The 272,006-nt window shown below is 48.7% G+C and overlaps 3 protein-coding genes across 5 annotated transcripts in view; 1 reads left to right on the top strand and 2 right to left on the bottom strand.

Moving 5' to 3' along the window:
* Positions 1-29,182: 29,182 nt before the first annotated feature.
* Positions 29,183-173,423, bottom strand: ptbp3 (polypyrimidine tract binding protein 3). 3 transcript variants are annotated; one of them, XM_065007680.1, is made up of 14 exons: positions 173,070-173,423; positions 120,369-120,444; positions 92,286-92,455; positions 86,887-87,033; positions 78,269-78,421; positions 77,113-77,223; positions 60,677-60,851; positions 49,356-49,424; positions 39,695-39,831; positions 38,316-38,349; positions 36,043-36,135; positions 33,208-33,424; positions 32,029-32,106; positions 29,183-29,380 (listed from the first exon to the last, which is right to left on the bottom strand). In XM_065007680.1, the coding sequence occupies exons 1-14, from the start codon at positions 173,202-173,204 to the stop codon at positions 29,248-29,250; spliced, it is 1,728 nt and encodes a 575-aa protein (XP_064863752.1). In that variant the 5' UTR covers positions 173,205-173,423; the 3' UTR covers positions 29,183-29,247. The 3 variants fall into 3 exon arrangements, with proteins under 3 accessions (XP_064863752.1, XP_064863753.1, XP_064863754.1); XM_065007681.1 differs by having other exon boundaries at positions 120,369-120,441; positions 173,070-173,321; XM_065007682.1 differs by lacking the exon at positions 120,369-120,444 and having other exon boundaries at positions 173,070-173,135.
* Positions 173,424-182,940: 9,517 nt separating this feature from the next.
* On the top strand, positions 182,941-219,286 carry hsdl2 (hydroxysteroid dehydrogenase like 2). The gene is given in 11 exon segments (XM_065007679.1): positions 182,941-183,148; positions 187,083-187,246; positions 187,471-187,569; positions 189,047-189,161; positions 196,454-196,557; positions 196,862-196,960; positions 197,192-197,386; positions 198,704-198,913; positions 215,182-215,310; positions 219,170-219,186; positions 219,188-219,286. Coding segments are annotated over 11 exon segments (1,248 nt in total). The 5' UTR covers positions 182,941-183,131.
* Positions 219,287-257,514: 38,228 nt separating this feature from the next.
* The window catches only part of LOC115126556 (SOSS complex subunit C-like), a 22,871-nt gene continuing 8,379 nt past the window's right edge, over positions 257,515-272,006 (bottom strand). Inside the window, exons 3-4 of the mRNA XM_029656181.2 lie at positions 258,504-258,579; positions 257,515-258,172 (exon numbers count right to left, since the gene is read on the bottom strand). Of these exons, the coding sequence (XP_029512041.1) occupies positions 258,053-258,172; positions 258,504-258,579 (196 nt within the window). The 3' untranslated portion in view covers positions 257,515-258,052. The remainder of the gene's footprint in view (positions 258,173-258,503; positions 258,580-272,006) is intronic.

Raw genomic sequence — 272,006 nt, 5'->3', positions numbered from 1 at the left:
ATCTATCTATCCCAGACAGTGTTGTGGTCTATCTATCTATCCCAGACAGTGCTGTGGTCTATCTATCTATCCAGACAGTGTTGTGATCTATCTATCTATCTATCTATCTATCTATCTATTCTATCTATCTATCTATCTATCTATCTATCTATCTATCTATCTATCTATCAGTGTTATCTATCTATCTATCTATCCCAGACAGTGTTGTGGTCCTCTATCTATCCCAGACAGTGTTGTGGTCTATCCTATCTATCTATCTATCCCAGACAGTGTTGTGGTCTATCTATCTATCTCTATCTATCAGTGTATCTATCTATCTATCTTCTATCTCTATCTATCTATCTATCTATCTATCTATCTATCTATCTATCCCAGACAGTATTTGTGGTCTATCTATCTATCCCAGACAGTGTTGTAATTCATTCATCATGGTCTATCTAATCTATCTAGGCAATTGTTGTAGTCTATCATCTATCCCAGACAGTGCTTGGTCTATCTATCTATCTATCTATCCCAGACAGTATCTATCTATCTATCTATCTATCTATCTATCTATCTATCTATCCTCATCTATCTATCTATCTATCTATCCCAGACAGTGTTGTGGTCTATCTATCCTAGACAGTGTTGTGGTATATCTATCTTATCCCAGACAGTGCTGTGGTCTATCTATCTATCCTAGACAGTGTTGTGGTCATCTATCTATCCAGACAGTGCTGTGGTCTATCTATCTATCCCAGACAGTGTTGTAGTCTATCTATCCCAGACAGTGTTGTGATTCTATCTATCACATCTATCTATCTATCTACTATCTATCTATCTATCTATCTATCTATGCTGTATCTATCTATCTATCCCAGACAGTGTTGTGGCTATCTATCTATCTATAGACAGTGTTGTGGTCTATCTATCTATCCCAGACAGTGCTGTGGTCTATCTATCTATCTATCTATCTATCATCTATCTATCTAGACAGTGTTGTCTATCTATCTATCTATCTATCTATCCTAGACAGTGCTGGTCTATCTATCTATCTGAACAGTGTTATTAGTCTATCTATCTATCCCAGACAGTGTTGTGGTCTATCTATCTATCCCAGACAGTGTTGTGGTCTATCTATCTATCCTACAGTGTTGTGGTCTATCTATCTATCCTAGACAGTGCTGTGGTCTATCTATCTATCCTGTGACAGTGTTGTGGTCTATCTATCTATCTATCTCAGACATCTATCTATCTATCCCAGACAGTGTTGTGGTCTATCTATCTATCTCAGACCTATCTAAGACAGTATTTATGAATCTATCTATCTATCTATCCCTAGACAGTGTTGTGGTTCTATCTATCTATCTATCCTAGACAGTGCTATGTATCTATCTATCTATCTATCCCAGACAGTGTTGTGGTCTATCTATCTATCCTAGACAGTGTTGTGGTCTATCTATCTATCCCAGACAGTGTTGTGGTCTATCTATCTATCCTAGACAGTGTTGTGGTCTATCTATCTATCCCAGACAGTGTTGTGGTCTATCTATCTAGCCCAGACAGTGTTGTGGTCTATCTATCTATCTATCTATCTATCTATCTATCTATCTATCTATCTATCTATCTATCTATCTATCTATCTATCTATCTATCTATCTATCTATCTATCTATCTATCCCAGACAGTGTTGTGGTCTATCTATCTATCCCAGACAGTGTTGTGGTCTATCTATCTATCCCAGACAGTGTTGTGGTCTATCTATCTATCCTAGACAGTGTTGTGGTCTATCTATCTATCCCAGACAGTGTTGTGGTCTATCTATCTATCCTAGACAGTGTTGTGGTCTATCTATCTATCCCAGACAGTGTTGTGGTCTATCTATCTATCCCAGACAGTGTTGTAGTCTATCTATCCCAGACAGTGTTGTGGTCTATCTATCTATCTATCTATCTATCTATCTATCTATCTATCTATCTATCTATCTATCTATCTATCTATCTATCTATCTATCTATCTATCTATATCTATCTATCTATCTATCTATCTATCTATCTATCCCAGACAGTGTTGTGGTCTATCTATCTATCCCAGACAGTGTTGTGGTCTATCTATCTATCCCAGACAGTGTTGTGGTCTATCTATCTAGCCCAGACAGTGTTGTGGTCTATCTATCTATCTATCTATCTATCTATCTATCTATCTATCTATCTATCTATCTATCTATCTATCTATCTATCTATCTATCTATCTATCTATCCCAGACAGTGTTGTGGTCTATCTATCTATCACAGACAGTGTTGTGGTCTATCTATCTATCCCAGACAGTGTTGTGGTCTATCTATCTATCCTAGACAGTGTTGTGGTCTATCTATCTATCCCAGACAGTGTTGTGGTCTATCTATCTATCCTAGACAGTGTTGTGGTCTATCTATCTATCCCAGACAGTGTTGTGGTCTATCTATCTATCCCAGACAGTGTTGTAGTCTATCTATCCCAGACAGTGTTGTGGTCTATCTATCTATCTATCTATCTATCTATCTATCTATCTATCTATCTATCTATCTATCTATCTATCTATCTATCTATCTATCTATCTATCTATCTATCTATCTATCTATCCCAGACAGTGTTGTGGTCTATCTATCTATCCCAGACAGTGTTATCTATCTATCTATCTATCCTAGACAGTGTATCTGTCTATCTATCTATCTATCCCAGACAGTGTTGTGGTCTATCTATCTATCCCAGACAGTGTTGTATCTATCTATCTATCCCAGACAGTGTTGTGGTCTATCTATCTATCCCAGACTATCTATCTATCTATCTATCTATCTATCTATCTATCTATCTATCTATCTATCTATCTATCTATCTATCTATCTATCCTATCTAGACAGTGTTGTGGTCTATATCTATCTATCTATCTATCCCAGACAGTGTTGTGGTCTATCTATCTATCCCAGACAGTGTTGTGGTCTATCTATCTATCCCAGACAGTGTTGTGGTCTATCTATCTATCCTAGACAGTGTTGTGGTCTATCTATCTATCCCAGACAGTGTTGTGGTCTATCTATCTATCCTAGACATCTATCTATCTATCCCAGACAGTGTTGTGGTCTATCTATCTATCCTAGACTATGGTCTATCTATCTATCTATCCCAGACAGTGTTGTGGTCTATCTATCTATCCTAGACAGTGTTGTGGTCTATCTATCTATCCCAGACAGTGTTGTGGTCTATCTATCTATCCCAGACAGTGTTGTGGTCTATCTATCTATCCTAGACAGTGTTGTGGTCTATCTATCTATCCCAGACAGTGTTGTATCTATCTATCTATCCTAGACAGTCTGTGGTCTATCTATCTATCCCAGACAGTGTTGTGGTCTATCTATCTATCTATCTATCTATCTATCTATCTATCTATCTATCTATCTATCTATCTATCTATCTATCTATCTATCTATCTATCTATCTATCTATCTATCTATCCCAGACAGTGTTGTGGTCTATCTATCTATCCCAGACAGTGTTGTGGTCTATCTATCTATCCCAGACAGTGTTGTGGTCTATCTATCTATCCCAGACAGTGTTGTGGTCTATCTATCTATCCCAGACAGTGTTGTGGTCTATCTATCTATCTATCTATCCCAGACAGTGTTGTGGTCTATCTATCTATCCCAGACAGTGTTGTGGTCTATCTATCTATCCTAGACAGTGTTGTGGTCTATCTATCTATCCCAGACAGTGTTGTGGTCTATCTATCTATCCTAGACAGTGTTGTGGTCTATCTATCTATCCTAGACAGTGTTGTGGTCTATCTATCTATCTATCTATCTATCTATCTATCCCAGACAGTGTTGTGGTCTATCTATCTATCCCAGACAGTGTTGTGGTCTATCTATCTATCTATCCCAGACAGTGTTGTGGTCTATCTATCTATCCCAGACAGTGTTGTGGTCTATCTATCTATCTAGACAGTGTTCTATCTATCTATCTATCTATCTATCTATCTATCTATCTATCTATCTATCTATCTATCTATCTATCTATCTATCTATCTATCCCAGACAGTGTTGTGGTCTATCTATCTATCCCAGACAGTGTTGTGGTCTATCTATCTATCCCAGACAGTGTTGTGGTCTATCTATCTATCCCAGACAGTGTTGTGGTCTATCTATCTATCCCAGACAGTGTTGTGGTCTATCTATCTAGCCCAGACAGTGTTGTGGTCTATCTATCTATCTATCTATCTATCTATCTATCTATCTATCTATCTATCTATCTATCTATCTATCTATCTATCTATCTATCTATCTATCTATCTATCTATCTATCTATCTATCTATCTATCCCAGACAGTGTTGTGGTCTATCTATCTATCCCAGACAGTGTTGTGGTCTATCTATCTATCCCAGACAGTGTTGTGGTCTATCTATCTATCCCAGACAGTGTTGTGGTCTATCTATCTATCCCAGACAGTGTTGTGGTCTATCTATCTATCTAGACAGTGTTGTCTATCTGGTCTATCTATCTATCTAGACAGTGTTGTGGTCTATCTATCTATCCTAGACAGTATCTGGTCTATCTATCTATCCCAGACAGTGTTGTGGTCTATCTATCTATCCCAGACAGTGTTGTATCTATCTATCTATCTATCCTAGACAGTCTATCTATCTATCTATCTATCCCTAGACAGTGTTGTGGTCTATCTATCTATCCCAGACAGTGTTGTGGTCTATCTATCTATCCCAGACAGTGTTGTGGTCTATCTATCTATCCTAGACAGTGTTGTATCTATCTATCTATCTATCCCAGACAGTGTTGTATCTATCTATCTATCTATCTATCTATCTATCTATCTATCTATCTATCTATCTATCTATCTATCTATCTATCTATCTATCTATCTATCTATCTAGACAGTGTTGTATCTATCTATCTATCCAGACAGTGTTGTGGTCTATCTATCTATCCTAGACAGTGTTATCTATCTATCTATCTATCTATCTATCCCAGACAGTGTTGTGGTCTATCTATCTATCCCAGACAGTGTTGTGGTCTATCTATCTATCCCTGGTCTATCTATCTACAGTGTTGTGGTCTATCTATCTATCCCAGACAGTGTTGTGGTCTATCTATCTATCCCAGACAGTGTTGTGGTCTATCTATCTATCTATCCTATCTATCATCTATCTATCTATCTATCTATCTATCTAGACAGTCTATGTATCTATCTATCTATCTATCCCAGACAGTGTTGTGGTCTATCTATCTATCCCAGACAGTGTTGTGGTCTATCTATCTATCTATCTATCTATCTATCTATCTATCTATCTATCTATCTATCTATCTATCTATCTATCTATCTATCCCAGACAGTGTTGTGGTCTATCTATCTATCCCAGACAGTGTTGTGGTCTATCTATCTATCCCAGACAGTGTTGTGGTCTATCTATCTATCTATCTATCTATCTATCTATCTAGTGTTCTGGTCTATCTATCTATCTATCTATCTATCTATGTCTGTCTATCTATCTATCTATCTATCTATCTATCCCAGACAGTGTTGTGGTCTATCTATCTATCCCAGACAGTGTTGTGGTCTATCTATCTATCCCAGACAGTGTTGTGGTCTATCTATCTATCTAGACAGTGTTGTGGTCTATCTATCTATCCCAGACAGTGTTGTGGTCTATCTATCTATCTAGACAGTGTTGTCTATCTATCTATCCCAGACAGTGTTGTGGTCTATCTATCTATCCTAGACAGTGTTGTGGTCTATCTATCTATCCCAGACAGTGTTGTGGTCTATCTATCTATCCAGACAGTGTTGTGGTCTATCTATCTATCTATCCCAGACAGTGTTGTGGTCTATCTATCTATCCTAGACAGTGTTGTGGTCTATCTATCTATCCCAGACAGTGTTGTGGTCTATCTATCTATCCCAGACAGTGTTGTGGTCTATCTATCTATCCCAGACAGTGTTGTGGTCTATCTATCTATCCCAGACAGTGTTGTGGTCTATCTATCTATCCCAGACAGTGTTGTGGTCTATCTATCTATCCCAGACAGTGTTGTGGTCTATCTATCTATCTATCTATCTATCTATCTATCTATCTATCTATCTATCTATCTATCTATCTATCTATCTATCTATCTATCTATCTATCTATCCCAGACAGTGTTGTGGTCTATCTATCTATCCCAGACAGTGTTGTGGTCTATCTATCTATCCCAGACAGTGTTGTGGTCTATCTATCTATCCCAGACAGTGTTGTGGTCTATCTATCTATCCCAGACAGTGTTCTATCTATCTATCTATCTCAGACAGTGTTGTGGTCTATCTATCTATCCCAGACAGTGTTGTGGTCTATCTATCTATCCCAGACAGTGTTGTGGTCTATCTATCTATCCCAGACAGTGTTGTGGTCTATCTATCTATCCCAGACAGTGTTGTGGTCTATCTATCTATCCCAGACAGTGTTGTGGTCTATCTATCTATCTAGACAGTGTTGTGGTCTATCTATCTATCCTAGACAGTGTTCTATCTATCTATCTATCCTAGACAGTGTTGTATCTATCTATCTATCCCAGACAGTGTTGTGGCTCTATCTATCTATCCTATCTAGTGTTATCTATCTATCTATCTATCTATCATCTATCTATCTATCTATCTATCTAGACATCTATCTATCTATCCTAGACAGTGTTGTGGTCTATCTATCTATCCCAGACAGTGTTGTGGTCTATCTATCTATCCCAGACAGTGTTGTGGTCTATCTATCTATCCCAGACAGTGTTGTGGTCTATCTATCTATCCCAGACAGTGTTGTGGTCTATCTATCTATCCCAGACAGTGTTGTGGTCTATCTATCTATCTATCTATCTATCTATCTATCTATCTATCTATCTATCTATCTATCTATCTATCTATCTATCTATCTATCTATCTATCTATCTATCTATCTATCTATCTATCTATCTCTATCCCAGACTGGTCTATCTATCTATCCCAGACAGTGTTGTGGTCTATCTATCTATCCCAGACAGTGTTGTGGTCTATCTATCTATCCCAGACAGTGTTGTGGTCTATCTATCTATCCCAGACAGTGTCTATCTATCTATCCTAGACAGTGTTGTGGTCTATCTATCTATCCTAGACAGTGTTGTGGTCTATCTATCTATCCCAGACAGTGTTGTGGTCTATCTATCTATCCCAGACAGTGTTGTGGTCTATCTATCTATCTATCTATCTATCTATCTATCTATCTATCTATCCTAGACAGTGTTGTGGTCTATCTATCTATCCCAGACAGTGTTGTGGTCTATCTATCTATCCTAGACAGTGTTGTGGTCTATCTATCTATCCCAGACAGTGTTGTGGTCTATCTATCTATCCCAGACAGTGTTGTATCTCTATCTATCTATCCTAGACATCTATCTATCTATCTATCTATCTATCTATCTATCTATCTATCTATCTATCTATCCCAGACAGTGTTGTGGTCTATCTATCTATCCCAGACAGTGTTGTGGTCTATCTATCTATCCCAGACAGTGTTGTGGTCTATCTATCTATCTATCTATCTATCCCAGACAGTGTTGTGGTCTATCTATCTATCCCAGACAGTGTTGTGGTCTATCTATCTATCCCAGACAGTGTTGTGGTCTATCTATCTATCCCAGACATCTATCTATCCCAGACAGTGTTGTGGTCTATCTATCTATCTATCTATCTATCTATCTATCTATCTATCTATATCTATCTATCTATCCCAGACATCTATCTATCTATCTATCTATCTATCTATCTATCTGTCATCTATCTATCTATCTATCTATCTATCTATCCCAGACAGTGTTCTATCTATCTATCTATCCCAGACAGTGTTGTGGTCTATCTATCTATCCCAGACATCTATCTATCTATCCCAGACAGTGTTGTGGTCTATCTATCTATCCCATCTATCTGTCTATCTATCTATCTATATCTAGACATCTATCTATCTATCTATCTATCTATCTATCTATCTATCTATCTATCTATCTATCAGACAGTCTGTATCTATCTATCTATCCCAGACAGTGTTGTGGTCTATCTATCTATCTATCTATCCCAGACAGTGTTGTGGTCTATCTATCTATCCCAGACAGTGTTGTGGTCTATCTATCTATCCAGACAGTGTTGTGGTCTATCTATCTATCCCAGACAGTGTTGTGGTCTATCTATCTATCCCAGACAGTGTTGTGGTCTATCTATCTATCCCAGACAGTGTTGTGGTCTATCTATCTATCCCAGACAGTGTTGTGGCTATCTATCTATCCCAGACAGTGTATCTATCTATCTATCTATCCCAGACAGTGTTGTGGTCTATCTATCTATCCTAGACAGTGTTGTATCTATCTATCTATCCCAGACAGTGTTGTGGTCTCTATCTATCTATCTATCTATCTATCCCAGACAGTGTTGTGGTCTATCTATCTATCCCAGACAGTGTTGTGGTCTATCTATCTATCCCAGACAGTGTTGTGGTCTATCTATCTATCCCAGACAGTGTTGTGGTCTATCTATCTATCTATCTATCTATCTATCTATCTATCTATCTATCTATCTATCTATCTATCTATCTATCTATCTATCTATCTATCCCAGACAGTGTTGTGGTCTATCTATCTATCCCAGACAGTGTTGTGGTCTATCTATCTATCCCAGACAGTGTTGTGGTCTATCTATCTATCCCAGACAGTGTTGTGGTCTATCTATCTATCCCAGACAGTGTTGTGGTCTATCTATCTATCTATCTATCCCAGACAGTGTTGTGGTCTATCTATCTATCAGACAGTGTTATCTATCTATCTATCTATCTATCTATCTATCTATCTATCTATCTATCTATCTATCTATCTAGACATTGTGGTCTATCTATCTATCCCAGACAGTGTTGTGGTCTATCTATCTATCCCAGACAGTGTTGTGGTCTATCTATCTATCCCAGACAGTGTTGTGGTCTATCTATCTATCCCAGACAGTGTTGTGGTCTATCTATCTATCCTAGACAGTGTTGTGGTCTATCTATCTATCCCAGACAGTGTTGTGGTCTATCTATCTATCCCAGACAGTGTTGTGGTCTATCTATCTATCCAGACATCTATCTATCTATCCTATAGACAGTGTTGTGGTCTATCTATCTATCCCAGACAGTGTTGTGGTCTATCTATCTATCCCAGACAGTGTTGTGGTCTATCTATCTATCCCAGACAGTGTTGTGGTCTATCTATCTATCTATCCAGACAGTGTTGTGGTCTATCTATCTATCTATCTATCTATCTATCTATCTATCTATCTATCTATCTATCTATCTATCTATCTATCTATCTATCTATCTATCTATCCCAGACAGTGTTGTGGTCTATCTATCTATCCCAGACAGTGTTGTGGTCTATCTATCTATCCCAGACAGTGTTGTGGTCTATCTATCTATCCCCAGACAGTGTTGTGGTCTATCTATCTATCCCAGACAGTGTTGTGGTCTATCTATCTATCCCAGACAGTGTTGTGGTCTATCTATCTATCCCAGACAGTGTTGTGGTCTATCTATCTATCCCAGACAGTGTTGTGGTCTATCTATCTATCCCAGACAGTGTTGTGGTCTATCTATCTATCTATCTATCTATCTATCTATCTATCTATCTATCTATCTATCTATCTATCTATCTATCTATCTATCTATCTATCTATCTATCTATCTATCCCAGACAGTGTTGTGGTCTATCTATCTCTATCTATCCCAGACAGTGTTGTGGTCTATCTATCTATCCCAGACAGTGTTGTGGTCTATCTATCTATCTATCTATCTATCTACAGTATCTGTGGTCTATCTATCTATCTATCTATCCCAGACAGTGTTGTGGTCTATCTATCTATCCCAGACAGTGTTGTGGTCTATCTATCTATCTATCCCAGACAGTGTTGTGGTCTATCTATCTATCCTAGACAGTGTTGTGGTCTATCTATCTATCCCAGACAGTGTTGTGGTCTATCTATCTATCCCAGACAGTGTTGTGGTCTATCTATCTATCCCAGACAGTGTTGTGGTCTATCTATCTATCCCAGACAGTGTTGTGGTCTATCTATCTATCCCAGACAGTGTTGTGGTCTATCTATCTATCTATCTATCTATCTATCTATCTATCCCAGACAGTGTTGTGGTCTATCTATCTATCCCAGACAGTGTTGTGGTCTATCTATCTATCCCAGACAGTGTTGTGGTCTATCTATCTATCCTAGACAGTGTTGTGGTCTATCTATCTATCCCAGACAGTGTTGTGGTCTATCTATCTATCCTAGACAGTGTTGTGGTCTATCTATCTATCCCAGACAGTGTTGTGGTCTATCTATCTATCCCAGACAGTGTTGTGGTCTATCTATCTATCCCAGACAGTGTTGTGATCTATCTATCTATCTATCTATCTATCTATCTATCTATCTATCTATCTATCTATCTATCTATCTATCTATCTATCTATCTATCTATCTATCCCAGACAGTGTTGTGGTCTATCTATCTATCCCAGACAGTGTTGTGGTCTATCTATCTATCCCAGACAGTGTTGTGGTCTATCTATCTATCCCAGACAGTGTTGTGGTCTATCTATCTATCCCAGACAGTGTTGTGGTCTATCTATCTATCTATCCCAGACAGTGTTGTGGTCTATCTATCTATCCCAGACAGTGTTGTGGTCTATCTATCTATCCTAGACAGTGTTGTGGTCTATCTATCTATCCCAGACAGTGTTGTGGTCTATCTATCTATCCCAGACAGTGTTGTGGTCTATCTATCTATCCCAGACTATCTATCTATCTATCCTAGACAGTGTTGTGGTCTATCTATCTATCTATCCCAGACATCTATCTATCTATCCTATCTATCTAGTGTTATCTATCTATCTATCTATCTCAGACAGTGTTGTAGTCTATCTATCCCAGACAGTGTTGTGGTCTATCTATCTATCCCAGACAGTGTTGTGGTCTATCTATCTATCCTAGACAGTGTTGTGGTCTATCTATCTATCCCAGACAGTGTTGTGGTCTATCTATCTATCCTAGACAGTGTTGTGGTCTATCTATCTATCCCAGACAGTGTTGTGGTCTATCTATCTATCCCAGACAGTGTTGTGGTCTATCTATCTATCCCAGACAGTGTTGTGGTCTATCTATCTATCCCAGACAGTGTTGTGGTCTATCTATCTATCCTAGACAGTGTTGTGGTCTATCTATCTATCTATCTAGATCTATCTATCTATCTATCTATCTATCTATCTATCTATCTATGTTGTATCTATCTATCTATCCCAGACAGTGTTGTGGTCTATCTATCTATCCCAGACAGTGTTGTGGTCTATCTATCTATCCCAGACAGTGTTGTGGTCTATCTATCTATCCCAGACAGTGTTGTGGTCTATCTATCTATCCCAGACAGTGTTGTGGTCTATCTATCTATCCCAGACAGTGTTGTGGTCTATCTATCTATCCAGACAGTGTTGTGGTCTATCTATCTATCCCAGACATCTATCTATCTATCCCATCTATCTATCTATCTATCTATCTATCTATCTAGACTAGTCTTGTATCTATCTATCTATCTATCCCAGACAGTGTTGTGGTCTATCTATCTATCCCAGACAGTGTTGTGGTCTATCTATCTATCCCAGACAGTGTTGTGGTCTATCTATCTATCCCAGACAGTCTATCTGGTCTATCTATCTATCTATCTATCTATCTATCTATCTATCTATCTATCTATCTATCTATCTATCTATCTATCTATCTATCTATCCCAGACAGTGTTGTGGTCTATCTATCTATCCCAGACAGTGTTGTCTATCTATCTATCTATCCAGACAGTGTTGTGGTCTATCTATCTATCCCAGACAGTGTTGTGGTCTATCTATCTATCCCAGACAGTGTTGTGGTCTATCTATCTATCCTAGACAGTGTTGTGGTCTATCTATCTATCCCAGACAGTGTTGTGGTCTATCTATCTATCCAGACAGTGTTGTGGTCTATCTATCTATCCCAGACAGTGTTGTATCTATCTATCCCAGACAGTGTTGTGGTCTATCTATCTATCTATCCAGACATGTTGTGGTCTATCTATCTATCCCAGACAGTGTTGTATCTATCTATCTATCCCAGATCTAGTCTATGGTCTATCTATCTATCCTAGACAGTGTATGTATCTATCTATCTATCCCAGACAGTGTTGTGGTCTATCTATCTATCCCAGACAGTGTTGTGGTCTATCTATCTATCCCAGACAGTGTTGTGGTCTATCTATCTATCCCAGACAGTGTTGTGGTCTATCTATCTATCCCAGACAGTGTTGTGGTCTATCTATCTATCTATCTATCTATCTATCTATCTATCTATCTATCTATCTATCTATCTATCTATCTATCTATCTATCTATCTATCTATCTATCCCAGACAGTGTTGTGGTCTATCTATCTATCCCAGACAGTGTTGTGGTCTATCTATCTATCCTAGACAGTGTTGTGGTCTATCTATCTATCCCAGACAGTGTTGTGGTCTATCTATCTATCCTAGACAGTGTTGTGGTCTATCTATCTATCTATCCCAGACAGTGTTGTGGTCTATCTATCTATCCCAGACAGTGTTGTGGTCTATCTATCTATCCTAGACAGTGTTGTGGTCTATCTATCTATCCCAGACAGTGTTGTGGTCTATCTATCTATCCCAGACAGTGTTGTGGTCTATCTATCTATCCCAGACAGTGTTGTGGTCTATCTATCTATCCCAGACAGTGTTGTGGTCTATCTATCTATCTATCCCAGACTATCTATCTCAGACAGTGTTGTGGTCTATCTATCTATCCTATCTATCAGTGTTGTGGTCTATCTATCTATCCCAGACAGTGTTGTGGTCTATCTATCTATCCTAGACAGTGTTGTGGTCTATCTATCTATCCCAGACAGTGTTGTGGTCTATCTATCTATCTATCTATCCCAGACAGTGTTGTGGTCTATCTATCTATCCCAGACAGTGTTGTGGTCTATCTATCTATCCCAGACAGTGTTGTGGTCTATCTATCTATCCCAGACAGTGTTGTGGTCTATCTATCTATCCAGACAGTGTTGTGGTCTATCTATCTATCTATCTATCTATCTATCTATCTATCTCTATCTATCTATCTATCTATCTATCTATCTATCTATCTATCTATCTATCTATCTATCCCAGACAGTGTTGTGGTCTATCTATCTATCACAGACAGTGTTGTGGTCTATCTATCTATCCCAGACAGTGTTGTGGTCTATCTATCTATCCTAGACAGTGTTGTGGTCTATCTATCTATCCCAGACAGTGTTGTGGTCTATCTATCTATCCTAGACAGTGTTGTGGTCTATCTATCTATCCCAGACAGTGTTGTGGTCTATCTATCTATCCCAGACATTCATCTATATCTATCCCAGACAGTGTTGTGGTCATTATCTATCTATCTATCTATCTATCTATCTATCTATATCTATATCTATCTATCTATCTATCCCAGATCTATCTATCTATCTATCTATCTATCTATCCCAGACAGTGTTGTGGTCTATCTATCTATCCCAGACAGTGTTGTGGTCTATCTATCTATCCTAGACAGTGTTGTGGTCTATCTATCTATCCCAGACAGTGTTGTGGTCTATCTATCTATCTATCTATCTATCTATCTATCTATCTATCTATCTATCTATCTATCTATCTATCTATCTATCTATCTATCTATCTATCTATCTATCCCAGACAGTGTTGTGGTCTATCTATCTATCCTAGACAGTGTTGTGGTCTATCTATCTATCCCAGACAGTGTTGTGGTCTATCTATCTATCCCAGACAGTGTTGTGGTCTATCTATCTATCCCAGACAGTGTTGTGGTCTATCTATCTATCCCAGACAGTGTTGTGGTCTATCTATCTATCCCAGACAGTGTTGTGGTCTATCTATCTATCCCAGACAGTGTTGTAGTCTATCTATCCCAGACAGTGTTGTGGTCTATCTATCTATCTATCTATCTATCTATCTATCTATCTATCTATCTATCTATCTATCTATCTATCTATCCCATCTATCTATCAGTGTATGTGGTCTATCTATCTATCCCAGACAGTGTTGTGGTCTATCTATCTATCCCAGACAGTGTTGTGGTCTATCTATCTATCCCAGACAGTGTTGTGGTCTATCTATCTATCCCAGACAGTGTTGTGATCTATCTATCTATCTATCTATCTATCTATCTATCTATCTATCTATCTATCTATCTATCTATCTATCTATCTATCTATCTATCTATCTATCTATCTATCTATCTATCTATCCCAGACAGTGTTGTGGTCTATCTATCTATCCCAGACAGTGTTGTGGTCTATCTATCTATCCCCAGTGTTGTGGTCTATCTATCTATAGACAGTGTTGTGGTCTATCTATCTATCCCAGACAGTGTTGTGGTCTATCTATCTATCCCAGACAGTGTTGTGGTCTATCTATCTATCCTAGACAGTGTTGTGGTCTATCTATCTATCTATCCCAGACAGTGTTGTGGTCTATCTATCTATCTATCTATCTATCTATCTATCTATCTATCTATCTATCTATCTATCTATATCTATCTATCTATCTATCTATCTATCTATCTATCCCAGACAGTGTTGTGGTCTATCTATCTATCCCAGACAGTGTTGTGGTCTATCTATCTATCCCAGACAGTGTTGTGGTCTATCTATCTATCTATCTATCTATCTATCTATCTATCTATCTATCTATCTATCTATCTATCTATCTATCTATCTATCTATCCCAGACAGTGTTGTGGTCTATCTATCTATCCCAGACAGTGTTGTGGTCTATCTATCTATCCCAGACAGTGTTGTGGTCTATCTATCTATCTATCTATCTATCTATCTATCTATCTATCTATCTATCTATCTATCCCAGACAGTGTTGTGGTCTATCTATCTATCCCAGACAGTGTTGTGGTCTATCTATCTATCCTAGACAGTGTTGTGGTCTATCTATCTATCCCAGACAGTGTTGTGGTCTATCTATCTATCCCAGACAGTGTTGTGGTCTATCTATCTATCTATCTATCCCAGACAGTGTTGTGGTCTATCTATCTATCCTAGACAGTGTTGTGGTCTATCTATCTATCCCAGACAGTGTTGTGGTCTATCTATCTATCCCAGACAGTGTTGTGGTCTATCTATCTATCCCAGACAGTGTTGTGGTCTATCTATCTATCCCAGACAGTGTTGTGGTCTATCTATCTATCCCAGACAGTGTTGTGGTCTATCTATCTATCCCAGACAGTGTTGTGGTCTATCTATCTATCCCAGACAGTGTTGTGATCTATCTATCTATCTATCTATCTATCTATCTATCTATCTATCTATCTATCTATCTATCTATCTATCTATCTATCCCAGACAGTGTTGTGGTCTATCTATCTATCCTAGACAGTGTTGTGGTCTATCTATCTATCCCAGACAGTGTTGTGGTCTATCTATCTATCCTAGACAGTGTTGTGGTCTATCTATCTATCCCAGACAGTGTTGTGGTCTATCTATCTATCCCAGACAGTGTTGTGGTCTATCTATCTATCCCAGACAGTGTTGTGGTCTATCTATCTATCCTAGACAGTGTTGTGGTCTATCTATCTATCCTAGACAGTGTTGTGGTCTATCTATCTATCTATCTATCTATCTATCTATCTATCTATCTATCTATCTATCTAGACATCTATCTATCTATCTATCTATCCCAGACAGTGTTGTGGTCTATCTATCTATCCCAGACAGTGTTGTGGTCTATCTATCTATCCCAGACAGTGTTGTGGTCTATCTATCCTAGACAGTGTTGTGGTCTATCTATCTATCCCAGACAGTGTTGTGGTCTATCTATCTATCCTAGACAGTGTTGTGGTCTATCTATCTATCCCAGACAGTGTTGTGGTCTATCTATCTATCCCAGACAGTGTTGTAGTCTATCTATCCCAGACAGTGTTGTGGTCTATCTATCTATCCCAGACAGTGTTGTGGTCTATCTATCTATCCCAGACAGTGTTGTGGTCTATCTATCTATCCCAGACAGTGTTGTGGTCTATCTATCTATCTATCTATCTATCTATCTATCTATCTATCTATCTATCTATCTATCTATCTATCTATCTATCTATCTATCTATCTATCTATCTATCTATCCCAGACAGTGTTGTGGTCTATCTATCTATCCTAGACAGTGTTGTGGTCTATCTATCTATCCCAGACAGTGTTGTGGTCTATCTATCTATCCCAGACAGTGTTGTGGTCTATCTATCTATCCCAGACAGTGTTGTGGTCTATCTATCTATCCCAGACAGTGTTGTGGTCTATCTATCTATCCTAGACAGTGTTGTGGTCTATCTATCTATCTATCCTATTATCCCAGACAGTGTTGTGGTCTATCTATCTATCTATCTATCTATCTATCTATCTATCTATCTATCTATCTATCTATCTATCTATCTATCTATCTATCTATCTATCTATCTATCCCAGACAGTGTTATCTATCTATCTATCTATCCCAGACAGTGTTGTGGTCTATCTATCTATCCTAGACAGTGTTGTGGTCTATCTATCTATCCAAGACAGTGTTGTGGTCTATCTATCTATCCCAGACAGTGTTGTGGTCTATCTATCTATCTATCTATCTATCTATCTATCTATCTATCTATCTATCTATCTATCTATCTATCTATCTATCTATCTATCTATCTATCTATCTATCTATCTATCCCAGACAGTGTTGTGGTCTATCTATCTATCCCAGACAGTGTTGTGGTCTATCTATCTATCCTAGACAGTGTTGTGGTCTATCTATCTATCCCAGACAGTGTTGTGGACAGTGTTGTGGTCTATCTATCTATCCCAGACAGTGTTGTGGTCTATCTATCTATCTATCTATCCCAGACAGTGTTGTGGTCTATCTATCTATCTATCTATCTATCTATCTATCTATCTATCTATCTATCCTATCTATCTATCTATCTATCTATCTATCTATCTATCCCAGACAGTGTTGTGGTCTATCTATCTATCCCAGACAGTGTTGTGGTCTATCTATCTATCCTAGACATGTTGTGGTCTATCTATCTATCTATCTATCCCAGACATCTATCTATCTATCTATCTATCTATCTATCTATCTATCTATCTATCTATCTATCTATCTATCTATCTATCTATCTATCTATCTATCTATCCCAGACAGTGTTGTGGTCTATCTATCTATCCCAGACAGTGTTGTGGTCTATCTATCTATCTATCTCAGACAGTGTTGTGGTCTATCTATCTCTCCTAGATATCCTATCCTAACCTTGGGAGTTTGACCTTGCTACCAGGTCAGGGCCTGTCTGTCTGTCTGTCTGTCTGTCTGCCTGTCTATCCTATGGTGTGTGAGGTTAGGGGTCATTGGTTGTGTTGACTTGTAACCTATCAGGACTTGGTTTAATCTTGTAGGACTGAGAAATCAGCCCTCAGAGTAAAAGGGTTTAAGTCAAGTCAAGGTATGGGGTGTTGCCTTCAGAGGAAGACGTTTAAGGAAGAGAACAGAGAGGCAGGTTGGTGTGGCGAGCAGTGTGATTGGTTAAAAGGGATAGTGGGGCACACTGCAGTGGTTGAGAGAAGTTAGACAGGAAAGGAAGGAACACTGAGGGAGAATCTCAATTTGCTTCTCCTTGACTCCTCGCGTCCTCTCTCCTCACCTTCTCAAAACCCATTAGACGAGGTCAGAGGTCCCTCTCCTCTGACCTTCTTATCCCGATGGGTTTTTGAGAAGGAAGCGAGGAGAGAGGACTCGAGGAGTCAAGAAAAGGCAATTGGAGATTCTTCCCGGGAAGACTGGTTTGATTGCCAATGTGAAGACAAGAGGACACAGGAGGACTGAAAGAAAGCAGAGATCGTGACATTTATTCAAGGCATGCTACAATTAAAGTTGCTTTAGGAAAAAAAATAAGAAGAGATTCTGATGCAATAGTAATAATGAGAATCGTTATAATAATATCTATAATAATCATAGTAATCAATCGAAAAATGTAAAAGAAAATGTTTCTATATCAAATACAGAAACTCCATTCAACCATGCACCACAAACATTTTAAAATATGTTTCTTTAATAGTTTCATTTTCTATTTGCATTTAAATTACATCAACTCATAAGGAAACCTGTTGTTTCTCACCCCACCTTCCATCCCCACGACGTCACACACACTGCTTTACAAATCAAACCTGGTATGATATCAAAATACACAAGTTGTTTTTTTCATGTTGTGTTCATCTTTAAATATATATTTTAAAAAAACAAACAGTTGAAGGTCCAATGCAGCTGTTTTTAAAAACATGTTTAAATCTCAGTATCAAATAATTTCTGGGTAAAAATGAAGAACCTAACTGTGATTCATATTATCAAAAAGAAACAAAAATAGCTTCTTAGCAAAGAGCAATATCACATGTAAGAATTTAGATAGGACTGTCTGGGAGTGGTCTGAGTGGGGAGGGGAAAACTGAAAACTAGCTGTTATTGGCAGAGAGGTTTGGAACTCTTTCTTATTGGTCTATTAACTGGTGATGTCACCAGGCAGGCTAAAACTCCCATCCCACCAAAACGGGCTGACATTTCAGGCAGTCTTTTCAAACAGCTCTTACACTAAAGGGGCATTATCATAATTTTAACAATTTCACAGTATTTTTCCAACCTCATAGCGTGGAAATATCAAAACACAGGTAAATCACGTTTTTGAGTGCACTGGGACTTTAATGTCTCTCATTATTGTTGTTATTTGTAGCTTTCTTGTTCTCATGTTTGAAAAGTTTGAAAAGGGAACATTTTTTAAATACAGACTTTCTTGTTGTCTATTTTGGTCGTGAAACATTGAAATATTAACTATAAATAAGGTATATTATCAAGACGTGCCTTAAAGAGACGAGAAAAACAATTCAATCAGATCAGACACTTTCCTGTGTCCCAAATGACACCATATCATCTATATAGTGCACAACTTACGTTCAGGGCCCATAGGGCTCAGGTCAAAAAAAGTAGTGCACTACGTAGAGATAAGGGTGCCGTCTTGGATGCAGCCCTCTGACTGAGCTCTGTGCAACTACATGGCTCTTTAAAATGTCAAATCTCTCCCTTTCGTAATCATGAAACTGGACATCGATTTAACTTCTCCAATCATTTGTCTCCCATATAATTCAGTGATATTGACAGGAAAAGTCACTATTAAAGTAACACTATTGTAGTAAACTCAGGGGGGCTGGGGGGGTGGGTATCCCCGGCCAGGACTCGAACCCCGGTCCAGTGAGGGTCACTACACTATGATTGGTTGTTGTAATAAGAGGATTCAGCTCCTTTGGTTTCAGTTCATGTGTTGTCTTCTTGTACAACTCAAAGTAAAGCTAAAGGTACATTTGTTTTTTTGCGTTTTATTACGTGAGTCTGTGGGAATCAATGGGCTAGCCTGGAATCCAACCTGATTTCATTATGTTTCATTACGTTTCACTGTTTCAGTCTGGGTTAACCAGGCTAGGAATGGGCTCCCTTAATATGGATTCCTGTCAAAATGTTGTAAATTATATTTTGACTGAAATGTATATCTATACAGAGAGCCAATGACCTCGTCTTCAGCAATGACGGTCTTTAATTTAAACGATAGTGATGAATGAGGGAACCAGGGGATGACTGTCTTTAATTTAAAGGTGGATGAACCTGTCTTTAATTTAAACGATAGTGATGGATGAGGGAACCAGGGATGACTGTCTTTAATTTAAACGATAGTGATGGATGAGGGATCTAGGGGATGACTGTCTTTAATTTAAACAATAGTGATGGATGAGGGAACCAGGGGATAGTGATGGATGAGGGAACCAGGGGATGACTGTCTTTAATTTAAACAATAGTGATGGATGAGGGAACCAGGGGATGACTGTCTTTAATTTAAACGATAGTGATGGATGAGGGAACCAGGGGATGACTGTCTTTAATTTAAACGATAGTGATGGATGAGGGAACCAGGGGATGACTGTCTTTAATTTAAACAATAGTGATGGATGAGGGAACCAGGGGATGACTGTCTTTAATTTAAACAATAGTGATGGATGAGGGAACCAGGGGATGACTGTCTTTAATTTAAACGATAGTGATGGATGAGGGAACCAGGGGATGACTGTCTTTAATTTAAACAATAGTGATGGATGAGGGAACCAGGGGATGACTGTCTTTAATTTAAACAATAGTGATGGATGAGGGAACCAGGGGATGACGGTCTTTAATTTAAACAATAGTGATGGATGAGGGAACCAGGGGATGACGGTCTTTAATTTAAACAATAGTGATGGATGAGGGAACCAGGGGATGACGGTCTTTAATTTAAACAATAGTGATGGATGAGGGAACCAGGGGATGACTGTCTTTAATTTAAACAATAGTGATGGATGAGGGAACCAGGGGATGACGGTCTTTAATTTAAACAATAGTGATGGATGAGGGAACCAGGGGATGACTGTCTTTAATTTAAACAATAGTGATGGATGAGGGAACCAGGGGATGACTGTCTTTAATTTAAACAATAGTGATGGATGAGGGAACTAGGGGATGACTGTCTTTAATTTAAACAATAGTGATGGATGAGGGAACCAGGGGATGACTGTCTTTAATTTAAACAATAGTGATGGATGAGGGAACTAGGGGATGACTGTCTTTAATTTAAACAATAGTGATGGATGAGGGAACTAGGGCATTAATAACAGATCAATGAAAGGCACATCAACTTTGGTCCTGTTTGTTTCTGTTGTTTGTGACTCTTCAGTTATAAAAAAACATTTGATAAATGTAAAAGTAAAATGTTAATCACAATTGAAAAGAAAAGTCTGTCATCATGGCTGAACTATGCTGCCTGAGTTAAGGCATGACTGTGGAAGCGTCCCAAATGCAACCCTATTCCCTATACAGGACCGTAGGCTCTGGTCAAAAGTAGTGCACTATGTAGGGAATAGGGGGTGCCATTTGGGAGACCTAGAACATTTAGAGACCTAGAACATTCAGACATTCTAGAACATTCAGAGACCTAGAACATTCAGAGACCTAGAACATTCAGACATTCTAGAATTACCAGCTTTCATGATGATACAGAAGGTTTTACAGTCAGCCGGCTTCTTTCCTGTTCACAAATGAAAATGTTTTAAACGACATCGCTTTTAGACGTGAGAGAGTCGATCCACAGAAATAGGAGTATGATGAAGACCACGACCAAGGCAGCTCAGCGGAGAACTAGCTCTGGTCCAGGGTGTTACATGAAGCGCAGCATCAATAACCAGTATGGTGGTTTATACGAGGTTCACGGTCTGAACCAGCTCTCAGATACCACATCATTATTGGGCCCTATTCCCTATACCGGGCACTACTTTTGATGCACCCAAAAAAACTCGGGGTCGAGGTCAGTGCCAGGGGGGACTCCTGTTGGCTCCGTAAAAAAAAAGAGTTATGCATTATATAGGGAATAGGGTGTTATTTCAGACACACATTCTCAGGGCTTTCTGCAGACTCAAACACCTGTTGTTATGAAAAGCAGAGTGACAGACAACCAGTTCACCTTTAAAAGAGAGAAAAAAAATGCACTACAGATATCAGTACGGATCAAAAAACCAGGCAACCAAAATACCCTAACATGAATAATGTGAGAAACAAGTCAAATAAAGATTACAACTCAAAAACACACAGATGGGAGGTTCTCTTACAGCTTCACTCAAAAATAGCAAAATGAAGGAAAACCTGAAATGACCTAAGTGGGTGTTGTGGGCCTTAACATCAGAGGAATAACATTTATACACAGGGTTTGAGTAGGTTACTTTAGAAATAAAAATGAACTATTTTTATTGACCTCATCAGATTTGCTAAACAGAACTCAGTCAGTATTGACTTAAGATTGTTTAACATGTTTTTGACCTGAGCTACATTCTGCATCAAAAGGCATTAGTTCTGAAAATGGTGCTGTAGAACGGTCTAGAAGATGGGGACGTAACGCCAGTAACAACAGATCGTCAGTCCTGTTAAGTCACAAATAAGTGAAGAAGAATGAATACGGCGTCAAACATTTTACACACACACACACACACACACACACACTACACTACACGACACACACACACACAGAGACACACACACACTACACACGACACACACTACATAACACACAGAGACACACACACACACACAGAGACACACACACACTACACTACACACACACACACACACTACATAACACACACACTACACTACACACACACACACACACACACACACACACACACACACACACACACACACACACACACACACACACACACACACACACACACACACACACACACACACACACACAGAGGGATGGAGAGGCCCACAGTACACACTGTGTAATTTCAGTTTCCTGCTCATTTTCTCTTAAGGAGTGCAATCAAATAACCAAGCATTAACTTCCACATCAGAAACCATATAATACAATGGACCCCCCCCACACATTAAGAAACACGTCTACATTTCTCTACATGAAAAACAACAACAAGTGAATTAAATCAACCCTCTCACCAATCCCACTAGATAGTACATAAGATATTGTCTGTGTCTGAAATTGCACCCTATTCTCTAATAGTGCACTACTGTAAAGTAGTAAGGGTGTACCACATAGGGGATAGGGAGCCATTTCAGACGCTGTCTAAAACATTAGATTAGAAGGCACGTAATAACAACTGAAGTGGATACAGAGTAAATATGATGTTTAGCTCTCTCATGATTTCTTGTATGATTATAGTGGTACAAAAACCCAGTGAGGTTTCAGATTCGTTTTCTCTTTCATAAAAAATAACAAATTACCAAAAATAAGTCATGTTTTTTTCTTCTCTTCTTTTTCCAAAAAAGCCTTTAAGATATATAGAGACCTGAATAGTTGGTTTCTGTTAAGACTGTAAACTTCAAAATCTTTTTCCTTTTTTTTGGAAGGGTTCGCAGTTGTTTTGCTTAAGGTACAGTAACTGTTAAGTAAACACCATCTCTTGCCTTGCGTTGTAATAAACTTAAACTAAATCATGTTTGTTTTGTTTTTACTTTTCCCCTGGAGATTACGAGACATAACTTCGGCTGAGGTTGGATGACACAAACACAGTGCTAATAATTACCCATAATGCTACTCAGGAGGTCACATGACTCTCCTTGGAATGTTAAGGCTACACCACGGCAGCACCAGACAGACAGACAGACAGACAGACAGACAGCACCTGGCCTGGACCTGAAATCCACAGAACCCATAGAATTATAAGGAATTGTTTCTATTTCTCATTCTAGTTCTATGAAATAATTCACACCGGGTCCTTCTCCTGTTCTCTGAGGACACAGCACTTCCAAGGGAAGCACAACTCAGTGTCATCTCATGCCAGGTGTAAATAACATGTCGCTTTATTATCTCTCTTTTTTTGGTTTGATCCAAGATGGATACATGGCTGATCTGTAAAACTACAAAGCTAAAGAGAGTAGAGACATTTAACTCTGCTCAGGACAGGAGGAGAGGACAGGAGGACGAGAGGACAGGATGAGAGGACAGGATGAGAGGACAGGAGGAGAGGACAGGACAGAGGGACAGGACAGAGGGACAGGACAGAGGGACAGTATCAAGGACAGGAGGAGAGGACAGGAGGAGAGGACAGGAGGAGAGAACAGGAGGAGAGGACAGGAGGAGAGAACAGGAGGAGAGGACAGGGCAGAGGGACAGTATCAAGGACAGGAGGAGAGAACAGGAGGAGAGGACAGGAGGAGAGGACAGGAGGAGAGGACAGGGCAGAGGGACAGTATAAAGGACAGGAGGAGAGGACAGGACAGAGGGACAGTATCAAGGACAGGAGGACAGAACAGGAGGAGAGGACAGGAGGAGAGGACAGGAGGAGAGGACAGGGCAGAGGGACAGTATACAGGACAGGAGGAGAGGACAGGACAGAGGGACAGTATCAAGGACAGGAGGAGAGGACAGGACAGAGGGACAGTATAAAGGACAGGAGGAGAGGACAGGACAGAGGGACAGTATCAAGGACAGGAGGAGAGGACAGGACAGAGGGACAGTATCAAGGACAGGAGAAAGGTCAGGACAGGAATGGAGGACAGGAGGAGAGCAGGACAGAGGACAGGGCAGAGGGACAGAGCAGAGTGATCTAACCCAGAAGGGCCAAGAGGACACCAAAACTAAGCATTCCTCTTCTGTTGCAGAAAGCGTTTGAATTTAGTTAAAGAGATCAGGGTCAGAGGTCAGATCAGGGCTAACACGACAGCCCATCATTACAGGAGCCTGACAGGCAGACAGACAACCCATCATTACAGGAGCCTGACAGGCAGACAGACAACCCATCATTACAGGAGCCTGACAGACAGACAGCCCATCATTACAGGAGCCTGACAGGCAGACAGACAACCCATCATTACAGGAGCCTGACAGGCAGACAGACAACCCATCATTACAGGAGCCTGACAGGCAGACAGACAGACAACCCATCATTACAGGAGCCTGACAGGCAGACAGACAGACAGACAGACAGACAGCCCATCATTACAGGAGCCTGACAGGCAGACAGACAGACAACCCATCATTACAGGAGCCTGACAGGCAGACAGACAGACAACCCATCATTACAGGAGCCTGACAGGCAGACAGACAACCCATCATTACAGGAGCCTGACAGACAAACAGACAGACAACCCAGACAGACAGACAGACAACCCAGACAGACAGATCATCATTATGGGAGCCAGGCAGACAGACAGTCAGGCAGACAGACAGACAGACAGGGCCTGCGTCCTAAACACCAACCCATTTGTTTATAGTGGCCTACATTTGACCAGGGCCCTTAGGGAATATGGTTCTGGTCAAAAGTAGTGCACTATATAGGGAATAGGGTGGCGTTTTTTAATGATGCCTCCAGTATTCACATTCATATGTCCACCACTCTCAGCAGAGAGGCTTTCCTCCAGCAGAGATGTGCAGTCTGGTGTGGTCCAGTTAGCCTGGTTCAGTCTGATCTGACCTGGATAGACCTCAGCTACAGGTACATACACCTCATCTACAGGTAGATTGACCTCAGCTACAGGTAGATACACCTCATCTACAGGTAGATAGACCTCAGCTACAGGTAGATTGACCTCAGCTACAGGTAGATTGACCTCAGCTACAGGTAGATTGACCTCATCTACAGGTAGATAGACCTCAGCCACAGGTAGATAGACCTCAGTTACAGGTAGATACACCTCATCTACAGGTAGATAGACCTCATCTACAGGTAGATTGACCTCAGCCACAGGTAGATACACCTCATCTACAGGTAGATATACCTCATCTACAGGTAGATTGACCTCAGCCACAGGTAGATACACCTCATCTACAGGTAGATAGACCTCAGCTACAGGTAGACAGACCTCCTCTACAGGTAGACAGACCTTATCTACAGGTAGACACACCTCAGCTACAGGTAGACATACCTCATCTACAGGTAGACACACCTCAGCTACAGGTAGATACACCTCATCTACAGGTAGACACACCTCAGCTACAGGTAGACACACCTCAGCTACAGGTAGATACGCCTCATCTACAGGTAGATACACCTCATCTACAGGTAGACACACCTCAGCTACAGGTAGACACACCTCAGCTACAGGTAGATACGCCTCATCTACAGGTAGATACACCTCATCTACAGGTAAATATACCTCAGCTACAGGTAGATACACCTCAGCTACAGGTAGACACACCTCAGCTACAGGTAGACACACCTCAGCTACAGGTAGATACGCCTCATCTACAGGTAGATACACCTCATCTACAGGTAGACACACCTCAGCTACAGGTAGACACACCTCAGCTACAGGTAGATACGCCTCATCTACAGGTAGATACACCTCATCTACAGGTAGATATACCTCAGCTACAGGTAGATACACCTCAGCTACAGGTAGATATGCCTCATCTACAGGTAGATGGACCTCAGCTACAGGTAGATAGACCTCAGCTACAGGTAGACACACCTCATCTACAGGTAGATTGACCTCAGCTACAGGTAGACACACCTCATCTACAGGTAGATAGACCTCAGCTACAGGTAGACACACCTCATCTACAGGTAGATAGACCTCAGCTACAGGTAGACACACCTCATCTACAGGTAGATAGACCTCAGCTACAGGTAGACACACCTCATCTACAAGTAGATAGACCTCAGCTACAGGTAGACACACCTCATCTACAGGTAGATAGACCTCAGCTACAGGTAGATACACCTCATCTACAGGTAGATAGACCTCAGCTACAGGTAGATAGACCTCAGCTACAGGTAGACACACCTCATCTACAAGTAGACAGACCTCCTCTACAGGTAGATACACCTCATCTACAAGTAGATAGACCTCAGCTACAGGTAGACAACCTCATCTACAGGTAGATAGACCTCAGCTACAGGTAGACACACCTCATCTACAGGTAGATAGACCTCAGCTACAGGTAGACACACCTCATCTACAGGTAGATAGACCTCAGCTACAGGTAGACACACCTCATCTACAAGTAGATAGACCTCAGCTACAGGTAGACACACCTCATCTACAGGTAGATAGACCTCAGCTACAGGTAGATACACCTCATCTACAGGTAGATAGACCTCAGCTACAGGTAGATAGACCTCAGCTACAGGTAGACACACCTCATCTACAAGTAGACAGACCTCCTCTACAGGTAGATACACCTCATCTACAAGTAGATAGACCTCAGCTACAGGTAGACACACCTCATCTACAGGTAGATAGACCTCAGCTACAGGTAGATGGACCTCAGCTACAGGTAGACACACCTCATCTACAGGTAGACACACCTCAGCTACAGGTAGATTGACCTCAGCTACAGGTAGACACACCTCATCTACAAGTAGATAGACCTCAGCTACAGGGCCAAATAAAAGCAATTAAGTTCACCATTACTTTGCCTATTATTCACAGGTCATTACTGTACCTAACTGTACTCTACTGTAGTCTACTGTACTGTAGTCTATCGTACTCTACTGTAGTATACTGGACTCTACTGCAGTCTACTGTACTGTAGTCTATCGTACTCTACTGTAGTATACTGGACTCTACTGCAGTCTACTGTACTGTAGTCTATCGTACTCTACTGTAGTATACTGGACTCTACTGCAGTCTACTCTACTGTAGTCTATTGTAGTCTACTGTACTTCCTGGTCTGGTCTGGTCCAAGGACTCTGCACAGTAAACAGAGAAATGAAGGTGCAAGAAGATTTGCCCATTTAGCTTTGAATGGTTTTCTTTCTGTTTACATTTCAATGAAAACCACTGATACACTGTAAAACAAAACAAAACAGGTGTGTAGTTGTCATGGTGATCTGAGTGGTGTGTGGTGGTCATGTTTAGCTGAGCTGCTCTGAGACTCAGTGTCGCACCGTGATGATGTCACCATTATGTCACAGAGGAAGGGGGCCTGATCATTGGTCCCCCTCGCTCAACATTCCAACGCTACTTAAAATGGAGGCAGTTCATTGGTCAGGAGGAGGGTCGCCGCTACTGGCACCCAGCTTCATCAGCCAACCGCCCTTTCTCCGTATCCGTGACGATACCTGTTAATGGAACAGCGTCTCAGACTCGATCAGGTAAACCATCTGTAATAAGTCATCCCACTGAAGAGAAACCAGTCTAACGGTACACAACGTCCACAGAACACCACCACATAACGTGTGGTGTGCTGTTGGTTACGGAGAAGGGGCTTCAGTTGTAACAATGCAGCACAGCTGGAGGAGTCTCACTCCGGGACTGTAGGTGGGTCAGTGGCTGGGTGGGTGACGGGGTGACAGACTGGGCAGAAGCCTCCAAAGAGTGTTGAGTATCTCTCTCCCTGGGTTATGGTCTCTCCCTGGATTAGGGTCTAGTCTCTCCCTGGATTAGGGTCTAGTCTCTCCCTGGATTAGGGTCTAGTCTCTCCCTGGATTAGGGTCTAGTCTCTCCCTGGGTTAGGGTCTAGTCTCTCCCTGGATTAGGGTCTAATCTCTCCCTGGGTTAGGGTCTAGTCTCTCCCTGGGTTAGGGTCTAGTCTCTCCCTGGATTGGGGTCTAGTCTCTCCCTGGGTTGGGGTCTAGTCTCTCCCTGGGTTAGGGTCTAGTCTCTCCCTGGATTAGGGTCTAGTCTCTCCCTGGATAGGGTCTAGTCTCTCCCTGGATTAGGGTCTAGTCTCTCCCTGGATAGGGTCTAGTCTCTCCCTGGATTAGGGTCTAGTCTCTCCCTGGGTTAGGGTCTAGTCTCTCCCTGGGTTAGGGTCTAGTCTCTCCCTGGGTTGGGGTCTAGTCTCTCCCTGGGTTGGGGTCTAGTCTCTCCCTGGGTTAGGGTCTAGTCTCTCCCTGGGTTAGGGTCTAGTCTCTCCCTGGGTTGGGGTCTAGTCTCTCCCTGGGTTAGGGTCTAGTCTCTCCCTGGGTTAGGGTCTAGTCTCTCCCTGGGTTAGAGTCTAGTCTCTCCCTGGGTTAGGGTCTAGTCTCTCCCTGGGTTAGAGTCTAGTCTCTCCCTGGGTTAGGGTCTAGTCTCTCCCTGGGTTAGGGTCTAGTCTCTCCCTGGGTTAGGGTCTAGTCTCTCCCTGGGTTAGGGTCTAGTCTCTCCCTGGGTTAGGGTCTAGTCTCTCCCTGGGTTGGGGTTTAGTCTCTCCCTGGGTTAGGGTCAAGTCTCTCCCTGGGTTAGGGTCTAGTCTCTCCCTGGATTAGGGTCCTCGAATGCCAGGTAAAGGATGCACTGATGCACCATGTCAGCCCACATCACCGTTGTACTCTATGCCCTGAATCAATCAACCAGCTCTCCTTCCAGCCTACTTCAGCTCCGTTTCTATATCAGTCTCTGTCTGAAGGCCTTGTGTTACAGTAGTCTATTACACAACAATATCTTCTAAACTAGTTCATTGTCTGTTGTTTGTTTTAAGTAAAAGTGGGTGTTTCTGTCCGTCACTCCCAACAGGGGCTAGGGGTGGGTGGGGGGGGCATGGGGTTATCCCAGCCCAGGAGCGAGGCCCTGGGGGTGGAGGTGGGGGGGGGGGCATGGGGTTAGCCCAGCCCAGGAGCGAGGCCCTGGGGGTGGGGGAGCTGGGTGAGGCGGGTCAGATGGTGCTCTTGGAGAAGGACACGCGGAGGTGATGGTTCTCTCCCAGGTCGTGGTTGTGGAGGTCGATCAGGGCCTGGATGGCCTCCTCCACTGAACCCAACTGGATCAGAGCCATCTTACGGTCCTTCCTGAGGCGGACACAGATGGACAGACAGTAATCAATTACACTTTATTGATCCGCAAAGAGATGTTCATTCCAGATCATGAGTATGTACCGAGATCACTATTCTGAATGTTCCCTCGGCTCTGAATGACACATTTTTATCTCTAGTCTGTCAAACCTGCTTTTGGAGAAACATATTAGGGTGTGGAACAATCCTACTGAACTGATAGATCAATAAAGGTTAAATAAATAAATACAAATATATTTCTCTAAGTGGAGCACCAAAGAGTCACCAGAGAGTCACCAGAGAGTCACCAGAGAGCCACCAGAGAGTCACCAGAGAGTCACCAGAGAGCCACCAGAGAGCCACCAGAGAGTCACCAGAGAGCCACCAGAGAGCCACCAGAGAGTCACCAGAGAGCCACCAGAGAGCCACCAGAGAGCCACCAGAGAGCCACCAGAGAGTCACCAGAGAGTCACCAGAGAGCCACCAAAGAGTCACCAGAGAGTCACCAGAGAGTCACCAAAGAGTCACCAGAGAGTCACCAAATAGTCACCAAATAGTCACCAGAGAGTCACCAGAGAGTCACCAGTGTCACCAGAGAGTCACCAGAGAGTCACCAGAGAGTCACCAGAGTCACCAGAGAGTCACCAGAGAGCCACCAGAGAGTCACCAGAGAGCCCTATATCGACATAACCTGAAAGGCCACTCAGCAAGGAAGAAACCACAAAAAGCCAGACTACGGTTTGCAACTGTACATGGGGACAAAGATTGTACTTTTTGGAGAAATGTCCTCTGGTCTGATGAAACAAAAATATAACTGTTTGGCCATAATGACCATCGTTATGTTTGGAGGAAAAAGGGTGGCAGCATCATGTTGTGGGGGTGCTTTTCTGCAGGAGGGACTGGTGCACTTCACAAAATAGATGGCATCATGAGGCAAGAAAAGTATGTGGATATATTGAAGCAACATCTCAAGACATCAGTCAGGAAGTTAAAGCTTGGTCGCAAATGGGTCTTCCAAATGGACAATGATCCCAAGCATACTTCCAAAGTTGTGGCAAAATGGCTTAAGGACAACAAAGTCAAGGTATTGGAGTGGCCATCACAAAGCCCTGACCTCAATCCTATAGAAAATTTGGGGGCAGGACTGAAAAAGCGCGTGACTCAGTTACACCAGCTCAGTTAGGAGGAATGGGCCAAAATGCACCCAACTTATTGTGGGTAGCTTGTGGAAGGCTACCCAAACGTTTGACCCAAGTTAAACAATTTAAAGGCAATGCTACCAAATACTAATTGAGTGTATGGAAACTTCTGACCCACTGGGAATGTGATGAAAGAAATACAAGCTGAAATAAATCATTCTCTCTACTATTATTCTGACATTTCACATTCTTAAAATAAAGTGGTGATCCTAACTGACCTAAGACAGGATAATTTTTTACTAATCTATATCGAATTGTTTTAAGGTCATACCAAGGATAATTTAGCTATTTGACTTTTAAGACCCCTTGAAGTATGAAAAATAAAAAATAAACTAATTCCATGCATTTTTTTCAACTGTTACCACGGGACCTTTAGACGAGGTCTGTGAGGCCTGTGAGACCTGTGGGGCCTGTGAGGTCTGTGGGGCCTGTGAGGCCTGTGAGATCTGTGAGGCCTGTGGGGCCTGTGAGGCCTGTGGGGCCTTTGAGGCATGTGGGGGGCCTGTGAGGCCTGTGGGGGGGCTGTGAGGCCTGTGGGGCCTGGGAAGCCTGTGAGGCCTGTGGGGGGGCCTGTGAGGCCTGTGGGGCCTGTGGGGGGGGCCTGGAAGCCTGTGGGGCCTGGGAAGCCTGTGAGGCCTGTGGGGCATGTGAGGCCTGTGGGGGGGCCTGTGAGGCCTGTGGGGCCTGGGAAGCCTGTGAGGCCTGTGGGGCATGTGAGGCCTGTGGGGGGGCATGTGAGGCCTGTGGGGGGGCCTGTGAGGCCTGTGGGGGGGCCTGTGACAATAGACGTACTACATGTTCCTGAGAGTCTCACCTTTCCACATAGGGGACATAATAGGGTGTAGCTGAAACACGGCTTCAACTCTTGTTGCCTTTCATCGGCAGATGCAGTGGATTGCTAGCTTTAACTAACATATTTAACTAACATAATTAATTAACACATTCGATTAACATATTTAACTAACATATTTAACTAACATGTTTAATTAACATATTTAATTAACATGTTTAATTAACATATTTTTATGGGGATTTTATTATGCTACTTAGGTTACCGCAGGAGAGCGGACATCAACTCTAGGGGGTAAGAAAATCATTTCTCTAGGGGGTAAGAAGGTCATTTTTCTAGGGGGTAAGAAGGTCATTTTTCTAGGGGGTAAGAAGGTCATTTTTCTAGGGGGTAAGAAGGTCATTTTGCGTTTGAGTCGACGCTCAAGTTTCAAGTTTTTGGTTTAGCCGTGGTAGGCCGGCATTGTAAATAAGAATTTGTTCTTAACTGACTTGCCTAGTTAAATAAAAGTTCAATTAAAAACTACAAAGGTGATCTCTGTGAACATCAGGGAAACTGTCAAGTAGAGAGAGGCCTCTGTTGGAGAGGTGAAGGTTTCTGTTTGAATCGCGGCCTAGTCGGATCCTTTGTGTGTTGCTGAAGCAGTGAGGAAGTCAAGTGTCAGAAAGAGAACCTACTGGAAGAACTTGAAGGCCTTGACTGTGTATCCAGTCCCAGCAAACAGCTCCTTCAGGATGTCATCTGTTATAGATGGACTGTCGGTGGAGAGGAGGAGGACGAAAACAAAGGAACAGTGTTTAGAGGGGAGCTCTGAAGAAAAAAGGCTTTTTACCTTCAACTGGTGATACCTCTTGTGGAGTATACTGCAGGAGTACAGCCTCTACAGTATACTGCAGGAATACAGCCTCTACAGTATACTGCAGGAGTACAGCCTCTACAGTATACTGCAGGAGTACAGCCTCTACAGTATACTGCAGGAATACAGCCTCTACAGTATACTGCAGGAGTACAGCCTCTACAGTATACTGCAGGAGTACAGCCTCTACAGTACACTGCAGGAGTACAGCCTCTACAGTATACTGCAGGAGTACAGCCTCTACAGTATACTGCAGGAGTACAGCCTCTACAGCATACTGTAGACATATAGCTGCCATATTGAGTATACTGCAGGAGTACAGCCTCTACAGTATACTGCAGGAGTACAGCCTCTACAGTACACTGCAGGAATACAGCCTCTACAGTACACTGCAGGAGTACAGCCTCTACAGTATACTGCAGGAGTACAGCCTCTACAGTATACTGCAGGAGTACAGCCTCTACAGTATACTGCAGGAGTACAGCCTCTAGTTGGAGAGGGGAAGGAGGGAGGTGTAGTTGGAGAGGGGAGGAGGGAGGTGTAGTTGGAGAGGGGGAGGAGGGAGGTGTAGTTGGAGAGGGGAAGAAGGGAGGTGTAGTTGGAGAGGGGAAGGAGGGAGGTGTAGTTGGAGAGGGGAGGAGGGAGGTGTAGTTGGAGAGGGGAGGAGGGAGGTGTAGTTGGAGAGGGGAGGTGTAGTTGGAGAGGGGGAGGAGGGAGGTGTAGTTGGAGAGGGGAAGGAGGGAGGTGTAGTTGGAGAGGAGGAGGAGGGAGGTGTAGTTGGAGAGGGGAGAAGGGAGGTGTAGTAGGAGAGGTGGAGGAGGGAGGTGTAGTTGGAGAGGGGGAGAAGGGAGGTGTAGTAGGAGAGGTGGAGGAGTGAGGTGTAGGTGGAGAGGGGGAGGTAAAGTGAATCTCACGGGATGTTGGATAGATGGAGGGTGGCAGAGGGGGAGGAGGGAGGTGTAGTTGGACAGTGGGAGGAGGGAGGTATAGTGAATCTCACGGGATGTTGGATAGATGGAGGGTGGCAGAGGGAGGGAAGATGTTCTGAAAGTTCTTGGATCCAGGCTTCTTGAAGCGGTGTAGCGGGGAGCCGCTGAAGTCTTTAGTGAGGCCCTGGTCTTCCTGTCCCTCCCTGGGCAGCTGGACCGTCTGGTGCTTAGAGATGGTCACTCTGATCACCTTGCCGTGCAGCCGCTGGCCGTTCAGGTGGGACATTGCTGGAGGAGACGAGGAGAAGAGTCAGACATCGTACAGACTGACAGACATAAATAATTATAATAAAATAATAATATATTTGATTTGGCGGACACCTTTTTATTTTTTTTTATTTTACCCCTTTTTCTCCCCAATTTCATGGTATCCAATTGTTTTAGTAGCTACTATCTTGTCTCATCACTACAACTCCCGTATGGGCTCGGGAGAGACGAAGGTTGAAAGTCATGCGTCCTCCGATACACAACCCAACCAAGCCGCACTGCTTCTTAATTAACACAGCGCGCATCCAACCCGGAAGCCAGCCGCACCAATGTGTCGGAGGAAACACCGTGCACCTGGCAACCTTGGTTAGCGCGCACTGCGCCCGGATCGCCACAGGAGTCGCTGGTGCGCGATGAGACAAGGATATCCCTACCGGCCAACCCCTCCCTACCGGCCAACCCCTCCCTAACCCGGACGACGCTAGGCCAATTGTGCCTCGCCCCACGGACCTCCCGGTCGCGGCCGGTTACGACAGAGTCTCTGGTGGCACAGCTGGCGCTGCAGTACAGCGCCCTGGACCACTGCGCCACCCATGAGGCCGGCGGACACCTTTCAGGGCACTCAAGGACATCTGACATTAACAGGAGCCCTAAATAAAAGCCACTGTAATACATAATATAGTTAAATCAACTGTAATACATAATATAGTTAAATCAACTGTAATACATAATATAGTTAAATCAACTGTAATACATAATATAGTTAAATCAACTGTAATACATAATATAGTTAAATCAACTGTAATACATAATATAGTTAAATCAACTGTAATACATAATATCATTCAATCAACTGTAATACATAATATAGTTAAATCAACTGTAATACATAATATAGTTAAATCAACTGTAATACATAATATAGTTAAATCAACTGTAATACATAATATAGTTAAATCAACTGTAATACATAATATAGTTAAATCAACTGTAATACATAATATAGTTAAATCAACTGTAATACATAATATAGTTAAATCAACTGTAATACATAATATAGTTAAATCAACTGTAATACATAATATAGTTAAATCAAGTGCATGAATCAAAGTAACATTTGAAATGAAAGGACCAGACGAAACAGAATGGATCAAAGAGGAGGGGATAGGATATGGACCCGGTATTAGGGTTATTTTTTGGATAGGATATGGACCCGGTATTGGGGTTATTTTTTGAATATAGTTTTTTATTTTCAGTTAATAACAAATAGTTATTTACATTGACGGCCTACCCCAGCCTACCTCGGACAGGGTAAAGGGTTTAGGGAAAGGGTTTAGGGTAAGGGTTTAGGGAAAGTGTTTAGGGTAAGGGTTTAGGGAAAGTGTTTAGGGTAAGGGTTTAGGGTAAAGGGTTTAGGGTAAGGGTTTAGGGTAAAGGGTTTAGGGAAAGTGTTTAGGGTAAGGGTTTAGGGAAGTGTTTAGGGTAAGGGTTTAGGGAAAGTGTTTAGGGTAAGGGTTTAGGGTAAAGGGTTTAGGGTAAGGGTTTAGGGTAAAGGGTTTAGGGAAAGTGTTTAGGGTAAGGGTTTAGGGAAAGTGTTTAGGGAAAGGGTTTAGGGTAAGCGTTTAGGGAAAGTGTTTAGGGTAAAGGGTTTAGGGTAAAGGGTTTAGGGTAAAGGGTTTAGGGTAAGGGTTTAGGGTAAAGGGTTTAGGGTAAAGGATTAGGGTAAAGGGTTTAGGGTAAAGGGTTTAGGGTTTAGGTAAAGGGTTTAGGGTAAAGGATTAGGGTAAAGGGTTTAGGGTAAAGGGTTTAGGGTAAAGGATTAGGGTAAAGGGTTTAGGGTAAAGGGTTTATGGTAAAGGGTAAGGGTTTAGGGTAAAGGTTTAGGGTAAAGGGTTTAGGGTAAAGGGTTTAGGGTAAAGGGTTTAGGGTAAAGGTTTAGGGTAAAGGGTTTAGGGTAAAGGTTTAGGGTAAGGAGGAGCCAATTGTGGAGAGGCAGAATGTGAGGGAGACAAGGAGCCCAGCAGAGGGAGGACCAGAGGGAGAGGGAGGGGCCATAGGCTTGAAGAAGGTCAGAGAGCTAGGTGGTTGTGGAGGGCTTTGTCGGTAAGGAGGAGGGCATTGAAGTTAATACAGGATTGCACAGGGAGCCAGTGGTTGGTGTGATGTTAGGATCTGTCCTCTCAGTATTAAAACAGTAGGATCTGTCCTCTCAGTATTAAAACAGTAGGATCTGTCCTCTCAGTATTAAAACAATAGGTACTGTCCTCTCAGTATTAAAACAATAGGTACTGTCCTCTCAGTATTAAAACAGTAGGTTCTGTCCTCAGTATTAAAACAGTAGGTTCTGTCCTCTCAGTATTAAAACAGTAGGTTCTGTCCTCTCAGTATTAAAACAGTAGGTTCTGTCCTCTCAGTATTAAAACAGTAGGTTCTGTCCTCAGTATTATAACAGTAGGATCTGTCCTCTCAGTATTAAAACAGTAGGTTCTGTCCTCTCAGTATTAAAACAGTAGGTTCTGTCCTCTCAGTATTAAAACAGTAGGTTCTGTCCTCAGTATTAAAACAGTAGGTTCTGTCCTCTCACCAAGCTGTGCCTGAGTAGCGTATTAGTATTATAACAGTAGGTTCTGTCCTCTCACCAAGCTGTGCCTGAGTAGCGTCGGCCATCTGGATTAAGGCATTCTCTTTCTTGTTGAACAGAATCTTGACCCGATGCACATCACCATATACCCCTAGAGAGAAGGGATAGAGGGGAGGGATAGAGGGGAGGGATAGAGGGGAGGGATAGAGGGAAGGGATAGAGGGGAGGGATAGAGGGAAGGGATAGAGGGGAGGGATAGAGGGGAGGGATAGAGGGAAGGGATAGAGGGAAGGGATAGAGGGGAGGGATACAGGGGAGGGATAGAGGGGAGGGATAGAGGGAAGGGATAGAGGGAGGGATAGAGGGGAGGGATAGAGGGAAGGATAGAGGGGAGGGATAGAGGGGAGGGATAGAGGGGAGGGGAGAAGGGATAGAGGGGAGGGATAGAGGGGAGGGATAGAGAGGAGGGATAGAGGGGAGGGATAGAGGGGAGGGATAGAGGGGAGAAGGGATAGAGGGGAGGGATAGAGGGGAGGGATAGAGGGGAGGGATAGAGAGGAGGGATAGAGGGGAGGGATAGAGGGAGGGATAGAGGGGAGGATAGAGGGAAGGGATAGAGGGGAGGGATAGAGGGGAGGGGAGAAGGGATAGAGGGGAGGGATAGAGGGAAGGGATAGAGGGAAGGGATAGAGGGGAGGGATAGAGGGAAGGGATAGAGGGAAGGGATAGAGGGGAGGGATAGAGGGGAGGGATAGAGGGAAGGGATAGAGGGGAGGGATAGAGGGAAGGATAGAGGGGAGGGATAGAGGGGAGGGATAGAGGAAGGGATAGAGGGAGGGATAGAGGGAAGGGATAGAGGGGAGGGATAGAGGGGAGGGGAGAAGGGATAGAGGGGAGGGATAGAGGGAAGGATAGAGGGAAGGGATAGAGGGGAGGGATAGAGGGAGGGATAGAGGGAAGGGATAGAGGGAAGGGATAGAGGAGGGATAGAGGGGAGGGATAGAGGGAAGGGATAGAGGGGAGGGATAGAGGGGAGGGATAGAGGGGAGAAGGGATAGAGGGGAGGGATAGAGGGGAGGGATACAGGGGAGGGGAGAGGGGAGGGATAGAGGGGAGAAGGGATAGAGGGGAGGGATAGAGGGGGAGGGATACAGGGAGGGATAGAGGGGAGGGATAGAGGGGAGGGATAGAGGGAAGGGATAGAGGGAGGGATAGAGGGGAGGGAGAAGGGATAGAGGGGAGGGATAGAGGGAAGCGATAGAGGGGAGGGATAGAGGGGAGGAGAAGGGATAGAGGGGAGGGATAGAGGGGAGGGATAGAGAGGAGGGATAGAGGGGAGGGATAGAGGGAGGGATAGAGGGGAGAAGGGATAGAGGGGAGGGATAGAGGGGAGGGATAGAGGAGAGGGAGAAGGGATAGAGGGGAGGGATAGAGGAGAGGGGAGAAGGGATAGAGGGGAGGGATAGAGGGGAGGGATAGAGGGAAGGGATAGAGGGGAGGGATAGAGGGGAGGGATAGAGGGGAGGGATAGAGGGGAGGGATAGAGGGGAGAAGGGATAGAGGGGAGGGATAGAGGGGAGGGATACAGGGGAGGGATAGAGGGGAGGGATAGAGGGAGGGATAGAGGGAAGGGATAGAGGGGAGGGATAGAGGGGAGGGGAGAAGGGATAGAGGGGAGGGATAGAGGGAAGGGATAGAGGGGAGGGATAGAGGGGAGGGAGAAGGGATAGAGGGGAGGGATAGAGGGGAGGGATAGAGAGGAGGGATAGAGGGGAGGGATAGAGGGAGGGATAGAGGGGAGAAGGGATAGAGGGAGGGATAGAGGAGAGGGGAGAAGGGATAGAGGGGAGGGATAGAGGGGAGGGATAGAGGAGAGGGAGAAGGGATAGAGGGAGGGATAGAGGGGAGAAGGGATAGAGGGGAGAAGGGATAGAGGGGAGAAGGGATAGAGGGGAGGGATAGAAGAGAGGGATAGATGGGAGGGATAGAGGGGAGGGATAGAACGAGAGAGTGGGAGGGACAAGAGGAGAGTGAAGTACATACATTATTTCAATACAATTCAAAGGGGGCTTTATTGTTATGGGAAAACAGATGTTTACATTGCCTAATCAAGATCATTTCCCTTCATTGTATAATGCTGAGAGTTTACGGGGAGATGGAAGGATAGAGGGGTGTGAGATGGCAAACAGATGTCAGTATCTAAACAGACAGGACAGGAAGTATACTTATCAGCCAATCACAGTTAGCATAAAAGGCACAGTAACCACGGTAACCCCCCCCCACACACACACAGCTATGCAGTGAATGACAACCATTACTAAAGGGCCTTACCAAATAGGATGAACAGTCCGTGTGGTGATATGCTCTGCAGGGAGAAGAAAGAGGAAATCAGACAACTGGTCAAGTGAAGGTAATACTGGTGGTGTGGTGATACAGAAACCAACCAAGCATGCACCTTCCCTTTCCCTTGCATCATCATCACACACATCCAGCCAGCCAGCCAGCCAGCAGCGGCCTAGCCAGCCAGCCAGCAGCGGCCTAGCCAGCCAGCCAGCAGCGGCCCAGCCAGCCAGCCAGCAGCGGCCCAACCAGCCAGCCAGCAGCAGCCTAGCCAGCCAGCCAACAGCGGCCCAGCCAGCCATCCAGCAGCGGCCTAGCCAGCCAGCAGGGCCCAGCCAGCCAGCCTGCAGGGCCCAGCCAGCCAGCAGCAGCCCAGCCAGCCAGCCAGCAGGGCCCAGCCAGCCAGGCAGCAGCAGCCCAGCCAGCCAGCCAGCAGCGGCCTAGCCAGCCAGCCAGCAGCGCCCAGCCAGCCAGCAGGACCCAGCCAGCCAGCCAGCAGCGCCCAGCCAGCCAGCAAGGCCCATCCAGCCATCCAGCCAGCCAGCCAGCAGCGCCCAGCCAGCCAGCAAGGCCCATCCAGCCAGCCAGCAGCGCCCAGCCAGCCAGCAGGGCCCAGCCAGCCAGCAGCGGCCTAGCCAGCCAGCAGGGCCCAGCCAGCCAGCCTGCAGGGCCCAGCCAGCCAGCCTTCAGGGCCCAGCCAGCCAGCAGCGGCCCAGCCAGCCAGCCAGCAGCGGCCCAGCCCTAATGCTGCTTATCTAGCTGGAGAATCAGATAAGACCCAGCTATTCACTATTACCTATGTAGTGGGCCCTGGTGAAAAGTAGTGCACTGCATAGATGAAAGGGTGGGATTTGGGACACAGCCCAGGTCGTGTCTTGTGACATCAACTGCTGCTGACACAGATAGAGAAAGCAGCTACTAACATGAAACTCTTTAATGATTGCAGCCCAGCAGAGAATCCAACATGATATTTACCAAGAAGTAGACCTAAGTACCATACATTCTAACATCAGCTTCTATCTGTTCATACGTCATATCCCTTCTTACCAAGTCAGTAACATTTAGTTATCTGGAAAGTGTCCCATCTCACCAGGTCAGTAACATTTAGTTATCTGGAAAGTGTCCCATCTCACCAGGTCAGTAACATTTAGTTATCTGGAAAGTATGGCATTTTATGTCTATTTTAGGCGGGTTGGTGTGTGGCATGTTCTGAGAGTTTTGTAAGGGGTAGCCTGGTCCCAGATCTGTTGGTGCTATCAAGTCAACATTCTTTGTAATGCCAAATGTTTAGCTTGACAGTGAGCAATGGCGTTGGCAAGAGCACAAACAATAAAGTTGAGGGGGTAACAGGTGGGCCGGGGGTCACTCACATCAGGGTTGAGGTTGGAGACAAGGAGAACGGCGTGAACAGCGATGGGGGCCATGCCGTGTAGGGTCATCCGTCCCGAGACTGAGCCGGGCATGGCGAGGGGTCCCAGAGCGCCGGTCATCGTGTGCATGGACAGACCTGGGGGCACGCACGATAGCAGGTCAAAGGGGCGGGCCTACTAGAGGAGGGAGGAGGGCCCAGGGTCAGTATGAGGAGGGAGGAGAGACGTTAGGAGAGGGGAGGGGGGAGGAGGGAGGGGAGGAGGGAGGGCCCAGGGTCAGTATGAGGAGGGAGGCGAGACAGTAGGAGAGGGGAGGGGCCCAGGGTCAGTATGAGGAGGGAGGAGAGACGGTAGGAGAGGGGAGGGGAGGGGGAGGGCCCAGGGGTAAGTATGAGGAGGGAGGAGAGACAGTAGGGAAGGGGGGAAGAGACGGTAGGACAGGGAGGTGAGGGGAGGGGGCAGGGGGAGGAGAGACGGTAGGAGAGGGGAGGGGGAGGAGAGACAGTAGGAGAGGGGAGGGGGAGAAGAGACGGTGGGAGGGGAGGGGGAGAAGAGACGTTAGGAGAGTGGAGGGGAGGAGAGAGGGCCCAGGGTCAGTATGAGGAGGGAGGAGAGACAGTAGGAGGGGGAGGAGAGACGGTAGGAGAGGGGAGGGGCTGGGGAGGGGGAGGAGAGACGTTAGGAGAGGGGAGGGCCCAGGGTCAGTATGAGGAGGGAGGAGAGACAGTAGGAGAGGTGAGGGGAGGTGAGGGGGAGGGGAGGGGGAGGAGAGACGGTAGGAGAGGTGAGGGGAGGTGAGGGGGAGGAGGAGAGACGGTAGGAGAGGGGAGGTGAGGGGGAGGAGGAGAGACGGTAGGAGAGGTGAGGGGAGGTGAGGGGGAGGAGGAGAGACGGTAGGAGAGGTGAGGGGAGGTGAGGGGGAGGAGGAGAGACGGTAGGAGAGGTGAGGGGAGGTGAGGGGGAGGAGGAGAGACGGTAGGAGAGGGGAGGTGAGGTGAGGTGAGGGGGGTGTCCCAAATGGCACTCTATTCACTATATAGTACATTTGGGACGCAGTCGGAGAGTGGGAGAAAGATGATGATGATGATGATGATTATGATGGTTGAGATTATGTACTTATAAAAACACTAGAACATGATTCACCAGTCAAGTCAATGGGGCTGGTGGTCTGAGGATGATTCACCAGTCAAGTCAATGGGGCTGGTGGTCTGAGGATGATTCACCAGTCAAGTCAATGGGGCTGGTGGTCTGAGGATGATTCACCAGTCAAGTCAATGGGGCTGGTGGTCTGAGGATGATTCCCCAGTCAAGTCAATGGGGCTGGTGGTCTGAGGATGATTCCCCAGTCAAGTCAATGGGGCTGGTGGTCTGAGGATGATTCCCCAGTCAAGTCAATGGGGCTGCCGTGGTCTGAGGATGATTCACCAGTCAAGTCAATGGGGCTGCCGTGGTCTGAGGATGATTCACCAGTCAAGTCAATGGGGCTGGTGGTCTGAGGATGATTCCCCAGTCAAGTCAATGGGGCTGGTGGTCTGAGGATGATTCACCAGTCAAGTCAATGGGGCTGGTGGTCTGAGGATGATTCACCAGTCAAGTCAATGGGGCTGGTGGTCTGAGGATGATTCCCAGTCAAGTCAATGGGGCTGGTGGTCTGAGGATGATTCACCAGTCAAGTCAATGGGGCTGGTGGTCTGAGGATGATTCCCAGTCAAGTCAATGGGGCTGGTGGTCTGAGGATGATTCCCCAGTCAAGTCAATGGGGCTGGTGGTCTGAGGATGATTCCCCAGTCAAGTCAATGGGGCTGGTGGTCTGAGGATGATTCCCCAGTCAAGTCAATGGGGCTGCCGTGGTCTGAGGATGATTCACCAGTCAAGTCAATGGGGCTGCCGTGGTCTGAGGATGATTCACCAGTCAAGTCAATGGGGCTGGTGGTCTGAGGATGATTCCCCAGTCAAGTCAATGGGGCTGGTGGTCTGAGGATGATTCACCAGTCAAGTCAATGGGGCTGGTGGTCTGAGGATGATTCACCAGTCAAGTCAATGGGGCTGGTGGTCTGAGGATGATTCCCCAGTCAAGTCAATGGGGCTGGTGGTCTGAGGATGATTCACCAGTCAAGTCAATGGGGCTGGTGGTCTGAGGATGATTCCCCAGTCAAGTCAATGGGGCTGGTGGTCTGAGGATGATTCCCCAGTCAAGTCAATGGGGCTGGTGGTCTGAGGATGATTCCCCAGTCAAGTCAATGGGGCTGGTGGTCTGAGGATGATTCCCCAGTCAAGTCAATGGGGCTGGTGGTCTGAGGATGATTCCCCAGTCAAGTCAATGGGGCTGCCGTGGTCTGAGGATGATTCCCCAGTCAAGTCAATGGGGCTGGTGGTCTGAGGATGATTCACCAGTCAAGTCAATGGGGCTGCCGTGGTCTGAGGATGATTCCCCAGTCAAGTCAATGGGGCTGGTGGTCTGAGGATGATTCCCCAGTCAAGTCAATGGGGCTGGTGGTCTGAGGATGATTCCCCAGTCAAGTCAATGGGGCTGGTGGTCTGAGGATGATTCCCCAGTCAAGTCAATGGGGCTGGTGGTCTGAGGATGATTCCCCAGTCAAGTCAATGGGGCTGGTGGTCTGAGGATGATTCACCAGTCAAGTCAATGGGGCTGCCGTGGTCTGAGGATGATTCACCAGTCAAGTCAATGGGGCTGGTGGTCTGAGGATGATTCACCAGTCAAGTCAATGGGGCTGGTGGTCTGAGGATGATTCCCCAGTCAAGTCAATGGGGCTGGTGGTCTGAGGATGATTCACCAGTCAAGTCAATGGGGCTGGTGGTCTGAGGATGATTCCCCAGTCAAGTCAATGGGGCTGGTGGTCTGAGGATGATTCACCAGTCAAGTCAATTGGGCTGCCGTGGTCTGAGGATGATTCCCCAGTCAAGTCAATGGGGCTGGTGGTCTGAGGATGATTCCCCAGTCAAGTCAATGGGGCTGCCGTGGTCTGAGGATGATTCCCCAGTCAAGTCAATGGGGCTGGTGGTCTGAGGATGATTCACCAGTCAAGTCAATGGGGCTGGTGGTCTGAGGATGATTCACCAGTCAAGTCAATGGGGCTGGTGGTCTGAGGATGATTCACCAGTCAAGTCAATGGGGCTGGTGGTCTGAGGATGATTCACCAGTCAAGTCAATGGGGCTGGTGGTCTGAGGATGATTCACCAGTCAAGTCAATGGGGCTGCCGTGGTCTGAGGATGATTCCCCAGTCAAGTCAATGGGGCTGGTGGTCTGAGGATGATTCCCCAGTCAAGTCAATGGGGCTGGTGGTCTGAGGATGATTCCCCAGTCAAGTCAATGGGGCTGGTGGTCTGAGGATGATTCACCAGTCAAGTCAATGGGGCTGGTGGTCTGAGGATGATTCACCAGTCAAGTCAATGGGGCTGGTGGTCTGAGGATGATTCCCAGTCAAGTCAATGGGGCTGGTGGTCTGAGGATGATTCCCCAGTCAAGTCAATGGGGCTGGTGGTCTGAGGATGATTCCCCAGTCAAGTCAATGGGGCTGGTGGTCTGAGGATGATTCACCAGTCAAGTCAATGGGGCTGCCGTGGTCTGAGGATGATTCCCCAGTCAAGTCAATGGGGCTGGTGGTCTGAGGATGATTCCCCAGTCAAGTCAATGGGGCTGGTGGTCTGAGGATGATTCCCCAGTCAAGTCAATGGGGCTGGTGGTCTGAGGATGATTCCCCAGTCAAGTCAATGGGGCTGGTGGTCTGAGGATGATTCACCAGTCAAGTCAATGGGGCTGGTGGTCTGAGGATGATTCACCAGTCAAGTCAATGGGGCTGGTGGTCTGAGGATGATTCACCAGTCAAGTCAATGGGGCTGCCGTGGTCTGAGGATGATTCACCAGTCAAGTCAATGGGGCTGGTGGTCTGAGGATGATTCACCAGTCAAGTCAATGGGGCTGCCGTGGTCTGAGGATGATTCCCCAGTCAAGTCAATGGGGCTGGTGGTCTGAGGATGATTCACCAGTCAAGTCAATGGGGCTGCCGTGGTCTGAGGATGATTCCCCAGTCAAGTCAATGGGGCTGCCGTGGTCTGAGGATGATTCCCCAGTCAAGTCAATGGGGCTGGTGGTCTGAGGATGATTCCCCAGTCAAGTCAATGGGGCTGGTGGTCTGAGGATGATTCCCCAGTCAAGTCAATGGGGCTGGTGGTCTGAGGATGATTCCCCAGTCAAGTCAATGGGGCTGTTGGTCTGAGGATGATTCACCAGTCAAGTCAATGGGGCTGCCGTGGTCTGAGGATGATTCCCCAGTCAAGTCAATGGGGCTGGTGGTCTGAGGATGATTCTCCAGTCAAGTCAATGGGGCTGCCGTGGTCTGAGGATGATTCCCCAGTCAAGTCAATGGGGCTGCCGTGGTCTGAGGATGATTCCCCAGTCAAGTCGATGGGGCTGCCGTGGTCTGAGGATGATTCCCCAGTCAAGTCAATGCGGCTGCCGTGGTCTGAGGATGATTCCCCAGTCAAGTCAATGGGGCTGCCGTGGTCTGAGGATGATTCCCCAGTCAAGTCAATGGGGCTGGTGGTCTGAGGATGATTCCCCAGTCAAGTCAATGGGGCTGGTGGTCTGAGGATGATTCCCCAGTCAAGTCAATGGGGCTGCCGTGGTCTGAGGATGATTCCCCAGTCAAGTCAATGGGGCTGGTGGTCTGAGGATGATTCACCAGTCAAGTCAATGGGGCTGCCGTGGTCTGAGGATGATTCCCCAGTCAAGTCGATGGGGCTGCCGTGGTCTGAGGATGATTCCCCAGTCAAGTCAATGCGGCTGCCGTGGTCTGAGGATGATTCCCCAGTCAAGTCAATGGGGCTGCCGTGGTCTGAGGATGATTCCCCAGTCAAGTCAATGGGGCTGGTGGTCTGAGGATGATTCCCCAGTCAAGTCAATGGGGCTGGTGGTCTGAGGATGATTCCCCAGTCAAGTCAATGGGGCTGCCGTGGTCTGAGGATGATTCCCCAGTCAAGTCAATGGGGCTGGTGGTCTGAGGATGATTCACCAGTCAAGTCAATGGGGCTGCCGTGGTCTGAGGATGATTCCCCAGTCAAGTCAATGGGGCTGGTGGTCTGAGGATGATTCCCCAGTCAAGTCAATGGGGCTGGTGGTCTGAGGATGATTCCCCAGTCAAGTCAATGGGGCTGGTGGTCTGAGGATGATTCCCCAGTCAAGTCAATGGGGCTGGTGGTCTGAGGATGATTCCCCAGTCAAGTCAATGGGGCTGGTGGTCTGAGGATGATTCACCAGTCAAGTCAATGGGGCTGGTGGTCTGAGGATGATTCACCAGTCAAGTCAATGGGGCTGCCGTGGTCTGAGGATGATTCACCAGTCAAGTCAATGGGGCTGGTGGTCTGAGGATGATTCACAAGTCAAGTCAATGGGGCTGGTGGTCTGAGGATGATTCCCCAGTCAAGTCAATGGGGCTGGTGGTCTGAGGATGATTCACCAGTCAAGTCAATGGGGCTGGTGGTCTGAGGATGATTCCCCAGTCAAGTCAATGGGGCTGGTGGTCTGAGGATGATTCACCAGTCAAGTCAATGGGGCTGCCGTGGTCTGAGGATGATTCCCCAGTCAAGTCAATGGGGCTGGTGGTCTGAGGATGATTCCCCAGTCAAGTCAATGGGGCTGCCGTGGTCTGAGGATGATTCCCCAGTCAAGTCAATGGGGCTGGTGGTCTGAGGATGATTCACCAGTCAAGTCAATGGGGCTGGTGGTCTGAGGATGATTCACCAGTCAAGTCAATGGGGCTGGTGGTCTGAGGATGATTCACCAGTCAAGTCAATGGGGCTGGTGGTCTGAGGATGATTCACCAGTCAAGTCAATGGGGCTGGTGGTCTGAGGATGATTCACCAGTCAAGTCAATGGGGCTGCCGTGGTCTGAGGATGATTCCCCAGTCAAGTCAATGGGGCTGGTGGTCTGAGGATGATTCCCCAGTCAAGTCAATGGGGCTGGTGGTCTGAGGATGATTCCCCAGTCAAGTCAATGGGGCTGGTGGTCTGAGGATGATTCACCAGTCAAGTCAATGGGGCTGGTGGTCTGAGGATGATTCACCAGTCAAGTCAATGGGGCTGGTGGTCTGAGGATGATTCCCCAGTCAAGTCAATGGGGCTGGTGGTCTGAGGATGATTCCCCAGTCAAGTCAATGGGGCTGGTGGTCTGAGGATGATTCCCCAGTCAAGTCAATGGGGCTGGTGGTCTGAGGATGATTCACCAGTCAAGTCAATGGGGCTGCCGTGGTCTGAGGATGATTCCCCAGTCAAGTCAATGGGGCTGGTGGTCTGAGGATGATTCACCAGTCAAGTCAATGGGGCTGGTGGTCTGAGGATGATTCACCAGTCAAGTCAATGGGGCTGGTGGTCTGAGGATGATTCACCAGTCAAGTCAATGGGGCTGCCGTGGTCTGAGGATGATTCCCCAGTCAAGTCAATGGGGCTGGTGGTCTGAGGATGATTCCCCAGTCAAGTCAATGGGGCTGGTGGTCTGAGGATGATTCCCCAGTCAAGTCAATGGGGCTGGTGGTCTGAGGATGATTCACCAGTCAAGTCAATGGGGCTGGTGGTCTGAGGATGATTCACCAGTCAAGTCAATGGGGCTGGTGGTCTGAGGATGATTCCCCAGTCAAGTCAATGGGGCTGGTGGTCTGAGGATGATTCCCCAGTCAAGTCAATGGGGCTGGTGGTCTGAGGATGATTCCCCAGTCAAGTCAATGGGGCTGGTGGTCTGAGGATGATTCACCAGTCAAGTCAATGGGGCTGCCGTGGTCTGAGGATGATTCCCCAGTCAAGTCAATGGGGCTGGTGGTCTGAGGATGATTCCCCAGTCAAGTCAATGGGGCTGGTGGTCTGAGGATGATTCCCCAGTCAAGTCAATGGGGCTGGTGGTCTGTGGATGATTCCCCAGTCAAGTCAATGGGGCTGGTGGTCTGAGGATGATTCACCAGTCAAGTCAATGGGGCTGGTGGTCTGAGGATGATTCACCAGTCAAGTCAATGGGGCTGGTGGTCTGAGGATGATTCCCCAGTCAAGTCAATGGGGCTGGTGGTCTGAGGATGATTCACCAGTCAAGTCAATGGGGCTGGTGGTCTGAGGATGATTCACCAGTCAAGTCAATGGGGCTGCCGTGGTCTGAGGATGATTCCCCAGTCAAGTCAATGGGGCTGGTGGTCTGAGGATGATTCACCAGTCAAGTCAATGGGGCTGCCGTGGTCTGAGGATGATTCCCCAGTCAAGTCAATGGGGCTGCCGTGGTCTGAGGATGATTCCCCAGTCAAGTCAATGGGGCTGGTGGTCTGAGGATGATTCCCCAGTCAAGTCAATGGGGCTGGTGGTCTGAGGATGATTCCCCAGTCAAGTCAATGGGGCTGGTGGTCTGAGGATGATTCACCAGTCAAGTCAATGGGGCTGTTGGTCTGAGGATGATTCACCAGTCAAGTCAATGGGGCTGCCGTGGTCTGAGGATGATTCCCCAGTCAAGTCAATGGGGCTGGTGGTCTGAGGATGATTCTCCAGTCAAGTCAATGGGGCTGCCGTGGTCTGAGGATGATTCCCCAGTCAAGTCAATGGGGCTGCCGTGGTCTGAGGATGATTCCCCAGTCAAGTCGATGGGGCTGCCGTGGTCTGAGGATGATTCCCCAGTCAAGTCAATGCGGCTGCCGTGGTCTGAGGATGATTCCCCAGTCAAGTCAATGGGGCTGCCGTGGTCTGAGGATGATTCCCCAGTCAAGTCAATGGGGCTGGTGGTCTGAGGATGATTCCCCAGTCAAGTTAATGGGGCTGGTGGTCTGAGGATGATTCCCCAGTCAAGTCAATGGGGCTGGTGGTCTGAGGATGATTCCCCAGTCAAGTCAATGGGGCTGGTGGTCTGAGGATGATTCCCCAGTCAAGTTAATGGGGCTGGTGGTCTGAGGATGATTCCCCAGTCAAGTCAATGGGGCTGGTGGTCTGAGGATGATTCCCCAGTCAAGTCAATGGGGCTGGTGGTCTGAGGATGATTCCCCAGTCAAGTCAATGGGGCTGCCGTGGTCTGAGGATGATTCCCCAGTCAAGTCAATGGGGCTGGTGGTCTGAGGATGATTCCCCAGTCAAGTCAATGGGGCTGGTGGTCTGAGGATGATTCCCCAGTCAAGTCAATGGGGCTGCCGTGGTCTGAGGATGATTCCCCAGTCAAGTTAATGGGGCTGGTGGTCTGAGGATGATTCCCCAGTCAAGTCAATGGGGCTGCCGTGGTCTGAGGATGATTCCCCAGTCAAGTCAATGGGGCTGGTGGTCTGAGGATGATTCCCCAGTCAAGTCAATGGGGCTGCCGTGGTCTGAGGATGATTCCACAGTCAAGTCAATGGGGCTGGTGGTCTGAGGATGATTCCCCAGTCAAGTCAATGGGGCTGCCGTGGTCTGAGGATGATGCCCCAGTCAAGTCAATGGGGCTGGTGGTCTGAGGATGATGCCCCAGTCAAGTCAATGGGGCTGGTGGTCTGAGGATGATTCCCCAGTCAAGTCAATGGGGCTGGTGGTCTGAGGATGATTCCCCAGTCAAGTCAATGGGGCTGGTGGTCTGATGATGATTCCCCAGTCAAGTCAATGGGGCTGGTGGTCTGAGGATGATTCCCCAGTCAAGTCAATGGGGCTGGTGGTCTGAGGATGATTCCCCAGTCAAGTTAATGGGGCTGGTGGTCTGAGGATGATGCCCCAGTCAAGTCAATGGGGCTGCCGTGGTCTGAGGATGATTCCCCAGTCAAGTCAATGGGGCTGCCGTGGTCTGAGGATGATTCCCCAGTCAAGTCAATGGGACTGCCGTGGTCTGAGGGGCTAACAATGTTATAGTGATTGTATTGTCTATGATAGTACCTACCTATATAGGGGGTATGGGGCTGGAAGAGGGTGATAGTGGGGTGGTACCTACCTATATAGGGGTATGGGGCAGGAGGAGGCTGGAGGAGGGTGATACCTACCTATATAGGGGTATGGGGCAGGAGGAGGGTGATACCTACCCATATAGGGGGTATGGGGCTGGAGGAGGGTGATACCTACCTATATAGGTGGTATGGGGCAGGAGGAGGGTGATACCTACCTATAGGCGGTATGGGGCAGGAGGAGGGTGATACCTACCTATATAGGGGTATGGGGCAGGAGGAGGGTGATACCTTCCTATATAGGGGGTATGGGGCAGGAGGAGGGTGATACCTACCTATATAGGGGGTATGGGGCAGGAGGAGGGTGGTACCTACCTATATAGGGGTATGGGGCAGGAGGAGGGTGATACCTACCTATAGGGGGTATGGGGCTAGAGGAGGGTGATACCTACCTATATAGGGGTATGGGGCAGGAGGAGGGTGATACCTACCTATATAGGGGGTATGGGGCAGGAGGAGGGTGGTACCTACCTATATAGGGGGTATGGGGCTAGATGAGGGTGATACCTACCTATATAGGGGGTATGGGGCAGGAGGAGGGTGTACCTACCTATATAGGCGGTATGGGGCAGGAGGAGGGTGTACCTACCTATATAGGGGGTATGGGGCAGGAGGAGGGTGATACCTACCTATATAGGGGGTATGGTGCTAGAGGAGGGTGATACCTACCTATATAGGGGGTATGGGGCAGGAGGAGGGTGATAGTGTGGTGGTACCTACCTGCTTGGGGGAACCCGATAGCGGGGCCAAAACCTGCAGCGTAAGGCGAAGAGATGATACCTGGGGCACCTGGAAACACAATAAATCAAATGTATAAAATATAAAGCCCTTTTTACCTCAGCAATTGTCACAAAGTGCTTAACTTTCCCAAGATCCCAAAGGCCAGACAAAGCAGCATTGGTGGGAAAAGTATCCAATGGTCATACTTGAGTAAAAGTAAAGATACCTTAATAGAAAATAACTCAATCAAAAGTGAAAGTCACCCAGTAAAATACTACTTGAGTAAAAGTCTAAAAGTATTGGGTTTTAAATATACTGAAGTATCAAAAGTCAAAGTCGAAAATATAAATAATTTCAAATTCCTTATATTAAGCAAACCAGATGGCACCAATTTACAGATAGCCAGGGACAGCCAGGGACAACCAGGGACATAGCCAGGGACAGCCAGGGACAACCAGGGACATAGCCAGGGACATAGCCAGGGACAACCAGGGACAGCCAGGGACATAGCCAGGGACAGCCAGGGACAACCAGGGACATAGCCAGGGACAACCAGGGACAGACTCCAACACGACATAAATGACGCATGTGTGTTTAGTGAGTCCTCCAGATCAGAGGCAGTAGGGATGACCAGGGATGTTCTCTGTTTAGTGAGTCCTCCAGATCAGAGGCAGTAGGGATGAACAGGGATGTTCTCTGTTTAGTGAGTCCTCCAGATCAGAGGCAGTAGGGATGACCAGGGATGTTCTCTGTTTAGTGAGTCCTCCAGATCAGAGGCAGTAGGGATGACCAGGGATGTTCTCTGTTTAGTGAGTCCTCCAGATCAGAGGCAGTAGGGATGACCAGGGATGTTCTCTGTTTAGTGAGTCCTCCAGATCAGAGGCAGTAGGGATGACCAGGGATGTTCTCTGTTTAGTGAGTCCTCCAGATCAGAGGCAGTAGGGATGACCAGGGATGTTCTCTGTTTAGTGAATCCTCCAGATCAGAGGCCGTAGGGATGACCAGGGATGTTCTCTGTTTAGTGAGTCCTCCAGATCAGAGGCAGTAGGGATGACCAGGGATGTTCTCTGTTTAGTGAGTCCTCCAGATCAGAGGCCGTAGGGATGACCAGGGATGTTCTCTGTTTAGTGAGTCCTCCAGATCAGAGGCAGTAGGGATGACCAGGGATGTTCTCTGTTTAGTGAGTCCTCCAGATCAGAGGCTAGTAGGGATGACCAGGGATGTTCTCTGTTTAGTGAGTCCTCCAGATCAGAGGCAGTAGGGATGACCAGGGATGTTCTCTGTTTAGTGAGTCCTCCAGATCAGAGGCAGTAGGGATGACCAGGGATGTTCTCTGTTTAGTGAGTCCTCCAGATCAGAGGCAGTAGATGACCAGGGATGTTCTCTGTTTAGTGAGTCCTCCAGATCAGAGGCAGTAGGGATGACCAGGGATGTTCTCTGTTTAGTGAGTCCTCCAGATCAGAGGCAGTAGGGATGACCAGGGATGTTCTCTGTTTAGTGAGTCCTCCAGATCAGAGGCAGTAGGGATGACCAGGGATGTTCTCTGTTTAGTGAGTCCTCCAGATCAGAGGCAGTAGATGACCAGGGATGTTCTCTGTTTAGTGAGTCCTCCAGATCAGAGGCAGTAGGGATGACCAGGGATGTTCTCTGTTTAGTGAATCCTCCAGATCAGAGGCCGTAGGGATGACCAGGGATGTTCTCTGTTTAGTGAGTCCTCCAGATCAGAGGCAGTAGGGATGACCAGGGATGTTCTCTGTTTAGTGAGTCCTCCAGATCAGAGGCCGTAGGGATGACCAGGGATGTTCTCTGTTTAGTGAGTCCTCCAGATCAGAGGCAGTAGGGATGACCAGGGATGTTCTCTGTTTAGTGAGTCCTCCAGATCAGAGGCTAGTAGGGATGACCAGGGATGTTCTCTGTTTAGTGAGTCCTCCAGATCAGAGGCAGTAGGGATGACCAGGGATGTTCTCTGTTTAGTGAGTCCTCCAGATCAGAGGCAGTAGGGATGACCAGGGATGTTCTCTGTTTAGTGAGTCCTCCAGATCAGAGGCAGTAGATGACCAGGGATGTTCTCTGTTTAGTGAGTCTTCCAGATCAGAGGCAGTAGGGATGACCAGGGATGTTCTCTGTTTAGTGAGTCCTCCAGATCAGAGGCTAGTAGGGATGACCAGGGATGTTCTCTGTTTAGTGAGTTCTCCAGATCAGAGGCAGTAGGGATGACCAGGGATGTTCTCTGTTTAGTGAGTCCTCCAGATCAGAGACAGTAGGGATGACCAGGGATGTTCTCTGTTTAGTGAGTCCTCCAGATCAGAGACCGTAGGGATGACCAGGGATGTTCTCTGTTTAGTGAGTCCTCCAGATCAGAGGCAGTAGGGATGACCAGGGATGTTCTCTGTTTAGTGAGTCCTCCAGATCAGAGGCTAGTAGGGATGACCAGGGATGTTCTCTGTTTAGTGAGTCCTTCAGATCAGAGGCAGTAGGGATGACCAGGGATGTTCTCTGTTTAGTGAGTCCTCCAGATCAGAGGCTAGTAGGGATGACCAGGGATGTTCTCTGTTTAGTGAGTCCTCCAGATCAGAGGCAGTAGGGATGACCAGGGATGTTCTCTGTTTAGTGAGTCCTCCAGATCAGAGGCAGTAGGGATGACCAGGGATGTTCTCTGTTTAGTGAGTCCTCCAGATCAGAGGCAGTAGGGATGACCAGGGATGTTCTCTGTTTAGTGAGTCCTCCAGATCAGAGGCAGTAGGGATGACCAGGGATGTTCTCTGTTTAGTGAGTCCTCCAGATCAGAGGCAGTAGGGATGACCAGGGATGTTCTCTGTTTAGTGAGTCCTCCAGATCAGAGGCAGTAGGGATGACCAGGGATGTTCTCTGTTTAGTGAGTCCTCCAGATCAGAGGCAGTAGGGATGACCAGGGATGTTCTCTGTTTAGTGAGTCCTCCAGATCAGAGGCAGTAGGGATGACCAGGGATGTTCTCTGTTTAGTGAGTCCTCCAGATCAGAGGCAGTAGGGATGACCAGGGATGTTCTCTGTTTAGTGAGTCCTCCAGATCAGAGGCAGTAGGGATGACCAGGGATGTTCTCTGTTTAGTGAGTCCTCCAGATCAGAGACAGTAGGGATGACCAGGGATGTTCTCTGTTTAGTGAGTCCTCCAGATCAGAGGCAGTAGGGATGACCAGGGATGTTCTCTGTTTAGTGAGTCTTCCAGATCAGAGACAGTAGGGATGACCAGGGATGTTCTCTGTTTAGTGAGTCCTCCAGATCAGAGGCAGTAGGGATGACCAGGGATGTTCTCTGTTTAGTGAGTCCTCCAGATCAGAGGCAGTAGATGACCAGGGATGTTCTCTGTTTAGTGAGTCCTCCAGATCAGAGGCAGTAGAGATGACCAGGGATGTTCTCTGTTTAGTGAGTCCTCCAGATCAGAGGCAGTAGGGATGACCAGGGATGTTCTCTGGTTAGTGAGTCCTCCAGATCAGAGGCAGTAGGGATGACCAGGGATGTTCTCTGTTTAGTGAGTCCTCCAGATCAGAGGCTAGTAGGGATGACCAGGGATGTTCTCTGTTTAGTGAGTCCTCCAGATCAGAGGCAGTAGGGATGACCAGGATGTTCTCTGTTTAGTGAGTCCTCCAGATCAGAGGCCGTAGGGATGACCAGGATGTTCTCTGTTTAGTGAGTCCTCCAGATCAGAGGCAGTAGGGATGACCAGGGATGTTCTCTGTTTAGTGAGTCCTCCAGATCAGTGGCAGTAGGGATGACCAGGGATGTTCTCTGTTTAGTGAGTCCTCCAGATCAGTGGCAGTAGGGATGACCAGGGATGTTCTCTGTTTAGTGAGTCCTCCAGATCAGAGGCAGTAGGGATACCCGGGGATGTTCTCTGGTTAGTGAGTCCTCCAGATCAGAGGCAGTAGGGATGACCAGGGATGTTCTCTGTTTAGTGAGTCCTCCAGATCAGAGGCAGGAGGGATGACCAGGGATGTTCTCTGTTTAGTGAGTCCTCCAGATCAGAGGCAGGAGGGATGACCAGGGATGTTCTCTGTTTAGTGAGTCCTCCAGATCAGAGACAGTAGGGATGATCAGGGATGTTCTCTGTTTAGTGAGTCCTCCAGATCAGAGGCAGTAGGGATGACCAGGGATGTTCTCTGTTTAGTGAGTCCTCCAGATCAGAGGCAGGAGGGATGACCAGGGATGTTCTCTGTTTAGTGAGTCCTCCAGATCAGAGGCAGTAGATGACCAGGGATGTTCTCTGTTTAGTGAGTCCTCCAGATCAGAGGCAGTAGGGATGACCAGGGATGTTCTCTGTTTAGTGAGTCCTCCAGATCAGAGGCAGTAGGGGATGACCAGGGATGTTCTCTGTTTAGTGAGTCCACCAGATCAGAGGCAGTAGGGATGACCAGGGATGTTCTCTGTTTAGTGAGTCCTCCAGATCAGAGGCTAGTAGGGATGACCAGGGATGTTCTCTGTTTAGTGAGTCCTCCAGATCAGAGGCAGTAGGGATGACCAGGGATGTTCTCTGTTTAGTGAGTCCTCCAGATCAGAGGCAGTAGGGATGACCAGGGATGTTCTCTGTTTAGTGAGTCCTCCAGATCAGAGGCAGTAGGGATGAGCAGGGATGTTCTCTGTTTAGTGAGTCCTCCAGATCAGAGGCAGTAGGGATGAGCAGGGATGTTCTCTGTTTAGTGAGTCCTCCAGATCAGAGGCAGTAGGGATGACCAGGGATGTTCTCTGTTTAGTGAGTCCTCCAGATCAGAGACAGTAGGGATGACCAGGGATGTTCTCTGTTTAGTGAGTCCTCCAGATCAGAGACCGTAGGGATGACCAGGGATGTTCTCTGTTTAGTGAGTCCTCCAGATCAGAGGCAGTAGGGATGACCAGGGATGTTCTCTGTTTAGTGAGTCCTCCAGATCAGAGGCTAGTAGGGATGACCAGGGATGTTCTCTGTTTAGTGAGTCCTTCAGATCAGAGGCAGTAGGGATGACCAGGGATGTTCTCTGTTTAGTGAGTCCTCCAGATCAGAGGCTAGTAGGGATGACCAGGGATGTTCTCTGTTTAGTGAGTCCTCCAGATCAGAGGCAGTAGGGATGACCAGGGATGTTCTCTGTTTAGTGAGTCCTCCAGATCAGAGGCAGTAGGGATGACCAGGGATGTTCTCTGTTTAGTGAGTCCTCCAGATCAGAGGCAGTAGGGATGACCAGGGATGTTCTCTGTTTAGTGAGTCCTCCAGATCAGAGGCAGTAGGGATGACCAGGGATGTTCTCTGTTTAGTGAGTCCTCCAGATCAGAGACAGTAGGGATGACCAGGGATGTTCTCTGTTTAGTGAGTCCTCCAGATCAGAGGCAGTAGGGATGACCAGGGATGTTCTCTGTTTAGTGAGTCCTCCAGATCAGAGGCAGTAGGGATGACCAGGGATGTTCTCTGTTTAGTGAGTCCTCCAGATCAGAGACAGTAGGGATGACCAGGGATGTTCTCTGTTTAGTGAGTCCTCCAGATCAGAGGCAGTAGGGATGACCAGGGATGTTCTCTGTTTAGTGAATCCTCCAGATCAGAGGCCGTAGGGATGACCAGGGATGTTCTCTGTTTAGTGAGTCCTCCAGATCAGAGGCAGTAGGGATGACCAGGGATGTTCTCTGTTTAGTGAGTCCTCCAGATCAGAGGCCGTAGGGATGACCAGGGATGTTCTCTGTTTAGTGAGTCCTCCAGATCAGAGGCAGTAGGGATGACCAGGGATGTTCTCTGTTTAGTGAGTCCTCCAGATCAGAGGCTAGTAGGGATGACCAGGATGTTCTCTGTTTAGTGAGTCCTCCAGATCAGAGGCAGTAGGGATGACCAGGGATGTTCTCTGTTTAGTGAGTCCTCCAGATCAGAGGCAGTAGGGATGACCAGGGATGTTCTCTGTTTAGTGAGTCCTCCAGATCAGAGGCAGTAGGGATGACCAGGATGTTCTCTGTTTAGTGAGTCCTCCAGATCAGAGGCAGTAGGGATGACCAGGGATGTTCTCTGTTTAGTGAGTCCTCCAGATCAGAGGCAGTAGGGATGACCAGGGATGTTCTCTGTTTAGTGAGTCCTCCAGATCAGAGGCAGTAGGGATGACCAGGGATGTTCTCTGTTTAGTGAGTCCTCCAGATCAGAGGCCGTAGGGATGACCAGGGATGTTCTCTGTTTAGTGAGTCCTCCAGATCAGAGGCAGTAGGGATGACCAGGGATGTTCTCTGTTTAGTGAATCCTCCATATCAGAGGCCGTAGGGATGACCAGGGATGTTCTCTGTTTAGTGAGTCCTCCAGATCAGAGGCAGTAGGGATGACCAGGGATGTTCTCTGTTTAGTGAGTCCTCCAGATCAGAGGCCGTAGGGATGACCAGGGATGTTCTCTGTTTAGTGAGTCCTCCAGATCAGAGGCAGTAGGGATGACCAGGGATGTTCTCTGTTTAGTGAGTCCTCCAGATCAGAGGCAGTAGGGATGACCAGGGATGTTCTCTGTTTAGTGAGTCCTCCAGATCAGAGGCAGTAGGGATGACCAGGGATGTTCTCTGTTTAGTGAGTCCTCCAGATCAGAGGCAGTAGGGATGACCAGGGGTGTTCTCTGTTTAGTGAGTCCTCCAGATCAGAGGCTAGTAGGGATGACCAGGGATGTTCTCTGTTTAGTGAGTCCTCCAGATCAGAGGCTAGTAGGGATACCCGGGGATGTTGTCTTGTTAAGTGTGTGAATTGGACCCTACAAACAGTAGATACACGTTTCTCACAAAGAAGGGGACACTGCTTTTCAATTTCCCCATTGTGGGGGGGGGGTTGTTGCTGGGGCTACCAATACAGGAAATTCAATGTTGGAAGGTTTACAGTTCATTAAAGAAGAGGAATGTTCGCAAGCTCAATCCCTACAAGCATTCCTTCCTCCCAAATGGGACCCTATTCCCTAAATAGTGCACTATATTGGGCATACGATGCAATTTGGGACGCAGGGTCTCTTCTCTTGTTACACTACAGAACCAACCGGTTTTGTGACAGCAGAGAGGTAGGTGTGATAAGGGTTCAACCTGTGCTCTATTTGCTATTTAGTGCAGTTTTAACCAAACACCTATTCACAAAAAAAATGATTTTAAATTAAATATTAGCTTTTGTCTGGAGCCAAAAAAAGTTAATTTGACGTTATGCACTAACAAGGTTTTTCAGCATAAGCAGATTGACTACTGCTAAAGATGTTTACGGGTGTGACAAGTAGTCTTGACAAAACGAGTATGAGAACGGATATGGGAAAACACCAAGATGGCGCCGACAGATAGGACAGCCGTGCTTCTAGCTCCTAGGCAATAGCTGTTACATTATTAGCACAGAAATTCAGAGTGGACTTCTAGTCCGACTCATGAGGCACGCGCACACCACCCACCGCTTCCAAGTATGTACAGTGGGGCAAAAAAGTATTTAGTCAGCCACCAATTGTGCAAGTTCTCCCACTTAAAAAGATGAGGGAGGCCTGTAATTTTCATCATAGGTACACTTCAACTATGACAGACAAAATGAGAAAAAAAAATCCAGAAAATCACATTGTAGCATTTTTCATGAATTTATTTGCAAATTATGGTGGAAAATAAGTCTACAGACAATCACGGATTACAAAAAGAAAACCGGCCACGTCACGGACACTGACGTCTTGCTTCCAGACAAGCTAAACACCTTCTTCCCCCGCTTTTAGGATAACACAGTGCCACCGACGCGGCCCGCTCCCAAGGACTGTGGGCCCTCCTTCTCCGTGGCCGACGTAACTAAGGTATTTAAGTGTGTTAACCCTCGCAAGGCTCCCTAGCCGCGTCCTCAGAGCATGTGCAGACCACCAGGCTAGAGTGTTTACAGACATATTCAATCTCTCCCTATCCCAGTCTGCTGTCCCCACATGCTTCAAGATGTCCACCATTGTTCCTGTACCCAAGAAAGCAAAGGTAACTGAACTAAATTACTATCGCCACGTAGCACTCACTTAAGGTCATCATGAAGTGCTTTGAGAGACTAGTCAAGGATCATATCACCTCCACCCTACCTGACACCCAAGACCCACTTCAATTTGCTTACCTACATTACCGTCCAAATAGATCCACAGACGATGCAATCACCATCACACTGCCCTGTCCCATCTGAACAAGAGGAATACCTATGTAAGAATGCTGTTCATTGACTATAACTCAGCATTCAACACCATAGTACCCTCCAAACTCATCATTAAGCCCTAGGTCTGAACCCCACCCTATGCAACCGGGTCCTGGACTTCCTGACGGGCTTCCTGACGGGCCGCCCCCAGGTGGTGAAGGTAGGAAACAACCCCTCCACTTCACTGATCCTGAACACGGGGGCCTCAAAAGGGTGAGTGCTCAGCCCCCTCCTGTACTCCCTGTTCACCCACGACTGTGTGGCCAATCATCAAGTTAGCAGATGACACAACAGCAGTAGGCTTGATTACCAACAACGACGAGACGGCCTACAGGGGGGAGGTGAGGGCCCTGGGAGTGTGGTGCCAGGAAAATAACCTCTCATCCAATGTCAACAAAACATAGGAGCTGATCATGGACTTCAGGAGACAGCAGAGAGAACACGCCCTCTATCCACATCGACGGGAACAGCAGTGGAGAAGGTGCTGATCATGGACTTCAGGAGACAGCAGAGGGAACACGCCCTCTATCCACATCGACGGGAACAGCAGTGGGGAAGGTGCTGATCGTGGACTTCAGGAGACAGCAGAGGGAACACGCCTCTATCCACATCGACGGGAACAGCAGTGGAGAAGATGGAAAGCTTCAAGTTCATCGGCGAACACATTACTGACGATCTGAAATGGTTCCACCCACACAGACAGTGTGGTGAAGAAGGTACAACAGCGCTTCTACTCCTATGTAGGAGTATATAACACATCAGATCTGGTAAAAGATAATACACCCCCCCCCCCCCCCCCATCGTCTTTGAAATGCAAGAGAAAGGCCATAACGTACTATTCCAAGTTAGGCGCAATTTAGTCACTAGATGGCAGCAGAGTTTGTGCAAAGTTTTAGACTGATTCATTTCTGATCAAAATGTTGTATCAAGCCTTGATACAACATACAAATATGCCTCTTATTTTATTAACCATGCAAGTCAGTTAAAAACAAATTCTTATTTACAATGACGGCCTAGAAACAGTGGGTTAACTGCCTTGTTCAGGGGCAGAACAACAGAATTTTCCCTTGTCAGCTCGCAGGATTCAATCTAGCAACCTTTCAGTTACTGGCCCAACACTAACCACTAGGCTACCTGCCTCCTCTACACTCTAACCACTAGGCTACCCTGCCACCTCTACACTCTAACCACTAGGCTACCCTGCCACCTCTACACTCTAACCACTAGGCTACCCTGCCTCCTCTACACTCTAACCACTAGGCTACCTGCCTCCTCTACACTCTAACCACTAGGCTACCCTGCCACCTCTACACTCTAACCACTAGGCTACCCTGCCACCTCTACACTCTAACCACTAGGCTACCTGCCACCCTGTGCCTTATTGGTTTATTAATACATTTTAAAGTTCACAGCTGCTCACTCTCCTCAAACAATAGCATGGTATTCTTTCACTGTAATAGCTACTGTAAATTGGACAGTGCAGTTAGATTAACAATGAATGTCAGCTTTCTGCCCATATCAGATATGTCTATGTCCTGGGAAATGTTCTTGTTACTTACAACCTCATGCCGATCCTGTAGAGGTTAATAATGTTGACGTATTTTGCATTACTCATATGTATATACTGTATTTTATACTATTTTACACTATTGTATAGTAGTAGTAGTAGTAGTCTATTCTATTGTATAGTAGTAGTAGTAGTAGTCTATTCTATTGTATAGTAGTAGTAGTAGTAGTCTATGTAGTAGTAGTCTATTCTATTGTATAGTAGTAGTAGTAGTAGTCTATTCTATTGTATAGTAGTAGTAGTAGTAGTCTATTCTATTGTATAGTAGTAGTAGTAGTAGTCTATTCTATTGTATAGTAGTAGTAGTAGTAGTCTATTATATTGTATAGTAGTAGTAGTAGTAGTAATAGTAGTAGTAGTAGTAGTAGTAGTAGTCTATGCCGCTCCGACATTGCTCTCACATATATTTACGTTTTCTTAATTCCATTCCTTTACCTTAGATTTGTGTGTATTGGTGTGAATTGTTGTGAAATGGTTCGATATATTAATTGTTAGATATTAATTTTTAGATATTACTGCACTGTTGGAGCTAGAAACACAAGCATTTCACTACATCCGCAATAACAGCTGCTAAACATGTGTATGTGACCAATAACAGCTGCTAAACATGTGTATGTGACCAATAACAGCTGCTAAACATGTGTATGTGACCAATAACAGCTGCTAAACACGTGTATGTGACCAATAACAGCTGCTAAACACGTGTATGTGACCAATAACAGCTGCTAAACACGTGTATGTGACAAATAACATTTGATTTGATTTGTAATGAAATCATTTATGTTATAAAGTTATTAAATAATACGTTATTTGATATAGGCTTAGTCAGCTAAACGTATAATAATTGATTGGTTTTACAATAATGTTAAATGAAGTCGGATAAACATTTTTAATAGGCAGGTCACATGTGAGGTATATATAATATCATATATGATACATTTTACCCCACTACATTACCTAAGGGACAAGCTTATCTGAATTTAGTCAACACAAATTGATTAAAAAAAAACACAACCATCATTCATTCACTGACATCACAGTGGCACAAGTAACGTTCAGATTAGAGCGGTTTGTATGTTGATGACCACTTATTGGGTGGGTTGTGAATGAGCCAGAGGTGAGAAACAGGCAGGAAGTGGAGGGAACAGACAGGATGTGGAGGGGACAGACAGGATGTGGAGGGGACAGACAGGAAGTGGAGGGGACAGACCATAGAGGTCGATAGAGGGCTCTTCGTTGCATCTTTGCCATATTGGTTTCTGTGACCGCACGGTCAGATCCATTGAAGGCTTTCTCCATTTTAAAGTAGTCCATTTCTTCTTCTACTTCTATGAATTTATTGTAAGGGACAGACAGGAAGTGGAGGGAACAGACAGGATGTGGAGGGGACAGACAGGAAGTGGAGGGGGCAGACAGGAAGTAGGGGGGAAAGAGAGGACGTGGAAGGGGCAGACAGGAAGTGAAGGGGGCAGACAGGATGTGGAGGGGACTGTTTGAATTGTGGCTAACTGTGAAGTGTTTTCCGATCGGAAATGCTAAGTGTTGAAATACTAAGTGTTGAAATGCTAAGTGTTGAAATGCTAACTCTTCCTGGTCTAAGTAATAAGCGTCGTTGGTCTCACCGAAGGCGGCAGTCAAGGCAGGGTCCATGGTAGGTTGTCCATCTCCAGAGGGAAGATCCAGGCGGGTGAAATCTCGGCTTTTGTCGTTGTTGTATTTCACATTCAGGCTGGTCAGCTTGGAGAACTCCACACGCAGAGTGCAGCACGCGTTATAGATGTTCTGGCCATCTAAAGTCTAGAGAGAGAGAAAGAGAGGGGGTGTTAGATCAACAAATAGATTGGACAGACATTCATTATATATACAAAATAGTACATTTCAGGATAATTGGCACATAAACATGCCTGAGTATCTCTCTGAGTGACCACCATAAACATGTCTGAGTATCTCTCAGAGTGACAACCATAAACATGCCTGAGTATCTCTCTGAGTGACCACCCTAAACATGTCTGAGTATCTCTCTGAGTGACCACCATAAACATGTCTGAGTATCTCTCAGAGTGACCACCATAACATGTCTGAGTATCTCTCTGAGTGACCACCCTAAACCTGTCTGAGTATCTCTCTGAGTGACCACCATAAACATGTCTGAGTATCTCTGAGTGACCACCCTAAACATGTCTGAGTATCTCTCTGAGTGACCACCCTAAACCTGTCTGAGTATCTCTCTGAGTGACCACCCTAAACATGTCTGAGTATCTCTCTGAGTGACCACCCTAAACATGTCTGAGTATCTCTCTGAGTGACCACCCTAAACATGTCTGAGTATCTCTCTGAGTGACTACCCTAAACATGTCTGAGTATCTCTCTGAGTGACCACCCTAAACATGTCTGAGTATCTCTCTGAGTGACCACCATAAACATGTCTGAGTATCTCTCAGAGTGACCACCATAAACATGTCTATCTCTCTGAGTGACCACCCTAAACATGTCTGAGTATCTCTCTGAGTGACCACCATAAACATGCCTGAGTATCTCTCTGAGTGACCACCATAAACATGTCTGAGTATCTCTCTGAGTGACCACCCTAAACATGTCTGAGTATCTCTGAGTGACTACCCTAAACATGTCTGAGTATCTCTCTGAGTGACCACCATAAACATGTCTGAGTATCTCTCTGAGTGACCACCATAAACATGTCTGAGTATCTCTCTGAGTGACCACCATAAACATGTCTGAGTATCACTCTGAGTGACCACCATAAACATGTCTGAGTATCTCTCTGAGTGACCACCATAAACATGTCTGAGTATCTCCCTGAGTGACCACCATAAACATGTCTGAGTATCTCTCTTGGTGACCACCATAAACATGTCTGAGTATCTCTCTTGGTGACCACCATAAACATGTCTGAGTATCTCCCTGAGTGACCACCATAAACATGTCTGAGTATCTCTCTTGGTGACCACCATAAACATGTCTATCTCTCTGAGTGACCACCCTAAACATGTCTGAGTATCTCCCTGAGTGACCACCATAAACATGCCTGAGTATCTCTCTGAGTGACCACCATAAACATGTCTGAGTATCTCTCTGAGTGACCACCCTAAACATGTCTGAGTATCTCTGAGTGACTACCCTAAACATGTCTGAGTATCTCTCTGAGTGACCACCATAAACATGTCTGAGTATCTCCCTGAGTGACCACCATAAACATGTCTGAGTATCTCTCTTGGTGACCACCATAAACATGTCTATCTCTCTGAGTGACTACCCTAAACATGTCTGAGTATCTCTCTGAGTGACCACCATAAACATGTCTGAGTATCTCCCTGAGTGACCACCATAAACATGTCTGAGTATCTCTCTTGGTGACCACCATAAACATGTCTATCTCTCTGAGTGACCACCCTAAACATGTCTGAGTATCTCCCTGAGTGACCACCATAAACATGCCTGAGTATCTCTCTGAGTGACCACCATAAACATGTCTGAGTATCTCTCTGAGTGACCACCCTAAACATGTCTGAGTATCTCTGAGTGACTACCCTAAACATGTCTGAGTATCTCTCTGAGTGACCACCATAAACATGTCTGAGTATCTCCCTGAGTGACCACCATAAACATGTCTGAGTATCTCTCTTGGTGACCACCATAAACATGTCTATCTCTCTGAGTGACTACCCTAAACATGTCTGAGTATCTCTCTGAGTGACCACCATAAACATGTCTGAGTATCTCCCTGAGTGACCACCATAAACATGTCTGAGTATCTCTCTTGGTGACCACCATAAACATGTCTTCACACAGGGTCCCAGTGAAGAATGAAGTGCATCATTATAGTCTAGTGCAGAGGAAAAAACTACTCCCATCATCAGAAAACCACAGTGTTTTAAAGTAATGACAGAATATGTGTCACTACAGTTACTGTACCACTCAACAGGCTCCTCTGTAGATTAGCAGTTACTGTACCACTCAGAGGATATAAAACAACAAGCTCCTCCGTAAAGCAGTTACTGTACCACTCAGAGAATATAGAACAACAAGCTACTCTGTAGAGCAGTTACTGTACCACTCAGAGAATATAGAGAATATACTCAGAGAATATAGAACATCAAGCTAGGTTAGGTTACTGATTCAAAGTGACAAGGTTTGATTAACAAATGGCATCCCATTCCCTACAAATTGCACTACTTTTAACCAAATCAAATCACATTATATTATATTTGTCACATGCGCTGAATACAACTGGTGTAGACTTTACCGTGAAATGCTTGATTACGAGCCCTTCCCAACGATGCAGAATACAAATAATAATACGAATAAAATAGTAACACTAGGAGTAAAATAGAATACACAAGAATGGAGCTATATACAGGAAGTACCAGATCAATGAGCTGCTATACACAGGAAGTACCAGATCAATGAGCTGCTATATACAGGGAGTACCAGATCAATGTGGAGCTATATACAGGAAGTACCAGATCAATGAGCTGCTATATACAGGGAGTACCAGATCAATGTGGAGCTATATACAGGAAGTACCAGATCAATGTGGAGCTATATACAGGGAGTACCAGTACCAGATCAATGTGGAGCTATATACAGGAAGTACCAGATCAATGTGGAGCTATATACAGGAAGTACCAGATCAATGTGGAGCTATATACAGGGAGTACCAGATCAATGTGCAACTATATACAGGAAGTACCAGATCAATGTGGAGCTATATACAGGAAGTACCAGATCAATGTGGATCTATATACAGGGAGTACCAGTACCAGATCAATGTGGAGCTATATACAGGGAGTACCAGATCAATGTGGAGCTATATACAGGAAGTACCAGATCAATGTGGAGCTATAAACAGGAAGTACCAGATCAATGTGGAGCTATATACAGGAAGTACCAGATCAATGTGGGGCTATATACAGGAAGTACCAGATCAATGTGGAGCTATATACAGGAAGTACCAGATCAATATGGAGCTATATACAGGGAGTACCAGATCAATGTGGAGCAATATACAGGAAGTACCAGATCAATGTGGAGCTATATACAGGAAGTACCAGATCAATGTGGAGCTATATACAGGGAGTACCAGATCAATGTGGAGCTATATACAGGGAGTACCAGATCAATGTGGAGCTATATACAGGGAGTACCAGATCAATGTGGAGCTATATACAGGAAGTACCAGATCAATGTGGAGCTATATACAGGGAGTACCAGTACCAGATCAATGTGGAGCTATATACAGGGAGTACCAGATCAATGTGGAGCTATATACAGGATGTACCAGATCAATGTGCAACTACATACAGGAAGTACCAGATCAATGTGGAGCTATAAACAGGAAGTACCAGATCAATGTGGAGCTATATACAGGAAGTACCAGATCAATGTGCAACTATATACAGGGAGTACCAGATCAATGTGGAGCTATATACAGGAAGTACCAGATCAATGTGGAGCTATATACAGGGAGTACCCATACCAAATCAATGTGGAGCTATATACAGGGAGTACCAGATCAATGTGGAGCTATATACAGGGAGTACCAGATCAATGTGGAGCTATATACAGGGAGTACCAGATCAATGTGGAGCTATATACAGGGAGTACCAGATCAATGTGGAGCTATATACAGGGAGTACCAGTACCAAATCAATGTGGCGCTATATACAGGAAGTACCAGATCAATGTGGAGCTATATACAGGGAGTACCAGATCAATGTGGAGCTATATACTGGGAGTACCAGATCAATGTGGAGCTATATACAGGGAGTACCAAATCAATGTGGAGCTATATACAGGGAGTACCAGATCAATGTGGAGCTATATACAGGAAGTACCAGATCAATGTGGAGCTATATACAGGGAGTACCAGATCAATGTGGAGCTATATACAGGAAGTAACAGATCAATGTGGAGCTATATACAGGGAGTACCAGATCAATGTGGAGCTATATACAGGGAGTACCAGATCAATGTGGAGCTATATACAGGGAGTACCAGTACCAGATCAATGTGGAGCTATATACTGGGAGTACCAGATCAATGTGGAGCTATATACAGGGAGTACCAGATCAATGTGGAGCTATATACTGGGAGTACCAGATCAATGTGGAGCTATATACAGGGAGTACCAAATCAATGTGGAGCTATATACAGGGAGTACCAGGACAATGTGGAGCTATATACAGGGAGTACCAGATCAATGTGGAGCTATATACAGGGAGTACCAGATCAATGTGGAGATATATACAGGGAGTACCAGTACCAGATCAATGTGGAGCTATATACTGGGAGTACCAGATCAATGTGGAGCTATATACAGGGAGTACCAGATCAATGTGGAGCTATATACAGGAAGTACCAGTACTGGTACTGATGGTGTAGACTATATTACATGGATTTATTGTGATGGTGGAGGCTATATTACATGGATTTATTGTGAAGGTGGAGGCAGACTATATTACATGGATTTATTGTGAAGGTGGAGGCTATATTACATGGATTTATTGTGAAGGTGGAGGTTATATTACATGGATTTACTGTGAAGGTGGAGGCAGACTATATTACATGGATTTATTGTGAAGGTGGAGGCTATATTACATGGATTTATTGTGAAGGTGGAGGCTATATTACATGGATTTATTCTTTTTTTTTTAAATGTAATGTTCCAAAGGTCTGCATCAGTGTCTTGTAGGCTGTGTGTGGAAGCCAGGAGATGCTAAATGTGTTTATGTTAATTAACGGCCAATTACCGTGAGACCGGCAGTTATTTGCTTAACAATCACCGGCTGACAAAATGTCATGACCGCCACAGCCCTATCTGTGCAAGCTTTAAGAACATACCCTGGTGTTCTGTCTATAGGATTGTTAACCTGTTTAAATGTTTTGCTCACATCCACCACGGAAAGCGAGATCAGACAGTCATCCGGAAAAAACAGGGACTTTCACGCAAGGCACAGTGTTTTATATTCCTCGTTTGGGAGTTCTGCATCGCTGGGCAACTCCCGGTTGGGTTTCCGTTATGCGTCTGCAAAGCCCTGCCACGTACGACGAACATCAGAGCAGGTGTAATAGGATTCCACCTTCCACCTAAGTTGTCCTTTTGCATGTATGACAACTCGTCGAATGGTCGTAGCAATCAGGGGCCATAGAGAATCATCGGGTGACATTTACGACCGACCCCTAGGTCCCATTAGAGGTCTGAAGCAACGTTCATTAAATTAAATCCCTGATGATGAACGACTATCAGGCCACTGCTGGGTCCACTATCAGGCCACTGCTGGGTCCACTATCAGGCCACTGCTATGTCCACTATCAGGCCACTGCTGTGTCCACTATCAGGCCACTGCTGGGTCCACTATCAGGCCACTGCTGTGTCCACTATCAGGCCACTGCTGGGTCCACTATCAGGCCACTGCTGCATCCACTATCAGGCCACTGCTGCATCCACTATCAGGCCACTGCTGGGTCCACTATCAGGCCACTGCTGGGTCCACTATCAGGCCACTGCTGTGTCCACTATCAGGCCACTGCTGGGTCCACTATCGGGCCACTGCTGGGTCCACTATCAGGCCACTGCTGCATCCACTATCAGGCCACTGCTGTGTCCACTATCAGGCCACTGTTGGGTCCACTATCAGGCCACTGCTGTGTCCACTATCAGGCCACTGTTGGGTCCACTATCAAGCCACTGTTGGGTCCACTATCAGGCCACTGCTGCATACACTATCAGGCCACTGTTGGGTCCACTATCAAGCCACTGCTGGGTCCACTATCAGGCCACTGCTGGGTCCACTATCAAGCCACTGCTGCATCCACTATCAGGCCACTGCTGTGTCCACTATCAGGCCACTGCTGTGTCCACTATCAGGCCACTGCTGTGTCCACTATCAGGGAGGGAGCAACTCACAGCCCAATCACCACAACAGGGTCTTATTGATCACAACAGGGTCTTATTGACCACAACAGGGTCTTATTCACCACAACAGGGTCTTATTCACCACAACAGGGTCTTATTCACCATTACAGGGTCTTATTGACCACAACAGGGTCTTATTCACCACAACAGGGTCTTATTGACCACAACAGGGCTTATTCACCACAACAGGGTCTTATTCACCACAACAGGGTCTCATTGACCACAACGGGGTCTTATTGACCACAACAGGGTCTTATTCAACACAACAGGGTCTTATTCACCACAACAGGGTCTTATTCACCACAACATGGTCTTATTCACCACAACAGGGTCTTATTCACCACAACAGGGTCTTATTCACCACAAAGGGTCTTATTTTCAATTCTGATTGCAAAACATTTTGATATGGGTGTTCCCTAATGAATATGACCCAGCCCTAACCTTCATACAACATCCATTCTCATCCATAAGACCAAGAGTTGAACTGTATCAACATAATTAAAATGTTTACAAACAAACAAGCTCCCTCTACTTCACCTTCGCCCCCTGGGGCTCTACTTCACCCTCACCTTCGCCCCCTGGGGCTCTACCTCACCCTCACCTTCGCCCCCTGGGGCTCTACCTCACCCTCACAGCCTGGGGCTATACTTCAACCTAGCCCCGTGGGGCTCTACTTCACCCTCATCTTTGCCCCCTGGGGCTCTACTTCACCCTCGCCCCTGGGGCTCTACTTCACCCTCACCTTCGCCCCCTGGGGCTCTACCTCACCCTCACCGCCTGGGGCTATACTTCAACCTAGCCCCGTGGGGCTCTACCTCACCCTCATCTTTGCCCCCCTGGGGCTCTACTTCACCCTCGCCCCCTGGGGCTCTACTTCACCCTCACCGTCTGGGGCTCTACTTCACCCTCACCTTCGCCCCCTGGGGATCTACTTCACCATCACCTTAGCCCCGTGGGGCTCTACTTCACCCTCACCTTCGCCCCCTGGGGCTCTACTTCACCCTAGCCCCGTGGGGTTCTACTTCACCCTAGCCCCGTGGGGCTCTACTTCACCTTCGCCCCCTGGGGCTCTACTTCACCCTCACCTTCGCCCCCTGGGGCTCTACTTCACCCTAGCCCCGTGGGGCTCTACTTCACCCTAGCCCCCTGGGGCTCTACCTCACCCTCACCTTAGCCCCCTGGGGCTCTACTTCACCCTCGCCCCCTGGGGCTCTACTTCACCCTAGCCCCCTGGGGCTCTACTTCACCCTCGCCCCTTCCCATTCTCTCTGCAACGCTAGGTTCGGGATGTGTCCCAAAGGGCACCCTAGTACCTATTTAGTGCACCAAAGTAGTGGGCCAGATATATTGTTAGTGTGGGGGAAGACATGGCAGCAGTACAACAGAACACAGTCAGAGCAGAGGGGCTCTACTTCACCCTAGCCTCCCTGGGGCTCTACTTTACCCTAGCCCCCTGGGGCTCTACTTCAACCTAGCCCCGTGGGGATCTACTTCACCCTCACCGTCTGGGGCTCTACTTCACCCTCGCCCCATGGGGCTCTACTTCACCCTAGCCCCCTGGGGTTCTACTTCATCCTAGCCCCCTGGGGCTCTACTTCACTCTACTTCTGTGGGCTCTACAGCAAGGGATGAAATGAAAGAAGCCAGACAGATAGGGTTGCAAAATTCCAGAAATCCTGGTTGGAATAATTCAGATATCAGTAGGGAATAAGCAGGAAAACCAGAATCGTCCAACCAGGATTTCTGGAAAACGAGGGAAATTTGGGGAAAATACTGGAATACCCTACAGACAGTAAAACACACTGTCCAACCTCTCCTTCTCCAAGATCAGAGGTAGACAGCATGTTTAGCTTGTGTGTTTGTCCCGTGAATACAGGTGTGCCTGCAAGCTTGTAGCGTCATACCCAAGAAGAGGCTGTAATCGCTGCCAAAGGTGCTTCAACAAAGTACAGAGTAAAGGGTCTGAATACCATTATGGCGTATTGTGATGTCATTTTTGGGAAAAAACTAATTAAACCATTTTAGAATAAAGCTGTAACGTAACAAAATGTAGGAAAAGTCAAGGGGTCTGAATACTTTCCGAATGCACCGTATACAGGGGGAACCAGTACCGAGTCGATGTGCAGGTTATTGAGGTAGATATGTACATATAGCTAAATATAAAAGTATATAAAGTTATATAAAGGGATAAAGTGACTAGACAACAGGATAGATAGAGTAGCAGCAGTGTACAGTCGTGGCCAAAAGTTTTGAGAATGACACAAATATTAATTGCCACAAAGTTTGCTGCTTCAGTGTCTTTAGATATTTTTGTCAGATGTTACTATGGAATACTGAAGTATAATTACAAGCATTTCATAAGTGTCAAAGGCTTTTATTGACAATTACATTAAGTTGGTGCAAAGACTCAATATTTGCAGTGTTGACCCTTCTTTTTCAAGACCTCTGCAATCCGCCCTGGCATGCTGTCAATTATAACGTCTGGGCCACATCCTGACTGATGGCAGCCCATTCTTGCATAATCAATGCTTGGAGTTTGTCAGAATTTGTGGGGTTTTGTTTGTCCAACCGCCTCTTGAGGATTGACCACAATTTCTCAATGGGATTAAGGTCTGGGGAGTTTCCTGGCCATGGACCCAAAATATCGATGTTTTGTTCCCCGAGCCACTTAGTTATCACTTTTGCCTTATGGCAAGGTGCTCCATCATTCTGGAAAAGGCATTGTTCGTCACCAAACTGTTCCTGGGTGGTTGGGAGAAGTTGCTCTCGGAGGATGGTTGGTACCATTCTTTATTCATGGATGTGTTCTGAGGAGAAATTGTGAGTGAGCCCACTCCCTTGGCTGAGAAGCAACCCTACACATGAATGATCTCAGGATGCTTTACTGTTGGCATGACAGGACTGATGGTAGTCTTCGCCGGACAAGCTTTTTTTTCCGGATGCCCCAAACAATAGGAAAGAGGATTCATCAGAGAAAATGACTTTACCCCAGTCCTCAGCAGTCCAAGCCCTGTACCTTTTGCAGAATATCAGTCTGTCCCTGATGTTTTTCCTGGAGAGAAGTGGCTTCTTTGCTGACCTTCTTGACACCAGGCCATCCTCCAAAAGTCTTTGCCTCACTGTGCATGCAGATGAACTCAGACCTGCCTGCTGCCATTCCTGAGCAGCTCTGTACTGGTGGTGCCCCGATCCCGCAGCGGAATCAACTTTAGGAGAATATCCTTGTCTGTGAAGCCCTTTTTGTGCAACGCAATGTGCTGGGTAGAGTCCAGTGTGTTGGGTAGAGTCTAGTGTGATGGGTAGAGTCTAGTGTGTTGGGTAGAGTCTAGTGTGTTGGGTAGAGTCCAGTGTGTGGGTAGAGTCCAGTGTGTTGGGTAGAGTCTAGTGTGTTGGGTAGAGTCTAGTGTGATGGGTAGAGTCCAGTGTGATGGGTAGAGTCCAGTGTGATGGATAGAGTCTAGTGTGTTGGTAGAGTCCAATGTGATGGGTAGAGTCCAGTGTGATGGGTAGAGTCCAGTGTGATGGGTAGAGTCTAGTGTGTTGGTAGAGTCCAATGTGATGGGTAGAGTCCAGTGTGATGGGTAGAGTCCAGTGTGATGGGTAGAGTCCAGTGTGATGGGTAGAGTCTAGTGTGTTGGTAGAGTCCAATGTGATGGGTAGAGTCCAGTGTGATGGGTAGAGTCCAGTGTGTTGGTAGAGTCCAGTGTGTTGGGTAGAGTCTAGTGTGCTGGGTAGAGTCCAGTGTGCTGGGTAGAATCCAGTGTGTTGGTAGAGTCCAATGTGTTGGGGTAGAGTCCAGTGTGTTGGGGTAGAGTCTAGTGTGTTGGGTAGAGTCCAGTGTGATGGGTAGAGTCCAGTGTGTTGGTAGAGTCCAGTGTGTTGGGTAGAGTCCAGTGTGTTGGGGTAGAGTCCAGTGTGTTGGGTAGAGTCCAGTGTGTTGGGGTAGAGTCCAGTGTGTTGGGTAGAGTCCAGTGTGTTGGGTAGAGTCCAGTGTGTTGGGGTAGAGTCCAGTGTGTTGGGTAGAGTCCAGTGTGTGGGTAGTCCAGTGTGTTGGGGTAGAGTAAAGTGTGTTGGGTAGAGTCCAGTGTGATGGGTAGAGTCCAGTGTGTTGGGTAGAGTCCAGTGTGTTGGGTAGAGTCCAGTGTGTTGGGTAGAGTCCAGTGTGTTGGGGTAGAGTCCAGTGTGATGGGTAGAGTCCAGTGTGATGGGTAGAGTCCAGTGTGATGGGTAGAGTCCAGTGTGTTGGGTAGAGTCCAGTGTGTGGGTAGAGTCCAGTGTGTTGGGTAGAGTCCAGTGTGTTGGGGTAGAGTCCAGTGTGTTGGGTAGAGTCCAGTGTGTTGGGGTAGAGTCCAGTGTGTTGGGTAGAGTCCAGTGTGTGGGTAGTCCAGTGTGTTGGGGTAGAGTCCAGTGTGTTGGGTAGAGTCCAGTGTGATGGGTAGAGTCCAGTGTGTTGGGTAGAGTCCAGTGTGTTGGGTAGAGTCCAGTGTGATGGGTAGAGTCTAGTGTGTTGGTAGAGTCCAATGTGATGGGTAGAGTCCAGTGTGTTGGGGTAGAGTCCAGTGTGTTGGGTAGAGTCCAGTGTGTTGGGGTAGAGTCCAGTGTGTTGGGTAGAGTCCAGTGTGTGGGTAGTCCAGTGTGTTGGGGTAGAGTCCAGTGTGTTGGGTAGAGTCCAGTGTGATGGGTAGAGTCCAGTGTGTTGGGTAGAGTCCAGTGTGTTGGGTAGAGTCCAGTGTGATGGGTAGAGTCTAGTGTGTTGGTAGAGTCCAATGTGATGGGTAGAGTCCAGTGTGATGGGTAGAGTCCAGTGTGTTGGTAGAGTCCAGTGTGTTGGGTAGAGTCTAGTGTGCTGGGTAGAGTCCAGTGTGCTGGGTAGAGTCCAGTGTGTTGGTAGAGTCCAATGTGTTGGGGTAGAGTCCAGTGTGTTGGGGTAGAGTCTAGTGTGTTGGGTAGAGTCCAGTGTGATGGGTAGAGTCCAGTGTGTTGGTAGAGTCCAGTGTGTTGGGTAGAGTCCAGTGTGTTGGGGTAGAGTCCAGTGTGTTGGGTAGAGTCCAGTGTGATGGGTAGAGTCCAGTGTGATGGGTAGAGTCTAGTGTGTTGGTAGAGTCCAATGTGATGGGTAGAGTCCAGTGTGATGGGTAGAGTCCAGTGTGTTGGTAGAGTCCAGTGTGTTGGGTAGAGTCTAGTGTGCTGGGTAGAGTCCAGTGTGCTGGGTAGAGTCCAGTGTGTTGGTAGAGTCCAATGTGTTGGGGTAGAGTCCAGTGTGTTGGGGTAGAGTCTAGTGTGTTGGGTAGAGTCCAGTGTGTTGGGGTAGAGTCCAGTGTGTTGGGTAGAGTCCAGTGTGTGGGTAGTCCAGTGTGTTGGGGTAGAGTCCAGTGTGTTGGGTAGAGTCCAGTGTGATGGGTAGAGTCCAGTGTGTTGGGTAGAGTCCAGTGTGTTGGGTAGAGTCCAGTGTGTTGGGTAGAGTCCAGTGTGTTGGGTAGAGTCCAGTGTGATGGGTAGAGTCTAGTGTGTTGGTAGAGTCCAATGTGATGGGTAGAGTCCAGTGTGATGGGTAGAGTCCAGTGTGTTGGTAGAGTCCAGTGTGTTGGGTAGAGTCTAGTGTGCTGGGTAGAGTCCAGTGTGCTGGGTAGAGTCCAGTGTGTTGGTAGAGTCCAATGTGTTGGGGTAGAGTCCAGTGTGTTGGGGTAGAGTCTAGTGTGTTGGGTAGAGTCCAGTGTGATGGGTAGAGTCCAGTGTGTTGGTAGAGTCCAGTGTGTTGGGTAGAGTCCAGTGTGTTGGGGTAGAGTCCAGTGTGTTGGGTAGAGTCCAGTGTGATGGGTAGAGTCCAGTGTGATGGGTAGAGTCTAGTGTGTTGGTAGAGTCCAATGTGATGGGTAGAGTCCAGTGTGATGGGTAGAGTCCAGTGTGTTGGTAGAGTCCAGTGTGTTGGGTAGAGTCTAGTGTGCTGGGTAGAGTCCAGTGTGCTGGGTAGAGTCCAGTGTGTTGGTAGAGTCCAATGTGTTGGGGTAGAGTCCAGTGTGTTGGGGTAGAGTCTAGTGTGTTGGGTAGAGTCCAGTGTGATGGGTAGAGTCCAGTGTGTTGGTAGAGTCCAGTGTGTTGGGTAGAGTCCAGTGTGTTGGGGTAGAGTCCAGTGTGTTGGGTAGAGTCCAGTGTGTTGGGGTAGAGTCCAGTGTGTTGGGTAGAGTCCAGTGTGTTGGGTAGAGTCCAGTGTGTTGGGGTAGAGTCCAGTGTGTTGGGTAGAGTCCAGTGTGTGGGTAGTCCAGTGTGTTGGGGTAGAGTCCAGTGTGTTGGGTAGAGTCCAGTGTGATGGGTAGAGTCCAGTGTGTTGGGTAGAGTCCAGTGTGTTGGGTAGAGTCCAGTGTGATGGGTAGAGTCCAGTGTGATGGGTAGAGTCTAGTGTGTTGGTAGAGTCCAATGTGATGGGTAGAGTCCAGTGTGATGGGTAGAGTCCAGTGTGTTGGTAGAGTCCAGTGTGTTGGGTAGAGTCTAGTGTGCTGGGTAGAGTCCAGTGTGCTGGGTAGAGTCCAGTGTGTTGGTAGAGTCCAATGTGTTGGGGTAGAGTCCAGTGTGTTGGGGTAGAGTCTAGTGTGTTGGGTAGAGTCCAGTGTGATGGGTAGAGTCCAGTGTGTTGGTAGAGTCCAGTGTGTTGGGTAGAGTCCAGTGTGTTGGGGTAGAGTCCAGTGTGTTGGGTAGAGTCCAGTGTGTTGGGGTAGAGTCCAGTGTGTTGGGTAGAGTCCAGTGTGTTGGGTAGAGTCCAGTGTGTTGGGGTAGAGTCCAGTGTGTTGGGTAGTCCAGTGTGTTGGGGTAGAGTCCAGTGTGTTGGGTAGAGTCCAGTGTGATGGGTAGAGTCCAGTGTGTTGGGTAGAGTCCAGTGTGTTGGGTAGAGTCCAGTGTGTTGGGTAGAGTCCAGTGTGTTGGGTAGAGTCCAGTGTGATGGGTAAAGTCCAGTGTGATGGGTAGAGTCCAGTGTGTTGGGTAGAGTCCAGTGTGTGGGTAGAGTCCAGTGTGTTGGGTAGAGTCCAGTGTGTTGGGGTAGAGTCCAGTGTGTTGGGTAGAGTCCAGTGTGTTGGGGTAGAGTCCAGTGTGTTGGGTAGAGTCCAGTGTGTGGGTAGTCCAGTGTGTTGGGGTAGAGTCCAGTGTGTTGGGTAGAGTCCAGTGTGATGGGTAGAGTCCAGTGTGTTGGGTAGAGTCCAGTGTGTTGGGTAGAGTCCAGTGTGTTGGGGTAGAGTCCAGTGTGTTGGGTAGAGTCCAGTGTGTGGGTAGTCCAGTGTGTTAGGGTAGAGTCCAGTGTGTTGGGTAGAGTCCAGTGTGATGGGTAGAGTCCAGTGTGTTGGGTAGAGTCCAGTGTGTTGGGTAGAGTCCAGTGTGTTGGGTAGAGTCCAGTGTGTTGGTAGAGTCCAGTGTGTTGGGTAGAGTCCCGTATGTGGGTAGAGTCCAGTGTGTTGGGTAGAGTCCAGTGTGTTGGGTAGAGTCCAGTGTGTGGGTAGAGTCCAGTGTGCTGGGTAGAGTCCAGTGTGTTGGGTACAGTCCAGTGTGCTGGGTAGAGTCCAGTGTGCTGGGTAGAGTCCAGTGTGTTGGCAAGAGTCCAGTGTGTGGGGGGTAGAGTCCAGTGTGTTGGGTAGAGTCCAGTGTGTGGGGTAGAGTCCAGTGTGTTGGGTAGAGTCCAGTGTGTTGGGTACAGTCCAGTGTGTTCGGTAGAGTCCAGTGTGTGGGTAGAGTCCAGTGTGTGGGTAGAGTCCAGTGTGTGGGTAGAGTCCAGTGTGTTGGGGTACAGTCCAGTGTGTTGGGTACAGTCCAGTGTGTTCGGTAGAGTCCAGTGTGTGGGTAGAGTCCAGTGTGTTCGGTAGAGTCCAGTGTGTTGGGTAGAGTCCAGTGTGGTGGGTAGAGTCCAGGGTGGGTCGAGTTCAGGGTGTTGGGTACAGTCCAGTGTGTAGGGTAGAGTCCAGTGTGTTGGGTAGAGTCCAGTGTGGTGGGTAGAGTCCAGTGTGGGTAGAGTCCAGGGTGTTGGGTAGAGTTCAGGGTGTTGGCTAGAGTCCAGTGTGTTGGGTACAGTCCAGTGTGTTGGCTAGAGTCCAGTGTGTTGGGTACAGTCCAGTGTGTGGGGGGTAGAGTCCAGTGTGTTGGGTAGAGTCCAGTGTGTTGGGGTAGAGTCCAGTGTGTTGGGTAGAGTCCAGTGTGTTGGGTAGAGTCCAGTGTGTTGGGGTAGAGTCCAGTGTGTTGGGTAGAGTCCAGTGTGTGGGTAGTCCAGTGTGTTGGGGTAGAGTCCAGTGTGTTGGGTAGAGTCCAGTGTGATGGGTAGAGTCCAGTGTGTTGGGTAGAGTCCAGTGTGTTGGGTAGAGTCCAGTGTGTTGGGCTAGAGTCCAGTGTGATGGGTAGAGTCCAGTGTGATGGGTAGAGTCCAGTGTGATGGGTAGAGTCCAGTGTGTTGGGTAGAGTCCAGTGTGTGGGTAGAGTCCAGTGTGTTGGGTAGAGTCCAGTGTGTTGGGGTAGAGTCCAGTGTGTTGGGTAGAGTCCAGTGTGTTGGGGTAGAGTCCAGTGTGTTGGGTAGAGTCCAGTGTGTGGGTAGTCCAGTGTGTTGGGGTAGAGTCCAGTGTGTTGGGTAGAGTCCAGTGTGATGGGTAGAGTCCAGTGTGTTGGGTAGAGTCCAGTGTGTTGGGTAGAGTCCAGTGTGTTGGGGTAGAGTCCAGTGTGTTGGGTAGAGTCCAGTGTGTGGGTAGTCCAGTGTGTTAGGGTAGAGTCCAGTGTGTTGGGTAGAGTCCAGTGTGTTGGGTAGAGTCCAGTGTGTTGGGGTAGAGTCCAGTGTGTTAGGGTAGAGTCCAGTGTGTTGGGTAGAGTCCAGTGTGTTGGGTAGAGTCCAGTGTGTTGGGTAGAGTCCAGTGTGTTGGGTAGAGTCCAGTGTGTTGGGTAGAGTCCAGTGTGTTGGTAGAGTCCAGTGTGTTGGGTAGAGTCCCGTATGTGGGTAGAGTCCCGTATGTGGGTAGAGTCCCGTGTGTTGGGTAGAGTCCAGTGTGCTGGGTAGAGTCCAGTGTGTGGGTAGAGTCCAGTGTGCTGGGTAGAGTCCAGTGTGTTGGGTACAGTCCAGTGTGCTGGGTAGAGTCCAGTGTGCTGGGTAGAGTCCAGTGTGTTGGGTAGAGTCCAGTGTGTTGGGTAGAGTCCAGTGTGTGGGGTAGAGTCCAGTGTGGTGGGTAGAGTCCAGTGTGTTGGGTACAGTCCAGTGTGTTCGGTAGAGTCCAGTGTGTGGGTAGAGTCCAGTGTGTGGGTAGAGTCCAGTGTGTGGGTAGAGTCCAGTGTGGGGGGTAGAGTCCAGTGTGTGGGTAGAGTCCAGTGTGTTCGGTAGAGTCCAGTGTGTTGGGTAGAGTCCAGTGTGGTGGGTAGAGTCCAGGGTGGGTCGAGTTCAGGGTGTTGGGTACAGTCCAGTGTGTAGGGTAGAGTCCAGTGTGTTGGGTAGAGTCCAGTGTGGTGGGTAGAGTCCAGTGTGGGTAGAGTCCAGGGTGTTGGGTAGAGTTCAGGGTGTTGGCTAGAGTCCAGTGTGTTGGGTACAGTCCAGTGTGTTGGCTAGAGTCCAGTGTGTTGGGTACAGTCCAGTGTGTGGGGGGTAGAGTCCAGTGTGTTGGGTAGAGTCCAGTGTGGGTAGAGTCCAGGGTGTTGGGTAGAGTCCAGTGTGGGTAGAGTCCAGGGTGTTGGGTAGAGTCCAGTGTGTGTTCATGAAGTCAGTTCAAGAGAGTTGGTGCTAAATAGGGTCAATGCAGATAGTCCTGGTAGCCATTAGAATAGCTATTTAGCGGTCTTGTTTAGCGGTCTTGTTGGTTCAGTTGGCCCAGGGCCGTCCAGGTTTGGCCGGAGTAGGCCGCCATTGTAAATAAATATTTGATATTAACTGCTTCTACCTGAACACATCAGGACAGAAATAGACAGACAGTAGATAATGCTCTAGAAGTGCTGCTCCTCCTCTGGTTTAGAGGATCAATCCTATTGTTATCCATGTAGCCTCCAGAGAAACAGACATTTCAACACCATACGTTCCCGGTAGTACAAACAGAGCTATGCCTTTTTTTCATGTCAATATGAAGTGGAGTGTTTTGACAACGTGCTGTGGTGGTCATTTATAGAGTCAGTACGTACCACTTTGGCGTGGTGGGCATTCATCGGGTCAGCATATTGTAGCAGGGCCTGGAACTGGTTGTTCTTGGTGAAAGTGATGATCTTCAGCACTGTCCCGAACTTAGAGAAGATCTATGGAGACAAAACGGGAAAAAAAACAAGTTCATATGAACATGTCTCTTATGCTACTTGGCACCATAGAGGAGAGCATTATTCCAGAACTCGGGATGAGAAGAATTTTCCCCCTTTTACTATGTGAAGTACTTTGAGCATCCTTCAATCAATGAATCAGTCAATAACTCAACCAGTCATCTAATCAGTGGTCCAGGGTAGAAGAGGTTAGAGATCAGAGTTACCTGGTGTAGGGTCTCCAGTGATAGGGGTTAGAGGTTAGAGGTCAGGGTTGCCTGGTGTAGGACCTCCAGTGGTCCAGGGTAGAAGAGGTTAGAGATCAGAGTTACCTGGTGTAGGGTCTCCAGTGATAGGGGTTAGAGGTTAGAGGTCAGGGTTGCCTGGTGTAGGACCTCCAGTGGTCCAGGGTAGAAGAGGTTAGAGATCAGAGTTACCTGGTGTAGGGTCTCCAGTGATAGGGGTTAGAGGTTAGAGGTCAGGGTTGCCTGGTGTAGGACCTCCAGTGGTCCAGGGTAGAAGAGGTTAGAGATCAGAGTTACCTGGTGTAGGGTCTCCAGTGATAGGGGTTAGAGGTTAGAGGTCAGGGTTGCCTGGTGTAGGACCTCCAGTGATATGGGGTTAGAGGTTGGAGGTCAGAGTTACCTGGTGTAGGGTCTCCAGTGATAGGGGTTAGAGTTCAGGGTTACCTGGTGCAGGACTCCAGAGGTCAGCGGTCAGGGTTACCTGGTGTAGGACCTCCAGTGATAGGGGTTAGAGGTCAGAGGTCATGGTTACCTGGTGTAGGACCTCCAGTGATAGGGGTTAGAAGTCAGAGTTCAGGGTTACCTGGTGTAGGGTCTCCAGTGATAGAGGTTAGAGGTCAGGGTTACCTGGTGTAGGGTCTCCAGTGATAGAGGGTAGAGGTCAGGGTTACCTGGTGTAGGGTCTCCAGTGATACAGGGTAGAAGAGGTGAGAGGTCAGAGGGTAGAGGTCAGGGTTACCTGGTGTAGCACCTCCAGTGATACAGGGTAGAAGAGGTGAGAGATCAGAGGGTAGAGGGGTTACCTGGTGTAGCACCTCCAGAGATACAGGGTAGAAGAGGTTTTCTACGATGATGCGCAGCACGGGGCTCTGTCCTGGCATCAGGGTTCCGTCACCGCCAGATGCTGAACCACCCAACGCCACTGCATTGACTGCCTGCAATGCTGCCTGAACTCTCTGTTAGGGGGAGGAGGAGAGGGGGAAGAGAGGGAGGAGAGGGGGAAGAGAGAGAGGAGAGGAGAGGGGGAAGAGAGAGAGGAGAGGGGGAAGAGAGGGAGGAGAGGGGGAGAGAGGGAGGAGAGGAGAGGGGGAAGAGAGAGAGGAGAGGGGGAAGAGAGGGAGGAGAGGGGGAAGAGAGGGAGGAGAGGGGGAAGAGAGGGAGGAGGAGGAATGAGAGAGGAGGGGAGGGGGAGAGAGAGAGAGAGAGGGGGAGAGAGAGAGAGGAGAGGGGGAGAGAGAGAGAGGAGAGGGGGAGAGAGAGGAGAGGAGAGGGGGGGAGAGGGAGGAGAGGAGAGGGGGAGAGAGGGAGGAGGGGGATGTTGGGTTTAATACCCCAAACAAACAGTAATCCTAAATTATATAACTTTTTAACTTATTCTCATAATGTTGCTCAGCTCACCACATAGTATATACACATTGGGTTTACCATGACAACAAACAATCAATAATATATAACACACATTGGGTTTACCATGATAACAAACAATCAATAATATATAACACACATTGGGTTTACCATGACAACAAACAATCAATAATATATAACACACATTGGGTTTACCATGACAACAAACAATCAATATATATATATATATATTGGTCATCCATTGTGTGTGTTGTAACGTGATACTCTACAGTGGCTAGAAACAACTGACCAGGGTGGACTGGACCAGCCTGTTGATGGAAAGGTCCTATCACAAACACAACTGACCAGGGTGGACTGGATGGACCAGCCTGTTGATGGAAAGGTCCTATCACAAACACAACTGACCAGGGTGGACTGGACCAGCCTGTTGTTGGAAAGGTCCTATCACAAACACAACTGACCAGGGTGGACTGGACCAGCCTGTTGATGGAAAGGTCCTATCACAAACACAACTGACCAGGGTGGACTGGACCAGCCTGTTGTTGGAAAGGTCCTATCACAAACACAACTGACCAGGGTGGACTGGACCAGCCTGTTGATGGAAAGGTCCTATCACAAACACAACTGACCAGGGTGGACTGGATGGATGGACCAGCCTGTTGATGGAAAGGTCCTATCACAAACACAACTGACCAGGGTGGACTGGACCAGCCTGTTGTTGGAAAGGTCCTATCACAAACACAACTGACCAGGGTGGACTGGATGGACCAGCCTGTTGATGGAAAGGTCCTATCACAAACACAACTGACCAGGGTGGACTGGACCAGCCTGTTGATGGAAAGGTCCTATCACAAACACAACTGACCAGGGTGGACTGGATGGACCAGCCTGTTGATGGAAAGGTCCTATCACAAACACAACTGACCAGGGTGGACTGGACCAGCCTGTTGATGGAAAGGTCCTATCACAAACACAACTGACCAGGGTGGACTGGACCAGCCTGTTGATGGAAAGGTCCTATCACAAACACAACTGACCAGGGTGGACTGGACCAGCCTGTTGATGGAAAGGTCCTATCACAAACACAACTGACCAGGGTGGACTGGACCAGCCTGTTGTTGGAAAGGTCCTATCACAAACACAACTGACCAGGGTGGACTGGACCAGCCTGTTGCTGGAAAGGTCCTATCACAAACACAACTGACCAGGGTGGACTGGATGGACCAGCCTGTTGATGGAAAGGTCCTATCACAAACACAACTGACCAGGGTGGACTGGATGGACCAGCCTGTTGATGGAAAGGTCCTATCACAAACACAACTGACCAGGGTGGACTGGACCAGCCTGTTGTTGGAAAGGTCCTATCACAAACACAACTGACCAGGGTGGACTGGACCAGCCTGTTGATGGAAAGGTCCTATCACAAACACAACTGACCAGGGTGGACTGGATGGACCAGCCTGTTGATGGAAAGGTCCTATCACAAACACAACTGACCAGGGTGGACTGGATGGACCAGCCTGTTGATGGAAAGGTCCTATCACAAACACAACTGACCAGGGTGGACTGGATGGACCAGCCTGTTGATGGAAAGGTCCTATCACAAACACAACTGACCAGGGTGGACTGGATGGACCAGCCTGTTGATGGAAAGGTCCTATCACAAACACAACTGACCAGGGTGGACTGGACCAGCCTGTTGTTGGAAAGGTCCTATCACAAACACAACTGACCAGGGTGGACTGGACCAGCCTGTTGATGGAAAGGTCCTATCACAAACACAACTGACCAGGGTGGACTGGACCAGCCTGTTGTTGGAAAGGTCCTATCACAAACACAACTGACCAGGGTGGACTGGACCAGCCTGTTGATGGAAAGGTCCTATCACAAACACAACTGACCAGGGTGGACTGGATGGATGGACCAGCCTGTTGATGGAAAGGTCCTATTACAAACACAACTGACCAGGGTGGACTGGACCAGCCTGTTGTTGGAAAGGTCCTATCACAAACACAACTGACCAGGGTGGACTGGATGGACCAGCCTGTTGATGGAAAGGTCCTATCACAAACACAACTGACCAGGGTGGACTGGACCAGCCTGTTGATGTCCTATCACAAACACAACTGACCAGGGTGGACTGGATGGACCAGCCTGTTGATGGAAAGGTCCTATCACAAACACAACTGACCAGGGTGGACTGGACCAGCCTGTTGATGGAAAGGTCCTATCACAAACACAACTGACCAGGGTGGACTGGACCAGCCTGTTGATGGAAAGGTCCTATCACAAACACAACTGACCAGGGTGGACTGGACCAGCCTGTTGATGGAAAGGTCCTATCACAAACACAACTGACCAGGGTGGACTGGACCAGCCTGTTGTTGGAAAGGTCCTATCACAAACACAACTGACCAGGGTGGACTGGACCAGCCTGTTGCTGGAAAGGTCCTATCACAAACACAACTGACCAGGGTGGACTGGATGGACCAGCCTGTTGATGGAAAGGTCCTATCACAAACACAACTGACCAGGGTGGACTGGATGGACCAGCCTGTTGATGGAAAGGTCCTATCACAAACACAACTGACCAGGGTGGACTGGACCAGCCTGTTGTTGGAAAGGTCCTATCACAAACACAACTGACCAGGGTGGACTGGACCAGCCTGTTGATGGAAAATCACAAACACAACTGACCAGGGTGGACTGGATGGACCAGCCTGTTGATGGAAAGGTCCTATCACAAACACAACTGACCAGGGTGGACTGGATGGACCAGCCTGTTGATGGAAAGGTCCTATCACAAACACAACTGACCAGGGTGGACTGGATGGACCAGCCTGTTGATGGAAAGGTCCTATCACAAACACAACTGACCAGGGTGGACTGGATGGACCAGCCTGTTGTTGGAAAGGTCCTATCACAAACACAACTGACCAGGGTGGACTGGACCAGCCTGTTGATGGAAAGGTCCTATCACAAACACAACTGACCAGGGTGGACTGGACCAGCCTGTTGATGGAAAGGCCCTATCACAAACACAACAACTGACCAGGGTGGACTGGAACAGCCTGTTGATGGAAAGGTCCTATCACAAACACAACTGACCAGGGTGGACTGGACCAGCCTGTTGATGGAAAGGTCCTATCACAAACACAACAACTGACCAGGGTAGACTGGACCAGCCTGTTGTTGGAAAGGTCCTATCACAAACACAACTGACCAGGGTGGACTGGACCAGCCTGTTGATGGAAAGGTCCTATCACAAACACAACTGACCAGGGTGGACTGGACCAGCCTGTTGATGGAAAGGTCCTATCACAAACACAACTGACCAGGGTGGACTGGACCAGCCTGTTGATGGAAAGGTCCTATCACAAACACAACTGACCAGGGTGGACTGGATGGACCAGCCTGTTGATGGAAAGGTCCTATCACAAACACAACTGACCAGGGTGGACTGGACCAGCCTGTTGCTGGAAAGGTCCTATCACAAACACAACCGACCAGGGTGGACTGGACCAGCCTGTTGATGGAAAGGTCCTATCACAAACACAACTGACCAGGGTGGACTGGACCAGCCTGTTGATGGAAAGGTCCTATCACAAACACAACTGACCAGGGTGGACTGGACCAGCCTGTTGTTGGAAAGGTCCTATCACAAACACAACTGACCAGGGTGGACTGGATGGACCAGCCTGTTGATGGAAAGGTCCTATCACAAACACAACTGACCAGGGTGGACTGGACCAGCCTGTTGATGGAAAGGTCCTATCACAAACACAACTGACCAGGGTGGACTGGACCAGCCTGTTGATGGAAAGGTCCTATCACAAACACAACTGACCAGGGTGGACTGGATGGACCAGCCTGTTGATGGAAAGGTCCTATCACAAACACAACTGACCAGGGTGGACTGGATGGACCAGCCTGTTATACACACCGCCTAAATGGCAACCTATTTCCTACACTACATAGTGCACTAGTTTTATTTCATATGCAGTACCAGTCAAAGGTTTTGGACACACCTTCTCATTCAAGGTTTTTTTGTGTGACTATTTTCTACATTGTATATATTGAAGATATCATAACTGTGAAATAACACATATGGAATCATGTAGTAACCAAAAAAGTGTTAAAGAAATCAAAATGTATTCTTTAAAGTAGCCACCCTTTGCCATGATGAAAGCTTTGCAACCAGCTTCACCTGGAATGCTTTTCCAACAGTCTTGAAGATGTTCCCACACATGCTGAGCACTTGTTGGCTGCTTTTCCTTTACTCTGTGGTCCAACTCATTCTAAACCATCACAATTGGGTTGAGGTCGGGTGATTGTGGAGAACAGGTCATCTGATGCAGCACTCCATCACTTTCCTTCTTAGTCAAATAGCCCTGACACAGCCTGGAGGTGTGATGGGTCATTGTCCTGTTCAAAACAAATTATAGTCCTACTAAGCACAAACCAGATGGGATGCCGTATAGCTGCAGTAGCCATGCTGGTTAAGTGTGCCTTAAATTCTAAATAAATCACAGACAGTGTCACCAGCAAAGCACCCCCACACCTCCTCCTCCTCCATGCTTCACGATGGGAACCACACATGCAGAGATCATCTGTTAACCTACTCCGCGTCTCACAAAGACATAGTGATTGGAACCAAAAATCTCAAATTTGAAGTCATCAGCCTAAAGGACAGATTTCCACCGGTCTAATATTCATTGCTTGGGTTTCTTGGCCCAAGCCAATCTCTTCTTCTTATTGATGTCCTTTAGTAGTGGTTTCCTTGCAGCAATTTGACCATGAAGGCCTGATTCACACAGTCTCCTCTGAACAGTTGATGTTGAGATGTGTCTGTACTTGAACTCTGTGAAGCATTTATTTAGGCTACAATCTGAGGTGCAGTTAACAAATGAACGTATCCTCTGCAGCAGAGGGAACTCTGGGTCTTCCTTTCCTGTGGCGGTCCTCATGAGAGCCAGTTAACTCTAATGAACTGATCCTCTGCAGCAGAGGTAACTCTGGGTCTTCCTTTCCTGTGGCGGTCCTCATGAGAGCCAGTTTCATCATAGCGCTTGATGGTTTTTTCGACTGCACTTGAAGAAACTTTCAAAGTTATTGAAATGTTCCGTATTGACTGACCTTCATGTCTTAAAGTAAATATGGACTGTCGTTTCTCTTTGCTTATTTGAGCTGTTCTTGCCATAATATGGACTTAGTCTTACATCAAATAGGACTATCATCTGTATACCACCCCTACCTTGTCACCACACAACTGACTGTCTCAAACGCATTAAGAAGGAAAGAAATTCCACAAACTACATTTTAACAAGGCACATCTGTTAGTAAATATAAAGAAATACCCTAGTAGGTGTGTCCAAACTTTTGACTGGTACTGTATATATATATATTTTACCCCTTTTTCTCCCCAATTGGTAGTTACAGTCTTGTACGGACTCGGGAGAGGCGAAGGTCGAGAGCCGTGCGTCCTCCGAAATATGACCCAGTCAAACCGCACTGCTCACTTAACCTGGAAGCCAGCTGCACCAATGTGTCGGAGGAAACATCGTATAGCTGGAGTCAGCTTGCAGGTGCCCGGCCCGCCACAAGGAGTCGCTAGAGTGCAATGGGACAACTGGCCAAGTCCTCCCCTAACACGGACGACACTGGGCCAATTGTGCACCGCCTCATTAGTCTCCTGGTCGCAGCTGGCTGTGACACAGCCTCGGATCGAACCCGGGTCTGTGGTGACGCTGTTCAGAGCAGGGGCTATGTACTTAGACCACTGTGCCACACGGGAGGCCCCAGTGCACTAGTTTAGACCAGAGCCTAGAGCCTAGAGCTAATGTAGTGCACTAGTTATGACCAGAGCTCTGGTGTAACGTAGTGTACTAGCTAGGGAATAAGGTGACATGCTGTTCAGGGCAGGGGCTATGTACTGTACATGCAGCAGACTGTGGACCTGATTGGTCAGGTTGGACTGTGCATGCAGGGAACCTGATTGGTCAGGTTGGGCTGAACATGCAGCCAACCTGATTGGTCAGGTTGGACTGTGCATACAGCGAACCTGATTGGTCAGATTGGACTGTGCATACAGCGAACCTGATTAGTCAGGTTTAGTATTTCATATTTTATTGGGATCCTCAATTACACTCTTCCTGGGGTCCAAACAGGAAACAAAACAACAAATAAAAAGACCTAATAATACACATAAAACAGTACATCATTTCCTGCCTCTGCCTCCCGCTTCAGAAACAGGAGATGGTTCCTGTTCTACGACGCTTCAGAAACAGGAGATGGTTCCTGTTCTACGACGCTTCAGAAACAGGAGATGGTTCCTGTTCTACGACGCTTCAGAAACAGGAGATGGTTCCTGTTCTACGACGCTTCAGAAACAGGAGATGGTTCCTGTTCTACGACGCTTCAGAAACAGGAGATGGTTCCTGTTCTACGACGCTTCAGAAACAGGAGATGGTTCCTGTTCTACGAGCCGTTCCAGCTCCCATAAGTCAAGGCTTCATGCAAGGCCCCCCATCTACACATTACAACCCATAATACAGTGGCAATTACCACACAACATATATATCACATTGTCTGCGTGTCTCTTCAAGTCAAGGCTTGTGCACAAGGCCACCCACCCACATAATAAAGAGGCAATTACAACACAAACATGGCTGTGTCTCTTCACAGTCCTGTTGTGCAGTAAGGTGTTATTTTATCAGGGGTTTTTAAATCTGGTTTTACTGCTAGTTTGAGTTACCTCGGGCGGCAGAGAGTTCCATGTAGTCATGGCTCTATTTAATACTGTGTGTTTCCCAGCCTCTGTTCTGGACCTGGGGACTGTGAAGAGACCTCTGGTTGCATGTCTTGTGTTGCCACAATCAACAGCCTGTTAAACTCTACAAGAAGGAGATGTGTCGCGCTGCATGAGGCAAATGGTGGTCACACCAGCTGGTTTTCTGATCCACACCCCCCTTCCTTTAAGGTATCTGTGACCAACAGATGCATATCTGTGTTATCAGTCATGTGAAATCCATAGATTATGGCCTAATTTATTTGTTTAAATTGACCAATTTTCTTATATGATCTGCAAATTATATTTTTGATCAGTATACATGTGGTGGACTGATGCCCTGATTGGTCAGGCTTTATGATACTCACTCCCTAATTGGTCAGGTTGTAATGTACACGCAGTGGATTCAGTCTATTATTGGTCAGGTTGGACTGTACTCAGCCCCTGATTGGTCAGGTTAGACTGTACTCACCCCCTGATTGGTCAGGTTGGACTGTACTCACCCCCTGATTGGTCAGGTTAGAATGTACTCACCCCCTGATTGGTCAGGTTAGACTGTACTCACTCCCTGATTGGTCAGGTTGTAATGTACACGCAGTGGATTCAGCCCCTGATTGGTCAGGTTAGACTGTACTCACCCCCTGATTGGTCAGGTTAGACTGTACTCACCCCCTGATTGGTCAGGTTGGACTGTACTCAGCCCCTGATTGGTCAGGTTAGACTGTACTCACTCCCTGATTGGTCAGGTTGTAATGTACACGCAGTGGATTCAGCCCCTGATTGGTCAGGTTAGACTGTACTCACCCCCTGATTGGTCAGGTTAGACTGTACTCACCCCCTGATTGGTCAGGTTGGACTGTACTCAGTCCCTGATTGGTCAGGTTAGACTGTACTCACCCCCTGATTGGTCAGGTTAGACTGTACTCACCCCCTGATTGGTCAGGTTAGACTGTACTCACCCCCTGATTGGTCAGGTTGGACTGTACTCACCCCCTGATTGGTCAGGTTAGACTGTACTCACCCCCTGATTGGTCAGGTTAGACTGTACTCACCCCCTGATTGGTCAGGTTAGAATGTACTCACCCCCTGATTGGTCAGGTTAGACTGTACTCACCCCCTGATTGGTGAGGTTGGACTGTACTCACCCCCTGATTGGTCAGGTTAGACTGTACTCACCCCCTGATTGGTCAGGTTAGACTGTACTCACCCCCTGATTGGTCAGGTTAGACTGTACTCACCCCCTGATTGGTGAGGTTGGACTGTACTCACCCCCTGATTGGGCAGGTTGTCTGTCTTGAGCTCGCGGTGGTTGGAGTACTGGATGTAGACTGGCTGGTTGCGTACGTGCGGTGTTGCTGTGGTGTAGTAGTTCACCATGGTGATCGCTGCCTCCTCTGAAGCCATTTCTATAAAAGCCTGGTTGGTTTGGGAGGGAACACAAAGACACATACGTCAGACACGCTTGTACAAGACAAAGCTACAGTGAAATTCATGTATATTAGTAGCAATAGAAATCCGATCGCGATTTGGACAATGCGCCTTTGAAAGGTCCTTTATGTTTGCGCCGTCATAGTTTAGTTTAGTTTATTTTTACAGGGACAGTGCACATTAATCAACGTTTCAGTAAAAGTGCCGGTTTTAGCCAGCCGGCTAATTTTCAACCGCAGTCCCTGGGCAGGTTATTAAAAACAATTACAATATAGACAATAGCACCATAGAACAAGCAAGACATAGCAACATAGGACAAGCAAGACATAGCATACGGACAGAGCAACATAGAACAAAAAGCAGCAAGACAAAATTCATAAAAGCAACAAAGTGTTTCCACACCTCACAAGCTACAGACAACAGACAACATGGAAAGCGGCAACACACAGCTAGGGACCATGTTCACAAATCTGATTGACCTTTAGCCAGGTCTTCAAGCATTTTGTGAAAGTGTGATATGTGGTGCAGTTATGTGTGTCTGATGGCAGTGTATTCCAGACATGGGAAGCTCTCACAGAGAATGCGGATTTACTAAAGGTGCTTTTCCTTAGGGGAACTATACAGTCACCTCTCATGGCAGACCTTGTGGATCTGCTGCCATATGTTTGGGTTTTCTGTTAAACAAAAATATTGAGTGGAGGGGGAGCCAGGCCATTAAGGATCTTGAATACAAGACATGCGTCGGTGTATTGCACAAGATTTTCCCAACTCAAGAGCTCATGCTTTCTAAGGATGTGACAATGATGATGGCTATTGGGCTTCCTATCAAGCACTTTGAGAGCCTGTTTGTAGACAGACTGAATAGGTTTTAATGTTGTACAGCAAGCTTGGGCCCAACTAGTCAAGCAGTATGTTAAGTGGGGGAGTATCATAGATTTGAAGTACAGTTTTGCTTGCTATGTAGTCAAACAATTTCGTATAAATCGGAAATTAGCTAGATTGAATTTATTTATTTGAATTACCTTTTTCACATGCTTTTTAAAAGAGAGGTTGGAATCAAGTATGATGCCAAGGTACTTAAAATTGGATACCACCTGGAGCTTCTCCCCTGACACATAGACATCTGGCTCAGTAGCATCTGTTGCCCTCTTTGTGAAGAACATGCAAACAGTTTTTTTCACATTGAGATGCAAACACGAGTCACTGAGCCACTTTGTAACCTGGACCATTACAGTAGTGAGTTCTTGTGCAGCTTGTTGTTTGCTCTTTGCATGCACATATATCACTGTATCATCTGCATACATACATACATACATATGCACGTGAATCTCCGCAAACTGTGGGAACATTGCTTTTAACATTTTACTGCAGTGGGCTAAATCAGGGTCAGAGCGGTTCCTGGTAGTCTTAAACAAATGACTTTGAAACAAAAGTGTCCATCTCACACACATGGTTATGGGTTTAAAATGAAGAAGACACCTGTACCATGTCAGATATATAGAGTTGACATGTATTACATTTTGAGTTTGCATCCCAATATTACACTTTATATACAGTAACAGAAGACTGACATTTTGAACCCAGAGACCTGAAAATAGCTGTGCAGCGACGCTCCCCCATCTAACCTGACAGAGCTTGAGAGGATCTGCAGAGAAGAATGGGGGAAACTCCGCAAATACAGGTGTGCCAAGCTTGTAGCGTCCTACCCAAGAAGGGTTCGAGGTAGTAATCACTGCCAAAGGTGCTTCAACAAAGTACTGAGTAAAGGGTCTGAATACTTATAATGTATTTCTGTTTTTTATTTATTTTTAATAAATTAGCTAAAATTTCTAAAAACTTGTTTTCGCTTTGTCGTTATGAGGTATTGTGTGTAGATTGACGAGAAAATGAAAAAAATGTAATCAATTTTAGAATAAGGCTGTAATGTAACAAAATGTGGAAAAGGTCAAGGGGTCTGAATACTTTCCGGATGCACCGTAAAGATCTGCCAATTGGATGCAATGTCTATTTTTTATTTATTTTTTATTTAAGTCTGATATGATTTTGCATAATCACACTTGCTCTATGCAGAAAAAAAATGTACTGACATTTTTTAAATGTATTAATCGCACAAAGTCAAAGAACTACAAATCCCATACAGCATATTCCTGCCCCGTGTTGTAACACTTCCTGGCTGGGGGCAAGTCAAGAGCTGAGTGAACGAGTTTTAGAAGCGCAGCGCACAGACATAAAAGTTGGTCTAATTTACTTGAAACTAAAGTCTACTGAAGTTAGACTTCTTTTCTTGTGTTTCTTGGCTATTTCCATTATTTTATTCACAAGCTAGGTTGTTTTTCTATGTTTGAGTTTCAACTGCTAGGTAAAAGAAGACAACGCTTCCACCAAAGATGTGTATAACTAAACCAAGATAGACCACAGCCCGTCGTTTCAAACGGAGGAACAAATGAGTCGCAGTGGGCAGAACAAGCCAGGAAGTGGGCAGAGCCAAGTACAAGCTAGCGAGATCCTATTGGCGCGCTTTAGCACATATTTGCATATTTCCGTTAGGGAACACCTACTCTGTGAAGTGCACGCGTGCAATAACTCAATTCGCCCAATTTTTCAGTTTTTGATTTGTTAAAAAAGTTTGAAATATCCAATAAATGTCGTTCCACTTCATGATTGTGTCCCACTTGTTGTTGATTCTTCACAAAAAAATACAGTTTTATATCTTTATGTTTGAAGCCTGAAATGTGGCAAAAGGTCGCAAAGTTCAAGGGGGCCGAATACTTTCGCAAGGCACTGTATATATTGTTTAAGAAACATTACAAAGCATGCTCATAATTTTTTTGTGTTTAGTTGGTAGATTTTTAAATCTACCTGCCACAGTGTCTGGTGGACCAAAGAGTTACTTTAATTTCCTGCCTGTCACTTAGTCAGAGCCTGCAGCACAGAGCCTGCAGCACAGAGCAAATATGGACGTTCAGAACTTCTTCCGAAAGAGAGAAAAAAAGAGAGCAGGTTGATCAGGTAGAACACGAGCAGGAGGTAGTGAATGAGAGGGCAGAACAGGAAGTAGTGAATGAGAAGGCACAAACAGGAAATAGTGAATGAGAGGGCAGAACAGGAAGTAGTGAATGAGGGGGGCAGAACAGGAAGTAGTGAATGAGAGGGCAGAACAGGAAGTAGTGAATGAGAGAGCCGAGCAGGCAGAAAGGCAAAGTGCAGCAGAGTTAGCCACAGGTTTGTGCAGGGTTGTTGGTAGCTAACTAGCTAGTCTCCCTCAGCATAAGGGTTGTTGGTAGCTAACTAGCAGGTCTCCCTCAGCATAAGGGTTGGTGGTAGCTAACTAGCTAGTCTCCCTCAGCATAGGGGTTGGTGGTAGCTAACTAGCTAGTCTCCCTCAGCATAAGGGTTGTTGGTAGCTAACTAGCTTGTCTCCCTCAGCATAAGGGTTGTTGGTAGCTAACTAGCTAGTCTCCCTCAGCATAATGGTTGTTGGTAGCTAACTAGCTAGTCTCCCTCAGCATAAGGGTTGGTGGTAGCTAACTAGCAGGTCTCCCTCAGCATAAGGGTTGGTGGTAGATAACTAGCTAGTCTCCCTCAGCATAAGGGTTGGTGGTAGCTAACTAGCTAGTCTCCCTCAGCATAAGGGTTGGTGGTAGCTAACTAGCTAGTCTCCCTCAGCATAAGGGTTGTTGGTAGCTAACTAGCAGGTCTCCCTCAGCATAAGGGTTGGTGGTAGATAACTAGTTAGTCTCCCTTAGCATAAGGGTTGGTGGTAGATAACTAGCTAGTCTCCCTTGGCATAAGGGTTGGTATTAGCTAACTAGCTAGTCTCCCTCAGCATAAGGGTTGGTGGTAGATAACAAGCTAGTCTCCCTTAGCATAAGGGTTGGTGTTAGCTAACTAGCTAGTCTCCCTCAGCATAAGGGAACGGCAGCGTAGCCTAGTGAGTGTTGGACTAGTCACCGAAAGGTTGCAAGTTCAAATCCCTGAGCTGACAAGGTACCTGTCGTTCTGCCCCTGAACAGGCAGTCAACCCACGGTAGACCGTCATTGAAAATAAGAATTTGTTCTTTACTGACTTGCCTAGTTAAATAAAATAAGGGTTGGTTGTAGCTAACTAGCTAGTCTCCCTCAGCATAAGGGTTGGTTGTAGCTAACTAGCTAGTCTCCCTCAGCATAAGGGTTGGTGGTAGCTAACTAACTAGTCTCCCTCAACAGAAGGGGTTAGCACTCTGCATTCTTAAGCTACTGGGTGTCAGCCTGTGTTAAGGATGTTGATATAAGTCATTATATTAGCTAAATCGGTTTATTTCCAGCAAGTGTATTTGATGGGGTTTGGTTCTGTAGCTACTGGCTTGCTAGCTAGAAAGGGATATTTGCTAATGAGTTCAGTGACCATTGTCCCCGTTGCCTACATAAGAAATGTGAAGATACCTATATCTTCCTCACATATTATTATGTTTAACCAACAGAGGCCCCCTTTGATCTAAACCCCTTCCATGTCTTCAACTCCTAGAAACACCCATAGTCACAATGTTATAAATGTTAGCATCTACAATGTCATTGTGTTTTCATTCATTTCAATGCAAGTTTTGCACCTTTTTAAGAGACTATGGGGGAAAATGAAACTTGTGTTGTACTGAATAAGACTCATTCTCAGCAGAACTGACACATTATGCTGGGAGTCCAACGCGTCTCTTTTGATATACCTAAAAGAACCAATCAAGCCAGACAAATTGGACAGGATAATTTATGTATCAGAGTATTTAGTAAATAGAATCTTTCTATTCTTGTGTAAATATCACATTTCCATTTGAATGTGAAAGGGGGTCCTTGAGCAGAATGTGGGGAAGCAGGGGGAGGCAGGGAGAGGCAGGGCGAGGCAGGGAGAGACAGGGAGAGAGGGAGAGACAGGGGGCGGCAGGGAGAGAGGGAGAGACAGGGGGAGGCAGGGAGAGAGGGAGAGGCAGGGCGAGGCAGGGGGAGGCAGGGAGAGAGGGAGAGACAGGGAGAGGCAGGGAGAGGCAGGGGGAGGCAGGGAGAGACAGGGAGAGGCAGGGGGAGGCAGGGAGAGACAGGGGAGGCAGGGAGAGAGGTAGAGGAAGGCAGGGAGAGGCAGGGGAGGCAGGGAGAGGCAGGGGGAGAACAAGTGAAGGTAGAGGAAGACCAGGCATCCGATAGGGCCCTGGTCAAAATTACTGCACTACATAGGGCCTATAAGTTGCACTACTTGGGACGCAGCCTGTTCTTACCTGGTTTTTCCCTTTGAGCATCAACAGGTTAGTGACTCTACCGAAAGGGACTCCTAGAGAGATGAGCTCAGCCTCAGACACCTCGATGGGAACCTTGCGGACGTGGAGGACTCGGGAAGGACCACAGGGAGAACGATCTCCTTTAAACTGTCTGCTATCGTTGCCATTAGCTGTAGGGTGGGAGTGAGGGGGTAGAGGGGGAGAGGGGCAGAGCAGAGAGAGATGGAGAGGGGGTGAGAGAGAGAGAGAGAGAGAGAGAGAGAGAGAGAGAGAACAGCAGTCAGTAAAGTCACAGTTTAAAACCCCTTCTGGAAATGAGGATACAGTCTGAGGGAACACTTTAAGGAAATGGTTAATTAGGCACCGAACGAAAAACATTGTGTGTTACGCAGCCTGGCCAGCCAAGCAGTTCTCCTTAACATTGTGTGTTACGCAGCCTGGCCAGCCAAGCAGTGCTCCTTAACATTGTGTGTTACGCAGCCTGGCCAGCCAAGCAGTTCTCCTTAACATTGTGTGTTACGCAGCCTGGCCAGCCAAGCAGTTCTCCTTAACATTGTGTGTTACGCAGCCTGGCCAGCCAAGCAGTTCTCCTTAACATTGTGTGTTACGCAGCCTGGCCAGCCAAGCAGTTCTCCTTAACATTGTGTGTTACGCAGCCTGGCCAGCCAAGCAGTTCTCCTTAACATTGTGTGTTACGCAGCCTGGCCAGCCAAGCAGTGCTCCTTAACATTGTGTGTTACGCAGCCTGGCCAGCCAAGCAGTTCTCCTTAACATTGTGTGTTACGCAGCCTGGCCAGCCAAGCAGTTCTCCTTAACATTGTGTGTTACGCAGCCTGGCCAGCCAAGCAGTGCTCCTTAACATTGTGTGTTACGCAGCCTGGCCAGCCAAGCAGTTCTCCTTAACATTGTGTGTTACGCAGCCTGGCCAGCCAAGCAGTTCTCCTTAACATTGTGTGTTACGCAGCCTGGCCAGCCAAGCAGTTCTCCTTAACATTGTGTGTTACGCAGCCTGGCCAGCCAAGCAGTGCTCCTATGGAAGCCTTGTCATTGTTCCTCTAAACAAACAGGAACATTCCCAGCATAAGGCAAACTATGGACACACCCACACTGTCTACCATCCTTCTTCCATTAAATGGCACAGAGAGCATGGAGTTAGAGAGAAACAGGAAGACAGAGAGACACAGTGAGACAGAGAGAAACAGGGAGACTGAGAGAAACAGGGAGACTGAGAGAAACAGGGAGACTGAGAGAAACAGGGAGACTGAGAGAAACAGGGAGACAGAGAGGAACAGGGAGACAGAGAGAAACAGGGAGACAGAGAGAAACAGGGAGACAGAGAGAAACAGGGAGACAGAGAGAAACAGGAAGGAACAGGGTGACAGAGAGAAACAGGGAGGAACAGGAAGACAGAGAGAAACAGGGAGACAGAGAGAAACAGGGAGACAGAGAGGAACAGGAAGACAGAGAGAAACAGGGAGACAGAGAGAAACAGGGAGACAGAGAGAAACAGGGAGGAACAGGGAGACAGAGAGAAACAGGGAGGAACAGGGAGACAGAGAGAAACAGGGAGGAACAGGGAGACAGAGAGAAACAGGGAGGAACAGGGAGACAGAGAGAAACAGGTACCTGGAACCCAAAAAGGTTCTTCCATGGGGAACAGCTGAAGAACCCTTTTGGGAGAAATAAATCCTGCGTGTGCTGGTATACTCCTGTTCTGTCTGGATGTCTGGGCCTGTCTTCACTGTGGGTGTAGCTGTGTGGGGCCTAATTGCTGCTTCCAACTATATTATTATTGGTGTTGGTTGTGTCGGTAGCAGCAAACATGGCCTGCGTATGTTCATGATGACATGATGAGGAGTATTGTATTTACACCACTAGCTGGCTAAATAAGACCTTATTGCCTGGGGAGGAACTTTGAGACAAGCCGTGTTTTCTAAAAAATGGGACCTTATGGTCCCTGGTCCTAAGTTTGATTTGATTTCACCTTTATTTAACCAGGCAGGAGAGTTGAGAACAAGTTCTCATTATCAATTGCGACCTGGCCAAGATAAAGCAAAGCAGTTTGACACATACAACACAGAGTTACACATGGAGTAAAACAAACATACAGTCAATAATACAGTAGAAAAATCTATATACAGTGTGTGTGTGCAAATGAGGTAGGTGTAATGCACTGTGGACCACGACTCCATTTTGTTGATCCCTGCCTACAGACAGAAACTAAAACAAGAGGCTCCCACGCTGAGGTCTGTCCAACGCTGGTCCGACCAAGCTGACTCCACACTCCAAGACTGCTTCCATCACGTGGACTGGGATATGTTTCGTATTGCGTCAGACAACAACATTGACAAATACGCTGATTCGGTGAGCGAGTTCATTAGAACGTGCGTTGAAGATGTCGTTCCCATAGCAACGATTAAAACATTCCCTAACCAGAAACCGTGGATTGATGGCAGCATTCGCGTGAAACTGAAAGCGCGAACCACTGCTTTTAATCAGGGCAAGGTGACTGGTAACATGACCGAATACAAACAGTGCAGCTATTCCCTCCGCAAGGCTATCAAACAAGCTAAGCGTCAGTATAGAGACCAAGTAGAATCTCAATTCAACGGCTCAGACACAAGAGGTATGTGGCAGGGTCTACAGTCAATCACGGACTACAAGAAGAAACCCAGCCCAGTCACGGACCAGGATGTCTTGCTCCCAGGCAGACTAAATAACTTTTTTTGCCCGCTTTGAGGTCAATACAGTGCCACTGACACGGCCTGCAACGAAAACATGCGGTCTCTCCTTCACTGCAGCCGAGGTGAGTAAGACATTTAAACGTGTTAACCCTCGCAAGGCTGCAGGCCCAGACGGCATCCCCAGCCGCGCCCTCAGAGCATGGGCAGACCAGCTGGCTGGTTTGTTTACGGACATATTCAATCAATCCCTATACCAGTCTGCTGTTCCCACATGCTTCAAGAGGGCCACCATTGTTCCTGTTCCCAAGAAAGCTAAGGTAACTGAGCTAAATGACTACCGCCCCGTAGCACTCACTTCCGTCATCATGAAGTGCTTTGAGAGACTAGTCAAGGACCATATCACCTCCACCCTACCTGACACCCTAGACCCACTCCAATTTGCTTACCGCCCAAATAGGCCCACAGACGATGCAATCTCAACCACACTGCACACTGCCCTAACCCATCTGGACAAGAGGAATACCTATGTGAGAAAGCTGTTCATCGACTACAGCTCGGCATTTAACACCATAGTACCCTCCAAGCTCGTCATCAAGCTCGAGACCTTGGGTCTCGACCCCGCCCTGTGCAACTGGGTACTGGACTTCCTGACGGGCCGCCCCCAGGTGGTGAGGAGGGTAGGCAACAACATCTCCACCCCGCTGATCCTCAACACTGGGGCCCCACGAGGGTGCGTTCTGAGCCCTCTCCTGTACTCCCTGTTCACCCACGACTGCGTGGCCACGCACGCCTCCAACTCAATCATCAAGTTTGCGGACGACACAACAGTGGTAGGCTTGATTACCAACAACGACGAGACGGCCTACAGGGAGGAGGTGAGGGCCCTCGGAGTGTGGTGTCAGGAAAATAACCTCACACTCAACGTCAACAAAACTAAGGAGATGATTGTGGACTTCAGGAAACAGCAGAGGGAACACCCCCCTATCCACATCGATGGAACAGTAGTGGAGAGGGTAGCAAGTTTTAAGTTCCTCGGCGTACACATCACAGACAAACTGAATTGGTCCACTCACACTGACAGACAGCATCATGAAGAAGGCGCAGCAGCGCCTCTTCAACCTCAGGAGGCTGAAGCAATTCGGCTTGTCACCAAAAGCACTCACAAACTTCTACAGATGCACAATCGAGAGCATCCCGGCGGGCTGTATCACCGCCTGGTACGGCAACTGCTCCGCCCACAACCGTAAGGCTCTCCAGAGGGTAGTGAGGTCTGCACAACGCATTACCGGGGGAAAACTACCTGCTCCCCAGGACACCTACACCACCCGATGTCACAGGAAGGCCAAAAAGATCATCAAGGACAACAACCACCCGAGCCACTGCCTGTTCACCCCGCTATCATCCAGAAGGCGAGGTCAGTACAGGTGCATCAAAGCTGGGACCGAGAGACTGAAAAACAGCTTCTATCTCAAGGCCATCAGACTGTTAAACAGCCACCACTAACATTGAGTGGCTGCTGCCAACACACTGTCATTGACACTGACCCAACTCCAGCCACTTTAATAATGGGAATTGATGGGAAATTATGTAAAATATATCTCTAGCCACTTTAAACAATGCTACCTTATATAATGTTACTTACCCTACACTATTCATCTCATATGCATACGTATATAATGTACTCTATATCATCTACTGCATCCTTATGTAATACATGTATCACTAGCCACTTTAACTATGCCACTTTGTTTACATACTCATCTCATATGTATATACTGCACTCAATACCATCTACTGTATCTTGCCTATGCTGCTCTGTACCATCACTCATTCATATATTTTTATGTACATATTCTTTATCCCCTTACACTGTGTATAAGACAGTAGTTTTGGAATTGTTAGTTAGATTACTTGTTGGTTATTACTGCATTGTCGGAACTAGAAGCACAAGCATTTCGCTACACTCGCATTAACATCTGCTAACCATGTGTATGTGACAAATAAAATTTGATTTGATTTGGATGGAAAAGAGTGGCATTTGGGATGCTGTCTGCTCTGTTGGTTAGTAACTAGTTGATTTAGTCTGTTTTTAAATGTGTGCACTTGCTGCTTGGGATCTGAGTCGCTCCGATGAACTGGTCCCACCCACAGCACCTGGCCTACAGCAGAGCCTGGACCTGCTAGAGCAGTACTGCCAGACCCGGGCCCTGGCAGTAAACCCCCACAGCACCTGGCCTACAGCAGAGCCTGGACCTGCTAGAGCAGTACTGCCAGACCCGGGCCCTGGCAGTAAACACCCACAGCACATGGCCTACAACAGAGCCTGGACCTGCTAGAGCAGTACTGCCAGACCCGGGCCCTGGCAGTAAACCCCCACAGCACCTGGCCTACAACAGAGCCTGGACCTGCTAGAGCAGTACTGCCAGACCCGGGCCCTAGCAGTAAACCCCCACAGCACATGGCCTACAACAGAGCCTGGACCTGCTAGAGCAGTACTGTCAGACCTGGGCCCTGGCAGTAAACCCCAAAAAATACTAAAATAATGATTTTAAAGAGAAGATCCAGATCTCAGGGAATTAGACCAAAGGTCTCAATTGATACTAAATAAATAGAGTACTGCACACACTACAATTACTCAGGTTTAAAAATAAGCTCAACTGGACACCTTAATGAGGCAGTGAATGAGCTGAGAGAGAAAGCACACAGGGCATTCTACGCCATTAAAAAGCTCATTCAAATTGAAATACCTATTAAAATGTGGCTAAAACTAAATTAATATGTCATGGAACCAATTGCACTTTATGGCAGCCAGGTGTGGGGTCCACTTGCAAAACAAGATTTCATCAAATGGGACAAACACCTCATTGAAACCCTGCATGCAGAGTTCTGTAAGATTCTCCTACATGTCCAGAGGAAAACTACAAACAATGCATGGAGAGATTTATGCCAATATCCACTAATAATAAAAACTCAAAAAAGAGCAATTCAGTTTTGGAAACATCTAAAATACAGTGACCCCCTCTCATATCATTACCACGCCCTACAATGCCAAGAGCTGAGCAAAGAAAAGAGTCCCCTCATCCAGCTGGTCCTGGGGCTGAGTTCACTAACCTGTTCTACTAACACACTGAAGCCTCAGTCCCCTCATCCAGCTGGTCCTGGGGCTGAGTTCACTAACCTGTTCTACTAACACACTGAAGCCTCAGTCCCCTCATCCAGCTGGTTCTGGGGCTGAGTTCACTAACCTGTTCTACTAACACACTGAAGCCTCAGTCCCCTCATCCAGCTGGTCCGGGGGCTGAGTTCACTAACCTGTTCTACTAACACACTGAAGCCTCAGTCCCCTCATCCAGCTGGTCCTGGGGCTGAGTTCACTAACCTGTTCTACTAACACACTGAAGCCTCAGTCCCCTCATCCAGCTGGTCCTGGGGCTGAGTTCACTAACCTGTTCTACTAACACACTGAAGCCTCAGTCCCCTCATCCAGCTGGTCCTGGGGCTGAGTTCACTAACCTGTTCTACTAACACACTGAAGCCTCAGGCCCCTCATCCAGCTGGTCCTGGGGCTGAGTTCACTAACCTGTTCTACTAACACACTGAAGCCTCAGTCCCCTCATCCAGCTGGTCCTGGGGCTGAGTTCACTAACCTGTTCTACTAACACACTGAAGCCTCAGTCCCCTCATCCAGCTGAACCTGGGGCTGAGTTCACTAACCTGTTCTACTAACACACTGAAGCCTCAGTCCCCTCATCCAGTTGGTCCTGGGGCTGAGTTCACTAACCTGTTCTACTAACACACTGAAGCCTCAGTCCCCTCATCCAGCTGGTCCCGGGGCTGAGTTCACTAACCTGTTCTACTAACACACTGAAGCCTCAGTCCCCTCATCCAGCTGGTCCTGGGGCTGAGTTCACTAACCTGTTCTACTAACACACTGAAGCCTCAGTCCCCTCATCCAGCTGGTCCTGGGGCTGAGTTCACTAACCTGTTCTACTAACACACTGAAGCCTCAGTCCCCTCATCCAGTTGAACCTGGGCCTGAGTTCACTAACCTGTTCTACTAACACACTGAAGCCTCAGTCCCCTCATCCAGCTGAACCTGGGGCTGAGTTCACTAACCTGTTCTACTAACACACTGAAGCCTCAGTCCCCTCATCCAGCTGGTCCTGGGGCTGAGTTCACTAACCTGTTCTACTAACACACTGAAGCCCCAGTCCCCTCATCCAGTTGGTCCTGGGGCTGAGTTCACTAACCTGTTCTACTAACACACTGAAGCCTCAGTCCCCTCATCCAGCTGGTCCTGGGGCTGAGTTCACTAACCTGTTCTACTAACACACTGAAGCCTCAGTCCCCTCATCCAGCTGGTCCTGGGGCTGAGTTCACTAACCTGTTCTACTAACACACTGAAGCCTCAGTCCCCTCATCCAGTTGAACCTGGGCCTGAGTTCACTAACCTGTTCTACTAACACACTGAAGCCTCAGTCCCCTCATCCAGCTGAACCTGGGGCTGAGTTCACTAACCTGTTCTACTAACACACTGAAGCCTCAGTCTCCTCATCCAGCTGAACCTGGGGCTGAGTTCACTAACCTGTTCTACTAACACACTGAAGCATCAGTCCCCTCATCCAGCTGGTCCTGGGGCTGAGTTCACTAACCTGTTCTACTAACACACTGAAGCCTCAGTCCCCTCATCCAGCTGGTCCGGGGGCTGAGTTCACTAACCTGTTCTACTAACACACTGAAGCCTCAGTCCCCTCATCCAGCTGAACCTGGGGCTGAGTTCACTAACCTGTTCTACTAACACACTGAAGCCTCAGTCCCCTCATCCAGCTGGTTCTGGTCCTGAGTTCACTAACCTGTTCTACTAACACACTGAAGCCTCAGTCCCCTCATCCAGCTGGTCCTGGGGCTGAGTTCACTAACCTGTTCTACTAACACACTGAAGCCTCAGTCCCCTCATCCAGCTGAACCTGGGGCTGAGTTCACTAACCTGTTCTACTAACACACTGAAGCCTCAGTCCCCTCATCCAGCTGAACCTGGGGCTGAGTTCACTAACCTGTTCTACTAACACACTGAAGCCTCAGTCCCCTCATCCAGCTGGTCCTGGGGCTGAGTTCACTAACCTGTTCTACTAACACACTGAAGCCTCAGTCCCCTCATCCAGCTGGTCCTGGGGCTGAGTTCACTAACCTGTTCTACTAACACACTGAAGCCTCAGTCCCCTCATCCAGCTGGTCCTGGGGCTGAGTTCACTAACCTGTTCTACTAACACACTGAAGCCTCAGTCCCCTCATCCAGCTGGTCCTGGGGCTGAGTTCACTAACCTGTTCTACTAACACACTGAAGCCTCAGTCCCCTCATCCAGCTGGTCCTGGGGCTGAGTTCACTAACCTGTTCTACTAACACACTGAAGCCTCAGTCCCCTCATCCAGTTGAACCTGGGCCTGAGTTCACTAACCTGTTCTACTAACACACTGAAGCCTCAGTCCCCTCATCCAGCTGAACCTGGGGCTGAGTTCACTAACCTGTTCTACTAACACACTGAAGCCTCAGTCTCCTCATCCAGCTGAACCTGGGGCTGAGTTCACTAACCTGTTCTACTAACACACTGAAGCCTCAGTCCCCTCATCCAGCTGGTCCTGGGGCTGAGTTCACTAACCTGTTCTACTAACACACTGAAGCCTCAGTCCCCTCATCCAGCTGGTCCGGGGGCTGAGTTCACTAACCTGTTCTACTAACATACTGAAGCCTCAGTCCCCTCATCCAGCTGGTCCTGGGGCTGAGTTCACTAACCTGTTCTACTAACACACTGAAGCCTCAGTCCCCTCATCCAGCTGAACCTGGGGCTGAGTTCACTAACCTGTTCTACTAACACACTGAAGCCTCAGTCCCCTCATCCAGCTGGTCCTGGGGCTGGGTTCACTAACCTGTTCTACTAACACACTGAAGCCTCATTCCCCTCATCCAGCTGGTCCGGGGGCTGAGTTCACTAACCTGTTCTACTAACACACTGAAGCCTCAGTCCCCTCATCCAGCTGGTCCTGGGGCTGAGTTCACTAACCTGTTCTACTAACACACTGAAGCCTCAGTCCCCTCATCCAGCTGGTCCTGGGGCTGAGTTCACAAACCTGTTCTACTAACACACTGAAGCCTCAGTCCCCTCATCCAGCTGGTTCTGGTCCTGAGTTCACTAACCTGTTCTACTAACACACTGAAGCCTCAGTCCCCTCATCCAGCTGGTCCTGGGGCTGAGTTCACAAACCTGTTCTACTAACACACTGAAGCCTCAGTCCCCTCATCCAGCTGGTCCTGGGGCTGAGTTCACTAACCTGTTCTACTAACACACTGAAGCCTCAGTCCCCTCATCCAGCTGGTCCTGGGGCTGAGTTCACTAACCTGTTCTACTAACACACTGAAGCCTCAGTCCCCTCATCCAGCTGGTCCTGAGTTCACTAACCTGTTCTACTAACACACTGAAGCCTCAGTCCCCTCATCCAGCTGGTCCTGGGGCTGAGTTCACAAACCTGTTCTACTAACACACTGAAGCCTCAGTCCCCTCATCCAGCTGGTTCTGGGGCTGAGTTCACTAACCTGTTCTACTAACACACTGAAGCCTCAGTCCCCTCAGCCAGCTGGTCCTGGGGCTGAGTTCACTAACCTGTTCTACTAATTTGTATCCGCTCTCGTTGGACTTCGGCTGCATATTTTCCCGACCATTTTCTTAAAATCTGAAAACGATGTGAAGCCATGCCCATTTCCTGAAGAATGGCATTATGGGCCCTAAAGTACTGCATGTATACGTCATATTTTGGCGAATTTAGTACGACATCCGGGAACTTTTGGCATACTAACTATATCCATAATGTGACCAATAAGCTATAACTATATATATATATAACTATATACTCAATTAACATCACAAATCGTACGGTTAGTGTGGGTAGTATGAGTATTCGAACACAGCTGTCCTCTATGCTTATAGTTATTGTTCAGCGTTAATTCAACCCTTGATTATTGTTGTTACTGTTGTCCCGTTGACAATATTGATTATTATTATTAATTAGTTACTATTGTAAATCTCAACAGTAAGCGTTTGGCAGCATGTGCATTGCTACGTCATGCCAATAAAGCAAATTGAATTGAGTTGACTAGAGGGAGAGAGAGACGAGAGAGATAGAGACGAGAGACGAGAGAGAGACTAGAGCGAAAGAGACTAGAAAGAGAGAGAGACTAGAGAGAGAGACAATTATTACGATTTTTTTATTTCACCTTTATTTAACCAAGTAGGCTAGTTGAGAACAAGTTCTCATTTACAATTGCCACCTGGCCAAGATAAAGCAAAGCAGTTCGACACATACAACAGAGTTACACATGGAGTAAAACAAACATACAATCAATAATACAGTAGAAACATCTATATACAGCATGTATATAGATACAAATTACAATATAGCAATTGAACACTGTGGTAGACTGCATCCAATTACTTGAATAGAGTGTTGGAGGCTATTTTGTAAATGACATCGCTGAAGTCGAGGATCGGTAGGATAGTCAGTTTTACGAGGGTATGTTTGGCAGCGTGATGTGAAGGATGCTTTGTTCTGAAATAGGAAGCCAATTCTAGATTTAATTTTGGATTGGAGATGTTTAATCTGAGTCTGGAAGGAGAGTTTACAGTCTAACCAGACACCTAAGTATTTGTAGTTGTCCACATATTCTAAGTCAGAACCGTCCAGAGTAGTGATGCTGGATGGGCGGGCAGGTGCAGGTAGCGATCGGTTGAAGAGCATGCATTTGGTTTTACTTGTATTTAAGAGCAGTTGGAGGTCATGGAAGGAGAGTTGTCTGGCATTGAAGCTCGTCTGGAGGTTGGTTAACACAGCGTCCAAAGAAGGGCCAGATGTATACATAATGGTGCCGTCTGCGTAGAGGTGGATCACAGAATCACCAGCAGCAAGAGCGGCATCGTTGATGTATACAGAGAAGAGAGTCGGCCCGAGAATTGAACCCTGTGGAACCCCTATAGAGACTGCCAGAGGTCCGGAAAACAGGCCCTCCGTTTTGACACACTGAACTCTATCTGAGAAGTAGTTGGTGAACCAGGCAAGGCAGTCATTTGAGAAACTAAGGCTGTTGAGTCTGCCAATAAGAATGTTGTGATTGACAGAGTTAAAGCCTTGGCCAGGTCGATAAATACGGCTGCACAGTAATGTTTCTTATCGATGGAGGTTATAATATCGTTTAGGACCTTGAGCGTGGCTGAGGTGCACCCATGACCAGCTCTGAAACCAGATTGCATAGCGGAGAAGGTATGGTGGGATTCAAAATGGTCAGTAATCTGTTTGTTAACTTGGCTTTCGAAGACCTTAGAAAGGCAGGGTAGGATAGATTTAGGTATGTAGCAGTTTGGGTCTAGAGTGTCATCCCCTTTGAAGAGGGGAATGACCGTGGCAGCTTTCCAATCTATGGGAATCTCAGACGATACGAAAGAGAGGTTAAACAGGCTAGTAATAGGGATTGCAACAATTTCGGCAGCTACTTTTAGAAAGAGAGGGTCCAGATTGTCGAACCCGGCTGATTTGTAGGGGTCCCGATTTTGCAGTTCTTTCAGAACATCAGCTGTCTGGATTTGGGAGAAGGAGAAATGGGGAAGGCTTGGGCGAGTTCCTATGGGGGGTACAGGGCAGTTGACCGGGTTAGGGGTAGCCAGGTGGAAAGCATGGCCAGCTGTAGAAAAATGCTTATTGAAATTCTCTATTATAGTGGATTTGTCGGTTGTAACAGCGTTTCCTAGCCTCAGTGCAGTGGGCAGCTGGGAGGAGGTGCTCTTATTCTCCATAGACTTTACAGTGTTTCCTAGCCTCAGTGCAGTGGGCAGCTGGGAGGAGGTGCTCTTATTCTCCATAGACTTTACAGTGTTTCCTAGCCTCAGTGCAGTGGGCAGCTGGGAGGAGGTGCTCTTATTCTCCATAGACTTTACAGTGTTTCCTAGCCTCAGTGCAGTGGGCAGCTGGGAGGAGGTGCTCTTATTCTCCATAGACTTTACAGTGTTTCCTAGCCTCAGTGCAGTGGGCAGCTGGGAGGAGGTGCTCTTATTCTCCATAGACTTTACAGTGTTTCCTAGCCTCAGAGCAGTTGGCAGCTGGGAGGAGGTGCTCTTATTCTCCATAGACTTTACAGTGTTTCCTAGCCTCAGAGCAGTTGGCAGCTGGGAGGAGGTGCTCTTATTCTCCATAGACTTTACAGTGTCTCCTAGCCTCAGAGCAGTTGGCAGCTGGGAGGAGGTGCTCTTATTCCCCATGGACTTTACAGTGTCTCCTAGCCTCAGAGCAGTGGGCAGCTGGGAGGAGGTGCTCTTATTCTCCATAGACTTTACAGTGTTTCCTAGCCTCAGTGCAGTGGGCAGCTGGGAGGAGGTGCTCTTATTCTCCATAGACTTTACAGTGTTTCCTAGCCTCAGTGCAGTTGGCAGCTGGGAGGAGGTGCTCTTATTCTCCATAGACTTTACAGTGTCTCCTAGCCTCAGAGCAGTTGGCAGCTGGGAGGAGGTGCTCTTATTCCCCATGGACTTTACAGTGTCTCCTAGCCTCAGAGCAGTGGGCAGCTGGGAGGAGGTGCTCTTATTCTCCATAGACTTTACAGTGTTTCCTAGCCTCAGTGCAGTGGGCAGCTGGGAGGAGGTGCTCTTATTCTCCATAGACTTTACAGTGTTTCCTAGCCTCAGTGCAGTTGGCAGCTGGGAGGAGGTGCTCTTATTCTCCATAGACTTTACAGTGTTTCCTAGCCTCAGTGCAGTGGGCAGCTGGGAGGAGGTGCTCTTATTCTCCATAGACTTTACAGTGTTTCCTAGCCTCAGTGCAGTTGGCAGCTGGGAGGAGGTGCTCTTATTCTCCATAGACTTTACAGTGTTTCCTAGCCTCAGTGCAGTTGGCAGCTGGGAGGAGGTGCTCTTATTCTCCATAGACTTTACAGTGTCTCCTAGCCTCAGTGCAGTGGGCAGCTGGGAGGAGGTGTTCTTATTCTCCATAGACTTTACAGTGTTTCCTAGCCTCAGTGCAGTTGGCAGCTGGGAGGAGGTGCTCTTATTCTCCATAGACTTTACAGTGTCTCCTAGCCTCAGTGCAGTGGGCAGCTGGGAGGAGGTGCTCTTATTCTCCATAGACTTTACAGTGTTACCTAGCCTCAGTGCAGTGGGCAGCTGGGAGGAGGTGCTCTTATTCTCCATGGACTTTACAGTGTCTCCTAGCCTCAGTGCAGTGGGCAGCTGGGAGGAGGTGCTCTTATTCTCCATAGACTTTACAGTGTTACCTAGCCTCAGTGCAGTGGGCAGCTGGGAGGAGGTGCTCTTATTCTCCATAGACTTTACAGTGTTTCCTAGCCTCAGTGCAGTGGGCAGCTGGGAGGAGGTGCTCTTATTCTCCATAGACTTTACAGTGTTTCCTAGCCTCAGTGCAGTTGGCAGCTGGGAGGAGGTGCTCTTATTCTCCATAGACTTTACAGTGTCTCCTAGCCTCAGAGCAGTTGGCAGCTGGGAGGAGGTGCTCTTATTCCCCATGGACTTTACAGTGTCTCCTAGCCTCAGAGCAGTGGGCAGCTGGGAGGAGGTGCTCTTATTCTCCATAGACTTTACAGTGTTTCCTAGCCTCAGTGCAGTGGGCAGCTGGGAGGAGGTGCTCTTATTCTCCATAGACTTTACAGTGTTTCCTAGCCTCAGTGCAGTTGGCAGCTGGGAGGAGGTGCTCTTATTCTCCATAGACTTTACAGTGTTTCCTAGCCTCAGTGCAGTGGGCAGCTGGGAGGAGGTGCTCTTATTCTCCATAGACTTTACAGTGTTTCCTAGCCTCAGTGCAGTTGGCAGCTGGGAGGAGGTGCTCTTATTCTCCATAGACTTTACAGTGTTTCCTAGCCTCAGTGCAGTTGGCAGCTGGGAGGAGGTGCTCTTATTCTCCATAGACTTTACAGTGTCTCCTAGCCTCAGTGCAGTGGGCAGCTGGGAGGAGGTGTTCTTATTCTCCATAGACTTTACAGTGTTTCCTAGCCTCAGTGCAGTTGGCAGCTGGGAGGAGGTGCTCTTATTCTCCATAGACTTTACAGTGTCTCCTAGCCTCAGTGCAGTGGGCAGCTGGGAGGAGGTGCTCTTATTCTCCATAGACTTTACAGTGTTACCTAGCCTCAGTGCAGTGGGCAGCTGGGAGGAGGTGCTCTTATTCTCCATGGACTTTACAGTGTCTCCTAGCCTCAGTGCAGTGGGCAGCTGGGAGGAGGTGCTCTTATTCTCCATAGACTTTACAGTGTTACCTAGCCTCAGTGCAGTGGGCAGCTGGGAGGAGGTGCTCTTATTCTCCATAGACTTTACAGTGTCTCCTAGCCTCAGTGCAGTGGGCAGCTGGGAGGAGGTGCTCTTATTCTCCATAGACTTTACAGTGTTACCTAGCCTCAGTGCAGTGGGCAGCTGGGAGGAGGTGCTCTTATTCTCCATGGACTTTACAGTGTCTCCTAGCCTCAGTGCAGTGGGCAGCTGGGAGGAGGTGCTCTTATTCTCCATAGACTTTACAGTGTTACCTAGCCTCAGTGCAGTGGGCAGCTGGGAGGAGGTGCTCTTATTCTCCATAGACTTTACAGTGTTTCCTAGCCTCAGTGCAGTGGGCAGCTGGGAGGAGGTGCTCTTATTCTCCATAGACTTTACAGTGTTTCCTAGCCTCAGTGCAGTGGGCAGCTGGGAGGAGGTGCTCTTATTCTCCATAGACTTTACAGTGTTACCTAGCCTCAGTGCAGTGGGCAGCTGGGAGGAGGTGCTCTTATTCTCCATAGACTTTACAGTGTTTCCTAGCCTCAGTGCAGTGGGCAGCTGGGAGGAGGTGCTCTTATTCTCCATAGACTTTACAGTGTTTCCTAGCCTCAGAGCAGTGGGCAGCTGGGAGGAGGTGCTCTTATTCTCCATAGACTTTACAGTGTTTCCTAGCCTCAGAGCAGTGGGCAGCTGGGAGGAGGTGCTCTTATTCTCCATAGACTTTACAGTCCCAGAACTTTTTGGAGTTTGTGCTACAGGATGCAAATTGCTGTTTGAAAAAGCCTTAGGTTTCCTAACTGACTGTGTATATTGGTTCCTAACTTCCCTGAAAAGTTGCCTATCACGGGGGCTATCTGATGCTATTGCAGTACGCCACAGGATGTTTTTGTGCTGTTCAAGAGCCGACAGGTCTGGAGTCAACCAAGGACTTTATCTATTCCTAGTTGTAATTTTTTTGAATGGGGCATGCTTATTTAAGATGGTGAGGAAGGCACTTTTAAAGAATAGCCAGAAATCATCTACTGACGGGATGAGGTCAATGTCATCAGAGCCAGGTCAATTAGAAAGGCCTGCTTAACTTTGGATTGGAGATGTTTGATGTGAGTCTGCAAGGAGAGTTTACAGTCTAACCAGACACCTAGGTATTTGTAGTTATCCACAAGTCAGAACCGTCCAGAGTAATGATGCTGGATGGGCAGCCAGGTGCAGGCAGTGATCGGTTGAATAGCATGCATTTGGTTTTACTTGTATTTAAGAGCAGTCGATTAGAAAGGCCTGCTCGCTGAAGTGTTTTAGGGAGCATTTGACAGAGATGAGGGGTGGTCGTTTGGTCGCAGACCCCTTACGGACTCAGGCAATGAGGCAATGATCGCTGAGATCTTGATTGAAAACAGCATAGGTGTATTTGGAGGGTGAGTTAGTTAGGATGATATCTATGAGGGTGCCTGTGTTTACGGATTTGGGGTGGTATCTGGTACGTTCATTGATAAGTTGTGTGAGATTGAGGGCATCAAGCTTAGATTGTAGGATGGCTGGGGTGTTAAGCATGTCCCAGTTTAGGTCACCAAGCAGCACGAGCTCTGAAGATAGATGGGGGGCAATCAATTAAAATATGGTGTCCACATATGGTTTCCAGGGCACAACTGGGGGCTGAGGGAGGTCTATAGCAAGCGGCAACGGTGAGAGACTTGTTTCTGGAAAGGTTCATTTTTAGAAGTAGAAGCTCAAATTGTTTGTGTACAGACCTGGATAGTAGGACAGAACTCTGCAGGCTATCTTTGCAGTAGATTGCAACACCGCCCCCTTTGGCAGTTCTATCTTGTCGGAAAATGTTATAGTTAGGAATGGAAATTTCAAGGTTTTTGGTGGCCTTCCTAAGCCAGGATTCAGACACGGCTAGGACATCCGGATACCTGACCACTGTGACTGACCCAAACTTAAGGAAAGCTTTGACTATGTACAGACTCAGTGAGCATAGCCTTACTATTGAGAAAAGCCGCCGTAGGCAGACATGGCTCTCAAGAGAACACAGGCTATGTGCACACTGCCCACAAAATGAGGTGGAAACTGAGCTGCACTTCCTAACCTCCTGCCCAATGTATGACCATATTAGAGACACATATTTCCCTCAGATTACACAGATCCACAAAGAATTCGAAAACAAACCCAAGTTTGATAAACTCCCCTTATCTACTGGGTGAAATACCACAGTGTTCCATCACAGCAGCAATATTTGTGACCTGTTGCCACAAGAAAAGGGCAACCAGTGAAGAACAAACACCATTGTAAATACAACCTATATATATACACTATATATATACATAATATGACATTTGTAATGTTTATATTCTTTTGAAACTTCTGTATGTTAAATGTTTACTGTTAATTTAGATTGTTTATTTCACTTCTGTATATTATCTACCTCACTTGCTTTGGCAATGTTAACATATGTTTCCCATGCCAATAAAGCCCCTTGAATTGAATTGAATTGAGAGACTAGGGAGAGAGAATAGAGAGAATAGAGAGAGAGAGAGAGAGAGAGAGAGAGAGAGAGAGAGAGACTAGAGAGAGAATAGAGAGAGAGATAGACTAGAGAGAGAGAGAGAGAGAGACTAGAGAGAGAGACTAGAGAGAGAGATAGAGAGAGATTAGAGAGAGAGACTAGAGAGAGAGAGAGAGAGCGAGACTAGAGAGAGAATAGAGAGAATAGAGAGAGAGATAGACTAGAGAGAGAGATAGAGAGAGATTAGAGAGAGAGAGACTAGAGAGAGATAGAGAGAGACTAGAGAGAGAATAGAGAGAATAGAGAGAGATAGACTAGAGAGAGAGATAGAGAGAGATTAGAGAGAGAGAAACTAGAGAGAGAATAGAGAGAGAGATAGAGAGAGAGAGACTAGAGAGAGAGAGACTAGAGAGAGAGATAGAGAGAGATTAGAGAGAGAGAGACTAGAGAGAGAATAGAGAGAATAGAGAGAGATAGACTAGAGAGAGATAGAGAGAGAGAGACTAGAGAGAGAGAGACTAGAGAGAGAGAGAGACTAGAGAGAGAGAAAGAGAGAGACTAGAGAGAGAGAGACTTAAATAATAGAATAGAGAGAGAGAGAGAGACTAGAGAGAGAGACTAGAGAGAGAATAGAGAGACTAGGGAGAGAGAGATACTAGAAAGATAGAGAGACTAGAGAGAGACTAGAGAGAGACTTAATTAATAGAATAGAGAGAGAGACTAGAGAGAGACTAGAGAGAAACTTAATTAATAGAATAGAGAGAGAGACTAGAGAGAGAGACATTAGAGAGAGAGAGACTAGAGAGAGAGGCTACAGAGAGAGAGAGACTAGAGAGAGACTTAATTAATAGAATAGAGAGAGAGAGACTAGAGAGAGCGAGACTAGAGAGAGAGAGATTAGAAAGAGAGAGACTAGAGAGACTAGAGAGAGAGAGAGACTAGAGAAACTTAATTAATAGAATAGAGACAGAGAGAGAGACTAGAGAGAGAGAGACTAGAGAGAGACTAGAGAGAGAGAGAGAGACTAGAGAGAGACTAGAGAGAGAGAGACTAGAGACTAGAGAGAGAGAGAGACTAGAGAGAGAGAGAGACTAGAGAGAGAGGCTTAATTAATATAGAGAGAGAGAGAGAGATACTAGAGAGAGACTAGAGAGAGACTTAATTAATATAATAGAGAGACTAGAGAGAGACTAGAGAGAGACTAGAGAGAGACTAGAGAGAGAGAGAGAGACTAGAGAGAGAGAGACTAGAGAGAGAGAGACTAGAGAGAGAGGCTTAATTAATATAGAGAGACTAGAGAGAGAGAGAGAGAGAGAGACTAGAGAGAGACTTAATTAATATAATAGAGAGACTAGAGAGAGAGATAGAGAGAGATTAGAGAGAGAGAGACTAGAGAGAGATAGAGAGAGACTAGAGAGAGAATAGAGAGAATAGAGAGAGATAGACTAGAGAGAGAGAGAGAGAGATTAGAGACTAGAGAGAGAATAGAGAGAGAGATAGAGAGAGAGAGACTAGAGAGAGAGAGACTAGAGAGAGAGAGACTAGAGAGAGAGATAGAGAGAGATTAGAGAGAGAGAGACTAGAGAGAGAATAGAGAGAATAGAGAGAGATAGACTAGAGAGAGAGAGAGAGACTAGAGAGAGAGAGACTAGAGAGAGAGAGAGACTAGAGAGAGAAAGAGAGAGACTAGAGAGAGAGAGACTTAAATAATAGAGAGAGAGAGACTAGAGAGAGAGACTAGAGAGAGAATAGAGAGACTAGGGAGAGAGAGATACTAGAAAGATAGAGAGACTAGAGAGAGACTAGAGAGAGACTTAATTAATAGAATAGAGAGAGAGACTAGAGAGAGACTAGAGAGAAACTTAATTAATAGAATAGAGAGAGAGACTAGAGAGAGAGACATTAGAGAGAGAGAGACTAGAGAGAGAGGCTACAGAGAGAGAGAGACTAGAGAGAGACTTAATTAATAGAATAGAGAGAGAGAGACTAGAGAGAGCGAGACTAGAGAGAGAGAGATTAGAAAGAGAGAGACTAGAGAGACTAGAGAGAGAGAGAGACTAGAGAAACTTAATTAATAGAATAGAGACAGAGAGAGAGACTAGAGAGAGAGAGAGACTAGAGAGAGAGAGACTAGAGAGAGAGAGAGAGACTAGAGAGAGAGACTAGAGAGAGAGAGACTAGAGACTAGAGAGAGAGAGAGACTAGAGAGAGAGAGAGACTAGAGAGAGAGGCTTAATTAATATAGAGAGACTAGAGAGAGAGAGAGAGAGAGAGAGAGAGATACTAGAGAGAGAGAGACTAGAGAGAGACTTAATTAATATAATAGAGAGACTAGAGAGAGAGAGACTAGAGAGAGACTAGAGAGAGAGAGACTAGAGAGAGAGAGAGACTAGAGAGAGAGAGACTAGAGAGAGAGAGAGACTAGAGAGAGAGGCTTAATTAATATAGAGAGACTAGAGAGAGAGAGAGAGAGAGAGAGACTAGAGAGAGACTTAATTAATATAATAGAGAGACTAGAGAGAGAGAGACTAGAGAGAGAGAGACTAGAGAGAGAGAGAGAGACTAGAGAGAGAGAGACTAGAGAGAGAGAGACTAGAGAGAGAGAGAGACTAGAGAGAGAGAGAGAGACTAGAGAGAGAGAGACTTAATTAATATAGAGAGACTAGAGAGAGAGAGAGAGAGAGAGAGAGAGATACTAGAGAGAGAGAGAGAGACTAGAGAGAGACTTAATTAATATAATTGAGAGATTAGAGAGAGAGAGAGACTAGAGAGAGAGAGAGACTAGAGAGAGAGAGAGACTGGGCAACAGGCCCAACCCCCATCCTGCAACCTAAGAGGTATGTATCAGATGCTCAACATGCTCTGCTCACACCTACTGTGATGGTCCGGGCCTGAACCACATGAAAACAACACTAGACACTATGGAACACTAGACACTATGGAACACTAGACACTATGGAACACTAGACACTATGGAACACTAGACACTATGGAACACAAAGCTTGAATATCTCATCCTGGAATATACAAGGTCAGAGGTCATCTGCCTTTGGCCTAAAGTGCAGGAACCCAGACTTCATCAAAGAAATCGGCAATACAGACATTGTCATCCTACAAGAAACCTGGTACAGAGGAGACGGACCCACTGGTTGCCCTCTAGGTTACAGAGAGCTGGTCGTCCCATCCGCCACAATACCAGGTGGGTGGTATAGAGGAGATGGACCCACTGGTTGCCCTCCAGGTTACAGAGAGCCGGTATTCCCATCCACCAAACTACCAGGTGAGTGTTATAGAGGAGACGGACCCACTGGTTGTCCTCTAGGTTACAGAGAGCTGGTAGTCCCATCCACCACACTACCAGGTGGGTGGTATAGAGGAGATGGACCCACTGGTTGTCCTCTAGGTTACAGAGAGCTGGTAGTCCCATCCACCAAACTACCAGGTGAGTGTTATAGAGGAGACGGACCCACTGGTTGTCCTCTAGGTTACAGAGAGCTGGTAGTCCCATCCACCACACTACCAGGTGGGTGGTATAGAGGAGATGGACCTACTGGTTGTCCTCTAGGTTACAGAGAGCTGGTAGTCCCATCCACCACACTACCAGGTGGGTGGTATAGAGGAGATGGACCCACTGGTTGCCCTCTAGGTTACAGAGAGCTGGTAGTCCCATCCACCACACTACCAGGTGGGTGGTATAGAGGAGATGGACCCACTGGTTGCCCTCTAGGTTACAGAGAGCTGGTAGTCCCTTCCACCAAACTACCAGGTGGGTGGTATAGAGGAGATGGACCCACTGGTTGTCCTCTAGGTTACAGTGTGAAGCAGGGAAGAGACTCTGCTAATTTGCTATAGAGCAGACCTAACGTACTCTATTAAATTAATCAAAACAGGAACATTTTACATCTGTCTAGAAATTAATAAGGGAATTGTCTCAACTGAGAAAAATGTCCTCCTGTGTGCTACCTATATCCCCCCACTAGAATCCCCATACTTTAATGAAGACAGCTTCTCTATCCTGGATGGGGAAATCAATCATTTCCAGGCCCAGGGACATGTACTAGTCTGTGGCGACCTAAATGCCAGAACCGGAACAGAACCTGACACCCTCAGCACACAGGGGGATAAACACCTGCCTGCAGGTGACAGCATTCCCCCCCCCTAGGCACAGCTACGACAACATAACCAACAAAAAAAGGTCACAACTCCTGCAGCTCTGTCGCATGCTGGGTCTGTACATAGTCAATGGTAGGCTTCGAGGGGACTCCTATGGTAGGTACACCTATAGCTCATCTCTTGGCTGTGGTACTGTAGACTACTTTATCACTGACCTCAACCCAGAGTCTCTCAGAGCATTCACAGTCAGCCCACTGACCTCAACCCAGAGTCTCTCAGAGCATTCACAGTCAGCCCACTGACCTCAACCCAGAGTCTCTCAGAGCCTTCACAGTCAGCCCACTGACCTCAACCCAGAGTCTCTCAGAGCCTTCACAGTCAGCCCACGGACACCTCTATCAGATCAAAGCAAAATCACAGTCTACTTGAACAGACCAATACTCAATCATGAGGCATCAAAGCCAAAGGAACTGAGTAACATTATTAAGAAATGCTGTAGATGGAAGGAAAGTAGAGTGGAAATCTACCCAAACAACTTCCTGGACAAAACGTTCCACTGTAAAATAGTGAAGGTGTAAACTTGACAGTAGTAAACCTAAACAGTATATTTGACCTCTCAGCTTCCCTATCAAATCTAAAAAATCTCAAATAGAAAACCGAAGAAAATGAACAACAATGACAAATGGTTTGATGAAGAACCATTTGTGCGTGCGCCAATGTGCATAAATTTATTTTGTCCCCACCCCCCACCAAATGCGATCACGACACGCAGGTTAAAATATCAAAACAAACTCTGAACCAATGACATTAATTTGGGGACAAGTCGAAAAGCATTAAACATTTATGGCAGTTTAGCTAGTTAGCTTGCACTTGCTAGCTAACGTTAATTTGTCCTATTTAGTTAGCTTGCTGTTGCTAGCTAATTTGTCCTGGGATATAAACATTGAGTTGTTATTTTACCTGAAATGCACAAGGTCCTCGACTCCGACAATTAATCCACACATAAAACGGCCAACCGAATCGGTTCTAGTCAACTCTCCTCCTTCCAGGCTTTTTCACCGTTTAACTTATATGGTGATGGCATCTAAACTTTAATTGTATTACCACGACGACCGGCAAAACAGTTAGTCTTTCAGTCACCCACGTGGGTATAACCAATGAGGAGATGGCACGTGGGTACCTGCTTCTATAAACCAATGAGGAGATGGCACGTGGGTACCTGCTTCTATAAACCAATGAGGAGATGGCACGTGGGTACCTGCTTCTATAAACCAATGAGGAGATGGCACGTGGGTACCTGCTTCTATAAACCAATGAGGAGATGAGAGAGGCAGGACTTGCAGCGCGATCTGCGTCAGAAATAGAAAGGAGTTCTATTGTAGCCCTTGGCAACGCAGAGCAGTGTGGGTGCAATAATTGAATAACATGGATTTCAAATCAAATCAAATCAAATTGTATTTGTCACATACACATGGTTAGCAGATGTTAATGCGAGTGTAGCGAAATGCTTGTGCTTCTAGTTCCGACAATGCAGTGATAACCAACAAGTAATCTAACTAACAATTCCAAAACTACTGTCTTATACACAGTGTAAGGGGATAAGGAATATGTACATAAGGATATATGAATGAGTGATGGTACAGAGCAGCATACAGTAGATGGTATCGAGTACAGTATATACATATGAGATGAATATGTAGACAAAGTAAACAAAGTGGCATAGTTAAAGTGGCTAGTGACATAAGAATGCAGTCGATGATCTAGAGTACAGTATATACATATGCATATGAGATGAATAATGTAGGGTAAGTAACATTATATAAGGTAGCATTGTTTAAAGTGGCTAGTGATATATTTACATCATTTCCCATCAATTCCCATTATTAAAGTGGCTGGAGTTGGGTCAGTGTCAATGACAGTGTGTTGGCAGCAGCCACTCAATGTTAGTGGTGGCTGTTTAACAGTCTGATGGCCTTGAGATAGAAGCTGTTTTTCAGTCTCTCGGTCCCAGCTTTGATGCAACTGTACTGACCTCGCCTTCTGGATGATAGCGGGGTGAACAGGCAGTGGTTCGGGTGGTTGATGTCCTTGATGATCTTTATGGCCTTCCTGTAACATCGGGTGGTGTAGGTGTCCTGGAGGGCAGGTAGTTTGCCCCCGGTGATGCGTTGTGCAGACCTCACTACCCTCTGGAGAGCCTTACAGTTGTGGGCGGAGCAGTTGCCGTACCAGGCGGTGATACAGCCCGCCAGGATGCTCTCGATTGTGCATCTGTAGAAGTTTGTGAGTGCTTTTGGTGACAAGCCGAATTTCTTCAGCCTCCTGAGGTTGAAGAGGCGCTGCTGCGCCTTCTTCACGACGCTGTCAGTGTGAGTGGACCAATTCAGTTTGTCTGTGATGTGTATGCCGAGGAACTTAAAAACTTGCTACCCTCTCCACTACTGATCCATCGATGTGGATAGGGGGGTGTTCCCTCTGCTGTTTCCTGAAGTCCACAATCATCTCCTTAGTTTTGTTGACGTTGAGTGTGAGGTTATTTTCCTGACACCACACTCCGAGGGCCCTCACCTCCTCCCTGTAGGCCGTCTCGTCGTTGTTGGTAATCAAGCCTACCACTGTTGTGTCGTCCGCAAACTTGATGATTGAGTTGGAGGCGTGCATGGCCACGCAGTCGTGGGTGAACAGGGAGTACAGGAGAGGGCTCAGAACGCACCCTTGTGGGGCCCCCGTGTTGAGGATCAGCGGGGAGGAGATGTTGTTGCCTACCCTCACCACCTGGGGGCGGCCCGTCAGGAAGTCCAGTACCCAGTTGCACAGGGCGGGGTCTCGAGCTTGATGACGAGCTTGGAGGGTACTATGGTGTTGAATGCCGAGCTGTAGTCGATGAACAGCATTCTCACATAGGTATTCCTCTTGTCCAGGTGGGTTAGGGCAGTGTGCAGTGTGGTTGAGATTGCATCGTCTGTGGACCTATTTGGGCGGTAAGCAAATTGGAGTGGGTCTAGGGTGTCAGGTAGGGTGGAGGTGATATGGTCCTTGACTAGTCTCTCAAAGCACTTCATGATGACGGAAGTGAGTGCTACGGGGCGGTAGTCGTTTAGCTCAGTTACCTTAGCTTTCTTGGGAACAGGAACAATGGTGGCCCTCTTGAAGCATGTGGGAACAGCAGACTGGTATAGGGATTGATTGAATATGTCCGTAAACACACCGGCCAGCTGGTCTGCGCATGCTCTGAGGGCGCGGCTGGGGATGCCGTCTGGGCCTGCAGCCTTGCGAGGGTTAACACGTTTAAATGTCTTACTCACCTCGGCTGCAGTGAAGGAGAGACCGCATGTTTTCGTTGCAGGCCGTGTCAGTGGCACTGTATTGTCCTCAAAGCGGGCAAAAAGTTATTTAGTCTGCCTGGGAGCAAGACATCCTGGTCCGTGACTGGGCTGGGTTTCTTCTTGTAGTCCGTGATTGACTGTAGACCCTGCCACATGCCTCTTGTGTCTGAGCCATTGAATTGAGATTCCACTTTGTCTCTGTACTGACGCTTAGCTTGTTTAATAGCCTTGCGGAGGGAATAGCTGCATTGTTTATATTCGGACATATTACCAGACACCTTGCCCTGATTAAAAGCAGTGGTTCGCGCTTTCAGTTTCACGCGAATGCTGCCATCAATCCACGGTTTCTGGTTTGGGAATGTTTTTATCGTTGCTATGGGAACGACATCTTCGACGCACGTTCTAATGAACTCGCACACCGAATCAGCGTATTCGTCAATATTTCCATCTGACGCAATACGAAACATGTCCCAGTCCACGTGATGGAAGCAGTCTTGGAGTGTGGAGTCAGCTTGGTCTGACCAGCGTTGGACAGACCTCAGCGTGGGAGCCTCTTGTTTTAGTTTCTGCCTGTAGGCAGGGATCAGCAAAATGGAGTCGTGGTCAGCTTTTCCGAAGGGGGCGGGGCAGGGCCTTATATGCGTCGCGGAAGTTAGAGTAACAATGATCCAAGGTTTTACCACCCCTGGTTGCGCAATCGATATGCTGGTAAAATTTAGGGAGTCTTGTTTTCAGATTAGCTTTGTTAAAATCCCCACCTACAATGAATGCAGCCTCCGGATAAATGGTTTCCAGTTTGCAAAGAGTTAAATAAAGTTTGTTCAGAGCCATCGATGTGTCTGCTTGGGGGGGGATATATACGGCTGTGATTATAATCGAGGAGAATTCTCTTGGAAGATAATGCGGTCTACATTTGATTGTGAGGAATTCTAAATCAGGTGAACAGAAGGATTTGAGTTCCTGTATGTTTCCTTCATCACACCATGTCTCGTTAGTCATGAGGCATACGCCCCCGCCACTCTTCTTACCAGAAAGATGTTTGTTTCTGTCGGCGCGATGCGTGGAGAAACCCGTTGGCTGCACCGCATCGGATAGCGTCTTCCCAGTAAGCCATGTTTCTGTGAAGCAGAGAACGTTGCAGTCTCTGATGTCCCTCTGGAATGCTACCCTTGCTCGGATTTCGTCAACCTTGTTGTCAAGAGACTGGACATTTGCAAGAAGAATGCTGGGGAGTGGTGCGCGATGTGCCCTTTTTCGGAGTCTGACCAGAACACCGCCTCGTTTCCCTCTTTTTCGGAGTCGTTTTCTTGGGTCGCTGCATGCGATCCATTCCGTTGTCCTGTTTGTAAGGCAGAACACCGGATCCGCGTCGCGGAAAACATATTCTTGGTCGTACTGATGGTGAGTTGGCGCTGATCTTATATTCAGTAGTTCTTCTCGACTGTATGTAATGAAACCTAAGATGACCTGGGGTACTAATGTAAGAAATAACACGTAAAAAAACAAAAAACTGCATAGTTTCCTAGGAACGCGAAGCGAGGCGGCCATCTCAGTCGGCGCCGGAAGTTTTTCTTCATTTATTTTGCGCCGCTCGCGCACACGACGTGTCCGGTCTGTAAGAAAGAAATTGATAAACATATCCAACCAAAAACATAGAGACGCAGAAACCCTGAGTCTAAACCTTCACTATGGTGAATCACTAAAACAATACAGAAATACACTACGGAAAAAGAAGGAACAGCATGTCAGAAATCAGCTCAATGTAACTGAAGAATCCATAGACTCTAACCACTTCTGGGAAAGTTGGAAAACACTAAACAAACAACAACACGAATAATTATCTATCCAAAATGGAGATGTATGGATAAACCACTTCTCCAATCTTTTTGGCTCTACAACACAGAACAAACAGCAAAAACACATACATGATCAAATACAGATCTTAGAATCAACTAATAAAGACACCCAGAACCCCCTGGATTATCCAATTACATTGAATGAACTACAGTCAGCCAGTCAGTCAGTCAGTCAGCCAGTCAGTCAGTCAGTCAGTCAGTCAGTCAGTCAGTCAGTCAGTCAGGGGACCAGATCATATACAGTCAGTCAGCCAGTCAGTCAGTCAGTCAGTCAGGGGACCAGATCATATACAGTCAGTCAGCCAGTCAGTCAGTCAGGGGACCAGAATGATATACAGTCAGTCAGTCAGTCAGGGGACCAGACTCATATACAGTCAGTCAGTCAGTCAGTCAGGGGACCAGAATAATATACAGTCAGTCAGTCAGGGGACCAGAATGATATACAGTCAGTCAGTCAGTCAGGGGACCAGAATGATATACAGTCAGTCAGGGGACCAGACTCATATACAGTCAGTCAGTCAGTCAGTCAGGGGACCAGACTCATACAGTCAGTCAGTCAGTCAGTCAGTCAGGGGACCAGAATAATATACAGTAAGTCAGTCAGGGGACCAGACTCATACAGTCAGTCAGTCAGTCAGTCATGAGACCAGACTCATATACAGTCAGTAAGTCAGTCAGGGGACCAGACTCATATACAGTCAGTCAGTCAGTCAGGGGACCAGACTCATATACAGTCAGTCAGTCAGGGGACCAGACTCATATACAGTCAGCCAGTCAGTCAGTCAGTCAGTCAGGGGACCAGAATGATATACAGTCAGTCAGTCAGTCAGTCAGTCAGTCAGTCAGTCAGGGGACCAGACTCATATGCAGTCAGTCAGTCAGGAAACCAGACTGATGTTCAGTCAGTCAGGGGTCCAAAATGATATACAGTCAGTCAGGGGACCAGGCTCATATACAGTCAGTCAGGGGACCAGACTCATATACAGTCAGTCAGTCAGCCAGGGGACCAGACTGATATTCAGTCAGTCAGTCAGTCAGGGGACCAGACTCATATACAGTCAGTCAGTCAGCCAGTCAGTCAGTCAGGGGTCCAGAATGATATACAGTCAGCCAGGGGACCAGAATGATAAACAGTCAGTCAGTCAGCCAGTCAGGGGACCAGACTGATATTCAGTCAGCCAGTCAGGGGACCAGACTGATATTCAGTCAGTCAGTCAGGGGACCAGACTGATATTCAGTCAGTCAGTCAGTCAGGGGACCAGACTGATATTCAGTCAGTCAGTCAGTCATGGGACCAGACTGATATTTAGTCAATCAGTCAGTCAGTCAGTCAGTCAGTCAGTTAGCCAGACTGATATTCAGTCAGTCAGTCGACCAGACTAATATTCAGTCAGTCAGTCAGTCAGAAAACCAGACTGATATTCAGTCAGTCAGTCGACCAGACTGATATTCAGTCAGTCAGTCAGGGGACCGGAATGATTTAGTCAGTCAGTCAGTCAGGAAACCAGACTGATATTCAGTCAGTCAGTCAGTCAGTCAGTTAGCCAGACTGATATTCAGTCAGTCAGTCAGTCAGTCAGTCGACCAGACTGATTTATAATCAGTCAGGCTGTGTCTAGACTGGCTACTAACCTGCCTGTGTATAGACTGGCTCCTAACCTGTCTGTGTATAGACTGGCTCCTAACCTGCCTGTGTATAGACTGGCTCCTAACCTGCCTGTGTATAGACTGGCTCCTAACCTGCCTGTGTATAGACTGACTCCTAACCTGCCTGTGTATAGACTGGCTCCTAACCTACCTGTGTATAGACTGGCTCCTAACCTGCCTGTGTATAGACTGGCTCCTAACCTGCCTGTGTATAGACTGGCTCCTAACCTGCCTGTGTATAGACTGGCTCCTAACCTGTCTGTGTATAGACTGGCAGTCTGAACTCACACAGCAAACAGTCTGAACTCACTAACTCACACAGCAAACAGTCTGAACTCAATAACTCACACAGAGTCCTAGAGGTCTGACAGAGAGAGTCCTAGAGGTCTGACAGAGAGAGTCCTAGAGGTCTGACAGAGAGAGTCCTAGAGGTCTGACAGAGAGAGTCCTAGAGGTCTGACAGAGAGAGTCCTAGAGGTCTGACAGAGAGAGTCCTAGAGGTCTGAGTCCTAGAGGTCTGACAGAGAGAGTCCTAGAGGTCTGACAGAGAGAGTCCTAGAGGTCTGAGTCCTAGAGGTCTGACAGAGAGAGTCCTAGAGGTCTGAGTCCTAGAGGTCTGACAGAGAGAGAGTGTGCGTGTGTGTATTCCTTAGCATAAAGACATACCTGTGGATGGAGTAGAAGTGCTCATGGTAGTATGGCCGTAGAGGACAGCAGAAGAAAGAGGCTTCTCAGATCCCTGCTGACAGACAAGACAGAGACGTTAGGTAACTGTTGCTCCCTGCTGACAGACTGATGGACTGCTGGGGCGGCAGCGTAGCCTAGTGGTTAGAGCGTTGGACTAGTAACCGGAAGGTTGCAAGTTCAAACCCCCGAGCTGACAAGGTACAAATCTGTCGTTCTGCCCCTGAACAGGCAGTTAACCCACTGTTCCCAGGCCGTCATTGAAAATAAGAATGTGTTCTTAACTGACTTGCCTGGTAAAATAAAGGTAAAAAAAAAAGAAAGACTGACGGACTAATAGTATAGAGACTAATAGTATAGAAACTGACAGATTAATAGTATAGAGACTGATGGACTAGAGACTGACAGACTAATAGTGTAGAGACTAATATTATAGAGACTGACAAACTGATAGTATAGAGACTGACGGACTAATGGTATATGAAACTAATACTATAGAGACTGACAAACTAATAGTATAGAGACTGATGGACTAATAGTATAGAGACTGATGGACTAATAGTATAGGGACTGATGGACTAGAGACTGATGGACTAATAGCATAGAGACTGATGGACTAATACTATAGAGACTGATGGACTAGAGACTGATGGACTAATAGTATAAAGACTGATGGACTAATAGTATAAAGACTGATGGACTAACAGTATAGAGACTGATGAACTAATAGTATAGAGACTGATGGACTAACAGTATAGAGACTGATGAACTAATAGTATAGAGACTGATGAACTAATAGTATAGAGACTGATGAACTAATAGTATAGAGACTGATGGACTAACAGTATAGAGACTGATGGACTAATAGTATAGAGACTGATGAACTAATAGTATAGAGACTGATGGACTAATAGTATAGAGACTGATGAACTAACAGTATAGAGACTGATGGACTAATAGTATAGAGACTGATGGACTAATAGTATAGAGACTGATGGACAGGAGACTGATGGACTAATAGTATGAAGAATGATGGACTAATACTATAGAGACTGATGGACTAGAGACTGATGGACTAATAGTATAAAGACTGATGGACTGATAGTATAGAGACTGATGGACTAGAGACCGATGGACTAATAGTATAGAGACTGATGGACTAGAGACTGATGGACTAACAGTATAGAGACTGATGGATTAATAGTATAGAGACTGATGGACTAGAGACTGATGGACTAATAGTATAGAGACTGATGGACTAGAGACCGATGGACTAATAGTATAGAGACTGATGGACTAATAGTATAAAGACTGATGGACTAATAGTATAGAGACTGATGGACTAGAGACTGATGGACTAATAGTATAGAGACTGATGGACTAGATACTGATGTACTAATAGTATAGAGACTGATGGACTAATAGTATAGAGACTGATGGACTAATAGTATAAAGACTGATGGACTAATAGTATAGAGACTGATGGACTAATAGTATAGAGACTGACGGACTAATAGTATAGAGACTGATGGACAGGAGACTGATGGACTAATAGTATGAAGAATGATGGACTAATACTATAGAGACTGATGGACTAGAGACTGATGGACTAATAGTATAAAGACTGATGGACTAATAGTATAAAGACTGATGGACTAACAGTATAGAGACTGATGAACTAATAGTATAGAGACTGATGGACTAACAGTATAGAGACTGATGAACTAATAGTATAGAGACTGATGAACTAATAGTATAGAGACTGATGAACTAATAGTATAGAGACTGATGGACTAACAGTATAGAGACTGATGGACTAATAGTATAGAGACTGATGAACTAATAGTATAGAGACTGATGGACTAATAGTATAGAGACTGATGAACTAACAGTATAGAGACTGATGGACTAATAGTATAGAGACTGATGGACTAATAGTATAGAGACTGATGGACAGGAGACTGATGGACTAATAGTATGAAGAATGATGGACTAATACTATAGAGACTGATGGACTAGAGACTGATGGACTAATAGTATAAAGACTGATGGACTGATAGTATAGAGACTGATGGACTAGAGACCGATGGACTAATAGTATAGAGACTGATGGACTAGAGACTGATGGACTAACAGTATAGAGACTGATGGATTAATAGTATAGAGACTGATGGACTAGAGACTGATGGACTAATAGTATAGAGACTGATGGACTAGAGACCGATGGACTAATAGTATAGAGACTGATGGACTAATAGTATAAAGACTGATGGACTAATAGTATAGAGACTGATGGACTAGAGACTGATGGACTAATAGTATAGAGACTGATGGACTAGATACTGATGTACTAATAGTATAGAGACTGATGGACTAATAGTATAGAGACTGATGGACTAATAGTATAAAGACTGATGGACTAATAGTATAGAGACTGATGGACTAATAGTATAGAGACTGACGGACTAATAGTATAGAGACTGATGGACAGGAGACTGATGGACTAATAGTATGAAGAATGATGGACTAATACTATAGAGACTGATGGACTAGAGACTGATGGACTAATAGTATAAAGACTGATGGACTAGAGACCGATGGACTAATAGTATAGAGACTGATGGACTAGAGACTGATGGATTAATAGTATAGAGACTGATGGACTAGAGACTGATGGACTAATAGTATAGAGACTGATGGACTAGAGACTGATGAACTAATAGTATAGAGACTGATGGACTAATAGTATAGAGACTGATGGACTAGAGACTGATGGACTAATAGTATAGAGACTGATGGACTAGAGACTGATGAACTAATAGTATAGAGACTGATGGACTAACAGTATAGAGACTGATGAACTAATAGTATAGAGACTGATGGACTAGAGACTGATGGACTAGAGACTGATGGACTAATAGTATAGAGACTGGTGGACTAACAGTATAGAGACTGATGGACTAGAGACTGATGGACTAATAGTATAGAGACTGATGGACTAGAGACCGATGGACTAATAGTATAGAGACTGATGGACTAATAGTATAAAGACTGATGGACTAATAGTATAGAGACTGATGGACTAGAGACTGATGGACTAATAGTATAGAGACTGATGGACTAGAGACTGATGTACTAATAGTATAGAGACTGATGGACTAATAGTATAGAGACGGATGGACTAATAGTATAAAGACTGATGGACTAATAGTATAGAGACTGATGGACTAATAGTATAGAGACTGATGGACTAATAGTATAGAGACTGATGGACTAATAGTATAGAGACTGATGGACTAATAGTATAGAGACTGACGGATTAATAGTATAGAGACTGGTGGACTAGAGACTTATGGACTAATAGTATAGAGACTGATGGACTAGAGACTGATGAACTAACAGTATAGAGACGGATGAACTAATAGTATAGAGACTGATGGACTAGAGACTGATGGATTAATAGTATAGAGACTGATGGACTCGAGACGGATGGACTAATATTATAGAGACTGACGGACTAATAGTATAGAGACTGATGGACTAATAGTATAGATACTGACGGACTAATAGTATAGAGACTGATGGACTAATATTATAGAGACTGATGGACTAGAGCCTGGTGGACTAATAGTATAGAGACTGATGAACTAACAGTATAGAGACTGATTAACTAATAGTATAGAGACTGATGGACTAATAGTATAGAGACTGATGGACTTATAGTATAGAGACTGATGGACTAATATTATAGAGACTGATGGACTAGAGACTGATGGACTAATAGTATAGAGACTGATGAACTAACAGTATAGAGACTGATGAACTAATAGTATAGAGACTGATGGACTAATAGTATAGAGACTGATGGACTAGAGACTGATGAACTAACAGTATAGAGACTGATGAACTAATAGTATAGAGACTGATGGACTAGAGACCGATGGACTAATAGTATAGAGACTGATGGACTAATAGTATAGAGACTGATGGACTAGAGACTGATGGACTTGAGACTGATGGACTAGATACTGATGGACTAGAGACTGATGTACTAATAGTATAGAGACTGATGGACTAATAGTATAGAGACTGATGGACTAATAGTATAGAGACTGATGGACTAATAGTATAGGAACCACCAAGACTGTTTTTAGAGCTGGTCACCCGGCTAAACTGAGCAATTGGGCGAGAAGGGCCTTGGTCAGGGAGGTGACCAAGAACTCGATGGTCGCTTTGACAGAGCTCCAGAGTTCCTCTGTGAAGATGGGAGAACCTTCCAGAAGGACAACCATCTCTGCAGCACTCCACCAATCAGGCCTTTATGGTAGAGTTGCCAGACGGAAGCCACTCTTAAGTAATAGGCACATGACAGCCCACTTGGAGTTTGCCAAAAGGCAATTAAAGAATCTCAGACCATGAGAAACAAGATTCTCTGGTTTGATGAAACCAAGATTGAACTCTTTGGCCTGAATTCCAAGCGTCACGTCTGGAGGAAACCTGGACCCATCTCTACAGTGAAGCGTGGTGGTGGTAGCATCATGCTGTGGGGATGTTTTTCAGCAGCAGGGACTGGGAGACTAGTCAGGATAAAAGGAAAGATGAACGGAGCAAAGTACAGAGAGATCCTTGATGAAAACCTGCTCCAGAGCACTCAGGACCTCAGACTGGGGCGAAGGTTCAACTTCCAACAGGACCACGACCCTAAAAACACAGCCGAGACAACGCACGCATGGCTTCGGTACAAGTCTCTGAATGTCGAACGCCATAGGATGTTTTTGTGTTGGTTAAGGGCAGTCAGTTCTGGAGAGAACCAAGGGCTATATCTGTTCCTGGCTCTACATTTCTTGAATGGGGCATGTTTATTTAAGATGGTGAGGAAGGCATTTTTTTTTTAAATAACCAGGAATCCTCAACTGACGGGATGAGATCAATATCCTTCCAGGATACCCCGGCCAGGTCGATTAGAAAGGCCTGCTCGCTGAAGTGTTTCAGGGAGCGTTTGACAGTGATGGGTGGAGGTTATTTGACCGCTGTCCCATTACGGACGCAGGCAATGAGGCAGTGATTGCTGAGATCTTGGTTGAAGACAGCAGATGTGTATTTAGAGGGCAAGTTGGTTAGGATGATATCTATGAGGGTGCCCGTGTTTACGGCTTTGGGGTGGTACCTGGTAGGTTCATTGATAATTTGTGTGAGATTGAGGGCATCAAGCTTTAGATTGTAGGATGGCTGGGGTGTTAAGCATGTTCCAGTTTAGGTCACCTAGCAGCACATTAACAACTGCCCCCTCGCCCCTACCTGGGCTCGAACCAGGGACGCTCTGAGCACATTAACAACTGCCTCCTCGCCCCGAACCAGGGACACTCTGGACACATTAACAACTGCCTCCTCGCCCCTACCTGGGCTGGAACCAGGGACCCTCTGAACACATTAACAACTGCCTCCTCGCCCCGAACCAGGGACCCTCTGAACACATTAACAACTGCCTCCTCGCCCCTACCTGGGCTGGAACCAGGGACCCTCTGAACACATTAACAACTGCCTCCTCGCCCTGAACCAGGGACCCTCTGAACACATTAACAACTGCCTCCTCGCCCCTATCTGGGCTCGAACCAGGGACCCTCTGAACACATTAACAACTGCCTCCTCGCCCCGAACCAGGGACCCTCTGAACACATTAACAACTGCCTCCTCGCCCCTATCTGGGCTCGAACCAGGGACCCTCTGAACACATTAACAACTGCCTCCTCGCCCCGAACCAGGGACCCTCTGGACACATTAACAACTGCCTCCGGCAAAGCATCATTAAATATCACTCAACAAAAGCCACGGTCCTCGCAGAGCAAAGAAAACAACTACTTCAAAGAGCTTGTAACGTCACAGATTGAAACTCTATTAGCGAACAACACTAACTAGCTAGCCATTTCAAACCAGTTACATGTGTTTTGGTCATTTGTATTTAAATGTGTTTTGCTAAGTCGTGTTGAAAGATGTTTTGTGTGTCTTGTTGCTGAGTTGTATTTAACGGGTTTTAGAGGTTTATTTGAGGCAGTTAATCTGACATCAATTTCCCTCTGCCCTTCAGTCCTCGCTCTGTTCACTAGTCAACACAGCGGCAGCCACTGGGCCTATCTACTCCCTTTGATGATATTCAAATAGCCACCGGCAGAGTATGAATATGCAAAGAAAATAAACAAAGATACAATCTCTGTACCCTTTTCCTACTAAGCCCTTCTCTGACATTTCAGCTGCTGAGTGAGAGATGCGCACACACTGGGAGGCTGTCCACACACTGGGAGGCTGTCCACACACTGGGAGGCTGTCCACACACTGGGAGGCTGTCTACACACTGGGAGGCTGTCTACACACACTGGGAGGCTGTCTACACACACTGGGAGGCTGTCCACACACTGGGAGGCTGTCCACACACTGGGAGGCTGTCCACACACTGGGAGGCTGTCTACACACTGGGAGGCTGTCTACACACACTGGGAGGCTGTCTACACACACTGGGAGGCTATCTACACACACTGGGAGGCTGTCTACACACTGGGAGGCTGTCTACACACTGGGAGGCTGTCCACACACTGGGAGGCTGTCTACACACTGGGAGGCTGTCTACACACTGGGAGGCTGTCCACACACTGGGAGGCTGTCTACACACTGGGAGGCTGTCCACACACTGGGAGGCTGTCTACACACTGGGAGGCTGTCTACACACTGGGAGGCTGTCCACACACTGGGAGGCTGTCTACACACTGGGAGGCTGTCCACACACTGGGAGGCTGTCTACACACTGGGAGGCTGTCTACACACACTGGGAGGCTGTCCACACACACTGGGAGGCTGTCCACACACTGGGAGGCTGTCTACACACTGGGAGGTTGTCCACACACACTGGGAGGCTGTCCACACACTGGGAGGCCGTCCACACACACTGGGAGGCTGTCTACACACTGGGAGGCTGTCCACACTCTGGGAGGCTGTCCACACACTGGGAGACCGTCCACACACTGGGAGGCTGTCCACACACTGGGAGGCTGTCTACACACTGGGGGGCTGTCCACACACTGGGAGGCTGTCCACACACTGGGAGGCTGTCTACACACTGGGAGGCTGTCTACACACACTGGGAGGCTGTCTACACACACTGGGAGGCTGTCTACACACACTGGGAGGCTGTCTACACACTGGGAGGCTGTCTACACACTGGGAGGCTGTCCACACACTGGGAGGCTGTCTACACACTGGGAGGCTGTCTACACACTGGGAGGCTGTCCACACACACTGGGAGGCTGTCCACACACACTGGGAGGCTGTCCGCACACACTGGGAGGCTGTCCGCACACACTGGGAGGCTGTCCACACACTGGGAGGCTGTCCACACACTGGGAGGCTGTCCACACACTGGGAGGCTGTCCACACACTGGGAGGCTGTCTACACACTGGGAGGCTGTCCACACACTGGGAGGCTGTCCACACACTGGGAGGCTGTCCACACACTGGGAGGCTGTCTACACACACTGGGAGGCTGTCTACACACACTGGGAGGCTGTCTACACACTGGGAGGCTGTCCACACACTGGGAGGCTGTCCACACACTGGGAGGCTGTCTACACACTGGGAGGCTGTCCACACACTGGGAGGCTGTCCACACACTGGGAGGCTGTCTACACACTGGGAGGCTGTCTACACACTGGGAGGCTGTCTACACACTGGGAGGCTGTCCACACACTGGGAGGCTGGCTACACACTGGGAGGCTGTCCACACACTGGGAGGCTGTCTACACACTGGGAGGCTGTCTACACACACTGGGAGGCTGTCCACACACACTGGGAGGCTGTCCACACACTGGGAGGCTGTCTACACACTGGGAGGTTGTCCACACACACTGGGAGGCTGTCCACACACTGGGAGGCCGTCCACACACACTGGGAGGCTGTCCACAAACTGGGAGGCTGTCTACACACTGGGAGGCTGTCCACACACTGGGAGGCTGTCCACACACTGGGAGGCTGTCCACACACTGGGAGGCTGTCCACACACTGGGAGGCTGTCCACACACTGGGAGGCTGTCCACAAACTGGGAGGCTGTCCACACACACTGGGAGGCTGTCCGCACACACTGGGAGGCTGTCCACACACTGGGAGCCTGTCCACACACTGGGAGGCTGTCCACACACTGGGAGGCTGTCCACACACACTGGGAGGCTGTCCACACACTGGGAGGCTGTCCACACACTGGGAGGCTGTCCACACACTGGGAGGCCGTCCACACACTGGGAGGCTGTCCACACACTGGGAGGCTGTCCACACACTGGGAGGCTGTCTACACACACTGGGAGGCTGTCCACACACTGGGAGGCTGTCTACACACACTGGGAGGCTGTCCACACACTGGGAGGCTGTCTACACACACTGGGAGGCTATCTACACACACTGGGAGGCTGTCTACACACTGGGAGGCTGTCTACACACTGGGAGGCTGTCCACACACTGGGAGGCTGTCTACACACTGGGAGGCTGTCTACACACTGGGAGGCTGTCCACACACTGGGAGGCTGTCTACACACTGGGAGGCTGTCCACACACTGGGAGGCTGTCTACACACTGGGAGGCTGTCTACACACTGGGAGGCTGTCCACACACTGGGAGGCTGTCTACACACTGGGAGGCTGTCCACACACTGGGAGGCTGTCTACACACTGGGAGGCTGTCTACACACACTGGGAGGCTGTCCACACACACTGGGAGGCTGTCCACACACTGGGAGGCTGTCTACACACTGGGAGGTTGTCCACACACACTGGGAGGCTGTCCACACACTGGGAGGCCGTCCACACACACTGGGAGGCTGTCTACACACTGGGAGGCTGTCCACACTCTGGGAGGCTGTCCACACACTGGGAGACCGTCCACACACTGGGAGGCTGTCCACACACTGGGAGGCTGGGTCTACACACTGGGGGCTGTCCACACACTGGGAGGCTGTCCACACACTGGGAGGCTGTCTACACACTGGGAGGCTGTCTACACACACTGGGAGGCTGTCTACACACACTGGGAGGCTGTCTACACACACTGGGAGGCTGTCTACACACTGGGAGGCTGTCTACACACTGGGAGGCTGTCCACACACTGGGAGGCTGTCTACACACTGGGAGGCTGTCTACACACTGGGAGGCTGTCCACACACACTGGGAGGCTGTCCACACACACTGGGAGGCTGTCCGCACACACTGGGAGGCTGTCCGCACACACTGGGAGGCTGTCCACACACTGGGAGGCTGTCCACACACTGGGAGGCTGTCCACACACTGGGAGGCTGTCCACACACTGGGAGGCTGTCTACACACTGGGAGGCTGTCCACACACTGGGAGGCTGTCCACACACTGGGAGGCTGTCCACACACTGGGAGGCTGTCTACACACACTGGGAGGCTGTCTACACACACTGGGAGGCTGTCTACACACTGGGAGGCTGTCCACACACTGGGAGGCTGTCCACACACTGGGAGGCTGTCTACACACTGGGAGGCTGTCCACACACTGGGAGGCTGTCCACACACTGGGAGGCTGTCTACACACTGGGAGGCTGTCTACACACTGGGAGGCTGTCTACACACTGGGAGGCTGTCCACACACTGGGAGGCTGGCTACACACTGGGAGGCTGTCCACACACTGGGAGGCTGTCTACACACTGGGAGGCTGTCTACACACACTGGGAGGCTGTCCACACACACTGGGAGGCTGTCCACACACTGGGAGGCTGTCTACACACTGGGAGGTTGTCCACACACACTGGGAGGCTGTCCACACACTGGGAGGCCGTCCACACACACTGGGAGGCTGTCCACAAACTGGGAGGCTGTCTACACACTGGGAGGCTGTCCACACACTGGGAGGCTGTCCACACACTGGGAGGCTGTCCACACACTGGGAGGCTGTCCACACACTGGGAGGCTGTCCACACACTGGGAGGCTGTCCACAAACTGGGAGGCTGTCCACACACACTGGGAGGCTGTCCGCACACACTGGGAGGCTGTCCACACACTGGGAGCCTGTCCACACACTGGGAGGCTGTCCACACACTGGGAGGCTGTCCACACACACTGGGAGGCTGTCCACACACTGGGAGGCTGTCCACACACTGGGAGGCTGTCCACACACTGGGAGGCCGTCCACACACTGGGAGGCTGTCCACACACTGGGAGGCTGTCCACACACTGGGAGGCTGTCTACACACACTGGGAGGCTGTCCACACACTGGGAGGCTGTCTACACACACTGGGAGGCTGTCCACACACTGGGAGGCTGTCTACACACACTGGGAGGCTGTCCACACACTGGGAGGCCGTCCACACACACTGGGAGGCTGTCCACACACTGGGAGGCTGTCCACACACTGGGAGGCTGTCCACACACTGGGAGGCTGTCCACACACACTGGGAGGCTGTCCACACACACTGGGAGGCTGTCCACACACTGGGAGGCTGTCCACAAACTGGGAGGCTGTCCACACACTGGGAGGCTGTCCACACACTGGGAGGCTGTCTACACACACTGGGAGGCTGTCCACAAACTGGGAGGCTGTCCACACACTGGGAGGCCGTCCACACACACTGGGAGGCCGTCCGCACACTGGGAGGCTGTCCACACACTGGGAGGCTGTCCACACACTGGGAGGCTGTCTACACACTGGGAGGCTGTCCACACACTGGGAGGCTGTCCACACACTGGGAGGCTGTCCACACACTGGGAGGCTGTCCACACACTGGGAGGCTGTCTACACACTGGGAGGCTGTCTACACACACTGGGAGGCTGTCCACACACACTGGGAGGCTGTCCACACACTGGGAGGCTGTCTACACACTGGGAGGTTGTCCACACACACTGGGAGGCTGTCCACACACTGGGAGGCCGTCCACACACACTGGGAGGCTGTCCACAAACTGGGAGGCTGTCTACACACTGGGAGGCTGTCCACACACTGGGAGGCTGTCCACACACTGGGAGGCTGTCCACACACTGGGAGGCTGTCCACACACTGGGAGGCTGTCCACAAACTGGGAGGCTGTCCACACACACTGGGAGGCTGTCCGCACACACTGGGAGGCTGTCCACACACTGGGAGCCTGTCCACACACTGGGAGGCTGTCCACACACTGGGAGGCTGTCCACACACACTGGGAGGCTGTCCACACACTGGGAGGCTGTCCACACACTGGGAGGCTGTCCACACACTGGGAGGCCGTCCACACACTGGGAGGCTGTCCACACACTGGGAGGCTGTCTACACACACTGGGAGGCTGTCCACACACTGGGAGGCTGTCTACACACACTGGGAGGCTGTCCACACACTGGGAGGCTGTCTACACACACTGGGAGGCTGTCCACACACTGGGAGGCCGTCCACACACACTGGGAGGCTGTCCACACACTGGGAGGCTGTCCACACACTGGGAGGCTGTCCACACACTGGGAGGCTGTCCACACACACTGGGAGGCTGTCCACACACACTGGGAGGCTGTCCACACACTGGGAGGCTGTCCACAAACTGGGAGGCTGTCCACACACTGGGAGGCTGTCCACACACTGGGAGGCTGTCTACACACACTGGGAGGCTGTCCACAAACTGGGAGGCTGTCCACACACTGGGAGGCCGTCCACACACACTGGGAGGCCGTCCGCACACTGGGAGGCTGTCCACACACTGGGAGGCTGTCCACACACTGGGAGGCTGTCCACACACACTGGGAGGCTGTTTCTCACATGGAATAGCCTTCATTTCTCAGAACAAGAAGAGACTGACGAGTTTCAGATGAAAGTTCTTTGTTTCTGGCCATTTTGAGTCTGTAATCGAACCCACAAATGTTGATGCTCCAGATACTCAACTAGTCTAAAGGCCAGTTTTATTGCTTCTTTAATCAGAACAGTTTTCAGCTGTGCTAACATAATTGCAGAAGGGTTTTCTAATGATCAATTAGACTTTTAAAATGATTAACTTGGATTGGCTAACACACCGTGTCATTGGAACACAGGAGTGATGGTTGCTGATAATGGGCCTCTGTTCGCCTATGTAGATATTCCATTAAAAATCTGCCATTTCCAGCTACAATAGTCATTTACAACATTAACAATGTCTACACTGTATTTCTGATCAAGTTCATGTTCTTTTAACAAAAAGAATGTGCTTTTCCTTCAAAAACAAGGATATTTCTAAGTGACCCTAAACTTTTGAACGGTAGTGTAGGTAAAACCGTGTCATCTCTGCTAAGAGTCTTTAATCAGCCATCAAACCTATTAGTCTCATTCACTGAGTGAGTAGCCAGCACCACCCTGCATACCACTGTTGGCTTGCTTCTGAAGCTAAGCAGGGTTGATCCTGGTTGTTCCCTGGATGGGAGACCAGATGCTGCTGGAAGTGGTGTTGGAGGGCCAGTAGGAGGCACTCTTTCCTCTGGTCTAAAAAATAATATCCCTGGGTGCCATCTTTTGGCTGGGACGTTAAATGGGTGTCCTGACTCTCTGAGGTCATTAAAGATCCCATGGCACTTATTGTAAGAGTAGGGGTGTTAACCCCCAGTGTCCTGGCTAAATTCCCAATCTGGCCCTCAAACCATCACGGTCACCTAATAATCCCCACTTTACAATTGGCTCATTCATCCCCCTCCTCTCCCCTGTAACTATTCCCCAGGTTGTTGCTGTAAATGAGAATTTGTTCTCAGTCAACTTACCTGGATAAATAAAAATAAATAAAACTGACATTTCTTCATCAGTTCCGCATTTTTTTTTTAAACGTCCATTTGTGACTCACCTTGATGTGCGATTTAATACAGATCACACCAGTTAACAGCAGGGTAAAGACTCATTTATGCCCTTCCCAGTATGCAACGCATGAACTACCAATAGCTGCACAAAATGATGATCCCGTGTAGCAAAAAATACACAGACGTGTCCAACCCCACAATTAAACAATTGACGCAGGATCCTAATGAAGCTCTAGAGATTAATTCCTTCACTGTACCATTCATACACACCATGGTACAAATACACCCCTATGGCCAATGTCGTACATACATGGATAACTGATGTGAAAACATTTGCAAAGCTACTATTGCACGTCCATGCTTACCTTGTGACTGACTGACTGGCTGACTGACTGACTGACTGACAGATTGACTGACTGACTGACTGACAGATTGACTGACAGATTGACTGACTGACTGACTGACTGACAGATTGACTGACTGGCTGACAGATTGACTGACTGACTGACTGACTGATTGACTGACTGGCTGACTGACTGACTGACTGACTGGCTGACAGACTGACTGACTGACTGACAGATTGACTGACAGATTGACTGACTGACTGACTGACTGACAGATTGACTGACTGGCTGACAGATTGACTGACTGACTGACTGACTGACTGACTGGCTGACTGACTCACTCACTCATAAAGAGCTACTTTGGGATTTTCAGTCAGATAAACTCATGGACACCATTTTTATCTCTCTGTGTCCAATATGAAGGAAGTTAAAGGTAGTTTCGCAAACCAATGCTAATTAGCATTAGCGCAATGACTGGAAGTCTATGGGTATCCTCCATTAAACGCACTAATGCTAATTAGCATTAGCCCAATGACTGGAAGTCTATGGGTATCCTCCATTAAACGCACTAATGCTAATTAGCATTAGCCCAATGACTGGAAGTCTATGGGTATCCTCCATTAAACGCACTAATGCTAATTAGCATTAGCCCAATGACTGGAAGTCTATGGGTATCCTCCATTAAACGCACTAATGCTAATTAGCATTAGCCCAATGACTGGAAGTCTATGAGTATCTTCCATTAAACGCACTAATGCTAATTAGCATTAGCCCAATGACTGGAAGTCTATGGGTATCTTCCATTAAATGCACTAATGCTAATTAGCAACTTCCTTCAAACTGCAAGCAGAGACATAAAAATGGTACCCGCAAGTTAATCCGGCCCTGGGGAAGTAGATAAAAGGGATCATTGCCAAAATCTTGAAGTATCTCATCGGTCCAAGGCCAAAATCAGTGGGGGGGTGGGGGTTCTCTCACTACTTTAATTTACCTGCCTTTACAGTCCTCTTATGAGCCTCACATATGGAGGTGCTACACCTTTTAGTTTTTCAGGTCAACCAGTACAGGAAACATTAGAATACAAAGTTGCCTCACCGGGCTCCATTTTACACATGTTCTGGTATTGTGTAGTTCTGACAAACCTTTGGGGCTGTATTGTTTGTCATCTCTCTAAGTGTGTCGGAATTCAAATGCAACGATCTCTCCACTCATGTCTGCTGGGAGTATGGGGCCCCTCCAACATTATCCCACTGGTTTAATAAACTGACCAAGTACATTCCCTTAGTAATATCAACTAAATAATATAAATTGAAAATATCAAGTAATATCAATTCAAATATTTGCTCCACCAATTTTCTACGTCTCTATTACGATAGAGCATTAAATAATGCAAATCCAACTACCTAGAATGATTATGTAACCAAAGTCTTGAATTGTGTTGAGGCACAGCCTCTGGTCAGTACAACGTGATGAATAGAACTTTCGCATTCCGGTCGCATTCCGCTTCGCTCCACAGGTAGTATCATATTTTCATTTCATTTCATTACAGTCCCAACGGTGTGATTTGTTTGATCGTAGCTAGCTACATAGCTAGCTACATAGCCGTCTTTGTTTCAAAGATAATTGTGTAGTCTAGAGCGATTTTCTAGGTTAGCTAGCCAGCTATTGTCGTTCTCCTAACGCAACGTAACGTAACCAACACTGCTAGCTAGCCAGCTTGCCCCCGAAAAGCAGCATTGTAGAAACTTCACACTCAACGGAACGACTTGATTAGGGTAGTGTCAACAACGCAGCTAGCCTACCTCAGCAGTACTGTATCATTTTAATCATTTTAGTCAATTAGATTCTTGCTACGTAAGCTTAACTTTCTGAACATTCGAGACGTGTAGTCCACTTGTCATTCCAATCTCCTCTGCATTAGCGTAGCCTCTTCTCTAGCCTGTCAAATATGTGTCTGTCTATCCCTGTTCTCTCCTCTCTGCACAGACCATACAAACGCTCCACACCGCATGGCCGCGGCCACCCTAATCTGGTGGTCCCAGCGCGCACGACCCACGTGGAGTTCCAGGTCTCCGGTAGCCTCTGGAACTGCCGATCTGCGAGTTCATCTCAGTCTATGCCTCCCTCCAGTCCCTCGACTTCTTGGCTCTGACGGAAACATGGATCACCACAGACAACACCGCTACTCCTACTGCTCTCTCTTCGTCCGCCCACGTGCTCTCGCACACCCCGAGAGCTTCTGGTCAGCGGGGTGGTGGCACCGGGATCCTCATCTCTCCCAAGTGGTCATTCTCTCTTTCTCCCCTTACCCATCTGTCTATCGCCTCCTTTGAATTCCATGCTGTCACAGTTACCAGCCCTTTCAAGCTTAACATCCTTATCATTTATCGCCCTCCAGGTTCCCTCGGAGAGTTCATCAATGAGCTTGATGCCTTGATAAGCTCCTTTCCTGAGGACGGCTCACCTCTCACAGTTCTGGGCGACTTTAACCTCCCCACGTCTACCTTTGACTCATTCCTCTATGCCTCCTTCTTTCCATTCCTCTCCTCTTTTGACCTCACCCTCTCACCTTCCCCCCCTACTCACAAGGCAGGCAATACGCTCGACCTCATCTTTACTAGATGCTGTTCCTCCACTAACCTCATTGCAACTCCCCTCCAAGTCTCCGACCACTACCTTGTATCCTTTTCCCTCTCGCTCTCATCCAACACTTCCCACACTGCCCCTACTCTGATGGTATCGCGCCGTCCCAACCTTCGCTCTCTCTCCCCCGCTACTCTCTCCTCTTCCATCCTATCATCTCTTCCCTCTGCTCAAACCTTCTCCAACCTATCTCCTGATTCTGCCTCCTCAACCCTCCTCTCCTCCCTTTCTGCATCCTTTGACTCTCTATGTCCCCTATCCTCCAGGCCGGCTCGGTCCTCCCCTCCCGCTCCGTGGCTCGACGACTCATTGCGAGCTCACAGAACAGGGCTCCGGGCAGCCGAGCGGAAATGGAGGAAAACTCGCCTCCCTGCGGACCTGGCATCCTTTCACTCCCTCCTCTCTACATTTTCCTCCTCTGTCTCTGCTGCTAAAGCCACTTTCTACCACTCTAAATTCCAAGCATCTGCCTCTAACCCTAGGAAGCTCTTTGCCACCTTCTCCTCCCTCTTGAATCCTCCTCCCCCCCTCCTCCCTCTCTGCAGATGACTTCGTCAACCATTTTGAAAAGAAGGTCGACGACATCCGATCCTCGTTTGCTAAGTCAAACGACACTGCTGGTTCTGCTCACACTGCCCTACCCTGTGCTCTGACCTCTTTCTCCCCTCTCTCTCCAGATGACATCTCGCGTCTTGTGACGGCCGGCCGCCCAACAACCTGCCCGCTTGACCCTATCCCCTCCTCTCTTCTCCAGACCATCTCCGGTGACCTTCTCCCGTACCTCACCTCGCTCATCAACTCATCCCTGACCGCTGGCTACGTCCCTCCCGTCTTCAAGAGAGCGAGAGTTGCACCCCTTCTGAAAAAACCTACACTCGATCCCTCCGATGTCAACAACTACAGACCAGTATCCCTTCTTTCTTTTCTCTCCAAAACTCTTGAACGTGCCGTCCTTGGCCAGCTCTCCCGCTATCTCTCTCAGAATGACCTTCTTGATCCAAATCAGTCAGGTTTCAAGACTAGTCATTCAACTGAGACTGCTCTTCTCTGTATCACGGAGGCGCTCCGCACTGCTAAAGCTAACTCTCTCTCCTCTGCTCTCATCCTTCTAGACCTATCGGCTGCCTTCGATACTGTGAACCATCAGATCCTCCTCTCCACCCTCTCCGAGTTGGGCATCTCCGGCGCGGCCCACGCTTGGATTGCGTCCTACCTGACAGGTCGCTCCTACCAGGTGGCGTGGCGAGAATCCGTCTCCTCACCACGTGCTCTCACCACTGGTGTCCCCAGGGCTCTGTTCTAGGCCCTCTCCTATTCTCGCTATACACCAAGTCACTTGGCTCTGTCATAACCTCACATGGTCTCTCCTATCATTGCTATGCAGACGACACACAATTAATCTTCTCCTTTCCCCCTTCTGACGACCAGGTGGCGAATCGCATCTCTGCATGTCTGGCAGACATATCAGTGTGGATGACGGATCATCACCTCAAGCTGAACCTCGGCAAGACGGAGCTGCTCTTCCTCCCGGGGAAGGACTGCCCGTTCCATGATCTCGCCATCACGGTTGACAACTCCATTGTGTCCTCGTCCCAGAGCGCTAAGAACCTTGGCGTGATCCTGGACAACACCCTGTCGTTCTCAAATAACATCAAGGCGGTGGCCCGTTCCTGTAGGTTCATGCTCTACAACATCCGCAGAGTACGACCCTGCCTCAGGAAGCGGAAGCGGCACAGGTCCTAATCCAGGCACTTGTCATCTCCCGTCTGGATTACTGCAACTCGCTGTTGGCTGGGCTCCCTGCCTGTGCCATTAAACCCCTACAACTCATCCAGAACGCCGCAGCCCGTCTGGTGTTCAACCTTCCCAAGTTCTCTCACGTCACCCCGCTCCTCCGCTCTCTCCACTGGCTTCCAGTTGAAGCTCGCATCCGCTACAAGACCATGGTGCTTGCCTACGGAGCTGTGAGGGGAACGGCACCTCAGTACCTCCAGGCTCTGATCAGGCCCTACACCCAAACAAGGGCACTGCGTTCATCCACCTCTGGCCTGCTCGCCTCCCTACCACTGAGGAAGTACAGTTCCCGCTCAGCCCAGTCAAAACTGTTCGCTGCTCTGGCCCCCCAATGGTGGAACAAACTCCCTCACGACGCCAGGACAGCGGAGTCAATCACCACCTTCCGGAGACACCTGAAACCCCACCTCTTTAAGGAATACCTAGGATAGGATAAAGTAATCCTTCCCCCCTTAAAAGACCTAGATGCACTATTGTAAAGTGGCTGTTCCACTGGATGTCATAAGGTGAAAGCACCAATTTGTAAGTCGCTCTGGATAAGAGCGTCTGCTAAATGACTTAAATGTAAATGTAATGTAAATGGAGTACTGAGTCACTCTCTGGTCAGTACAACGTGATGGAGTACTGAGACAGTCTCTGGTCAGTACAACGTGATGGAGTACTGAGACAGTCTCTGGTCAGTACAACGTGATGGAGTACTGAGACAGCCTCTGGTCAGTACAAAGTGATGGAGTACTGAGATACAGCCTCTGGTCAGTACAAAGTGATGGAGTACTGAGATACAGCCTCTGGTCAGTACAAAGTGATGGAGTACTGAGACAGCCTCTGGTCAGTACAAAGTGATGGAGTACTGAGACAGTCTCTGGTCAAATAAATAGATATTTTGGATATATATGGACTGGGATTAATCGAACAAAAGGACCATTTGTGATGTTTATGGGACATATTAGAGTGCCAACAGAAGAAGCTCGTCAAAGGTAAGGCATGAATTATATTTTTATTTCTGTGTTTTGTGTCACGCCTGCAGGGTTGAAATATGCTTCTCTCTCTTTTGTTTACGGAGGTGCTGTCCTCAGACAATAGCAACGCTTGCTTTCGCCGAAAAGCCTTTTTGAAATCTGACATGTTGGCTGGATTCACAACAGGTGTAGCTTTAATTTGGTATCTCACATGTCAACCAGTACAGGAAACATTAGAATACAAAGTTGCCTCACCATTTTACACATGAAAGTTTTATTTTTATAGAAATTTGTTTGAATTTGGCGCTCTGCATTTTCACTGGCTTTTGGCCAAGTGGGACACTAGTCCCACCTATGTTAGAGAGGTTAATAGCGGTTTCTTTGCAGCAATTCGACCATGAAGGCCTGATTCACGCAGTCTCTGAACAGTTGAAGCATATATTTGGGCTGCAGGGCCGGTAACTCTAATGAACTTATCCTCTGCAGCAGAGGTAACTCTGGGTCTTCCTTTCCTGTGACGGTCCTCATGAGAACCAGTTTCATCGTAGCACTTTGATGGTTTTTGCGACTGCACTTGAAGAAAATGTCAAAGTTCTTGAAATTTTCCAGATTGACTGACCTTCATGTCCTCTAAAGTAATGATGGACTGTCATTTCTCTTTGCTTGTTTGAGTTGTTCTTGCCATAATATGGACTTGGTCTTTTACCAAATAGGGCTATCTTCTGTATACCACCCCTACCTTGTCACATCACAACTGATTGGCACAAACACATTAAGATGGAAAGAAATTCCACTAATTAACTTTTAACAAGGCACGCCTGTTAATTGACACTTTTTTGGTTACTACATGATTCCATATGTGTTATTTCATAGTTTTGATATATTCCCTATTATACTACAATGTAGAAAATAGTCCAGATAACTTTTGACTGGTACTGTATTTATGTCCTGTGTGGGCGGGTTTTATTTTTTAACCTTTATTTAACTAGGCAAGTTAGTTAAAAACAAATTATTATTTACAATGACGGCCTACAGGGGAACAGTGGGTTAGCTGCCTTGTTCAGGGGCAGAACAACAGATTTTTACCTTGTCAACTCGAGGATTCGATCCAGCAACCTTTCGGTTACTGGCCCAACGCTCTAACCACTATATTATGCCATAAAAATAAGGTAAGTGTTCATCCCCAATTTTGTAGTATGAGGACAGAGAAGAGGAAGATGAGTCCTCTACAGAGATATCAGACAGAGAAAGAGGCTGGTATGTTACTATGGGGCATAGCAGTGTTATAAGTGTGGAGTTATAAGTGTAGTTAGCATAGGGCTACCGTATACTACAGTACATCAGCTAGCTTTAACACGGAGCCACATCAGCTAGCTTTAACACAGAGCCACATCAGCTAGCTTTAACACAGAGCCACATCAGCTAGCTTTAACACAGAGCCACATCAGCTAGCTTTAACACAGAGCCACATCAGCTAGCTTTAACACGGAGCCACATCAGCTAGCTTTAACACGGAGCCACATCAGCTAGCTTTAACACGGAGCCACATCAGCTAGCTTTAACACGGAGCCACATCAGCTAGCTTTAACACGGAGCCACATCAGCTAGCTTTAACACGGAGCCACATCAGCTAGCTTTAACACGGAGCCACATCAGCTAGCTTTAACACGGAGCCACATCAGCTAGCTTTAACACAGAGCCACATCAGCTAGCTTTAACACGGAGCCACATCAGCTAGCTTTAACACAGAGCCACATCAGCTAGCTTTAACACGGAGCCACATCAGCTAGCTTTAACACAGAGCCACATCAGCTAGCTTTAACACGGAGCCACACCAGCTAGCTTTAAAACGGAGCCACATCAGCTAGCTTTAAAACGGAGCCACATCGGCTAGCTTTAACACAGAGCCACATCAGCTAGCTTTAACACAGAGCCACATCAGCTAGCTTTAAAACGGAGCCACATCGGCTAGCTTTAACACGGAGACACATCTGCTAGCTATGTGAATAGCTGAAGGAGCTATTAACTCTAACCCATAAAGCACAAAGAGATCCAACAAGCGTCTGCTGTCTATCGTATCATAACCGAGGTAAAGCTGAAGACTCAGGGGAGAAGTGCAGCCTACATCCCAAATGGCACCCTATTCCCTGTACAGTGCACTACTTTAGACCAGGGCCTGTAGGGAATAGGGTGCCATTTGAGACGGAGTACTAGGTATCTGAGAAGGTGGGAGATAGGGACGTCTCTAGACTCTGTTGACAGAACATGATGGGCCCTGGACCTCAACAGTCCTTCAGGGGAGTTATCAACAGTTAGATACTAATGTCAACTAATGAAGATACTTCTAACAACACCATGTACCAACTACCAAGGCCTACTGCCTAACAACACCATGTACCGACTACCAAGGCCTACTGCCTAACAACACCATGTACCGAAGCCTACTGCCTAACAACACCATGTACCTACTACCAAGGCCTACTGCCTAACAACACCATGTACCGACTACCAAGGCCTACTGCCTAACAACACCATGTACCGACTACCAAGGCCTACTGCCTAACAACACCATGTACCGACTACCAAGGCCTACTGCCTAACAACACCATGTACCGACTACCAAGGCCTACTGCCTAACAACACCATGTACCGACTACCAGGGTCTACTGCCTAATAACACCATGTACCGACTACCAAGGCCTACTGTATAACAACACCATGTACCGACTACCAAGGTCTACTGCCTAACAACACCATGTACCGACTACCAAGGCCTACTGCCTAACAACACCATGTACCAACTACCAAAGCCTACTGCCTAACAACACCATGTACCGACTACCGAAGCCTACTGCCTAACAACACCATGTACCGACTACCAAGGCCTACTGCCTAACAACACCATGTACCGACTACCAAGGCCTACTGCCTAACAACACCATGTACCGACTACCAAGGCCTACTGTATAACAACACCATGTACTGAAGCCTACTGCCTAACAACACCATGTACCGACTACCAAGGCCTACTGCCTAACAACACCATGTACCGACTACCAAGGCCTACTGCCTAACAACACCATGTACCGAAGCCTACTGCCTAACAACACCATGTACCGACTACCAAGGCCTACTGCCTAACAACACCATGTACCAACTACCAAGGCCTACTGCCTAACAACACCATGTACCGACTACCAAGGCCTACTGCCTAACAACACCATATGTAGCAGGGCCTAATGTTTGCGAGCACACCTGCAACCTGTGTATTTCAAAGGAATCACATAATGAAAGCAGTAATGCTTCTGAACCACTAGCAGGTCCTAACAGGAAGTGGTTAAATTTAATTGAACTGGTAACTCGGGTTACTACGGCAGGGCTGAGCATGTGGCCGAGGTGAGGTGGGTGTTAGTTTCCGTTTAATATTGGATGGATGGAAGCACACACACACACACACACACTCTTAAAGAAGTGTAAACTGAAACCCAGCCAGGAACAGCAGAGAATCAGGCCAGGTAGGCAGGTCAGGTCATCTGATCATCCAGTATCAGGCCTGGTAGAGAGGTAGGCAGGTCATCTGATCCAGTATCAGGCCTGGTAGAGAGGTAGGCAGGTCATCTAATCCAGTATCAGGCCTGGTAGAAAGGTAGGCAGGTCATCTGATCCAGTATCAGGCCAGGTAGAGAGGTAGGCAGGTCATCGATCCAGTATCAGGCCTGGTAGAGAGGTAGGCAGGTCATCTGATCCAGTATCAGGCCAGGTAGAGAGGTAGGCAGGTCAGGTCATTTTATCCAGTATCAGGCCCGGTAGAGAGGTAGGCAGGTCATCTGATCCAGTATCAGGCCCAGTAGAGAGGTAGGCAGGTCATCTGATCCAGTATCAGGCCTGGTAGAGAGGTAGGCAGGTCATCTGATCCAGTATCAGGCCTGGTAGAGAGGTAGGCAGGTCATCTGATCCAGTATCAGGCCTGGTAGAGAGGTAGGCAGGTCATCTGATCCAGTATCAGGCCTGGTAGAGAGGTAGGCAGGTCATCTGATCCAGTATCAGGCCAGGTAGAGAGGTAGGCAGGTCATCTGATCCAGTATCAGGCCCGGTAGAGAGGTAGGCAGGTCATCTGATCCAGTATCAGGCCAGGTAGAAAGGTAGGCAGGTCATCTGATCCAGTATCAGGCGAGGTAGAGAGGTAGGCAGGTCAGGTCATCTGATCCAGTATCAGGCCAGGTAGAGAGGTAGGCAGGTCATCTGATCCAGTATCAGGCCAGGTAGAGAGGTAGGCAGGTCATCTGATCCAGTATCAGGCCTGGTAGAGAGGTAGGCAGGTCATCTGATCCAGTATCAGGCCTGGTAGAGAGGTAGGCAGGTCATCTGATCCAGTAAAAGGCCTGGTAGAGAGGTAGGCAGGTCATCTGATCCAGTATCAGGCCTGGTAGAGAGGTAGGCAGGTCATCTGATCCAGTATCAGGCCAGGTAGAGAGGTAGGCAGGTCATCTGATCCAGTATCAGGCCAGGTAGAGAGGTAGGCAGGTCATCTGATCCAGTATCAGGCCTGGTAGAGAGGTAGGCAGGTCATCTGATCCAGTATCAGGCCCGGTAGAGAGGTAGGCAGGTCAGGTCATCTGATCCAGTATCAGGCCTGGTAGAGAGGTAGGCAGGTCATCTGATCCAGTATCAGGCCAGGTAGAGAGGTAAGCAGGTCATCTGATCCAGTATCAGGCCTGGTAGAGAGGTAGGCAGGTCAGGTCATGTGATCCAGTATCAGGCCAGGTAGGCAGGTTGACCTGCTTGGTCCTACTGCTGTACTGTCTGACTGGGTGAAAAGAAAAACCACACACTGGAACCCTAACCCTAATCTAACCCCTAACCCTAATCTAACCCCTAACCCTAATCTAACCTCTAACCCTAATCTAACCCCTAACCCTAATCTAACTCAGGCCCTAACCCTAACCCTAACCGAGATCCTAATCTAACCCCTAAACCCTAACTCAGGCCCTAACCCAGACCCTAACCATAATCTAACCCCTAACCCTAACCGAGGCCCTAACCCTAATCTAACCCCTAACCCTAACCGAGGCCCTAACCCTAATCTAACCCAAACCCCTAACCCAGGCCCTAACCCTAATCTAACCCCTAACCCTAAACTAACCCTAACCCAGACCAGGAAGACACCCCCCAATTCACTGAGCCCCGAGCAGAAAGGAACTGCAGGATTTTAAAGAATTGCTGATTCACCAAAAATACTTTGGCCCCCATGCTGGGCGAGGTTAACATGCTCCAGTTGCAAATCCAAACGAGTGTGAGTCCCAAATGGCACTATATTCCCTATATAGTGCACTACTTTTGACCAGAGCCAATTGAGGGGCATGTCAGATAGGGTCAGATTTGGGGCGCATCCAGGGGCTATGGACATAGTGAAGTGTTCAACAACTGAATCTGTCTGCCATGACAGTGAGGCCCTTTCTCCTCTCTTCCTTCACCTGGGACAAGAGAGGGGGAGGACAGGTGCAGACAACACACCTGGGACAAAAGAGGGGGAGGACAGGTGCAGACAACACACCTGGGACAAGAGAGGGGGAGGACAGGTGCAGACAACACACCTGGGACAAAAGAGGGGAGGACAGGTGCAGACAACACACCTGGGACAAGAGAGGGGGAGGACAGGTGCAGACAACACACCTGGGACAAGAGAGGGGGAGGACAGGTGCAGACAACACACCTGGGACAAGAGAGGGGAGGACAGGTGCAGACAACACACCTGGGACAAAAGAGGGGGAGGACAGGTGCAGACAACACACCTGGGACAAGAGAGGGGGAGGACAGGTGCAGACAACACACCTGGGACAAGAGAGGGGAGGACAGGTGCAGACAACACACCTGGGACAAGAGAGGGGGAGGACAGGTGCAGACAACACACCTGGGACAAGAGAGGGGGAGGACAGGTGCAGACAACACACCTGGGACAAGAGAGGGGGAGGACAGGTGCAGACAACACACCTGGGACAAGAGAGGGGGAGGACAGGTGCAGACAACACACCTGGGACAAGAGAGGGGGAGGACAGGTGCAGACAACACACCTGGGACAAGAGAGGGGAGGACAGGTGCAGACAACACACCTGGGACAAGAGAGGGGGAGGACAGGTGCAGACAACACACCTGGGACAAGAGAGGGGAGGACAGGTGCAGACAACACACCTGGGACAAGAGAGGGGGAGGACAGGTGCAGACAACACACCTGGGACAAGAGAGGGGGAGGACAGGTGCAGACAACACACCTGGGACAAGAGAGGGGGAGGACAGGTGCAGACAACACACCTGGGACAAGAGAGAGACAGAGGAGGGGGTGGATACCAGAACATCCCCCTCGCTCTCTCACACAGTGCTGCGATGAGGCCTGGCACATAGCTGACATTCCACTAACCTGAGCCCTGGACTGTGGAGAGAGGAGGGGGGGAGATGAGAAGGGGAGAGAGGAGATAGGAAAAAGACAGGAGAGGGGGGAGAAAATGGGAGAGAAGAGAGGAGTGGGAGAAAATGGGAGAGGGGGAGGAGAGAAGTCATATATAGTCAAAAATTCAGCCGCACAAAAGTACAAGGAACTACGCAGAGAGAGAGATGCAAACGGAGCTCTGTAGAGCACGTAAAGTGGTACAGTACAGAACAATGGTCCAAGCAGCCAGCCCTCCTTCCACCCACCTCTTTTAAAGCCTGCTAGCCTAGAGACACTGCCAGTCAGCACAGAACAGAATGCCAACAGAGAACCAACAATGCTCAGCGGTCAAAAGGAAGGAGAGGACACGGCCACGGCTACTGTCATAGAAACACAATATGGACTTACTACTCCATGTAAGTGTGCCGATGATAATAATGTGTTTGTTCCATAAAATACAAAATAATAAGGTGTGTGTGTGTGTGTTTGTGTGTGTGTGTGTGTGTGTGTGTGTGTGTGTGTGTGTGTGTGTGTGTGTGTGTGTGTGTGTGTGTGTGTGTGTGTGTGTGTGTGTGTGTGTGTGTGTGTGTGAAATGTAGAAAGAACATTTGTGGCGAAGAAAAGAAAAACATCACTCTGTTAGTCAGTTCCATTCCCTACATAGTGCACTACTTTAGACCAGAGCCTATGGAACCCTATTCCCTACATAGTGCACTACTTTAGACCAGAGCCCTATAGAACCCTATTCCCTACATAGTGCACTACTTTAGACCAGAGCCTATGGAACCCTATTCCCTATATATATATATATATAGGGATAGGGTGCCATTTGGGACACAGACCATGTGTTTGGACTCCAGGAAGAGTAGCTGCTGCCAAGGCATCCTAATGGGGATCCATAATAAACCCAGGAAGAGTAGCTGCTGCCTTGGCAGGAACTAATGGGGATCCATAATAAACCTCAGGAAGAGTAGCTGCTGCCTTGGCAGGAACTAATGGGGATCCATAATGAACCCCAGGAAGAGTAGCTGCTGGCTTGACAGGAACTAATGGGGATCCATAATAAACCCCAGGAAGAGTAGCTGCTGGCTTGACAGGAACTAATGGGGATCCATAATAAACCCCAGGAAGAGAAGCTGCTGCCTTGGCAGGAACTAATGAGTAGCTGCTGCCTTGGCAGGAACTAATGGGGATCCATAATAAACCCCAGGAAGAGTAGCTGCTGCCTGAACTAATGGGGATCCATAATAAACCCCAGGAAGAGTAGCTGCTGCCTTGGCAGGAACTAATGGGGATCCATAATAAACCCCAGGAAGAGTAGCTGCTGCCTTGGCAGGAACTAATGGGGATCCATAATAAACCCCAGGAAGAGTAGCTGCTGCCTTGGCAGGAACTAATGGGGATCCATAATAAACCCCAGGAAGAGTTGCTGCTGTCTTGCCAGGAACTAATGGGGATCCATAATAAACCCCAGGAAGAGTTGCTGCTGTCTTGGCAGGAACTAATGGGGATCCATAATAAACCCCAGGAAGAGTAGCTGCTGCCTTGGCAGGAACTAATGGGGATCCATAATAAACCCCAGGAAGAGTAGCTGCTGCCAAGGCAACCTAATGGGGATCCCATAATAAAAACAAATACTCCGTAATTATCACCTTGTACGCATAGCAACATGTCAGGATGGGAGCACAGTAGCTAAATACCAAAGCTAAAATATTCTGTGTCACGCAGTAAACATTGTTTTATAGAGAAAATCTATTCTAACACAGTTGCTCAGAGTGTAGCGCAGTGATGTTCTGTCTCAGGCAGGCCGAAGACATCCCCAGTAACAGGGCCCAGAGATATTCCCCAACAGTAACATGGCCCAGAGGTATTCCCCAACAGTAACAGGGCCCAGAGATATTCCCCAACAGTAACAGGGCCCAGAGGTATTCCCCAGTAACAGGGCCCAGAGGTATTCCCCAACAGTAACAAAGCCCAGAGATATTCCCCAACAGTAACAGGACCCAGAGGTATTCCCCAACCGTAACAAAGCCCAGAGATATTCCCCAACAGTAACAGGGCCCAGAGATATTCCCCAACAGTAACAGGGCCCAGAGATATTCCCCAACAGTAACAGGGCCCAGAGGTATTCCCCAACAGTAACAGGGCCCAGAGGTATTCCCCAACAGTAACAGGGCCCAGAGGTATTCCCCAACAGTAACAGAGCCCAGAGGTATTCCCCAACAGTAACATAGCCCAGAGGTATTCCCCAACAGTAACAGAGCCCAGAGGTATTCCCCAACAGTAACAGGGCCCAGAGGTATTCCCCAACAGTAACATGGCCCAGAGGTATTCCCCAACAGTAACAGGGCCCATAGGTATTCCCCAACAGTAACAGAGCCCAGAGGTATTCCCCAACAGTAACAGGGCCCAGAGGTATTCCCCAACAGTAACAAAGCCCAGAGGTATTCCCCAACAGTAACAAAGCCCAGAGGTATTCCCCAACAGTAACAGGGCCCAGAGGTATTCCCCAACAGTAACAGGGCCCAGAGGTATTCCCCAACAGTAACAGGGTGCAGAGGTATTCCCCAACAGTAACAGGGCCCAGAGGTATTCCCCAACAGTAACAGAGCCCAGAGGTATTCCCCAACAGTAACAGGGCCCAGAGGTATTCCCCAACAGTAACATGGCCCAGAGGTATTCCCCAACAGTAACAGGGCCCATAGGTATTCCCCAACAGTAACAGGGCCCAGAGGTATTCCCCAACAGTAACAGGGCCCAGAGGTATTCCCCAACAGTAACAGGGCCCAGAGGTATTCCCCAACAGTAACAGGGCCCAGAGGTATTCCCCAACAGTAACAGGGCCCAGAGGTATTCCCCAACAGTAACATGGCCCAGAGGTATTCCCCAACAGTAACAGGGCCCAGAGGTATTCCCCAACAGTAACATGGCCCAGAGGTATTCCCCAACAATAACAGGGTGCAGAGTTATTCCCCAACAGTAACAGAGCCCAGAGGTATTCCCCAACAGTAACAGGGCCCAGAGGTATTCCCCAACAGTAACAGGGCCCAGAGGTATTCCCCAACAGTAACAGGGCCCAGAGGTATTCCCCAACAGTAACAGGGCCCAGAGGTATTCCCCAACAGTAACAGGGCCCAGAGGTATTCCCCAACAGTAACAGGGCCCAGAGGTATTCCCCAACAGTAACAGGGCCCAGAGGTATTCCCCAACAGTAACAGGGCCCAGAGGTATTCCCCAACAGTAACAGGGCCCAGAGGTATTCCCCAACAGTAACAGGGCCCAGAGGTATTCCCCAACAGTAAGGATGACTCCCAGTGTGTCCCAAACCCTATTCCCTATATACAGTAGGCCTAGGGGTTCAAGCTCTGGTTGATTTAAAAATGTCATGATATTTAGTGATATTGATTTGTGTGTGGTTGTCAACACAACCACCAGATATCAACATTTAAAGGAGATGTATCTTCTGATCGGATAGTTCCATCTGAGCCTCTGACTGAGTCTGGCTTTAAAACTCCAGTTTGTCTACAAATTAATCATTGATACGTTGGATTCAAGTCTTCATCTCAACCAAAAAAGTTAAAGAATAGGAATAAATCAAATTAAATTTGATTTAAAATCAAATCAAATATATTTCACGTGCATTTGAAGTTTAATTTAATGTGAAAACAACGGGGGTGTAGACTTTCATAAGGCTATGTTGTAATTTCATTGATCAACATATCTACCAAATATTATCCAATTATCCGCGTTGAAATGGCATGGTGCGCCCTGTGGGATTCCAGCTCCAGCTCTCTTCCCTGCCTAACCCAACCAGGAAGAGACACAGAGGCAAACCAGGAAGCAAAACCAGGGAACAGTCACAGCAGCTTCCTGTATCTATAGCCGCAAACAGACACAACAGACAGTGGGGGGCTGGGTCATACTGTTCTGTTTATAATGGAAACATACACAGTGGACAAAACATTAAGAACCTTTTCCTAATATTGAGTTGCACCTCCCTTTTGCCCTCAGAACAGCCTCAATTCGTCGGGACATGGACTCTACGAGGTGTCGAAAGCGTTCCACAGGGATGTGACTGTTGTAGTCAGCATTTCACTGTGAGGTCTACTACACCTGTTGTATTCAGCAGCACCAGACCAACCATATAGGTTATCAATGTAATATCAGCAACACCAGACCAACCCTATAGGTTATCAATGTAATATCAGCAGCACCAGACCAACCCTACAGGTTATCAATATCAGCAGCACCAGACCAACCCTATAGGTTATCAATATCAGCAGCACCAGACCAACCCTACAGGTTATCAATGTAATATCAGCAGCACCAGACCAACCCTACAGGTTATCAATATCAGCAGCACCAGACCAACCCTATAGGTTATCAATATCAGCAGCACCAGACCAACCCTATAGGTTATCAATATCAGCAGCACCAGACCAACCCTATAGGTTATCAGCAGCACCAGACCAACCCTATAGGTTATCAATGTAATATCAGCAGCACCAGACCAACCCTACAGGTTATCAATATCAGCAGCACCAGACCAACCCTATAGGTTATCAATATCAGCAGCACCAGACCAACCCTACAGGTTATCAATATCAGCAGCACCAGACCAACCCTACAGGTTATCAATATCAGCAGCACCAGACCAACCCTATAGGACTACTGTGTAGGGTGTAGGGTGAATACCATGTGAGATAACACAGGACTACTGTGTAGGGTGAATACCATGTGAGATAACACAGGACTACTGTGTAGGGTGAATACCATGTGAGATAACACAGGACTACTGTGTAGGGTGTAGGGTGAATACCATGTGAGATAACAGGACTAGTGTGTAGGGTGAATACCATGTGAGATAACAGGACTACTGTGTAGGGTGAATACCATGTGAGATAACAGGACTACTGTGTAGGGTGAATACCATGTGAGATAACAGGACTACTGTGTAGGGTGAATACCATGTGAGATAACAGGACTACTGTGTGGGGTGAATACCATGTGAGATAACAGGACTACTGTGTAGGGTGAATACCATGTGAGATAACAGGACTACTGTGTAGGGTGAATACCATGTGAGATAACAGGACTACTGTGTAGGGTGAATACCATGTGAGATAACAGGACTACTGTGTAGGGTGTACTCTACCAACACACACTGGACTCTACCAACACACACTGGACTCTACCAACACACACTGGACTCTACCAACACACACTGGACTCTACCAACACAATAACACACACTGGACTCTACCATCACAATAACACACACTGGACTCTACCACCACAATAACACACACTAGACTCTACCAACACACACTGGACTCTACCAACACACTAACACACACTGGACTCTACCAACACACACTGGACTCTACCAACACACTAACACACACTGGACTCTACCAACACACATTGGACTCTACCAACACAATAACACACACTGGACTCTACCAACACTACCAACACAATAACACACACTGGACTCTACCAACACACACTGGACTCTACCAACACACTAACACACACTGAACTCTACCGACACAATAACACACACTGGACTCTACCAACACACACTGGACTCTACCAACACACTAACACACACTGGACTCTACCAACACACACTGGACTCTACCAACACACTAACACACACTGGACTCTACCAACACAATAACACACACTGGACTCTACCAACACACACTTGACTCTACCGACACAATAACACACACTTGACTCTACCGACACAATAACACACACTGGACTCTACTGACACACTAACACACACTGGACTCTACCAACACAATAACACACACTGGACTCTACCAACACAATAACACACACTGGACTCTACCAACACAATAACACACTGGACTCTACCAACACACTAACACACACTGGACTCTACCAACACACACTGGACTCTACCAACACAATAACACACTGGACTCTACCAACACAATAACACACACTGGACTCTACCAACACACACTGGACTCTACCAACACAATAACACACACTGGACTCTACCAACACAATAACACACACTGGACTCTACCAACACACACTGGACTCTACCAACACAATAACAAACACTGGACTCTACCAACACAATAACACACACTGGACTCTACCAACACACACTGGACTCTACCATCACAATAACACACACTGGACTCTACCAACACAATAACACACACTGGACTCTACCAACACAATAACACACACTGGACTCTACCAACACAATAACACACACTGGACTCTACCGACACACACTGGACTCTACCAACACACACTGGACTCTACCAACACACTAACACACAATAACACACACGGGACTCTACCAACACAATAACACACAATAACACACACTGGACTCTACCAACACAATAACACACACTGGACTCTACTAACACAATAACACACACTGGACTCTACCAACACACACTGGACTCTACCAACACACTAACACACACAGGACTCTACCGACACAATAACACACACTGGACTCTACCAACACACACTGGACTCTACTAACACAATAACACACACTGGACTCTACCAACACACACTGGACTCTACCAACACACACTTGACTCTACCAGCACAATAACACACACAGGACTCTACTAACACACACTGGACTCTACCAACACAATAACACACACTGGACTCTACCAACACACTAACACACACTGGACTCTACCAACACAATAACACACACTGGACTCTACCAACACAATAACACACACTGGACTCTACCAACACACACTGGACTCTACCAACACAATAACACACACTGGAGTCTACCAACACACCAAAACACACTGGACTCTACCAACACACACTGGACTCTACCAACACACTAACACACAATAACACACACGGGACTCTACCAACACAATAACACACAATAACACACACTGGACTCTACCAACACAATAACACACACTGGACTCTACTAACACAATAACACACACTGGACTCTACCAACACACACTGGACTCTACCAACACACTAACACACACAGGACTCTACCGACACAATAACACACACTGGACTCTACCAACACAATAACACACACTGGACTCTACCAACACACTAACACACACTGGACTCTACCAACACAATAACACACACTGGACTCTACCAACACAATAACACACACTGGACTCTACCAACACACACTGGACTCTACCAACACACTAACACACACAGGACTCTACCGACACAATAACACACACTGGACTCTACCAACACAATAACACACACTGGACTCTACCAACACACACTTGACTCTACCAGCACAATAACACACACGGGACTCTACTAACACACACTGGACTCTACCAACACAATAACACACACTGGACTCTACCAACACACTAACACACACTGGACTCTACCAACACAATAACACACACTGGACTCTACCAACACAATAACACACACTGGACTCTACCAACACACACTGGACTCTACCAACACAATAACACACACTGGAGTCTACCAACACACCAAAACACACTGGACTCTACCAACACACACTGGACTCTACCAACACACTAACACACAATAACACACACGGGACTCTACCAACACAATAACACACACTGGACTACCAACACAATAACACACACTGGACTCTACTAACACAATAACACACACTGGACTCTACCAACACACACTGGACTCTACCAACACACTAACACACACTGGACTCTACCAACACAATAACACACACTGGACTCTACCAACACACACTTGACTCTACCAGCACAATAACACACACAGGACTCTACTAACACACACTGGACTCTACCAACACACACTGGACTCTACCAACACACACTGGACTCTACCAACACACACTGGACTCTACCAACACACTAACACACAATAACACACACGGGACTCTACCAACACAATAACACACAATAACACACACTGGACTCTACCAACACAATAACACACACTGGACTCTACTAACACAATAACACACACTGGACTCTACCAACACACACTGGACTCTACCAACACACTAACACACACAGGACTCTACCAACACCGACACTGGACTCTACAACACACACAATAACACACACTGGACTCTACCAACCAACACACACTGGACTCTACTAACACAATAACACACACTGGACTCTACCAACACACACTGGACTCTACCAACACACACTTGACTCTACCAGCACAATAACACACACAGGACTCTACTAACACACACTGGACTCTACCAACACAATAACACACACTGGACTCTACCAACACACTAACACACACTGGACTCTACCAACACAATAACACACACTGGACTCTACCAACACAATAACACACACTGGACTCTACCAACACACACTGGACTCTACCAACACAATAACACACACTGGAGTCTACCAACACACCAAAACACACTGGACTCTACCAACACACACTGGACTCTACCAACACACAATAACACACACGGGACTCTACCAACACAATAACACACAATAACACACACTGGACTCTACCAACACAATAACACACACTGGACTCTACTAACACAATAACACACACTGGACTCTACCAACACACACTGGACTCTACCAACACACTAACACACACAGGACTCTACCGACACAATAACACACACTGGACTCTACCAACACAATAACACACACTGGACTCTACCAACACAATAACACACACTTGACTCTACCAGCACAATAACACACACAGGACTCTACTAACACACACTGGACTCTACCAACACAATAACACACACTGGACTCTACCAACACACTAACACACACTGGACTCTACCAACACAATAACACACACTGGACTCTACCAACACAATAACACACACTGGACTCTACCAACACACACTGGACTCTACCAACACACTAAACACACTGGACTCTACACACACACTGACACAATAACACACACTGGACTCTACCAACACAATAACACACACTGGACTCTACCAACACACACTGACTCTACCAACACAATAACACACACAGGACTCTACTAACACACACTGGACTCTACCAACACAATAACACACACTGGACTCTACCAACACACTAACACACACTGGACTCTACCAACACAATAACACACACTGGACTCTACCAACACAATAACACACACTGGACTCTACCAACACACACTGGACTCTACCAACACAATAACACACACTGGAGTCTACCAACACACCAAAACACACTGGACTCTACCAACACACACTGGACTCTACCAACACACTAACACACAATAACACACACGGGACTCTACCAACACAATAACACACACTGGACTACCAACACAATAACACACACTGGACTCTACTAACACAATAACACACACTGGACTCTACCAACACACACTGGACTCTACCAACACACTAACACACACTGGACTCTACCAACACAATAACACACACTGGACTCTACCAACACACACTTGACTCTACCAGCACAATAACACACACAGGACTCTACTAACACACACTGGACTCTACCAACACACACTGGACTCTACCAACACAATAACACACACAGGACTCTACTAACACACACTGGACTCTACCAACACAATAACACACACTGGACTCTACCAACACACTAACACACACTGGACTCTACCAACACAATAACACACACTGGACTCTACCAACACAATAACACACACTGGACTCTACCAACACACACTGGACTCTACCAACACAATAACACACACTGGAGTCTACCAACACACCAAAACACACTGGACTCTACCAACACACACTGGACTCTACCAAGACAATAACACACACTGGACTCTACCAACACAATAACACACACTGGACTCTACCAACACACACTGGACTCTACCAACACAATAACACACTGGACTCTACCAACACAATAACACACACTGGACTCTAGCAACACAATAACACACACTGGACTCTACCAACACAATAACACACACTGGACTCTACCAACACAATAACACACACTGGACTCTACCAACACAATAACACACACTGGACTCTACTAACACAATAACACACACTGGACTCTACCAACACACTAACACACACAGGACTCTACCGACACAATAACACACACTGTACCAACACAATAACACACACTGGACTCTACCAACACACACTTGACTCTACCAGCACAATAACACACACAGGACTCTACTAACACACACTGGACTCTACCAACACAATAACACACACTGGACTCTACCAACACAATAACACACACTGGACTCTACCAACACAATAACACACACTGGACTCTACCAACACAATAACACACACTGGACTCTACCAACCAACACACACTGGACTCTACCAACACAATAACACACACTGGACTCTACAATAACAACACACTGGACTACCAACACACACTGGACTCTACCAACACACACTGGACACTACCACTGGACTCTACCAACACAATAACACACACTGGACTCTACCAACACAATGGACTCTACCAACACACACTGGACTCTACCAACACAATAACACACACTGGACTAACACACACTGACTCTACCAACACACACACAACTCTACCAACACAATAACACACTGGACTCTACCAACACCAACACACTGGACTCTACCAACACACACTGGACTCTACCAACACACTAACACACACTGGACTCTACCAACACAATAACACACACTGGACTCTACCAACACAATAACACAGACTCTACTGGACTCACCAACACACACTGGACTCTACCAACACAATAACACACACTGGACTCTACTAACACACACTGGACTCTACCAACACAATAACACACACTGGACTCTACCAACACAATAACACACACTGGACTCTACCAACACAATAACACACACTGGACTCTACCAACACAATAACACACACTGGACTCTACCAACACACTGGACTCTACACAACACACACTGGACTCTACCAACACACACTGGACTCTACCAACCACACACACAACACAACACACACTGGACTCTACCAACACAATAACACACACACTGGACTACCAACACACTAACACACACTGGACTCTACCAACACAATAACACACACTGGACTCTACCAACACAATAACACACACTGGACTCTACCAACTGGACTCTACCAACACACACTGGACTCTACCAACACAATAACACACACTGGACTCTACCAACACAATAACACACACTGGACTCTACCAACACACACTGGACTCTACCAACACAATAACACACACTGGACTCTACCAACACAATAACACACACTGGACTCTACCAACACACACTGGACTCTACCAACACAATAACACACACTGGACTCTACCAACACAATAACACACACTGGACTCTACCAACACACACTAACACACACTGGACTCTACCAACACAATAACACACACTGGACTCTACCAACACACTAGACTCTACCAACACACACTGGACTCTACCAACACAATAACACACACTGGACTCTACCAACACAATAACACACACTGGACTCTACCGACACACACTGGACTCTACCAACACACACTAGACTCTACCAACACACACTGGACTCTACCAACACAATAACACACACTGGACTCTACCAACACAATAACACACACTGGACACACACCTCTACCAACACAATAACACACACTGGACTCTACCAACACACACTGGACTCTACCAACACACACTGGACTCTACCAACACAATAACACACACTGGACTCTACCAACACAATAACTCTACACATTGGACACTGGACTCTACCAACACACACTGGACTCTACCAACACAATAACACACACTGGACTCTACACACACTGGACTCTACCAACACAATAACACACACTGGACTCTACCAACACACACTGGACTCTACCAACACAATAACACACACTGGACTCTACCAACACAATAACACACACTGGACTCTACCAACACAATAACACACACTGGACTCTACCAACACACACTGGACTCTACCAACACAATAACACACACTGGACTCTACCAACACACACTGACTCTACACATACTCTACCAACACAATAACACACACTGGACTACCAACACAATAACACACACTGGACTCTACCAACACACTAACACACACTGGACTCTACCAACACAATAACACACACTGGACTCTACCAACACAATAACACACACTGGACTCTACCAACACAATAACACACTGGACTCTACCAACACAATAACACACTAACACACACTGGACTCTACCAACACATAACACACACTGGACTCTACCAACACAATAACACACACTGGACTCTACCAACACACACTGGACTCTACCAACACAATAACACACACTGGACTCTACCAACACAATAACACACACTGGACTCTACCACACACTGGACTCTACCAACACAATAACACACACTGGACTCTACCAACACAATAACACACACTGGACTGACTCTACCAACACAATAACACACACTGGACTCTACCAACACAATAACACACACTGGACTCTACCAATAACACACACTGGACTCTACCAACACAATAACACACACTGGACTCTACACACACAATCTAACACACACTGGACTCTACCAACACAATAACACACACTGGACTCTACCAACACAATACCAACACAATAACACACACTGGACTCTACCAACACAATAACACACACTGGACTCTACCAACACTAACACACACTGGACTCTACCAACACAATAACACACACTGGACTCTACCACACACACACTGGACTCTACCAACACAATAACACACACTGGACTCTACCAACACAATAACACACACTGGACTCTACCAACACAATAACACACACTGGACTCTACCAACACAATAACACACACTGGACTCTACCAACACACACTGGACTCTACCAACACAATAACACACACTGGACTCTACCAACACAATAACACACACTGGACTCTACCAACAATGGACTCTACCAACACAATAACACTAACACACACTGGACTCTACCAACACAATAACACACACTGGACTCTACCAACACAATAACACACACTGGACTCTACCAACACACACTGGACTCTACCAACACAATAACACACACTGGACTCTACCAACACACACTGGACTCTACCAACACAATAACACACACTGGACTCTACCAACACAATAACACACACTGGACTCTACCACACACACACTGGACTCTACCAACACAATAACACACACTGGACTCTGGACACTGGACTCTACCAACACAATAACACACACTGGACTCTACCAACACACTAACACACACTGGACTCTACCAACACAATAACACACACTGGACTCTACCAACACAACACACACTGGACTCTACCAACACAATAACACACACTGGACTCTACCAACACAATAACACACACTGGACTCTACCAACACAATAACACACACTGGACTCTACCAACACAATAACACACACTGGACTCTACCAACACACACTGGACTCTACCAACACAATAACACACTGGACTCTACCAACACAATAACACACACTGGACTCTACCAACACAATAACACACACTGGACTCTACCAACACACACTGGACTCTACCAACACAATAACACACACTGGACTCTACCAACACAATAACACACACTGGACTCTACCAACACAATAACACACACTGGACTCTACCAACACAATAACACACACTGGACTCTACCAATAACACACACTGGACTCTAACACACACTGGACTCTACCAACACACACCAGAATATACCAACACATAACACACACACTGGACTCTACCAACACAATAACACACACTGGACTCTACCAACACAATAACACACACTGGACTCTACACAACACACACTGGACTCTACCAACACAATAACACACACTGGACTCTACCAACACAATAACACACTGGACTCTACACACTGGACTCTACCAACACAATAACACACACTGGACTCTACCAACACAATAACACACACTGGGACTCTAATAACACACACTGGACTCTACCAACACAATAACACACACTGGACTCTACCAACACAATAACACACACTGGACTCTACCAACACACACTGGACTCTACCAACACAATAACACACACTGGACTCTACCAACACAATAACACACACTGGACTCTACCAACACACACTGGACTCTACCTAACACACACACTGGACTCTACCAACACAATAACACACACTGGACTCTACCAACACAATAACACACACTGGACTCTACACAACCAACACAATAACACACACTGGACTCTACCAACACAACACAATAACACACACTGGACTCTACACAACACACACTGGACTCTACCAACACAATAACACACACTGGACTCTACCAACACAATAACACACACTGGACTCTACCAACACAATAACACACACTGGACTCTACCAACACAATAAACACAACACACACTGGACTCTACCAACACAATAACACACACTGGACTCTACCAACACAATAACACACACACACTGGACTCTACCAACACAATAACACACTGGACTCTACCAACACAATAACACACACTGGACTCTACCAACACAATAACACACACTGGACTCTACCAACACAATAACACACACTGGACTCTACCAACACAATAACACACACTGGACTCTACCAACACAATAACACACACTGGACTCTACCAACACACACTGGACTCTACCAACACAATAACACACACTGGACTCTACCAACACACACTACCAACACACTAACACACACACTGGACTCTACCAACACAATAACACACACTGGACTCTAACACACACTGGACTCTACCAACACAATAACACACACTGGACTCTACCAACACAATAACACACTGGACTCTACCAACACAATAACACACACTGGACTCTACCAACACACTAACACACACTGGACTACACAATAACACTACCAACACAATAAACACACTGGACTCTAACACACACTGGACTCTACCAACACAATAACACACACTGGACTCTACCAACACAATAACACACACTGGACTCTACCAACACAATAACACACACTGGACTCTACCAACACACACTGGACTCTACCAACACAATAACACACACTGGACTCTACAACACACACTAGAATCACCAACACACTAACACACACTGGACTCTACCAACACAATAACACACACTGGACTCTCACAATAACACACCAACACACACTGGACTCTACCAACACACTAACACACACTGGACTAACTACTGACACACTAACACACACTGGACTCTACCAACACAATAACACACACTGGAACACACACTGGACTCTACCAACACAATAACACACACTGGACTCTACCAACACAATCTACCAACACAATAAACACACACTGGACTACCAACACAATACACACACTACCAACACAATAACACACACTGGACTCTAACACACACTGGACTACCAACAATAACACACACTGGACACAATAACACACACTGGACTCTACCAACACACACTGGACTCTACCAACACACACTAGAATATACCAACACACTAACACACACACTGGACTCTACCAACACAATAACACACACTGGACTCTACCAACACACTAACAACACACTGGACTAACACACACTGGACTCTACCAACACAATAACACACACTGGACTCTACCAACACAATAACACACACTGACTCTACCAACACAATAACACACACTGGACTCTACCAACACACACTGGACTCTACCAACACAATAACACACACTGGACTCTACCAACACAATAACACACACTGGACTCTACCAACACACACTGGACTCTACCAACACAATAACACACACTGGACTCTACCAACACAATAACACACACTGGACTCTACCAACACAATAACACACACTGGACTCTACCAACACACACTGGACTCTACCAACACAATACACACACTGGACTCTACCAACACAATAACACACACTGGACTCTACCAACACAATAACACACACTGGACTCTACCAAACACAATAACACACACTGGACTCTACCAACACACACACTGGACTCTACCAACACAATAACACACACTGGACTCTACCAACACAATAACACACACTGGACTCTACCAACACACACTGGACTCTACCAACACAATAACACACACTGGACTCTACCATAACACACACACTACCAACATATACCAACACTGGACTACCAACACACACACTGGACTCTACCAACACAATAACACACACTGGACTCTACCAACACAACTAACACACTGGACTCTACTAACACACACTGGACTCTACCAACACAATAACACACACTGGACTCTACCAACACAATAACACACACTGGACTCTACCAACACAATAACACACTGGACTCTCTAACACACTGGACTCTACAACACAATAACACACACTGGACTCTACCAACACAATAACACACACTGGACTCTACCAACACAATAACACACTGGACTCTACCAACACACACACTGGACTCTACCAACACAATAACACACACTGGACTCTACCAACACAATAACACACACTGGACTCTACCAACACACACTGGACTCTACCAACACAATAACACACACTGGACTCTACAACAACACACTGGACTCTACCAACACAATAACACACACTGGACTCTCAACACAATAACACACACTGGACTCTACCAACACAATAACACACACTGGACTCTACCAACACACACTAGAATGGATACTAAACACACTAACACACACTGGACTCTACCAACACAATAACACACACTGGACTCTACCAACACAATAACACACACTGGACTCTACCAAACACACACTGGACTCTACCAACACACACACACTGGACTCTACCAACACAATAACACACACTGGACTACCAACACTAACACACACTGGACTCTACCAAACACACTGGACTCTACCAAACAATAACACACACTGGACTCTACCAACACAATAACACACACTGGACTCTACCAACACAACACACACTGGACTCTACACAACACACTGGACTCTACCAACACACACTAACACACACTGGACTCTACCAACACAATAACACACATTGGACTCTACCAACACACACTGGACTCTACCAACACAATAACACACACTGGACTCTACCAACACAATAACACACACTGGACTCTACACAATAACACACTGGACTCTACCAACAATAACACACACTGACTCTACCAACACACACTGGACTCTACCAACACAATAACACACACTGGACTCTACCAACACTCTACTCTACAACAATAACACACACTGGACTCTACCAACACAATAACACACACTGGACTCTACACAATAACACACACTGGACTCTACCAACACACACTGGACTCTACCAACACAATAACACACACTGGACTCTACCAACACACACTAGAATATACCAACACACTAACACACACACTGGACTCTACCAACACACTAACAACACTGGACTCTACCAACACTGACACACACTGGACTCTACCAACACAATAACACACACTGGACTCTACCAACACAATAACACACTGGACTCTACCAACACAATAACACACACTGGACTCTACCAACACACTAACACACACTGGACTGTACCAACACAATAACACACACTGGACTCTACCAACACACACTGGACTCTACCAACACAATAACACACACTGGACTCTACCAACACAATAACACACACTGGACTCTACCAACACAATAACACACACTGGACTCTACACAACACACATGGACTCTACCAAACACACACTGGACTCTACCAACACAATAACACACACTGGACTCTACCAACACAATAACACACACTGGACTCTACCAACACACACTGGACTCTACCAACACAATAACACACAGTGGACTCTACCAACACACACTAGAATCTACCAACACACTAACACACACTGGACTCTACCAACACAATAACACACACTGGACTCTACCAACACACACTGGACTCTACCAACACAATAACACACACTGGACTCTACCAACACACTAACACACACTGGACTCTACCAACACAATAACACACACTGGACTCTACCAACACACACTGGACTCTACCAACACAATAACACACACTGGACTCTACCAACACAATAACACACACTGGACTCTACCAACACAATAACACACACTGGACTCTACCAACACACACTGGACTCTACCAACACACACTGGACTCTACCAACACACACTAGAATATACCAACACACTAACACACACACTGGACTCTACCAACACAATAACACACACTGGACTCTACCAACACACTAACACACACTGGACTCTACTGACACACACTGGACTCTACCAACACAATAACACACACTGGACTCTACCAACACAATAACACACACTGGACTCTACCAACACACACTGGACTCTACCAACACAATAACACACACTGGACTCTACCGACACACACTGGACTCTACCAACACACACTGGACTCTACCAACACACACTGGACTCTACCAACACAATAACACACACTGGACTCTACCAACACAATAACACACACTGGACTCTACCAACACACACTGGACTCTACCAACACAATAACACACTGGACTCTACCAACACAATAACACACACTGGACTCTACCAACACACTAACACACACTGGACTCTACCAACACAATAACACACACTGGACTCTACCAACACACACTGGACTCTACCAACACAATAACACACACTGGACTCTACCAACACAATAACACACACTGGACTCTACCAACACACACTGGACTCTACCAACACAATAAACACACACTGGACTCTACCAACACACACTAGAATATACAAACACACTAAACACACACTGGACTCTACCAACACACTAACACACACTGGACTCTACTGACACACACTGGACTCTACCAACACAATAACACACACTGGACTCTACCAACACAATAACACACTGGACTCTACCAACACACACTGGACTCTACCAACACAATAACACACACTGGACTCTACCAACACAATAACACACACAGGACTCTACCAACACAATAACACACTGGACTCTACCAACACACACTGGACTCTACCAACACAATAACACACACTGGACTCTACCAACACAATAACACACATTGGACTCTACCAACACACACTGGACTCTACCAACACAATAACACACACTGGACTCTACCAACACAATAACACACACTGGACTCTACCAACACACTAACACACACTGGACTCTACCAACACAATAACACACACTGGACTCTACCGACACAATAACACACACTGGACTCTACCAACACAATAACACACACTGGACTCTACCAACACACACTGGACTCTACCAACACACACTGGACTCTACCAACACAATAACACACACTGGACTCTACCAACACACACTAGAATATACCAACACACTAACACACACACTGGACTCTACCAACACACTAACACACACTGGACTCTACTGACACACACTGGACTCTACCAACACAATAACACACACTGGACTCTACCAACACAATAACACACTGGACTCTACCAACACAATAACACACACTGGACTCTACCAACACACTAACACACACTGGACTGTACCAACACAATAACACACACTGGACTCTACCAACACACACTGGACTCTACCAACACAATAACACACACTGGACTCTACCAACACAATAACACACACTGGACTCTACCAACACAATAACACACACTGGACTCTACCAACACAATAACACACACTGGACTCTAGCAACACAATAACACACACTGGACTCTACCAACACAATAACACACACTGGACTCTACCAACACACACTGGACTCTACCAACACAATAACACACACTGGACTCTACCAACACACACTAGAATCTACCAACACACTAACACACACTGGACTCTACCAACACAATAACACACACTGGACTCTACCAACACACACTGGACTCTTCCAACACACTAACACACACTGGACTCTACCAACACACTAACACACACTGGACTCTACCAACACAATAACACACACTGGACTCTACCAACACACACTGGACTCTACCAACACAATAACACACACTGGACTCTACCAACACAATAACACACACTGGACTCTACCAACACAATAACACACACTGGACTCTACCAACACAATAACACACACTAACACACACTGGACTCTACCAACACAATAACACACACTGGACTCTACCAACACACACTGGACTCTACCAACACACACTGGACTCTACCAACACACACTAGAATATACCAACACACTAACACACACACTGGACTCTACCAACACAATAACACACACTGGACTCTACCAACACACACTAGAATCTACCAACACACTAACACACACTGGACTCTACCAACACAATAACACACACTGGACTCTACCAACACAATAACACACACTGGACTCTACCAACACAATAACACACACTGGACTCTACCAACACAATAACACACACTGGACTCTACCAACACAATAACACACACTGGACTCTAGCAACACAATAACACACACTGGACTCTACCAACACAATAACACACACTGGACTCTACCAACACAATAACACACACTGGACTCTACCAACACACACTAGAATCTACCAACACAATAACACACACTGGACTCTACCAACACAATAACACACACTGGACTCTACAACACATAACACACACTGGACTCTACCAACACACTAACACACACTGGACTCTAACACACACTGACACACTAACACACACTGGACTCTACCAACACAATAACACACACTGGACTCTACCAACACAATAACACACACTGGACTCTACCAACACACACTGGACTCTACCAACACAATAACACACACTGGACTCTACCAACACAATAACACACACTGGACTCTACCAACACAATAACACACACTGGACTCTACCAACACAATAACACACACTGGACTCTACCAACACACACTAGAATATACCAACACACTAACACACACACTGGACTCTACCAACACAATAACACACACTGGACTCTACCAACACACTAACACACACTGGACTCTACTGACACACACTGGACTCTACCAACACAATAACACACACTGGACTCTACCAACACAATAACACACTGGACTCTACCAACACACACTGGACTCTACCAACACAATAACACACACTGGACTCTACCAACACAATAACACACACAGGACTCTACCAACACAATAACACACTGGACTCTACCAACACACACTGGACTCTACCAACACAATACTCTAACACACACTGGACTCTACCAACACAATAACACACATTGACTCTACCAACACACACTGGACTCTACCAACACAATAACACACACTGGACTCTACACAATAACACACACCAACACACACACTGGACTCTACCAACACACTAACACACACTGGACTCTACCAACACAATAACACACACTGTGGACTCTACCAACACAATAACACACACTGGACTCTACCAACCAACACAATAACACACACTGGACTCTACCAACACACACTGGACTCTACCAACACACACTGGACTCTACCAACACAATAACACACACTGGACTCTACCAACACACACTAGAATATACCAACACACTAACACACACACTGGACTCTACCAACACACTAACACACACTGGACTCTACTGACACACACTGGACTCTACCAACACAATAACACACACTGGACTCTACCAACACAATAACACACTGGACTCTACCAACACAATAACACACACTGGACTCTACCAACACACTAACACACACTGGACTGTACCAACACAATAACACACACTGGACTCTACCAACACACACTGGACTCTACCAACACAATAACACACACTGGACTCTACCAACACAATAACACACACTGGACTCTACCAAAACAATAACACACACTGGACTCTACCAACACAATAACACACACTGGACTCTAGCAACACAATAACACACACTGGACTCTACCAACACAATAACACACACTGGACTCTACCAACACACACTGGACTCTACCAACACAATAACACACACTGGACTCTACCAACACACACTAGAATCTACCAACACACTAACACACACTGGACTCTACCAACACAATAACACACACTGGACTCTACCAACACACACTGGACTCTTCCAACACACTAACACACACTGAACTCTACTGACACACTAACACACACTGGACTCTACCAACACAATAACACACACTGGACTCTACCAACACACACTGGACTCTACCAACACAATAACACACACTGGACTCTACCAACACAATAACACACACTGGACTCTACCAACACAATAACACACACTGGACTCTACCAACACAATAACACACACTGGACTCTACCAACACACACTGGACTCTACCAACACACACTGGACTCTACCAACACACACTAGAATATACCAACACACTAACACACACACTGGACTCTACCAACACAATAACACACACTGGACTCTACCAACACACACTAGAATCTACCAACACACTAACACACACTGGACTCTACCAACACAATAACACACACTGGACTCTACCAACACAATAACACACACTGGACTCTACCAACACAATAACACACACTGGACTCTACCAACACAATAACACACACTGGACTCTACCAACACAATAACACACACTGGACTCTAGCAACACAATAACACACACTGGACTCTACCAACACAATAACACACACTGGACTCTACCAACACAATAACACACACTGGACTCTACCAACACACACTAGAATCTACCAACACACTAACACACACTGGACTCTACCAACACAATAACACACACTGGACTCTACCAACACACACTGGACTCTACCAACACACTAACACACACTGGACTCTACTGACACACTAACACACACTGGACTCTACCAACACAATAACACACACTGGACTGTACCAACACAATAACACACACTGGACTCTACCAACACACACTGGACTCTACCAACACAATAACACACACTGGACTCTACCAACACAATAACACACACTGGACTCTGCCAACACACACTGGACTCTACCAACACAATAACACACACTGGACTCTACCAACACACACTAGAATATACCAACACACTAACACACACACTGGACTCTACCAACACAATAACACACACTGGACTCTACCAACACACTAACACACACTGGACTCTACTGACACACACTGGACTCTACCAACACAATAACACACACTGGACTCTACCAACACAATAACACACTGGACTCTACCAACACACACTGGACTCTACCAACACAATAACACACACTGGACTCTACCAACACAATAACACACACAGGACTCTACCAACACAATAACACACTGGACTCTACCAACACACACTGGACTCTACCAACACAATAACACACACTGGACTCTACCAACACAATAACACACATTGGACTCTACCAACACACACTGGACTCTACCAACACAATAACACACACTGGACTCTACCAACACAATAACACACACTGGACTCTACCAACACACTAACACACACTGGACTCTACCAACACAATAACACACACTGTACTCTACCGACACAATAACACACACTGGACTCTACCAACACAATAACACACACTGGACTCTACCAACACACACTGGACTCTACCAACACAATAACACACACTGGACTCTACCAACACACACTAGAATATACAAACACACTAACACACACACTGGACTCTACCAACACAATAACACACACTGGACTCTACCAACACAATAACACACTGGACTCTACCAACACACACTGGACTCTACCAACACAATAACACACACTGGACTCTACCAACACAATAACACACACAGGACTCTACCAACACAATAACACACTGGACTCTACCAACACACACTGGACTCTACCAACACAATAACACACACTGGACTCTACCAACACAATAACACACATTGGACTCTACCAACACACACTGGACTCTACCAACACAATAACACACACTGGACTCTACCAACACAATAACACACACTGGACTCTACCAACACACTAACACACACTGGACTCTACCAACACAATAACACACACTGGACTCTACCAACACAATAACACACACTGGACTCTACCAACACAATAACACAAACTTAGACTAACACTGCAACACACAGGCACACACACATATGCTCACACACACACATATGCTCACACACACACACACACACACACGGTGATGCCAGTCAAACATAGACAGTCTTTCACAATCTCCAGACACGTTGCTGCTGTTTATTATCTATCCTGACGCCTAGTCACTTCTACCCATACCTACATGTACACATTACCTCAAATACCTCAACTACCTCGTACCCTTGCACATTGACTCTGTACCGGTACTCCTTGTATATAGCCTTTTTATTGCTATTTATCAGGTAACTATTTTATATTTTTCGTAAGTAAGCATTTCCCTGTGAAGTCTAAACCTGTTGTATTCGGTGCAGGTGAACAATAAAATGTGATTTGAGTTGATGTACTATACCTTCTGTAAAAAAAGAAAAACAGAGTAGACATGTATATCTGAGACTGACTAAAACACAGAACAATCCCTGTATGGGTTATCAGGTTTAATAGGCAAAACAGGGCCAAAGTTATCAGGTTTAATAGGCAAGACTGGGTCAAATTTATCAGGTTTAATAGGCAAAACAGGGCCAAAGTTATCAGGTTTAATAGGCAAGACTGGGTCAAAGTTATCAGGTTTAATAGGCAAAACAGGGCCAAAGTTATCAGGTTTAATAGGCAAGACTGGGTCAAAGTTATCAGGTTTAATAGGCAAGACTGGGTCAAAGTTATCAGGTTTAATAGGCAAGACTGGGTCAAAGTTATCAGGTTTAATAGGCAAGACTGGGTCAAAGTTATCAGGTTTAATAGGCAAGACTGGGTCAAAGTTATCAGGTTTAACCAACAAGACAGGACCAAAGTTATCAGGTTTAACCAACAAGACAGGACCAAAGTTATCAGGTTTAACCAACAAGACAGGACCAAAGTTATCAGGTTTAACCAACAAGACAGGACCAAAGTTATCAGGTTTAACCAACAAGACAGGACCAAAGGGAAATAAACAACAGCAGTTATTATTCATCTGTGAATCAATATTTGATCAATATTTTTTAATATTCAAAAGATTTGTTGGGTTTAACACCAGTGTGTTCAGCAAACACAATATGACTAATGTTATCAAGATCAATTTATTTCTGAACTCAAGAATTAAGATTACATTATCACTGTGCTATGATGACACATTCTACAATAAATGGACTGTTGTGTTTTGGTTCACATCAAGAAGGGAGATGACGTGGCAAACCAACTAGCCTACTCACACTTTTCAGTATAAGCCTATAAAATAGCCTGCCTTATCACTGACAGATGCCTAGAATATGTGGACAACTACAAATACCTAGGTGTCTGGCTAGACTGTAAACTCTCCTTCCAGACTCACATTAATAAGCATCTCCGATCCAAACTTAAATCTAGAATTGGCTTCCTATTTCGCAACAAAGCCTCCTTCACATCACGCTGCCAAACATACCCTCGTAAAACTGACTATCCTACCGATCCTCGACTTTGGCGATGTCATTTACAAAATAGCCTCCAACACTCTACTCAGCAAACTGGATGTAGTCTATCACAGTGCCATCCGTTTTATCACCAAAGCCCCATACACTACCCACCACTGCGACCTGTATGCTCTCGTTGGCTGGCCCTCGCTACATATTCGTCGCCAGACCCACTGGCTCCAGGTCATCTATAAGTCTATGCTAGGTAAAGCCCCTCCTTATCTCAGCTCACTGGTCACTATAACAACACCCACCCGTAGCACGCGCTCCAGCAGGTATATCTCACTGGTCATCCCCAAAGCCAACACCCCCTTTCCTTCCAGTTCTCTGCTGCCGATGACTAGAACGAATTGCAAAAATGACTGAAGTTGGAAACTTATATCTCCCTCACCAACTTTAAGCATCAGCTGTCAGAGCAGCTTACCGATCGCTGCAAATAGCCCATCTGTAAATAGCTCATCCAACCAACTTCCTACCTCATCCCCATTTTGTTTTTATTTGCTTTTTTGCTATTTTTCACACCAGTATTTCTACTTGCACATCATCATCTGCATATATATCATTCCAGTGTTTAATTGCTAAATTGTAATTACTTCGCTACTATGGCCTATTTATTGCCTTACCTCCTTACTCCATTAGCACACACTGTATATAAACTTTTCTACTGTGTTATTGACTGTATGTTTGTTTTACTCCATGTGTAACTCTGTGTTGTTGTCTGTGTCACACTGCTTTGCTTTATCTTGGCCAGGTCGCAGTTGTAAATGAGAACTTGTTCTCAACTAGCCTACCTGGTTAAATAAAGGTGGGAATAAATAAAAAATGGAAAAAATAAATAAAGAATAGCCTGCCGTATCACCGATAGCTTCCGTAGAACACACCACACACAGCTCCCTCTACATTGGAATCATCGGTTACATGTAATACAAGGTTCATGTCCATATCCTCCGACACGAGGACCCCAACTCGTGTAAGTGGTTTAACTCCGATGATCCACTTCGTTACATTGTATTTGTTACATTAGCTCACAAAGGGAGAAGCAGAGCGGTCAAGCTGGCCGCGTCTTTTGTTTCAGGAAGAGAAGGCAAGATATGGCAGAGGCAGCGTGGCAGACAATTCCAAGTTGGAGTTGGCGTGGAATTGTTACAAATTGTCTTACAAAACTGCACAGTTATGGTCAGCAATTGCAAGTTGGCTTATAGGCGAAAATATGATTCAAGCGTTACAGCCTATGATACTGTTATTGCTAATGTATTACATCCAGATACTTGTTAATGAATTATAGCGTAGCCTAAACCCATAATTGGACGTATGAAGCCTAACTAAAAACATGTATTAAAATGTAAGGAAATGGTTAGGAGGAAGATTTGATATCAACCAGCCCCCCCGTCGTCGCTCCTTTTCCTCGCACACGAGTTGTAAAACAATGATATAGAATAGCTCCCGTTTAGTTGTTTAAACATCTATAATACAACGTATATCTACGAGTAGATCACATAATACTTTTACTTTAGGAGTTGTCTCTTCAAACAAGTTGTACGTGTTCTCTAAATGATGCTTTATATATCAGAGCATGCTGTTGTTTTCCGCGAACAAGACAGAAACGCCCCTTACATATCTTAAAATGGCAGCGTATCTTAATCTAATGTTCATTTTACTGTCCCTCTGCGAGCTGAGGTATCGATAAACATCATGCATGAATAACAAATATATAAAAAGCTAGACAACCCAATAATTGAAGGAAAATGTGTTGTTTTCTATCACTTCCTCAAAATCAAACTCAAATTATGGAACAAGCAAACACCCATGCGCATAAAAACACGGAAAATGGGATTTCCTCTACATGCTATAGTTTTTTTCCAGCGACTTGAAGTCTTGAATATAATAGAATAACACCATTAAATCTGTCTAAACTCTTAAAAGAACCAAAATGTACGGTTTAATTGGCTGAGAGGGGCTTGTTTGCGCCCCCTATCCTACAGCGTTCAGTTCTCTAAATGTTCTTTCCGTGCCTATAATTCCACACTATAAGCTACATGAAATGGTGCGAGGTGTTATGTAAAACAATGTTACATGCGTGTGTGTAATCAGCAAATATTGTAAAAAAAACAAAAACATACCCATCCATTGCACAGAGGAAACAGTGTAGAAAGGACAGTGAACGCTCGGCAAAGTGAAGAAATAGGTTTGGGTGTTGTTACTAGCGCCTCTGGTATAACCCTCGCCCCCACAACACAGAAAATGTTCTCTCTCATACGCACAATGGCACGCTTCCTGTTCCTGACGTGAGCACAGACATACAGACATGTACAGACGCCTGCCTGCCTGCCTCGCTGTACAAAATGGCCTCCCCTCTCAGGCAGCTCCAAAAGAGACACACCTTTGTCACTTTCAACAACGAACACGCATCCAAGCAGGCCTACACCAATCTGCGCCCTAGCGCGCCATCTCCCCGCACGCAGCTTGGACAGAAATACGGCTAGAATAGAGCTTTGCCCGCCATGTCAGAGAGATAGCGGGAGGGGTTATCATGTAGGGAAAGATTGGAGTCGAGCCACTTGTCTGCTGCAGACTAGGAGTTAGTCAAACAGGGATAATCTTGTTCAATAAGCCTGTAATATACATTAATTAATCAAGTTAATGGATCCCACTGATCCAAGACTCTCCATTTTAATCAATCTCCCACAGTCCACACTAATTTACCCCGAGAGAGACACAATAAAGCCGTACCACGTATTCTTATTTCGGGTGGAAGGTAGCCTAGTGGTTGGAGCGTTGGGCCAGTAGCCGAAAGGTTGCTCGATCGAATCCCTGAACTGACAAGGTAAAAATCTGCAGTTCTGAGCAGGCAGTTAACCCACTGTCCCTAGGCTGCCATTGTAAATAAGAATTTGTTCTTAACTGACGTGCCTAGTTAAATGAAGTTTAAATAATAATAAAAAATATATATATACATGTATTAAGCCTGTAATGAGTATGTAGTATACATTATATAAAAGCCTGTAATGAGTCTGTAGTATACATTATATAAGCCTGTAATGAGTCTGTAGTATACATTATATAAGCCTGTAATGAGTCTGTAGTATACATGAAAATAAATCAAATCAAATGTATTTATATAGCCCTTCGTTCATCAGCTGATTTCTCAAAGTGCTGTACAGAAACCCAGCCTAAAGCCCCAAACAGCAAGCAATGCAGGTGTAGAAGCACGGTGGCTAGGAAAAACTCCCTAGAAAGGCCAAAACCTAGGAAGAAACCTAGAGAGGAACCAGGCTATGAGGTGTGGCCAGTCCTCTTCTGGCTGTGTCCCGGGTGGAGATTATAACAGAACATGGCCAAGATGTTCAAATGTTCATAAATGACTAGCATGGTCAAGTAATAATAATCACAGGCAGAACAGTTGAAACTGGAGCAGCAGCACGGCCAGGTGGACTGGGGACAGCAAGGAGTCATGCCAGGTAGTCCTGAGGCATGGTCCAAGGGCTCAGGTCCTCCGAGAGAAAGAAAGAAAGAGAGAATTAGAGAGAGCATACTTAAAATCACACAGGACACCGGATAAGACAGGAGAAGTACTCCAGATATAACAAACTGACCCTAGCCCCCCGACACATAAACTACTGCAGCATAAATACTGGAGGCTGAGACAGGAGGGGTCAGGAGACACTGTGGCCCCATCCGAGGACACCCCCGGACAGGGCCAAACAGGAAGGATATAACCCCACCCACTTTTCCAAAGCACAGCCCCCACACCACTAGAGGGATATCGTCAACCACCAACTTACCATCCTGAGACAAGGCCGAGTATAGCCCACAAAGATCTCTGCCACGGCACAACCCAAGGGGGGCGCCAACCCAGGCAAATAAGCCTGTAATGAGTCTGTAGTATACATTATATAAGCCTGTAATGAGTCTGTAGTATACATTATATAAGCCTGTAATATAATTATATAAGCCTGTAATAAGCCTGTAATATACATTATATAAGCCTGTAATAAGCCTGTAATATAATTATATAAGCCTGTAATGAGTCTGTAGTATACATTATATAAGCCTGTAATATACATTATATAAGCCTGTAATAAGCCTGTAATATACATTATATAAGCCTGTAATAAGCCTGTAATATACATTATATAAGCCTGTAATGAGTCTGTAGTATACATTATATAAGCCTGTAATGAGTCTATAGTATACATTATATAAGCCTGTAATATACATTATATAAGCCTGTAATATACATTATATAAGCCTGTAATAAGCCTGTAATATAATTATATAAGCCTGTAATAAGCCTGTAATATACATTATATAAGCCTGTAATAAGCCTGTAGTATACATTATATAAGCCTGTAATATACATTATATAAGCCTGTAGTATACATTATATAAGCCTGTAATAAGCCTGTAATATAATTATATAAGCCTGTAATAAGCCTGTAATATACATTATATAAGCCTGTAATAAGCCTGTAATATACATTATATAAGCCTGTAATAAGCCTGTAGTATACATTATATAAGCCTGTAATATACATTATATAAGCCTGTAGTATACATTATATAAGCCTGTAATAAGCCTGTAATATAATTATATAAGCCTGTAATAAGCCTGTAATATACATTATATAAGCCTGTAATAAGCCTGTAATATACATTATATAAGCCTGTAATAAGCCTGTAATATACATTATATAAGCCTGTAATGAGTCTGTAGTATACATTATATAAGCCTGTAATGAGTCTATAGTATACATTATATAAGCCTGTAATAAGCCTGTAATATACATTATATAAGCCTGTAATAAGCCTGTAATATACATTATATAAGCCTGTAATAAGCCTGTAATATACATTATATAAGCCTGTAATATACATTATATAAGCCTGTAATATACATTATATAAGCCTGTAATAAGCCTGTAATAAGCCTGTAATAAGCCTGTAATATACATTATATAAGCCTGTAATAAGCCTGTAATATACATTATATAAGCCTGTAATAAGCCTGTAATATACATTATATAAGCCTGTAATAAGCCTGTAATATACATTATATAAGCCTGTAATATACATTATATAAGCCTGTAATATACATTATATAAGCCTGTAATAAGCCTGTAATAAGCCTGTAATAAGCCTGTAATAAGCCTGTAATATACATTATATAAGCCTGTAATAAGCCTGTAATATACATTATATAAGCCTGTAATAAGCCTGTAATATACATTATATAAGCCTGTAATAAGCCTGTAATAAGCCTGTAATAAGCCTGTAATATACATTATATAAGATAATAAAGGATTAATAAACATATCCTGGCCTGTTTCTTCTATCACAGGTTGTTACTAACAGTGATCTTGCTATCGTCTGTGTGGTTCACACACACACACACACAAACAGACAGACAGACAGACAGACAGACAGACAGACAGACAGTCAACGATAAACATTAATTGGAGTATGTGTCAACCATTTACTACGACATTTAGTCCCTGCTGGTTTATAGGCTGTGGAGCTTTACATCAGATGACTGCATTCCTTGTGCAAAATCCCATCTGTGTTTTCCTGCATGTCAACAGTTGTTTGATCACAGTTCTAGCCATGCAGCACAAGCATGTATAAACGTGTTGCTCCAGTCTGACTGGACATACTGGAGTTTTGTAAACACATCCAATGAGAGCCCAACTTCAATACAAAAGGGAAAGCTAGACTTCCAAATGTTATGCTGCCTCGCTCTCTCATCCCGTGTGTGTGTGTGTGTGTGTGACCCATATCACATGGTCACTACAAGACCATGTGACATTCATCGACCAGTAATCTGAGGAATAGCATTACTTGTATAGCTCTGAAAATATATGATTTATTCAGGCTGTAGCCTGTCCTACAGGATATCTCTTCCATGAGTTGTTCTATAAACATTAGCATACAAACCCCCAGCAGAGGGACACAGTGTTGAATGCTTCCTTGTTTCTAGCGGCTGATAGCCTATAAGCTTTTCTGATTCATTCCTATTTAAAACTGGATCTATTGTTTCGAATCCCAGAGCCGACAAGGTGACAAATCTGTCGATGTGCCCTTAAGTAAAGCACTTAACGCTAATTGCTCCTCCTGTAAATCACTCTGGATAAGCCCGTTCTGATCACTAAATGACCTACGACTAAAATATATATACTAAGTGTAACACATTAATAAACAGTTATGGCCAAATTAAGGGGTGGGGGGTTGAAATGTACACAATAGCTACGGGAGGGAAATGGGGGAGGGTCTTTTAAAATTTCAGTCAGGAGGAGGGTTAGTACTTTCTTTTTTTTTTTGGTTTAATTGATCCCGTGGGAGGGTTATGTAAATTGTAATCAATTAAATGTCTTATGGCTCAAGGTTTGAACATGAGTCGCTTATTATAGTATCTCATGTGTGTCCGATGATGCCACAAATACCCGATTATCTGCTGGCGCGCAATATCAAGTGCGCCTAGTGTCGTCTCAATAAAATGTTCCATCCACTAGGCTACCTAAATTATTGGGATCATCTTGTTACCACAAGCCATTGGAATACATTGAGCTCGTTGATAAAACAGACCATTCACACGCCTAATCACACGAAGATCTGCGGCGAGTCTGTGTAAATTATGTGGTTATATTGGAGACAGGTTTATAGCAGTGAATGTCGTCCGGTGCTTAATTTGAACTGGATCCGATCAGAAATAGAATCCGACACCTCTCCGTTTTGGAATGTTTTATTCCAGAACCTATTTGTCCGGATCCGGTACGTTAATAAAAGCGATCAAAGTTAATTTGAGTTGCCTCTCCATTAATTATCCTGCACCCCACAAATAAACGTAATGTGAAAAAGTAGCCCGGGCCTAATATTCTAAGAGTTGAGTTGGTTTGGACCGTTATGGTTTGCGCAACAGTGTAACACCTATGTTTGAGATCAACGTTTGGCTGTGGCCGTGTGAGAAGCGCGCCTTTATCGCTCATTTAACTAGAATGAGATTCACTTTCTATAATCTATCTCCCTCTCTCTGCTCTGATAGACATGAACCTGCAACTCTAATCTCTCCAGCGTTGCACTTCATTTATTTCCTTATAGAATCATACCAACATGAAGGGTTCTGAACTAACTGCAGCACCTCTGATAAATTGAAATACATTTTCCAAAGTTCTAGAATTAATGGTGACTGTTCATAAATTAATTAATTAATTCAGAATAGCCTACTACACCACGAAAAGGCCTATAATTTAGCCACAGGGGATCAATAGCTTCGGGAACGCGAGGCAAATCTGTCAGTGAAAAAACAGCACGCAGACATCACATATTTCAAACCCATTATAAACCCCTGTGAAGAGTAGCTGCTGCCTTTGCAGGAACTACTGGGGATCCTTAATAAATACACTTACTGGGAAATCATCATTTTCATATGTGATTTTTAAAAAATATGTTGACGCAATTACTGAAGGAAGCTACATGTGCTTACCTCGGTGCGGCACAGCCTCAACTATGTGAGCCTTAATGTGTGCCCGCAAACTGGCATAGTGTCGGGGCTGGCAGGAAGAGCAATGGCACTGGGATAAAACCATGCGGCCATCAGCAGCTTTAAAAACTGTGATATGCTGTAAAACACAAACATAAATGACAAATAGTTTAGTAAGATAGTTAGCTAGTTAGTTAGATGCGTCGATCACGTTAGTTAACAATTGCTCACAGAAAACATGACTCTCAGTGATGATATAGCTACTTTAACTGGATAGGTTAACTAACTTTAGCTTGGTAGATTATTTTTTATATATTTAATTTTTATTTCACCTTTATTTAATTATTTAACCCGGTAGGCCAGTTGAGAACAAGTTCTCATTTACAACTGTGACCTGGTCAAGATAAAGCAAAGCAGTGCGACACAAACAACGACACAGAGTTACACATAAACAAACCTACAGTCAATAATACAAAAGAAAAATTGAAAAATCTATGTACAATGTGTGCCAGGTTAATTATAGCCACGTTAATGTTAGACAGAAATAAAAAGCTAGTATACATCTATGAAGAACTTACACCACCAAAGACACAGCTCAATGTGAATGGCAAAATGTTAGCCTAAAGGAAATTCCTCAGAAAGTTTGAAAACATCGCAAACACGCAGAACGGTGTTGAGTGGCAACACATTCGCCGAATTAGCTGATCCACTTTCCATACACCCACTTCGGTTGATCCTCCCACTTCTATTGACACGCCCACTCCCAGAAACTCCAGGTTTGCAGTTACGCATGGTACGAATTATAGCATCACGTAAAGATCTGCCCATCTGCGCAACGCGCTCGAAATAACGACAACCTTGAACGTTGATAATAGCCGTGTTCTAGAGGATCAAAACCGTAATGTATCATAGTTAAATTGTGACTGACCGATGTACAAATGATAATGAATAGTTATTTATGATGTAAGATTCTTTGTAGACCAGTCTGCAGTCGCTTGCAATGCTGAACAAGCCCACTGGTTGATAGTGGCAGGACACAAAGAGCCGGGATCGAGAAGAATGTTGTGTGCAAAATCCCAAACCAGATTACCATGAAAGAAACCAAGTGTTGTAGAGGAGCCCAAAATGTCCACAAAGGAGAGAAAATGTACACTGTATATACAAAAGTATGTGGACACCCCTTCAAATGAGTGGATTTGGCTATATCAGCCACAACCCGTTGTTGACAGGTGTATAAAATCGAGCACACCACCATGCGATCTCCATAGACAAACATTGGCAGTAGAATGGCCTTACTGAAGAGCTCAGTGACTTTCAACGTGGCACCGTCATAGGATGCCACCTTTTCAACAAGTCAGTTTGTCAAATGTTCAACCTGCTAGAGCTGCCACGGTCAACTAGTAAGGCCTTTTATTGTGAAGTGGAAACGTCTAGGAGCAACAATCTCAGCCGCCACAAAGTGGTAGGCCACACAAGCTCACAGAACGGGACCGAAAAATCATCTTTCCTCGGTTGCAACACTCACTAGCGAGTTCCAAACTGCCTCTGGAAGCAATGTCATGGGTTTCCATGGCCGAGCAGCCGCACACAAGCCTAAAATCACCAATGCCAAGCGTCGGCTGGAGTGGTGTAAAGCTCACCACCATTGGACTCTAGAGCAGTGGAAACAAGTTCTCTGGAGTGATGAATCACCCTTCACCATCTGGTAGTCCGACAGGCAAATGTGGGTTTGGCGGCTGCCAGAAAACGCTACCTGCCCCAATGCATAGTGCCGACTGTAAAGTTTGGTGGAGCAGGAATAATGGTCTGGGGCTGTTTTTCATGGTTCGGGCTAGAACCCTGAGTTCCAGTGAAGGGAAATCTTAACGCTACAGAATACAATGACATTCTAGATGATTCTGTGCTTCCAACTTTGTTGTAACAGTTTGGGGAAGGTATCCCCGGATGCACAAAACGAGGTCCCTACAGAAGTGGTTTGTTGAGATCGGTGTGGAAGAACTTGACTGGCTTACACAGAGCCCTGAACTTAACCCCATCGAACACCTTTGGGTTGAATTGGAACGTCGTCTGCGAGCCAGGCCTAATCGCCCAACATCAGTGCTCCTACCTCATTAATGCTCTTGTTGCTGAATGGAAGCAAGTGCCCGCAGCAATGTTCCAGCATCTAGTGGAAAGCCTTTCCAGAAGAGGTGAGGCTGTTATAGCAGCAATGTTCCAACATCTAGTGGAAAGCCTTCCCAGAAGAGTGGAGGCTGTTATAGCAGCAAAGGGGGGGACCAACTCCATATTAATGCCCATGATTTTGGAATGCGATCTTCGACGAGCAGGGGTCCACATACTTTTGGTCATGTCGTGTAGATTTTCCATTCAATTTGTTTTGGTTTTTGGATACCAAAATTGTGCTGGATGATTTAGCATAGCGATAGCTAGCTAGCTAGCCAACTAACGTTACCTATGCTAAATCTTACAGCAGAATACCAAAAATGGGCTAACTGGCCCATAAGAAAAATTGGCCTTATAAAGTATTTAGACCCCTTAACTTTTTCCACATTTTGTTAAATCACAGCCCTGTTTAAAAATTGATTAAATTGTTTTTTTCCCCCCTCATCAATCTACACACAATACCCAATAATGACAAAGCAAAAACAGGGGTTTAGACATGTTTGTTCATTTATTTATTTTAAATGAACTGAAATATGACATTTGCATAAGTATTCAGACCCTTTGCGCAGTACTTTGTTGAAGCACCTTTGGCAACGATTACAGCCTCAAGTCTTCTTGGGTATGAAGCTACAAGCTTGGCACACCTGTATTTGGGGAGTTTCTCCCATTCTTCTCTGCAGATCCTCTCAAACTCTGTCAGGTTGTATGGGGAGATATTTTCAGGTCTCTCCAGAGATGTTCGATCGGGTTCAAGTCCGGGCTCTGGCTGGGCCACTCACGGACATTCAGAAACTTGTCCCGAAGCAACTCCTGCGTTGTCCTGTTGGAAGGTGGACCTTCGCCCCAGTCTGAGGTCCTGAGCGCTCTGGAGCAGGTTTTCATCAAGGATCTCTCTGTACTTTGCTCCGTTCATCTCTTCCTCGATCCTGACTAGTCTCCTATTCCCTGCCGCTGAAAAACATCCCCACAGCATGATGCTGCCACCACCATGCTTCACCGTAGGGATGGTACCAGGTTTCCTCCAGACGTGATGCTGCCACCACCATGCTTCACCGTAGGGATGGTGCCAGGTTTCCTCCAGACGTGATGCTGCCACCACCATGCTTCACCGTAGGGATGGTACCAGGTTTCCTCCAGACGTGATGCTGCCACCACCATGCTTCACCGTAGGGATGGTACCAGGTTTCCTCCAGACGTGATGCTGCCACCACCATGCCTCACCGTAGGGATGGTGCCAGGTTTCCTCCAGACGTGATGCTGCCACCACCATGCCTCACCGTAGGGATGGTGCCAGGTTTCCTCCAGACGTGATGCTGCCACCACCATGCCTCACCGTAGGGAGGGTGCCAGGTTTCCTCCAGACGTGATGCTGCCACCACCATGCCTCACCGTAGGGATGGTGCCAGGTTTCCTCCAGATGTGATGCTGCCACCACCATGCCTCACCGTAGGGATGGTGCCAGGTTTCCTCCAGACGTGATGCTGCCACCACCATGCCTCACCGTAGGGATGGTGCCAGGTTTCCTCCAGACGTGATGCTGCCACCACCATGCTTCACCGTAGGGATGGTGCCAGGTTTCCTCCAGACGTGATGCTGCCACCACCATGCCTCACCGTAGGGATGGTGCCAGGTTTCCTCCAGACGTGACGCTTGGCATTCAGGCCAAAGAGTTCAATCTTGGTTTCATCAGACCAGAGAATCTTGTTTCTCATGGTCTGAGAGTCTTTAGGTGCCCCTTGGCTAACACCGAGCGGGCTGTCATGAGCCTTTTACTGAGGAGTGGCTTCCGTCTAGCCACGCTACCATAAAGGCCTAATTGGTGGAGTGCTGCAGAGATGGTTATCTTTCTGGAAGGTTCTCCCATCTTCACAGTGGAACTCTGGAGATCTATCAGAGTGACCATCGGGTTCTTGGTCACTGACTCCCTCTCCCCCGATTGCTCAGTTTGGCCTGGTGGCCAGCTCTACGAATTCTTGGTGGTTCCAACTTCTGGCATTTAAGAATGATGGAGGCCACTGTGTTCTTGAGGACCTTCAAATGCTGCAGAAATGTTTTGGTAAAAATGTCTAAAAACCTGTTTTATAATTATGGGAATATTGTGTGTAGATTGCTCATTTTTTAAATGTATTTAATACATTTTAGAATAAGGCTATAACGTAACTAAATGTTGGAAAAGTCAAGGGATCTGAGTATTTTCCGAAGGCACTGTAGGTGTTAGGGTTGGTTGTTGGTGCAATTATTAGAATTTCTCTCTTTTTATTTTTGTTTCACAAATGTACCGTGATTGAACATACACTATCGCACAGTAGGTGGCGGCATGCAGAAACATAATGGGCGAACGCCAAGATACCAAAGAAGAAGAACATCTCTAACTGGGGTAAAGGCCACTTCGGCTGCTGTCATCCGTTGGTCACATTGTATCCGGATAGTTTTTTATTTTTATAGCAAAGTTGGAAACTGGACTTGTTTCTGAACTGACTTGAATCGTCCGTTCACATTCTCTGCGTTTAAAAACATATCTGCAAGAGAAATCAGACGTTTCAGAATGTTGCAAAACACAGGGTAAGTAACGTCAGCTAGCTAGCTAGCCTGCTAACGTTAGCCTCTTGGCTACATAACTAGACAACTATATAGTATGTTTTCTCCTTCAAGCTTTTCATAAGTCGTTGATTACTTGCATGTAACCAATTAGCTAAGCTGTAAGAGTAACATTTTTTGACGAGCATTACGAAATACATTTTGTCCAGAAATTGTAACATAAACTGTGTTGAAATGTTAGCTAGCCAGGGTTCGCTTGTAAGCAGTTGTAAATGAGAACTTGTTCTCAACTCGACTACCTGGTTAAATAAAGGTGATATATATATATATATATATATATATATATATATTTTAAAGCAAGTCATCTGGCTACGATAAAGAAAGGTGAGTGAGTTGTCAGTGAACTTTGCTGTTTGTCTTTCACACGCATCCTCTTATCCTGTACATATCACCGTTACAATGTGTACCTACTAGTTATGTAACTATATATTTCAAACAGCTAGACTTAGATTTGTTTGTTTTTTGACTGGTTGTAAACTTAGCAGGCATTTTATCATGTAGGTGAATGCCTAGGTAAATAATATAAAAATGTCACAAAGACCTGATTGGGGAATGGAGATTCAGGCTAAAGGTCACCGGAGTGTAACAGCCAACCAATGAGTGACCTCTATCTCACACCACGGTCACAACATCGCGAGACTTCCAGGTACGCCTGGTCAGGGATTTGAGAAGTCGGTGAAATAATTGAAAAATTCATCCTTAGTCGTTCATTTTCTCTCAATCTAAAGGCACAACCTAGATTCGTGGCAATGTCTTAAGTAGTTGAACATGTTATTACCCCCCAAACTCGTGAAAATGACAAACTGACATTTTTAATATGTAAAAAAAACAACAACAAAAAAAACTTTATTTATCGAATGAGTGAGTGTCTTGATTTTTGACGGCCAGCCGTTCTGTTGCGAGACGGACCTTTTAGGTGTTTCTACGCCTGAGTTCAGCGAGCCAAAAGTCGCCATGACACCGCTTACAACTGTGATAAGAGGATTTCTATTGGATAAGCAATTTTAGCCTGTCTTTGATAACAGCACCTCATATTTTAATGAATGGCCTCTTGTCATATTATGCCAAAGTGATCCTGTCCTTGAGTATTAGCCAATCTCTTTGTGTTGTCGTGCCAACTCCTTTTCTGTCATTGTCAAGACCCTTTTTTTATTTATATATATTTATGTATATATATTTTTTCTTCATGTTTGGCAAACAGACTGGCCCTCAGCCAACTTGAATCGAATGAATTCATTGTGTTAAATTCAGGTATATGGAACTGAACCCAACCCTGGTAGACTCTTGATAGAGTTCCACATATTGCTTTTGTAACAGTATAACTTCAGTCCGTCCCCTCGCCCATACCCGTCGGTTACACTTTAACTAATTGAGGAGACAAAGATGGAATTATCTCTTGATTGGACGATGCCACCTCCCTGAAGGTGTTCTGTATGGATTTTTGCTCTAATTTCTTACATCCTGACCTAATGTACAATGTAGTGGCAGCAGCAGTCCTCCTGAACCTAGCCCATCCTGCTGAACAATGTAGTGGCAGCAGTCCTCCTGAACCTAGCCCATCCTGCTGAACAATGTAGTGGCAGCAGCAGTCCTCCTGAACCTAGCCCATCCTGCTGAACAATGTAGTGGCAGCAGTCCTGAACCTAGCCCATCCTCCTGAACAATGTAGTGGCAGCAGCAGTCCTCCTGAACCTAGCCCATCCTGCCGAACAATGTAGTGGCAGCAGTCCTCCTGAACCTAGCCCATCCTGTCGAACAATGGAGTGGCAGCAGCAGTCCTCCTGAACCTAGCCCATCCTGACCTAATGCACAATGTAGTGGCAGCAGCAGTCCTCCTGAACCTAGCCCATCCTGCTGAACAATGTAGTGGCAGCAGTCCTCCTGAACCTAGCCCATCCTGCTGAACAATCTAGTGGCAGCAGTCCTCCTGAACCTAGCCCATCCTGCTGAACAATGTAGTGGCCGCAGCAGTCCTCCTGAACCTAGCCCATCCTGCTGAACAATGTAGTGGCAGCAGTCCTCCTGAACCTAGCGCATCCTGCTGAACAATCTAGTGGCAGCAGTCCTCCTGAACCTAGCCCATCCTGCTGAACAATGTAGTGGCAGCAGTCCTCCTGAACCTAGCCCATCCTGTCGAACAATGGAGTGGCAGCAGCAGTCCTCCTGAACCTAGCCCATCCTGACCTAATGCACAATGTAGTGGCAGCAGCAGTCCTCCTGAACCTAGCCCATCCTCCTGAACAATCTAGTGGCAGCAGTCCTCCTGAACCTAGCCCATCCTGCTGAACAATCTAGTGGCAGCAGTCCTCCTGAACCTAGCCCATCCTGCTGAACAATCTAGTGGCAGCAGTCCTCCTGAACCTAGCCCATCCTGCTGAACAATGTAGTGGCCGCAGCAGTCCTCCTGAACCTAGCCCATCCTGCTGAACAATCTAGTGGCAGCAGTCCTCCTGAACCTAGCCCATCCTGCTGAACAATGTAGTGGCAGCAGCAGTCCTCCTGAACCTAGCCCATCCTGCTGAACAATGTAGTGGCAGCAGCAGTCCTCCTGAACCTAGCCCATCCTGCTGAACAATGTAGTGGCAGCAGCAGTCCTCCTGAACCTAGCCCATCCTGCTGAACAATGTAGTGGCAGCAGCAGTCCTCCTGAACCTAGCCCATCCTGCTGAACAATGTAGTGGCAGCAGCAGTCCTCCTGAACCTAGCCCATCCTGCTGAACAATGTAGTGGCAGCAGCAGTCCTCCTGAACCTAGCCCATCCTGCTGAACAATGTAGTGGCAGCAGCAGTCCTCCTGAACCTAGCCCATCCTGCTGAACAATGTAGTGGCAGCAGCAGTCCTCCTGAACCTAGCCCATCCTGCTGAACAATGTAGTGGCAGCAGCAGTCCTCCTGAACCTAGCCCATCCTGCTGAACAATGTAGTGGCAGCAGCAGTCCTCCTGAACCCATCCTGCTGAACAATGTAGTGGCAGCAGCAGTCCTCCTGAACCCATCCTGCTGAACAATGTAGTGGCAGCAGTCCTCCTGAACCCATCCTGCTGAACAATGTAGTGGCAGCAGTCCTCCTGAACCTAGCCCATCCTGCTGAACAATGTAGTGGCAGCAGCAGTCCTCCTGAACCTAGCCCATCCTGTCGAACAATGTAGTGGCAGCAGTGCTCCTGAACCTAGCCCATCCTGCCGAACAATGTAGTGGCAGCAGTCCTCCTGAACCTAGCCCATCCTGCCGAACAATGTAGTGGCAGCAGTCCTCCTGAACCCATCCTGCTGAACAATGTAGTGGCAGCAGTCCTCCTGAACCCATCCTGCTGAACAATGTAGTGGCAGCAGCAGTCCTCCTGAACCTAGCCCATCCTGCTGAACAATGTAGTGGCAGCAGTCCTCCTGAACCTAGCCCATCCTGCTGAACAATGTAGTGGCAGCAGTCCTCCTGAACCTAGCCCATCCTGCTGAACAATGTAGTGGCAGCAGCAGTCCTCCTGAACCTAGCCCATCCTGCTGAACAATGTAGTGGCAGCAGTCCTCCTGAACCTAACCCATCCTGCTGAACAATGTAGTGGCAGCAGCAGTCCTCCTGAACCTAGCCCATCCTGCCGAACAATGTAGTGGCAGCAGTCCTCCTGAACCTAGCCCATCCTGCTGAACAATGTAGTGGCAGCAGCAGTCCTGAACCTAGCCCATCCTGCTGAACAATGTAGTGGCAGCAGCAGTCCTCCTGAACCTAGCCCATCCTGTCGAACAATGTAGTGGCAGCAGCAGTCCTCCTGAACCCATCCTGCTGAACAATGTAGTGGCAGCAGTCCTCCTGAACCTAGCCAATCCTGCTGAACAATGTAGTGGCAGCAGCAGTCCTCCTGAACCTAGCCCATCCTGTTCCTTTGTTGTGTGTGAATTGCAGAAAGCTAGCGGGGAAAACCCTGTTCATTACAGGGGCAAGTCGTGGTATTGGGAAAGCCATCGCACTCAAAGCTGCTAAGGATGGTGCCAATGTTGTCATCGCTGCTAAAACAGCACAAGCCCACCCCAAACTACCCGGAACCATCTACACTGCTGCAGAAGAAAGTGAGTACAGCTTGACTTTACCTTTAGCTTTTATCTGGCTTTAGGCTTCAACCACATTTTCACACTTTTGACATGTAACTTTCTGTCTTTTCACCATTTAGTCAGTTTACCAGGAATTATTGACTTCTGAATTATGTGGTAATAAGTACATTGGTGCGTGTTGCTTATCCCTGTGCGTGTTGCTTATCCCTGTGCGTGTTGCTTATCCCTGTGCGTGTTGCTAGTCGAGGCATTGGGAGGCAAAGCGTTGCCTTGTATCGTAGACGTCAGAGATGAAAAGCAGATCGGCGAGGCAGTGGAACAGGCCGTGCAGAAGTTTGGAGGTGAGCAGCAACGAGACATTACACCCCAAATGAAGGGGGAAAAGCACAGAATAACCAAGAGTAAATTAGACCGTGTTTAATATCGGTTAACGCAGAACTAAAGTAAAGGAAGGCACTGCATCACAGTGCTAGAAGCGTCACTACAGAGCCTGGTTCGATCCTGGGCTGTATCACCTCCGGCCGTGATCGGGAGTCCCATAGGTCGGTGCACAATTGGCCCAGCGTCGTCCGGGTTACGGTTTGGCCGGTGTAGGCCTGTCATTGTAAATAAGATTTTGTTCTTATCTGGCTTAACTAGATAAATAAATAAAATATTGCGTAATTGGTGGGCTGCTCCATTAAGTTCTGGGTCCATTCGGGTTAGAAGGGAAACCAGGAGAACCAGAACCACTAGAACCAGGAGCTCCACCTTCTCTCTTACGGGCCGAATGCCCCCTTCCAAAATTCAAAAGATGCTAACACCTGCGAAATCATGATTTGTGCAAATAATTATTTTTTTAAATCTCGAAAAACTCAAATTCCGGAACTACTGCTGCTTGTTAGCTAACGCATTCTGTTCTTTCCTGACAGATTCTACTGTATCAGTTATGTTTACGTTGATCAGTATGTTTACGTTGATCTGTATGTTTACGTTGATCAGTATGTTTACGTTGATCTGTATGTTTACGTTGATCAGTATGTTTACGTTGATCAGTTATGTTTACGTTGATCAGTTATGTTTACGTTGATCAGTTATGTTTACGTTGATCAGTATGTTTGTTTACGTTGATCTGTTATGTTTACGTTGATCAGTATGTATGTTTACGTTGATCAGTATGTTTGTTTACGTTGATCAGTATGTTTACGTTGATCAGTATGTTTACGTTGATCAGTTATGTTTACGTTGATCAGTATGTTTGTTTACGTTGATCAGTTATGTTTACGTTGATCTGTTATGTTTACGTTGATCAGTTATGTTTACGTTGATCAGTATGTTTACGTTGATCAGTATGTTTACGTTGATCAGTTATGTTTACGTTGATCAGTATGTTTGTTTACGTTGATCAGTATGTTTACGTTGATCAGTATGTTTACGTTGATCAGTTATGTTTACGTTGATCAGTATGTTTGTTTACGTTGATCAGTATGTTTACGTTGATCAGTATGTTTACGTTGATCAGTTATGTTTACGTTGATCAGTTATGTTTACGTTGATCAGTATGTTTACGTTGATCAGTTATGTTTACGTTGATCAGGTATGTTTACGTTGATCTGTATGTTTGTTTACGTTGATCAGTATGTTTACGTTGATCAGTATGTTTACGTTGATCAGTATGTTTACGTTGATCAGTATGTTTACGTTGATCTGTCCACGAGATGTCATTGAACATCATTTCGTCTTGAAATTAGTCTACCTTTTGAGATCTGAAAACATCTGACAAGACTTTTTCCATTTGTAAGTGAAGTGTCCCTTTTTTGAACATATGTCTGTATCCAGGTATTGATATCCTGGTGAACAATGCCAGTGCCATTAACCTGACGGGAACCCTGGAGACACCCATGAAGAAAGTGGACCTCATGTTGGGTGTCAACCTCAGAGGGACCTATCTGACGTGAGTGAATGAATACATACTAACAAACAGGATGGCTAGGTCGACTAGGCCGTCATCTATGCAATCCGTTTGATTGTGTGCTATTCTTGCATTCTTGATTGATTCTAGAAAACTCTCTAAGCTTTGGTATTGGTCGCCTGGCAGTTAGGAGCGAGCCAGCAACCCGTTGCCAGTTTGAATCCCGGGTCTGATGAGTGAAGAGCTGGTGGGAAATGAGCTGGCAACTGGAGGGTTACTGGTATCAAATCCTAGATGTCGTCCCACACACACACACGCACACACACACGCACAACAACTGTTCCATGGGAGCAGAAATGTGGGTTGGGACCTTGAAGAATACGGTGATGTAATTGTTTATTCATCACTATTTCATGCCAGCAGGTGGCAGTATAAACTGAGCTGCAATGTGTTGCCTACCTTCTGTAGTACAGGGCCGTCAGCTGACTCTCTTCTGTAGTACAGGGCCGTCAGCTGACTCTCTTCTGTAGTACAGGGCCGTCAGCTGACTCTCTTCTGTAGTACAGGGCCGTCAGCTGACTCTCTTCTGTAGTACAGGGCCGTCAGCTGACTCTCTTCTGTAGTACAGGGCCGTCAGCTGACTCTCTTCTGTAGTACAGGGCCGTCAGCTGACTCTCTTCTGTAGTACAGGGCCGTCAGCTGACTCTCTTCTGTAGTACAGGGCCGTCAGCTGACTCTCTTCTGTAGTACAGGGCCGTCAGCTGACTCTCTTCTGTAGTACAGGGCCGTCAGCTGACTCTCTTCTGTAGTACAGGGCCGTCAGCTGACTCTCTTCTGTAGTACAGGGCCGTCAGCTGACTCTCTTCTGTAGTACAGGGCCGTCAGCTGACTCTCTTCTGTAGTACAGGGCCGTCAGCTGACTCTCTTCTGTAGTACAGGGCCGTCAGCTGACTACCTTCTGTAGTACAGGGCCGTCAGCTGACTACCTTCTGTAGTACAGGGCCGTCAGCTGACTACCTTCAGTAGTACAGGGCCGTCAGCTGACTACCTTCTGTAGTACAGGGCCGTCAGCTGACTACCTTCAGTAGTACAGGGCCGTCAGCTGACTACCTTCAGTAGTACAGGGCCGTCAGCTGACTACCTTCAGTAGTACAGGGCCGTCAGCTGACTACCTTCAGTAGTACAGGGCCGTCAGCTGACTACCTTCTGTAGTACAGGGCCTTCAGCTGACTACCTTCAGTAGTACAGGGCCGTCAGCTGACTACCTTCAGTAGTACAGGGCCGTCAGCTGACTACCTTCTGTAGTACAGGGCCGTCAGCTGACTACCTTCTGTAGTACAGGGCCGTCAGCTGACTACCTTCTGTAGTACAGGGCCGTCAGCTGACTACCTTCAGTAGTACAGGGCCGTCAGCTGACTACCTTCTGTAGTACAGGGCCGTCAGCTGACTACCTTCTGTAGTACAGGGCCGTCAGCTGACTACCTTCTGTAGTACAGGGCCTTCTGTAGTACAGGGCCGTCAGCTGACTACCTTCAGTAGTACAGGGCCGTCAGCTGACTACCTTCAGTAGTACAGGGCCGTCAGCTGACTACCTTCTGTAGTACAGGGCCTTCAGCTGACTACCTTCTGTAGTACAGGGCCGTCAGCTGACTACCTTCTGTAGTACAGGGCCTTCAGCTGACTACCTTCTGTAGTACAGGGCCGTCAGCTGACTACCTTCAGTAGTACAGGGCCGTCAGCTGACTACCTTCTGTAGTACAGGGCCGTCAGCTGACTACCTTCTGTAGTACAGGGCCGTCAGCTGACTACCTTCTGTAGTACAGGGCCGTCAGCTGACTACCTTCTGTAGTACAGGGCCGTCAGCTGACTACCTTCTGTAGTACAGGGCCGTCAGCTGACTACCTTCTGTAGTACAGGGCCGTCAGCTGACTACCTTCAGTAGTACAGGGCCGTCAGCTGACTCTCTTCAGTAGTACAGGGCCTTCAGCTGACTACCTTCTGTAGTACAGGGCCGTCAGCTGACTACCTTCTGTAGTACAGGGCCGTCAGCTGACTACCTTCTGTAGTACAGGGCCGTCAGCTGACTACCTTCAGTAGTACAGGGCCGTCAGCTGACTACCTTCAGTAGTACAGGGCCTTCAGCTGACTACCTTCAGTAGTACAGGGCCGTCAGCTGACTACCTTCAGTAGTACAGGGCCTTCAGCTGACTACCTTCTGTAGTACAGGGCCGTCAGCTGACTACCTTCTGTAGTACAGGGCCTTCAGCTGACTACCTTCTGTAGTACAGGGCCGTCAGCTGACTACCTTCTGTAGTACAGGGCCTTCAGCTGACTACCTTCTGTAGTACAGGGCCGTCAGCTGACTACCTTCAGTAGTACAGGGCCGTCAGCTGACTACCTTCTGTAGTACAGGGCCGTCAGCTGACTACCTTCTGTAGTACAGGGCCGTCAGCTGACTACCTTCTGTAGTACAGGGCCGTCAGCTGACTACCTTCTGTAGTACAGGGCCGTCAGCTGACTACCTTCTGTAGTACAGGGCCGTCAGCTGACTACCTTCTGTAGTACAGGGTACAGGGTCAGCTGACTACCTTCTGTAGTACAGGGCCGTCAGCTGACTACTCTTCTGTAGTACAGGGCCGTCAGCTGACTACCTTCTGTAGTACAGGGCCGTCAGCTGACTACCTTCTGTAGTACAGGGCCGTCAGCTGACTACCTTCTGTAGTACAGGGCCGTCAGCTGACTACCTTCTGTAGTACAGGGCCGTCAGCTGACTACCTTCTGTAGTACAGGGCCGTCAGCTGACTACCTTCTGTAGTACAGGGCCGTCAGCTGACTCTCTTCTGTAGTACAGGGCCGTCAGCTGACTACCTTCTGTAGTACAGGGCCGTCAGCTGACTACCTTCTGTAGTACAGGGCCGTCAGCTGACTACCTTCAGTAGTACAGGGCCTTCAGCTGACTACCTTCTGTAGTACAGGGCCGTCAGCTGACTACCTTCTGTAGTACAGGGCCTTCAGCTGACTACCTTCTGTAGTACAGGGCCGTCAGCTGACTACCTTCTGTAGTACAGGGCCTTCAGCTGACTACCTTCTGTAGTACAGGGCCTTCAGCTGACTACCTTCTGTAGTACAGGGCCGTCAGCTGACTACCTTCTGTAGTACAGGGCCTTCAGCTGACTACCTTCTGTAGTACAGGGCCGTCAGCTGACTACCTTCTGTAGTACAGGGCCGTCAGCTGACTACCTTCTGTAGTACAGGGCCGTCAGCTGACTACCTTCTGTAGTACAGGGCCGTCAGCTGACTCTCTTCTGTAGTACAGGGCCGTCAGCTGACTACCTTCAGTAGTACAGGGCCGTCAGCTGACTACCTTCTGTAGTACAGGGCCGTCAGCTGACTACCTTCTGTAGTACAGGGCCGTCAGCTGACTACCTTCTGTAGTACAGGGCCGTCAGCTGACTACCTTCAGTAGTACAGGGCCGTCAGCTGACTACCTTCAGTAGTACAGGGCCGTCAGCTGACTACCTTCAGTAGTACAGGGCCGTCAGCTGACTACCTTCAGTAGTACAGGGCCGTCAGCTGACTACCTTCAGTAGTACAGGGCCGTCAGCTGACTACCTTCAGTAGTACAGGGCCGTCAGCTGACTACCTTCAGTAGTACAGGGCCGTCAGCTGACTACCTTCAGTAGTACAGGGCCGTCAGCTGACTACCTTCAGTAGTACAGGGCCTTCAGTAGTACAGGGCCGTCAGCTGACTACCTTCTGTAGTACAGGGCCGTCAGCTGACTACCTTCAGTAGTACAGGGCCGTCAGCTGACTACCTTCAGTAGTACAGGGCCGTCAGCTGACTACCTTCTGTAGTACAGGGCCGTCAGCTGACTACCTTCTGTAGTACAGGGCCGTCAGCTGACTACCTTCAGTAGTACAGGGCCGTCAGCTGACTACCTTCAGTAGTACAGGGCCGTCAGCTGACTACCTTCTGTAGTACAGGGCCGTCAGCTGACTACCTTCTGTAGTACAGGGCCGTCAGCTGACTACCTTCTGTAGTACAGGGCCGTCAGCTGACTACCTTCTGTAGTACAGGGCCTTCAGCTGACTACCTTCAGTAGTACAGGGCCGTCAGCTGACTACCTTCTGTAGTACAGGGCCGTCAGCTGACTACCTTCTGTAGTACAGGGCGTTCTGTAATAACCTTTCCATAAACCCTTCAAAACATTAGAAATAACTTCAAAACAACTGTTTATGCATTTTGTTGTATTACCAACATAAATGATAATGCACAATAACATCACAGTCTCAAAATAATAAATAAAATAATAATAAAATAATATCTTACTTCCACTTGTAAATGTCCCGTACCTCGGGCATAAAAAATATTGTCCCGCCCGGGAAATGATTGAGGGAAACCAAATGACTTCAGTCACGCAATAAATAAATGTGTAAAACCGGTCTCATTCATACAATCAGATTGTTATAAACATGATCAGTAAATGTCAGTAAATCTTCACCTACAACTAAACACTATAAACCAACATGGTGTAAATCACAATAAAAAAAAAATGAAATACCGTCTGGAGGAGAGGGAAAAAAGGTTATAGTCAGTGGGGACAGTCAGTCCATCCCATCTACCAACAGATCTTCAGAGGAGAGGAGGGGGGAAAAAGGTTGTAGTCAGTGGGGACAGTCAGTCCATCCCATCTACCAACAGATCAGAGGAGAGGAGAGGGGGAAAAAGGTTATAGTCAGTGGGGACAGTCAGTCCATCCCATCTACCAACAGATCAGAGGAGAGGAGAGGGGGAAAAGGTTGTAGTCAGTGGGGACAGTCAGTCCATCCCATCTACCAACAGATCTTCAGAGGAGAGGAGGGGGGGAAAAAGGTTATAGTCAGTGGGGACAGTCAGTCCATCCCATCTACCAACAGATCAGAGGAGAGGAGGGGGGGAAAAAAGGTTGTAGTCAGTGGGGACAGTCAGTCCATCCCATCTACCAACAGATCAGAGGAGAGGAGAGGGGGAAAAAGGTTGTAGTCAGTGGGGACAGTCAGTCCATCCCATCTACCAACAGATCAGAGGAGAGGAGAGGGGGAAAAGGTTGTAGTCAGTGGGGACAGTCAGTCCATCCCATCTACCAACAGATCTTCAGAGGAGAGAGGGGAAAAAGGTTGTAGTCAGTGGGGACAGGCAGTCCATCCCATCTACCAACAGATCTTCAGAGGAGAGAGGCCACAGCGGAGACCAAAGGAGATAAGTAGTCCAACAATAGAAATGAGTAGATCCTTTTAACTCTTGCAACACAACTATATAAAACTTTTAAATACAAAACAACAGAGTAAAGGAGATTTGGAACTGAGGGTTGAGACTTCCTCATTCGCACCACTGTCACCCCAAACTTTTGCTCATCTGATGCTGGCTTTTTAATAGGGAATGGAAGGGAAAGCACCCCGTCGGGAGGAGAAGCACTGAGACGGTTTAGACAAATTCAGGGCCGTCACACACACACCCCTTCCCCTTGGAAAAAGCCGACCAATGCCATGGAAGGTACATGTTGGTCTGGGAAACTGAGAGAAGTCTCCTCACTTTACTCCTCAATGATATTCATGACTTTGCTGTGTTCACTCTCATCAGCTGAGGGGTAAATGGGCCTTAACGTGCGAGATGTCGTCTGGGAATCCGAGAAACACATCCATCACTTTCTTCTTCAAATATATTCAGGACCTTGCGCCGTTCAATCTCCTCCAATTCCTCGGCTAAGGGGTAACGAGCCTTAAGGCGTGAGACATGGACAACGCCCATATCTTCACCCGTCCTTTTTCACCACTCGGTAGTTCAGAGGGCCATTCTGCTCCACAAAAAACTTTTTGATTATTATTATTATTTTTTTTTACGAATCGCAGGTGAAAGATTTACGGCTCCTCTCGGACCAGGCCGATTGGTGGATAATCTGCCTTTACAATCCATCCTACTGGAGAATAAACTGGAAAAGACTATCCTACCAAAGGGACATTTAAAAACTGTAATATCTTATGTTTCAGTCTTGGCAGAACGAGGATAATGCAAAAACTGCAACAAATCACTGAAGCTGGAGACTCACATCTCCCTCACTAGCTTTAAGAACCAGCTGTCAGAGCAGCTCACAGATCACTGCACCTGTTCATAGCCCATCTGTAAACAGCTCATCCCACTACCTCATCCCCATACTGTATTTATTTATTTTGCTCCTTTTGCACCCCAGTATCTCTACTTGCACATTCATCTCCTGCACATCTACCATTCCAGTGTTTAATTGTTATATTGTAATTACTTCGCCACCATGGCCTATTTATTTCCTAATTTACCTCATTTGCACTCACTGTATATAGACTTTTTGTTTTATTTTGTTCTACTGTATTATTGACTGTATGTTTTGTTCATTCCATGTGTAACTCTGTGTTGTTGTATGTGTCGAACTGCTTTGCTTTATCTTGGCCAGGTCGCAGTTGTAAATGAGAACATTTTTCTCAACTAGCCTACCTGGTTAAATAAAGGTGAAATAAAATTAAAATCTACAGTTGGCTGGGTTTTCCGTACCTCGGCAAGACGGAACAGCGACTTCTAGTAAGATGAGGGGTGGTGTTGTCATTTTGTCAACACCCGCTGGTGCGCGAGCTCTACTCTTAAGGAATGCTCAAGGTTTTGCTGGCCTGAGGTAGAATACCTCATGATAAACTGTAGAGTACGCTATTTCCCAAGAGTTTATCTATTTTTCGTTGCTGTCTATTGACCAGCACAAACCGATGCAGGCATGAAGACCGCACTCAACAAGTGTTGAGGGGTCTTGGCTGGAGACTCTCTGGCTGTGGTTCATGGTCTAAGCATGTTTCTTTCTCTGTTCGTATTGCCGTTGACATTCTCTACCCTTATCAAACTGCTGTCCCAGTCTAACCAGTCTGACTCTTTCTGAGTTGACTGGCCGGTAGTGGAATGATGTTCTTCAAGATCAATTTAATGACCCCTTCCTCCTCCTCAGTGCCAGGTTTCCACCATTGGCACAGGGAGTGGTAACTGTATGCAAAGTCACCAATACTTTCCCTCTCTCTCTGTCCTTGCTCTTAATTCCCTTGACTTTTTCCACATTTTGTTACGTTACAGCCTTATTCAAAATTGTCATCAATCTACACACAATACCCCATAATGACAAAGCATAAACAGGTTTTCAGAAATGTTGATTTTAGTGTATATAATAAAAAATGCCATTTGCATAAGTATTCAGACCCTTTACTTCGAGAGGGTTTCGTTCGTACGAAGAAGAAGCCCTTTTTTCTGAAAAAAAAATGTATTTCTGACTTGTTGTTTTGCCCAGGTCTAAGCTGTGCATCCCACATCTGTTGAAGAGTAAGAACCCTCACATCCTGAACCTCAGCCCACCCCTTAACCTCAACCCCATCTGGTTCAAAAACCACACGGGTAAGGAAAGGCTTCACCCGCTGTCTTGAGTCTCAACTATCAGTCCTTTTTTGCCCTTCACTGATTTTAAACAGAAAATGGCTTCTATAAGAAATATGATGGAAACCACCTGCCTCCACCAATCCAATGCTTTTTAAAATTTCATTTGTGGGTAGTAGTGAACAAGTTGAGGAGAAAGGAGAGCTTGTTGGGACCGTACCCTCTCTTGTTTGCTATGCACTGAGAAAGATCTGGTTTTCAAATCACTGACTTGTGTTTTTAACCTGTTCGTTGTTGTTGTTGTTGTTGATGGTTTCCCTTTCAGCGTACACAATGGCCAAGTATGGCATGTCCATGTGTGTTCTGGGCATGGCCGAAGAGTTCAGAGGGTCCATCGCTGTCAATGCCTTGTGGCCTAAGACGGGTATGTGTTGAAAGATACCATTTACCCGGTTTGACCCGTTTTAATGACCCCACAGTAGACATGAGAAGACTAGTTTGTCTCTTTGTTGTCATCTGAAATCCTATCAGTTCTTCCTAAAATAACGTCCTACGTGCTAATAAACATATTTTGAAATAATTAAAATAAAAACTGGTTTAATTCAAAGAAAGATGTATTTATTTTTCTTAATGAATGTTGCGCCGTGTCCTCCAGCCATCCAGACTGCTGCTATGGAAATGCTAGGTGGTGCGGAGGTGGGTAAGCAGTGTCGCAACGTCGACATCATGTCAGACGCAGCCTACGCCATCCTCGGGAAGCCACGCAGTTACACAGGAAACTTCGTCATCGACGAGGAGATTCTGAAGACCGAGGGAATTAAAGACTTTGACATTTACGCCGTGGCTCCAGGTACGTGCGCGGCGACGTGAGGTTTAATTAACGCAGGTACGTCACAGGTATAAAACAGCCTGATACAGTAATCCTTCCACTCCTCCCCCCCCCCTAGAGTCTCTTGATGCGCTGGTGGATCAATATAAGTTACATAATGCAGAAATCACCGTCTAAATCAGTTAGTTTTAAGATGAGAGATGTTTATTTCATTGGATGGCTCTGCTGTGGAAGTTGGCCGCGCTACAGCGGTATTTGTCACACCATTGGACGTTCCCGAAAATAGGCCTGGCCCATAAACTAATTATGACCTCCTCTACGACCCCCACACGTGCCACAGCCCTCGTCTGAAGGTACCAGTTTTAAAGAAAATGAATGGAAGTATTGATGTAGTTTTGTGCCCCCCCACCAGATACAATTAAATACAGTTTGTTTCTTGAGCTTTCTTATATCTCCTAGATTTCGGACAGACACTTCCAACCCTTTCTTCCTTATGTTTTGACTTGTCTTTCTTGTTGTTATTTGTGAATGTCATTTCAATGTGTTTCTATGGGATTTGGTACTAAAGGCCATTCAATATAATCAAATATGTATTTTTATATATATATTTATTTTATACCAAAAAGGGTTCCTGTAATTCTAAATCAAATGGCTAAATAATCTATAGTATGACCGTCTTAAAATAATTAAACATGTCAGTTTATAACCTCTTCCCCTCCACCCCAACATCTTCGACTCTAGATAATGTTTTAAGGTGGTGTGGTTATGTTGTCCACGGAGGCGTGGTTATGTTGTCCACGGAGGCGTGGTTATGTTGTCCACGGAGGCGTGGTTATGTTGTCCACGGAGGCGTGGTTATGTTGTCCACGGAGGCGTGGTTATGTTGTCCACGGAGGCGTGGTTATGTTGTCCACGGAGGCGTGGTTATGTTGTCCACGGAGGCGTGGTTATGTTGTCCACGGAGGCGTGGTTATGTTGTCCACGGAGGCGTGGTTATGTTGTCCACGGAGGCGTGGTTATGTTGTCCACGGAGGCGTGGTTAATAATCAAAATCATTTTTATAAAGTCATTTTTTTACATCCCATTTTTACCCTAAAACCCCAAGAGGCCCAATGATGCAGACGCACTAAGAAACGGAAAGGAGGAAACCTAAAGAGGGAACCAGGCTCCGAGGGGTGGTTCCGAGGGGTGGCTCCGAGGGGTGGTTCCGAGGGGTGGCTCCGAGGGGTGGTTCCGAGGGGTGGTTCCGAGGGGTGGTTCCGAGGGGTGGTTCCGAGGGGTGGTTCCGAGGGTTCTGGCCGTACCGGGTGGTTATGCTAATAGTGTGTCTCTCCACAGGTAATGCACTGCTCCCAGACTTCTTCCTGGATGAGGCTGAGGCTCTGATGCAGAACATGGGGGATCAGGTTGTCATCCCAGTGGTTAAGGGTGACCCACGCAGCGCTGCTACCAGTGGGCCCATAGCGGAAACATTCAATATCATCAAGGGAGTCCTCAACCCGGACATTGTCAAATCCACTGGAGGAGTCTACAAATTCGACCTGTCTGGTAAGAAACCTGTTTTCCTCTCCCCCCCTCCTCTCTCCTCTCCTCTCCCCCCTCCCTCTCCCCCCTCCCTCTCCCTCTCCCCCTCCTCTCCTCTCCCCCTCCTCTCCTCTCCCCCCTCCCTCTCCTCTCCCCCCTCCCTCTCCTCTCCCCCCTCTCCTCTCCCTCCTCCTCTCCTCTCCTCCCCCTCCTCTCCTCCCCTCCCCCTCTCCTCTCCTCTCCCCCCCTCCTCTCCCTCCTCTCCCCCCCTCCCTCTCCTCTCCCCCTCCTCTCCTCTCCTCTCCCCCCTCCCTCTCCCTCCCCCTCCTCTCCTCTCCCCCCTCCCTCTCCTCCCCCCTCCTCTCCTCTCCCCCTCCTCTCCTCTCCCTCCTCCTCTCCTCTCCTCCCCCCTCCCTCTCCTCTCCTCTCCCCCCCCTCCTCTCCTCTCCCCCCTCCTCTCTCCTCTCCTCTCCCCCCTCCCTCTCCCCCCCTCTCTCCTCTCCTCTCCCTCCTCCCCCCTCCTCTCCTCTCCCCTCTCTCTCCCTCCTCTCCCCCTCCCCTCCTCCTCTCCCCCCTCCTCTCCTCTCTCCCCCCCTCCCTCTCCTCTCCCCCTCCCCCTCCCTCTCCCCCTCCCCCTCTCCTCTCCCCCTCTCCCCTCCTCTCCTCTCCCCCCTCCTCTCCTCTCCCCTCCCCTCCTCTCCTCTCCTCCCCCTCCCTCTCCTCTCCTCCCCCTCTCCCTCTCCTCTCCCCCCCTCCTCTCCTCTCCCTCCTCTCCCCCCTCCTCTCCTCCTCCTCTCCTCCCCCTCTCCCTCTCCCTCCTCCTCTCTCCCCTCTCCTCTCCCTCCTCCCCTCCCCCTCCTCCTCCCCTCCCCCTCCCCCTCTCCTCTCCCCTCCCCTCTCCTCTCCCCCTCCCTCTCCCTCTCCCCCTCCCTCTCCTCTCCCCCTCCTCTCCTCCTCCCCTCCCTCTCCCCCTCCCTCTCTCCTCTCCTCCCCCCTCTCTCCTCTCCTCTCCCCCTCTCCTCTTCCCTCCTCCTCTCTCCTCCCTCCTCTCCTCTCCCCCCTCCCTCTCCTCCTCCCCTCCCCCTCCCTCTCCTCTCCTCCCCCTCTCCCTCTCCTCCTCCCCCCTCCCCCTCCTCCCCTCCTCCCCTCTCCCTCCTCTCCCCCCCTCTCCTCTCCCTCCTCCTCTCTCCTCTCCTCTCCCCCCTCCCTCTCCTCCTCCCCTCTCTCTCCTCCCCCTCTCCCTCTCCTCCTCTCCCTCCCCCTCCCCCTCCTCTCCTCCCTCTCCTCCCCCTCCTCTCCTCTCCTCCCTCTCCTCTCCTCTCCCTCCCTCCCTCTCCTCCTCCTCTCCCCCCTCCCTCTCCTCTCCTCCTCCCTCCCTCCCTCTCCTCCCTCCTCCCCTCTCCCTCCCTCCTCTCCCCCTCTCCTCTCCCCTCCCCCTCCTCTCCCCCTCCCTCTCCTCTCCCCCTCCCTCCCTCCCTCCTCTCCTCCTCTCCTCTCCCCCTCCTCCTCTCCCCTCTCCTCTCTCCCCCCCCCTCCCTCTCCTCCTCCCCTCCCCTCCTCTCCCCCTCTCCTCTCCTCCTCCCTCCCCTCTCCCCCTCCCTCCCTCTCCCCCCCTCCCTCTCCTCTCCCCCCTCCTCTCCTCTCCCCCCTCCTCTCCCTCTCCTCTCCCCCTCCCTCTCCTCTCCTCCCTCTCCTCTCCTCTCCCTCCTCTCCTCTCCTCTCCTCTCCCTCCTCTCCCCCTCTCCTCTCCTCTCCCTCCTCTCCCCCCTCCCTCTCCTCTCCCCCTCCCTCTCCTCTCCCCCCTCCTCTCCCCCTCCCTCTCCTCTCCTCCCCCTCCCCTCCCTCCCTCCTCTCCCCCTCCTCTCCTCTCCCTCTCCTCTCCTCTCCCTCCTCTCCCTCCTCTCCTCCTCTCCTCCCTCCCTCTCTCTCCCTCCTCCCTCTCCTCTCCTCTCCCCTCCTCCCCTCCCCCTCCTCCTCCCCTCCCCCTCCTCTCCTCTCCCCCTCCCTCCTCCTCTCCCCTCCTCCTCTCCTCTCCCCCTCCTCTCCTCCTCCCCCTCCTCTCCTCCTCCTCTCCCCCCTCCCTCTCCTCTCCCCCTCCCTCTCCTCTCCCCTCCCCCTCTCCTCTTCCCTCTCCCCTCTCCTCTCCTCTCCCCCTCTCCTCCCCTCCCCCTCCCTCTCCCCTCCCCCTCTCCCCTCCTCCTCCCCTCCCCCTCCTCCTCCCCTCCCCTCTCTCTCCTCCCCTCCTCTCCTCTCCTCTCCCCCTCCCCCTCCCTCTCTCCTCTCCCCTCTCCTCTCCCTCCTCTCTCCTCTCCCTCCTCCCCTCCTCCTCCCCTCCTCTCTCCTCTCCCTCTCCTCCTCCCTCCTCCTCTCTCCTCTCCTCTCCCCCTCCCTCCTCCTCTCCTCCTCCTCCTCTCCCTCCCTCCTCCCTCTCCCCTCCCTCTCCTCCTCCCCTCCCTCTCCTCCTCCCCTCCCTCCTCCCTCCCTCCTCTCCCCCCTCCTCTCCTCCCCCTCCTCTCCCCTCCCTCCCCCCTCCCTCTCCTCTCCCCCTCCCCTCTCCTCCCCCTCTCCTCCCTCCTCCCTCCCCTCCCCCCCTCTCCTCTCCTCTCCCTCCTCCTCCCCCCTCTCTCTCCTCCTCTCCTCCCCCCCCTCCTCTCTCCTCCTCCTCCCCTCTCCTCTCCCCCTCCCCTCCTCTCCCTCCTCCTCCCTCCCCTCTCCCTCCTCTCCCTCCTCTCCCTCCCTCCCCCCTCCCTCTCCTCCCCCCTCCTCTCCTCTCCCCCCCTCCTCTCCTCTCCCCCCTCCTCTCCTCCTCCCCTCTCCCCCCCTCCCTCTCCTCTCCTCCTCTCCTCCTCCCCCTCCTCTCTCCTCTCCCCCTCCCTCTCCTCTCCCCCTCCCTCCCCCCTCTCCCCCCCTCTCCTCTCCTCTCCCTCTATCCCCCCCTCCTCTCCTCCTCTCCTCCCCCTCCTCCTCTCCTCTCTCCTCTCTCCTCTCCTCTCCCCCTCCCTCTCCTCTCCTCCCTCCCCCTCTCCTCTCCCTCTCCCCCCCTCTCCTCTCCTCCCTCCTCCCTCTCCCCCCTCCTCTCCTCCTCTCCTCTCCCTCCTCCTCTCTCCCCTCCCTCCTCCTCTCCTCCCTCTCCCTCTCCTCTCTCCTCTCCCCCCTCTCCTCTCCTCCCCCTCTCCTCCCTCCCCCTCTCCTCTCCCTCCTCCTCTCTCCTCCTCCCCCTCCTCCTCCTCTCCTCTCCCCCTCCCTCTCCCTCTCCTCCCCCCCCTCTCCTCCTCCTCCCCCCTCTCCTCTCCTCCCCCTCCCTCTCTCCCCCTCTCCTCCCTCCTCCCCCCCTCCCCTCTCCTCTCCCTCCTCTCCCCCTCCTCTCCTCTCCTCCCCCTCTCCTCTCCCCCCTCCCTCTCCTCTCCCCCCCTCCTCTCCCTCTCTCCTCCTCCTCCCCCTCTCCTCTCCCTCCTCCCTCTCTCCCTCTCCCCCCCTCCCTCTCCTCTCCCCCCTCCCTCTCTCCCTCCTCTCCCCCTCCCTCCTCCTCTCTCCTCTCCCCCCTCCCTCTCTCCTCTCCTCTCCCCCTCCCTCTCCTCTCCCTCTCCCTCCTCCTCCCTCTCTTTCCTCTCCCCCCCCTCCCTCCCCCTCCCTCTCCTCCCCCTCCCTCCTCCCCCTCTCCCTCTCCTCTCCCCCCTCCTCTCCTCTCCTCCTCTCCCTCTCTCCCTCCCCTCCTCTCTCCCTCCTCCCTCCCTCCCTCTCCTCTCCTCCCCCTCTCCTCCCTCTCCCCTCTCTCCCCTCCTCTCCCCTCCTCTCCCCTCTCCCTCCTCTCCCCCCCTCCCTCTCCTCCCTCCTCCTCTCTCCTCTCCTCTCCCTCTCCTCTCCCCCTCCCCTCTCCTCTCCTCCCTCTCCTCTCCCTCCTCTCCTCTCCCTCCCCCTCCTCCTCCTCTCTCCTCCCCCCTCCTCTCCCTCTCCTCCTCCCTCTCTCCTCTCCCTCCCCCTCCTCTCCTCTCCCCCCTCCCTCTCCTCCCTCCCCCCCTCCCTCTCCTCTCCTCCCCCCCTCTCCTCCTCTCCTCCTCTCCTCTCCTCCCTCCTCCTCTCCTCCCCTCCTCCTCTCCCTCTCCTCCCCTCCCCTCCTCTCCTCTCCTCCCCCTCCTCCCTCCTCTCCTCTCCTCTCCTCCCCCCTCTCCTCTCCTCCCCCCTCTCCTCTCCCTCCCTCTCCTCTCCCCCTCCCCTCTCCTCCTCTCCCTCCTCCCCTCTCTCTCCTCTCCCCTCCTCCTCCCCCTCTCCTCCCCTCCTCCCTCCCCCTCTCCTCCCCCCTCTCCTCTCCCTCTCTTCTCCTCCCCTCTCCTCTCCTCCCTCCTCCTCTCCTCCCCCTCTCCTCCTCCCCTCTCCTCTCCCTCCTCCTCTCTCCCCCTCTCCTCTCCTCTCCTCCCCCCCTCTCCTCTCCTCTCCTCCCCCTCTCCTCTCCTCCCTCTCCTCCTTCCCCTCCTCTCCTCTCCCTCCTCCTCTCTCCTCCCCTCTCCTCTCCTCTCCCCCTCCTCTCCTCCTCCCCTCCTCCCCTCTCCTCTCCTCCCCCTCTCCTCCCCTCTCCTCTCCCTCTCTCCTCTCCTCCTCCCCTCCCCTCCCCTCTCCTCTCCTCTCTCTCCTCTCTCTCCTCCCCCTCTCCTCCCCCTCTCCCTCCTCTCCTCCCCTCTCCTCTCCCTCCTCCTCTCTCCCTCTCCCTCTCCTCTCCTCCCCCTCTCTCTCCCCTCCCCTCCCCTCCTCTCCTCCCCCTCTCCTCTCCTCTCCTCCCCCTCTCCTCTCCTCCCCCCTCTCCTCTCCCTCCTCCCTCCTCTCCTCTCCTCTCCTCCTCCTCCTCCTCCCTCTCCTCTCCCTCTCTCCTCTCCCTCCTCCTCTCCTCCCCCTCTCTCTCCTCTCCCTCTCCTCCCCCTCTCCTCTCCTCTCCCTCCTCCTCTCCCTCTCCTCTCCTCCCCCCTCCCCTCTCCCCCTCTCCTCTCCCCCTCCTCCTCTCCTCTTCTCCTCCCCCCCCTCTCCTCTCCTCCTCCTCTCCTCTTCTCCTCCCCCTCTCTCCCTCTCCTCTCCTCCTCTCTCCTCTCTCCCCCCTCTCCTCTCCCTCTCCTCCTCTCTTCCTCTCCCCCCCCTCTCCTCTCCCTCCTCCTCTCTCCTCCTCCCCCCTCTCCTCTCCCCTCCTCCTCTCCCTCCCCCTCTCCTCTCCCTCTCCTCTCCCTCTCCTCTCCTCCCCCTCCTCTCCTCTCCCCTCTCCTCCCCCTCTCCTCTCCTCCCCCTCTCCTCTCCTCCCCCTCCTCCCTCTCCTCTCCTCCCCCTCTCCTCTCCTCCCCCTCTCCTCTCCTCTCCCCTCTCCTCTCCCTCCTCCCCCTCTCCTCTCCTCCTCTCCCCTCTCCTCCTCTCCTCCCCCTCTCCTCTCCCCCTCTCCTCTCCTCCCCCCTCTCCTCTCCTCCTCCCTCCTCCTCCTCCTCCCCTCTCCTCTCCTCCTCTCCTCTCCTCCCCCTCTCTCCTCTCTCTCCCCCTCCCCCTCTCCTCTCCTCCCTCCTCTCCCTCTCCTCCCCCTCTCCCTCTCCTCTCCTCTCCCCCCTCTCCTCTCTCTCCTCCTCCCCTCTCCTCTCCTCTCCTCCCCCTCTCCTCTCTCTCCTCCTCCCTCCCTCCTCTCCTCTCCTCCCCCTCTCCTCTCTCCCCCTCTCCTCTCCTCCCCCCCTCTCCCCCTCTCCTCTCCTCCTCCTCTCCTCTTCTCCTCCCCCTCCCCTCTCCTCCTCCTCTCCTCTTCTCCTCCCCCTCCCCTCTCCTCTCCTCCTCTCTCCTCTCCCCCTCTCCTCTCCCTCCTCCTCTCTCCTCTCCCCCTCTCCTCTCCCTCCTCCTCTCTCCTCTCCCCCTCTCCTCTCCCTCCTCCTCTCCTCCCCCCCCTCCTCTCCTCTCCCCCTCCTCTCCTCTCCCCCTCTCCTCTCCTCCCCCCTCTCCTCTCCTCTCCTCCCCCTCTCTCCTCTCCTCCCCCTCTCCTCCCCCCCTCTCCTCTCTCTCCCCCTCTCCTCCCCCTCTCCTCTCCTCCCCCTCTCCCTCTCCTCCCCCTCTCTCTCCTCCCCCTCTCCTCTCCTCCCCCTCTCCTCTCTCTCCTCCCCCTCTCCTCTCCTCTCCTCCCCCCTCCTCTCCTCTCCCCCTCTCCTCTCCTCCTCTCCCTCCCTCTCCCCCCTCTCCTCCTCCCCCTCCCTCCTCTCCTCTCCTCTCCCCTCCCTCTCCTCTCCTCCCCCTCCTCTCCTCTCCTCTCCCCCCTCTCCTCTCCTCCCCCCCCTCCTCCTCCTCCCCCTCTCCTCTCCTCCTCTCCCCTCCCTCCTCCCTCTCCCTCTCTCTCCTCTCCTCTCCCTCCTCTCTCCCCTCCTCCCCTTCCCTCTCCTCCCCCTCTCCTCTCCCTCCTCCTCCCTCTCCTCCCTCTCTCCTCTCCCTCCTCCCCTCTCCTCTCCTCTCTCCCCTCCTCTCCCTCTCTCCTCTCCTCTCCCTCCTCCTCTCTCCCCTCCTCTCCTCCTCTCTCCCCTCCTCTCCTCCTCTCCCCTCTCCTCTCTCCTCTCCTCTCCCTCCTCCTCTCCTCCCTCTCTCCCCTCCTCTCCTCTCCCTCCTCTCTCCTCCTCTCCCCTCTCCTCTCCTCTCCTCCCCTCTCCTCCCCTCTCTCCTCTCCCTCCTCTCCCCTCTCCTCCCCTCTCCTCTCCCTCCTCTCTCCCCTCCTCTCCTCTCTCCTCTCCCTCCTCCCTCTCCTCCTCTCCTCCCCTCTCCTCTCCTCTCCCTCCTATTAATGTTTGTAATACCTATTTTAGGATAAGACCATAATGACATCAGTCTACACACAACACCCCATAATGACATCAATCTACACACAACACCCCATAATGACATCAATCTACACACAACACCCCATAATGACATCAATCTACACACAACACCCCATAATGACAAACTGAATTAGAAATGATTGCTAATTTATATTAAAATAACATTTAATATTCATTTCCATCAGTATTCAGACCCTTTACTCAGTTCTTTGTTGAAGCACATTTCCATCAGTATTCAGACCCTTTACTCAGTTCTTTGTTGAAGCACGTTTGGCAGCGATTGACGCTACAAGCTTGGCACATCTGTATTTGGGGAGTTTCTCCCATTCTTCTCTGCAGATCCTCTCAAGCTCTGTCAGGTTGGATGGGGAGCGTCGCTGCACAGCTATTTTCAGATCTCTCCAGAGATGTTCGATCAGGTTCAAGTCTGGTCTCTGGCTGGGCCACTCAAGGACATTCAGAGACTTGTCCCGAAGCCACTCCTGCGTTGAACCACTACTCTTGTGGTGTCTTGGCTGTGTGCTTAGGGTCGTTGTCCTGTTGGAAGGTGAACCTTCACCCCAGTCTTATTCCATTTTAGAATAAGGCTGTAACAAAATGTGGAAAAAGTCAAGGGGTCTGATTACTTTCCGAAGGCGCTGTATAGATTAGAGGTCGACCGATTAATTTCAAGTTTTCATAACAATCGTAAATCTCTATTTTTGGCGCCGATTTTTATTATTTATTTTATTTTATTTTTTCCATTTTTTATTTAACCTTTATTTAACTAGGCAAGTCAGTTAAGAACACATTCTTATTTTCAATGACGGCCTGGGAACAGTGGGTTAACTAGTCTAGGAACAGTGGGTTAACTGGTCTAGGAACAGTGGGTTAACTGGTCTAGGAACAGTGGGTTAACTGGTCTAGGAACAGTGGGTTAACTGGTCTAGGAACAGTGGGTTAACTGGTCTAGGAACAGTGGGTTAACTGGTCTAGGAACAGTGGGTTAACTGGTCTAGGAACAGTGGGTTAACTGGTCTAGGAACAGTGGGTTAACTGGTCTAGGAACAGTGGGTTAACTGGTCTAGGAACAGTGGGTTAACTGGTCTAGGAACAGTGGGTTAACTGGTCTAGGAACAGTGGGTTAACTGGTCTAGGAACAGTGGGTTAACTGGTCTAGGAACAGTGGGTTAACTGGTCTAGGAACAGTGGGTTAACTGGTCTAGGAACAGTGGGTTAACTGGTCTAGGAACAGTGGGTTAACTGGTCTAGGAACAGTGGGTTAACTGGTCTAGGAACAGTGGGGTTAACTGGTCTAGGAACAGTGGGTTAACTGGTCTAGGAACAGTGGGTTAACTGGTCTAGGAACAGTGGGTTAACTGCCTCGTTCAGGGGCAGAACGACAGATTTTCACCTTGTCAGCTCAGGGGGATCCAATCTTGCAACCTTACAGTTAACTAGTCCAACGCAATAACTACCTGCTTCTCTCTCGTTGCACTCCACGAGGAGACTGCCTGTTACGCGAATGCAGTAAGCCAAGGTAAGTTGCTAGCTAGCATTAAACTTATCTTATAAAAAACAGTCAATCATAATCACTAGTTAACGACACATGATTGATGATATTACTAGATATTATCTAGCGTGTCCTGCGTTTCACATAATCTGACTGAGCGGTGGTAGGCAGAAGCAGGCGCGTAAACATTCAGTCAAACAGCACTTTCGTGCATTTTGCCAGCAGCTCTTCGTTGTGCGTCAAGCATTGCGCTGTTTATGACTTCAAGCCTATCAACTCCCGAGATGAGGCTGGTGTAACGGAAGTGAAATGTCTAGCTAGTTAGCGCGCGCTAATAGTGTTTCAAACATCACTCGCTCTGAGCCTTCTAGTAGTTGTTCCCCTTGCTCTGCATGGGTAACGCTGCTCTGATGGTGGCTGTTGTCGTTGTGTTGCTGGTTCGAGCCCAGGGAGGAGCGAGGAGAGGGACGGAAGCTATACTGCTAGACTGGCAATACTAAAGTGCCTATAAGAACATCCAATAGTCAAAGGTTAATGAAATACAAATGGTATAGAGGGAAATAGTCCTATAATTCCTATAATAGCTACAACCTAAAACTTCTTACCTGGGAATATTGAAGACTCGTGTTAAAAGGAACCCACCAACTTTCATATGTTCTCATGTTCTGAGCAAGGAACTGAAACGTTAGCTTTCTTACATGGCACATATTGCACTTTTACTTTCTTCTCCAACACTTTGTTTTTGGCATTATTTAAACCAAATTGAACATGTTTCATTATTTGAGGCTAAAATGATTTTATTGATGTATTATATTAAGTTAAAACAAGTGTTCATTCAGTATTGTTGTAATTGTCATTATTACAAATAAATAAATTAATCGGCCAATTAATCGGTATCGGCGTTGAAAAATCATTACCTCTAGTCTAGATGGTATGTTGTCACAACCCTAGGACTGCCAACTAGGTGTTGAGGAAAGTGTACCTATTAAACCCAACAAAATCTACCTTTAAACATTTCTAACATGTACTGTGGAGATCAAATTAAAGATGAGTCTCATGTGAAGTTATCACTTAAAATGTATTTTTAAAGAAAATATTTGAGTAAAATAATTCCGGACTGTGTTTAATGGTTACTGAGTGTACCCTTTAAGCCCATGGCTGTTCCAAATAATACTACCCCTTTAAATAATACCACCCCTTTAAATAATACCACCCCTTTAAATAATACCACCCCTTTAAATAATACCTTTTTATTAATTTCCAAATGTTAACTTGCAAACATTTCTTATGTAAGATTATAGTCACCTCACCTGAAGTTATTCAAATAAACAGATCATTATTATTCATCATGAAAGTAGCACTCATAACAGTCCAATCATATCTACAGGCTTTGGTTCTTACCAACCAGGAAACGCCTGATTTCAACTAATCCTAGACTTCAAAACATTAGTAGTTGAATCAGGTGGGTTTTTGCTTGATCCTCTGTGGATAAAAAGCCATGCAACACAACCCTGTACCCACACGTGGTCCTCTGTGGATAAGAGGTCATGCAACACAACCCTGTACCCACACGGGTCCTCTGTGGATAAGAGGTCATGCAACACAACCCTGTACCCACACGGGTCCTCTGTGGATAAGAGGTCATGCAACACAACCCTGTACCCACACGGGTCCTCTGTGGATAAGAGGTCATGCAACACAACCCTGTACCCACACGGGTCCTCTGTGGATAAGAGGTCATGCAACACAACCCTGTACCCACACGGGTCCTCTGTGGATAAGAGGTCATGCAACACAACCCTGTACCCACACGGGTCCTCTGTGGATAAGAGGTCATGCAACACAACCCTGTACCCACACGGGTCCTCTGTGGATAAGAGGTCATGCAACACAAACACGGGTCCTCTGTGGATAAGAGGTGCAACACAACCCTGTACCCACGGGTCCTCTGTGGATAAGAGGTCATGCAACACAACCCTGTACCCACACGGGTCCTCTGTGGATAAGAGGTCATGCAACACAACCCTGTACCCACACGGGTCCTCTGTGGATAAGAGGTCATGCAACACAACCCTGTACCCACACGGGTCCTCTGTGGATAAGAGGTCATGCAACACAACCCTGTACCCACACTTGGGTCCTCTGTGGATAAGAGGTCATGCAACACAACCCTGTACCCACACGGGTCCTCTGTGGATAAGAGGTCATGCAACACAACCCTGTACCCATCACGGGTCCTCTGTGGATAAGAGGTCATGCAACACAACCCTGTACCCACTCACTTCACCTGGGTCCTCTGTGGATAAGAGGTCATGCAACTTCCACAACCCTGTACCCACACGGGTCCTCTGTGGATAAGAGGTCATGCAACACAACCCTGTACCCACACGGGTCCTCTGTGGATAAGAGGTCATGCAACACAACCCTGTACCCACACGGGTCCTCTGTTGGATAAGAGGTCATGCAACACACCCTGTTTCATCACCACACGGGTCCCTGTGCAACACAACCCTGTACCCACGGGTCCCTCTGTGGATAAGAGGTCATGCAACACAACCCTGTACCCACACTTGGGTCCTCTGTGGATAAGCCATTCATCACTTCTTCTCATCACTTCCATTGTTTCTCCCCTGTTTCATCACTTCCCCTGTTTCATCACTTCCCCTACTTGTTTCCACTTTGTTTCATCACTTCCCCTTGTTTCATCACTTCCCCTGTTTCATCACTTCCCCTACTCCATTGTTTCATCACTTCCCCTGTTTCATCACTTCCCCTACTCCCTTGTTTCATCACTTCCCCTGTTTCATCACTTCCCCTACTCCCTTGTTTCATCACTTCCCCTGTTTCATCACTTCCCCTACTCCCTTGTTTCATCACTTCCCCTGTTTCATCACTTCCCTACTCCTTGTTTCATCACTTCCCCTGTTTCATCACTTCCCCCTACTCCCTTGTTTCATCACTTCCCCTGTTTCATCACTTCCCCTACTCCTTGTTTCATCACTTCCCCTGTTTCATCACTTCCCCTTGTTTCATCTCTTCCTTGTTTCATCACTTCCCCCTGTTTCATCTCTTCCCTGTTTCATCACTTCCCCCCTTGTTTCATCTCTTCCCTGTTTCATCACTTCACTTTGTTTCATCTCTTCCTTGTTTCATCACTTCCCCTTGTTGTTTCCCCTGTTTCATCACTTCCCCTGTTTCATCACTTCCCCTGTTTCATCACTTCCCCTGTTTCATCACTTCCCCTGTTTCATCACTTCCCCTACTCCGCTGTTTCATCACTTCCCCTGTTTCATCACTTCCCCTACTCCCTTGTTGCATCTCTTCCCATTTCATCACTTCCCCTACTCCCTTGTTGCATCTCTTCCCATTTCATCACTTCCCTGTTTCATACTCCTTGTTTCATCTCTTCCCCTGTTTCATCACTTCCCCTACTCCCCTGTTTCATCTCTTCCCCTGTTTCATCACTTCCCCTACTCCCCTTGTTTCATCTCTTCCCTGTTTCATCACTTCCCCTGTTTCATCTCTTTGTTTCATCACTTCCCCTACTCCTTGTTTCATCACTTCCCCTACTCCCCTCCTGTTTCATCTCTTCCCCTGTTTCATCACTTCCCCCCCTCTCTTCCCCACTTGTTTCATCACTTTCCCCTATCACTTCCCTACTCCCTGTTTCCCCTGTTTCATCACTTCCCCTCTCCCTTGTTTCATCACTTCCCCTGTTTCATCACTTCCCCTCATCTCCCTTGTTTCATCACTTCCCCTAATCCCCGGTTTCATCACTTCCCCTACTCCCCTGTTTCATCACTTCCCCTGTTTCATCACTTCCCCTACTCCCCTGTTTCATCACTTCCCTGTTTCATCACTTCCCCTACTCTTCCCCCTTGTTTCATCACTTCCCTCCTCCATTGTTTCATCTCTTCCCCTGTTTCATCACTTTCCCCTGTTTCCCTTGTTTCATCACTTCCCTTGTTTCATCACTTCCCCTGTTTCATCACTTCCCCTCCTTGTTTCATCACTTCCCCTCACTCCTTGTTTCATCTCTTCCCCTGTTTCATCACTTCCCCCTACTTTCCCTTGTTTCATCTCTTCACTTGTTTCATCACTTCCCCTACTCCTTGTTTCATCTCTTCCCCTGTTTCATCACTTCCCCTACTCCCTTGTTTCATCTCTTCCCCTGTTTCATCACTTCCCCTACTCCCTTGTTTCATCTCTTCCCCTGTTTCATCACTCCCCTTCCCCCTACTCCCTTGTTTCATCTCTTCTCTTCCCCTGTTTCATCACTTCCCCTTCCCCTCATCTCTCCCTTGTTTCATCTCTCCCCTGTTTCCCTGTTTCATCACTTCCCCTACTCCCTTGTTTCATCTCTTCCCCTGTTTCATCACTTCCCCTACTCCCTTGTTTCATCTCTTCCCCTGTTTCATCACTTCCCCTACTCCCTTGTTTCATCTCTTCCCCTGTTTCATCACTTCCCTGTTTCATCTCCCTTGTTTCATCTCTTCCCCTGTTTCATCACTTCCCCTACTCCCTTGTTTCATCTCTTCCCCTGTTTCATCACTTCCCTACTCCCTTGTTTCATCCCTCTTCCCCTGTTTCATCCTTCCCCTACTCCCTTGTTTCATCTCTTCCCTTGTTTCATCTCTTCCCCTGTTTCCCTCCCCTGTTTCATCACTTCCCCTGTTTCATCTCCCCTGTTTCATCTCTTCCCCTGTTCTCTTCCCCTTGTTTCATCACTTCCCCTGTTTCATCTCCCCTGTTTCATCTCTTCCCCTGTTCCTTTGTTTCATCACTTCCCCTCATCTCCCCTGTTTCATCTCTTCCCCTGTTCCTTGTTTCATCACTTCCCTTGTTTCATCTCTTCCCCTGTTTCATCACTTCCCCTCTTCCCCTGTTTTCATCACTTCCTCTACTTCCCCTGTTTCATCACTTCCCCTCTCCCTGTTTCATCTCTTCCCCTGTTTCATCACTTCCTCTACCTTCCCCTGTTTCATCACTTCCCCTGTTTCATCACTTCCCCTGTTTCATCTCTCTTCCCCTGTTTCCCCTGTTTCATCACTTCCCTGTTTCATCACTTCCCCTACTCCCTTGTTTCATCTCTTCCCTTGTTTCATCTCTTCCCCCTGTTCCCTTGTTTCATCACTTCCCTGTTTCTCACTTCCCCTGCCCCTGTTTCATCTCTTCCCCTGTTTCATCACTTCCCCTACTCCCTGTTTCATCTCTTCCCCTGTTTCATCACTTCCCCTACTCCCCTGTTTCATCTCTTCCTTCCCCTGTTTCATCACTTCCCCTACTCCCCTGTTTCATCTCTTCCCCTGTTTCATCACTTCCCCCTCACTTCCCCTCCCCTGTTTCATCTCTTCCCTGTTTCATCATACTTCCTTGTTTCATCCCCCCTCCACTGTTTCATCACTTCTCTTCCCCTGTTTCATCACTTCCCCCTCCTCCCCTGTTTCATCTCTTCTCCTTGTTTCATCACCCTGTTTCATCTCTTCCCCTGTTTCATCACTTCCCCTCACTTCCCCTGTTTCATCTCTTCCCTGTTTCATCACTTCCCCCCCTTGTTTCACACTTCCCCTGTTTCATCTCTTCCCCTGTTTCATCACTTCCCCCCCTACTCCCCTGTTTCATCTCTTCCCCTGTTTCATCACTTCCCCTACTCCCCTGTTTCATCTCTTCCCCTGTTTCATCACTTGTTTCATCTCTTCCCCTGCTCCCTTGTTTCATCTCTTCCCCTGTTTCATCACTTCCCCTGCTCCCTTGTTTCATCTCTTCCCCTGTTTCATCTCTTCCCCTGTTTCATCACTTCCCCCCCTGTTTCATCTCTTCCCTTGTTTCATCTCTTCCCCTGTTTCATCACTTCCCCTGCTCCCTTGTTTCATCTCTTCCCCTGTTTCATCACTTCCCCTGCTCCCTTGTTTCATCTCTTCCCCTGTTTCATCACTTCCCCTGCTCCCTTGTTTCATCTCTTCCCCTGTTTCATCACTTCCCCTGCTCCCTTGTTTCATCTCTTCCCCTGTTTCATCACTTCCCCCTGCTCTCTTCCTTGTTTCATCTCTTCCCCTGTTTCATCACTTCCCCCTGTTCCCTTGTTTCATCTCTTCCCCTGTTTCATCACTTCCCTTGTTTCATCTCTTCCCCTGTTTCATCACTTCCCCTGTTTCATCTCTTCCCCTGTTTCATCACTTCCCTTGTTTCATCTCTTCCCCTGTTTCATCACTTCCCCTGTTCCTTGTTTCATCTCTTCCCTGTTCCCTTGTTTCATCACTTCCCCTGTTCCCTGTTTCATCACTTCCTTGTTTCATCTCTTTTCATCCCTGTTCCCTTGTTTCATCTCTTCCCCTGTTTCATCTACTTTCCCTGTTTTCACCCCCTGTTTCCCTTGTTTCATCCTCCACTTCCCTTGTTTCATCTCTTCCCTGTTCCCTTGTTTCATCTCTTCCCCTGTTCCCTTGTTTCATCACTTCCCCTACTCCCCTGTTTCATCTCTTCCCTGTTCCCTTGTTTCATCACTTCCCCTGTTTCTCCCCTGTTTCATCTCCCTTCATCCCTACTCCCCTGTTTCATCACTTCCTCTACTCCCCTGTTTCATCACTTCCCCTGTTTCATCACTTCCTCTACCCTGTTTCATCTCTTCCCCTGTTTCATCACTTCCCCTGTTTCATCTCTCCCCCCTTGTTTCATCTCTTCCCTGTTTCATCACTTCCCCTACTCCTTGTTTCATCTCTTCCCCTGTTTCATCACTTCCCCTGTTCCCTTGTTTCATCTCTTCCCCTGTTTCATACTCCCCTGTTTCATCTTCCCTGTTTCATCTCTTCCCTGTTTCATCCTTCATCCCTGTTCCCTTGTTTCATCTCTTCCCCTGTTCCCTTGTTTCATCACTTCCCCTGTTCCTCTTTGTTTCATCACTTCCCCTGTTTCATCACTTCCCCTGTTTCATCACTTCCCTGTTTCATCACTTCCCTTGTTTCATCTCTTCCCTGTTCCCTTGTTTCATCTCTTCCCCTGTTTCATCACTTCCCCTGTTTCATCACTTCCCTTCCCTTGTTTCATCTCTTCCCTGTTCCCTTGTTTCATCACTTCCTTGTTTCATCTCTTCCCCTGTTCCCTTGTTTCATCACTCCCCCCTACTCCCCTGTTTCATCTCTTCCCCTGTTCCCCTGTTTCATCACTTCCCCTCCCCTGTTTCATCTCTTCCCCTGTTCCTTGTTTCATCTCTTCCCTGTTTCATCACTTCCCCTCACTCCCCTGTTTCATCACTTCCCCTGTTTCATCTCTTCCCCTGTTTCATCACTTCCTTGTTTCATCTCTTTCCCTGTTTCATCTGTTTCATCACTTCCCCCCCTGTTTCATCACTTCCTCTTCCCCTGTTTCATCACTTCCCCTTCCCCTGTTTCATCACTTCTGTTCCCTACTCCCCTGTTTCATCACTTCCCCTGTTTCATCCTTCCCCTACTCCCTTGTTTCATCTCTTCCCTTGTTTCATCTCTTCCCTGTTCCCTTGTTTCATCACTTCCCCCTACTCCCCTGTTTCATCTCTTCCCTGTTCCCTTGTTTCATCACTCCCCTGTTTCATCACTTCCCTGTTTCATCACTTCCTCCCCTGTTTCATCACTTCCCCTGTTTCTCTTCCCTTGTTTCATCTTCCCTGTTCCTTGTTTCCCCTACTCCCTTGTTTCATCTCTTCCCCTTGTTTCATCTCTTCCCCTGTTCCTTGTTTCATCTCTTCCCTGTTCCCTTGTTTCATCACTTCCCTACTCCCTGTTTCATCACTTCCCCTACTCCCCTGTTTCATCACTTCCCCTGTTTCATCTGTTTCATCTTCTTTCCCTGTTTCATCACTTCCCCTGTTTCATCACTTCCCCTGTTTCATCACACTCGGTGGACAAGGCAGGCAACTCCGAAAGTCATTATTTTGTGATGTTTGACTGTCCATTAGGCTCCATCTTTAGTTGTTGTGGAGGGGAGGCTATAGTAGTGTGTCTGTGTTCCAGGTGAGCATGCAGGAGTGTGGTTCATTGACATGAAGAACGGTGGGGGCAGTGCGGGTAGTGGAGAACCCCCAGTCAAAGCTGACGTGGTCATGACCATGGACAGCGCCGACTTCACCAAGATGTTCGCAGGTTAGTGTGACTGACTGGATAGCTGGGTCGTGTTCATTGGGTACGAAACGGATGAAAACAGAACTGAAACAGGAAAGGGAATACCTGCCACTCACCTGGGTCCTATTCACCGTGGCAAACCATTTTTGCAACATTTGGTTCTTATTGAATATGACTCTAGACGGGTTCAATGAGAAACGTTTCTGTTGGCCTGATGAACACGGCCGCATTTGCTTTTTTTCATGAGTTATTTCTGATGTCTTTGCCACTATAGTTCTCTCTTTAGTGATACACATGGTGCCGCTCTCTTCATGTTGTGGTTCTCTCTCTCCCTCTCGTAACATGTTGTGGTTCTCTCTCTCTCTCTCTCTCTCCCTCTCGTAACGTGTTGTGGTGTTCTCTCTCTCTCTCTCTCTCTCTCTCTCTCTCTCTCTCAACTCCTCTCTCGTAACATGTTGTGGTTCTCTCGTGTTGTGGTTCTCTCTCTCTCTCGTAACATGTTGTGGTTCTCTCTCTCTCTCTCGTAACGTGTTGTGGTTCTCTCTCTCCCTCTCGTAACGTGTTGTGGTTCTCTCTCTCTCTCTCTCTCTCTCGTAACATGTTGTGGTTCTCTCTCTCTCTCGTAACATGTTGTGGTTCTCTCTCTCTCTCTCTCTCTCTCTCTCTCTCTCTCGTAACATGTTGTGGTTCTCTCTCTCTCTCTCTCGTAACATGTTGTGGTTCTCTCTCTCCCTCTCGTAACATGTTGTGGTTCTCTCTCTCTCGTAACATGTTGTGGTTCTCTCTCTCTCTCTCTCCTCTCGTAACATGTTGTGGTTCTCTCTCTCTCGTAACGTGTTGTGGTTCTCTCTCTCTCTCGTAACGTGTTGTGGTTCTCTCTCTCTCTCTCTAACATGTTGTGGTTCTCTCTCTCCCTCTGTTGTTGGTTCTCTCTGTTGTCTCTCTCTCTCTCTCTCGTAACGTGTTGTGGTTCTCTCTCTCTCTCGTAACGTGTTGTGGTTCTCTCGTAACGTGTTGTGGTTCTCTCTCTCTCTCGTAACGTGTTGTGGTTCTCTCTCTCTCTCGTAACATGTTGTGGTTCTGTCTCTCTCTCGTAACGTGTTGTGGTTCTCTCTCTCTCTCTCTCTCTCTCGTAACATGTTGTGGTTCTCTCTCTCTCTCTCTCTCTCGTAACGTGTTGTGGTTCTCTCTCGTAACGTGTTGTGGTTCTCTCTCTCTCTCTCTCTCTCTCGTAACGTGTTGTGGTTCTCTCTCTCTCGTAACGTGTTGTGGTTCTCTCTCTCTCGTAACGTGTTGTGGTTCTCTCTCTCTCTCTCGTAACGTGTTGTGGTTCTCTCTCTCTCTCGTAACGTGTTGTGGTTCTCTCTCTCGTAACGTGTTGTGGTTCTCTCTCTCTCTCGTAACGTGTTGTGGTTCTCTCTCTCTCGTAACGTGTTGTGGTTCTCTCTCTCTCTCTCTCGTAACGTGTTGTGGTTCTCTCTCTCTCGTAACGTGTTGTGGTTCTCTCTCTCTCTCGTAACATGTTGTGGTTCTCTCTCTCTCTCTCTCTCTCTCTCTCTCGTAACGTGTTGTGGTTCTCTCTCTCTCTCTCTCTCTCGTAACGTGTTGTGGTTCTCTCTCTCTCTCTCTCTCTCGTAACGTGTTGTGGTTCTCTCTCTCTCTCTCTCTCGTAACGTGTTGTGGTTCTCTCTCTCTCTCTCTCTCGTAACGTGTTGTGGTTCTCTCTCTCTCTCTCGTAACGTGTTGTGGTTCTCTCTCTCTCTCTCTCGTAACGTGTTGTGGTTCTCTCTCTCTCTCTCGTAACGTGTTGTGGTTCTCTCTCTCTCTCGTAACGTGTTGTGGTTCTCTCTCTCTCTCTCTCTCTCGTAACGTGTTGTGGTTCTCTCTCTCTCTCTCTCTCTCTCGTAACATGTTGTGGTTCTCTCTCTCTCTCTCTCTCTCGTAACGTGTTGTGGTTCTCTCTCTCTCTCGTAACGTGTTGTGGTTCTCTCTCTCTCGTAACGTGTTGTGGTTCTCTCTCTCTCTCTCTCGTAACGTGTTGTGGTTCTCTCTCTCGTAACGTGTTGTGGTTCTCTCTCTCTCTCTCGTAACGTGTTGTGGTTCTCTCTCTCTCTCTCTCTCGTAACGTGTTGTGGTTCTCTCTGGTTCTCTCTCTCTCTCTCTCTCTCTCTCTCTCTCTCTCTCTCTCTCTCTCGTAACGTGTTGTGGTTCTCTCTCTCTCGTAACGTGTTGTGGTTCTCTCTCTCTCTCGTAACGTGTTGTGGTTCTCTCTCTCTCTCTCGTAACGTGTTGTGGTTCTCTCTCTCTCTCTCGTAACGTGTTGTGGTTCTCTCTCTCTCTCGTAACGTGTTGTGTTCTCTCTCTCTCTCTCTCTCTCTCTCGTAACGTGTTGTGGTTCTCTCTCTCTCTCTCTCGTAACGTGTTGTGGTTCTCTCTCTCTCGTAACGTGTTGTGGTTCTCTCTCTCTCTCTCTCTCGTAACGTGTTGTGGTTCTCTCTCTGTTGTGGTTCTCTCTCGTAACGTGTTGTGGTTCTCTCTCTCTCTCTCTCTCGTAACGTGTTGTGGTTCTCTCTCTCTCTCTCGTAACGTGTTGTGGTTCTCTCTCTCGTAACGTGTTGTGGTTCTCTCTCTCGTAACGTGTTGTGGTTCTCTCTCTCCTCTCGTAACGTGTTGTGGTTCTCTCTCTCGTAACGTGTTGTGGTTCTTCTCTCTCTCGTAACTCGTAACGTGTTGTGGTTCTCTCTCTCTCTCTCTCGTAACGTGTTGTGGTTCTCTCTCTCTCTCTCTCTCTCCTCTCGTAACGTGTTGTGGTTCTCTCTCTCTCTCGTAACGTGTTGTGGTTCTCTCTCTCTCTCGTAACGTGTTGTGGTTCTCTCTCTCTCTCGTAACGTGTTGTGGTTCTCTCTCTCTCTCTCGTAACGTGTTGTGGTTCTCTCTCTCTCTCTCTCTCTCGTAACGTGTTGTGTTTCTCTCTCTCTCTCTCTCTCTCTCTCTCTCTCGTAACGTGTTGTGGTTCTCTCTCTCTCTCTCTCTCTCTCTCTCTCGTAACGTGTTGTGGTTCTCTCTCTCTCTCTCTCTCTCGTAACGTGTTGTGGTTCTCTCTCTCTCGTAACGTGTTGTGGTTCTCTCTCTCGTAACGTGTTGTGGTTCTCTCTTTCTCTCTCTCTCGTAACGTGTTGTGGTTCTCTCTCTCGTAACATGTTGTGGTTCTCTCTCTCTCTCTCTCGTAACGTGTTGTGGTTCTCTCTCTCGTAACGTGTTGTGGTTCTCTCTCTCTCTCTCTCTCGTAACGTGTTGTGGTTCTCTCTCTCTCTCTCTCGTAACGTGTTGTGGTTCTCTCTCTCGTAACATGTTGTGGTTCTCTCTCTCTCTCTCTCGTAACGTGTTGTGGTTCTCTCTCTCTCTCTCTCGTAACGTGTTGTGGTTCTCTCTCTCTCTCTCTCTCTCTCTCGTAACGTGTTGTGGTTCTCTCTCTCGTAACATGTTGTGGTTCTCTCTCTCTCTCTCTCTCTCGTAACGTGTTGTGGTTCTCTTTCTCTCTCTCTCTCTCGTAACGTGTTGTGGTTCTCTCTCCCTCTCGTAACGTGTTGTGGTTTCTCTCTCTCTCTCGTAACGTGTTGTGGTTTCTCTCTCTCGTAACGTGTTGTGGTTTCTCTCTTCTCGTAACATGTTGTGGTTCTCTCTCTCTCTCTCTCTCTCTCTCGTAACATGTTGTGGTTCTCTCTCTCTCTCTCTCAACGTGTTGTGGTTCTCTCTCTCGTAACGTGTTGTGGTTCTCTCTCGTAACATGTTGTGGTTTTCTCTCTCTCTCTCTCTCTCTCTCGTAACATGTTGTGGTTCTCTCTCTCTCTCGTAACGTGTTGTGGTTCTCTCTCTCCAGGCAAACTAAAGCCCACTCTTGGCCTTTATGTCAGGGAAGCTGATGATTAAACGTGTTGTGGACCCTGGCTCTCAAGATGTTGTGAAGATGATGTCCATGATGAAGTCTAAACTCTAAATTATAACGTAACGAAGTTGTGCCTATTCTCTACATCTGGTGCCTTCAACTGGGAACTTTATAATATAATAAAAATTATAATCTGAATTATAGTCTGACTGTTAAAAATGGTGGACTGTTTCCTCCGACACATTTGTGCGGCTGGCTTCCGGGTTGGGTTCGCTGTGTTAAGAAACGTGTTGTGGCTTGGTTGGGTTGTGTATCGGAGGACGTGTTGTGGTCTCTCCCTCTCTCGTAACGGGAGTTGTCTCGATGAGACAAGATAGTAGCTACTAAAACAATTTGATACCATCTTTTCTCTCGAAAACGTGGGGTAAAAATTCAACAAACAAAAAAACCAACATCAAAATATTGTGATGGTGAGATCTTCAGGTTCGGAGATCCTCTAACGTGATGCCTCTGAATTCTGACGTGTATAGATTTACAAGTTCCATGTTGTCTAAAATGGTACCCTGTAATAGTTGGGTTCCCGGGTGTCAACGTGTTGGGATACCCAGAATGTCTAACGAAATGTGCCGTTTTCCATCTCTCTGAATGTGTCCTAACTGAACTGTCCCTCCTCCCTCTTCTTCTCTAAGTTTTCTAATAAACCAGTTGTTCTAATTGTACTGCTGTTTCTGTTTTGTAACGTGTTGTGGCTGTAACGTGTTGTGGCTCACATTGTTCAGTAAATCCCGGGACACTCGGGTTGTGGTCAGTTATTCAGCTTATCCAGAGAGACATGTTGAATTTACAAACTGGAAGATACAGTAGAAATTAATGTTATGTCAAGTATGAGTGTTACAAATATAATATGAATAGTGTCTTGGTTTGAGCAGATGAATCAATAGTATATAAAATAAAGGTTTGATTTTAAGTTAAATAGTTAAATGGAACAGCAGCGGTGTGTGTGTGTGCTCTCTTAAGGGGTGGATGTGTGGAGAGTTCCAATTTTGCTTCCACTTGGGGCCCTCTAAGGGGGTGGCAGGGTAGCCTAGTGGTTAGAGTGTAGAGGTGGCAGGGTAGACTAGTGGTTAGAGTGTAGAGGTGGCAGGCCTAGTGGTTAGAGTGTAGAGGTGGCAGGGTAGACTAGTGGTTAGAGTGTAGAGGTCTCTCAGGGTAAGCCTAGTGGTTAGAGTGTAGAGGAGGCAGGGTAGCCTAGTGGTTAGTGTCTCAGAGGAGGCAGGTTGTGGTTAGAGTGTAGAGGAGGCAGGTCTCTCTAGTCTTAACGTGTTGAGGTGGCAAGGTACGTGTTGTGGTTCTCTCTCGTAACGTGAAAGGTTGCAAGTTCGAATCCCGTGCTGGCAAGGTGCAAATCTGTTGTTCTCCCCTGAAGTGTTGCTGTTAACCCCTGTTCTCTAGGCCAGTTAACCCACTTCCTAGACCAGTTAACCCCACTGTTCCTAGACCAGTTATCCCCACTGTTCTAACCAGTTAACCCACTGTTCCTAGGTTGTTAACCCACTGTTCCTAGACCAGTTAACCCCACTGTTCCTATGTTGTGGCCGTCATTGAAAATAAGAATTTCTTCTTAACTGTGGTTTGCCTAGTTAAATAAAGGTAAAATTAAAAATGAAGGTCAACGGGATCAAAAACCTGGTTGCCTCTGTTCAGGCAGGCTGAAACTTGTCCATAAGTGGATCTTCCAGCAGGACAAAAACACCAAGCAACAACAAAAATGAACAAATAAATTGTGAATTGACCAGTCTAAAATGACCCATTTAAAACCTGTAGTTTGAATTGAAGATCGGGCTATCAAGCGCAACGGGGATATAAGGATCTGTAAAGATTCTGTATAGAGGAATGGTTAAAAAGATCCTGTCTACTCCAAGATGGGGGCCTCTTCTTGTTTTTTTCTTCTGAAATTCAGCCATGCCGGACTGACCACGCCCATTGACACACCCGGGAGTTTTTGAACAAGGGGAAGAAACAATTGGGTGCCCAAAATATTTTCAGAAATAAATATATTACTTATTAAATAAAATATTTTCTCTGATCAATTTGTCTCGGAGATCCAAAATTGTTCCTTTTTTTTGAGCGTTACAGCATAGTTCAGTGTTGGTATTATTTGTATTTTTTTCCTGTATCAGGGAAGGTGTCAAATGGGACTTGGACCAGAATGTACAAAATGTCTGTCTCGTTTTCCAGAATCTGAATGTGTCCTAACTGAACTGTCCCTCCCCCTCTTCTTCTCTAAGTTTTCTAATAAACCAGTTGTTCTAATTGTGCAGCTGGTGTTTCTGTTAGGTCCCCGTGGCTGTCTGCATCTCATTGTTCAGTAAATCCCTGGACACTGGTGTCTCAGTTATTCAGCTTATCCAGAGAGACATGTAGAATTTACAAACTGGAAGATACAGTAGAAATTAATGTTATGTCTATGAGTGTTACAAATATAATCTGAATAGTGTCTTGGTTTGTCCAGATGAATCAATGGTGTATAAAATAAAGGTTTGATTTTAAGTTCGTCTAAATGGAACAGTCTCTTGTGTTGTGCACTAAGCTGGTGTCTACTGTAGGTCCCCCTTTGCTTCCACTTGGGTCTCTTGGGGCGGCAGGGCAGCTGGTGTCTAGAGGTGGCAGGGTAGCCTCTTCCCCTATAGTCTGGTAGCCTCTCTTGGCATTGGACTCCACTGAAAGCTGGTTCAAATCTGAGCTGACAAGGTCCCCAAATCTGTTGTTCTGCGTCCTGAAGAGGCAGTTAAACCCACTGCAGCCAGTGTAACCCACTGTTCCTAGACCAGTCCCCCTGTTCCGTCTAACCCACTGTTCCTTAGACCAGTTAACCCACTGTTCCTAGCTGTTGTCTACTGTTCCTAGACCAGTTATCCCCACTGTTCTCTAGGCCAGTTAACCCACTGCAGCCAGTTCCACTGTTCCTAGGTCCCCCTCATTGAAAATAAGTTCTTCTTAACTGACTTGCCTAGTTAAATAAAGGTAAAATTAAAAATGAAGGTCCCGGGATCAAAAACCTGGTTGCCTCTGTTCAGGAGGCTGAAACTTGTCCATAAGTGATCTTCCAGCAGGACAAAAACACCAAAGCAACACACAAAAATGAACAGTGAATTGTCACAAAATGACCCATTTCTTAGTTTGAATTGAAGAGCTGGGCTCTAGCGCAGACGGTCCGGATATCAAGGATCTGTAAAGATCTGTATAGAGGAATGGTCCAAGATCCTGTCTACTGCCAAGATGGGGTCCTTGTTTTTTCTTACGCCCTTGTCGTCTCTGCGTCTCTTGAAATTCAGCCATGCCACTGACCAGCCCATTGACACACCCCTTTTTGAACCAGGGGAAGAAAGCAGGGGTGCCCAAAATATTTTTCAGAAATAAATATATTCTTATTAAATAAAATATTTTCTCTGATCAATTTGTCTTAGTAAAATTGTTCCTTTTTTTCGTCTCAGCATAGTTCAGTGGTTCTTGGTCCACTCCACTGCAGTTGGTGTCTACTGTAGGTCCCCCTCTTCCTCCTATCGTCTCTGCGTCTCTTGGTTCGTCCACTGCAGCTGGTGTCTACTGTAGGTCCCCCTATCGTCTCTGCGTCTCTAGGTTCGTCCACTGCAGCTGGTGTCTACTCTTGGTTCGTCCACTGCAGCTGGTGTCTACTGTAGGTCCCCCTATAGTCTCTGCATCTCTTGGTTCGTCCACTGCAGCTGGTGTCTACTGCTCTATGTTGTTCAGAGGAGAGATGTCTTGGACTACGGCTTGGTGGAGGAGTTTGCCACCACTGTGTTGGACCTAGTTTCTGATCTGATGCGTTACAGAGAGAAAGTCCAACTCGTCATGGATCTGAGAGCACAGGTGAGAGAGGGGGCTGATGGGTAATGGAAAGGTGAGACTCAGGAGAACGTCTTGTTTCAACACCGGGGGTAAGGTCACTTCATTAGATGCATGTCGTTTGGTTATAATCTGAGTAGTTCTATATGGCATAATTAGCCGGTCAACTAGGCAATACTTTTTATTATTATTTAACCTTTATTTAACTAGACAAGTCAGTTAAGAACAAGTTCTTATTTACAATGACGGCCTACCCCGGACCAAACCCGGCCTACCCTGGGCCAAACCCTAACCTGGACGACAATAGGCCAATGCGACGCCCTATGGGACTCCAAATCACAGCCAGTTGTGATACAGCCCAGGATCGAACCAGGGTCTGTAGTGACGCCTCTAGCACTGAGACGCAGTGCCTTAGAGCGCTGCGCCACTCGGGGAGCCCACAGCCTTGTATTGCTATAGAAACAGGTATAGTCCCATGAAAAAGTCTTCTCCCACTTGCACACGTTTCTTATTTCCTGAAACATGAAGCGTCTACCAATAGGATTGAAAAGAGAAATGGATCATCTCTACTGCAGTCGATATGTTTATTTTTAATTTGATTTGAATTCTTAAAAATCCAACTTTTTTTTTTTTTTTTTACTCCATCAGTTGGTTCTGGAATTGTGTCGCTCAGATCAACTAGCCGAGCGTGACACCATCCAGCCACACCTAGACAGTATGGAGAGTGACACCATCCAGCCACACCTAGACAGTATGGAGAGTGACACCATCCAGCCACACCTAGACAATATGGAGCGTGACTCCATCCAGCCACACCTAGACAGTATGGAGAGTGACACCATCCAGCCACACCTAGACAGTATGTAGCGTGACACCATCCAGCCACACCTAGACAGTATGTAGCGTGACACCATCCAGCCACACCTAGACAATATGGAGCGTGACTCCATCCAGCCACACCTAGACAGTATGGAGAGTGACACCATCCAGCCACACCTAGACAGTATGGAGCGTGACACCATCCAGCCACACCTAGACAGTATGTAGCGTGACACCATCCAGCCACACCTAGACAGTATGTAGCGTGACACCATCCAGCCACACCTAGACAGTATGGAGCGTGACACCATCCAGCCACACCTAGACAGTATGGAGCGTGACACCATCCAGTAGACACCATCCAGCCACACCTAGACAGTATGGAGCGTGACACCATCCAGCCACACCTAGACAGTATGGAGCGTGACACCATCCAGCCACACCTAGACAGTATGGAGCGTGACACCATCCAGCCACACCTAGACAGTATGGAGCGTGACACCATCCAGCCACACCTAGACAGTATGGAGAGTGACACCATCCAGCCACACCTAGACAGTATGGAGCGTGACACCATCCAGCCACACCTAGACAGTATGGAGCGTGACACCATCCAGCCACACCTAGACAGTATGGAGCGTGACACCATCCAGCCACACCTAGACAGTATGGAGAGTGACACCATCCAGCCACACCTAGACAGTATGGAGCGTGACACCATCCAGCCACACCTAGACAGTATGTAGCGTGACACCATCCAGCCACACCTAGACAGTATGGAGCGTGACACCATCCAGCCACACCTAGACAGTATGGAGCGTGACACCATCCAGCCACACCTAGACAGAATGGAGACCTGTATCATCGCTCATAGGGATAACAAGGTGAGTGTCGTTCAGTGACAGGACTTGTAAGAGCGCCCTCAGACGGATCTGTGGAGAACGGAAACCAAATTACAACGGATACATTTTGGTCTGTGCGCTTGTGGAGTGTGTCTAATTGGCTAAACGCATTCCATTGGGCTAAACGCATTCCATTGGGCTAAACGCATTCCATTGGGCTAAACGCATTCCATTATGCTAAACGCATTCCATTATGCTAACGCATTCCATTGGGCTAAACACATTCCATTATGATAAACGCATTCCATTGGGCTAAACGCATTCCATTGACTAATGCATTCCATTGGGCTAAACGCATTCCATTATGCTAACGCATTCCATTGGGCTAAACGCATTCCATTATGATAAACGCATTCCATTGGGCTAAACGCATTCCATTATGATAAACGCATTCCATTGGCTACTGCATTCCATTGGCTATACGCATTCCATTCCATTGGCTAACGTATTCCATTATACGAATATATTCCATTATGCTAAACGCATTCCATTGGCTAATGCATTCCACTGGGCTAAACGCATTCCATTGGCTACCGCATTCCATTATACGAATATATTCCATTATGCTAAACGCATTCCATTGGGCTCCTGCATTCCATTGGCTAAACGCATTCCATTATACGAATATATTCCATTATGCTAAACGCATTCCATTGGCTACCGCATTCCATTGGGCTCCTGCATTCCATTGGCTAAACGCATTCCATTGGCTAACGCATTCCATTATACGAATATATTCCATTATGCTAAACGCATTCCATTGGGCTCCTGCATTCCATTGGCTAAACGCATGCTATTATGCTAAACGCATTCCATTGGCTAACGGATTCCATTATGTTAAACGCATTCCATTATGCTAAACGCATTCCATTGGCTAACACATTCCATTGGACTAAATGCATTCCATTGGCCCGTCAAAAGTTTAAGTCATCTGAACTTTTCGTCTGTGAAAATGGATGTAAATTGTATGGATGAGGACGTGTCCTCTTCGCTGACCGTCACCATAGGACTCCCACTGAGAAAGCATTGGAAATCCTAGATATGGATGAAATCATCGGGCCAGTTTGGCCTCTCCCTAACGCTGCTGGTTAATACCAAAACAGAGAGAGAGAGAATTAGGACTGATCTGTGTCATTATGCAGGTTGACATTTATTGTGATGAGTCTTGTCCTGGAGGCAGAAATGAGTGATTTTCCCCTTGGATAGGCCAGCTGCAAAGTCGGAATTTAAAACAAAAATGTGTTTTTATGACTTTGTGCCTGGTCCTGCTATTGACCACTCTACAGAGCTGCCCTGGTCTGGCTATTGACCACCCTACAGAGCTGCCCTGGTCTAGCTATTGACCACTCTACAGAGCTGCCCTGGTCTGGCTATTGACCACCCTACAGAGCTGCCCTGGTCTGGCTATTGACCAGCCTACAGAGCTGCCCTGGTCTAGCTATTGACCACCCTACAGAGCTGCCCTGGTCTAGCTACTGACCACCCTACAGAGCTGCCCTGGTTCTGCTATTGACCACCCTACAGAGCTGCCCTGGTCTAGCTATTGACCACTCTACAGAGCTGCCCTGGTTCTGCTATTGACCACCCTACAGAGCTGCCCTGGTCTAGCTATTGACCACTCTACAGAGCTGCCCTGGTTCTGCTATTGACCACCCTACAGAGCTGCCCTGGTCTAGCTATTGACCACTCTACAGAGCTGCCCTGGTCTAGCTATTGACCACTCTACAGAGCTGCCCTGGTTCTGCTATTGACCACCCTACAGAGCTGCCCTGGTCTAGCTATTGACCACTCTACAGAGCTGCCCTGGTCTGGGTATTGACCACCCTACAGAGCTGCCCTGGTCTAGCTATTGACCACTCTACAGAGCTGCCCTGGTCCTGCTATTGACCACCCTACAGAGCTGCCCTGGTTCTGCTATTGACCACTCTACAGAGCTGCCCTGGTCTAGCTATTGACCACCCTACAGTGTTGTCTCTCAAATACATCTTTAATTGTTGGTTATCTAGCTAGAGATATTTTGTTGTTGTTGCCATATTAGCATTGACATGAAATCAGTCAAAACACCTCAAAACAAGACATGGTATTAAGAACGAGATGAAACGAGACACTTCACGCTAAGATTCCCCACATTGCGGTTTATTGTCATTTTTGCTATCAATCTGGCCGTCTAGAATCGCAGCATTGCTGACGTCTGCCCCATGGTAGCGCTCGCATTGTTTTCGTAACTTTGTCAACTAACCCAGGTCATCGACACGTCTACTATTATGTGGGGGACTCTTTATTTAGAAGAATTCTGAATTTCCGTGACCCGTAAATATTTTTTGTATGTAGGTCGACTTTTGTCAACAAAACATTTAATTGCTAAATCACTAGCTACGTGAGGCGTATTTATCCGATATAAATTACGGAATTGTTAGGTTGTTACGAATGCACTGATGTAAGTAGATGCACGTAGCATTTTGGCAACTTTGGAGAAAAAGAAAAAAAAACATACTTCGGAATTGTGCATGTTATTCTCATGCGTATCTGTACTCTCATTGGCTAGAACGGTTCCACCTGATCTCACCTCCTCCCGACTGCCTTCTGTCTTGGAGAAGAGGTATTTCCATTGTTAAGAGTGGTCACTCGACTGTCTTGTCAATATAATATAACATCTTTGACGCTAGCTTCACAGTGGTCCAGTTAGGATCAGCCTGTTAAAGCTAGCCACAAGAATTAGCCACAATAGTGGAATTTGTGATTCGGATTCTAAATAAAAGTCCCTCATTTTAAAGTGATTCAAACACATACAGATATTGCCATCATGCCACAGATTATGCCAAACAAGTTCGGAATGTTATGTAAATTGAACAAAAGATGATAGTTAATTTGAGACAAACTATTTTTCTTAAATCACACTGTGGATGTATTAAACTTTATGCACTGTATAGCCAAAACTAGATATTGTACACACATGAAATGGGGTATCGGCATACTCAGTGACACTCACAGAACGCAACTGTATACTGTTGCTCAACGTCAGTGTGGTGTCAGGACAACAACCTCTCCCTCAACGTCAGGACAACAACCTCTCCCTCAACGTCAGGACAACAACCTCTCCCTCAACGTCAGGACAACAACCTCTCCCTAAACGTCAGGACAACAACCTCTCCCTCAACGTCAGGACAACAACCTCTCCCTCAACGTCAGGACAACAACCTCTCCCTCAACGTCAGGACAACAACCTCTCCCTCAACGTCAGGACAACAACCTCTCCCTCAACGTCAGGACAACAACCTCTCCCCCAACGTCAGGACAACGACCTCTCCCCCAACGTCAGGACAACGACCTCTCCCCCAACGTCAGGACAACGACCTCTCCCTCAACGTCAGGGCAACGACCTCTCCCTCAACGTGAGGGCAACGACCTCTCCCTCAACGTCAGGGCAACGACCTCTCCCTCAACGTCAGGACAACGACATCTCCCTCAACGTCAGGACAACGACATCTCCCTCAACGTCAGTGTGGTGTCAGGACAACAACCTCTCCCTCAACGTCAGGACAACAACCTCTCCCTCAACGTCAGGACAACAACCTCTCCCTCAACGTCAGGACAACAACCTCTCCCTCAACGTCAGGACAACAACCTCTCCCTCAACGTCAGGACAACAACCTCTCCCTCAACGTCAGGACAACAACCTCTCCCTCAACGTCAGGACAACAACCTCTCCCCCAACGTCAGGACAACGACAACGACCTCTCCCCAACGTCAGGACAACGACCTCTCCCCCAACGTCAGGACAACGACCTCTCCCCCAACGTCACAACGACTCTCCCCAACGTCAGGGACAACGACTCTCCAACCCACGACAACGACCTCTCCCTCAACGCCAGGGCGACCTCTCCCCCAACGTCAGGACAACGACCTCTCCCTCAACGTCAGGGCAACGACCTCTCCCTCAACGTCAGGACAACGACCTCTCCCTCAACGCCAGGACAACGACCTCTCCTCAACGTCAGGACAACGACCTCTCCCTCAACGTCAGGGAACGACCTCTCCCTCAACGTCAGGGCAACGACCTCTCCCTCAACGTCAGGACAACGACCTCTCCCTCAACGTCAGACAACGACCTCTCCCTCAACGTCAGGTGGTGTCAGGGCAACGACCTCTCCCTCAACGTCAGGCAACGACCTCTCCTCAACGTCAGGACAACGACATCTCCCTCAACGTCAGGACAACGACATCTCCCTCAACGTCAGTGTGGTGTCAGGACAACGACCTCTCCCTCAACGTCAGGACAACGACCTCTCCCTCAACGTCAGGACAACGACATCTCCCTCAACGTCAGTGTGGTGTCACAACGACCTCTCCCTCAACGTCAGTGTGGTGTCAGGACAACGACCTCTCCCCCTCAACGTCAGGACAACGACATCTCCCTCAACGTCAGTGTGGTGTCAGGGACCTCTCCCTCAACGTCAGGACAACGACCTCTCCCTCAACGTCAGGGCAACGACCTCTCCCTCCTCAACGCGACATCTCCCTCAGCGTCAGTGTGGTGTCAGGGCAACGACCTCTCCCTCAACGTCAGTGTGGTGGGCAACGACCTCTCCCTCAACGTCAGGGCAACGACCTCTCCCTCAACGTCAGGGCAACGACCTCTCCCTCAACGTCAGGGCAACGACCTCTCCCTCAACGTCAGGGCAACGACCTCTCCCTCAACGTCAGGGCAACGACCTCTCCCTCAACGTCAGGGCAACGACCTCTCCCTCAGCGTCAGGGGACGACCTCTCCCTCAACTCAGGGCAACGACCTCTCCTCAACGTCAGGGCAACGACCTCCCCTCAACGTCTCTCCCTCCCTCAACGTCAGGGCGACCTCTCCCTCAACGCGTCAGGGCAACGACCTCTCCCTCAACGTCAGGGCAACGACCTCTCCCTCAACGTCAGGGCAACGACCTCTCCCTCAACGTCAGGGCAACGACCTCTCCCTCAACGTCAGGACAACGACATCTCCCTCAACGTCAGGACAACGACATCTCCCTCAACGTCAGTGTGGTGTCAGGACAACGACCTCTCCCTCAACGTCAGGACAACGACCTCTCCCTCAACGTCAGGACAACGACATCTCCCTCAACGTCAGTGTGGTGTCAGGGCAACGACCTCTCCCTCAACGTCAGGGCAACGACCTCTCCCTCAACGTCAGGACAACGACCTCTCCCTCAACGTCAGGACAACGACATCTCCCTCAACGTCAGTGTGGTGTCAGGACAACGACCTCTCCCTCAACGTCAGGACAACGACCTCTCCCTCAACGTCAGGACAACGACCTCTCCCTCAACGTCAGGACAACGACATCTCCCTCAACGTCAGTGTGGTGTCAGGACAACGACCTCTCCCTCAACGTCAGTGTGGTGTCAGGACAACGACCTCTCCCTCAACGTCAGGGCAACGACCTCTCCCTCAACGTCAGGGCAACGACCTCTCCCTCAACGTCAGGGCAACGACCTCTCCCTCAACGTCAGGGCAACGACCTCTCCCTCAACGTCAGGGCAACGACCTCTCCCTCAACGTCAGGGCAACGACCTCTCCCTCAACGTCAGGGCAACGACCTCTCCCTCAACGTCAGGGCAACGACCTCTCCCTCAACGTCAGGGCAACGACCTCTCCCTCAACGTCAGGACAACGACCTCTCCCTCAACGTCAGGGCAACGACATCTCCCTCAACGTCAGTGTGGTGTCAGGACAACGACCTCTCCCTCAACGTCAGGACAACGACCTCTCCCTCAACGTCAGGACAACGACCTCTCCCTCAACGTCAGGACAACGACATCTCCCTCAACATCAGTGTGGTGTCAGGGCAACGACCTCTCCCTCAACGTCAGGGCAACGACCTCTCCCTCAACGTCAGGGCAACGACCTCTCCCTCAACGTCAGGGCAACGACCTCTCCCTCAACGTCAGGACATCTCCCTCAACGTCAGTGTGGTGTCAGGACAACGACCTCTCCCTCAACGTCAGGACAACGACCTCTCCCTCAACGTCAGGACAACGACCTCTCCCCCAACGTCAGGACAACGACCTCTCCCCCAACGTCAGGACAACGACCTCTCCCCAACGTCAGGACACGACCTCTCCCCCAACGTCAGGACAACGACCTCTCCCCCAACGTCAGGACAACGACCTCTCCCCAACGTCAGGACAACGACCTCTCCCTCAACGCCAGGACAACGACTCTCTCTCGCGTCAGGGAACGCGACCTCTCCCTCAACGTCAGGGCAACGACCTCTCCCTCAACGTCAGGGAGCGACCTCTCCCTCAACGTCAGGGCAACGACCTCTCCCTCAACGTGAGGGCAACGACCTCTCCCTCAACGTCAGGGCAACGACCTCTCCCTCAACGTCAGGACAACGACATCTCCCTCACGTCAGGACAACGACATCTCCCTCAGCGTCAGTGTGGTGTCAGGACAACGACCTCTCCCTCAACGTCAGCAGCGACCTCTCCCTCAGCGTCAGGCACGACCTCTCCTCAACGTCAGGGCACGACCTCTCCCTCAACGTCAGGGAAGCGACCTCTCCCTCAACGTCAGGGCAACGACCTCTCCCTCAACGTCAGGGCAACGACCTCTCCCTCAACGTCAGGGCAACGACCTCTCCCTCAACGTCAGGGCAACGACCTCTCCCTCAACGTCAGGGCAACGACCTCTCCCTCAACGTCAGGGCAACGACCTCTCCCTCAACGTCAGGACAACGACATCTCCCTCAACGTCAGTGTGGTGTCAGGACAACGACCTCTCCCTCAACGTCAGGACAACGACCTCTCCCTCAACGTCAGTGTGGTGTCAGGGCAACGACCTCTCCCTCAACGTCAGGGCAACGACCTCTCCCTCAACGTCAGGACAACGACCTCTCCCTCAATGTCAGGACAACGACATCTCCCTCAACGTCAGTGTGGTGTCAGGACAACGACCTCTCCCTCAACGTCAGGGCAACGCCCTCTACCCCAACGTCAGGGCAACGACATCTCCCTCAACGTCAGGGCAACGACCTCTCCCTCAACGTCAGGACAACGACCTCTCCCTCAACGTCAGGGCAACGACCTCTCCCTCAACGTCAGGGCAACGACCTCTCCCTCAACGTCAGGGCAACGACCTCTCCCTCAACGTCAGGGCAACGACCTCTCCCTCAACGTCAGGGCAACGACCTCTCCCTCAACGTCAGGACAACGACCTCTCCCTCAACGTCAGGGCAACGACATCTCCCTCAACGTCAGTGTGGTGTCAGGACAACGACCTCTCCCTCAACGTCAGGACAACGACCTCTCCCTCAACGTCAGGACAACGACCTCTCCCTCAACGTCAGGACAACGACATCTCCCTCAACATCAGTGTGGTGTCAGGGCAACGACCTCTCCCTCAACGTCAGGGCAACGACCTCTCCCTCAACGTCAGGGCAACGACCTCTCCCTCAACGTCAGGACAACGACCTCTCCCTCAACGTCAGTGTGGTGTCAGGACAACGACCTCTCCCTCAACGTCAGGACAACGACCTCTCCCTAAACGTCAGGACAACGACCTCTCCCTCAACGTCAGGACAACGACATCTCCCTCAACGTCAGTGTGGTGTCAGGACAACGACCTCTCCCTCAACGTCAGGGCAACGACCTCTCCCTCAACGTCAGCGACCTCTCCCTCAACGTCAGGGCAACGACCTCTCCCTCAACGTCAGGGCAGGACCTCTCCCTCAACGTCAGGGCAGCGACCTCTCCCTCAACGTCAGGGCAACGACCTCTCCCTCAACGTCAGGGCAACGACCTCTCCCTCAGCGTCAGGGCAACGACCTCTCCCTGCGTCAGCAACGACATCTCCTCAACGTCAGTGTGGTGTCAGGACAACAACCTCTCCCTCAGCGTCAGAACACGACCTCTCCCTCAACGTCAGGTCAGGACCTCTCCCTCAACGTCAGGGCAACGACCTCTCCCTCAACGTCAGGGCAACGACCTCTCCTCAACGTCAGGACAACGACCTCTCCCTCAACGTCAGGACAACGACATCTCCCTCAACGTCAGTGTGGTGTCAGGACAACGACCTCTCCCTCAACGTCAGGTCAACGACCTCTCCCTCAACGTCAGGGCAACGACCTCTCCCTCAACGTCAGGGCAACGACCTCTCCCTCAACGTCAGGACAACGACATCTCCCTCAACGTCAGTGTGGTGTCAGGACAACGACCTCTCCCTCAACGTCAGGACAACGACCTCTCCCTCAGACGTCAGGACAACGACCTCCTCCTCAACGACCTCTCCCTCAACGTCAGGACAACGACCTCTCCCTCAACGTCAGGACAACGACCTCTCCCTCAACGTCAGGACAACGACCTCTCCCTCAACGTCAGGACAACGACCTCTCCCTCAACGTCAGGACAACGACCTCTCCCTCAACGTCAGGACAACGACCTCTCCCCCAACGTCAGGACAACGACCTCTCCCCCAACGTCAGGACGACCTCTCCCCAACGTCAGGACAACGACCTCTCCCCAACGTCAGGACAACGACCTCTCCCCCAACGTCAGGACAACGACCTCTCCCCTAACGTCAGGACAACGACCTCTCCCCCCAACGTCAGGTGGCGTCAGGACAACAACCTCTCCCCAACGTCAGGACAACAACTCTCCCCCAACGTCAGGACAACGACCTCTCCCCCAACGTCAGGACAACGACCTCTCCCCCAACGTCAGGACAACGACCTCTCCCCCAACGTCAGGGCAACGACCTCTCCCCCAACGTCAGGGCAACGACCTCTCCCTCAACGTCAGTGTGGTGTCAGGACAACAACCTCTCCCTCAACGTCAGGACAACAACCTCTCCCTCAACGTCAGTGTGGTGTCAGGACAACAACCTCTCCCCAACGTCAGGGACCTCTCCCCCAACGTCAGGACAACGACCTCTCCCCCAACGTCGACCTCTCCCCCAACGTCAGGACAACGACCTCTCCCCCAACGTCAGGACAACGACCTCTCCCCCAACGTCAGGACAACGACCTCTCCCCCAACGTCAGGACAACGACCTCTCCCCCAACGTCAGGACAACGACCTCTCCCTCAGCGTCAGGACGCGACCTCTCCCTCAACGTCAGGGCAGCGACCTCTCCCTCAACGTCAGGGCAAGCGACATCTCCCTCAACGTCAGTGTGGTGTCAGGGGCAGCGACCTCTCCCTCAACGTCAGGTCAACGACCTCTCCCTCAACGTCAGGGCAACGACCTCTCCCTCAACGTCAGGGCAACGACCTCTCCCTCAACGTCAGGACGACCTCTCCCTCACGTCAGGACAACGACATCTCCCTCAACGTCAGTGTGGTGTCAGGACAACGACCTCTCCCTCAACGTCAGGTCAACGACCTCTCCTCAACGTCAGGGCACGACCTCTCCCTCAACGTCAGGGCAACGACCTCTCCCTCAGCGTCAGGACAACGACATCTCCCTCAACGTCAGTGTGGTGTCAGGACAACGACCTCTCCCTCAACGTCAGGACAACGACCTCTCCCTCAGGCGTCAGGACAACGACCTCTCCCTCAACGTCAGGACAACGACCTCTCCCTCAGCGTCAGGACAACGACCTCTCCCTCAACGTCAGGACAACGACCTCTCCCTCAACGTCAGGACAACGACCTCTCCCTCAACGTCAGGACAACGACCTCTCCCTCAACGTCAGGACAACGACCTCTCCCTCACGTCAGGACACGACCTCTCCCCAACGTCAGGACAACGACCTCTCCCCAACGTCAGGACAACGACCTCTCCCCAACGTCAGGACAACAACCTCTCTCAGGACAACGACCTCTCCCCCAACGTCAGGACAACAACCTCTCCCCAACGTCAGGACAACAACCTCAAGCGTCAGGACAACAACCTCTCCCCAGCGTCAGGACAACAACCTCTCCCCCAACGTCAGGAGCGACCTCTCCCCAACGTCAGGACAACGACCTCTCCCCCAACGTCAGGACAACGACCTCTCCCCCAACGTCAGGGCAACGACCTCTCCCCCAGCGTCAACGCGACCTCTCCCTCAACGTCAGTGTGGTGTCAGGACAACAACCTCTCCCTCAACGTCAGGACAACAACCTCTCCCTCAACGTCAGTGTGGTGTCAGGACAACAACCTCTCCCCCAACGTCAGGACAACGACCTCTCCCCCAACGTCAGGACAACGACCTCTCCCCAACGTCAGGACAACGACCTCTCCCCAACGTCAGGACAACGACCTCTCCCCCAACGTCAGGACAACGACCTCTCCCCCAACGTCAGGACAACGACCTCTCCCCCAACGTCAGGACAACGACCTCTCCCCCGTCAGGACAACGACCTCTCCCCCAACGTCAGGACAACGACCTCTCCCCCAACGTCAGGACAACGACCTCTCCCCCAACGTCAGGACAACGACCTCTCCCCCAACGTCAGGACAACGACCTCTCCCAGGACAACAGCCTCTCCCCCACGTCAGGACAACGACCTCTCCCCCAACGTCAGGACAACAACCTCTCCCTCAACGTCAGTGTGGTGTCAGGACAACAACCTCTCCCTCAACGTCAGGGCAACGACCTCTCCCTCAACGTCAGGGCAACGACCTCTCCCTCAGCGTCAGCAGCGACCTCTCCCTCTCCCGACCTCTCCCTCAACGTCAGGGCAGCGACCTCTCCCTCAACGTCAGCGACCTCTCCCCTCAACGTCAGGACGACATCTCCCTCAACGTCAGTGTGGTGTCAGGACAACAACCTCTCCCTCAGCGTCAGGACAACAACCTCTCCCTCAGCGTCAGGACAACGACCTCTCCCTCAGCGTCAGGACAACGACCTCTCCCTCAACGTCAGGACAACGTGGCGTCAGGACAACGACCTCTCCCTCAGCGTCAGGACAACGACCTCTCCCTCAACGTCAGGACACGACCTCTCCCTCAGCGTCAGGACAACAACCTCTCCCTCAACGTCAGGACAACAACCTCTCCCCAACGTCAGGACAACAACCTCTCCCCTGGCGTCAGGACAACAACCTCTCCCCCAACGTCAGGACAACAACCTCTCCCCAACGTCAGGACAACAACCTCTCCCCCAACGTCAGGACAACAACCTCTCCCCACGTCAGGACAACAACCTCTCCCCCAACGTCAGGACAACGACCTCTCTCAGCGTCAGGACAACGACCTCTCCCCAACGTCAGGGCAACGACCTCTCCCCCAACGTCAGGGCAACGACCTCTCCCTCAACGTCAGTGTGGTGTCAGGACAACAACCTCTCCCTCAACGTCAGGACAACAACCTCTCCCTCAACGTCAGTGTGGTGTCAGGACAACAACCTCTCCCCCAACGTCAGGACAACGACCTCTCCCCAACGTCAGGACAACGACCTCTCCCCCAACGTCAGGACAACGACCTCTCCCCCAACGTCAGGACAACGACCTCTCCCCCAACGTCAGGACAACGACCTCTCCCCCAACGTCAGGACAACGACCTCTCCCCCAACGTCAGGACAACGACCTCTCCCCCAACGTCAGGACAACGACCTCTCCCCAACGTCAGGACAACGACCTCTCCCCCAACGTCAGGACAACGACCTCTCCCCCCGTCAGGACAACGACCTCTCCCCCACGTCAGGACAACGACCTCTCCCCAACGTCAGGACAACGACCTCTCCCCAACGTCAGGACAACGACCTCTCCCCCAACGTCAGGGCAACGACCTCTCCCCCAACGTCAGGGCAACGACCTCTCCCTCAACGTCAGTGTGGTGTCAGGACAACAACCTCTCCCTCAACGTCAGGACAACAACCTCTCCCTCAACGTCAGTGTGGTGTCAGGACAACAACCTCTCCCCCAACGTCAGGACAACGACCTCTCCCCCAACGTCAGGACAACGACCTCTCCCCCAGCGTCAGGACAACGACCTCTCCCCAGCGTCAGGACAACGACCTCTCCCCAACGTCAGGACAACGACCTCTCCCCAACGTCAGGACAACGACCTCTCCCCCAACGTCAGGACAACGACCTCTCCCCCAACGTCAGGACAACGACCTCTCCCTCAACGTCAGGACGACCTCTCCCCCAGCGTCAGGACAACGACCTCTCCCCAACGTCAGGACAACGACCTCTCCCCAACGTCAGGACAACGACCTCTCCCCCAACGTCAGGACAACGACCTCTCCCCCAACGTCAGGACAACGACCTCTCCCCCAACGTCAGGACACCTCTCCCCCAACGTCAGGACAACGACCTCTCCCCAACGTCAGGACAACGACCTCTCCCCAACGTCAGGACAACGACCTCTCCCCAACGCGTCAGGACAACGACCTCTCCCCAACGTCAGGACAACGACCTCTCCCCCAACGTCAGGACCGACCTCTCCCCCAACGTCAGGACAACGACCTCTCCCCCACGTCAGGACAACGACCTCTCCCCAACGTCAGGACAACGACCTCTCCCCCAACGTCAGGACAACGACCTCTCCCCCAACGTCAGGACAACGACCTCTCCCCCAACGTCAGGACAACGACCTCTCCCCAACGTCAGGACAACGACCTCTCCCCCAACGTCAGGGCACGACCTCTCCCCAACGTCAGGGCAACGACCTCTCCCTCAACGTCAGTGTGGTGTCAGGACAACAACCTCTCCCTCAACGTCAGGACAACAACCTCTCCCTCAACGTCAGTGTGGTGTCAGGACAACAGCCTCTCCCCCAACGTCAGGACAACGACCTCTCCCCCAACGTCAGGACAACGACCTCTCCCCAGCGTCAGGACAACGACCTCTCCCCCAACGTCAGGACAACGACCTCTCCCCAACGTCAGGACAACGACCTCTCCCCAACGTCAGGACAACGACCTCTCCCCAACGTCAGGACAACGACCTCTCCCCCAACGTCAGGACAACGACCTCTCCCCCAACGTCAGGACAACGACCTCTCCCCAACGTCAGGACAACGACCTCTCCCCCAACGTCAGGACAACGACCTCTCCCCAACGTCAGGACAACGACCTCTCCCCCAACGTCAGGACAACGACCTCTCCCCCAACGTCAGGACAACAACCTCTCCCCCAACTCCTCTCCCCCAACGTCAGGACAACAACCTCTCCCTCAACGTCAGTGTGGTGTCAGGACAACAACCTCTCCCTCAACGTCACGACCTCTCCCTCAACGTCAGGGCAACGACCTCTCCCTCAACGTCAGGGCAACGACCTCTCCCTCAGCGTCAGGCAACGACCTCTCCCTCAACGTCAGGGCAACGACCTCTCCCTCAACGTCAGGGCAACGACCTCTCCCCCTCAGCGTCAGGGCAACGACATCTCCCTCAACGTCAGTGTGGTGTCAGGACAACAACCTCTCCCTCTCAGGACAACAACCTCTCCCTCAACGTCAGGACAACAACCTCTCCCTCAACGTCAGGACAACAACCTCTCCCTCAACGTCAGGACAACAACCTCTCCCTCAACGTCAGGACAACAACCTCTCCCTCAACGTCAGGGCAACGACCTCTCCCTCAACGTCAGGGCAACGACCTCTCCCTCAACGTCAGGGCAACGACCTCTCCCTCAACGTCAGGGCAACGACCTCTCCCTCAACGTCAGGGCAACGACCTCTCCCCCTCAGGACAACGACATCTCCCTCACGCGTCAGGACAACGACATCTCCCTCAACGTCAGGACAACAACCTCTCCCTCCGTCAGGACAACGACATCTCCCTCAACGTCAGTGTGGTGTCAGGGCAACGCGACCTCTCCCTCAACGTCAGGGACCTCTCCTCAACGTCAGGACAACGACATCTCCCTCAACGTCAGTGTGGTGTCAGGACAACGACCTCTCCCTCAACGTCAGGACAACGACCTCTCCCTCAACGTCAGGACAACGACCTCTCCCTCAACGTCAGGACAACGACATCTCCCTCAACGTCAGTGTGGTGTCAGGACAACGACCTCTCCCTCAACGTCAGTGTGGTGTCAGGACAACGACCTCTCCCTCAACGTCAGGGCAACGACCTCTCCCTCACGTGACCTCTCCCTCAACGTGCAGCGACCTCTCCCTCAACGTCAGGGCAACGACCTCTCCCTCAACGTCAGGGCACGACCTCTCCCTCAACGTCAGGGCAACGACCTCTCCCTCAACGTCAGGGCAACGACCTCTCCCTCAACGTCAGGGGCAACGACCTCTCCCGTCAGGGCAACGACCTCTCCCTCAACGTCAGGACAACGACCTCTCCTCAACGCCAGGGCAACGACATCTCCCTCAACGTCAGTGTGGTGTCAGGACAACGACCTCTCCCTCAACGTCAGGACAACGACCTCTCCCTCAACGTCAGGACAACGACATCTCCCTCAACATCAGTGTGGTGTCAGGGCAACGACCTCTCCCTCAACGTCAGGGCAACGACCTCTCCCTCAACGTCAGGGCAACGACCTCTCCCTCAACGTCAGGGCACGACCTCTCCCTCAACGTCAGGACAACGACCTCTCCCTCAACGTCAGGACATCTCCCTCAACGTCAGTGTGGTGTCAGGACAACGACCTCTCCCTCAACGTCAGGACAACGACCTCTCCCTCAACGTCAGGACAACGACCTCTCCCTCAACGTCAGTGTGGTGTCAGGACAACGACCTCTCCCTCAACGTCGACCTCTCCCTCAACGTCAGGGCAACGACCTCTCCCTCAACGTCAGGGCAACGACCTCTCCCTCAACGTCAGGGCAGCGACCTCTCCCTCAACGTCAGGGACGCGACCTCTCCCTCAACGTCAGGCAACGACCTCTCCCTCAACGTCAGGGCAACGACCTCTCCCTCAACGTCAGGACAACGACATCTCCCTCAACGTCAGTGTGGTGTCAGGACAACGACCTCTCCCTCAACGTCAGGACAACGACCTCTCCCTCAACGTCAGGACAACGACATCTCCCTCAACGTCAGTGTGGTGTCAGGGCAACGACCTCTCCCTCAACGTCAGGGCACGACCTCTCCCTCAACGTCAGGACAACGACCTCTCCCTCAATGTCAGGACAACGACATCTCCCTCAACGTCAGTGTGGTGTCGACCTCTCCCTCAGCGTCAGCAACGGCAACGTCAGGGCAACGACATCTCCCTCAACGTCAGGGCAACGACCTCTCCCTCAACGTCAGGACAACGACCTCTCCCTCAACGTCAGGGCAGCGACCTCTCCCTCAACGTCAGGGCAACGACCTCTCCCTCAACGTCAGGGCAACAACCTCTCCTCAGCGTCAGGACAACAACCTCTCCCCCAACGTCAGGACAACAACCTCTCCCCCAACGTCAGGACAACCTCTCCCCACGTCAGGGACAACCTCTCCCCAACGTCAGGACAACAACCTCTCCCCCCTCAGGACAACGACCTCTCCCTCAACGTCAGACAACGACCTCTCCCTCAACGTCAGGACAACGACATCTCCCTCAACGTCAGTGTGGTGTCAGGACAACGACCTCTCCCTCAACGTCAGGACAACGACCTCTCCCTCAACGTCAGGACAACGACATCTCCCTCAACGTCAGTGTGGTGTCAGGGCGACCTCTCCCTCAACGACCTCTCCCTCAACGTCAGGACAACGACCTCTCCCTCAATGTCAGGACAACGACATCTCCCTCAACGTCAGTGTGGTGTCAGGACAACGACCTCTCCCTCAACGTCACGCCCTCTACCCCAACGTCAGGGGACATCTCCCTCAACGTCAGGCAACGACCTCTCCCTCAACGTCAGGACAACGACCTCTCCCTCAACGTCAGGGCAACGACCTCTCCCTCAACGTCAGGGCAACGACCTCTCCCTCAACGTCAGGCAACGACCTCTCCCTCAACGTCAGGGCAACGACCTCTCCCTCAACGTCAGGGCAGCGACCTCTCCCTCAACGTCAGGACAACGACCTCTCCCTCAACGTCAGGGCGCGACATCTCCCTCAGCGTCAGTGTGGTGTCAGGACAACGACCTCTCCCTCAACGTCAGGACAACGACCTCTCCCTCAACGTCAGGGCAGCGACCTCTCCCTCAACGTCAGGGCAACGACCTCTCCCTCAACGTCAGGCACGACCTCTCCCTCAACGTCAGGGACGACCTCTCCCTCAACTCAGGACATCTCCCTCAACGTCAGTGTGGTGTCAGGACAACGACCTCTCCCTCAACCAGGACAACGACCTCTCCCCGTCAACGACCTCTCCCTCACGTCAGGACAACGACATCTCCCTCAACGTCAGTGTGGTGTCAGGACAACGACCTCTCCCTCAACGTCAGGGCAACGACCTCTCCCTCAACGTCAGGGCAACGACCTCTCCCTCAACGTCAGGGCAACGACCTCTCCCTCAACGTCAGGGCAACGACCTCTCCCTCAACGTCAGGGCAACGACCTCTCCCTCAACGTCAGGGCAACGACCTCTCCCTCAACGTCAGGGCAACGACATCTCCCTCAACGTCAGTGTGGTGTCAGGACAACAACCTCTCCCTCAACGTCAGGCAACGACCTCTCCCTCAACGTCAACGACCTCTCCCTCAACGTCAGGGCAACGACCTCTCCCTCAACGTCAGGACAACGACCTCTCCCTCAACGTCAGGACAACGACATCTCCCTCAACGTCAGTGTGGTGTCAGGACAACGACCTCTCCCTCAACGTCAGGTCAACGACCTCTCCCTCAACGTCAGGGACGACCTCTCCCTCGACCTCTCCCTCACGTCAGGACAACGACATCTCCCTCAACGTCAGTGTGGTGTCAGGACAACGACCTCTCCCTCAACCAGGACAACGACCTCTCCCTCAGACGTCAGGACAACGACCTCTCCTCAACGTCAGGACAACGACCTCTCCCTCAACGTCAGGGCAACGACCTCTCCCTCAGGACAACGACATCTCCCTCAACGTCAGTGTGGTGTCAGGACAACGACCTCTCCCTCAACGTCAGGTCAACGACCTCTCCCTCAACGTCAGGGCAACGACCTCTCCCTCAACGTCAGGGCAACGACCTCTCCCTCAACGTCAGGACAACGACATCTCCCTCAACGTCAGTGTGGTGTCAGGACAACGACCTCTCCCTCAACGTCAGGACAACGACCTCTCCCTCAACGTCAGGACAACGACCTCTCCCTCAACGTCAGGACAACGACCTCTCCCTCAACGTCAGGACAACGACCTCTCCCTCAACGTCAGGACAACGACCTCTCCCTCCTCAGGACAACGACCTCTCCCATAACGTCAGGACAACGACCTCTCCCTCAACGTCAGGACAACGACCTCTCCCTCAACGTCAGGACAACAACCTCTCCCCCAACGTCAGGACAACAACCTCTCCCCCAACGTCAGGACAACAACCTCTCCCCCAACGTCAGGACAACAACCTCTCCCCCAACGTCAGGACAACAACCTCTCCCCCAACGTCAGGACAACAACCTCTCCCCCAACGTCAGGACAACAACCTCTCCCCAACGTCAGGACAACAACCTCTCCCCCAACGTCAGGACAACAACCTCCCCCTCAGGACAACAACCTCTCCCCCAACGTCAGGACAACAACCTCTCCCCCAACGTCAGGACAACAACCTCTCCCCAACGTCAGGACAACAACTCTCCCTCAACGTCAGGACAACAACTCTCCCCCACGTCAGGACAACAACCTCTCCCTCAACGTCAGTGTGGTGTCAGGACAACGACCTCTCCCTCAACGTCAGGGCAACGACCTCTCCTCAACGGACCTCTCCCTCAACGTCAGGACGACATCTCCCTCAACGTCAGTGTGGTGTCAGGACAACGACCTCTCCCTCAACGTCAGTGTGGTGTCAGGGCAACGACCTCTCCCTCAACGTCAGGGCACGACCTCTCCCTCAACGTCAGGGCAACGACCTCTCCCTCAACGTCAGGACAACGACATCTCCCTCAACGTCAGTGTGGTGTCAGGGACCTCTCCCTCAACGTCAGGACAACGACCTCTCCCTCAACGTCAGGACAACGACCTCTCCCTCAACGTCAGTGTGGTGTCAGGACAACGACCTCTCCCTCAACGTCAGGGACGACCTCTCCCTCAACGCGTCAGGGCACGACCTCTCCCTCACGTCAGGGCAACGACCTCTCCCTCAACGTCAGGGCAACGACCTCCCTCAACGTCAGGGCAACGACCTCTCCTCAACGTCAGGACAACGACCTCTCCCTCAACGTCAGGGCAACGACCTCTCCTCAACGTCAGGGCACGACCTCTCCCTCAACGTCAGGACAACGACCTCTCCCTCAACGTCAGGACAACAACATCTCCCTCAACGTCAGTGTGGTGTCAGGACAACGACCTCTCCCTCAACGTCAGGACAACGACCTCTCCCTCAACGTCAGGACAACGACCTCTCCTCAACGTCAGGACAACGACATCTCCCTCAACATCAGTGTGGTGTCAGGGCAACGACCTCTCCTCAACGTCAGGGCAACGACCTCTCCTCAACGTCAGGACAACGACCTCTCCCTCAACAGGACATCTCCCTCAACGTCAGTGTGGTGTCAGGACAACGACCTCTCCCTCAACGTCAGGACAACGACCTCTCCCTCAACGTCAGGACAACGACCTCTCCCTCAACGTCAGGACAACGACATCTCCTCAACGTCAGTGTGGTGTCAGGACAACGACCTCTCCCTCAACGTCAGGGCAACGACCTCTCCCTCAACGTCAGGGCAACGACCTCTCCCTCCGTCAACGACCTCTCCCTCACGTCAGCAACGACCTCTCCCTCCCAGGACAACGACCTCTCCCTCAACGTCAGGACAACGACATCTCCCTCAACGTCAGTGTGGTGTCAGGACACGACCTCTCCCTCAACGTCAGGACAACGACCTCTCCTCAACGTCAGGACAACGACATCTCCCTCAACTCAGTGTGGTGTCAGCCGACCTCTCCCTCAACGTCAGGGCAACGACCTCTCCCTCAACGTCAGGACAACGACCTCTCCCTCAATGTCAGGACAACGACATCTCCCTCAACGTCAGTGTGGTGTCAGGACAACGACCTCCCCTCAACTCAGGGCAACGCCCTCTACCCCAACGTCAGGGCAACGACATCTCCTCTCCAACGACCTCTCCCTCAACGTCAGGACAACGACCTCTCCCTCAACGTCAGGGCAACGACCTCTCCCTCAACGTCAGGCAACGACCTCTCCCTCAACGCCAGGGCAACGACCTCTCCTCAACGTCAACGACCTCTCCCTCAACGTCAGGGCAACGACCTCTCCCTCAACGTCAGGACAACGACCTCTCCCTCAACGTCAGGGCAACGACATCTCCCTCAACGTCAGTGTGGTGTCAGGACAACGACCTCTCCCTCAACGTCAGGACAACGACCTCTCCCTCAACGTCAGGGCAACGACCTCTCCCTCAACGTCAGGGCAACGACCTCTCCCTCAACGTCAGGGCAACGACCTCTCCCTCAACGTCAGGGCAACGACCTCTCCCTCAACGTCAGGACATCTCCCTCAACGTCAGTGTGGTGTCAGGACAACGACCTCTCCCTCAACGTCAGGACAACGACCTCTCCCTAAACGTCAGGACAACGACCTCTCCCTCAACGTCAGGACAACGACATCTCCCTCAACGTCAGTGTGGTGTCAGGACAACGACCTCTCCCTCAACGTCAGGGCAACGACCTCTCCCTCAACGTCAGGGCAACGACCTCTCCCTCAACGTCAGGGCAACGACCTCTCCCTCAACGTCACAACGACCTCTCCCTCAACGTCAGGGCAACGACCTCTCCCTCAACGTCAGGAACAACGACCTCTCCCTCAACGTCAGGGCAACGACATCTCCCTCCGTCAGTGTGGTGTCAGGACAACAACCTCTCCCTCAACGTCAGGGCAACGACCTCTCCCTCAACGTCCGACCTCTCCCTCAACGTCAGGGCAACGACCTCTCCCTCAACGTCAGGACAACGACCTCTCCCTCAACGTCAGGACAACGACATCTCCCTCAACGTCAGTGTGGTGTCAGGACCGACCTCTCCCTCAACGTCAGGTCAACGACCTCTCCCTCAACGTCAGGGCAACGACCTCTCCCTCAACGTCAGGGCAACGACCTCTCCCTCAACGTCAGGACAACGACATCTCCCTCAACGTCAGTGTGGTGTCAGGACACGACTCTCCCTCAACGTCAGGACAACGACCTCTCCCTCAACGTCAGGACAATGACCTCCTCCCGTCAGGACAACGACCTCTCCCTCAACGTCAGGACAACGACCTCTCCCTCACGTCAGGACAACGACCTCTCCCTCACGTCAGGACAACGACCTCTAACGTCCGACTCTCCCTCAACGTCAGGACAACGACCTCTCCCTCAACGTCAGGACAACGACCTCTCCCTCAACGTCAGGACAACAACCTCTGGCGTCAGGACAACAACCTCTCCCCCAACGTCAGGACAACAACCTCTCCCCCAACGTCAGGACAACAACCTCTCCTCAACGTCAGGACAACAACTCTCTCCCTCCCCCAACGTCAGGACAACAACCTCTCCCCCAACGTCAGGACAACAACCTCTCCCCAACGTCAGGACAACAACCTCTCCCCCAACTCCCTCCCCCAACGTCAGGACAACAACCTCTCCCCAACGTCAGGACAACAACCTCTCCCTCAACGTCAGGACAACAACCTCTCCCCAACGTCAGGACAACAACCTCTCCTCAACCAGTGTGGTGTCAGGACAACAACCTCTCCCTCAACGTCAGGGCACGACCTCTCCCTCAACGTCAGGACAACGACCTCTCCCTCAACGTCAGGACAACGACATCTCCTCAGCGTCAGTGTGGTGTCAGGACAACACCTCTCCCTCAACGTCAGTGTGGTGTCAGGCAACACCTCTCCTCGACCTCTCCCTCAACGCCAGGCCTCTCCCTCAACGTCAGGACAACGACATCTCCTCCAGTGTGGTGTCAGGACAACGACCTCTCCCTCAACGCCAGGACAACGACCTCTCCCTCAACGTCAGGACAACGACCTCTCCCTCAACGTCAGTGTGGTGTCAGGACAACGACCTCTCAACCTCCTCAACGTCAGGGCAACGACCTCTCCCTCAACGTCAGGGCAACGACCTCTCCCTCAACGTCAGGGCAACGACCTCTCCCTCAACGACCTCTCCCTCAACGTCAGGGGACCTCTCCCTCAACGTCAGGGCAACGACCTCTCCCTCAACGTCAGGGCAACGACCTCTCCCTCAACGTCAGGGCAACGACCTCTCCCTCAACGTCAGGGACCTCTCCCTCAACGACAACATCTCCTCAACGTCAGGACAACGACCTCTCCCTCAACGTCAGGGACCTCTCCCTCAACGTCAGGACAACGACCTCTCCCCCTCAGGACAACGACATCTCCCTCAACATCAGTGTGGTGTCAGGGCAACGACCTCTCCCTCAACGTCAGGGCAACGACCTCTCCCTCAACGTCAGGACAACGACCTCTCCCTCAACGTCAGGACATCTCCCTCAACGTCAGTGTGGTGTCAGGACAACGACCTCTCCCTCAACGTCAGGACAACGACCTCTCCCTCAACGTCAGGACAACGACCTCTCCCTCAACGTCAGGACAACGACATCTCCCTCAACGTCAGTGTGGTGTCAGGACAACGACCTCTCCCTCAACGTCAGGGCAACGACCTCTCCCTCAACGTCAGGGCAACGACCTCTCCCTCAACGTCAGGGCAACGACCTCTCCCTCAACGTCAGGGCAACGACCTCTCCCTCAACGTCAACGACCTCTCCCTCACGTCAGGACAACGACCTCAACGCCAGGACAACAACATCTCCTCAACGTCAGTGTGGTGTCAGGACAACGACCTCTCCTCAACGTCAGGACAACCCACTCTCCCTCAACGTCAGGACAACGACCTCAGGACAACGACATCTCCCTCAACATCAGTGTGGTGTCAGGGCAACGACCTCTCCCTCAACGTCAGGGCAACGACCTCTCCCTCAACGTCAGGACAACGACCTCTCCCTCAACGTCAGGACACCTCAACCAGTGTGGTGTCAGGACAACGACCTCTCCCTCAACGTCAGGACAACGACCTCTCCTCAACGTCAGGACAACGACCTCTCCCTCAACGTCAGGACAACGACATCTCCTCAACGCCAGTGTGGTGTCAGGACAACGACCTCTCCCTCAACCAGGGCAACGACCTCTCCTCAACGTCAGGGCAACGACCTCTCCCTCAACGTCAGGGCAACTCTCTCAACCCAGGGCAACGTCCCTCAACGTCAGGGCAACGACCTCTCCCTCAGGGCAACGACCTCTCCTCAGGGCAACGACCTCTCCCTCAACGTCAGGGCACTACCTCTCCCTCAACGTCAGGACAACGCTGACCTCTCCCTCAACGTCAGGGCAACTCCTCTCCCTCAACGTCAGGGCAACGACCTCTCCTCAACGTCAGGGCAACTCTCCCTCAACCTCAACGAACTCTCCCTCAGCCAGGGCAACGTACCTCTCCTCAACGTCAGGGCAACGACCTCTCCCTCAACGTCAGGGCAACGACCTCTCCCTCAACGTCAGACCTCTCTCCCTCAACGTCAGGGCAACGACATCTCCCTCAACGTCAGTGTGGTGTCAGGACAACAACCTCTCCCTCAACGCCAGGGCAACGTCAGGTCAACGACCTCTCCCTCACGTCAGGGACGACCTCTCCTCAACGCCAGGGCAACGACCTCTCCCTCAACTCTCCCTCAACGCCAGGGCAACGACCTCTCAACGCCAGGGCAACGACCTCTCCCTCAACGTCAGGGCAACGACCTCTCAACGCCAGTGTGGTGTCAGGACAACAACCTCTCCCTCAACGTCCAGGGCAACGACCTCTCCCTCAACGCCAGGTCAACGACCTCTCCCTCAACGTCAGGGCAACGACCTCTCCCTCAACGTCAGGGGACCTTCCTCAACGTCAGGGCAACGACTCTCCCTCAACGTCAGGGCAACGACATCTCCCTCAACGTCAGTGTGGTGTCAGGACAACAACTCTCCCTCAACGTCAGGGCAACGACCTCTCCCCTCAACGTCAGGTCAACGACCTCTCCTCAACGTCAGGGCAACGACCTCTCCCTCAACGTCAGGACAACGACCTCTCCCTCAACGTCAGGACCTCTCCCTCCGACCTCTCCCTCAGGGTGACCTCTCAACGCTCAGGGCAACGCGACCTCTCCCCCAACGTCAGGACAACGACCTCTCCCTCAACGTCACAACGACCTCTCCCTCAACTCAGGACAACGACCTCTCCCCAACGCCAGGACAACGACCTCTCCCCAACGTCAGGTGTGACCTCTCCCTCAACGTCAGGACAACGACCTCTCCCCAACGTCAGGACAACGACCTCTCCCTCAACGTCAGGACAACGACCTCTCCAACGTCAGGACAACGACCTCTCCCTCAACGTCAGGACAACGACCTCTCCTCAACGTCAGTGTGGTGTCAGGACAACAACCTCTCCCTCAACGTCAGGGACCTCTCCCCCAACAACGACCTCTCCCTCAACGTCAGGCAAGGACCTCTCCCTCAACGTCAGGACAACAACCTCTCCCTCAACGTCAGGACAACGACCTCTCCCTCAACGTCAGGACAACGACCTCTCCCTCAACGTCAGGACAACAACCTCTCCTCAACGTCAGGACAACAACCTCTCCCTCAACGTCAGGACAACAACCTCCCCCAACGTCAGGACAACAACCTCTCCCCAACGTCAGGACAACAACCTCTCCCCCAACGCCAGGACAACAACCTCTCCCCAACGTCAGGACAACGACCTCTCCCCAACGCCAGGACAACAACCTCTCAGGACAACAACCTCTCCCCAACGTCAGGACAACGACCTCTCCCCAACGTCAGGACAACAACCTCTCCCCCAACGTCAGGACAACAACCTCTCCCCAACGTCAGGACAACAACAACTCTCCCCCAACGTCAGGACAACAACCTCTCCCCAACAGGACAACAACCTCTCAACGTCAGGACAACAACCTCTCCCCCAACGTCAGGACAACAACCTCTCCCCCAACGTCAGGACAACAACCTCTCCCTCAACGTCAGTGTGGTGTCAGGACAACAACACGACCTCTCCTCAACGTCAGGACAACGACCTCTCCCTCAACGTCAGGACAACGACATCTCCCTCAACGCCAGTGTGGTGTCAGGACAACGACCTCAACTCCCCTCAACGTCAGGGCAACGACCTCTCCCTCAACTCAGGGCAACGACCTCTCCCTCAACGCCAGGGCAACGACCTCTCCTCAACGTCAGGGCAACGACCTCTCCCTCAACGTCAGGGCAACGACCTCTCCTCAACGTCAGGGCAACCTCTCCTCAACAGGGCAATGACTCTCCCTCAACGTCAGGGCAACGACCTCTCCTCAACGCCAGGGCAACTCTCCCTCAACGTCAGGGCAACGACTCTCCCTCCCTCAACGTCAGGACAACGACCTCTCCCTCAACGTCAGGGCAACGACACCTCTCCCCCAGTGTGGTGTCAGGACAACGACCTCTCCTCAACGTCAGGGCAACGACCTCTCCTCAACCAGGGCAACGACCTCTCCCTCAACGTCAGGGCAACGACCTCTCCCTCAACCCAGGACAACGACATCTCCCTCAACGTCAGTGTGGTGTCAGGACAACAACCTCTCCTCAACGTCAGGACAACGCCTCTCCCCCAACGTCAGGACAACGCCTCTCCCCCAACGTCAGGACAACGACCTCTCCCCCAACGTCAGGACAACGACCTCTCCCTCAACGTCAGGACAACGACCTCTCCCCCAACGTCAGGACAACGACCTCTCCCCCAACGTCAGGACAACGACCTCTCCCTCAACGTCAGGACAACGACCTCTCCCCAACGTCAGGACAACAACCTCCCCCAACGTCAGGACAACAACCTCTCCCTCAACGTCAGGGCAACGACCTCTCCCCAACGCCAGGACAACAACAACGTCAGGACAACGACCTCTCCCCTCAACGTCAGGACAACAACCTCTCCCTCAACGCCAGTGTGGTGTCAGGACAACAACCTCTCCCTCAACGTCAGGCAACGACCTCTCCCCCAACGTCAGGGCAACGACCTCTCCCTCAACGCCAGGGCAACGCCCTCTCCCCAACGCCAGGGCAACTCTCTCCCCAACGTCAGGGCAACGACCTCTCCCCAACGTCAGGGCAACGACCTCTCCCCCAACGTCAGGGCAACGACCTCTCCCCCAACGTCAGGACAACGACCTCTCCCCCAACGTCAGGGCAACGACCTCTCCCCCAACGTCAGGGCAACGACCTCTCCCCCAACGTCAGGACAACGACCTCTCCCCCAACGTCAGGACAACAACCTCTCCCCCAACGTCAGGACAACAACCTCTCCCTCAACGTCAGGACAACAACCTCTCCCTCAACGTCAGTGTGGTGTCAGGACAACAACCTCTCCCTCAACGTCAGGGCAACGACCTCTCCCTCAACGTCAGGGCAACGACCTCTCCCTCAACGTCAGGGCAACGACCTCTCCCTCAACGTCAGGGCAATGACCTCTCCCTCAACGTCAGGGCAATGACCTCTCCCTCAACGTCAGGGCAACGACCTCTCCCTCAACGTCAGGGCAACGACCTCTCCCTCAACGTCAGGGCAACGACCTCTCCCTCAACGTCAGGGCAACGACCTCTCCCTCAACGTCAGGGCAACGACCTCTCCCTCAACGTCAGGGCAACGACCTCTCCCTCAACGTCAGGACAACGACCTCTCCCTCAACGTCAGGACAACGACCTCTCCCTCAACGTCAGGACAACGACCTCTCCCTCAACGTCAGGACAACGACCTCTCCCTCAACGTCAGCAAGACAAAGGAGCTGAACTTGGACTACTGGAGAATGGAGGTCTTAGCACCACCCCCCATCCACATCGACGGGGCTGTAGTGGAGCGGGTGGAGAGCTTCAGGTTCCTCAGTGTCCACATCACTAAGGCTCTATCGTGGTCCACACACACCAACACAGTCCTGAAGAGGGCATGACAATGCCTCTTCCCCCTCAAGAGGCTGAAAAGATTTGGCACGGGGCCCTCAGATCCTCAAAAAGTTCTACAGCTGTACCATTGAGAGCATCTTGACTGGCTGCATCCCCGCCTGGTATGACAACTGCTTGGCATCTGACTGCAAGGCGCTACAGAGGGTAGTGCGGATGGCCCAGTACATCGCTTATGTCTGAATTTTTATATATTTTTAATACGTAAAAAAAAAGCTTGTGGCTGGGGGAAACCTTTAAGCATGAAATTCAGGCACCACTGACTGTGCAATATCTACTGTGTTCATTCAGTCTTAACACAAAGGCTCAATACATAGAATCATACAATCAATACCAGCAACATGAAAATAAATACAAAAAGAAAAGGTAAAAGGCTTGTTGTTGGGACAAAGCTGTTACACACCTATATCCATCCTGCCCTGCCTCTAGACCCAAACTGTTACACACCTATATCCATCCTGCCCTGCCTCTAGACCCAAACTGTTACACACCTATATCCATCCTGCCCTGCCTCTAGACCCAAACTGTTACACACCTATATCCATCCTGCCCTGCCTCTAGACCCAAAGACCCAAACTGTTACAGACTGTTACAGACCTATATCCATCCTGCCCTGCCTCTAGACCCAAACTGTTACAGACCTATATCCATCCTGCCCTGCCTCTAGACCCAAACTGTTACAGACCTATATCCATCCTGCCCTGCCTCTAGACCCAAACTGTTACAGACCTATATCCATCCTGCCCTGCCTCTAGACCCAAACTGTTACACACCTATATCCATCCTGCCCTGCCTCTAGACCCAAACTGTTACAGACCTATATCCATCCTGCCCTGCCTCTAGACCCAAACTGTTACAGACCTATCCATCCATCCTATATCCCTGCCTCTAGACCCAAACTGTTACAGACCTATATCCATCCTGTCCTGCCTCTAGACCCAAACTGTTACAGACCTATATCCATCCTGCCCTGCCTCTAGACCCAAACTGTTACAGACCTATATCCATCCTGTCCTGCCTCTAGACCCAAACTGTTACAGACCTATATCCATCCTGCCCTGCCTCTAGACCCAAACTGTTACAGACCTATATCCATCCTCCATCCTGACCCAAACTGTTACAGACCTATATCCATCCTGTCCTGCCTCTAGACCCAAACTGTTACAGACCTAAATCCATCCTGCCCTGCCTCTAGACCCAAACTGTTACAGACCTATATCTATCCTGACCTGCCCTGCCTCTAGACCCAAACTGTTACAGTACCCATCCTGCCCTGCCTCTAGACCCAAACTGTTACAGATCTATATCCATCCTGCCCTGTCCTGCCTCTGGACCCAAAATGTTACAGATCTATATCCATCCTGCCCTGTCCTGCCTCTGGACCCAAACTGTTACAGACCTATACATCTGGACCCAAATCCTGCCCTGTCCTGCCTCTGGACCCAAACTGTTACAGATCTATATCCATCCTGCCCTGTCCTGCCTCTGGACCCAAACTGTTACAGACCTATATCCATCCTGCCCTGCCTCTAGACCCAAACTGTTACAGATCTATATCCATCCTGCCCTGTCCTGCCTCTGGACCCAAACTGTTACAGACCTATATCCATCCTGCCCTGCCTCTAGACCCAAACTGTTACAGATCTATATCCATCTGCTGTCCTGACCCCTGTTACAGACCTATATCCATCCTGTCCCTCTAGACCCAAACTACAGACCTATATCCATCCTGCCCTGCCTCTAGACCCAAACTGTTACAGACCTATATCCATCCTGCCCTGCCTCTAGACCCAAACTGTTACAGATCTATATCCATCCTGCCCTGCCTGCCTCTAGACCCAAACTGTTACAGACCTATATCCATCCTGCCCTGCCTCTGCCTCTAGACCCAAAGACCCAAACTGTTACAGACCCAAACTGTTACAGACCTATATCCATCCTACCCTGCCCTGCCTCTAGACCCAAACTGTTACAGACCTATATCCATCCTGCCCTGCCTCTAGACCCAAACTGTTACAGACCTATATCCATCCTGCCTGCCTCTAGACCCAAACTGTTACAGACCTATATCCATCCTGCCCTGCCTCTAGACCCAAACTGTTACAGACCTATATCCATCCTGCCCCTGCCCTGCCTCTGTTACAGACCTATATCCATCCTAGACCCAATCCATCCTGTTACAGACCTATATCCATCCTACCAAACTGTTACACACCTATATCCATCCTGCCTCTGTTACACAGACCCAAACTGTTACAGACCTATATCCATCCTGCCCTGCCTCTAGACCCAAACTGTTACAGACCTATATCCATCCTGCCCTGCCTCTAGACCCAAACTGTTACAGACCTATATCCATCCTGCCCTGCCTCTAGACCCAAACTGTTACACACCTATATCCATCCTGCCCTGCCTCTAGACCCAAACTGTTAGACCTATATCCATCCTGCCCTGCCTCTAGACCCAAACTGTTACAGACCTATATCCATCCTGCCCTGCCTCTAGACCCAAACTGTTACAGACCTATATCCATCCTGCCCTGCCTCTAGACCCAAACTGTTGTTCCATCCTGACCTGCCTGCCTCTAGACCTATATCCATCCTGCCCTGCCTCTAGACCCAAACTGTTACAGACCTATATCCATCCTGCCCTGCCTCTAGACCCAAAAACTATATCCATCCTGTCCTGCCTTAGACCCAAACAGACCTATATCCATCCTGCCCTGCCTCTAGACCCAAACTGTTACAGACCTATCCATCCACTCTGTTACAGACCTATCCATCCTGCCCTGCCTCTAGACCCAAACTGTTACAGACCTATCCATCCTGCCCTGCCTCTCCAAACTGTTACAGATCCTATATCCATCCTACCCTGTCCTGCCTCTAGACCCAAACTGTTACAGACCTATATCCATCCTGCCCTGCCTCTAGACCCAAACTGTTACAGACCTATATCCATCCTGACTCTGCCTTTCTAAAGTCTTCGAAAGCCAAGTTAATAAACAGATCACTGATCATTTTGAATCCCAACGTACCTTCTCCGCTGTGCAATCTGGTTTCAGAGCTGGTCCTGGGTTCACCTCGGCCACGCTCAAGGTCCTAAATGATATCATAACCGCCATCGATAAAAGACAATACTGTGCAGCTGTATTCATCGACCTGGCCAAGGCTTTCGACTCTGTCAATCACCACATTCTTATCGGCAGACTCAACAGCCTTTGTTTCTCAAATGATTGCCTTGCCTGGTTCACCAACTACTTCTCAGACAGTGTTCAGTGTGTCAAATCGGAGGGCCTGTTGTCCGGTTCTCTGGCAGTCTCTATGGGGGTACCACAGGGTTCAATTCTCGGGCCGACTCATTTCTCTGTATATATCAACGATGTCGCTCTTGCTGCTGGTGATTCTCTGATCCACCTCTATGCAGACACTGTGTTAACTAACCTCCAATTTTTTTTTTTTAATTTTTTTAAATGAGCTTCAATGCCATACAACACTTCTTTCCTAGCCTCCAACTGCTCTTAAATGCTAGTAAAACCAAATGCATGCTTTTCAACCGTTCGCTGCCAGCACCCGCCCGCCTAACTAGCATCAATGTCAATGAATAACATTGATTTTGTCCAGGTGGGAAAGAGCAGTGTGGAGTGCAATAAAGACTGCATCATCTGTGGATCTGTTTGGGCCAGTATGCAAATTGGAGTGGGTCTAGGGTTTCTGGGATGATGGTGTTGATGTGAGCCATGCCCAGCCTTTCAAAGCACTTCATGGCTACAGTCGTTTAGGCAGGTTACCTTAGTGTTCTTGGGCACAGACACTATGGTGGTCTGCTTGAAACATGTTGGTATTACAGACTCGGACAAGGAGAAGTTGAAAATGTCAGTGAAGACGCTTGCTAGTGGGTCAGCGCATGTTCACAGTACACGTCCTGGTAATCCGTCTGGCCCTGCGGCCTTGTGTTTCGGCTGTGTTTCCTTTGTAGTCTGTAATGATTTGCAGGCCCTGCCACATCCGACGAGCGTCAGAGCCGGTGTAGTACAACTCGATCTTAGTCCTGTATTGACCCTTTGCCTGTTTGTTGGTTCGTCCGAGGGAATAGCTTGATTTCTTATAAGTTTCCGGGTTAGAGTCCCGCTCCTTGAAAGCGGCAGCTCTAGCTTTTAGCTCAGTACGGGTGTTGCCTGTAATCCATGGCTTCTGATTGGGGTATGTACGTACAGTCACTGTGGGGACGACATCATCAATGCACTTATTGACGAACCCAATGACTGATATGGTGTACTCCTCAATGCCATTGGATGAATCCCGGAACATGTTCCAGTCTGTGATAGCAAAACAGTCCTGTAGCTTAGCATCTACTTCATCTGACCACTCACTGGTGCTTCCTGCTTTAATTTTTAGCTTGTAAGCAGGAATGAGGAGGACATAATTATGGTCAGATTTGCCAAATGGAGGGCGAAGGAGAGCTTTGTATGCATCTCTGTGTGTGGAGTATAGGTTGTCCATAGTTATTTTCCCCTCTGGTTGCACATTTAACATGTTGATAGAAATGAGGTAAAGCTGATTTAAGTTTCCATGCATTATTAAAGTCCCCGGCTACTAGGAGCCTCCGGATGAGCATTTTCTTGTTTGCTTATGAGTTCATGAGCTCATTCACTGATGGACTGGGCTGTTAACGACCCACATTACCCGAATGGTGATGCGTCTTTACGCATTTAAATCAAAATGTCTCAAGTCAATCGCTTGGTCTGACATGTAATACATATAAATACAATAAAGTACACATACTAAAAGATAAAGAAGTGTTTTTTTTTACAGAACTGCAAACTTCAAGGAGTAGGCCAGGGCATTCAGGTAGTTGGTTTTGACAGTGCTGATTTAATAGTCGTATTGTGATTCATTTCACACTGGTTTTTAGAATCCCACAATCGTATTTGTGTAAATTCTACGTCGTTCTGTTGGTGCCACTGAAGTAGGTAGGCTGATACCCTATTTCATGGATGTACAATCTCTAGTTTAATCTGTAAAATGCATATTAGTATGCCCCCAATGCAATTCTAAAGTGTAATACATACAATACATAGTGTGATTTCACCAGTGTTTTCTGTTTATTGACAATCATTTATTTTATTTCATATAAATAATGTAACAACATTACACAATTTGTTTTTGTTTTTTAACTTATCTATTCCAAATGTGACTTGTAGCACTATAGGCTAACCCAACGTAGCACTATAGGCTAAACCCAACGTAGCACTATAGGCTAACCCAACGTAGCACTATAGGCTAACCCAACGTAGTACTATAGGCTAACCCAACGTAGCATTATAGGCTAACCCAACGTAGCACTATAGGCTAATCCAACGTAGCACTATAGGCTAACCCAACGTAGCACTATAGGCTAACCCAACGTAGCACTATAGGCTAACCCAACGTAGCACTATAGGCTAACCCAACGTAGCACTATAGGCTAACCCAACGTAGCACTATAGGCTAACCCAACGTAGTACTATAGGCTACTCAACGTAGCACTATAGGCTAACCCAACGTAGCACTATAGGCTAACCCAACGTAGCACTATAGGCTAACCCAACGTAGCACTATAGGCTAACCCAACGTAGCACTATAGGCTAACCCAACGTAGCACTATAGGCTAACCCAACGTAGCACTATAGGCTAAACCCACGCAAATGTGACTGTTTACTCAGAGCACTATAGGCTACCCAACGTAGCTTCGATGCAATAATATAGTTTTTACATTGTGACTCTTTTGGTCGCGAAAAATGGAGACAATTTACCCGGTTTCATAAAAAAATTATGTTTTCTGTCTACAAAGGCAAATCTATACTGAACAAAAAATAGAAACGCAACAACTTTAAAAGAGTTGAGTCAATTTAAATAAATTCATTAGGATCTAATCTATGGATTTCACATGACTGGGCAGGCGCACAGCCATGGGTGGACCTGGTAGGGCCCACCGACTGGGGAGTCAGGCCCAGCCAATGGGGAGTCAGGCCCACCGACTGGGGAGTCAGGCCCACCCACTGGGGAGTCAGGCCCACCCACTGGGGAGTCAGGCCCACCGACTGGGGAGTCAGGTCCAGCCACTGGGGAGTCAGGCCCACCGACTGGGGAGTCAGGCCCACCGACTGGGGAGTCAGGCCCACCGACTGGGGAGTCAGGCCCACCGACTGGGGAGTCAGGCCCAGCCACTGGGGAGTCAGGTCCACCCACTGGGGAGTCAGGCCCAGCCACTGGGGAGTCAGGCCCAGCCACTGGGGAGTCAGGCCCAGCCACTGGGGAGTCAGGCCCAGCCACTGGGGAGTCAGGCCCACCGACTGGGGAGTCAGGCCCACCGACTGGGGAGTCAGGCCCACCGACTGGGGAGTCAGGCCCAGCGACTGGGGAGTCAGGCCCAGCGACTGGGGAGTCAGGCCCACCGACTGGGGAGTCAGGCCCACCGACTGGGGAGTCAGGCCCAGCCACTGGGGAGTCAGGTCCAGCCACTGGGGAGTCAGGCCCACCGACTGGGGAGTCAGGCCCACCGACTGGGGAGTCAGGCCCACCGACTGGGGAGTCAGGCCCACCGACTGGGGAGTCAGGCCCACCGACTGGGGAGTCAGGCCCAGCCACTGGGGAGTCAGGCCCAGACACTGGGGAGTCAGGCCCACCGACTGGGGAGTCAGGCCCACCGACTGGGGAGTCAGGCCCACCGACTGGGGAGTCAGGCCCAGCCACTGGGGAGTCAGGCCCAGCCACTGGGGAGTCAGGCCCACCCACTGGGGAGTCAGGCCCACCCACTGGGGAGTCAGGCCCACCCACTGGGGAGTCAGGCCCAGCCAATCAGAATGAGTTTTTCCTCAAAGGGCTTTATTACAGACCACAATACTCCTCAGTTTTAAAGTTAACAAAAAATGTCCATTTGTCATATCCTGGAAGGTCTAGTGGCCTCCCTCTGGGTGGACCTGGTAGGGCATAGGCCCACCGACTGGGGAGTCAGGCCCAGCCAATCAGAATGAGGGCTTTTCCCTCTGGAAGGGAAGAAACAGTTAATGGTTAAATGTTCTGAAAAGCAGCGGGGGCCAATTTCATATCACCTCTGACCAGAATATCGACAGCCAATTTCATATCACCTCTGACCAGAATATCGACAGCCAATTTCATATCACCTCTGACCAGAATATCGACAGCCAATTTCAGGTAATTTCCCGACGATTCTACATGTGGATTCGACAACACCAAACAGCTGATCTGTAACACACCGTGGCCAACTGCTACTTCTAGCCGTTGGTCTTTCTGCCATGTTTTCTTTTAAAGGTTCTGTAGTTCTGCTGCTGAAGGTGGGTCTGGTTGTGGCAGCACGGGGAGGATCAGGTTCCCGAAGGACGAGTCTTGAGTGATGAAGAAACCAGAAGAGTGTGTATGGGCATGCTGTAACAACAACAACAACAACAACAACAACACAAGGAAGATGAGTTACACAATAATGTACGAGAACAATAACCGCGGCAACCAGGGAGCCTTAGTCGGACAGTACAGCAACATACTTCACTTCCTGTATATACAGAGAGCAGTATGGCTCTGGAGCCACCTATAAACTGCCCAAGGGAAAATCCCAGATCTGAAGTGGTTGGATTGGTCTAAGTTACAGTGTGGTCACCTCGCTTACATCCGTCAAATCACTAATAGATCCGTGCATACTTAAAAATGGAAACAAGGAAGGATGCATTTCTGAAGTTCTACAACGAGGTCAAGACCTTACCTGCAGAGCTGCTTCCTGCTGGGCAACGATGTGCTGCTGCTCAGTGTGGTCTCTGAAGGCTTTATTCAGGCCAGGTCTGGAGAGAGGGATGGGGGGGTAGAGGTCAGGGGTCACACGCGTCACTGAATCAAGGTATGCATCCCAAGTAGCACCATATTCCCTATATAGTACATGTACTACTTTTGAGTTTTGACCAGAGGCTTATTGGCCCTGATCTATAGTAGAACACTGGGAGGTGGGCCCTGGTCTATAGTAGAACACTGGGAGGTGGGCCCTGGTCTATAGTAGAACACTGGGAGGTGGGCCCTGGTCTATAGCAGAACACTGGGAGTGGGCCCTGGTCTATAGTAGAACACTGGGAGTGGGCCCTGGTCTATAGCAGAACACTGGGAGTGGGCCCTGGTCTATAGTAGAACACTGGGAGGTGGGCCCTGGTCTATAGTAGAACACTGGGAGTGGGCCCTGGTCCATAGTAGAACACTGGGAGTGGGCCCTGGTCTATACTAGAACACTGGGAGTGGGCCCTGGTCTATAGTAGAACACTGGCAGTGGGCCCTGGTCTATAGTAGAACACTGGGAGTGGGCCCTGGTCTATAGCAGAACACTGGGAGTGGGCCCTGGTCTATAGTAGAACACTGGGAGGTGGGCCCTGGTCTATAGTAGAACACTGGGAGTGGGCCCTGGTCTATAGTAGAACACTGTGAGTGGGCCCTGGTCTATAGTAGAACACTGGGAGTGGGCCCTGGTCTATAGTAGAACACTGGCAGTGGGCCCTGGTCTATAGTAGAACACTGGGAGTGGGCCCTGGTCTATAGTAGAACACTGGGAGTGGGCCCTGGTCTATAGTAGAACACTGGGAGTGGGCCCTGGTCTATAGTAGAACACTGGGAGGTGGGCCCTGGTCTATAGTAGAACACTGGGAGGTGGGCCCTGGTCTATAGTAGAACACTGGGAGTGGGCCCTGGTCTATAGTAGAACACTGGGAGTGGGCCCTGGTCTATAGCAGAACACTGGCAGTGGGCCCTGGTCAATAGCAGAACACTGGCAGTGGGCCCTGGTCTATAGAACACTGGGAGTGGGCCCTGGTCTATAGAACACTGGGAGTGGGCCCTGGTCTATAGCAGAACACTGGCAGTGGGCCCTGGTCTATAGTAGAACACTGGCAGTGGGCCCTGGTCTATAGTAGAACACTGGCAGTGGGCCCTGGTCTATAGCAGAACACTGGCAGTGGGCCCTGGTCAATAGCAGAACACTGGCAGTGGGCCCTGGTCTATAGTAGAACACTGGGAGTGGGCCCTGGTCTATAGTAGAACACTGGGAGTGGGCCCTGGTCTATAGTATAACACTGTGAGTGGGCCCTGGTCTATAGTAGAACACTGGGAGTGGGCCCTGGTCTATAGTAGAACACTGGGAGTGGGCCCTGGTCTATAGTAGAACACGGAGTGGGCCCTGGTCTATAGTAGAACACTGGGAGTGGGCCCTGGTCTATAGTAGAACACTGGGAGTGGGCCCTGGTCTATAGTAGAACACTGGGAGTGGGCCCTGGTCTATAGTAGAACACTGGCAGTGGGCCCTGGTCAATAGCAGAACACTGGCAGTGGGCCCTGGTCTATAGTAGAACACTGGCAGTGGGCCCTGGTCTATAGTAGAACACTGGCAGTGGGCCCTGGTCTATAGCAGAACACTGGCAGTGGGCCCTGGTCAATAGCAGAACACTGGCAGTGGGCCCTGGTCTATAGTAGAACACTGGCAGTGGGCCCTGGTCTATAGCAGAACACTGGCAGTGGGCCCTGGTCAATAGCAGAACACTGGCAGTGGGCCCTGGTCTATAGCAGAACACTGGGAGTGGGCCCTGGTCTATAGTAGAACACTGGGAGTGGGCCCTGGTCTATAGTAGAACACTGGCAGTGGGCCCTGGTCTATAGAACACTGGGAGTGGGCCCTGGTCAATAGCAGAACACTGGCAGTGGGCCCTGGTTTATAGTAAAACACTGGCAGTGGGCCCTGGTCTATAGTAGAACACTGGCAGTGGGCCCTGGTCTATAGCAGAACACTGGCAGTGGGCCCTGGTCTATAGTAGAACACTGGGAGTGGGCCCTGGTCTATAGTAGAACACTGGGAGTGGGCCCTGGTCTATAGTAGAACACTGGGAGGTGGGCCCTGGTCTAGAGTAGAACACTGGGAGTGGGCCCTGGTCTATAGTAGAACACTGGGAGTGGGCCCTGGTCTATAGTAGAACACTGGGAGTGGGCCCTGGTCTATAGTAGAACACTGGGAGTGGGCCCTGGTCTATAGTAGAACACTGGGAGTGGGCCCTGGTCTATAGCAGAACACTGGCAGTGGGCCCTGGTCTATAGAACACTGGGAGTGGGCCCTGGTCAATAGCAGAACACTGGCAGTGGGCCCTGGTCTATAGTAGAACACTGGCAGTGGGCCCTGGTCTATAGTAGAACACTGGCAGTGGGCCCTGGTCTATAGTAGAACACTGGGAGTGGGCCCTGGTCTATAGTAGAACACTGGGAGTGGGCCCTGGTCTATAGTAGAACACTGGGAGTGGGCCCTGGTCTATAGTAGAACACTGGGAGTGGGCCCTGGTATATAGTAGAACACTGGGAGTGGGCCCTGGTCTATAGTAGAACACTGGGAGTGGGCCCTGGTCTATAGTAGAACACTGGGAGGTGGGCCCTGGTCTATAGTAGAACACTGGGAGTGGGCCCTGGTCTATAGTAGAACACTGGGAGTGGGCCCTGGTCTATAGTAGAACACTGGGAGTGGGCCCTGGTCTATAGTAGAACACTGGCAGTGGGCCCTGGTCAATAGCAGAACACTGGCAGTGGGCCCTGGTCTATAGAACACTGGGAGTGGGCCCTGGTCAATAGCAGAACACTGGCAGTGGGCCCTGGTCTATAGAACACTGGGAGTGGGCCCTGGTCAATAGCAGAACACTGGCAGTGGGCCCTGGTCTATAGTAGAACACTGGCAGTGGGCCCTGGTCTATAGTAGAACACTGGCAGTGGGCCCTGGTCTATAGCAGAACACTGGCAGTGGGCCCTGGTCAATAGCAGAACACTGGCAGTGGGCCCTGGTCTATAGTAGAACACTGGGAGTGGGCCCTGGTCTATAGTAGAACACTGGGAGTGGGCCCTGGTCTATAGTAGAACACTGGGAGTGGGCCCTGGTCTATAGTAGAACACTGGGAGTGGGCCCTGGTCCATAGTAGAACACTGGGAGTGGGCCCTGGTCTATAGTAGAACACTGGGAGTGGGCCCTGGTCTATAGTAGAACACTGGGAGTGGGCCCTGGTCCATAGTAGAACACTGGGAGTGGGCCCTGGTCCATAGTAGAACACTGGGAGTGGGCCCTGGTCTATAGTAGAACACTGGGAGTGGGCCCTGGTCTATAGTAGAACACTGGGAGTGGGCCCTGGTCTATAGTAGAACACTGGGAGTGGGCCCTGGTCTATAGTAGAACACTGGCAGTGGGCCCTGGTCTATAGTAGAACACTGGCAGTGGGCCCTGGTCTATAGTAGAACACTGGGAGTGGGCCCTGGTCTATAGTAGAACACTGGGAGTGGGCCCTGGTCTATAGTAGAACACTGGGAGTGGGCCCTGGTCTATAGTAGAACACTGGGAGTGGGCCCTGGTCAATAGCAGAACACTGGCAGTGGGCCCTGGTCTATAGAACACTGGGAGTGGGCCCTGGTCAATAGCAGAACACTGGCAGTGGGCCCTGGTCTATAGTAGAACACTGGCAGTGGGCCCTGGTCTATAGTAGAACACTGGCAGTGGGCCCTGGTCTATAGTAGAACACTGGGAGTGGGCCCTGGTCTATAGTAGAACACTGGGAGTGGGCCCTGGTCAATAGCAGAACACTGGCAGTGGGCCCTGGTCTATAGAACACTGGGAGTGGGCCCTGGTCTATAGAACACTGTGAGTGGGCCCTGGTCTATAGCAGAACACTGGCAGTGGGCCCTGGTCTATAGCAGAACACTGGCAGTGGGCCCTGGTCAATAGCAGAACACTGGCAGTGGGCCCTGGTCTATAGTAGAACACTGGCAGTGGGCCCTGGTCTATAGCAGAACACTGGCAGTGGGCCCTGGTCAATAGCAGAACACTGGCAGTGGGCCCTGGTCTATAGCAGAACACTGGGAGTGGGCCCTGGTCTATAGTAGAACACTGGGAGTGGGCCCTGGTCTATAGTAGAACACTGGCAGTGGGCCCTGGTCTATAGAACACTGGGAGTGGGCCCTGGTCAATAGCAGAACACTGGCAGTGGGCCCTGGTCTATAGTAAAACACTGGCAGTGGGCCCTGGTCTATAGTAGAACACTGGCAGTGGGCCCTGGTCTATAGCAGAACACTGGCAGTGGGCCCTGGTCTATAGTAGAACACTGGGAGTGGGCCCTGGTCTATAGTAGAACACTGGGAGTGGGCCCTGGTCTATAGTAGAACACTGGGAGGTGGGCCCTGGTCTAGAGTAGAACACTGGGAGTGGGCCCTGGTCTATAGTAGAACACTGGGAGTGGGCCCTGGTCTATAGTAGAACACTGGGAGTGGGCCCTGGTCTATAGTAGAACACTGGGAGTGGGCCCTGGTCTATAGTAGAACACTGGGAGTGGGCCCTGGTCTATAGCAGAACACTGGCAGTGGGCCCTGGTCTATAGAACACTGGGAGTGGGCCCTGGTCAATAGCAGAACACTGGCAGTGGGCCCTGGTCTATAGTAGAACACTGGCAGTGGGCCCTGGTCTATAGTAGAACACTGGCAGTGGGCCCTGGTCTATAGCAGAACACTGGCAGTGGGCCCTGGTCTATAGTAGAACACTGGGAGTGGGCCCTGGTCAATAGCAGAACACTGGCAGTGGGCCCTGGTCTATAGTAGAACACTGGGAGTGGGCCCTGGTCTATAGTAGAACACTGGGAGTGGGCCCTGGTCTATAGTAGAACACTGGGAGTGGGCCCTGGTCTATAGTAGAACACTGGGAGTGGGCCCTGGTCTATAGTAGAACACTGGGAGTGGGCCCTGGTATATAGTAGAACACTGGGAGTGGGCCCTGGTCTATAGTAGAACACTGGGAGTGGGCCCTGGTCTATAGTAGAACACTGGGAGGTGGGCCCTGGTCTATAGTAGAACACTGGGAGTGGGCCCTGGTCTATAGTAGAACACTGGGAGTGGGCCCTGGTCTATAGTAGAACACTGGGAGTGGGCCCTGGTCTATAGTAGAACACTGGCAGTGGGCCCTGGTCAATAGCAGAACACTGGCAGTGGGCCCTGGTCTATAGAACACTGGGAGTGGGCCCTGGTCAATAGCAGAACACTGGCAGTGGGCCCTGGTCTATAGTAGAACACTGGCAGTGGGCCCTGGTCTATAGTAGAACACTGGCAGTGGGCCCTGGTCTATAGCAGAACACTGGCAGTGGGCCCTGGTCAATAGCAGAACACTGGCAGTGGGCCCTGGTCTATAGTAGAACACTGGGAGTGGGCCCTGGTCTATAGTAGAACACTGGGAGTGGGCCCTGGTCTATAGTAGAACACTGGGGAGTGGGCCCTGGTCCATAGTAGAACACTGGGAGTGGGCCCTGGTCTATAGTAGAACACTGGGAGTGGGCCCTGGTCTATAGTAGAACACTGGGAGTGGGCCCTGGTCCATAGTAGAACACTGGGAGTGGGCCCTGGTCTATAGTAGAACACTGGGAGTGGGCCCTGGTCTATAGTAGAACACTGGGAGTGGGCCCTGGTCTATAGTAGAACACTGGGAGTGGGCCCTGGTCTATAGTAGAACACTGGGAGTGGGCCCTGGTCTATAGTAGAACACTGGCAGTGGGCCCTGGTCTATAGTAGAACACTGGGAGTGGGCCCTGGTCTATAGTAGAACACTGGGAGTGGGCCCTGGTCTATAGTAGAACACTGGGAGTGGGCCCTGGTCTATAGTAGAACACTGGGAGTGGGCCCTGGTCAATAGCAGAACACTGGCAGTGGGCCCTGGTCTATAGAACACTGGGAGTGGGCCCTGGTCTATAGAACACTGTGAGTGGGCCCTGGTCTATAGCAGAACACTGGCAGTGGGCCGTGGTCTATAGTAGAACACTGGCAGTGGGCCCTGGTCTATAGTAGAACACTGGCAGTGGGCCCTGGTCTATAGCAGAACACTGGCAGTGGGCCCTGGTCAATAGCAGAACACTGGCAGTGGGCCCTGGTCTATAGCAGAACACTGGCAGTGGGCCCTGGTCTATAGCAGAACACTGGCAGTGGGCCCTGGTCAATAGCAGAACACTGGCAGTGGGCCCTGGTCTATAGCAGAACACTGGGAGTGGGCCCTGGTCTATAGTAGAACACGGAGTGGGCCCTGGTCTATAGTATAACACTGGGAGTGGGCCCTGGTCTATAGTATAACACTGGGAGTGGGCCCTGGTCTATAGTAGAACACTGGGAGTGGGCCCTGGTCTATAGTAGAACACTGGGAGTGGGCCCTGGTCTATAGTAGAACACTGGGAGTGGGCCCTGGTCTATAGTAGAACACTGGCAGTGGGCCCTGGTCAATAGCAGAACACTGGCAGTGGGCCCTGGTATATAGAACACTGGGAGTGGGCCCTGGTCAATAGCAGAACACTGGCAGTGGGCCCTGGTCTATAGTAGAACACTGGCAGTGGGCCCTGGTCTATAGTAGAACACTGGCAGTGGGCCCTGGTCTATAGTAGAACACTGGCAGTGGGCCCTGGTCTATAGTAGAACACTGGCAGTGGGCCCTGGTCTATAGCAGAACACTGGCAGTGGGCCCTGGTCAATAGCAGAACACTGGCAGTGGGCCCTGGTCTATAGTAGAACACTGGGAGTGGGCCCTGGTCTATAGCAGAACACTGGCAGTGGGCCCTGGTCAATAGCAGAACACTGGCAGTGGGCCCTGGTCAATAGCAGAACACTGGCAGTGGGCCCTGGTCTATAGCAGAACACTGGGAGTGGGCCCTGGTCTATAGAACACTGGGAGTGGGCCCTGGTCAATAGCAGAACACTGGCAGTGGGCCCTGGTCTATAGAACACTGGGAGTGGGCCCTGGTCAATAGCAGAACACTGGCAGTGGGCCCTGGTCTATAGCAGAACACTGGCAGTGGGCCCTGGTCAATAGCAGAACACTGGCAGTGGGCCCTGGTCTATAGTAGAACACTGGGAGTGGGCCCTGGTCTATAGTAGAACACTGGGAGTGGGCCCTGGTCTATAGTAGAACACTGGGAGTGGGCCCTGGTCTATAGTAGAACACTGGGAGTGGGCCCTGGTCCATAGTAGAACACTGGGAGTGGGCCCTGGTCTATAGTAGAACACTGGGAGTGGGCCCTGGTCTATAGTAGAACACTGGGAGTGGGCCCTGGTCCATAGTAGAACACTGGGAGTGGGCCCTGGTCTATAGTAGAACACTGGGAGTGGGCCCTGGTCTATAGTAGAACACTGGGAGTGGGCCCTGGTCTATAGTAGAACACTGGGAGTGGGCCCTGGTCTATAGTAGAACACTGGGAGTGGGCCCTGGTCTATAGTAGAACACTGGCAGTGGGCCCTGGTCTATAGTAGAACACTGGGAGTGGGCCCTGGTCTATAGTAGAACACTGGGAGTGGGCCCTGGTCTATAGTAGAACACTGGGAGTGGGCCCTGGTCAATAGCAGAACACTGGCAGTGGGCCCTGGTCTATAGAACACTGGGAGTGGGCCCTGGTCTATAGAACACTGGGAGTGGGCCCTGGTCTATAGCAGAACACTGGCAGTGGGCCCTGGTCTATAGTAGAACACTGGCAGTGGGCCCTGGTCTATAGTAGAACACTGGCAGTGGGCCCTGGTCTATAGCAGAACACTAGCAGTGGGCCCTGGTCAATAGCAGAACACTGGCAGTGGGCCCTGGTCTATAGCAGAACACTGGCAGTGGGCCCTGGTCTATAGCAGAACACTGGCAGTGGGCCCTGGTCAATAGCAGAACACTGGCAGTGGGCCCTGGTCTATAGCAGAACACTGGCAGTGGGCCCTGGTCTATAGTATAACACTGGGAGTGGGCCCTGGTCTATAGTAGAACACTGGGAGTGGGCCCTGGTCTATAGTAGAACACTGGCAGTGGGCCCTGGTCAATAGCAGAACACTGGCAGTGGGCCCTGGTCTATAGAACACTGGGAGTGGGCCCTGGTCAATAGCAGAACACTGGCAGTGGGCCCTGGTCTATAGTAGAACACTGGCAGTGGGCCCTGGTCTATAGTAGAACACTGGCAGTGGGCCCTGGTCTATAGTAGAACACTGGCAGTGGGCCCTGGTCTATAGCAGAACACTGGCAGTGGGCCCTGGTCAATAGCAGAACACTGGCAGTGGGCCCTGGTCTATAGTAGAACACTGGGAGTGGGCCCTGGTCTATAGCAGAACACTGGCAGTGGGCCCTGGTCAATAGCAGAACACTGGCAGTGGGCCCTGGTCTATAGTAGAACACTGGGAGTGGGCCCTGGTCTATAGTAGAACACGGAGTGGGCCCTGGTCTATAGTAGAACACTGGCAGTGGGCCCTGGTCTATAGAACACTGGGAGTGGGCCCTGGTCAATAGCAGAACACTGGCAGTGGGCCCTGGTCTATAGTAAAACACTGGCAGTGGGCCCTGGTCTATAGTAGAACACTGGCAGTGGGCCCTGGTCTATAGCAGAACACTGGCAGTGGGCCCTGGTCAATAGTAGAACACTGGGAGTGGGCCCTGGTCTATAGTAGAACACTGGGAGTGGGCCCTGGTCTATAGTAGAACACTGGGAGTGGGCCCTGGTCTATAGTAGAACACTGGGAGTGGGCCCTGGTCTATAGTAGAACACTGGGAGTGGGCCCTGGTCTATAGTAGAACACTGGGAGTGGGCCCTGGTCTATAGTAGAACACTGGGAGGTGGGCCCTGGTCTAGAGTAGAACACTGGAAGTGGGCCCTGGTCTATAGTAGAACACTGGGAGTGGGCCCTGGTCTATAGTAGAACACTGGGAGTGGGCCCTGGTCTATAGTAGAACACTGGGAGTGGGCCCTGGTCTATAGTAGAACACTGGCAGTGGGCCCTGGTCTATAGTAGAACACTGGCAGTGGGCCCTGGTCTATAGCAGAACACTGGCAGTGGGCCCTGGTCTATAGCAGAACACTGGCAGTAGGCCCTGGTCAATAGCAGAACACTGGCAGTGGGCCCTGGTCTATAGCAGAACACTGGGAGTGGGCCCTGGTCTATAGTAGAACACTGGGAGTGGGCCCTGGTCTATAGTAGAACACTGGGAGTGGGCCCTGGTCTATAGTAGAACACTGGGAGTGGGCCCTGGTCCATAGAACAGTAGAACACTGGGAGTGGGCCCTGGTCTATAGTAGAACACTGGGAGTGGGCCCTGGTCTATAGTAGAACACTGGCAGTGTGCCCTGGTCAATAGTAGAACACTGGGAGTGGGCCCTGGTCTATAGTAGAACACTGGGAGTGGGCCCTGGTCTATAGTAGAACACTGGGAGTGGGCCCTGGTCTATAGTAGAACACTGGGAGTGGGCCCTGGTCTATAGCAGAACACTGGCAGTGGGCCCTGGTCAATAGCAGAACACTGGCAGTGGGCCCTGGTCAATAGCAGAACACTGGCAGTGGGCCCTGGTCAATAGCAGAACACTGGCAGTGGGCCCTGGTCTATAGAACACTGGCAGTGGGCCCTGGTCAATAGCAGAACACTGGCAGTGGGCTCTGGTCTATAGCAGAACACTGGCAGTGGGCCCTGGTCTATAGTAGAACACTGGCAGTGGGCCCTGGTCTATAGTAGAACACTGGCAGTGGGCCCTGGTCTATAGCAGAACACTGGCAGTGGGCCCTGGTCAATAGCAGAACACTGGCAGTGGGCCCTGGTCTATAGTAGAACACTGGGAGTGGGCCCTGGTCTATAGTAGAACACTGGGAGTGGGCCCTGGTCTATAGCAGAACACTGGGCAGTGGGCCCTGGTCAATAGCAGAACACTGGCAGTCAATAGCAGAACACTGGCAGTGGGCCCTGGTCTATAGCAGAACACTGGGAGTGGGCCCTGGTCTATAGAACACTGGGAGTGGGCCCTGGTCAATAGCAGAACACTGGCAGTGGGCCCTGGTCTATAGAACACTGGGAGTGGGCCCTGGTCAATAGCAGAACTGGCTGGGCAGTGGGCCCTGGTCAATAGCAGAACACTGGCAGTGGGCCCTGGTCTATAGTAGAACACTGGGAGTGGGCCCTGGTCTATAGTAGAACACTGGGAGTGGGCCCTGGTCTATAGTAGAACACTGGGAGTGGGCCCTGGTCTATAGTAGAACACTGGGAGTGGGCCCTGGTCCATAGTAGAACACTGGGAGTGGGCCCTGGTCTATAGTAGAACACTGGGAGTGGGCCCTGGTCTATAGTAGAACACTGGGAGTGGGCCCTGGTCCATAGTAGAACACTGGGAGTGGGCCCTGGTCTATAGTAGAACACTGGGAGTGGGCCCTGGTCTATAGTAGAACACTGGGAGTGGGCCCTGGTCTATAGTAGAACACTGGGAGTGGGCCCTGGTCTATAGTAGAACACTGGGAGTGGGCCCTGGTCTATAGTAGAACACTGGCAGTGGGCCCTGGTCTATAGTAGAACACTGGGAGTGGGCCCTGGTCTATAGTAGAACACTGGGAGTGGGCCCTGGTCTATAGTAGAACACTGGGAGTGGGCCCTGGTCAATAGCAGAACACTGGCAGTGGGCCCTGGTCTATAGAACACTGGGAGTGGGCCCTGGTCTATAGAACACTGGGAGTGGGCCCTGGTCTATAGCAGAACACTGGCAGTGGGCCCTGGTCTATAGTAGAACACTGGCAGTGGGCCCTGGTCTATAGTAGAACACTGGCAGTGGGCCCTGGTCTATAGCAGAACACTAGCAGTGGGCCCTGGTCAATAGCAGAACACTGGCAGTGGGCCCTGGTCTATAGCAGAACACTGGCAGTGGGCCCTGGTCTATAGCAGAACACTGGCAGTGGGCCCTGGTCAATAGCAGAACACTGGCAGTGGGCCCTGGTCTATAGCAGAACACTGGGAGTGGGCCCTGGTCTATAGTAGAACACGGAGTGGGCCCTGGTCTATAGTATAACACTGGGAGTGGGCCCTGGTCTATAGTAGAACACTGGGAGTGGGCCCTGGTCTATAGTAGAACACTGGCAGTGGGCCCTGGTCAATAGCAGAACACTGGCAGTGGGCCCTGGTCTATAGAACACTGGGAGTGGGCCCTGGTCAATAGCAGAACACTGGCAGTGGGCCCTGGTCTATAGTAGAACACTGGCAGTGGGCCCTGGTCTATAGTAGAACACTGGCAGTGGGCCCTGGTCTATAGTAGAACACTGGCAGTGGGCCCTGGTCTATAGCAGAACACTGGCAGTGGGCCCTGGTCAATAGCAGAACACTGGCAGTGGGCCCTGGTCTATAGTAGAACACTGGGAGTGGGCCCTGGTCTATAGCAGAACACTGGCAGTGGGCCCTGGTCAATAGCAGAACACTGGCAGTGGGCCCTGGTCTATAGCAGAACACTGGGAGTGGGCCCTGCTCTATAGTAGAACACTGGGAGTGGGCCCTGGTCTATAGTAGAACACTGGCAGTGGGCCCTGGTCTATAGAACACTGGGAGTGGGCCCTGGTCAATAGCAGAACACTGGCAGTGGGCCCTGGTCTATAGTAAAACACTGGCAGTGGGCCCTGGTCTATAGTAGAACACTGGCAGTGGGCCCTGGTCTATAGCAGAACACTGGCAGTGGGCCCTGGTCAATAGTAGAACACTGGGAGTGGGCCCTGGTCTATAGTAGAACACTGGGAGTGGGCCCTGGTCTATAGTAGAACACTGGGAGTGGGCCCTGGTCTATAGTAGAACACTGGGAGTGGGCCCTGGTCTATAGTAGAACACTGGGAGTGGGCCCTGGTCTATAGTAGAACACTGGGAGTGGGCCCTGGTCTATAGTAGAACACTGGGAGGTGGGCCCTGGTCTAGAGTAGAACACTGGAAGTGGGCCCTGGTCTATAGTAGAACACTGGGAGTGGGCCCTGGTCTATAGTAGAACACTGGGAGTGGGCCCTGGTCTATAGTAGAACACTGGGAGTGGGCCCTGGTCTATAGTAGAACACTGGCAGTGGGCCCTGGTCTATAGTAGAACACTGGCAGTGGGCCCTGGTCTATAGCAGAACACTGGCAGTGGGCCCTGGTCTATAGCAGAACACTGGCAGTAGGCCCTGGTCAATAGCAGAACACTGGCAGTGGGCCCTGGTCTATAGCAGAACACTGGGAGTGGGCCCTGGTCTATAGTAGAACACTGGGAGTGGGCCCTGGTCTATAGTAGAACACTGGGAGTGGGCCCTGGTCTATAGTAGAACACTGGGAGTGGGCCCTGGTCCATAGTAGAACACTGGGAGTGGGCCCTGGTCCATAGTAGAACACTGGGAGTGGGCCCTGGTCTATAGTAGAACACTGGGAGTGGGCCCTGGTCTATAGTAGAACACTGGCAGTGTGCCCTGGTCAATAGTAGAACACTGGGAGTGGGCCCTGGTCTATAGTAGAACACTGGGAGTGGGCCCTGGTCTATAGTAGAACACTGGGAGTGGGCCCTGGTCTATAGTAGAACACTGGGAGTGGGCCCTGGTCTATAGCAGAACACTGGCAGTGGGCCCTGGTCAATAGCAGAACACTGGCAGTGGGCCCTGGTCAATAGCAGAACACTGGCAGTGGGCCCTGGTCAATAGCAGAACACTGGCAGTGGGCCCTGGTCTATAGAACACTGGGAGTGGGCCCTGGTCAATAGCAGAACACTGGCAGTGGGCTCTGGTCTATAGCAGAACACTGGCAGTGGGCCCTGGTCTATAGTAGAACACTGGCAGTGGGCCCTGGTCTATAGTAGAACACTGGCAGTGGGCCCTGGTCTATAGCAGAACACTGGCAGTGGGCCCTGGTCAATAGCAGAACACTGGCAGTGGGCCCTGGTCTATAGTAGAACACTGGGAGTGGGCCCTGGTCTATAGTAGAACACTGGGAGTGGGCCCTGGTCTATAGTAGAACACTGGGAGTGGGCCCTGGTCCATAGTAGAACACTGGGAGTGGGCCCTGGTCTATACTAGAACACTGGGAGTGGGCCCTGGTCTATAGCAGAACACTGGCAGTGGGCCCTGGTCTATAGTAGAACACTGGCAGTGGGCCCTGGTCTATAGCAGAACACTGGCAGTGGGCCCTGGTCAATAGCAGAACACTGGCAGTGGGCCCTGGTCTATAGTAGAACACTGGGAGTGGGCCCTGGTCTATAGTAGAACACTGGGAGTGGGCCCTGGTCTATAGTAGAACACTGGGAGTGGGCCCTGGTCCATAGTAGAACACTGGGAGTGGGCCCTGGTCTATACTAGAACACTGGGAGTGGGCCCTGGTCTATACTAGAACACTGGCAGTGGGCCCTGGTCTATAGTAGAACACTGGCAGTGGGCCCTGGTCTATAGTAGAACACTGGCAGTGGGCCCTGGTCTATAGCAG

The sequence above is a fragment of the Oncorhynchus nerka genome, linkage group LG22 (assembly GCF_034236695.1).
Source record: "Oncorhynchus nerka isolate Pitt River linkage group LG22, Oner_Uvic_2.0, whole genome shotgun sequence".
In the NCBI taxonomy this organism is placed as follows: domain Eukaryota; kingdom Metazoa; phylum Chordata; class Actinopteri; order Salmoniformes; family Salmonidae; genus Oncorhynchus; species Oncorhynchus nerka.
This window is presented reverse-complemented; position numbering and strand designations above follow the sequence as displayed.

Coding starts and splice junctions, on each gene's coding strand:
- ptbp3 (XM_065007680.1), bottom strand. CDS start 173,204: ATGAGAGAGAACATTTTCTGTGTTGTGGGGGCGAGGGTTATACCAGAG. Junction 60,852..77,112: donor ATGCCCACCACGCCAAAGTG/GTACGTACTGAC, acceptor CTCTCTCTCTAG/ACTTTAGATGGCCAGAACAT. Junction 38,350..39,694: donor TCTCCAACCTCAACCCTGAT/GTGAGTGACCCC, acceptor TTCTCCCTGCAG/AGCATATCACCACACGGACT.